This window comes from Neolamprologus brichardi, chromosome 7, assembly GCF_056152115.1.
Source record: "Neolamprologus brichardi isolate AB-2024 chromosome 7, ASM5615211v1, whole genome shotgun sequence".
In the NCBI taxonomy this organism is placed as follows: Eukaryota; Metazoa; Chordata; class Actinopteri; order Cichliformes; family Cichlidae; genus Neolamprologus; species Neolamprologus brichardi.
In genome coordinates this window covers 8,813,961-9,081,703 of record NC_142110.1, presented here as the reverse complement: position 1 = coordinate 9,081,703, position 267,743 = coordinate 8,813,961, and the positions used below count along the sequence as shown (strand labels likewise).

The 267,743-nt window shown below is 40.4% G+C and overlaps 12 protein-coding genes, 1 long non-coding RNA gene and 3 pseudogenes across 24 annotated transcripts; 7 read left to right on the top strand and 9 right to left on the bottom strand.

The window, feature by feature from the left end:
- Nucleotides 1–1,216: 1,216 nt before the first annotated feature.
- On the top strand, nucleotides 1,217–18,014 carry LOC102786167 (S-adenosylhomocysteine hydrolase-like protein 1; annotated as a pseudogene). The gene is made up of 17 exons (XR_015719341.1): nucleotides 1,217–1,467; nucleotides 9,791–9,887; nucleotides 10,261–10,398; nucleotides 10,566–10,666; nucleotides 10,896–10,998; nucleotides 11,089–11,183; nucleotides 13,611–13,717; nucleotides 13,804–13,920; nucleotides 14,130–14,193; nucleotides 14,281–14,369; nucleotides 14,495–14,565; nucleotides 14,682–14,776; nucleotides 14,859–14,957; nucleotides 15,386–15,454; nucleotides 15,569–15,647; nucleotides 17,384–17,504; nucleotides 17,597–18,014. The product of XR_015719341.1 is annotated as an S-adenosylhomocysteine hydrolase-like protein 1 (transcript).
- Nucleotides 18,015–32,898: 14,884 nt separating this feature from the next.
- On the bottom strand, nucleotides 32,899–43,691 carry LOC102786455 (ubiquitin-conjugating enzyme E2 H). The gene is made up of 7 exons (XM_006789517.3): nucleotides 43,398–43,691; nucleotides 38,146–38,222; nucleotides 37,967–38,041; nucleotides 37,841–37,880; nucleotides 37,608–37,660; nucleotides 35,642–35,770; nucleotides 32,899–35,411 (listed from the first exon to the last, which is right to left on the bottom strand). Exons 1-7 carry the CDS (start codon nucleotides 43,448–43,450, stop codon nucleotides 35,287–35,289), a joined length of 552 nt encoding a protein of 183 aa, XP_006789580.1. The 5' UTR covers nucleotides 43,451–43,691; the 3' UTR covers nucleotides 32,899–35,286.
- Nucleotides 43,692–48,938: 5,247 nt separating this feature from the next.
- Nucleotides 48,939–54,358, top strand: LOC102786753 (kelch domain-containing protein 10-like). The gene is made up of 10 exons (XM_006789518.3): nucleotides 48,939–49,196; nucleotides 50,128–50,220; nucleotides 50,443–50,664; nucleotides 52,173–52,327; nucleotides 52,408–52,556; nucleotides 52,676–52,760; nucleotides 52,845–52,911; nucleotides 52,998–53,045; nucleotides 53,121–53,260; nucleotides 53,349–54,358. The coding sequence occupies exons 1-10, from the start codon at nucleotides 49,112–49,114 to the stop codon at nucleotides 53,556–53,558; spliced, it is 1,254 nt and encodes a 417-aa protein (XP_006789581.1). The 5' UTR covers nucleotides 48,939–49,111; the 3' UTR covers nucleotides 53,559–54,358.
- A 1,195-nt stretch (nucleotides 54,359–55,553) lies between these two features.
- cax2 (cation/H+ exchanger protein 2) lies at nucleotides 55,554–71,037 on the bottom strand. Its single transcript, XM_006789519.3, has 20 exons — nucleotides 70,792–71,037; nucleotides 67,384–67,530; nucleotides 67,187–67,293; nucleotides 66,980–67,094; nucleotides 65,604–65,720; nucleotides 65,465–65,526; nucleotides 63,594–63,746; nucleotides 63,191–63,382; nucleotides 63,003–63,102; nucleotides 62,783–62,924; nucleotides 62,517–62,700; nucleotides 62,119–62,218; nucleotides 61,595–61,728; nucleotides 61,461–61,492; nucleotides 59,781–59,926; nucleotides 59,550–59,695; nucleotides 59,382–59,476; nucleotides 59,224–59,302; nucleotides 59,028–59,136; nucleotides 55,554–56,896 (listed from the first exon to the last, which is right to left on the bottom strand). The coding sequence occupies exons 1-20, from the start codon at nucleotides 70,859–70,861 to the stop codon at nucleotides 56,823–56,825; spliced, it is 2,304 nt and encodes a 767-aa protein (XP_006789582.2). The 5' UTR covers nucleotides 70,862–71,037; the 3' UTR covers nucleotides 55,554–56,822.
- Nucleotides 71,038–75,229: 4,192 nt separating this feature from the next.
- On the top strand, nucleotides 75,230–78,036 carry LOC102787345 (zona pellucida sperm-binding protein 4-like). Its single transcript, XM_006789520.3, has 8 exons — nucleotides 75,230–75,962; nucleotides 76,155–76,339; nucleotides 76,432–76,529; nucleotides 76,608–76,768; nucleotides 76,856–77,048; nucleotides 77,343–77,514; nucleotides 77,602–77,677; nucleotides 77,758–78,036. Exons 1-8 carry the CDS (start codon nucleotides 75,287–75,289, stop codon nucleotides 77,856–77,858), a joined length of 1,662 nt encoding a protein of 553 aa, XP_006789583.2. The 5' UTR covers nucleotides 75,230–75,286; the 3' UTR covers nucleotides 77,859–78,036.
- Nucleotides 78,037–79,535: 1,499 nt separating this feature from the next.
- Nucleotides 79,536–85,838, bottom strand: tmem263 (transmembrane protein 263). Its single transcript, XM_006789525.3, has 3 exons — nucleotides 85,581–85,838; nucleotides 84,247–84,317; nucleotides 79,536–81,014 (listed from the first exon to the last, which is right to left on the bottom strand). The coding sequence occupies exons 2-3, from the start codon at nucleotides 84,311–84,313 to the stop codon at nucleotides 80,719–80,721; spliced, it is 363 nt and encodes a 120-aa protein (XP_006789588.1). The 5' UTR covers nucleotides 84,314–84,317; nucleotides 85,581–85,838; the 3' UTR covers nucleotides 79,536–80,718.
- si:dkey-103i16.6 (SIRT1 domain-containing protein) lies at nucleotides 85,296–98,320 on the top strand. Of its 3 annotated transcripts, none has more exons than XM_006789524.3 (8): nucleotides 85,296–85,412; nucleotides 94,061–94,283; nucleotides 95,305–95,523; nucleotides 95,608–95,840; nucleotides 97,040–97,140; nucleotides 97,224–97,385; nucleotides 97,476–97,688; nucleotides 97,803–98,320. In XM_006789524.3, the coding sequence occupies exons 2-8, from the start codon at nucleotides 94,069–94,071 to the stop codon at nucleotides 97,989–97,991; spliced, it is 1,332 nt and encodes a 443-aa protein (XP_006789587.2). In that variant the 5' UTR covers nucleotides 85,296–85,412; nucleotides 94,061–94,068; the 3' UTR covers nucleotides 97,992–98,320. The 3 variants fall into 3 exon arrangements, with proteins under 3 accessions (XP_006789587.2, XP_006789585.2, XP_006789584.2); XM_006789522.3 differs by having other exon boundaries at nucleotides 85,296–85,830; XM_006789521.2 differs by lacking the exon at nucleotides 85,296–85,412 and adding an exon at nucleotides 88,227–88,508.
- A 359-nt stretch (nucleotides 98,321–98,679) lies between these two features.
- ric8b (RIC8 guanine nucleotide exchange factor B) lies at nucleotides 98,680–110,165 on the bottom strand. 2 transcript variants are annotated; one of them, XM_087843018.1, is made up of 11 exons: nucleotides 110,151–110,165; nucleotides 108,730–109,066; nucleotides 108,286–108,333; nucleotides 107,568–108,197; nucleotides 105,349–105,443; nucleotides 102,981–103,131; nucleotides 102,616–102,714; nucleotides 102,383–102,527; nucleotides 102,096–102,240; nucleotides 101,711–101,830; nucleotides 98,680–100,004 (listed from the first exon to the last, which is right to left on the bottom strand). In XM_087843018.1, the coding sequence occupies exons 2-11, from the start codon at nucleotides 108,811–108,813 to the stop codon at nucleotides 99,896–99,898; spliced, it is 1,626 nt and encodes a 541-aa protein (XP_087699144.1). In that variant the 5' UTR covers nucleotides 108,814–109,066; nucleotides 110,151–110,165; the 3' UTR covers nucleotides 98,680–99,895. The 2 variants fall into 2 exon arrangements, with proteins under 2 accessions (XP_087699144.1, XP_087699145.1); XM_087843019.1 differs by having other exon boundaries at nucleotides 102,616–102,711.
- Nucleotides 110,166–111,253: 1,088 nt separating this feature from the next.
- Nucleotides 111,254–129,121, bottom strand: rfx4 (regulatory factor X, 4). Of its 3 annotated transcripts, none has more exons than XM_035907214.2 (18): nucleotides 127,431–129,121; nucleotides 125,392–125,478; nucleotides 125,162–125,222; nucleotides 122,492–122,615; nucleotides 121,178–121,239; nucleotides 120,434–120,647; nucleotides 119,880–119,957; nucleotides 119,611–119,774; nucleotides 118,963–119,063; nucleotides 118,796–118,854; nucleotides 118,540–118,684; nucleotides 118,160–118,254; nucleotides 117,586–117,703; nucleotides 116,567–116,686; nucleotides 114,945–115,103; nucleotides 114,683–114,842; nucleotides 114,449–114,587; nucleotides 111,254–112,627 (listed from the first exon to the last, which is right to left on the bottom strand). In XM_035907214.2, the coding sequence occupies exons 1-18, from the start codon at nucleotides 127,471–127,473 to the stop codon at nucleotides 112,355–112,357; spliced, it is 2,202 nt and encodes a 733-aa protein (XP_035763107.2). In that variant the 5' UTR covers nucleotides 127,474–129,121; the 3' UTR covers nucleotides 111,254–112,354. The 3 variants fall into 3 exon arrangements, with proteins under 3 accessions (XP_035763107.2, XP_006789591.2, XP_006789592.2); XM_006789528.3 differs by having other exon boundaries at nucleotides 114,945–115,106; nucleotides 127,431–129,120; XM_006789529.3 differs by having other exon boundaries at nucleotides 114,683–114,803; nucleotides 114,945–115,106; nucleotides 127,431–129,119.
- A 2,213-nt stretch (nucleotides 129,122–131,334) lies between these two features.
- On the bottom strand, nucleotides 131,335–157,582 carry polr3b (polymerase (RNA) III (DNA directed) polypeptide B). 3 transcript variants are annotated; one of them, XM_006789530.3, is made up of 28 exons: nucleotides 157,432–157,582; nucleotides 157,140–157,172; nucleotides 155,403–155,459; nucleotides 155,250–155,314; nucleotides 155,055–155,130; nucleotides 154,592–154,692; nucleotides 154,232–154,323; nucleotides 151,577–151,694; nucleotides 150,320–150,428; nucleotides 149,487–149,609; nucleotides 146,747–146,863; nucleotides 146,523–146,657; nucleotides 145,325–145,486; nucleotides 144,046–144,246; nucleotides 143,594–143,756; nucleotides 140,905–141,058; nucleotides 140,678–140,752; nucleotides 140,349–140,447; nucleotides 140,120–140,247; nucleotides 138,886–139,095; nucleotides 138,620–138,778; nucleotides 136,715–136,832; nucleotides 136,454–136,596; nucleotides 134,331–134,434; nucleotides 132,985–133,151; nucleotides 132,404–132,517; nucleotides 132,141–132,314; nucleotides 131,335–131,971 (listed from the first exon to the last, which is right to left on the bottom strand). In XM_006789530.3, exons 1-28 carry the CDS (start codon nucleotides 157,501–157,503, stop codon nucleotides 131,842–131,844), a joined length of 3,399 nt encoding a protein of 1,132 aa, XP_006789593.1. In that variant the 5' UTR covers nucleotides 157,504–157,582; the 3' UTR covers nucleotides 131,335–131,841. The 3 variants fall into 3 exon arrangements, with proteins under 3 accessions (XP_006789593.1, XP_035763082.1, XP_035763081.1); XM_035907189.2 differs by lacking the exons at nucleotides 155,250–155,314; nucleotides 155,403–155,459; nucleotides 157,140–157,172; nucleotides 157,432–157,582 and adding an exon at nucleotides 154,803–154,885 and having other exon boundaries at nucleotides 155,055–155,119; XM_035907188.2 differs by lacking the exons at nucleotides 155,250–155,314; nucleotides 155,403–155,459; nucleotides 157,140–157,172; nucleotides 157,432–157,582 and having other exon boundaries at nucleotides 154,592–154,733; nucleotides 155,055–155,081.
- Nucleotides 157,583–158,320: 738 nt separating this feature from the next.
- On the bottom strand, nucleotides 158,321–161,038 carry LOC148101963 (uncharacterized). Its single transcript, XM_087843022.1, has one exon. It carries the CDS (start codon nucleotides 160,568–160,570, stop codon nucleotides 159,368–159,370), a length of 1,203 nt encoding a protein of 400 aa, XP_087699148.1. The 5' UTR covers nucleotides 160,571–161,038; the 3' UTR covers nucleotides 158,321–159,367.
- An 89-nt stretch (nucleotides 161,039–161,127) lies between these two features.
- On the top strand, nucleotides 161,128–163,491 carry LOC148101962 (uncharacterized). The gene is made up of 4 exons (XR_015719235.1): nucleotides 161,128–161,373; nucleotides 162,397–162,445; nucleotides 162,614–162,677; nucleotides 163,075–163,491. It is a non-coding gene; the product is annotated as an uncharacterized LOC148101962 (long non-coding RNA).
- A 12,442-nt stretch (nucleotides 163,492–175,933) lies between these two features.
- Nucleotides 175,934–181,352, bottom strand: LOC148101961 (uncharacterized; annotated as a pseudogene).
- A 16,984-nt stretch (nucleotides 181,353–198,336) lies between these two features.
- Nucleotides 198,337–223,476, bottom strand: LOC148101960 (liprin-beta-1-like). Of its 4 annotated transcripts, XM_087843031.1 has the most exons (16): nucleotides 223,322–223,476; nucleotides 223,031–223,063; nucleotides 221,268–221,323; nucleotides 221,114–221,179; nucleotides 220,919–220,994; nucleotides 220,365–220,465; nucleotides 220,005–220,096; nucleotides 218,481–218,658; nucleotides 216,786–216,867; nucleotides 206,802–207,007; nucleotides 205,914–206,003; nucleotides 204,879–204,992; nucleotides 204,470–204,601; nucleotides 203,623–203,715; nucleotides 198,536–198,597; nucleotides 198,337–198,421 (listed from the first exon to the last, which is right to left on the bottom strand). In XM_087843031.1, the coding sequence occupies exons 9-15, from the start codon at nucleotides 216,847–216,849 to the stop codon at nucleotides 198,577–198,579; spliced, it is 720 nt and encodes a 239-aa protein (XP_087699157.1). In that variant the 5' UTR covers nucleotides 216,850–216,867; nucleotides 218,481–218,658; nucleotides 220,005–220,096; nucleotides 220,365–220,465; nucleotides 220,919–220,994; nucleotides 221,114–221,179; nucleotides 221,268–221,323; nucleotides 223,031–223,063; nucleotides 223,322–223,476; the 3' UTR covers nucleotides 198,337–198,421; nucleotides 198,536–198,576. The 4 variants fall into 4 exon arrangements, with proteins under 4 accessions (XP_087699157.1, XP_087699155.1, XP_087699154.1 ...); XM_087843029.1 differs by lacking the exons at nucleotides 198,337–198,421; nucleotides 198,536–198,597 and having other exon boundaries at nucleotides 203,501–203,715; nucleotides 220,365–220,506; XM_087843028.1 differs by lacking the exons at nucleotides 198,337–198,421; nucleotides 198,536–198,597 and having other exon boundaries at nucleotides 203,501–203,715.
- Nucleotides 223,477–226,964: 3,488 nt separating this feature from the next.
- LOC148101959 (uncharacterized) lies at nucleotides 226,965–229,104 on the top strand (annotated as a pseudogene).
- Nucleotides 229,105–260,902: 31,798 nt separating this feature from the next.
- On the top strand, nucleotides 260,903–263,842 carry LOC148101958 (sperm-associated antigen 4 protein-like). The gene is made up of 9 exons (XM_087843024.1): nucleotides 260,903–260,990; nucleotides 261,664–261,754; nucleotides 261,859–262,046; nucleotides 262,151–262,209; nucleotides 262,342–262,453; nucleotides 262,543–262,667; nucleotides 262,781–262,954; nucleotides 263,054–263,143; nucleotides 263,332–263,842. The coding sequence occupies exons 1-9, from the start codon at nucleotides 260,903–260,905 to the stop codon at nucleotides 263,440–263,442; spliced, it is 1,038 nt and encodes a 345-aa protein (XP_087699150.1). The 3' UTR covers nucleotides 263,443–263,842.
- The last annotated feature ends 3,901 nt before the right edge of the window (nucleotides 263,843–267,743 follow it).

Below are 267,743 nucleotides of genomic sequence, written 5' to 3'. Positions count from 1 at the left end.
TAAAAAAAAAAATCTGATAACATTATCATTCAAAATAGAGAAAGATCCAGGCGCTTCGTCTCCGATCATGGCACTGCAAACACGTCCTGAACATCATCTTAAAGTCTTCTCTCTCAGAGGGTTTTTTCTGTCTTAGCTGATGGGAAAACACCTTCCAACGCCTGCAGAGCTGTTACACCCTCTAGTGGATAAAAAAAAAACATGTACCTGGAGGCTAAAAGGTAGAAACCTGAAAAGACCAACTCTGTCCAGTTCACTGGATACTGCACAGAAGAACCTTTTATTCTGTTTGTAGGAACCTTCCTACTGCGATCTATTTAACCAGACATAACAAAACTATTGTACAGACTAAACTTAAAGGACCTTTTTTTAAAAAAACAAAGGTTAATAAAATCTGTCTTCAAACACCAGTCAGGTGCCCCTGTATGAACATTAAGACTTGTCTTTCTTGCTATATTTATTCGTCTGGTTTACAGTGGCCATTATGTATTAGCTCGCCGTACACTGGCTATCATCCAAAGTTTCTGCTGCTTTGCTGCAAAGTTTTTTCTTTCTGTAAGTGCAGTTCATCAGGGGAACACCAAGTGTGATTGATAACTGTTTCAAACCCCTTATATACACAAACATCAGCCTATCTGAGAAACCCAGGCACTTCTGCCCATACCTACATACAAAATCCCACCTCGTGTCTTTCAGCCTGGCATTGGAGCAGGTGATCAGGAACCGCGGGGCCTCTGTTGATGCTGGTGGCATTTAATGTAAACATGACATCATGCCTGGTTGTTTATAATGTAACCCTCTGTTCGAGTTACACATGTGCCTTAATGGGATTTGAGTCAGTGTTATCAAAAGCAACACAAAAACAAGAAATGCAAGTCCAAATGACTCAGATCTTGAATGCAAGGGCTTCCTTGTGTCCTTTTAGCATGAAAGACTGTATGACGGCACAAACTGACATCTACTTATTGATGGAGGTGAGTTACATTCCTGCATTTCCAGGTTACGTTTGCCTCGTGTCGAGCGGCAGTGCTCATATCTCTGTTTACACTGTACACACTGCATCCAAAATCAATTATCTGCTTTACATTTAGTCAAAGTAACCAAGAACTGCTACTGTTTAGAGTAAATACACTCTATGGAGGAGGAAATATCAGATGTATGTGGGTAGAGAAGAAGAAGAAAGAAGCTAATTCAACACATTACTATCAGAGGAAACATGGAAAAGAACCAGATCCTGGGATTAGCTGATGGGTATCTGAAACCACAAGAGGAGTACAGAGCTGAACTTAATGGGGAGGATATGGAGAGTGCTAATGGTGGAACAAGGGAAAGCAAAGGCAGTCCGAACCTGCTGCAGATGCTAAAAGCGGCAGAGGGAGGGCGCAGCAAAGTCGGGACAGAGACAGGTTAGAGGTATCCAAGGTTGTGGCGAAAGAACCGGTTACTGAAGCGCTGAAGACTACCATGGTGAGCAGAGACGGCGCTTTCACTATCTCTATAAAAGTGCCAGGCCCACATAACATCACACATGCACCTGTGACTACACCACGGGGAGCGTGAATGTGCATCCACTCAAGATGTTAAAGATTTTTAGTCGCCATGAATGTTTGACCAGTACGCTCACGCAAATACTGCCCTTGCTTTCCCTTTCTGAAAATGTAAAATGAGAGAGCTAACGAACTGACTCGTGTCATGTCTGATGATTGCAGCATCAAAAGCAGGACCTCTGAATAAATGTTTGTGAAAGAAGGATAAAACATCTTAACGTTTATGGGAACTACTCGTGGGAAGTGTAGGCAAATAAAAAGGGCAGATCTTTTTCAATTACTTAGTACATTTGGCCCTTCCCTGCTCTGACATATCCAAATGTCTCTTTTAAAAAGCATATATATATATATATATATATATATATATATATATATATATATATATATATATATATATATATATGTACACACACACACAAATTTTATTCTTGCGTCGCCACAAAACTGGGCGTATCAGAGATACACCTATGTACAATCAGAAATGGGCAATATATCCTGTTCTTGCTGCCAATCAAGCTCCAAAAATATTGAAGCCCAAAGTTCCTATCATGGCCTCAGTTTTGTTTTAGGTCTTGTGACTTTATAGAGCTGCCCTGTAGCCACAGAAAACAATAACTAACTGTTTCTGCAGGCTCTTGTCTTTTCCGTCACGGTTTAAATCAGTCAAATGCCACTCTAAGAGACTTCAGTAACACTGCAGTGCTGCTTGGTCATTCTGTGGACAGAAAACAATGAATTCATGCTCTATTGTCACATGGCCTCTCATGCTTACCTCTGTAACCCTTTTGTTAAGAGTAATGTTCTTTCCTCTTGACCAGTTCTTCTGTCGTTTTTCTTTATGTTGCAATAACTGCCACCTCCCTGCTGTCCGTTTATTTTAAACTATTTTCATCTGTGGCCTCAAAAAACACTGAGATTTTCTTTCCTTAAATGTCTGTGCTCTTTCCTTAAATCTCACTCTTCATCTTTGTAGTTCCTGTTGTCTGTATTTTCTCAGAATCACACACAGAAAGTCTCACAGAGGTCACATTACTCACTTCCACCTTCTTTTGTCACCTGTTTGGTGAGGGAGTGGCATCAAGCGTCACTTGAACAGCATCGGCTTGCAGCTCTGCAGGGTTCCTGAGAGTCACTGTGCCAGCATGAAGAAAGCGTATAATCTAGTGAATATATCTAAGGCCAAGAATGAGGAGGCGGTGCAGTCCATCTGTATCAAGGTATCACAGCTTTTCTTTCTTTTACAGAGGGCAGCGAGTCGAGGACTTGATGTGTAATTACAAGCTTCAAGCTTTTTTAAGATTAGAGGGTTTAAGCAACATTACATTGGTTATGTTGGTCTTTGTCGATTGCACTGGCATAGAGGAAATGTGTGGTTGGACACAAAGAGATATTTTACACATTAAGATGTAATTCTGAGATTTATTTGAAGAGTATCTGTGCAGTAGCTGGTTTGAATTTGAATGTCCACCTGTCCCTCATTAAGTTAACTTTCACACTGCTCCAAGTCAAAGGTTAATAGCTTTTGTGTTAATGATTGGTGGCTTGTGTAAGTGGCAGCTATTTTCGGAAGGCGGTATTTAAGTTATTTTACGAAACACAATGTTTTCTTATAACCATGTGTTTAAAAAAAAGCCCCCAGACTTTAAAATTCAGCTTTATTTATATTTATTGGTGACTTTTTAATATAATTTATTTTTGTTTGTACCTGGTATTACTACACCCCGTGTACAAAAGCCCTGGACCACTTACAGGAAGTGCTTGGTCAGTTTTTATGGTGATGTTAATGCCCGGGGAGGTTTGAACTCTGCAGTTGTTGACACACTATGCGCCTCAGCAGAGCGGTGATCCTGCTCTGTGACTGTCACGGTCTGTGGGATTTGCTGTGGATTTCCGTTATCTGTGTTGTGTCTTAAATTCTAGTTTCCTTTATGCCTTTTACTGCTAGGCTGCTTTTTGATTCCTCTTAATTTCATGTTTATTTCAGCATGTCATATTTTAGGTCAAGGTTAGGAGTTGTAGAGTTTAGTTACTCGTGTTTTAGACAATTCAGCTCTGATTATGCTTTAATCCCAGTCTGTTATAGAGTTTACTTCCATCTCATCCTCATGTGTCTTTTCTTGTAAAGTTTGTTCAAGTTTCTTATCGATGTTCACTGCCTGTTTTATTTTGCTAGTTAACTGTCTCCTATGTCTTGTCTTTAATTTTACTTTGCCCCCTGCGATTGAGTTGATTGTGTCTGGTTTTCGCCCAGTCACATATGTGAGTAAATATATATATATATAAAGAGAGAGAGAGACAGAGAGACAGAGAGAGAGAGTGCTATCATTCTTTAGTTAAGTGTCTGTTTTGATTAAGGCAGAAGGACCCAAATGCTGGAATCTCAAGGCAAACTTCAAGAAACAACAAAACCTTCATTTAGGTGAAGGATAAAAATCCAAAGAATTCATAGCAAAGTTCAAAATCTTCCTGAGCTCCAGAGGCACATTTTAAGACAAGTTGAACAGACTGAAGGCCTTGTTATACCCTGCAGTGCCTGGCAAACAGCAGCATACAATAATGTTGTCATCAAATCTGCCCTTACTGCCCATCGTCCACCACAGCTGTCTTGAAGACACAAGTGCACAGTTGTGTTAGTTTTTACTGTGAATTTAATGATATATCAGTGCATATACACATTCACTTATACTGAGGGAGCTATTGCAACAGCACAATGGTGTGGTGGTTTGCACTGTTGCCTCAAAGCAAGGTCCTGGGTCAGGGGCTTTCCATGTGGCATTAACATGTTCTCCTTGTGTGACTCTCTCTGAGTACTCCAGCTTCTCCCATACTCCAAGACATGTAGTGGCTTGCAGTGCAATTATTATCTTGCAGTTATATACATAGTAGGTAAGTGCGGCAGAGTGGAGACACCTGGGTAGCAAAACACAGCTGAACTAGACCAGGAGCCAAACTGAAAACAGGCCACAAGAGACAAATGACTATCAAAATACAACAGGAGGTAACATGACAGAGAAACTCCTAACACCTAACTCTCATGTTTTTAAACTTGCTTTTGGTTGATTTTTATGTTTATGTTTTAGCTTCTGTGAAGCACTTTGTGATTTTTATGTTGAAAAGTGCTATATAAATAAGATTTTACTTTACTTTTTTACTTTACAAATACTTAACAAGATACGAGAGACTATAGGAGAATTAAAAAGTAAAACACAAAGTAACACATATCACTCTAAACACAAGACTAGAAACAAAAAAATTAAAAAGAGGCCAAGGCAAAAGAAAATATGAACATCGCAAGAAATTCATCACAGAAATGAAAACTTGAACCACCCACTGAAAATTCTAAACCAAAAACAACCCTAAACTAAATTTAACTTTAACAGTGTTACTAAAACTGTAACCAGACAGAAGATACTTAATATCAAACCCTTTAGCGTTCTGCTCAACCAATTGGTAGAGCACATTTTCAGGCCCTATCTAACTGAGGCTTTCGCTGAAATTGACCTACCTTGTTGAGTCTTTTCTACCAATTGGTTTACATCTGTAATGCCAAAAAAAGTCCACCAGAAGGCACTGTGAATGGAAATTGTTGGCTCTTCTTATACCCCTCCCAACCAGGAAGTCAGAAACAAAAAAACATCCAACATATTTTGAGTGTTTTTGATGAAACTAAGATAGGAAGATATAATTTTTTCTTATATGACAGTGTTAGAGGACTTACTAAACATATGTATTTCACTTGACAGCATTTAAAAAATTAAATTAAATGTTTAATAATTTTTTTAAAAAGTGGTCAACCAAACGGTTGATTTGTCCCTTTATGGTGCTACTTCTAACATAACCTAAATGTTATTAAAACTTATTATTTGCCATAAAATCAGACCACTAGACCCATTTTCTTTATCCATTGCTATTGATAAATCACATTAAGTGTTAGCACAGCAAGAATATGCTGAAATAATTTCCTCAGTAAGTCATTTTTGTAACTTTCTGAGTTAATATTATTAAATATTGTAAAAATCAAGAATAACATGTGGAAATCACAAATATCACAACTGATTACCTTTTAACCAAATTACAGTAGCTGGTAAATTAATATTACTAAGTTCTCAAAATTATAATTTCATGTTTAAGTACTATATGGACGCTAAACAATTATATGGCTAAAAATCACATAGTCCTGTGGCATGATACTCATGTATACTCAGTTTTGGTCATGTATGACCAAACTGCACCAGTGGAGCTCCCCTGATGGCAGACAAAGACCCGTTGAAGAAGGGCCATGGAGCCTGTTATTACAGGTCTGATGAAGGTCTGATTGTGGTGGTGGTGGCCAGAGGGCCCGGTGGCGCCAGTGTCCGGCAGCCTCGCCTCTGTCAGTCACTCTTTCATCGGTCAAACGGTGGAGCAAAGAGCCCAATGCAAAGACCAATGCCCATCACTCATCCCTGTATATAATTAGCATATGGGAGGAATTCAGCTTTCTGATATGCTATTACACCTGTATAAGACAAGTTATAAGTTACAAGTTAAGGAGATGGCATATTCCACTGTTCGGATACATCCTTGACTTGAATACCTGGTCTACAAGAGGGACTGTGCCCTACTGGACCAGAAACCGTTGGCTCTCAAAAGGTTTCCACCTGGCTGTGTCTGAACCACGTTAACAAGCCAGCATCTAGAGTTGGACGACCATGATTCAGCTCTCCAAGACCACAGAATCAATGCTACACCCTAAGACCCCGACAACCAAAACCACAAGCAGATGTGCTTGATTTGCACTGTTTTTATTTGATTTTGATTTTGCACAGTAGCTTTCAATCAGAAGTGGCCTGAGTGTGAGTATTTTGTGCTGTAGCACATTTTTTCACATGCAAAAAAAAACGATGTATTTTGTTGTTTGATATAATACTTTCCTTTGATGGAATGAAAACAGCAATGTTCACTGGCATGCTACTAGAAATAAACTGTATCCAATGCCCTGGATAGTTTTTGTTATTAATTTAATTATAATTTGGCCTTTTTTAATTGTATTATCTAATGTACTTGTATTTGCATGACATTTCATACTTTTACCATTAAGTGACATCTCGACCGTTTGGTAGAGATCAATATTTTAAAAACTACAGGGTCTATTGAAAAAAAATACATTGATTGTGGTTATTACTCACCCAAATCAATAAGAAATGCAAACAAAAAAAAATCCATTGTTTTTTCTTGGTGTGGACCTCAAAGGGTTAATTCAAAGTTAAAAACCACAAAACGCACAGTTCTGAATCAGTGTTTTAGCATCTGCATACTCTTCCTGTGTCCTACTTGTGTTCCCTGGGTGGATCTCTGGTTGCCACTTGGTTGGGCTTGCTGCCCCTTACGTAACAAAGCTCGTCCTTTGTTTTTCTTTTGTTGTCCGCTTCAGAGAACTGTGTTTGGTTTCTCTTTCACACCATTCATTAGAGTGTCTTTACTTTCATGGCACTTCATGGCTCAGTTGCTGTGGTCTCTAAACACTTCCACTTTGCAATAATACCACTTGTGGGATATCTCAGAGGGAGGAAATTTCACAAACTGACTTGTTGCAATGGTGGCATCCTGTTACAGTACCACACCCTAATTTAGCAAGCTCTTAAGAACAATTCATGCTTTTATAAATGTTTGCACAGGGAGAGCGCACGGCTAGGTGCTGGATTTTATATACCTAATCTCAGAGATTATGAGGTGTGACCCAGTACTGTTGCCCATAAAGTGTATATTTAAACCAGATCAGCAAAGTTTACTAATGTTGTTAATGTTGACAAGAGACCTTTGCCAAACAAAGTATTTAAATGAGGCATGCTTGTCACAGTCTGGCGGAGGCAGACTGTATGGAGTGAACAAACTAAAACAAACAACAACAAAAAACCTGGACATGAAACTTGGAAACATGGTGTGGAGAACGTGACGTGAACAACAGACGACCTGACAAAGAATGAACAGAAACACGCAGACTAAGGCTACGTCCACACGTACCCGGGTATTTTTGAAAACGCAGATTTTTCTATGCGTTTGCACCTTTCGTCCACACGTAAACGGCGTTTTTGGTCACTGAAAACGGAGATTTTTAAAAACTCCGGCCAGGGTGGATATTTTTGAAAACTCCGTTTTTGCATTTACGTGTGGACGAGAAAAACGGAGAAAACGGAGAAAACGCAGCGTCAAAGGTTCTGCTTCTATGCCCCAGCTTTGTTTACTTTTTCCCACCGAGGCTTCTAGACTTCTGATTGGCCAACATTTCTACACGGTTAGGAATATATCGCCACCTGTTGCTTTGGCATGTTCCTAGCAGCGTTTTCCTTCATTTCTGCCTTTACATGTGGACGGGATTATTTTTTAAAACAAAAACAGAAAATCTCCGTTTTCAAAAATACCCGTGTACGTGTGGACGTAGCCTAAATACACACATGGGGAAACAGCTGACACTAGTCTGACATAACGAGACAAAGGAAGCAAAGCTGACTACACTGACATAGGACACAGACCTTCAAAATAAAACAGGAGACATGAGACGCAGACATGACAATATAAACTTGACAACATAAGACACGCAGCATGAAACACACAAAGGGAGAGGGAAACTTAAATACAGGGGTAGAAAACACAAAGGGAATCTAATAAACAAATGAACTTAGCTACCCTAAAGAACTTAAACATAACATCCAAATAAACTAAAACTCAAAACGCTGGGTCAACAGACCAGGAACTTGACAATGCTGGGCTGTTTTAAATCAGCAAGTTTATGAAATAAATGTTCATGTATGTGCACTGTATTTCATTCATTGAAGAATTTGACGTGTAGAGGAGTGGCATCGTGAGAGTGGACAGTCTGTCACAGCAGCTCCTGTAGTTTTCTCAGTAATTTCCCTTGTGAGATCGATAATCTGTCTGTCTGTCTTACTTACTTTAGTTTAATGGACCTCAGGGTGTCCAGTCTCTTTCCATGACTGCCTGCCCTGACTTAGTATTTTTGCCATTATAAAATTTATTTGGATTCTAGATTTCTTCTTGCGCCCTCAGTCTAGTTTAAATGTGTGGTTACGTTGGGGAATTTAAAAAATATTACCCTGCCTGGACTTAAAGATACCTGGAATTAAACTGTATCACATGTAATGAAAAGAAAGATTTTTTTTTCAGGAACGTAAACCCAGACCAATGCTTTTTTAAATGTGCAATATAAAAACCATAGGCTACCATCATTAAATACATGGCAAACCAAAACAATTCTGCGTAACACTGTAGGAGTTCTGAGATGAGATTAGAAACCTGAACTCGTGCTTCACTAAGCTTTCCTGAAGGCAGACACCTTTTCCATGTATAATATCTTTTTCATATCTTTGCTTTGTGTCATAAAAAACATATGTGTTAATCGCTTCTGTCTTGTTGTTTTTAGTTGCATGACTGCTGTGTTTCAGCTATGAGTGCAGTTTCTTGCTTTTTTCTTCTTTTTTGCTCTTGCTTTGCAGTTGTTGTTTTCTCCTTCTGTGGTGTTTGAAAGCAGCTGACAAGTTATGACAGCTAATAACAGAATTGAAACAAGTTAGCCAAACCCTGCAATTACTTTAGGAGCTATATGTTGCTGTATTTTTTACATTAGAAAAAATAAGCACCCTCTCCTTTACTGTAACGCATCTCACAAGGTGCTAATGTTCCCATTTGAGGCTTATTAAGGATCAAGTTTGCAAAAAACAGAAATATGTTACATTTTCCAGAATGCAATCAAATGATATCTTAAATGCAAAGCTTCAAACACTTGAGGTCAGCGTGTGGGCGTGTTGGTCTTGGTGGGTGTGCACATATGTAAGAGAAAGAACAAAAGCAGGAAAGAAAATCTGCCATCCACAGAAAAGCTGACGACAGGTGGTGAGCCTTCAGTGAGGCTGAGCTGTAGGTTTAAGTCTACGCGTGCAGCCAGGGAGCAGACATGGCCAAGTGGGATTCCTGTGGCAGCAGCCCAGCCTTCAAACAGCCACACTGGATGGTGAGATTGCAACAGATACAGAGAGAAATAGAAAGATTAATGACACAGATAGGCTGTGAGAAGAGAGTTAAAAGAAAGTTGGTGTTTTATGAGCAAATGTATCTGCTTTCACTGCCGCATCTATCTGCTTCAAACAGAGAGGAAAAAACTTTTGTGACCTGCTGAGAGGTAAAACTGAAATATTTGGTATCTGTCTTTTTGAGCCTGTCTGTGATTTCCTTTTATGATTCTTCAGCAAATACCATTCACTGGCCAGAAGCAAGAATTCAACAGACCTCCCACAAGGACTGTTCGGTCCATGTCTCAGTCATCTACGGATAGCTTCGCTTCAGGTATGGAAACATGAAAACAGACACGCTGTTAAGTCTAATCACATGTCTCTGATATATAAACTGAGCTGTTTTTTTGATCCCAGCATCGCAAACCGAGGATTAACCCTGTTGGCCAAACCTTAATTAAAGTGGAAAGTCTTCTGCAGAATTAGGCCTCATTAATTTGGTCCTAATCTGCTCCATGAGCCTTTCTCAAACATGTCAGTCACTGCCAGAGTATGTGCAGACTTCAAAGAGATCAGAGAAAAGAATCACCTAGTTATCAACAAGATAAGGCTGGAAAACCTGAGCCAAAGAATCATGTGTTTCTGTAATACTCCTTCATGCGTCAGCCAGATGATTTGTCTCACATAGTCTAAATTGTGTGTTGCAGTGCACAGTGACACCTCTGATGATGAGTCTTCTCCTCGAGACAAGCTTCAGAAATCCACCAAAGGCCCGTCTGACTTCTGCATCAAAAACATCAGTCAGGCTGATTTTGGACGCAAAGAAATAGAAATGGCAGAGCAAGGTACGCCAATACCAACGGCCTTCAAACCACAGTTTATGTAGAAGTTACAATATAACGGTAAAATGAATGTTACTGCCCATTTAAAGAGGCTTTGTAGAGAAATGCACAAGAGGAGGATCTAAGGCTGTCCTGGTTTTTGTGTCTTGATTCTCATCTGTGATATTTAGAAATGCCAGCTCTGATGAACCTGAGGAAAAGGGCAGGTGGGGAGAAACCGCTGACTGGAGCCAAAGTAGTGGGCTGCACACACATCACTGCACAGACAGCGGTCAGTTCAACACACACACTGCTGTCAAATAAAGAAACAAGCACTGACAGAAATTTACTAAGTGCCAAATACAGATCTGGTTTGTTTCTTTAAATAAAGAGAAGAATATCACTATTTAGATTTTATTTTATTTCTATATTGCATATTATCCACAGTGCATCATATAATTCTGCATTAGCACCACTTCAGTGTCTAGAACCGGCCTCTGTGTGTTTATGGTGTCCTGCAGGTGCTGATTGAGACTCTGGCTGCGTTGGGGGCGCAGTGTCGCTGGGCGGCTTGTAACATTTTCTCGACTCAGAATGCTGTGGCGGCTGCTCTGGTTAAAGCAGGTACAGCTTCTGCACAAGCTCCTGGTTTTACTCTTCCTCCCTCTTACTTTTTTGACCTTCACACATTTTTCATGCCACTTCCCTTCTCAGGCATCTCAGTGTTTGCGTGGAGAGGAGAATCGGAGGATGAGTTCTGGTGGTGTATTGACCATTGTGTCGGCACTGAGACCTGGCAGCCCAACATGGTATGATGATCGACTCTGCTTACACGTCACATAGCTTCCCCTAGAAGTACACAGTCTCCAGTTCTTATGGCAGTTCTCATTTTGATGGAGAGAGACAGGCTAGCAACCAAAAATAAACCAGAAAAAACACAATACATACAAGTTATAAACTGATTTGCATGTCATTGAGTCAAAGGAGCTTGCAAAGAAAAGCGTCTGGACTTCTTTAAGTTACTTGAAGACGTTTCACCTCTCATCCGAGAGGCTTCTTCAGTTCTAAGGTCAAAAGGTGGAGAGTCCCAGATATAAACCTAGTGGGAGTGTCCCCCCACAGAGGGACAAAAGGACCCCCTGATGATCCTCTAATCGCCTGAGCCAAGGTGTGGAACTGGGTGTAGGTCCCAATCAGCCAGAGTTTCGGGTGAGTTTATTGTGAAACCTGGCCCCACCTTATCATGCGAATTCCTGAGGTCAGATGGCCCAGGATGTGAGTGGGCGTTAAGTCGTCTGGGAAGGGATCTCAAAACTGGATTATAGATGGCAGAGAGTTGGTGTCGTAAACCACCGCCTCTGTTCAAAGATGGTCGCTCACAGTGGACATAGATGGCTTTCACTCCTCTTTCAAACCATCTGTCCTCTCTGTCCAAAATGTGAACATTGGCATCCTCGAAAGAGTGTCCTTTATCCTTAAGATGCAGATGGACAGCTGAGTCTTGTCCTGTGGAGGTGGCTCTTCTGTGTTGTGCCATGCGCTTGTGAAGTGGCTGTTTTGGTCTCTCCAATGTAGAGGTCTGGGCATTCCTCGCTGCACTGTACGGCATGCCGTACAGTGCAGCCGCCCAGGTTTCACAATAAACTCACCCGAAACTCTGGCTGATTGGGACCCACACCCAGTTCCACACCTTGGCTCAGGCGATTAGAGGATCATCAGGGGGTCCTTTTGTCCCTCTGTAGGGGGACACTCCCACTAGGTTTATATCTGGGACTCCCCACCTTTTGACCTTAGAACTGAAGAAGCTTCTCGGATGAGAGGTGAAACGTCTTCAAGTAACTTAAAGAAGTCCAGACGCTTTTCTTTGTAAGCTCCTTTGACTACGATGACCTGGATGACTGAGAACCTTCACAGACATGTCATTGAGTGAAATAAGTATTTCATAACCAAGATGAGATTTGATACTTGGTGGAGAACCCTTTGTTGGCAAACACAGTGGTAAAGTTTTTCTTGTAGCTGGTCAAAACCACACCACAGCACTTTTCTGTATCATTTAAAAAGACAGGCCTGCACACGTGGCTTCTTGAACACGAGGACCTTGCGGGCACTGCGAGATTTCAGTCCATTACCCCATAGTGTGTTACCAATGGTGTTTTTGGTGAGTGTGGTTCCTACTAACTTCAGATCACTAACAAGTTCCTCCGATATAATTTTGGGATGATTCACCACCTTTTTCGTGATTATCTCACCTCATGAGGCAAGATCTCCCGTGGAGCTCCAAACCGAGAGCAACTAGTGATCATTTTATATTTCTTCCACTTTCGAATAATCACACCAGCAGTTGTTGTCTTCGAACCACGCTTCTTGCTGATGGACTTGTAGGCCATTCCAGACTTGTGCAGATACTTCTTAAGATCAGAATTATCTGTAATTGATTGATTATAATCTGTGTGCTATATGGACTCACAACCAGCATGAATTACGGCAGGGTTGTAGGGGAGCATTTCACTCAGTGTGGGGTTTTTTGTTATTTTTTCTTGATCTTTTATTGATATTCTGTCTCTCTCCAGTAAAATGAAATTACCATAAAAATTAAACACTGTTCATTTATTTCTAAGTGAGCAAACTTACAAATTCAACAAGAGGTTGAATATTTATTTTCCCTCACTGTATGCATAATGTGTCCTGTTTTTTCAAAGCAGGTCTATTATGCACATTTCCAGCTCTATATCCTTAGCTATGTTTTCCTGCAGCCTCATCTGGTGTCTTAAGATAAACTTCTTTGAGCTAACTTTCTTCTAAATGTTGGCTTTAACCTGATAGCTTCACGTGCACATTCTCTTAAGAGAGATTAATGTAATATTTAAACATACATTTCAGGAGGAGTGTATTTGTACTCACATCCTCTGTGGTATTTCAGAAGATACTGTTCGTGTTTGAAGACTTTTTGCAGCCTCAGATCTTAAACGCCGTTAGTATTTCAAATATAATTAATACTTGGTAAACTGTTCCTTTACACTCAAATTTTCAATGTAATTTATTGGAATTTATTGGAATCTTAATAAATAATTATTTGAATACATAAACCTTTGATTTTATATATTTCAGATGCATTTTATTCAAAATTATTGCTTCATGTTTATGTGGGCCAAGAACCATTTGACCTACAATTCAGTGTGTTAGCTACAAATGCTGCCATGAAGGTGCCTCGAGCTTGTTTTTCTTATTATTCCCAGATCCTGGATGACGGTGGTGACTTGACTGACTGGATCTATAAGAAGTATCCGGAACTGTTTAAGAATCTCAAAGGTGTTGTGGAGGAAAGCATCACAGGGATCTATCGGTGAGTGTAAACACGAAGCTCGAATGACTTTAAGGTTACAAAGTCAATCTGCAGCTCACGTGGGTGTTTCTGTGCCTCTGATTCAGGTTGTACCAACTGTCAAAGGCAGGCAAACTGTCTGTACCTGCTATGAATGTCAACGATTCGGTGACCAAACAGAAGTTTGACAACCTGTACTTCTGCAAGGAGTCTGTACTGGAAGGGTAATTAATCCTGTTGCGACTATTGGAGATTATGTATCGGAATTTCAGGAGCAGGACCACGCCTCCAAACACGCTCCTTCCGGTTGTCATCTATATAGGTTGACAAACTGTCTGTCAAACCTAAAATGAGGTCATGGGCCCAGCTAGTGAATAAACAGATAAAAACACCAGCATAGCAGCAAACTGACCATGGTCAACTCTGCTTCCAGGCTGAAGCGGACCACTGACATCATGTTTGGAGGAAAGCAGGTGGTGGTGAGTGGATATGGCGAGGTTAGTGGGATATAAAGTGTTTGCCCCGTGAAATAACCCACATTTAAGCCACTCGGCCGGACTGTGTTGAATTTCTTTTTCTCGTAGGTTGGAAAAGGCTGCTGCGCTGCCCTAAAAGCACTGGGTGCTATAGTGTATGTCACAGAAGTGGATCCTATCTGTGCCCTTCAGGCCTGGTATGAATAGAAGAAGCTTTTATCAACCAAGATGTGAAGTGTTCCCTCCTCTTACGCCACACCATGAAAAAAACCATGATGAAATACTGTTTTAACCCTGTCCTCTTATCCCCCACTCCACTCAGCATGGATGGCTTCAGAGTAATTAAACTGAGTGAAATAGTCAGACATATAGACATGGTCATCACCTGCACAGGTGACTGCTGTCATCCTATGATTAATACTTTTTTTTTAAAAAACAAAACAATCAAAATATTATTTTTAATTAATATTTATTTTTCATCTTTTTTTTTTATTGCTGCTTCTCTGCAGGGAATAAAAATGTTGTGATGAGAGAACATCTGGACAAAATGAAGAATGGCTGCATAGTCTGCAACATGGGACACTCCAGCAGTGAGATAGATTTGGTAAAGACAGATGTTGTGTGTGCGTGTATAGGCCTCTATATGTGAATGATTTGGCGTTAAACTATAGATTCCTATGTCTCAGGCTGGTCTGCGGTCTTTAGATCTGAAGTGGGTGCATGTGAGACCTCGGGTGGACCACGTCATCTGGCCTGATGGCAAGAGAATTGTTTTGCTGGCAGAGGTGAGGATACTCTGTTCTTCTAATGAGGCCCAAATCATGTAAGGACTTTAAATGTGTGACCTTGAAGTACACTGCTTATTTAGCAAGAGAAATATGCGCTCTTCTTAATGTATTATAAGGAACAGATGGATGAATCTGAGAGATTTTGAGATAGAAATAGAGAGAAATTCAGAAAAGAAAAGCAGCAATTATGATATAAAGACCAGGTGTGTATCCTCCAAAACTAAATAATACCATCAGACAGCACAGGAAGACCATTCGCGTACGCTGTGCTTTAAACTGGGGGCTCATACTACACTAATCATAACATTATCCTGTTTAGTACATACAAACCACAGCTCAATTGGGATGAAATATTATTTCAAATGGTTGTAATCATAGCCGCTCTTACGTGATTTGTTTTCATTTAGCATTGACTTTCCTCTCAGGGTCGTTTGCTGAATCTGAGCTGCTCTACCGTGCCCTCATTTGTCCTCTCCATCACTGCCGCTACCCAGGTAAGAAAACAGATTTACAAAGTGGTTATTCTTTTCTAAATGCATCACAGCAGCTCTGTCAGTCATTAGGCTGCTCGCAGTCACTTTTAGTTAACGTTCGCTGTTATGTTTCAGGCCATGGCTCTCATAGAGCTGTACAATGCCCCAGAAGGAAGATACAACAAGGATGTCTACCTGCTGCCAAAGAAGATGGGCAAGTTACAATACTCTGTTACAATAGTTTGATGCTCACTTTTAAAAGCTCAGGTTTAGACTGCTCTATATACTCAGTTTCAAGTTGTTTTGGCAACTCTTGCTTCTGCATGATGTCCCTACAGATAGAATGAACAGGAATGTGTAGTACATTAACTCAAGTGCTTTCCTCAAGTACAGGTTTAATCTTCTTGTACTTTAGTATTTCTGTGTAGTGTATCTGCATTGTGCTAATTACTTCCAACCGGTTGCAGCAGACTCCCTGAGTTCTGCTGCTGCATTCTTCATGTTAAAAAGGAGTTTTTCCCTCCCACTGTGGCCAAGTGCTTGCACATGTTGGTTGTAGGGTTTTTACCTTTTAATATAAAGTGTCTTGAGGACTGTTGTTGTATTTGGTGCTATACAATTAAAACTGAATTTAATTTAATTACTTTCTCTTTCTATTCCACAGCTGTTAATGTATCTTATACTCGATACTAAGCTTTAGTTACTTACCATTTTGTATTGAAAATCTACAATATATAAGTGATATACCTGTCACGATCCTGGGTCTTATGACCCAGCATTTTGAGTTTTAGTTCATTTTGATGTTTATAGTTTATGTTTAAGCTCATTAGATTTCTATGTTCATTTGCTTATTATATTCCCCTTGTGTTTTCAACCCTTGTGTTAAGTCTCCTTTATCCTTCATGTGTTTCATGTCTGTTTCTTATGTTGTCAAGTTCATGTAGTCATGTCAGTGTTTCATTGTTTCCTATTTTATTTTGAAAGAGGTCCTGTGTTTCGGTGCTCTGTTTTGCTCTTTCCCTGTGAGCGTCGTTATGTTCATGTTGTGTCTACTTTGCCTTTCTGTCCCATGTTTCAGCTCCCTATGTTCTGTCTCAGTTGCTGTTAAGTTTACATGTTTTGAGTTCAGTCAGTGTGTTTCCTGTTTTACTTCGAAGGTCCACGTCTCATGTGAATGTTTCTAGTTTTGCTTCCCTTGTCTCGTCCAGCCTGATTACTCCCAGCTGTGCTCTCCTTCTGTGTCTCATTCCCTCGTTATCCCTCTGTGTATTTAAGCCCTGTGTTTCTCTTTGTCAGTGTCGTAGTCTCCCTCATGGCTGTGTTTCCCTGTGTGTTAGTTATCCATGTCCCAGTTTAGTTTAGTTATATTTTTCGTGCCATTCTGCAATAAAGCAGCTTTTTGAGTTTAATTCCGGTGTGGTGAGTTTTGCGTTTGGGTCCTTCTCCTGCCTGGACACAGCCGAAACATGACAATACCTGTAATACAGTCATTAAAAAGTTACTAAATTAAAATGCATATCAATGAATTAATAATTATGATCTAATAATATAAAGTATTGGTTGTGGAAAAGTGCCATTCTACATAATGACTACATTTACTTTAGTGTTACTAGATACTTTAAATATGTTTTTTATATTATATAGCATGAGAACTATTAAGCTACTTAAATGGGATTTAATTTAATTTAAGTAAAAAAAAAAGTCTAAATACTTTTTTGCACTTTGCAAAACAACTATCCAACACAAAATCAAGCTCAAATTCAAGCTTGAAAATATTCACATAATACATTTGTTATGGGTCTCAGGGCTGCACATAAGCCTGAAAATCATATCAAATGTTTTATAGACCATTATAATTTTATTTGTCATTAATTATTCTTTTTCCTGTTTTATCAGTATAGCCAAGAAGGAAATTAAGGTGTGATAATCTTCGTGTCTCCATATTTTCAGATGAATACGTGGCCAGCCTTCACCTGCCGATATTTGACGCACACCTCACAGAGTTGTCAGATGATCAGGCCAAGTACATGGGCATCAGCAAACACGGACCCTTCAAACCAAACTATTACAGGCAAGTAAACTTCTCTCTCTCACGTAGACAAATACTACCACACATTTTAACGTTTAATGTTTCTGATCTTTTTTTGTTTTTTGTTATTACAGGTATTAATGTTTTGCTCACAAAATTGACGGACAGACGCTCTTCAGAAAAGCTGCTGTGAAAACAGGAGCGCTGACGCCCTCTACAGTCTGAAGCTTTACAGAGTGTATCTGAAGCAACAGCATATTAAGACTGACTTTTCTGTATTCCTATGTATTGTACACTGTTCCAGATTTTCACATTGTCCACAGTAACATAATTTAATCAGTATGATGTCTTAATTCGAAAGGGAGGAAACGAAAAACTGTTCTGAATGGGACGGAGTTACTTTTCTATCAGCTGAATGGAGTACCTGAAAACGTACTCTTGTCACATCACCTAAAATCCCCATCCTTTTCTAACATTTAGATAAATTAATTTTAACTAACAGGCAAGTTGTTAGACTTTTGTACATATAAATATAAAATAATTATTATAATAAAAAATACATTTTACTCTTTCTGCATTTCTGCTTTATAACTTGAAAACACCAAAACCACCAATGAACTTTCTAACTTATAAACCATAGAACAACTTAATGAACACTATTTGACTTATTTGTATTGATAGATACAGTTGCAGTTGTGTACAACCTTGTATATTCAGGTTTGTTTGTGGTTTCCAAGAATTAAAATATATAGTAAATGGGCTGGTTCTGCCTCATTCACAAAAGCCATGTTTCCCCTTCACGCTAGTGCTTTCTATTTAACATTCACACACCAAAAAAATGCACCTGAGAGCAACTTGGGGTTCAAACTTTAGTTGCCAGGGATTGCACTACCAGCTTAACAATTTAGCCAGAGCTTGACAAAGACTGTGCACTGTGAGTTTCACCCACTAGGAGGAGGAATAGTAACATTATCGTTTGGTAAGCTATGGTCCTAATTGCTTGCATGTGTCACTGTCAGAGCCTTCAGTGCTGCTATCCTTGTATGAGTATCTGAAACGTGTGTGTGTGTGTGAGAGAGAGAGAGAGAGAGAGAGTGAGAGAGTGTGTGAGTGCGTGATTGTGCACACGCACGTGCATGTACTTGTTTTGCTAATACTGTGCTTTGGGGACATGAAGCCACACAGTCACAGTATGTGGGCTACCTCCATTGTGAGGTCAATAAGTCCCCATAACATATATCACAAAATTTTAAGTTGAAGGCTTTTCTAAAGATTAGGGTAAGAGTGCAGTACTGTAACTTGATGGAATGTATTACTATACTAAATTCAGTAATTACCTTAAAGTTGTATTTATCTTGTTACTTGTGCCACAAAGATTCTTCAGATATCTGCATGCCAGGTCGATAGAAAAAAAATCATAAAGCAAACATGCATTTTTTTTCCCTGCACGGTTGCACTACACTCAGATGCTTTCATTTTGTGTGCTGGAGGAGGAAAATTGTGGAGCAGTACAGAGACACAGCTTTTCAGGAACAGAAATATAGACAGCACTTTTATTTTTATTCCAGAAAAAGGACAAAAGTGTGATGGTAACGGGCAAACTGTTGCCAGGACAGAAACAATCACAATAAGGTCAAACAAAAGTAAAGATTTTTTTAATCTTTACTTTTGTTGTCACACCTTCATGTTCATATGTAAATACTAAAAGAAAGATTGTATGTGTGTCTTCATTAGGATAGGGATTCATGTTGGTATTAGTGTGTGGGACTGTAGCCTAAAGTTTTATATTGTTACTTGATAGTTATGAGACAATGCATTTGAGGTCATTTTATGGAGTAATGAGAAAGTACTGTAGTGAGTAGTGTATTTACAATTTACTTTGTACTTGGGGAACATGGGAAACATAGAAACCCCAACAATTAGACCCCATATGAGCACTTTGGCTTGCTAATATAAAGCCCCCAGCAGCCCTTACTTATTGCAACATAACTAAGGGAGGATTCAGTGTCACCCTAACTATATGCTTTAATAAAAAGGAAAGTTTTAAGATTAATCTTAAAAGTAGACAGGGTGTATTTCTCCAAAATCCAAATTGGAAGCTGGTTTTCACAGAAGAGGGGCCTGAAAGTTGAAGGCTCTGCCTCCCATTCCCACAGGGATAGACCTAGAGGAAATAACGAATGGGAGATGTAAACATTTGCACTGCCATTTACAAAAACCTTTGTTGGAAGATAAAACGCAAATATTTACTGTAGACTGCCTTAAAGTTGGGTTATGTTGCTTTCCAGCAAGATTAGAAGCATGGCTGGAAAGGTCAATGGTAAATGGACTTGTTCTTAAATAGCATATTTAACTATAAATAAACTATATGTAGTTTGTTGCTCAATCTGTCCTGTAATTATAACACATAAAAATTTTGTTGATTTGCAGATTTTTTTTAATGTGGATTCATTGTAAAAAATACAAATTTCTTTAATAGATTGTGCAAAAACAAAACCTTTTCTGTCATTTTATTGTTTATCTATTAGTTAATAAATTTTGTGTGGTATGAATGGCCACGGGGGAGGCCTTTTTCAGAGTGAAAATAAAATTTATAAAAGCACCGGTAAACTATCTGACACCCCTATGTTAGGCGTAAACTAATACAATATGAGGTTGCATGAATTTTTATTTAAATTAATTAAATTAATCAGAAAACCAATAAATACACTATTTGTTTCTGTTCCTAAAGTTCTGGGGAGTTAGATGGGTTAACAACCTCTTTCCCTGAGATAATTTGAGGCAGTCAAAATAATTTTGTACTGACATCATTCGCTCTACATGTGTTCCTCGCAGACGCTACGTAATTAACTGTATATGAAGAAAATCCAGCTGGTCATATGACAGTGATTATCTGTTTTCCTCAAGTGTCTGCCTCTGGTCATGGAGTCCTAAAAATACCCCCCAGTCCCTGGATTATTGTAATCCAGTCTCCCTCTTTGTACGCGTGTGTGTTTATAGCAGTGCATGGCCTCTATACTACTTTAACTATATAATACGTTTCTTCATGGCAGCAGACTAAAGTTCACAATGCTGCGTTTGCTCCTTTATTTCTGATTATCAAAACAAATCATTTTACACATTAACCTCAAACATCTAATACTCTGATAACGTAACAATAAAATTAACCCGAAAACAAGTTTTGCTTCCAAATCCCAGCTTTTCTTTGACTTCCTCAAGCATTTTTTGGTCGTTTGTATTGTGAGATAATCTCAAATGAATCAACACTTACAATCCTGTTGAGATTAAAACACTTTTATTGTAACAGAGGAGCTGCACAGTGATGTACAACGGAAAGAAGCAGTTGAGACAACAGCTATTAAACTGCCATTAGCGTGTGTGATTAATGAGGAGATCCTTCCATAACTTCCACACCCAATCTAATGTAATGATACCACTCATTCTGTTGTGTTACCAGACTCTCGAAATCAGAGGGGGGTTAGTATGTGTGTGAAAGAGGGGTGTGTGTCCTAGGGCAGAGCTGCTGATAATCCATTGGTTGGTGATGCATCTGCAGAAGACAGATGGTCAGTGCAGCCTATGCTGTTGGATGTGGTAAGCTCAGTTTGTAAGCAGTTTTAGCAACCAGGAAGTTGTGTATCAGGATTTCATTCCTCTGTGTGTGTGTGTGTGTGTGTGTGTGTGTGTGTGTGTGTGTGTGTGTGTGTGTGTGTGTGTGTGTGTGTGTGTGTGTGTGTGTGTGTGTATCATTGTCTCCTCCCACTAAGGGATTCTCCCTAAAGAGCTTTGATGCCTTCCCTGCATCACTGCACGGTCTAATCACTCGTACCAGCTGTCAGCGTGTCGGCCTTCCTCTTTCCTCTCTCTTCTGGCACCACTTAACCTCAGCTCCTCTGCAGTCGGCCATAATGGACTCTCACGGCATTCGGACTTAAACATGATGAACATACATGAGGCGCTCATTGCTCCGGCGGTGCTGCACAGATGAAGCCCTGCCAGCTATATGTTTTGTCCTTTTATGAATGCGCTGTACTTCAGTGTAACCTTAAGCTACTTTATGGACGTGTTGAATTAAGAACACAGATTTTTCACTTTTCCCCACATCATTCTTAAACCATGTGTGCTTCCTGGTTTTGACTTCATTTTTATTCAAATTCAGGTGTTTAGCTTAATCATTTTTGTACATCTGCATACTTACATTATAGAAACACTGAAATCTACATAATACATTTAATGATGGAAACATTTAAAGACAAATTTCCTTTCGGAACAGATTTTAGATACATTTTATTGGAATTTTCCAAGCTGTAAAACACCTGTTTTATGTTTTGCACATTTATTTAACTGTTTAAACATACTATCTCTACATAAAGGTTCGATTATTACTTGAAAGTCTCCCAAAAAATCATAATTTCAGAAATATAAACTCTTTATTTTAACATGTAGAGGTCTCAGAAAGTGTACATATCAAACGTCACTATCACTATGTGCACTGTATGTTAAACTGCATCACCTTTTGTCTCTTTAGCTTCCCGAAAGTAGAACTGAGGATTTTACTGCAAGCCCTCAAAGATAGTTACAACCCTGTGGATGTAACAAATGCATCTAGCCCCAGTTTAACATCATTTTGCACCGCTTCACTTCAGTTCTTTCCTGACTGAGAAAGATCAGGTTGCACCATCAGCACAGCTTCTGTATCTGCTGCTGCTGTTAGTAGATTTGCAGCTACAGCTATTTACAGCTGCTCCTTTCAGACAAACGAGCACTACTGATTTCTTAATCAGGGCAAATGATAGCCAGTTCAAAGCTTAATGGTCTGCACATGGATTATTGTGTCATGGCCTGATAATCAAAGTGTCCTTTGGTTCGTACTTTGAGTGTTTAAGGCCTGAGATTACAGAAGAGTCAGATATTGTGATCGACAAACCGCGTTCAAGAAAACTCTGAGAGGCATCGCAGCTCCAGGAGGTTTAGAGACAGACTGGGTGGACTTCAGAAGTGTCCTTGTGTCTTGTTCCTTCCAAATATTGGAAATTTTCTCCATCCTTGCAGATTTCTAAAGTGTTCTGAGACTGCAAGAACGCTCAGGGGGGGATCATCAGTTTTAACCCCATGCTGCTCCGCCTGCAGTCACTCACACAAGTGACACCTGAACCTGCTGACCTTTTTTGACACCAGGATTAAAAAAAAGGTTATGGCCCTTTTCCAAGCACCTTGTCCTGCAGTGAGTCCCCTTGTGGAGGGTGAATGGGCAAAAGCTCTCAGTCAGTTGTTGGCAAGTCTAGAACCACCGGATCCTTCCAACTCACCAGAGTGAGTTCTACCATTGCCAAACACTGTGGGAGAGTGCACCGGTAACCACCACCAGATCTGTTACATGGAGCAGCATCTCAGAGATAAAGCCTCCATGGCAACCAGCGACATCTGAGATAGACGACCCAATCGATGAGATCCACAGTTCAACCTCCCCATCCCTCCCTCTCCTCTCTCTGTGGTTCTCACTGTTGCACAAAGATAGTACACAGGAGGCATTTTTAAAAAAGTTTGGATTCCTTTAATCTGAATCAGCTGCACGTCTGTCTCATCCTATATTGGCACCACACATGATTGCTCAAAAGAGGAGAAACAAAGCAAAAATGTGCTAGTGCCAAAATGGGCAAAGAAGACTTGGCGTGAGGTCGAGAGTAGATCCATCAATCACAAACTTCAGAATCAGAATGAGGACACCAACGTAGGCTGTGTGGTTCTGTCTCTACTCTGTTTATGGCCCTATGGTAATTCACTGATAGTGTGCTGTGACAGTGAATTCTACCAGTGCCATACACAGAACAGGAGGAGAAGGAAGTGAAGTCTGACTATTCTGCAATAGAGCAACAGCACAAGTGTGAATCCTGACTGGACCTCCTTGTCTTTTCTGCGAAGCTACCACTAACCTTTTGAAGTTTTGTGTTTTGGTGCCAGTGGTTTTGCAGTCACGTGCAGAGTCTGTATCAGAATCAGTAGTGTCCTTCCCTCATCTCTGTTTTGTTTATAGCTCACAGGATAGTGAGTAAATCCAGCTATGCCATCTGCTGCTGGGCTACTGGATCGGACTGTTTATCCCAGTTCACCCACTGTCTTTCAGCTCTAAATGTTAGCACTGGGTAGCTGAAGGGTGGGGGGGGGGGGGGGGGGGGGGGGGGTTGGCACTGCATTTATGGCCTCTATGAGAGCCTTCCTGAACACGGTCTGAAGGTCTGCTGCTCGAATTGATTCTGGCTGTAGGGAATGATGTGCTAAGTGATTTTTGAGATGCTTTCAATGGGTCCCAAAGCAGGGCTCATATTCCCGTTTCCGGGAGAGATCGATACTGTAAAAAGCTTGAGAGAGAGAGAGAGAGAGAGAGAGAGAGAGAGATCAAAACATCCGAAGTTACTCTGTTTAGCTGGTTTGCATCTCACAACTGAACAATAATAATTATTAGGTCGCACATTTCCAAAAGACCTGATTTTTTATAAATTGAATAAAATGCATTCATGTTTTTATAATCAGACCACAGTGAAAGCTAAGTCCACTGAGCCTTGTGTTATAACTGTCTTTATGCAAAATCCTCACATCTTTACATCATGAAATTTGCAGTAATCTGGAGGGAAAAAATCATTAAGTTGTCATTTTCAACTTGACTACAGACCGTAGTTCCCCGTTTTGTTTTGTTTTTAAATTTCACTCTGCCTATTAAAGTCCGGCGCCGGACATTGCTCCTTACCTTGATCATGTAGTATCCTTATAGCGCTCAAAACCCCATCAGTTAGAAAAACTGAAGAAGCTTCTTCGCTGAACCCACCCTTCAAAGCAATCCAGGAATAAAATATTTTCAAAATATTTTTAAACTGCAATGGTGACAAAATTTCCCGACTGGGCAGCATGTGATGGACTTTATTTTGTACTTCTTCAGCCTTCAGAGTCCAAACAGAATCAGATTATTCAGCTGGGCTCCACGTCTCCCTCCCTCGCGGATACTTGCTGGTTTGGGGCAGCAGAGGATTTTCTAATGGACAGGTAATTAGTTGGTAAGCATCTTAACTCAGTAGCAGTATAGTAATCCATTATGCCCTCCTCCCTTTCCTTCTGCCGCCTTCACACGCAGGTCTACGGAAAATTTCCCCTGCGCCTTTTACGCACTGGACGCGCACTGCAGTGGGAATGATGAGGTTAAGCAGGACTAGTAATCCAACACTGCCCATATTTACTTTAACAAAATATGTGTTGTGGTTAAAAAACAAACCACAAAGGAACAAAAGCTTCGTTGTGTAATTAATATATAAAGCAAACAAGAAAAACGAGTATTTTTTGGCTCTTATTTACCTTCTAGTGTCCGATAAAACTCCAACCGTCGTAATATCTGCAATCAGACCTACCAGCATCCAGCGGGTGTGGCTCACCGCCGCAGCCAGGCCTCAAGTTCCGCGCTCTCATCCCTGCACAGGTCCGAAAGTGTCTCCTAACCTAGGCCTCCCCTACTCCTTGTTTTATACCAGCACGCAGATGTCCCTCCAGAGCTCATTTACCTGCTGTCGGTGATTATTAGACAGATTGCAAGTGGAAAAAGTGTCATCATCCTTTCAGCTGACGTGAGTCCACTGGAGTGGGATAAGACAGGTTTCGGTTACGGCTCTGTCAAAGTTGAGGCTGAAATCCACCCGTGCGCCCTTTGTCCTCTCCATACATTATGAAGGATGCCCAGCCGGTCAGCAGCATCTCCTCCTTCTCCTTCTCCCCCTGCTGCTCAGATTACCCTGAACTAACTAACCTAACTTTACTACTTTACTGTTATAATTACCCCCCCCCCCCCCCCCCTTCGCCCCTTTTAGCAACATTTGCAAACCGGGATTACGAACAGAAGAATCAGTTTAGTCATCTTTGCGTAATCCACCCCCCAGAATCGAGGACCAGAATTGAATAGTTCATCAAACTATTCATTTTTGTTTATTGTTGGTTTGTTTATTTGTTTATGTAACACATTTCAATAGAAAATAAATTCATAACAAAATAACCTGCGTAATACTGCGTGTGGTAAAGCGCCCAAACTAAACCGATGTAGGAACTGGAAACCAGAATAAGCTCAGGAGCGAGCTACTTGTCCGAACACCGATGAATATTTCATAGGATCCTTATACGTTCGGCCTTAGTCTTCAGAGCATCTCCTCAACACACACACGGACCATCTCCGGGTATTTGTTTTCGTCTTTAATTTGAAAATCTTAAAATGATCGGATTAAAAAGAATACCTCCAAGTTTGTAGTTTTTCAGGCTCAACGTGAGGTATTTTAGCCGAATTCCCGGGGTAATGGTTAAGATCAAAACTCTGTTTATCTGCCAAAACAAAAAAACAAACAAACACTTTCTCAAGCTTCACCTTATACAAGCAGTAGACACAGGAGTTAATAACTCACTGAACCTGAAGCATCGAAAAGGAAATCAGCCATCAATGACATAAAACAGAAATAAAATATAAAAACGGAACATATATTTATATATATACATGCAGAGGTATTTTAATAGCTTTCGTCATACTTACCCGTTTAAAGAATAAACCTCCAAAGTTACGATAAAAAGAATAAAAAATAATTATTTTTGTGCTCTTTTGTGAAGACACGTCAACGTTTACTGCCATCCAGTGGACACAGGAGGGACACACGCTATAATGGTTATTCTGTGTGAGACGTTTCCTCCAAAATAAGACCATTTTTATTAAACCTCAAGACTTTACAGAACATCAAAAATTAAATTTTATATAATAGGGATAACACAGGAGCGACGGAGTGCATATTGGGTCAGCTCATGTTTCTAATAACAGCACAGGTGTGAATGATCACCTCTCTTTTAGAAAACAGTGTCAATCCCAGGATTGGAATAAACTGGAATAAACTTCTGACGCTGAGCTTCATTCATGACAGCCAGCATTTTCAGTATTTTCATGAGTTCGCTGATGCAACTCCATCATCTCCTCCCTGCTTCACTGCAGAGGCTGTACGCAATTTCTCTCTTGCTCATTTTCACTGATAATCCTTGTGCCAAGTCTGAAATACTCACCTGTTATTCCAAGCCAGACTGTGGCTCTTTTTATCAACACCTAGTGATTATTTTTACAACTGAACTTCACTGAAAAAACAGATAGCTTCATATTCAAAATCTTTTAGAGATGGATATAACTACCAAAAATGGCACATCTAACTTTTACTCTTTTTTGATGAAGTCCCTTCGCAATTGAAAAATGAAGATGAGGAAAATATAACTGTTTTAGCTGGTGAGTCAACAGGACAGTGCTAACAGGGATGCAGGGTTGTAATTACAGATAGCACTTTTCAGCCCAGATCCTAGGTCACCAACAGGTGGAGTGCGGTCCGGATTAGGACACAGATCTACAACTACATTTTCGAAGGACAGCTTCTATTTTACTCTGCGGAACTTTTCTCGTACTTATGGTAGGGCTATTATCCGTGCAACCTTTTTCTTTGTCTTTATAAAGAAATTAATACGATATTAACAGGCTAACTCGGCTAACTAATATAATAATCGGCTAACTAACTAACTAATAATAACTTTCATATGGTCTGTGTTCTTAAAATGTCTTTTAAGTTCACAGGCTGTTATAATTTGGTGGACGTTCATTTCAGCAACGTATCTAATAACTGACTGGGTCCTAAAATATCTTTCTTGGTAGGACTGCTATTCTTGTTGTCCCCTTTTTCACCCTTATCTAATCACTTCTGTTATTTACTGCCTCTACCAGAGTGCATTGAGGAGTAAGACTATGGCTATGTCCACACATACCCGGGTATTTTTGAAAACACCGATTTTTCTATGTGTTTGCACCTTTCATCCACACATAACGGCGTTTAGGTCACTGAAAACTGAGATTTCTAAAAACTCCGGCCAGGGTGGATATTTTCTAAAACTCAGTTTTTGCATTTAGGTGTGGACGAGAAAAACGCAGAAAACGCAGCTTCGAAGGTTTGCGCCTTTTTTGACGTCACACTGTGCACCACGTTATTGTTTCGGTGAAATGAATTTCTACAATACTGTTACTGTTAATTGTACTCTCTGCAGTGTTTAAATGCTTATATATACACACACAGTTACTGTCCCTCCACACATACTACTCGGTTCTGCTTCTATGCCCCAGCTTTGTTTACTATTTCCCACCGAGGCTTCTAGACTTCTGATTGGCCAACATTTCTACACGGTTAGGAATATAGCGCCACCTGCTGCTTTGGCATGTTCCTAGCAGCGTTTTCCTTCATTTCTGCCTTTATGTGTGGACGGGATTATTTTTTAAAACGAAAACGGAAAATCTCCGTTTTCAAAAATACTCGTGTACGTGTGGACATAGCCTATGTGGTCTACAGACCAGCATTAAATTACTTTTTATGAGATAAACTGTGTGGTCTGCCACTAACCAGCTCCTGTTACCCACTCATTTCCCTTGTGTCAGGCTCTCCTATGTTTCAGAAATAATGTGGAAAAGTTTTAATAAATATTTTCCTTCATTTTCGCCCAAATAATTGATGCATGTTCTCCCTTTGGGTTATGTTGGTGTAACTTTCCTTTTAATAGTCACCAGTGGGCGTTTTTTTCTTCAAAGTTGCAATAATCAGGTAATATGCGTAGGTGTTATTTAGGCCAGGTTTTAAAATGGGATCCTCTGGGAAAGAAATCCTCCAGTTTGGATTTCTTGCTATAATAAAACTTGGGAATTATATCTCTGGCTGAAATAGTTGATGAATAACAGGTCCACTTTAACTTATTTTTTTTAACTCTTGTGGTCAGTATAAACAAATTCTTTCATAATAAAAGACCTGTAGCAATAAAGCATTAGTATCAGGCAATGACTTTTGGCATGCTAAACTGCATCAGGGTGTGTTTCTCTGATTTGTTGTGTTATTTGGCTTACTGCATCCCCTGTGCTGTAACAAAAATAACATTGTTTGTGTGGGTCAGAAAACTATGTATACACACACCTGTATGGTGTAATAATACATAATTATAGCTGATATATTTTCCTTCTGGTTTTATAGTTTATGTTGGAAAACTTGGTGTTGTGGGGGATTTTTTTTCCAATGGAGTGAAATTCTAAGTTTGTTTTTGGGTTTGTTTGTTTTTTGTATTTTTCATATTGGTGGAAACAACACAGATTATATTGTAATTAAATTTAACAAATGATGTAAAGATTATCTCATCAAACTACTTCTTAAGAGGTAATATATTGATGATCACAGGCAGGTGATATAAATTAAATATTCAATTATGCCACCAACAAATTGTTCATTTAGAAAAGCAACAGAGCAGACTGTTTATGACATTGTGGTTGTAATAGCATCCATAAGTAAATATTTTTCATTAATTTATCTTCACATGCCTAGATGATCACATCTGTTTTGTTTTTTGAATGAGGTGTTAAGTCGTTGAACATTAGATTAACTGTCACAGACATTAGGGAGGAAACTGTCCACTACCCTGCATTTACACAGACTCTGAGCAGTGTTTCAGATCTAAAAAAGCTCTGCAGATCAATTTGGGGGATCACAGGGTCACAGAAGGAGTAGGTAACGGACTTGCTGGCTTTAAACTAAAATGCTTGTTGTGTAATTTTAATGAGACAGTTGCCTTAGCTCTGGGGTGTCCAACTCCAGGCCTCAAGGGCCAGTGTGCTGCAGGTTTCAGATATCACCCACAACACTAACTTTGCTGCATTTTAGAGAGTGGATGTCCAGGATCAGAACAGAAAAGGTTGTCTTATTTCAGAGACACATTAGGTGTTGTAGACCCAGTTGAATATATTTAGAACTGTTTATGTCCCACTTCTAAAAATTCTGCAAGAATTGTTAAATAACGATGACGTTATTGACAAGAGGCAATAACAGAAGATTGTAAACCCACTTCTGGGAGACCTACAACTGGGAACCAGTGTTATGGTTACAGTGTTGTAGGTGTTATCTGATCATTTAGGAGCACATTCCTTTGTCGGTTTTCAGGAGTCATTTAATGTTGATAAATTTTGTCGGATCTGTTTGTCCCCTGCAAACTGGGTCATTTTCACTGAGAACTAAAGAGTCGTATAATGTCAGTGTTTCAAAGCTCAGACAAAATGTGAAAATGCAAAGTGCTGACAGGGTAAAAAATAAATGTGTATTCAGCAGGTTGTCTTACTTTCATTGTATAAGGCAGCAGTCCCCAACCCCCGGGCCTCGGACCAGTACTGGTCCATGAGTCGTTTGGTACTGGGCTGCGAGAGTTGAGGCTCAGGTGTGAAATGTATAGTTTTCAGGGTTTTTATTGGTTTTCAGCGTTATTTTGTTATCGTTTTTATCGTTTACTCGGTTTTCCTGAGTCTTTTCACGTATGTTATGAATAAATTTTCTTTTTTTCGGTACCGGTACTAGTTTTATTTTGTTGTATTTATCCGCGACACCTTAAAGGCCGGTCCATGAAAATATTGTCGGGCATAAACCGGTCTGTGGCGCAAAAAAGGTTGGGGACCGCTGGTATAAGGTACTTTTGACATGATGTTTTAGAAAGTATTGTACCTTTGGAGCTCTGATTGTGTTTGAAAAATGTTATTAGAAAGAAATACTTTACATTTACATACTTTACTTAATAAAATGCTTCCCCTCTAAATTTTCTGACAAAACTAACTGTTCACAGAAAATTTCAATTTCAAATACTTGTATGTGAAACTGTTGGGGGCATTTGGCATGAAAATTGGGTTCTTAAACTTAACATCATTGTCCTGGAACACTACCCTCATTTGATCCACTGCATTGGCCCACTTATTGACTTTTGGTCAGTACGTTCCAAAGCTAAAACTAGCTATTTATGTTAGTCAGCCTTTTACAGCTGAGGGGTAATAAAAAATAAAATAATGCCAAGAGACATTTTAAATCAACCAGAATAATTTGAATTAACATGCAAGAAAGATTTGTTAAAGGTTTACACTTGAATGTCAGATGAAACCCCAGACTTTTTTCCCTTTAGGCTCACCTAAAGATGCAACCATTTAAGCACAAGGATGGTAAGTGCTAAAGGCTTAGTTTTTCTGTCCTCGAAATCTTCTACAGCCCACAGACAATGAAGACATATTGAATCAAGGGGATGGAATTTGGCACTGTGATGGTAAAAGAAGAAGGCATCATTGATGTGTTGGTTGTCTCGAGGATGCAGTAATCCCGTCTGATCTGAATGATGTCCCGTGTGCCGTTGCCATGCTGATGGATCTTATTTTTGCCTTCAACATAGACTATCGGGGGAGCTTAGGTACACATTTGAAGTCATTCAGAAGATTCTTATCAACATTGATTGTTGTAATTCTTAAATTCCAATTTTACTGTTTGCCTTTCCACAGCAAATGCCTTTACGTATTTGTTCCTGGTATAAGAAACGTACTTCTGTGAAAAACAGTATAATGGTGGACTCTGCAAGTGCTCATCTCATGGAAGTTCATAGGGTTTTGTTTGCATATGAGCACACTGAAAGCTATGTTTCAGAAGCATGCAAGCACTCATTTTCAAAGCAATTGGTTCTCTGGAATTTATTGAGGTTGTAAATGAAGTCACATACCAGAGTTTGAGGTGTTTTATGGTTTACATTCACACACTGATCTGCAGTACAGTGTTTATGCTGGGAACTTTAATGCAGCAGTTTTTTAGCTCATGCCATGGTGAAGGTTCTGTTGTCCAGCTGTCCACAGCTCACAAGAATCGTTATTCCTCCCAGAGTATTGGTCAGAATTTAATTAAACATGCACAAAGCGATTACCTAATGAGTAAATAAATGGATGGATTGTGAACCCAAGAAGCAACATTAACGATTTTTCTGATATCTGTTTCTCACATGAATAAGATGGAGCAATAAATGAAATAATTGTTGTGTCCTTGTAACAAACTTGATGCGTGAACTAATGAGATAAACTTAAATCTGTTTTATTTATTCGTTTTTTATAAAGTATAAATAACTCAAAATCAATTTAAACACAAATTTAAATGTAAGATTTGCGGTAAACCTAACAGGTTTGCTGAAGTTGATGTTGAAGACTTAAAGATCTTAAGTTCATACACACACAAAAAAAAATCTTGGTCCAGTAACCTTTATAGATCAAATAAAACTGATTTACAAGTTCACACTAGATGTTTAGATAATTAACAGACCTTAATCAACTAAACTAAGTTAAGAGTTTAATCAACAGATTGTTCTAATTAACCTGAAACTGATTCTCAAAGTTAAAAACTGTAAAAGCATTTGAATTAACTAATAAATCTAAGTTAATTAAACTGAGATAAACGTAAGTGTAAGAGTTATTTTACAGTGTGGAAAAGAGGAGCCAAGAAAAACCATTTCAGGTGACTCCTTCATGAAGCTCATCACGTGAGTTCCAAGAGTGTGTAAAGCCATATTGAAAGCAAAGGCTGGTTATTTGGAAGAATCAAAAATATAAAACAGGTTTTGAGTTATTCAACACTTTTGTTTAGTACATAATCACACGTGTGTTCCTTCATAGTTTTGATGACTTTGGTGAGAATCTACAATGTAAATAGTCATGAAAATAAAGAAAAAACATTAAATGAGAAGGTGTGTCCAAACATTTGACTGGTAGTGTAAGCACCAGTCCAGTTACTAGTTTCACTTTAATATAGTCAAAAACACAGATTTATTTTTATTTTTTTAACTCAGAGATGCTGCAGTAAAATACTTTTTCCTAAATTTTAAGTGTTTGCCAAGTTGGATCATTTCAAAAAAAAAATTGTGCCACAGGAACAAACACACAAATTCTGGCGCTTGTTTCCACTTTTGAAACACTGTTTCATTGTTGACTTGATCTTCCCTGTTCCTTTAACAGTCTGGATGAAGTCTCAGCAAGTGTTTCCACACACAGCGGTCACAACTGTACTCCCATTTGTTGCACTGAGTTTCATAGTTTGAGGCTCATGTTTTGTTTGTATTTGAATGCTCATAAAAGAAAACATTTGTCAACACAGAAATATTGAACTTTATGAGATTAAGATGACATAACACACTCACTTCACTTCCACGATCGCTCCCCAAATGCTCAAGAAATCAAAATAGAACTACCATCGCCAAAGGTTGATTCTGTTCATCTGGACGCAGCGTTCTCAGTGGGAGAAACGTTTCGTCATTCATCCAAGTGACTTCTTCAGTCTCAGCTGACTGCAGGTTTCCCCAATCTTATAAACAGCACATTTGCATAATGACTGAAACCAGCCCAGTGAAGGAACAATGGGCTGGGAGGTCACCTGCAGTCAGCTGAGACTGAAGAAGTCACTTGCATGAATGACAAAATGTTTCTCCCACTGAAAACGCTACATGCATCAAGACATTAAAACTACCATCCACAGAAACATTTTAAAAATATATATATATTTTTAAATAAATCACACTAAACAATAATTTTTTTGTTTATTTCTTTCTTCAAGTTACAAGGGAAGCACATATATTCATTTTTTGCCTTTTAAAATTTTGGGATATCTTGAACTGTATCATGGAAACAGGGCATAGGAAACTAAAAAAAAAAAATTTGTATTTTAAAAACAAACAAAAAAAACCAAACAAAAAATAAAAATACACATTCAAACAAATTTAGGCATCAAATATATGCGTTCCAGTAAAATACATAACACAACAAGGAATCCAGAGGCTGACAAACAACAAGTGGTTTGTTTTCTGTTGCAAATGAAAACCAACTGTGACATCATGTCATCTTAAGACCAACACCCTCATATATTTGGTTATCGAGCCGAATTAGAGCAATTCTCACCTTTTTTTAAAATCACTATATCAAGAAGAAGTCTGACATGCAGTTTTTACCACCTTAATTAAGGTATCACCCTCCTGCAAGACACCACGAAAGAGAAACTGATCTTTTTTCTTTCTTTCTTTTTGTTTTTAAATTCATTTAATTTTTGATTCAAAAGAGAGAAATGGCTCCTTTTGATGGCGATACGACTCTAATTATGTTTTCTTTCGCAGGGAAAAAACAAAACAGCAAACTGATCTGTAATGCAATGAGCACAGGTTGCAAACAAGTGTCAGACTTCAGATCAGGGTGCCATCACAGCTCTGGTAACACCTCCGCCACACGAATGCTAACAGGCACATAAAGCTTTTCATAAAGCAGGAAAAACACTGAAAGTGTCCTCTCAAGAAGAAGAAGAAGATTCTGAAGAATGTTGTGTCCAAATTGAAGTTTAAACTAATCTGAGATTCACCACTTGAGAGTTTGACCATTTGAGGAACTTTTATCTACTCAACTTCACTCTTTATCCATAACCCAGTTTCAGCTAGGGGGGGGCATGACACTACAGCCTGTAAGATTCATTAGATTTTGGTCCCACCATTTTTCAGAAAAACAGGCCACCAAGAGCATGAAAAAGTAAATTGGAAACAGAGCGCTTCTGTCTGGCAGCAGAAATCACTTTTGATTGAGATGTTTATGTAAGAGAAAAAAAAAAAAGGGGGGGGGGGGGGGGGTGCAGAGAAGCAGGGCTGCAACACGCCTCTAAAGACGTGCAATTCTCCCCGTCTTCATCAGGACAAGAAGTCTTTTTAAACTAGTGTGTAAGTATTAAACCATACATTATGATAGGATTCACCAACCGCGAAAAACTAACTATCCCTACGCAAGTCAAACACCTATTATAGTTCAACACAAGCAATAGGCAAAGTTAAGAAGTCCGACGATTCACCGAGAAAACCCGGATAGCGCGTGACTCACAGAGGCGTCCCCTTCGTGTCTATAGCGATACAGCTCCACAAAGCCCTACACAAACTTTAACTGTGTCATGCCACAATATACAAAGATACTCAGAGAATAACGAACGCTTTCCTAAAACGGAGAGGAAGAGGAGGAGGAAGAGGAGAAGGAGATGGGTGCTGAACAAAAGAGGTGTCGGGATTATTGAACCTCCTCTTCTGGTTTCTGCTGAGCATCGGAGGGGGAGCCGGGGCGCCAGAACAACACAGATTATCAATGGATTACATTCATGCATGCACACACACGCACACACACACACACCTAGACACACGCACATGCTGTGGTGTTTTGTGTGGCTCATGGTTGATGTGCCGCTTGCTTGTTAAGTGTGTGACGTGCCTGCAGGTTGCACAGAGGGCACGGGTCTGTACACATGACCGCACGCTTGTGGCCTTCTGCTCCTTCAAAGTGATGCTTTTAATGGCAACTCCTCATTGTGGCAGTGTCAAAAAGATGAAGATGGGGCACAGGTAACTTAGGGGGGGAAAAAAAACAGGATTCCTCTCTCCTTAGAAGCAGAGACTGCTCTGAATCATGGATGTCCTCCTGGCAGTCTTCTGTCGGCGAGGAAAAAATGCCTCGTGAAAACAAAAATAAAAAAAACTTGAGCGTGTTAGAACGAAAGGTGGTGAGGTGAGGCCCGTGGTACACAGTCTAGTTTTGTGCTGATGGCTCTCCTCCTCTGCCGGCCTCACAGCTCAGTTTCGGCGGTCAGAGCAATGTATAAACGTCGGCTCGAGCCACAAAAGATCAACCCGGTCTAAACTGGGGCTTGGGACGAAGGAGGAGGAGAAGAAGGAGAGGAGGAAGAAGATGAAGGAGGAAGGAAGGGCAGGTGGCAATGACTTCCTAAGTAAGAGTGAATATTCTGCAATATCATACTGCAAATCCTCGTGTAGCGATAAAAATCCTTGTGTTGCTGTAAAAAAATTGTCTTGTTTAAATATGAATATAGTACTGAGTTTCTGCTCTTTTTAGGAAATGACAGTCTGCTGTGAGGTGAAGGCGGCTCCACCTTCACTACAACTCCATATCCTGAGCCTCGTCCTCCGAAAAGTCTGACATGGAGCTCTCAGAAGATGAGTCGCCTCCTCCTTCCTCCTGCTCCTTTAGCGCCTCCTCCGTGGCGTACTTCTGGATGTACTCTGAAAGAGACGCACAAGTCGAGCAGACTTGATGATGACAAACGTGGCACAAACCCATTCCGTGCACATTTTCAGGCTAAGCATTGATAAAATATGATTTTAAATACAAAATTTTGGAAAATCTGGTGCAGGTTGACGTACAAATCTGACATTTTGGGTATAAAATTTGTAGTTTGATGTTACAGCGCTGTATGAACATTTGCGTTTTCAATCATGTGTGCGCACACTACCTTTGATTTTGTGTTTATAATCCTCTGGCCGGTGCAGGTACATGGCGGCTGCATCCCCATTCAGAGGATCGATGGGGTTGGGGTAGGCGAGCAGCTGAGGGAGGAACGACTCAAAGATGTTGGTGAGATCTGGTGGATGTGAGGTGAAAAATTACAGTCAGTCCAGAAAACAACAAAGCTGCAGAGAAACACCAACAACATGCACGAGCACTCCTCACTAGTGCTCGTCTATGCTTCTGTGTTTAACCTCCCTGGAAATGCAACTACACGTCACATCAGTGCAGCGCAACTATTCTGATTGGCCTGTTCAAGACCACTGACTCCCAGGAGCAAAAAATAACACAAAAAATGCTTTGGACCAAGTATAAAACAAGAGGAAATTACTACAAGGTAATTAGCACATGTAGAGTCTTAAATGCTGATAATTACATCAGCTACTTACATAGGTTAGGCTGTACCTGCTACAAAGAATCAAAGAAGAAATCTAAATCAGACTTTATTTGAAGCAGTCCGTCCATTATGTGTGCACCTATAAAAACGCCCACTAGGGGTCTCCCTTGCAAAGAAAAGTTCACTTCACAGAGCTGTTTTGTTTCCTCTCTGGTTATAAGCAACCTTCACTTCAAAGTGTGAGTGGATGATGACGAAGGAACTGCTCAGCCTTTAATGACCTTTATAGCAGCATTCAGCTCACTGTACACACAGCACTACACAGGGTAAGGCGTTTTCCTCATTTACTAATCTACTAAACCAACCACATATAAGTTACATGGATATTAAATTACAGTGTTTCCTACAAAAAAAGTCTTTACCTAGAATATTTTGCAATTTATTTTTTCATTTGTCCAAAGTGGCCACTACTGGACAATACACTGGCTCTTATTTTGAAAGTTCAGTTGCTGTTAACCAGGTAGTTCTGGAGCTTCCCGTGTAACGTTTCCCTGCAGGCAGGCTGGTCAGGTTGTTGTTACAGCACTGAATACAAACCAGCTCTTTCTCTGTTTCCACTTGATTAGACAAACTCCAACTGCAGGCAGTGACGGCAGCCTCTGTTCTGCTCTGTAGAAGTGCTGTGAGTTCTCCAACCAGAACCTGCCACAGGTGGAGAACTTCAGGCTTTTTACTCCAAGGCTTCAGAGCAGAACAGGAGCTACTGTCACCAGCTTGTGCAATTTAAAGAAAAAAGGTCACATCACAGCACCCTATATTACATCTCTATCATCATCAGGAAGTATTTTTAGAGCAGCCAAGGAAGCTTTAGGACAGACTGAAGATTTAACACCAGTTATTGGCTAATTTAATATCTTATTAACCTCTTTCACTCCGTCAGGCTAAAACTACACTCAGATACATAATTAAGCAAGCACTGTTCTCAGTGAGAACATCCATTAAATATACATGCTGAAAGCCAGTATAATCAGTATTAAGGAGGCACAAAGACGTCACTGTAATGCTACAATGATCATGCTTCAATTGGGGGCTACTGACTGTAACCTTCCATTTGTGTAGATGTTGAGTCAGTTACAGCTTAAGATTATTATCTATGTGGAGTTGTCGTCACACCGGTGTTACAGCACCCACGCAAAACACTCAAACGCATATAGAGGTGTTTTCACACATACAGCACTTCTAGAAAACAAACACAGCTGTGGATCACAAGCAGACTGAAAAACAGAAATGTACCTTGTGTCCATGAATGAAACAGTTGACCTAAACTTTGAGTTTATTTACACTCTCACATAAAAGACAACTGCACTCCAGCCGAGTGTGTGTAAAGACCTCTTAGTCTCGAGACCTGACCCATCTATCGGTGCTCAATGCATGACCTCAATACCAGCAGCAGTTATCACTGAAGTGTAAGCCGATTAAACCGAGACGCTCTGCCTGAAACCGCGCTGCAGAGGTGCAGCACAGGCCGCTCGGTCATTGTTTTTATTGGCACCAGTCAGAGTATGCGTGTACCTACCATAGAGCGCTGTCCACGTCTGGTTAATGACATCTAAACATACAGTTCCTGACCTAAAAAAGACAAAACAGTGAATAAACTGCACACAAATCGTTAGATAGAACCAATGATTTTCTGTAGGAGTGTTTGTGTGCTGAAACAATTTCCTATCACATAACCGTCAGGCTGTGCATTTAATCTTCCCCATATTCACCGGATAAATGATCATTGATGTTTGAATCTGTCCTACTTACGCTTCATCGATGTTGGGATGAAAGATTTTGTTCATGAATCCTGAAAGAAATTTTTTTTTTTAAAGTTGTCTACTGTTTTTTTTGTTTGTTTTTTTACAGTGTAAGGTGAGTTCAAATGTTTTATACCTATTGAAGGTGATTTGAAGGGGTATTTATCAGGCAGGTCCACCCGGACCTTCCACACGCCTCCTTCATACGGCGCTAAAATAAAAACAGCATATTAATTATCCACATGTCACATGAAGCTTTTAATATATGTTTAATATAAGTGAAATGACAATAAGCTGGTTAACACTGGGTCTTACTTCCAGGTGGTCCGTGAAACTTGACCACAAACTCATTGAGTCCACTAAGGATGGTGACCTCGTGCTTGCTCTCGATGCTGACGCCGGGTTAAGGAAAATGCTACAAACAAAAACAAACAAACAAAAAACAACAGCGAACAAGCTGGAAAAGTCACACATGATCACATATGGTTGTTTTCTGTTTATTTTTCCAGCTGGGCTGCTGTGTCTGCCTCTTTCCCTGTGGATTTGTCTGGGCAGAGGTCACGCGTGGGTTCAATAACATCAGCCGTAATAATGAGATCAATAATGCAGCGGCCTCTGTCAGACAAACAGCCTGCTTCTATAGTGAAAACAGGCTCACGGTGAGACAGGATGGAAAGATACTAGCAAGGGCAGAAAGTTTTCTACTGCACACATCCTTTCAGCGCAGAGAAAGGCACAAACACGAGCCTGTGACGCGTTCTGCTTAGTTAATAATCACAGCATGTGGTGACAGCGAGAGACTGAGTCAGCTGTCTTGACAGCGGTGCAGAAAGGTGGAGTGCGTTTAATCTCAGCGACTGCGTGAATGTGACACAACGACGGAAAAACAGAAAGGAAGAAACCACAAAAGTAACAGTTGCGCCCTGTTTCATCACCTCATGGTAAATCCTCCTGTCCTCGCCATTCCAACAATCTGAACGAGGCCACGTTCACATGCTAATTGTGTTAAATTTCTCAAGCACAAATAGAGCTACACGGCCTGAATGCATAATAGCCAGGAGGCAAAGAGACTGTAAACATCCAGCAGAGCAGATGGTGGTTTAGAAAAAAAAACGAAAAAAAAAAAAACCACTGACCAAGACAGGGAAGCTCTAAATGTGATCCGAGGGAACAGTTCCTATAAATAAAACCTGTTGTAGATGTACGCTTGTGCAGCAAAGCTGAGCAACTCTCTTGTGCTTTTTTAGCCCCTACAGGGTTATCCATAGAAACCTCACCAAGATTTATTACACAAGGCAATTCCTATATTTGGACAGAAGCTTGTAGAGCACCTTATCAGCTCCTTTTGACACAAAGATATGAAGGATTTATTTATTCTTTTAATTATTTTCTTCATCACACCAAGCACATCTTTCCCGTCTTCACTGGCACAATTAAACCTGACACCAGCTATACAGAATCGCCTCACCTACAGCACATGTGGAAGTATATTTTGAGTGATATAATCTGTCAGAGTGATTCAGTCTTACATATTCGAATTAAAGACAGCGTGAAACTATGAAAGGCATCTACTGTTACATGCTGCTGCTGCGGCGCTCTCTGTTTGGGAACTGGTGAAACGAGATCCACAGCAGCAACACCTGATGGGTCCCAACATGTTTTTCCTCAGTGACTCCTATTATCCAATACTGAATTTCTCATCTCACTCAGCTAATAACACACAGGAATCTTATTTTGTAACACCCCCCGCCTCTTTTAATAGATGTGACTCTTTGGCACAATTCAGCGTCTGTGGTTAAAATTTACCAGGCTGCAATCCACATACAAAATACCTCATTCTTACTTCCTAATACCAGGTTACATTGGTGTTATGAAACACTAAACCCACTGTACACCTTATATGTGGCTCCTGCTAAGTTAAAAAAAACTTCACAGTTATCAGGAAAATATTAAAATAACGATAGCAAGGCTCGCAAAATCGCTAGCCCGACGTTCCGGGGCTAGCGCTTTTTCCAGTCGGGCTACCAAAATCTATCTCTGCCCTGCCGGTCGGGCTATCATTGAAAGGAAAAATATATGTCAATGCTTTTGCATTCTTTCGGAAATGTAGCTGGGTAATTATGTCATTGGCATCGGTGAGCCAGAATTTGCGCTTGTTTTTTGCTTTCACTTTGCAATCGCGCGAACTGTGTATAGAGAGCTACAGTACTGATTGGTGAGTGATGATAATTTGCGCATCATCTTATCAATCGTTAGCTTACTATGCAAACATGACAAGTGAGATCTCCCGCAGCAAGCTTAAACATGTGAGAGGTTGATCGCACAGAGAATCGCTGAGCGTTATGTGAGTGCGTGTGTAAAAGCAGCAGGATATATATTTTAGTTCTGCTGAGCCAAATAAGACAGGTCAGCGTGAAGAAGTGACAGCCAAAGAAAAGCTTACCACAAAACGGAAAAGTTATGACAAATCAGACTATAAGGCAAAAATAAAGTGCAGCTTTATGGTTTCATGGACAAAGGAATTTCTGTGGCTGCAATATGACAAGCTAAATAACCAGGGGTGCACGTAAGTGGTCCGCAGGTGCGCATTCGCTGTCAAAATAAAAAGAGCGCACAAGATAAGAAGCTGCAACGCGTGTTTGCGTACATAAGATTTTCTGGAGGAGGACAGACATTTGTTTAGAACTCTTAAAGATGTCGAAGAAGCAAGCTCCTTTAAGCAATTACTTTGGTGTGCGCGTTGCAACTTCTTATCTGGTGCGCGTCTTTTATTTTGACAGCGAATGCGCACATGCGGACCACTTATGTGCACCCGTGTAAATAACATAATGTTCTGCCGGGTGTGTTTTTGGTTTTCCCTCGATTTCTGAGTCGACAAGCACCTTTGTTACTGGGACCAGTAATTTTAAGAAAGGCCCCCATTAGAACCCATGAGAAATGCAAGAAATGCATTATTGCTCAGTCTGCAATATCTTTCCCGGAACAAACACCAATTGCAAATAACATACTAAAAATAAACCTGAAAAATCTGTTTAGATCAGCGTACTATGTTGCAAAGAGTGAACTACCACTGGCACAATTTAGCAGTCTTGGCAAACTTTAAAAAAAAAAAGCAAATGGCCAAAGATCTTGGTTCCACTTGCCTCTTACCTGTGACTTCAGTGGAAATTTCAAATTCAGGATCTGACACAGACTGATTCATGTCCTACACAGTTCTTACAAGTTCATAGAAATTTCTGTTCAATTAGAACCAAGTATTTGAGTTGATGATTGTAATTTTATACAATGTTGTAATTTGTGTTTCAACAATTTTTTGATTAATGTTTTGTTTCCATTACAATATTATACTTTAATGTATAATATTGTACAGGAAACAAAACATCAATCAAAAAACTGCTCTCTTTTTTATTCGGGCTACTTAAATTTACTTTGGGCTACCAAAAACTGAAGAGTCCCTGCCCGAAGGGCTACCAGGGATTTTGAAATTTTGCGAGCCCTGGATAGTATGAATGTGGCAAAGCTTCAAGGAACGAAAGGAAGGAAAGGAAGTGCTGACTTAATTAAAATTAATCAAGGCATTGACATTAATAAGAACTTATAAGATCCTCTAAAATATGTACGTTGAAAACTTTTTGGACCACAAGGAAAAAATGAAGCATATAAAATGGTTTTGTTTATCCATTAGACAAAAACCACATGTAATACACACTTCTGCTACATAAAGTAACAAAGACTTATTGCCTTAACTATCTGTGGATCAGTTGAGCTTACATACACAGGTCATCCCTCAAAGGGCATTGTTGATAAAAATAAAAAAAACCTTGTTAAATTTCAACTTTATGGCGACCTCATAATTCCTATACTCATAATGGCCTTATTGTTATTTACTTAGATAGATACAAAACATTTTTTAAAGCATAATCTTTTTAAACTGTGTCCCGCAGGCCAGCAAGGAATGATTATTATTTATATTCTCGCTAACTAATTTGACTGTTATTTCTATTATACAATTAGGATCTAAAAATATAATGAGGTTATAATGAAGTTATGGTTGCCTATGGTGATTTTTCATTTTTAAGCAAAACATAATCACTTATTTTACAAAACAAAAAGAATAAAGTAAACAGGAACTCTTCTCATTTCTTTAAATGGAAAAGTAGATGTTTTCGGTTTGTTTGGTTTTTTAATGAACGCTGTTCAATACTGAGTCATGTGCTTTCAGAGGTGTGTGTCTGTGGAGGTGATAGATAAATGTGTGAGTGCAGCCCTGTCCCTGCTCCCAGCCCCCACCCCCTTTTGCCCCCCCAACACACACAGAGCATGCTTGTTGTTCCTCGATCAGCTGTGTGAAATAAGCCCCACCCTCTACCATGTTCCGGATGGTAACAAGGTGGCCAATGAGAGCGCAGCATGTAGCTGCAGGACAAAAACAAAACAATTGAGCCTCACGCTGTCAGAAAAGCTTTCAAGCAGAAACTTCAGCAGGTCACTGCAAACAATTACTAAACCACACAAGCATTTATACGAATATAAGAAACGCAGGTATAAGTCGATAAATGAAAACTGCGGAGGGGGGAGGGGGTGAGTAATTATGTAAAAATAAAGATCACGATCACTTTGGTTTGTATTCCTTTTTTTTTTCATTCAGACTGAAATTAAACTAGTTTTGCTTCACATCCTGCTGGAGAATCTGTGCCAAATACGCCATCCGTGACTACTGTGTGTACCATTTGTGATTTGTTTGTCTTCAATTAGAAGGATTGTTTTCATTTGGACAACAAATTAAAAAAAATAAATAAGCAAAAATTATTAAAGTCTTGTTTTATGTTCTCTGATGTTAAAGAGCAAAATGTCGTTAGCTGTCGGCTCTGCATTTTTCAAAGATCGTCTCCACATCGACCTTAATTGTTCTTTCTTTGGTGATAGCATGCTACACAGCTAGCTTCCTCGGCGTCAACGCTACCAAATCACAAATAAAGGAACGTGTCCTTCCACATATTTGTTTCCAAAACGTACAAAACCCTTCGCCAGGACTTCCCAGTGTGCTGTCAGTCCTGTGGGAATCACATTTTAGAAGCCAGTGGGCTAACTGTAGACGCTATCAGGCTAACGCTAACAGTATCCAAAGCTAACACAAGAGTGAGCAGCCAGCGTTGTATTGCGACAGTTTCCGCTGCTAATTCTCTATCGATACAAACAGGACGATAATGCTAACGTAGCTGCGAGCTAACGCTTCACAACAGGCGGTAGAGTTCACTCAAAAAACGTTAAATAAGCGTCCTGTTCGCCATTCTGCTAACCGAGCTAACGTCCAGACTCAGTGGAGACAGAGCTGTCTGTTAACGTTAAAGTCTTCATACTTTTTTTTCAGAATCTCTCAATCTCACACAGCTGCCAGCCACCTCACATATATATATATATATATACACACACACACACACACACACACTTACAGAGCACCCATCGAGAGCAAATTATGTAATTAAGCACTACCACAAAGCTAACAGTTGATCATTAAGATAAAAGAAAAAAAACACCAGCTTGTGATTATATACTGTAAAGGATACAGTTTCACCACGTCGGTATCCATTCGCCTCTTTCCCGGACTTGGAGACGACATTTTTGTATTCCTTTCAGAAGTGAGCTAAAAATACTGCGGCTACTCAGCTACCTCAACCTCTCAGCTTGAAAATACCAAGAGAAGCTCCCCGGTCTCTATCAGCAGCCTTTCCACAATGTCCATACACGATATCCCAGCTGCAACATCGCCCACTTTTTTCCTCTCCCTCTATCAGCGGCTCCTTGCCTGACCAGCTTGTGTCCTGTCCTAAAGACTCTCTGCCAGTGACATCAACCTCCAGCGACTAGAGCGAGCAGAGGAGGGGCTGAGCTATAGAAATACAGCCGAAGGACAGGGCCATACTGTCAGCACACCGCCTCTCAACCACTTTAACTTACTGCGGTGGAGCATTTCTGCAAAGACAGGAGATCAGGAGAAGATAAAGTTTAAGGAGAGACATTAACTTCTGGGTCATTTTAACGAGTCTGCTCGCATAAAACTCAAAAAGAAAGTGCGTACTGTTCTATCGTGTGTAGATCTATGTTAAAAATCTCATTATTGAGGGGCTGCAATAAGTACATTAGGCCGAAGTTGTTTGGTTTCTTGAAGTGCTGAATGAATCATTTAAAGGAGTAGATATAGGTTAATTCAAGGTGCTTATTGCACACACATTGCTATGACATCCAGCAGGTTTTAAACAGTTAGTAAGAAGTCAGCTAATGACTGACGCAATCCAACACAGCCGTCCTGTAATGCACCTTGGTGTTTAATGGATTTTCTGTTTGTTTTGAAATCAACATTCCTTTATTGATATGTACAGTTAAATGGATTGCAGACTTCTAACAAGAAGGCAAATACACAAACTATAAAAGAGGCTCAAGAACACAAAACACTAATGATTTATTAATAAGAAAAAAACTTACAATATAACAGGTAAAGAAGCCAAATCCGATTTGTAATGCAGTCTTCCTCAGAGCCGTGCTTGTGTTAGTATTGTTCTTCCTTTCTTCAGGATTTTCCCCTTTTCCAGCATTCTCTTTACTAAAATCCATCCAGGGTTTCCAGGGAAGTGAAGTAGGGCAAGAGGTAGACTTGTTGTAGGCTTGACGGTTGTCCTAAAAGCTATGAAAAAGTATTTTATCCATTCTAGATTTCTTAGTTTTTTTGTTGTATTGTTGTATTGTATTGTTTGTTGTATTTCATCAAACAAAATCTAACATCAGACACAGATAACCCCCATAAATACAAAATTTAGTTTTTCAAATTATGATTTTATTTATTGAGGGGGAAAAGTGATCAAACCTACCTGGCTTCTGAAAAATTACTCACCCTCTGTTCAATCATGGTTTGTGCATGTGTGATTAAAACTTTTATTCCAAAAAGCTGATTTTACTTTCTGACTTCACATGATCTAAAGAAAAAGTTGAAAAACAAATTGACATCTATGAGTCTGGAAAGAGTTACAAACACATTTTTAAGGCTTTGGGACTCCAATGAACCACAGAAAGAGTCATTATCCACGTATGGAGTGACTGGCTTACCAAAATTACTCCAGGAGCCATCGACGACTCATCCAACAGATCAAAAAATAACCCAGAACAACATCTATGGTTGGTTAAGATAAATGTTCATGATTCAACAATAAGAAAGAGACTGGGCATGCATGGGAGAGCACAGAGGCAAAAACCACTGCTGACCAAAAAAAGAACACAAAGGCTCATCACACATCCTGAAAATATCCCCAAGACTTTGGGGAAAATAATCTGCGGACTGTGACAAAAGTTGAACTTTCTGGAGGGTTTAAGTCCCGTTATATTTGGTGTAAAACTAACACAGCATTTCATAAAAAGGTCATCACATCATTAGTCAAAAATGTTGGTGGTAATTTGATGTTCTGGGGCTGCTTTGCCGCTTCGAGATGACTAGCTGTTGGAACAATGATTTATGCTCTCCAGAAAAGTTTATGCCCTGAAGGTCAAGGACATTTGGGTTATGTAGCAGGACAACCACCAGAAACACACTGCCAACTGCACCTCTGAATGGCTACAAAAACACAAAAACAAACAAACAAAAAGGTTTTGGAGTAGTTTAAGAAAAGTCTGGTTTTAAGTCTGATTGAGATGCCTTAGCATGACCTTAAACAGGATGTTTATGCTGAAAAACCTAATGTACCCTAACTGAAACAATTAGGCAAAGAAGATTGGGACAAAATCCCTCCACAATCATGTGAAAGACCCATTGGCAGTTATCAAAAAAACTCCTCTCTGCCGAGGATGGTACAAACAGTTATTAGGTTTAGGTGGCGATTACTTTTTCTTGCATTAAACTGTCTGCTCTTGGACTAAACTGGCACAGTTGACTGTCTGCAAATTCAGCCCATCTTTAGATTTATTCAGTCTCTTACTAGACTCATAAGCACCCACAACTACTTTTGCCATATTTCACCTCACAAAATATGGCAGCACCATTTGTTTTTGTTTCAGAATCTGACTTTATTCTATTGCACTCTCACGGACGTTCATTGCACATGAAACCTTTCAAGCAGTGCTAAACAAAGATCAGCTTGTCCATAATTTCTTGTTTTAAAGATTAGCATGTACGACATTTTGTGTGAAGGCCAGCACACTCACTGTAAACACAGATGGTCAAAAGTGAGGTTTAAAAAGGTGCAGACATCTAGCGTAAAAGAGATAAAAATGTGTCTTTATGCACCAGCGAGACGTATTTGCACAGCGACATCTGCACTCAGAAATCTATCCATAGATGCCTTTGAATATAAAGTTGATCACTGATTCATACTGGTTTTGTATTACCTCATTGTTTCCATTATTGGTTTTGGTTTATATGTTTTGACTTATTTCAGCTACCCTACCAAAGGTTAAACTGAATGATAATTTTATCCCTCTCTAGGATCTCCAGGATATGACACATTATTTGTTTAACAAAACTTTATTTAGGCTTGTTTCCAGCAAGAAAACCGGAGCTTGCTGTCGTTGAGCTGACCACGAACTCCTCTGGATACCACAGCAGCAGCAAATCTGCAACAGAATGACTGAAAAAGAAAAGGCAGGCTTTGGCAGGAGCTTCAGGGAGCTGTGCATGAATGAAAGAAGCTGTAAAGAAGAGTGGGCGAAAATTCTTCCGCAAGGATGCAAGGGTCTGATAAAGACATGCAGATGTCATGTTTTCTGATGTGCTGATAAATCTTTCATCTAACTAAGTTAGACTATACTTTCATTGTTACTATATTTTTATATTTCTTAGCATCTGCATACAGAACTACAAATCATTGAAGTCTGTTGTATATCATGTGAAACAGAGAAGTAAGCCATTGAAATCATGCTCTGATAGAAGCTTATTAAACTTAATCTATGATTGATACATATGACATATTCATGTGTAACATAATAAAGCAGCACTTTGTCAAGCCTGACTTATTCAGAAGACTAGCAGACACTCTGACAACATCATCCAGTTGGATAGTTCAGTTATCTTTAATCTTTACTTTGAGGAATATAGAAATGTCATCAATGTGGTGCATCTTCCAGTAAGTCTAATCAGTTTTCAAGCTGGTTGATCTCACGTCCTGACCTCTGTAAGTCAATAAGTAGATCACAGCAAGCAACAAAAAGCTGCCGAATCATCTCCTGTTTGATCTCATTAACACAGCAGTGGCTCATTGTTCAGGAATTTCTTACTGTCTGTGACATTTCACAGACTCCCTTCATTGTCTAAATGCTGCCAGTCTGTTCAAGGGTTATTTGGACAGTCTGTGTTACATTATGAGACCAACAGTGGCTGAGAATCTTTTTGCCTCTAGGTGAGCTCTGAATGTACTCTTTGGGATAATATTTTAGTTTCAGATGAGAAAAAATGTATCTGTAAACAAGTGAACATTGTAAAACACCAGCAGAGGGATTGTTTGATTAATTGTTGCATTGGGAGTAGCTGTCCCATAAAAAGAGATCAGGTGTAAAAACCAGTGTCGCAAAAGGATCTTGCATTTTAACAGGGCTTGGGTACGCCTGCTGTATTTGCGCTTGTACCTTAAACAAAAGAGGGTGTTGATCTTTTCCAGATCATTACTCACTGCGAGAATTAGCAATTATTACAATTCTAAGTCTATGTTTATTTACACATGGTCCATGTAAACAAGCTACAGTGGCTAGTCGTGTGTTTGTTTTGCTCCTTCTGCAACTCCCAGTGAGCTTCAAATCCAGATTATAACATGTCTGCAATGCAGCTCCCAAAGATGTGGGCGAAAGGTTGACTCATGGTACAGCTGATCAAAAGGAGTTACTCCACGTGTTTGGCTCAAATATCCCTTATTTAAGTTCTGTGTTAATTATCCTTTATAGCTTGGAAGACATAAACAAAGTTGGTCACTTTTTAATTTCTTAATACACTTAGATCCATGTACATGGATCTAAGTGTATTTGTAAACACGTGTTTACAAACAAATAATGTAATCAATATATGATTGACATGCAGAATTTCAGCTTTTATTGAAGGCCTTTAACAAAAGCATTGAAGTAACTGTTTAGATGTTGCATCTGTTTTAGCTCCTTATATTGATACGTTATTTTTTAAATTCGTGAATTGAAACACAGTGGGTTTACAGCAAAGTGGAAACTGATTCAAATCGTTGGACTGATAAAACTAAAATTGACTTGTATCACACTGATGGGAAGAGAAAAGTATGGAGAAGGAGGGAAATAGCTCATGATCTGAAACAACCACAGAATCTGTTAGTGGTGGAAACAGTAAGACAGTGTTTATTGATGACATGACTGCTGATAAATGTAGCAGGATTAATTGTGAAGTGTACAGGGCTACGCTTTCTGCTCAGATTCAGCCAAATGCTGCAAAACCGATCAGACCAAGCTTCACAGTGCAAATGGATATGACCTAGAGTATGCTGCAAAAGCAAAGCAAGAGTTTCTTCGAGATATAAACGTTCTTCAATCTCAAAGTCAGTCACATGATCTCAACTCAATGGAGCATGCTTTTCAGTTACTGAAAGACCCACAGACAACAGGATTTGAAGGTGGCTGCTGTAAAGGCCTATCAGAGCATCCCAAAGGACGACTTTTTGCGATGTCCAAAAATGATTTTCGACACAGGAGTTTCATCTAACTAAAAACTGTATTTCTAAAATCCAAAATATGTTAGTTTCTCCAATGACGTGTGGACCTCTGAATATATTCAGAGGTTCATAGGTTACATAAAAAAAAATTACACTACTGTGAAAAAAAGTCTGTATTTCACTTGATAGCCGTTTATTAATCCCTCAAGTTTAAAATCACAGTTGTTTTTAATGGCTAGTATGTGCATTAAGTATATAATATAAGGTAAACATGCAAAACTACAAACATATATCTCTGATAAGCCATATTCATTCGAAACAAAGTTGTTACTTTTATTTATTTGTTATTGCTAGATTATTGCGGCGAGGCCCTTTAATAAAACTATAAACATTTCCATGTGACTCTTGAACGCCACTTGAGCGTCCTATTCTCCTCTGATTGGTTAGTTCAGACCACGTGGCTATGACGTCTCGGACAGCAGCAGCTGTGGACAGTTGGAGGAGTTAGCATATTTCTTTATTTTGCTCTGAAGCCAGAGCTGGCGGTTTCATGTCGCGCCGTTTGTTTGCACTGAGGCGGATTCCTGTCCGGGTCTGGGTGTGAGCCTCTTCGGTCGGCGTGTCCCAGGTTAATCATGTCTTCGCCTGAGCACGGTGAAACTTTCAGTCAGCTCAATAAGTTTGAGAAACTGTCGTGGAGGCCCTCCATCCGCGACTCAGGTTTGTAAACACAGGCGACTGCTCTGCAGCTGGATCCAATCAGCAAGCCTTCCTGAGAAGTTAATGTAAATACCTGGTAATGCTGCTCAGAGCTCGCTGCCTCTTTGGGCAGAGCTGGCTGCTCATTTGCATTAGCTGGGCTTTGTCTGTGAGCTAGCCATACTAGCTTTGTGTGCATTCTGCATCGCTACAGCAGCTACACAGGCCAAAGGTTGCTAACGTTGCTACGGAAGCCAGCAGAAATCAGCCACTGAATATTTCAGTGTTATTGTTGCTTATGTTCCCATTTAAATGGAAATGAAAGACAAAGGCACAGCAATGATTTTCATATTCTGTAAGCTCTCCCATACATGAAGTGGATTCTCGGTTACACAAAGCATACTTAAGAATAGAAAATGAGAGAGGTTACACCTGAACTCCTGATTTCTCTGAGTGTAGCAGTGCACAGTATCTTGATTCACCGAGGAAGTACAATAGCTGTGGCTTAAAAACAAAATAAAAAAAAACTATCGGAGTATACGATGACTGTATTCATATACTTCTACGGTTTTTACTGGGATCGTCCCAGAAACATCAGCTTCGGTTTGCTGGAGGTGTGACGCTTGGCTGAATATACGTGACTGTGGTTGTTCAACATTTGAAAAGCCTGCAGTGTGGTTGAAGTAAAATAAACGGGTGTGACGGCGGTGGAGCTATCAAATGATCGTCCAGGAGCTCCAGAAAATCTTTTCCATGACAGAAGGATCATGGACAACAACACCAGCTGCTCACAGCAATCTGTGAGATCCTGTAATTGGTCTGTAGTGAAAAGGGGAAAGAAATGTCCCTTTGGAAGTTAAAATGAAATGGTAGATGCTAATTAGTTCAACCCCTGACAAGAACATGAGAGAATTGGTTTATGAATCTGTCTTTTTCTCCGTATATCTTGCAGCCACTAAGAAGCGAGCACGGTGGTTTCAGGCCCGGCGCATCTTCTCCCCTTCCTGCCCAAACCTGCGGATCCCCAACAGGTTTCTGAGAGAAGGTACTAAACCTGCACAGACACCACATTGGACTGTCTAAACTCATAAACACTAGAATTCAAAGTGCAGGAGCTGCAGTTAACGTCCTGTAAAGCAAAGCTAGAAGTGTTATATTGCTCCTAATAAAACTATTCAGAGGAGAGAAAGAAGTCTGCGTGATGATTTACATCGTGGTGTGTGGCGATGAGACTGATGGTGTCTGTTTACAACTCATCCCCCCACAGGACACTGCATTCCTCCTGCCCGCAGTGGACACCGCTGTGTAGCAGACAGCACCAACCTGTATGTGTTTGGAGGCTACAACCCAGACTTTGATGAGGCAGGCGGCTCAGAGAACGAAGACTACCCTCTGTTCAGGGAGCTCTGGCGGTATCATTTTGCCACAGCATCCTGGCAGCAGGTGCGCACAGAGGGGTACATGCCCACGGAGCTGGCTTCTATGTCAGGTAAGGACTGATGCTGCTTTTATTTTTATTCCCTTGGTATTCAAATGATGTGATGGGGTTCTGCTGGATTGATGAAAATATTTTTTGACCAGTATTTTTATCAGTATATTCTAAAGGCTGTATGCACACCCCTGCGTTCATTTATGCATTAAACACTGAGCACATGTGGTTAGTCTAGCTGTTATTGAAAAGCAGTTCTAAATTCACCCCTGCACACTTTTTTTTTTTTTCTTGAACTCACACAAATAAATTAGGACTCATCACATTTGAGGCTAGAAGCTATAGCTAGAATTTATAGCTCAGTTAATTTAGGTGTGAATTCTGACATTTTATAGCAATGTCTTTTTTTAGCAATAAAAATAAAATATTCTGCTCTAAATGATATTTCTCAAGTTTATACTTTTATCTGATAACTAAAGTTTTATCCTTGTTTAGTCAACAAACAGATGCAAAGTCCTGCAAGAACTCAACTCTTTGGTTTGTAATTCATTATTTGTGTAGTCACGGTTGACTGTTGTGTAGACTTTAGGGGGACCTTTTGGCAGACATAAATGTATTCAGATTTATTTTTAGAATTAGCCCATATAAGAGGGAGGTCCACCTCCACACTACATTGTGTTGTCACGTTTCCACAGCATAGGCAGAAGTGTGCTGTGAAGGCCATTTAGTTGGTTGAAATCTGTAGCCTCACCACTAGGTGGCACTAGCAGCGAAAGCAAAGCTAGCAGAGTTGTCTCTTCTGGGGGGAAAAAAACTACAGTATTCAGAGGACAGAAGTCTGCATGATGATTCACTGTGTTGCATCAGGATGAGACTGCCTGAGAACCACTGAGCCTGGTTTGTGTGCGCCAGTGTGTCTCACTAACGGATGTGAGCCAAAAATGACCTGACGGCGGCGACCGTGCCCTGCGCTTTAATGTCTTTCTGGTTTTGTGTCAAAGTGATTTCCAATGTTTATGCATTTTCTTTTTGTGTGTATGTGTGTGTGATATTTTTGCTTCTATTGGTAAATAAACTGTAGTCTAGCCTCAGGATTTATGAAGGTTATGTATTAAATAAGGAAATGACCTGTTTAGCAAATATCTTTGTGACTTGGCTTTTTTTCTACCTACATTATAATCAGCACTTTGTATCAACTTCAATGTTTTTATACAACTACTATGTTATATTTGTCTGCTGCCCTCCTGGCAAGATCACTCTTAAAAAATATACATTTTTAATATCATAGAAACATTTTGGCTGGATACATAAAATATATATAAAAGTCACTTTGCCAAAGACTGATTGCAGCTTCTTCTTTGTGATAGGAATATTCTTTTCTGGCTCAACATCACTTTACATCATTCATGTGAGATGAGATCAAGAAAACACTTTGACTCAGATTTCTTATAGGTTTTGTGTAACAGAAGACTCCTGTACAAAACATTCAGGGTTTTGTTGTTTCTTTTTATTCCCAAACTTCACTCCTAATCAACAAAACAGAGTTTGATGCTGTTGTCTTTCCCCAGCTGTCCTACATGGGAACAACCTGCTTGTGTTCGGTGGCACCGGGATTCCATTCGGTGAAAACAACGGCAACGACGTCCACGTTTGCAACGTTCAGTACAAACGATGGAACCTGCTCAGCTGCAGAGGGAAGAAGCCCAACAAGATCTATGGACAGGTAGCGTTTTTTGTGTATGAGGTCCTTTTGAATGTTCTGTCCCATCCCATCTGTTACAACCATTTATCCTCCTTTTCCAGGCCATGGTCATCATAAATGGCTACCTTTATGTGTTTGGAGGTACGACGGGCTACCTTTACAGCACTGACCTACACAGGCTGGACCTGACCACCAGGGAGTGGACCCACATCAAACCCAATAACGCGCCCTCAGACCTACCTGAGGAGAGGTCAGTCACCTTAGGTCATTCATACACAGCTAAAAGCAGCAGGGACAGTTTGTTAAACACACAGTGAATTCTCTACATGTGGCTCCAGATTTTCTGAAACTGAATCAATAATTTTGCAGATATAGACATGAGCTAGCTCATGACGGGCAGAGAATATATATTTTTGGAGGCGGGACTTCCTGGACATCATATCCACTAGACAAGGTGAGAGTAACTGGCACTTAAACACTATTGCATGCAAACTTTTTGTCATCCTGTCTTTAAATTAAGGTTATTTGTGTTCATCAGATTCATGCTTATAATTTGGAGACAAACTACTGGGAGGATATCATGACGAAACCCCAAGAAAAAATAGGTTTGTGACTCATGTTCAACTTTTATTTACAGCGTTAAAGCATTTTGACTGCCACAAGTCGACTTCATTTCATTTTCTTCTCACAGGATATCCTACCGCCCGTCGATGTCACAGCTGTGTACAGGTCAAAGAGGGTGAGTGTTTCACACGACATCATCAAACGGGTTTTCTCTGAAATGTTTCTGCTTCATGCCTCTTTTTATGTGCAGAGGTTTTTATATGTGGGGGTTATAACGGAGAGCGCATCCTGTCAGACCTCTGGAAGCTCAACCTGCAGACTTTTCAGTGGACGAAGCTTCCTGCGATCATGCCGGAGCCGGCTTACTTTCACTGTGCTGCGGTCACTCCGGTCAGTACCATCGCACACTGAGAGAACAAAAACTAAATCGTCATAGAGTAGACGCAGACTTCATCCTCTGGTGTTCCTTTTCCTTTAGGCCGGCTGCATGTACGTCCACGGCGGAGTCGTCAACATGTCTGGGAATCGAAGGACTGGCTCTCTGTATAAAGTGTGGCTGGTGGTTCCCAGCCTGCTGGAAATGACCTGGGAGAAACTGCTGAAAACTTTCCCTCACTTATCCCAGCTGTCCACCCTCCAGCTGCTCAGCCTGGGACTGACACACACGTTAATCCAGCGGCTCAAATAAAGACTGAATGCAGCGGTATGTGATGGCGTAGCACGGACTCTAAGATGTCTGACGATTTAGGGTGAAAGGACAAAGTAATCCTGATGATGTCAGATAGTTATGAAAATACTTTGATTGCCTTTTTACATTAGTCTGATGTAAATGTGTGGGTTGTTTTTAAAAAGTGCAATTTTTTTTTAAGTTTCAGTGTGTCATATGTGCACGCATCCATCAGAAACCGTGTAGAAAATAGAAATTACTGTATGCTGTTTGTTTTTCACTTCCGCCTTCTTCAGGTTTTTCTTCTTGTTTTTTTGGTCGTGGAAACTTGTGGAGCCTGAGAGAGATTTTATAAACTCCAAAGACCACTTGTTAAAAGGCCAAATGAATGTTGGTACAGTAGTGAAGTTTTAGCTTTTATTTAGAGGCAAAGACTTTTGTCTGTTCTTTCTTTTTCCCAATCCTGAAGTGGAACGGGTTGTGCACCACTACCCTCAATCAGTCCTGCTGTTCCCTCGTCAAACCCAGCAGAGGCACCAGTTTGTAGGCCCTGACATTTAAATAGAAAGTTTCGAGATTCTCAATAAAAAGCAGACTTGTATTTCTAATTGCTCTTCACAGTTTAAGTAACACGTTTCAGCCTCAAAGACTCGCTGATGTGGAGCTGCGATTAAAACTCGACCGTTCAAATTGAAAAATGTTCCTCTCGCCGGTCACAATTAGGCCTTCTGATCAGATGAAAACATGTGACACAGCATCACTGTGAAATATCTTATGCCTCTTCAATTTTTATTCCTCTTTTTTTTGGGGGGGGGGGGGGGGGGGAGGGGAAAAAATGAAAAACACCTGTTTTGAACGCCCGTAGCTCCAGTATCTATTTATTTAGTGCCTTTTGAATTTCAAAAAGTGGGGTGTGCAAATTGGTCTGCAAGAGTCAAGTTTTGTTTATTTCACTCGGTGTGTAGCCCTTTTTTTGTTTTGTTATTCGCTCACTAGGATTTAGTCGGTGCTCTTCACAAGCTGTGTATGCCTAACTAGTCTGTTATTTTAAACCCACGAAGCCATTTTTACTATTTTAATCACTGTGCTGCTGTTTTTATTCTATTAGAAATCTTTGAACTGCACCCGACTTGTAGCTGTACCTCCCCAGAAACCCCAACCCAACATTTCTGTGACGTTCAGTTTTTTCACTTTAAAGCCAAGAATCCATTTCAACTTTTTGTACTGCAACATGCATTGTTGATATTATTATTATTATTATTATTATTATTATTATTATTATTATTACATTGTTGTTTTTTTTTTTAGAGATGCTGTGCTTTGGTACTTGGCAAGGAACATTAACAAATTAGTAACAAGGTGTGGAAGGTGCACTCAGGATGTGAAATACTGTGATCAGTCTGATGAGCCGTGCAGACACTCATCATTGAAACATCAGCAGGTTCAGTGTGAAACCAGATCTAGGCACACCAGCAGGTTTTTAGTTACTGTGGACTGTAAATCTTTGATACTGTTGTGGTTCTCCTAGTTGCTTTCATGCAATTTTTTTTTTTTTTTTTTAAACACATTTTGCCTTGCATTGAGCATTTGAATTCACGTTAACTGCAACTGTGCTGGTTCGATATCGAGCTGCGTTAATCTGACGGCTATTCTACTACGATCCCTTTTGTACACTGCGCCGCACCTCAGTTCCTTTAATCATGTCATGGCCTTATTCATTTCTATTTTGAAGCATTCTGCTTCACAGCGTGCTCAAACTTAGTAACGACGTTGCTTCAGATTGACATGTTCAATATTTGCATCATTTTTTTTTATGTTAATGAAAGCTCAATGATCTGTTGCATGTCAGTATGGTGTGCATGTCACTTTAAACTCTTGGGAGAAAAGTTGAATGTCTTTATAAAAGGCAACTATGGCTGCAATATATGTTGTTTTGTAATTTCTGTCTGTACAAACAATAAAAACGCAGGCAGCTGGTTTTTCAAAACATTGTATTGACTCACTTTTTTTCCCCATAGCCTGTTCATAGAGAACAAATCTTTGCTGGCACAGTCTGCCATGCCTGGTTTCCAGTACACGACTGTTCAGGTCTAAGGTGTTGCGTATCAGTGTGTACCTTAAAACATCATCTGAAACATTACAATTGGGTAATACAACCTAAAATGAACAAACGGCAGAATAATACAGTCATTTATTTAACAAAAACAAATTTAAAAAAAAAAATGTAGGAGCAGCAGGACCTAGCAGAAAAGCTAGGTACTATCTTACAGCCTCTATAAGAGGCTAAGTACAAGCCAGATGCTGCTAATCAAATGTACTTGATGGTGGGAAGGAAGAACTCCTTTTGGTAAGTCTGTTTTATTTATAAGCATATTTAAAAACAACACAGGTTGACCAAAGTGCTGTACAATAAAACTCAGTCACAATTAAATGCTAGGGATTAATGTGTGGTAAGACACCCTAGGGGTCTCCAAAGGATGGTGGTTTGGCAGCCACGGGACTTGGGACACCGTGCAGTCATTGAGTCGACCACGAACTCCTCTGAATACTAAAGTATTCTAGAGTCGAATACGAGGCCATCTAACTGATGAATCGTGGCCAAATTGGGTAATGCAACAAAATGATCTGAAGCACAGCAGCAAATCGAAGTGTAGCAATGACATTTCAAACTCCAGACTTGCATCCAACTGAAATCCTGTCCCTGGACTGACAGCTGTGCATGAACCAACGGTGTGTGTGGTAGTTGTTCACACACTGCTTCTGTTTTGGCGTAGCTTTGGTTAAATAATGACACTGTGTAATATCTCATGCTGTTGTCGTTCATCTGAGGCTGTGTTTGAATCATAAAATCTGCTGAGCACTGTGATGTAAAAGAGGGTAAACTTTCTTACATAATTCACATGACTGTCATTTAAAAATGTCACATCACACACACAAAATTTTACTGCAGTTAAAACATACAAACTTCATCACAATTGTTCCTTTAAAGTATGATCAGTGCAGAAACTCCTGTTGTACAGTAAAAATAGTTGATCTCTCGTCACTGTTAATTATGTCAGTTTATAAAATATACTTTTTTTTAACAGCACTAGTCACAAAAGTACCATCCTGAGCTTACAATTTTTAGTTTTGTCTCAAGTATGATTACAATAAAAGAAATAAAATAGATTAAAAAAATTAAAGGTTCCATTTGGGATTCCCCCATCGACATTTATGCATAATTTGACAAGATAAGAACCTGCCAAAAAACATCTGCAATTCGTGCAGAAAATCCCCATCCAACGTTCAACAGCCGGCTGGAGATGGAGCAAAGTAGTACTGAGCCAGGAGGATGAGGTAGACGACCACCAGAGCTGTACCTGGGAGAAAAAACACCCTAAAATAAGATTCAGGTCTTTCAGCTGCCATTAGTATCAGATCCCAGATATGCCTAAGGAGTAAACAAGAGCAACTAGAGAGCAAAACTCCTTCCGAAGGGCAAGGGCTATATCCATGATGTTTTTATTACAATATGCTAATGTTAGCCTGTTGTTCTGTTGTTGTAGGGATGTTGTAGGGAGTCGTATTGAATTTCATATGACTTGATATAGTTACTTTAAATTTTTTTGGCAATAATCGACTTTCAAGGTCAAACGCTTAGCCAACTAGGGTACTCCTGTCCCCCAACGCCTAGTATATTGTTTTGAAGTTTTAAGACCATCCATAAAAAACTGGGCAACATAAAGTTTTTATTTTATTTTATTTTACTCTGTTTTTTTGTTTTTGGCTAAAGTTTTAGATTTCAAAATAGCCGCCAGTAATGCAAAAATACAGTGCATGGACCCCTTTTATAGTCTTATGTGATGTATTTCACAAAGGGGGAGCACATTGTAAAAATTCTGTTTCTTAAATGCAAATATACAGTGGGATGCAAAGGTTTGGGCAACCTTGTTAATAGTCATTATTTTCCTGTATAAATCGTTGGTTGTTACAATAAAAAAAATGTCAGTTAAATATAACATGTAGGAGACACACACAGTGATATTTGAGAAGTGAAATGAAGTTTATTGGATTTGCAGAAAATGTGCAATAATTGTTTAAACAAAATCCGGCAGGTGCATAAATTTGGGCACTGTTGTCATTTTATTGATTCCAAAACCTTTAAAACTAATTATTGGAACTCAAATTGGCTTGGTAAGCTCAGTGACCCCTGACCTACATACACAGGTGAATCCAATAATGAGAAAGAGTATTTAAGGGGGTCAATTGTAAGTTTCCCTCCTCTTTTAATTTTCTTTGAAGAGTAGCAACATGGGGGTCTCAAAACAACTCTCAAATTACCTGAAGACAAAGATTGTTCACCATCATGGTTTAGGGGAAGGATACAGAAAGATGTCTCAGAGATTTAAGCTGTCTGTTTCCACAGTTAGGAACATATTAAGAAAATGGAAGACCACAGGCTCAGTTCAAGTTAAGGTTCGAAGTGGCAGACCAAGAAAAATCTCAGATAGACCGAAGCGACGAATGGTGAGAACAGTCAGAGTTGACCCACAGACCAGCACCAAAGACCTATAACATCATCTTGCAGCAGATGGAGTCACTGTGCATCGTTCAACTATTCAGCGCACTTTACACAAGGAGATGCTGTATGCGAGAGTGATGCAGAGGAAGCCTTTTCTCCGCCCACAGCACAAACAGAGCCGCTTGAGGTTTGCTAAAGCACATTTGGACAACCCAGCTTCATTCTGGAATAAGGTGCTGTGGACTGATGAAACTAAAATTGAGTTATTTGTGCATAACAAGAGGCGTTATGCATGGAGGAACATGGATTCCACTCAGTATCAGCAGATTCTGGAGACCAATGTCCAGGAATCAGTGACAGAGCTGAAGCTGCACTGGGGCTGGATCTTTCAACAAGGCAACGACCCGAAACACTGCTCAAAATCCACTAAGGCATTCATGCAGAGGAACAAGTACAACATTCTTGAGTGGCCATCTCAGTCCCCAGACCTGAATATTATTGAAAATCTGTGGTGTGAGTTAACAAGAGCTGTCCATGCTCGGAAACCATCAAACCTGAATGAACTAGAGATGTTTTGTAAAGAGGAATGATCCAAAATCCCTTCAACCACAATCCAGACTCTCATTGGAACCTACAGGAAGCGTTTAGAGGCTGTAATTTCTGCAAAAGGAGGATCTACTAAATATTGATTTCATTTCTTTTTTTGTGGTGTCCAAATTTATGCACCTGCCTGATTTTGTTTGAACAATTATTTCACACTTTCTGTAAATCCAATAACCCTCATTTCACTTCTCAAATATCACTGCGTGTGTCTCCTATATGATATGTTTAACTGACATTTTTTTTATTGTAACAACCAAAGATTTATACAGGAAAATAATGACTATTAACAAGGTTGCCCAAACTTTTGCATCCCACTGTATATGATACAGAGCCAGCTATCCACATTTCAGCTCTAAAATCTTTTAAACTTACTTACTTTAACTTACCCTGAAAATAATCACACTTGCCATCCATAAAGATGTAGTTGACCAAGATCACACTGAAGATGCTGGCCCACAGGTGCTGGTCACTGAAAATCAGCACAAATCCCACATCCTGGGAAAGGCAGAGATTGTGTCTATTATAAAACACTGTAAAGCAGCAGAATGACTTGTATTTATATATGAATAAATGAAGGCTTACATAGAAAGCATTAAATAGGACCAGTATTGGTATTTGTAGCATGCAGACCTGCACAGCGATACAGCTTCCCACCTCGAGGCTGGAATAATAAAAGAAAAGTAGATACAAATGACACTCTTCAAACTGTTCCTGTAGCTTATTGATGAGACGGGATGTACCTGAGACTGATGTTGTTCTGGAGTGCAAACTGGATCCCGTTAACAATCTCGGGGATCTCAGGAACCATAGCCAGAACGGTCACCCCGATGAAATACTGCCAGGAGAGAAGAAAACATTAAAGCTATAAAATACAAACAGCCTGAGCGTGCTCAGATCCGTGTACTTACCTGAGAGATGTTTGGTTGGCTTAGTATGGGCTGAATGTGCTCGGTGGCAAGATCAGCACAAGCAGACATGAGCACCGTAGCCAAGATGAGGATGACCAGAGACCTCCAGCGTGACCAGTGGACCACCGTCCCGTGGTGGCCACTCACTGGTGAGATTATAGTATTGTAAGCATCAAACACAGCTCACTTTTCTCTAAAATAGCAAAATGTAACATGAAATTTTTGGCTGACCTGTTAAGTGTGACTCGTTAGAGTGATTCATACCCTGTACTTCTCCTACGTGGATGTTGTAAATGTGGGAGTGCGTCTTCAGAGTGAAGAGCAGACCGATGATGTAGGCAATGGGCAGGAGGGAACACACGGTGTACACCAGAGGCCTAAAAACAAACATTGCACAATTAATGAGCAGCAAGTGCAGCAAAATGATGATGAATGAGGCCTTAATGTGTGATTTTTAGACACCGTTTCTACAGCTTCAGATTGAATTACTCCTCTCCAGGAAGATTTGTTTCATTAGACTGGTGCAGCAGTTAGCTTTGCCACCTCACAGTGGAAGGGTCCATGGTTTGAATCTCCTGGTCGGGTCAGGACTTTCTGTGTGGAGATTGCGTGTTCTCCTCGCACCCTGCAGAGGTGAACTGTTTATTCTAATTTGACTTTAGGTTTAGATGGGAGCCTGAACGGTTTTGTGGTTTAGGTCCCTTGACAGAGTGGGCACCTATCCATGGTGAACCCTGCCTCTAATCTTGGGTCTGCTGGGATAGAGGTCAAGAAAATGGATGGCTAGGAAAAGAGAAAAGCCCTAAAAGTAATTTAGGGAATATTTAGATTTAGCAACATCAGATATTCACTTTCAAATTACAACGTCAAAATAATTCCCAATTATATCCATCTATACTTTTAACTGCTGGAGCCAATCCCAGTAACATTGGGAAAGAGAGACAGACACCGTCCACACCTTTGCCAATTCAGAATAACCACTCGGACTAACATGCATGTCTTTGAACTGTGAGACACAGACACAGAGATGATGCTCAGAAGCCCCGCAGCTGGCCAGCAGGTCCGAACCAGGAGCTTTCTTGTTGTGATGGACCGGTGCTCACCACTGCACCACCCAACAATGATCACTTTAATAAAAAGTTAAGTTGGTACGTTAAATTGGAGAATCCGCTTAGAACACCTCACCGGCCACTTTGATAGGTACACCTGTTTAATTGCTTATTAATTCAAATATGTAATTAGCAACACTAGGGTTGTTCCCATGGTCCAATGAGTCTCAATTTCTGCAACAACATTCGGGTGTTTCAGCTGCTAACCTTTCTTTACATCGCTTCCATTTTCCCTGCGCTCAAAGCAGACGTCATTGCTTTAGTCCAATCATTTTGCTGCCCGCCTTCTCCAGCCTTCATTCTGCATCCTTTTTTGTCATTCTGTTTTTTTGGGTCTCCTACAGGCCACTTCCTCACCATGTCCAGCTCAATATCTAAGCCTTCATCTTCATCTTCACCTATCCTCCAGGTGTCCTCTCATAATTCCTCACTGCTGGGCTTTGTTCTGCTATGATGGGACATCGGAGTCTAATTGCCAAATGGCTTAAATTAATTCTGTATCTCAAAAATCTTTTTCAGTTATTCCAAATGATTTCTCCCTATTGAACCGAAGGAAAAAGGGGGTCCAAGCCAGTACTCGCAAGGGGTAGCTAATGAAGTGTCCAGTGAGTGTATCTGCATGTATGTGTAATGATAATGTATCACCAAAGGAAGCACTGCATCATATTCCTTAGTTTTGCAGGTGATTTTTATACTGCGCATAATGTGAGCTGAACAGCTGTGAGGACGTTATTCTTGAAAATTAACTGTGCAGTTCTAAAAAAAAAAATGTATTAGTAGATAAATTTGAAAAATAACTTACTGGACATGGTTGTGAAACAGTGTACCATTGCTCTGTTGAAAACAACAACAACAACAACAACAATAAAAACATTGTACATGTGCAGTACAGTGCATACGGACAGGGTGTATGTCCTCCTGGCTAATGATGCCTACCAGGTCATAGTGGCAGTTGTGACAGACAAACAGCCCGCTGCTGTTGCTTGTGCTGTTTGCCCCGGTAGAGTTGGTACAGGAGTCACACACCAAGTTCCCATAAGCCTTAGAGAAGAGCGTGGGTGCAAACACACCTGCCAATAACATTCAGAGGAGGGAAGTGAGTGTTTAACACTGTTTGTAATGTTTTTAAACTATAAGATGTTTCTGGGGAGAAGAAAAACAAACTGTTCATGCTGCTTTCAGCTGACTTGATTCATGAAGACAATCAGACTTAGCTTGTATTCGGTGTTTTAAGGGCACCAGTTTGATGGTATTTGCATTTGATTATTTAATATTCAGAGATTATAATGGCCGACATCTGCTCCGGGTGTTACTTACTAACAAAAACAATGAAATAAAACTATCGCAGGCATAAACATTCGTTTTCTGATTGTGGCACATACATGCTATTCACACATTTTCAAGTGGCAGTCTGAACTGCTTCTGCAGCCTTCTGCGTGTGCTGATTTTCAAATACGTGCCTCCTATGGAGATGAAAAGCAGCGCGCAGCTCACTCCTGCAGAACGGCTGTTGAACCTTTGCTCACTGTGACGGAGACCTCCAATTATCATGCAAATGCCCTGAAAAGCAAACAAAACATGAGGTCTCACTCATACATGCTTATTTAACACATTTCTCAAACCTACGCCTTGAAATTATATATACAGTATACTGGTGCTGGCACTAACTGTGTTACTTAAAAACCGACGTACTGGCATTTTTTCTTTTTTTGTACAGGTAGACTTTCCAACATATTAGCCATTCATGTTGTTGTGCACAGCAGTGCAGTGCCAAAAGGCTGTAGGTAAGTCTTACCTACTAACTAACCAACTAACAAACCTAAGCTAAGCGAGCTAAACAAGATGAAGCTTGACTCACAGGAATAAAGAGGATACATCCAAGCAGTGTCCCAGTCAGCGCAGCCTTAACAACCTCCTCCAGACAGGTGTTAGCTTGCTGGTGACCTCTGAGCAGGGCTGTGATGTAAAAGGTCAGTTCTGTGATGGAACCAAAGGTGGCGTTCACCACAGCGCCCACAGCAAAGTTACTCTGAGCTGAAATGCTGCAAGTGCAAAAACGAAATATAAAAATCAGAGACTCTGTTCTGCTTCTCGAGGTGTTAATGGTTAATGAAAAATGCTCACCTGGCAATTCCCATGCCAATGTAATATGACAGAGGTATGATGGAGCCAATTGCTATGGTGAATTTGACATTGGAGCTGGCGTACTTGTTTTCTCTGTCAATATATCCAGTTACCAGGGCAACTATCACTAGAGGGAGGAGGTCTGAGACAGGAGTCAAGGATGATAACAGGTCTTTATATCAGACAAGGAAACACACACATTTTATGTGTAAAAGGATACTGGCAGCAAACACATTAATCCCATCAATCGTGTACTTGTAGTAGTACCAGTTGGCAGCGTGGTAGCAACACAGTAGCGCTTTGGTCTCATAGTCTTGATGCTAAAAGTAAAGAAAACCAAAGAAAATGGTGCATTAGGAACTCTCCAGGACTATGCAGTGACCAATAAACACTACGTGTCACCTGTACCTTCCTCTGTGAGCCAGCAGAGATAGACACATCCTCAGGAGGCAGCAGGAGGATGACGCCCAGAGTTCGTGCGTTCATCTTGAAAACTGGAATGGTGAAGACCAGGATCCAGGAGATGAAGCACGCCAGAGAGTGAACGACCACCAGAGGAGGATATCCCAGCAGCAGCCACACATAGGTGGCAAAACGACGCTGTACAACAAGAAGGGCACATTGTATAACGTTATGTTACACTAGTAGCAAAAAATCTGCTAAACATGCAATATATTCAGTGCTAGGTCAGTTTTACTTCTATAACCCAGTACTGCAAATTACAGCAAGCAACACCCTCTGCCCTAAATGCCAAAGTCTTGCTTGTGAATTTCCGGTATCTATATATATGTTTTTAAGTGTGAACATTTACCCAGTAAGGAGTGCGCAGAGGTCGGTCTGGCATCTCTGGGACTGGCACCTCTGTGGGTGATGGCAGCAGAAATAGTGAGTTATCTTCTTCCGCCTCCATACTGCACTCACAGTCTGGTGCGCGCTCACAGCATCGCCTCAGTGTATTTCCCATCTGGAGGAACACAACCAAAAAGATGTCTTTTACAATCATGCTTCATGATTCAGGTCTATTCAGTGGTTTTATTAAGGTACGACTTAACAACGTGCACACATTTAAGGTATTCCTGCAGCAAAGATTCTACAATGTACTTAAAACAGTGGTGTCCAAACCCAGGCCTCGAGGGCCGGTGTCCTGCAGGTTTTAAACGTGTCCTTGATCCATCACTGCTGATTTCAATGGCTATTAACTCCTCAACATGTCTTGAAGTTCTCCAGAGGCCTGGTAATAAACTAATCATTTGATTCAGGTGTGTTGACCCAGGGTAAGATCTAAAACCTGCAGGACACTGGCCCTCGAGGCCTGGAGTTGGCCAAGCCTGACTTAAAACATGCTGTAAATGAAAGAGTCAGTGGAAACATGGCATAAAATTACTGCCTACTGACTAATTAACTGCAATTAAAAAGCTTATTTTTCCATGCTGTGCATTAAATCACCAGATTAACAATTAAGCATCATCTCTTGTTCTTTTTTCAGTTTTACTATTAGATATTCTGCGTTGTTCATAGTTTTTTAGTCACCATTTGATAATATTTTAAAGTAGATGTCATAGGGATCATTTTCCGTGGAGGAGAGAAGAGTCAAATGACCCTTAAAACACCCTCTTTTTGATTGGTCAGATGCTGCCAACACCCTTTCATGTGAATGCGCAGGAGAAAGCCTGGGTTAATGTAACAAACTGATGACCAGCTTCATGTGACTGTTTATCCTGATTTCCAATTTTAGGGTAAGTAAATCCAGATAACAGAAAGATACCCTGGGAATGCTGAATGAATTCGTAGTATAGGGCCCAGGTTATGTGTTCGGCATACGCTACCATGGTGATTTAAGCAGGTAATATATAAAGACAGTTTCATGACACAGAAAACTTTGACTTTAAGCTCGTTGAGCCATTAATCTCACTTCACAGTACACCTCTCTGTGTATGGGGAACAAATACAGATGCTGTGACACAGACTAAGAGAACGAGAGACAGGGGGGATTAAGGAATAACCAACAGGAGGATAACAAGCACAATCCCATACAAGTGAAGATTATCAGGAAAATTAAGGGGACTGTCGAGAAAAGTGGGACAGAGAGAGATTGAAGTTTCCCCGGTTTACCTCTCATTACATCTGAGAGAGGGTGAAAAGGGTTAAAATCAAGTCTTTTCACAGTCTTCACTTTCATTTTTGGAGTGATAATTGAAACTCTTATTTTGCTAATAGTAACTTTATTCTTAATCAAAGGGATAAATCAAAGTATAAGTCTGAGAGAAATGTAGTTTGAGTTGTGAAAACGAGTAAAACTTATCCATAAACAACAGAAAACAAACCTTCAAACAGGAAGTACCAAAACAAAAACTAAACACGGAGACAAAGACACAAAGAAGCAATGGAGGACAGGGACATAAAACAGAATAACAAGTCAGAGGAAGGAGGCGTTAGGGACACACTGAGGGAACTCACTGAGGGTGTTCAAAGTCGCCCTTGCACCCTGAACGTAACGCAATAACAAGTTGTTGCAAATGCACTGTTGCAGACTTGTGACATCATTCAGAAAAACACGACTTCTGCTTTAATGACCACAAGTCAATGAAGAAACTACTGGATTTACTGTGAATCAGTCTGATGCCGGCTAAATGAAAAGAACCACAGACAACAGCAGGAATATTAACTCAACCCAAACAGCACCTCGTGGATTGGGTTGCCAAACGGCCACAGGAAGTAGCAGCACAGCTTCCAGCACAGTTTACCTGAAGACAGAAACAGAGTGAAGAACAAAGGGAATGGCAGATGATCAATTATTATCATTATCTATTACCTCACCTACCATACGGTACCCCAGCAACAGTGATGAACATCAGTGTGCCAACCAGGAAATATGCCAGAGAAACCCACCAACCAAACAGGAGCACGTAGGCTACGTTTCCACATGTGATGAAATGACCTGACAGCAGAAGGACACAGAGAATGAAAGAAGTGTTTCAGCAGAAATATCTTTACGCTTTTAGGATTTCTGAATACAATTTAACTTAAATTTCATTAATTAATGCAAAAAAAGAACAGAATAAATAGACAGATTTCACTTCCAGATTATTATTATCAGACACTTTTTTATTAACAATGTTACCAAAGCCTCAAAATAATAACAAAAAATTCTATTGTCATCAGATTTAGTTCAGGTAAGGATTTGTAAGTCTTATCAGTTTCTTCATTGTTGTTACATGTAATGTGTTCAAAAGAACTTGACAGACGGTTTTATATTCTACAACTAATTCATATCAAAGATGGTTTCAGTTTAAGTTTTTTTTTAAAGTAACATTCATAAAAGATTTTCTCAACTAAAAACTAAAACGAGGCACAAAAAATGTGTGTAAATTGGTTAAATGGTAACAACTGTCTTACTCCCTCTGACTCACTCCTCACTTTTTCCAAGGAGAATGATGCTATTTTACGATATTAAATCTGACTTGAATCTTTGATCAAATGTCATGATCCTGGGTCATTTGACCCAGCATTTTGAGGTTTCTTGTGTTTTTCTCATTTTGTATTATGTTTAAGTCCACTTTGTTAGTCTAAGGGTTTATTCTATAGTACCTTGGTTATTCTGTTTAGCTTTCGTTTATTAGATTCCCACCTGTGCTTTTGTGTCTCCCTCTGTGTCTTTGTGTGTTTGCTTGTGCCTTGTTTCCCCTCCTTGTGTTTTATTCCATCATGTTTATTCTATGTTTCCCCAGCTCGTTATGTCTCCTCTCTCTCCCTCATGTTTCTTCGCTCTCTCTCCTCCACTCTTGTGTCATGTTCCTTCGATTCGCATTTTATTGTGAAGGTCCCATGTTTTCTTGTCTAGTTGTGTTCCCCGTGCGTTCTCACTTCCCTCGTTTTCCTTCTGTGTATTTATGTCAGCGTCTCCCTCAGTTCTGTGTCGTGATCTCCCGATTTATGACATCAAACTTTCAAATCTATCACTATTATTATTTCTCTTATTCTAAACCGAGACGTAGTGACAAGAAAACATGTTAGTTTTTAAATACATTTTTTAAATACATTTACCCTTTCATTACAGTAATTTAGCTGTAGTGTTTCTCAGCATTTATCTTTGTGCTCAACTTCAATGACCACGACAAATAATGCACGAGATTTAACAGACTGATATCATGCATCAACACAAACTTTACATAAAACAAAAACATTAACAAAACATACCTGGACCTGAATGCGGTTTTATGACATTCAGCTCAGAGTATAGTTCTTTCACAACATCTGACCGGCCTTCAAACGGCCGCTCCGTCACATGGCTCTTCCACTTTCTAAACCCAAACTGATAAAAACGCACACACGGACAGCAATTACTCCAGTGTCCTCAACTCGGCTCACTTTCTTTTCCTGTGCAAAACTCTTCCGGTTTCTTACTCTGTAGTTGTTGACCAGTTTGTTGGCTTCCACTTCATTCTCGGCTCTGATGGTTTTCATATTTTGGATTTCCTCCCAGCTGTCTTCGCATGCATGATGGCTCCGACCTACAATGAGAAAATAACCAAGAAATGGCTGCAAATATCTCTTAATAGGAGAGCTGAATATGGATATAAAGACTGGTAAACTACACTCACATGCACATGCAGCAGTGCATTTTGTTGCAGGATATAAGGAGTGTTGTGAAGTTGGAGTGGAGGAGTCTGCGTGCTGAGCGCCACACAGTCGATCATGGGCCTGTTCATTACTGTAACCTAACAGAGGATCATGCTCGCTTGAAGAATCTGTAACACCAAAGAAACAAAAACTGAAAAGATGAAAAACTGAAAGATGTCAAAGACAGCATTCATACACCAAGTGCCATCCTTAAAAATACCCAGACTGGAACTTAGCATGAGCTGTTTTTGCCAAGTGTCCATGGGCCTGAAAAGGACATCCCATAATATATGGTAATAGGCAGCATTTTGTGTTCAATCAGGTTTTGATCAAATATACTGTTGTGGCACAGCAGTGAATTTACAATGACTTTTAGAATAATCAGACAATTTAATTTCAATTGTATTTTTTAAAGCACGGGATCACAACAATTTGGAATTTGGAAGTGAGCAATCTGGGAAAAAAGCAAGTTTAGCAACATTTCAGATTTTCACCCACAACCATCTCCAGATTTATAGAGAATGGTGATAGGTTCGTAGCATAAACCTATTCGCTGGAACGTTAAGGACAATTTGCTACACAGCAAAAAGCAAGACACAAGGCGCCAAAGTTCTTCGTGTTACTCATGCATGAGGGAGACCTGCCTGGAGCCAAGTGTCGTTCCACCACTTGACCTCCGTCAGACTCTCAGCCAGGTTCCCCATAGCATTCCTTTTATTAAGGTTACATGAATATGCATAGGGTCATTAACATATAACATCTTACATAGGTATACATGTGAACAAAGAATACTGTGTGTGTGTGTGTGTGTGGGGGGGGGGGGGGGGGGGGTCAGAGTATGACCCCATAAATGACTTCCCTAAACCTACTGGTCTGGAAAGTCCAGCAGTTCATCTAAACAAAAGGCACTCAGACTAAAACAGATATAGCTACGTTTATCCTACCATAAAACAATAAAACAATGTACGACCTCTTCCCATGCTCCCAGGATGTAGGTGTGGATTCCAGAACACTCTGGAATGCACACCAAGCATTTGCAGCCTGCTAAAGATCACACATCCTATCACTACACAATTGATTATACACCTCTAAGCATATATGGTTAAATATTTCCTAATACAAATGACAATAATAAAATCTAAACCCATCAAATGGTCTGAAAAAAACATCCACTGCCCAGAGATCACAGGAGAATGCAGAAAGGCAACATTATCTCAAAGAACCACTCTGAGTTAAGCAGAAGAGCATCTCTGAACATACAGCACTTTAAACTTTGAAGGAGATAAACTACAGCTGCAGAAGACCACACCAGGTGCCATAACCTGTCAGCTCAAACAGAAAACTGAGGCTACAATTTGTAATTCTCGCGAACATTCAGGTACAGTTAGAATTTGGAGTAAATAACATGAAAACTATGGATCCATCCTGCTGTGTATTAATGGTTCAGTACAATCAATAGTAAACTCAGGACCCCTCAGCGCCCGTCACTGATGGCTGTTTCAAGCAGAATAATGCAGCATGTCACGAACAGTTAAGCTGTGCCAAACTATTCCAACACTCGCTCCTCTGAACTGATAAGACAAATAAAGACATCACATGGAAACTGTTTCAAAAATCACTAATCACCGTAACCCCAACTCTGTAAAAGACTTCAGCAAGAAAATCATCACATGAAGAAAAATCAAAATAGCATGACTCTCAATCGATTCTCCAAAGTAATTAAAACAGTAATCAGAGAATGCCAGTTTTTAAGTATCTTGTTCCCCACTTGCACATATTGCATCTGGGTCAAAAAGTATGATGTGCATATAGAATCAGATACACTGTGTCACAGTGGACACCGGGTTTTGAGGTTTTTGTGGTTTCATGATTTCTTTTTGCTTTAGTCTTTTAATGATTAGACTTTATGTGCCCCTTGTTCTTATGAGCTGTTGGTTATTCTACACCTTGAGTCCTTTGCTTAGCTTTTGTTGGCAATAGGTTACTTGCCTTTTGTGTTCCCCATTCTGTTCTTTCACTCCTGTCTCCGTGTGTTTGTCTTTTTTCTCGGTGTTAGTTACTTCTTGTTTTATTTTGATGGTCTCTTGCCTCATATGCTTTGTATTTAGTTCTACTTCCCTTGTCTCGTCCTCTGTGGAGGATTGGAAGACAATTCTTTGCAAGATATCCCCTCATCTGTTGTTTTAATATTGGCCTTGGTGATTCTGGTGAATTCAAATAAAATATCATGTGACTGTCATCATTTTCCTACTAATTGAACCATTAAGTGACCCCCTCATGCCATACAAACAGGGGCTTTGTAAACCTGACAGTGTAGATGAGGAGATTCTGATTTGCCTTCCCTCTATGTCACTTCAAAAGCTGCACACAAAACGCCTGATCTCTTAAATTTTTCATTATTATTATTATTATTATTATTATTATTCAATGACATGATGAGACGTGTACATAGATCTCCTGAGGGGCATAAAAGGCTTTCTATCTATCTTAACTTGACCTAATTAAAGTAGCTAGATTTGTTACAGTGAAACCAGACTCGTGACAGCAATTAAAGCAAGGGATAGAAAGCGCCTGCAGCCATTCAGAAAGACACAGAAGATTGATGAATGCATGGATACATAACAAACCAGATGCATCAAAGGAAATGTGGGCACATCAGTCCTGACTTCCCTTTTTCAACAGCTCAAATTGGCTCACACACTTTTAGGTAGTCTTGTTTTGTTTCCTTGTTCTCCTTTTTTTGTTGGCTTCCTTAAGTGTGTCTGCAAATGTTATATGATGGTGTTAGTGACAGTGCACACACACAGCATTACCTCGATACACTATCGTGATTTTGTTCTTTAGTGTGCATGAGTATTTGAGAACACCGAGAATGCCTTTTAAGAAAGGAATCATCCTTGTTCCTGTGAAATCAAATACAAGTAACTAAAAATGCTGTTATCTTTAAGTGACAGAGAAGCTTGAGTAAGAATGGAAGAATTGTTTAAATATACAGTAATGAATTAATATCTTTTCTATTTCTTTGTTTAAGCCTCTATGACATGAAAACTGGACATTGGCTGTTGTAATATTTGGCTTTCAGGAACGTTTGTCAGGTACATATAAAGACACTGGACAGGAGGGCACTATTTATGACATTTTATAGGTCTATATTAATCTAAAAATTAACGGAAATATATGTTAATTAGTTGAGCGCTATCATTGATTAGTTGAGAGCACAACCGTGCCATAACTCCATAATGAGCTTCTGTAAATATCAGTGTAAACAAAGCCTACGCAGACAGAAATAAAGCGGAGACAGTTAAAATGGGGAGTGTAATAACGGTGCTGTTAGCGACACATAACAAATAAAGTTATAAGGCGCTAAATAATGAGCTCGTGCCGCTCACCTTGCGCGTGTTCAGCCGGCCTCCTCCTCCGGCTGGTCGTGTCCGGGCTCCCCGTGGACGACAGAGACATCTCCGCCGGTAAAAACACTTCACCGTTTGCTGAGTGTGTTACCGGAGCCTGACCGGATCATCTCCTCGGATGCTGCTGTCGCTGTCGCTTGGACTCACTGATTTAATGAGTGTTATGGAGCGTGGAATTGTGGGAAATGTAGGCCTCTGGCGTCTTATTAAAGGGAAAAGCCACAATAAAACGCAATAACTGTTCACTTCAGCTCAGCCGAGCCTTTGTTAACTGAAAAATAAAAATACAAAGTCGTCTGACTAAATAAATAAATATATTTTAATATATGTATATTTGTTTTTATTTCAGCTATTTAACTTTACAATAATTACATTTTGTTATTAAAAAGGCTAAGTGTGAGTGGTATGGAGTCTTTTACCCTTCTTGAACTGTTGCTAGTACTGAAGGTGTTGCCAGTTTAGTTAATTCATTTGAAAGGACTCCCGGTGTCCGGTGCAAGTCGTGAAACAAACACTTCTTATTAATTATACTTCTTATTAATTATATAATGATGCTGGCATATTAGTGAATTAAACATTGTATTTCATAAATATCGCATGGTTTGTGTGGTATACAACGAGACTATTTTAGGTTTGTGAATCTTGGTAAAATACAGAATTCGGTGTAAATAGAAAACGAGATAAATGACAGCACTGAACTTACTTACTAAATGTTATGAAATGCATCCAAACCCAGGTCATTAATACCAAGGACCAACAAACAGCTGTTTCTCTTTCTGTTTTTATCGCTCTTTTTCACTAAAAAGGTCACATCCTTCAGCTTAGTTTCACTCAATATTTTTCTCTTGGTTATTCATGCTCCACATCCAGTGGCCATACAAACGACCGCGGTTGCTATATCTGAAAAACAAAATAATAATAAACTGGGCCAATTTAGTTGTATAAATGTGTTAAAGAGTGTAGATTTCCACAGTTATGTGGTGCGTTTGACTTGAAAATGACTGTAGGCCAGCAGAAACACAGCAAATAGCTCCACGATATGGTCACATGTAGCTATGACATGAAGCGGTTTGTCCTGTTTTTAGGTTTTAGCAGAGGTTTCGTACTATAAGCACCAAACACACTTTTAAAATGGAAAAGGTTAAATAGTTGCCTTGTTTAAAAAACGCCATGAATAAGACATTAAAGCACACAATGGTTACATTATAAATCCAGACAGCAGGTTCTTTGCAAAGTCAGTGCCTTATCATCAGCTTCTTTCTTGCTACGATAAATATATCTAAATAAATTTTAAATAAATTAATTTAGAACTGTAGCACAGAAACTCCCTCACTATACTGCACACTGTCCCAGAATAGTTTAAGGATCAGACAGCTCCAGAAACCATCTGAGCTGTCCAGACTTTAGTTTTTTGGAGTTAGGAAAAAAAAACCTACACAATTTTTCAATGAAAATCACTCCACATATATGGCTGTTGTAGTTATTTTGATATTTATTATAGATGTCCATTATAGAGGTGACTGCAATTGCCAATTCACATTTAGTCTTCATATAATTTATTGAACGGCCCCTCAAATTAATAATGATCCTCTATAATTATCCACTTGTGCTTTTATACATTTCAGAAATAAATGCTTAAATGAATGTCTCAGTATTATCTGATATATTTAATATGCGTCCTTTAACTTGTGATGTTTAAGTTGGAGGTCCTGAAATAGAAATCCTGACGAGCTAGTTTGTATCTATCAGGCAAATTTTTAAATGTGTCCACCAACAGACAGAGCGCTGTCAGTCCTCGTCTCCTCCACTGGATAAACCTGTTATCATTTGCAGCAGGTTTAACTAGTGTTATAACTTAATCAGAGGAATCATGAATTTGAATTTTGGCCACATGGCCGCAACTGACAAACAAGCTTTACATTGTAGTGTAAAGTTAGAGACCTTTGCATTTCAGAAGGAAATGGTCGCACTCAGGCAGACTCAGAGTAAAGCAGTGCACACTGATTTGACTGGTGAATGAGAGACGGTGCAATCAAAAAGATCCCACAGAAAATTTGCTTAAACTCACCAGCGTGTAAAACTAGAGACTGATGATTGAAAACTCTTGTACATTTTATGTGAGCTAGGCTTAACTTTGTTGGGCACTGAATCTGGGTCAACATTATCTCCTTTTTCTCCTCTAATGGAGGCTGGTCCAGTATGGTGAAGAAGATAAGAAAGAAAGTACTGGGAAATACTGCTCCTTTACATTTAAAAACTGGCTCTCATTTCATCTACCACTTCTAGGTCATTTCACTCAGTTACTAAGTATGAAAACAAACTATTCAACCTCAGCTGCTGTGTTCCAGTCAAACATATTTTTCATCTATAAAGATTGCTTACTGTGAAAAAAAATATTTAGCATCTTAAGAATTTTTTTTTTGTGGAAAATAGTTTTTAACTAAACTTTTGCATTCAAAATAATAACCTATTATTTGACTAATCTTATGTGTAGTTTGGCATTACATTTGGCTTAGCTTAAGATTCTATGCATATATCCACTGTGTTGGCCTGTCTTCACATGTCGATGTTGCGTAAATGTTCAACTGTTAGAGGAGTAAGATAAACAGCTGACATGGTCAAATGTGAGATGTCCAGATTATTGCGTTCTGGCAAAATAAACATTTGCTGGCAAATAAAACTTGAGGCCATGCAGACCCTAAAAAGGTCTCTGTGACCCAAAGTTGGACCTGTAAATAAACTCTTTAATCTCAAACAAACAAATCATATTACACATAACCAAAAACAAATGAAGAGTAGGAGGCTGATACAACATAGGAAGGGGCTTTTGAGATCTCATGCCTACATGTAAATGTAGCAGCAAATATAAAGCATTCACTTCAGAGCTCTTTGGGTCAAAATGGGATCAAACCATGGCAAAGTCCTTGTTTTCTATAGATAAGAACCTTGTTTAACAAACACACTCCAGTGGATGTACTGGGGGCAACTCAGGGTTCAGTATCTTGTCCAAGGATGCTTCAACATGCAGAATGAGGAAGTTTGGAGCACAAACAGACCCAGTCTGTCTTATGAGCCACATTCACCCAGTTAAGACAGTACATATGGAGAAGGTGTGAAACAGCTAATGATCCAAAGCATACCACATAACCTGTAAAAGATACTGGAGTCAGTGTGATGGCACTGGGACACTAGTGTTTGTTGATGATATGGCAAAGGGCAGAAGCAGCCAAATGAATTCTAAAGTTTTCAAAGACAGTGTCTGCCCAAATCCAGCTAAACACAGTCAAACTGACTGGGGGCATTTCATAATACAGATGGGCAATGACCCAAAACATACAGCCAAAGCAACCCAGGAGTTTATTAAAGCAATGAAGTGAAATATTCTTGAATGACACACTCAGTCACCTGATCTCAACCCAAGTGATCACACATTTCACGTGTTGAAGACTAAACTTCAGACAGGAAGGCCTGCAAACAACAGTAAAGGCCTGGCAGAGCATTAAAAAGATGGAAAACCAGCATCTGGTGATGTCCATGAGTTCAAGAATTCAGGTTGTCATTGGCTGAAACCAGAAATAAACATTTTATTTTCAGTTATTTAATTTGTCCAAATAGTTTTGAGTCCCAGAAATGATGGGATTGTGTTAAAAATGCTTTAGTTCCTCAAATTTTTATGCAGTCTTTTTTGTTCAACCCAGTGAATTAAAGCTGAAAGTCTACCATTTGACTGCATCTGAGTTGTTAAATTTAAAATTCATTGCGTTAATGTACAGAACCAAAATTAGAAAAAAAGTAGCCTCTCTCCAAATATTTATGGACTTAACTGTAACTGCGAAATCAGGCTGCACTGACATGCTATCAGATTGGATCCATGCAGTGTTAGTTTTAAAAACAAAATAAGTGTAAGTAAAACAGCAGATTATTTATACGTCTTGATGACGTTGTACAGTGGTCTGCTATTCTAACTTAATAATATGAGAACTTTACCTTTTCTCATAACGTTGGATCATGTTTTGGAAAACTCCTGCTGGACTTTGACTGATATTTTCCCTAAAATGAACTGAGACAACCAAGTTTATCTTGTACTTGATTTCAGTTGTTTTGTTTAATAAACTGCTACAAAACTCTGTTTAAATGATAGTACTATAGTAGACAAAAACTAGCAATTTGTTACAAATTCTGAGGAACAGTCAATTTGCTTGTCATTGTGCACTTGAAAAATAAACATTTGGTGACAGATACAATTTGAGGCTATGAAGACCTTTAAAAGGTTTGTGTGACCCAGATTTTGGATTTGTCAACAGATATTTAAATGTTTCTGACTGTCGAAAGTTGCTAAGCTTTGATTGGTGTTTTTTCTTGACCGAGGAGGTGGGTTTATAAGAAAAAAAAACTTTAGGGTTGGTAGCAAATAAATGGTACAGCTGACTGAAACTGTGCACTGGAAGTGTCCAGATCAGACAGCTGAGAAACCATGGCAAAGTTCTGGAGTGCCAAATTTTTCATGGCACTAGCTTGGCTAGGCTCTTTAGCTGGGACAGAGGTGGAGGCTCAGGAGATTCCACCATACCCGTGGCAGAAACCCCAGGACTCTCAAGTTCCACCGTACCATCCTCCTCCGTGGCAGAAAACCCAGGACCCAATTCCACCATTCCATCCTCTTCCTCATCCTCTTCCAAAGCCCCTGAACCCTCAGATCCCTCCACCATACCGACCTCCTCCACCGCAAGATCCTCAAAAGCCTCGACCTCCTCCTCCTCCTCCACCTCCGCCATACCAGCCTCCTCCGTGGCAGATTCCCAAGAAACAACCTCCGCCTCCTCCTCCTCCTCCACCTCCACCTCCACCGTTCATCCCTCCTATACCACCGTTCATCCCTCCTATACCACCAAATCCCCAGCAACCTCGACCACCTCCCCGGCCATTGCATCCCATTGTCCCACCTTTTCCTCAAGTATCCAATGATTACTTTCCCCAAAAACCAAATGTCCCAAATAATCCAAAGGTGCCTCCGACGCTGCCACCTGCTCAGAGCTGTGATGTGGAAAGAAGTGTGAGAGTCCCATGTGGAACTACTGGTATTTCAGGTGCTCAGTGTGAATCCATAAAATGCTGCTTTGATGGCAATCAGTGCTACTTTGGAAAGGCAGGTGAGGTTTTTTTGGTTTGTTTTATCTAATAAATGGCTTATATTAATTGATCCAAAGCTGTTGTCAACAAAACCTTGAAGTCTGATTACACTAAAAATATTCAAGTAAAAGTGGTGTTCTTAATCTTTATGTTGTTTACAGTTTGTCAGCAACATCAAATCCTTTATCTGCCTACTTTTTTTTAATCACCAGTGACTGTCCAGTGCACTCGGGATGCCCAATTCGTTGTTGTTGTCGCCAAAGATGTTACTCTACCCCACCTTGACCTCCAGACAACCGCGCTGGCAGCAGGTGGTCCTGGCTGTTCATATGTTGACTCCAATTCAGCCTTTGCCATATATCAGTTTCGTGTTACTGCCTGTGGCACCACCTTTATGGTAAAACAGTGTATTCTCCTACTTTTCCACCAGTCAGGCAGGGTATATTTGTAAATATTGTTATCTTACCAACCACGTTTAACCTTTTGCAGGAGGAGCCTGGTGTAATAATCTATGAGAACAGAATGACTTCCTCATATCAGGTGGGGGTTGGGCCTCGCGGATCTATTACCCGAGACAGTCACTTTCAGTAAGTAAACATTTTAGAGTGTCCTGGCATTAAATTAAAGTTTTGGACTGTGTAGCATGATATCATTTTCTTTTTCAGCTTCGTCTTCCAGTGTAGGTACATCGGCACCGATGTTGAAACTGTGATTGTAGAAATCCTACCGTTACAAAATCATCCTCTGCCAGTTTCTGCTATGGGACCCATTAATGTAGTCTTGAGGTTGGCCAATGGACGATGCCTTACAAAGGGTTGTAATGAATGTAAGTGTATTCCAACTTAAAAGAGTCCATTCGTTTGCAAGATAATGTAAAATCTTGTAATAATAATTGACGTCTCTGTTCTCACAGTGGATGTGGCCTATACTTCGTTCTATACGGAAGCAGACTACCCTGTGACCAAAGTCCTGAGGGACCCTGTGTACGTGGAGGTTCAGCTCCTCAAAAAGACAGATCCGATGCTTGTCTTGACTCTTGGTCGCTGTTGGGTAACCACAAGCCCTTTCCCTCACACCTTCCCCCAGTGGGACATTCTGATAGACGGGTAAATAAGATACCAGTGTACTCAGTCCTGTTTGTGACAACATGTAGAATTTTTATCAAAATGCATTTAATGCTAGATTTTTGAATAAAATAATTTTATTAATATTTGGGAATGAAATAAAGACATGGTTTTGATAAATCATCCAATAATCTAATAAGCTGAAAGGTTCGTCTGTAGTGGACACACAGTATATTATTTATAATCGATCTTACCCATAGCTGGTATTGCTGAAGACAAAAAAACGGTTGGCTAGTGTTCTCTTAAATAAAATTGTTCTCCATGCACTCCATCCAGATGTCCATACCGGGATGATAATTACTTGTCCTCACTGGTACCAGTGGGTGCTAACTCTGGCCTGGACTACCCCAGTCATTACCGGCGTTTCGTTTTCAAAATGTTCACCTTTGTGGGTTCCTCAGTAAAGGACCAGATTGGACAGAAGGGAATGGATCCACTGCATGAAAAGGTAATTAGTACATCAGTTTGAGCAGTGTTTCTGCACTAACTAAATATTTTTCCCTTTTAACCAACACGCTTATCCTTATTCCTTCAGCTGTACATTCACTGTAGCACAGCCGTGTGTGTTAGTGGACAGTTTGCCAACTGTGAGCCAGCATGCCACAGGACAAGTAAGATATAAATTCATAGTCTCTAAGATTCAAATGCAAAATGATCTTCAATCTGATCATGTTTCTATTTCCATGTGTAGAGAGAGATGTCGAGGCTGAAGACCAGAAGACGAATGAACCAAAGACTGTGGTTTCCTCTGGGCCACTGATCATAACTGCTCCTGAGCAGTTAACAGCTTGACCTCAAGAACTTTGCTGAGAACAACAAGCTAAAAAAAAATCTGCAACATGAAAACGGTTATTAGTAGTATGAAGTGGAAATTAGATTATAATGTAGTAGAAAAGAATTCAAGTGTGCTGTAGGAAGAAATATGTTTAATCATGTCATTGAGATTTATATTAAAGAAGTATTGGCTCCAACATGATGTAAATTAGTTAGTTTTTTGCTTGTACTATACCTTTTTTTTTTTACCAGTGACATTCCTAAAAAGGAGAACCAATTTCTGTAGTACCCAAGTCACGCCTTTATAATGAATCCTACATAAAATACAAAAAGTCATCTTTCCCCAACCACATCCCTTTATTTTAAGAAATGTTTTAGAAAAAATTAACAGATAACAGACACCTTCCCAAAATGATTTTGGGAAGGTGTCTGTTATCTGTTAATTTTTTTTTTGTTTTTTTGTTTGTTTTGGATGATTTTGGCAAAATCATCCAAAACAAACAAAAATACAAGATATTAGATATTGGTTCACAGCAAATCTGTAAGCAGGTATATGGACCCAGAATGCAGAACTAAACTCAAAATCACAGCATTATAACTGGTAAACAGGTGACAAAAACCAAAAGCTAAACAACAGATACTGAGACATGACAGATTGGGGAGACACAGGGACGATGAGATGAACGTGGCAACATGGAGGCGGAACACATAGAGACCAGACGGACAGGACTGGGGAGATCAAAAGTAAACAGAAATTAAATAAATTTGCAACGTAATTTATGTTCCAAATTATAAACTAAGGTGAAATTTGTGCAGAAAGTTTAAACTCTTCAGACAGATTAGCGTAATGCACACTCACCAGCCACTTTGTGAGGTATACCTGTTTAACTACTCGCTAATGAAAAAATCTAATCAGCCAATGGCATGACAGCCACCCAATGCATTTAGGCAGGTGCAAGTGGTCAAGGTGGTCTGCTAAAGTTCAAACTGATCAGCTCAATGAAGACAGATTATTTAAGAAACTTCGAATGTGGCATAGTTGATGGTTCTAAACACGCTCGTCAGAGTATTTCAGAAACTGCTGACCTACTGGACACAAACATCTCTCAGGTTTACAGAAAATGGTTGGAAAAATCCAGTGACTACATGGAAAAATGATGGAGAGAGGGATTTGATTTCGGCTGTAACATTCAGATGCCAGTAGGATAAGATAATAAGGTGAGAGATTCTAAGGTGCTCAATCCAGTAAAGCACCTTTTGGATGTGGTTGAATGGGAGACTGTCACACCTGTATGTGCAGCTGACAAATCAGCAGTAACTCCGTCATGTTGTATGAGCAATTTTATTTAATCATGAGTAATTTTCAGCACCTCATTGAATTTACCTTATGAAACAGCAGTTCTGATGACAACAGTGGGACCAACCCAATACTAGCAAAGTATAGTTACTGAAGTGTATGTTATAAACTGAAAAATAAATAAATAAATAGTAAAAATTGTGCCTTTTCAGTGTGCTTAAAAAAAAAAACATGAACAAATACTGGTAGAAGAAAAATAAAATAAATGTTAAAGCCCCCTATTTAAAGTAACATTAGTAAAGTACAACAAAAACATGAAGGACGACTAAGGCTGCTTTAAACCGTGACATGAATTTTACAAAATATATTGATGAATGTTCAGAGATGTTGGTGCAGTTCTGAATTTAAATCACAAATGTATTAATAGTGTAACGCTAGTAAATGCAATAATTTGGTCTTACATATATTAAAGCTTATTTAGTAACAGAGGAAACAGAAAACAAATGACTTTCAGATATTTTATTACAAAAAAATTCCTAAGTATATATTTGCCATGTTTGAAAAGGCTTCTAACAATCTGTAACACTGATCATACAAAAGCTGTGGAACATCAGTTCTCCATGATACAAAGCCTGAAAGCTACTTAACTGGAGCTCAAAGGTATGCACTTTCACAGGTTTTCAGCTTAAAATGTACACTTGAAACTGAGAATGTAATTCCAAGAAATCCAGCTGTCAGCTTTTTACCACACAGCAGTAAACAAAGTAACAAACAAAAAACAAACAAAGCACTGATGAAAACTTTACTGGACTGCAGACAGCGTGTGGAAAAATGTTTAGATAACAGAAGTAGTGAATGTATGAAACAGGAAAAGGTTTCATTGCAATTAACAAGCTCTGAATTTTAGACTGTAATGCTGTATTTATTATAATAAATCAGGATCGGTATGACAGCACAAAACATTTCACTAAGCTGAAAAATACAGAAAAAAAAGAGACATCGGTCAAAAACCCACCAATGAAATATCAACAACCAGCAATGACTTTTACAGGTCTGATATATCTTTGATTAGACATATCTTCTGATTTGTGAACAACTGATTAAATGAAAGGACATGAAGGAAAATGACACACTAAGAATTTCCACATAAAGTAACAGTGTTTGCCAGTTAACAGTAAAATATGAATAAACACATAATCACAGATCGCTGATTGTCTTGCAAGTAAATTTGACTTCATAAGTGCTGGTTTTCCTCCCGTACAAAAGTTACTAATGGAAGCAGTGTAGCGGACCATCACTGAACATCATACGAACATTTTATTGGCACAGGCGAAAGGTCTGGTGTTTGCATTTAACAGCAGCAGTGGAGTGTTTATTATGCCGCTCTATACAAAAAAAGCCATTTAATTTTATGGATGTAGGTTTTACCAACAAACACACACATGAAACTAAACAAAACAAAACCAACAGCAAAACGTGCACACTGAACTTCTGAGTCCCACGTTGCTCTTTTCCTGCTCAATAGTGCTGAATCAGGTGAAACGCCGTGCGAGCGTTACCACTCAACTGAGCGTCTCTGCATCAGTCAGACTTGTCCTTCTTTTTGCCTCCCCCTATAGGAACTTTGCTGGCTACTGCAGAGCCGACAGCAGTCACTCCTCCAGCGACAGCACACACTCCCCCTTTAACCAGTCCTACTCCCATCACAGGCACGGCGACTACGGAGGTGACAGCAGTTTTGGTGAGGTCCAGACCCTTTCCTCCTATCCAGGTCACACCGCCTACTGTTGCTCCCAAAGCTCCCTTGGTGGCACCGTATAAGCCCCCCGCCAATCTGCCGAACATGCCCGGCTGAGCCACTGGATGGTCCTTGTTGTCTGATTAGAAACATCAAAAATACCATCTTACTTTTTTTTTTTTAAAATCCTCTGAGCCATCCTGAACTATATTACACAAAATAACACTTCACCCACAGCAACAATTCTTGCTTCACATATAAATCTAAATTATTTGTGACATAATTGCACTAGGGCTGCCACAAACGATTATTTTGATAGTCGACTAGTCACCGATTGGTCGAATAATCAGATCATGCATCCATTGGACGTAAAACCTACAGCTTATTGCACCAGCATGCATCTGCTCTTATATAACTATCATTAGCTTACAGCTTTAAGTGTTTAAGGTATGTGCTAATTAAAAATAAAGACAAGATGATAGTTTATTAAATTTTTATGAAATTTGCAGATTGTTTCAGTGAAGTTTAATAAACTCCTTGCTATCTAAAATATAACAGGACACCGGAGTATATTCTCGAGTGTCTCACACTTTTGATAACAGGTTGTCTGCTTGACGTTTATTCAGCTGTGTAAAAACTATAACTTTAATCTCAGGAACAAATAAAATACTAAAAAAAGCCAAACAATAACATTTTTAAGTTATCTAAGTGACTTATGTATGTTTAACCTGAGTAGTGAAAGACAGCGGTGGGTTTCGAAAACGATTTGCCGAGTGTCCGGTGTTCTCACGGGCTCTAGAGAGCCTTGCCCCCGGCTAGCTATCGAGCTAGTGGGTAACAGATGTCTCCGAAAACGTCGGAACGCTTTTGAAAATATGTGGTGTCTTGATAAACTGAGCAGATATTTGAGGTTTACAAAGTTACATTCTCGCTTGAAAATATGTTAAACGTTTATCTTGTAACCCAGAAAGAATAATAAGAGTAATATTAAAACTAAGTAGCTGCTGCCATTGTTGGAAACTGAGCTGGGCTGCGCTATGAATTCTGGGACAGAGCTGCTACTTCTTCTTCTTCGGGGTTTAACGGCAGCTGGCATCCTTGTACATGCAGTGCTGCCATCTTCTGTTTCAGTCCGTTATTACACTCTTAAATCCTACTACTTATTCCTGCGTCTTTTGTGATCTTACAAAGCTTCAAATGTCGCGTCGACTATTAAATCAATCGTCGACAATTTTGATAGTCGAGGTAATCGTGACTAGTCGACTAATCGTGGCAGCCCTAAATTGCACCAGATGGCTGAGGAAGGGGTTTCTTCCTCTTAAAAGTGAGTTTTTCCGTCCCACTGTTGTCAAGTGTCTGCTCAGAGGAGGTCATTTGATTGCTGGGGTTTTTCCTGTATTACTGTAGATTCCTCTGCCTAAAAATATAAAGCGCCTTGAGGTGACTGCTCGTAATTTGGTTCTATATATATAAAATTAAAACTATCATGTTTATTAATGATTAATTTTTGTATTTTTGTTTATTTAAATATATAATCATTTAATCAAGATGTCCCAGAACCCAGGCTGAAACCTTCAAATTACAATCTAATCAACAGCCATAATGATATTGTAACTGGTGGTTGGGGCTCAGGAGATAAAGCAGGTTATCCACCAACTGGAAGCTAGCTTGATCCCCAGTTCCTCCAGTCCATATGCTGATGTGGCCCTGGGCAAGAAACTGAGCCCCAAATTGCCCCAATGCATCTGCTGGAGTCTCTGTGCGTGTGTTTGTGCATGTCTTTGCGTGCGTGCGCTTGCACGTGTGTGACTGTTACAAAAGCTCTTGAAGGCATGTGACAAAAAATGCAGTATAAGTGTGTGTGTGTGTGTGTGTCTTTCAGTAAAAAGTGCCTTGAGTGCTCAGTTAAGAGTATAACAGTTCCATTCTACCAGTCCTACTTGGGGTAAAAATTGCAATAAAATTTCTGATGAAATTTTTAAAAAAGAAAGGTGAACATTTTACTGATGCTTACATCCAGCAGAATTTATAAGTGTAAGTAAATAAAAGGCATTTTCCATTCTTCTTTTCCAACGAGCTATTATAGTTAATGACACACTTCCTAATTTAAAATGTAAATCTACTGAAACAAGTTGGCACAAGCAGCAGCAGCAGCACTATAGCAGTGACACGACATTGTATTCAGTGACAGAGCAGAAGACAAATTTTAGCCCAAAATTAGCCTAGGTTGTGCTTTTCACTGGAAATTCAAAGCAAATAGCTAATAATAACAAACAAATACTAAAGTAATGTAACCTTATAACTCTTTAGGACCTGCACAAAACTGTCACATGATAAAAAAAATAAATGAAAACTGAAGTATTTTCTATATGTGGGATGAACCAGCTGTTTCAAAACCTGCTATTTCACCATGTAACAACATCAGTAATTTCCATCTACTGATTGCTTTTCCTGTCATATGAAGTGCAACTAGCAAGGCTCAGTGGAGTCATATGTTGACATTTGGGTCACACATCCACAGGTGTTAGCATCTCCTCTTTCATAACCTGGCTGAACTCAACGGTGTGTTTTTGCCTCAAGTGGTGAAACAAGTTTGTTGTTGCCAGCTTTAGCAGAAACTTCTTTCTTCCATATTTTGCAAAGTACTGTGACATTTTAGAGGCAGTTGGAGTACCTCCCTTCATAGGTACTAAATTGTCACTGGAGGCTAAAAGGAAGCTCTTGCTCTCACGCATTCCTGTCTAGTCTCTTTGCGAGTACCAAGAAACATAGAAAATATATCGTAACATGATATTTTTATCTATTTTAAAAATTTGTACCACTGTTATTGCCAACAATATCAATGATATGGCACAGCCCTACCTGTGTTTCTGTAAAAGTAACCGCTGTTCAAGATTTATTAGATAAAAGTCCAATACAAAGAGTTGGACTTTGGCAGAGTAATGGTGACGCACCAACAAGAGTATAAATGTAGACCACACTGTTGCACAGTACAGCAATGCTATTATAGAAAACATGTTGGCGGTGTGGAACAGCAATTACGACTTTCCCCCTTCATACAGGATATTTAATTATAACATTTCCCAGTTTTGACAAACTGGAGCAAAATGACATGAGGATTTCAAACAGAGCAGTTAAAATCTCTTTGTTGTATACAGGCTACCCTGTGAACACCCGCTAATCAAATTTTAATAAAATTACAGTGCCCTTAATAGCTGATTCCTGGAGAAACAGCTAATCACTGTGGCAAAAAGAGTCCTAATTACATATAATTTCCCCCACATGTACATCTTTAACCAAACAGTGGGCTACTATGCTAAGCTTAAAAGACGTGTTAGCATACGTCAAAGGAGGTGTCCCGCTATACTTACCTGCAGCTGCTGGCTCATCTTCATGGCATGCAGGCATGTCCGAAGGCGCCTGCTCTGCCTGACTCATCTCTCTGGGAAAATAAGTGACACAATTACCAACATGTCACACAGCAACGCAGATATGAAGTGTACTGAACTACAGCTAAACAGAGACTGCCTTAACTTAAAAATCCCACTGAAACTATTGAAAGTTATCTTCTTACTGACTGAAGTGTTTCCGTGCATGTTGAAGCACGTTTAGCTGTAATGCTGAATGTGATAAGTTGCTGTATTTTCAGTTTATGTCCTTAACATTATGAACAACAAAGTACATAGTGCAAAACTGCTCCACCACAAACACGTTGGTGTAAGTTTTGACGTCTGTGACAATGTTTTGAGCTTACTGAAAGCCTTTCTTCCAAATAAAATATGTATGAATGTAAGACAGCCTACAGAGCTTTAACTTACAACGTCACTGTAAATAACTGGGCTGCTGGATGCACAATGTGTACAGAAAATAAAGGAGCTTGCTTTGGGCGTTCTTCGTCTCCTTAAAACAAGGTGGACCTGTTCAGGTGTTTCTCGCAGAGCAGGTTAAAAAAAAAAAAAAGCACAACGAGATAAAATATGAACTGTGTACACCTTCACTCCAAATCACTCCAGTTCTATTGTTGAATTCGTTAGTGCGCAATCATTAATTTGTGCACAACTATTTAAAGCATTTTCATGTCTGCACAAGCCTATTTCAGAACAGACGTTGGCCAAAACAACAAACATAATAAATAAAGGGCCATTTCAAAAACAGACCATTAAGAACTTATAAAAACCTGCTCAAAAAACATCTTCTTTAAATGGGTTGTAAACATAACGCCGGATAACAGTAGAAAGCTGTCGTAGAAACAACTCTGTGTAGGGTTCAAACAGATCGAGCTCTACGTGCAAAACGCGACAGTAACTTCCAGTCAGTACTCGAAGAGTACGCTAACTTGTATTACTAACATTTATAACCGTCATAGTTGTGTGACTTATACGCGGAGCCTGAACGCCACGCGCTGATTAACGTTATTTTGTAGAATTTTCTAGCTCAAACGTCACATCTCTCCGCAGGGAAACGCCACTTTTAGCAGCTTTCCCCCGCTAATAGTCGACAGTGCGTCGTCATTTCTAAACTAGCCGTCCCGTATAAAGTAAGGGTCTACGGTGTTTTTGCTCGGGAGTTGTTTTAAGAAAATATGGCTGAGGTGTTTTTCTTTTCCTTTTTTCTTTTCAAAAGTGACGCTCGTGCTTCTGCTGAAGTTTTCATGGCTGACTGTCATCAAACAAACTGAATCCCAAACAGCTAACCCAACACTTACCTTGCGCGAGCGTACAGCTAGCAAAGAGAGCGACCCACTTTTGGGGAAGGCTGTGTTCTTTTAAAAAATGACCACAGTTATTTCTAAAAAGGACCAAAATCCTCAACAATGAAGCTACTGATGGCGAAGCGGGCTTGTGTTGTCTGTCTCTTTTTGGAGGAGGAGGTGGAGGAGGAGGACCTCAGTCTCCACCCATAAAAAACACAGAGTTACGCGCTGTTTGCAGATGGATCCCCAGCTGCTGCTCCGTGTGAGAAAAACACACGGCTCACAAGTACTGGATCTAAAATTAGACTGTTCCTGTTTATAATTTTAGTCCACTTTTTGACATGTTTCCGAAATTAATTAGCATAATTTCATAATGCAGTGAGGCCCTTACGTTTAAGAACCTAAATAGTGTTTTCCGATTATATCTAAACGGTTAAGAAGTGTACAGGGGGTTGTTTTTACATTTAAAAAATGTTTTTATTTTGGATATGATTGGGAACACCGTATTTCGAAATATACATTTACATGTAATAGAAACAATTGGTTTAAATAATACGCAGCCTCAAAACACAACCAGACTTTGGTGGGATGGGACACGGACATAAATACATCGAGACCGCCTCCTCCCTTTGAGGCGGAAGTGACGTACATCTTTAGCTTTACCAGAGATCGTCTGTCTTAAATGGATGGTCACGTCTCACCTGAAAACAAATGCAACCTCTATGCGTAAAGGCATAAAGGTGAAACGTGGTATGAAATATGATAATAAGCTATTAATTTTAGAAATATACACTAAACTTAGTATCAACCGAACTGAAGTGAATAAGGGTATAGGTCCTGTATTTTAAATCTTGTCACAGAGTTTGTGAAAGTTATCCAAACATTTATCACAACATTAAGATAAGAGTAGTCCAGGGGTAGGCAACTCCAGGCCGACATCACCTCGTTTCAACACACCTGAATCAAATGTTCATTCCCAGGCCTCTGGAGAATGTCAAGACATTTTGGGGAGGTAATTTAGCCATTTGAATCAGCTGTGTTGGATTAAGGACACATCTAAAACCTGCAGGACTCGAGACCTGGAGTTGCCTACCTCTGGAGTAGTCTAATCCACACTCGGTCAAAAGTACACATACAGGCTTGCATATTCATAGATCTTCACTAATACTTGGTTAAATCTCCTTTAGCAAGTTGCACCTTGACCAGATGCTTTTGGTAGCCATCAAAAAGCTTTGGTTACAGCTTCCGTTGGATATTTGTCCACTCTTCATTTCACGTTTGGTAGAGTTAATTGAAATTTGTTGGTTTGATACATGGACCTAACTTTCAGGTGTAGTCTGCACATTTTCAATAGAGTTATGGTTTGGAAAGGTTTGGAAAGACGTTTATAGCAGCTTAATGTTTGCCTGCATTTTCCACTCCAAAACCAGCTTTGATATGTCTTTGTGATCATTGTCCATTTGAAACACCCAATTTTGTCCAAGTTTCAACTATCTAGCTGTTGATTTGAGGTAAACTTGAAGAATTTAAAGGGAGTTCTCCTTTATTATTCTGTCCATTTTCTGTAATGTACCAGTACCCCTGGTAGCAAAACAGCTGCAAACAACATGCTACCACCACTATGCTTGACAGCTGGTACAGACTTTGCAGATTTAAAAGCCTCACCTTTACTCCACTAAACATTCCTCTTGTCATTGTGGCCAAATAGCTCAGATGTTTCCTTGTCTGACCATAAAACTTTTCTTCAGAGGACAGCTGGACAGCATGGACAGCTGTAAATTTCAGTCAAGCTTGAAGATGTTGATTCTAGAGCAGGGGATTGTTTCTTGACTGACACACTCTTGTTCCATAAGATGCAAAATTCGCTTAATTGTGGGCAGAGGACATTGATGTTTCAGCAGTTTCCAGGTTATGGCAGGTTTGAACCTTGGTGGCTGCTGGGTTGTTCCTAAACTTTTCCTGTCGTCTGAGGGTAACAGTTTGGCTCTTTTCCAGACATTACAAACAGATGACAGATCTGAATATCTTACCTTGTCTTGCCAGAACAAGATGTTTGAATTGTTGATCTTGAATTAATGATCTTGTAATCTATTTAGAAATGGCTCCAAGAGACTTTCCCAACTTGTATAAATCTATAATTCTCCTTCTTAGATCTTAATTGAGTTCCTTGGACTTTCCCATTTTTCTGCGTATCGATCAATCCAATGAGTGCTGTCAAACACAGCCTTTCTATGTTGGCAAAGAGAAACTACTGTTGTAGTCAATCATGATAGTTTTTATATTTACAAAATGTTTAGTTTTGGTTCATTTTTTAAATTAATTTATAGTTTTGTTTTTATTCCTTTTAACTATTACAGTACTATAATGTGGGGGTTTAATCAGGGCCAAGTTTTATTTTTTGCTTGTGTCTTTACTGGTCTTGTCACATGTTTGTGAGCACAGGCTAAATAAAGGAAACATCTCTCTGTATGATATCAGCAAATCAAGCTACAGCCTCCAAAAAGATTACAAACACCTCTTTGAACATCCAAAATGTATCGCTGGGTGACTTTTAGACCTACTATTAATTTGAATAGGACTTTACCGGAAACGTGGTGTCACGTGACTCCTGTTCAGTTTCCCGCCTGTATTCGTACATAGTAATTTAGTACCCGGAAACGGCAGCAGAGTGACAGCTCGCTCTGTAAAAACTTCCCGTTCAGGCTGCGTGCAACCTCACTGTATGGCTTTGAGAAGAAGGAGACACCCTTAATACAGTTTAAACAGCTGTTTGTTTGGCTGCCGCAGCTGGAGGGCTACACTTTAACATTTTACGGGAAGCTCGAAAGTTTTTGTTTATATTTTTGGATGTAAAACATCACGAGTGGCTCAACAAAAGTCTGCAGTGTGTCGTCGTCGTCTGCTCGTCATTCAGAACCTCTGCCGTCTGGAAAGACACAGGTAGCTAATGACATGCAAATGAAATGAAGCCCTCGTATAACCTTTCAGTGGCATTATTGTTAGTGTTACCACTGCACTTCCATCTTTTAATATCAATTCCCATGGTTTCCTGCAGAATAAAGCGAAATGACGTCAAATTGATTTTAGGGAAAGCTTTTTTTTTTTTCTTTTTTTTTTTTTTACTTAATGGATCCACATACAGTTTTATGAAACGAGTCCATGGGCCCTTCAAGTGAATTAAAACCCCACATTTTCAGTGTGATCTGACGTAGTTTGCACTTGTGCTAAGTCGAAGAAAGGGCTGATTTTCCTCTCTGAGAAAGTGGTAGGCCTATCTAGATGTCTGCTTCCCAAATGTGGAAAGTTTCACACTAACATGTCTCCCCCATCATTTTAGTGACTGTGTAAAGATTTTCTGAGATACAAGCATTCAAAATACATCGGGGTTTATCCAGAAAAAGCAAATCAACACCTGTGACAGAGAAACAGAATTAAGCATTGGCACCCTGGATGTTATATGTGCTTTTATTACAGCTCAACTGTTGTTGGTGTAAATCAGGCCTACCTTTCACACCTTTAGTTGGTTCAAAATGCTGCTATTCACCTTCTTAACAGAAAACATAAGATGCAACATATTCCTCTGATCTGGCCTCTCTTCAGTAGCTTCCCCTGCATCTTAGGATTGATTTTAAGATTTATTTTTTGCGTTGAACCCACCATATATTGCTTATCTCTTAACACCTTATGTGCCTCCAAGGGCCCTAAGATCTGCTAACCAGCTACAAACACTAGCCTTAAGAACAGGGAGGGGAAGTCGAACTTTCTCAGCTATAGTCCCTAAATTGTTGAATAAGTTGCTTCCCACCTCATGTTAAACTGGCTCCCACCTTAGACATTTAGTATGCCTTCAAACTCATGTTTATTCTTTGACTTTAAAGTCTGCGTGAAAGCTTAGATATTTAAGCTGATGTATTGTCTCTTGCATTTTTGTGTTAATTACTGATAAGTGTGGGCATGTGTGCGTGGTGCATCTTACTTTATTGTGTAACTATCAGTTTTATGTGCAACACTTTGGTCAACTTTGTTATTTTTAATATGTTTCATAAACAAATTGGGACTGGAATTTTTCTGTTAAATGTTTAAAAACATATTTCTGGGTCAATTTTCAAGGATCATATCATTTTTGACACCAGGCTCATCTTGTACACCCATTTTCTGTGTTTCAAAAGTAAATATCTAATATAGTCATTTTAACACTTACAAGTATTTGGGCTTTGAAATAAAGAAATAAAAACACACAGAAGGGTGTCTGGATCAGTGGATCCTTTGCATTCATGGACTAGGACAGGGGTGGGCAATTCCAGGCCTCAGCTGTGTTGGATCAAGGACACATCTAAAACCTGCAGGGACACCGGCCCTCAATTCAATTCAATTCAATTCAATTCAATTTTATTTATATAGTGCCAAATCACAACAAATGTCCTGGAGTTGCCCACCCCTGGGCCAGGAGAACTTCCTCAGAATTTAAAGTTGTTGGATCATTGTGATATCACCAAACTATTCTATAAAACACATAAACATCAGTGTTTTCATAGCCAGGAGTTAAAAATGTGACTGCTAGAAATGATTTAGACACAGAACAGATTCATGTATATCTAATTGTAGGGGAAAGTGATGCTCATATGACCCTTGACTGTTTACCCAAAGTGCTTTATTTTTTTTTTGTTTGTTTTCTCCAGTGAATTATTAAAAAACAAACAAACAAAAAAAACCCAGTAATGTTTGCACTTGGTACAGGTGTTAGTCTGCACCCTAAAATTGTTTAAATGTATAAAACCACAGCAGATCCAAACCAGCCCACTGGTACAAACTATATCAGTTTCTACTGATATAGTTTGGAGAATACAGAGGTTTGTAGTCAATGCAATGCACTTACCACAGTGTAGCTGAAATTATCCCTATGTTGTTGGTGCCATATGTGTCCGCCTTTACTTGGGGGTCTAACATTTATCCACAACCACTGTTTCTTCATTCATTTTTATGGTTGGGCTTCTCTATTATGGCAAGAATCTTGGTTATTTTTGTCACTGTTTTTGCATTGTTTTGTTTTTAATAATTAACTGAAGCCAAATTTCTAACTGAGATAGAAATTTGGTGCTTGCACAGTCCTAGTTTGTGGTTAGTTTGTTTACTAAAATTTTATGTGTAATGCTTGAGAAGTGCCAGCAGGTGACAGTGTACCCTCACTGTGTGTAACACAGCACTAACAGAGCCTCCACCATGTTTTACAGATGACTGTAGACACACAGTTGTACCTCTCTCTTTAGGTTCTTCAAACATATTGACGACAATTTTAATCAGAAATTTCAAATTTGCATTAATCATGGCGTAAGACCTGTTGCCACTGATTTTCAGTGCAGTTCTTGTGTAATTTGGCTACCTCAGCGTTTTCTCCCTGTTTCCCTTCCTTAAGAATAGATTCTAGACAGCCATCCTTTCTGAGAATATTTCTGGTGAGACTTCAGTGAACAGTAGATGAATCAACTAAGGTGAGAGATGTACATCTCAGGTCCTGGATTTTTCTTTTTCCCTATTTCTTAAAGACACAGCTTTCAGATGCTGTTTAACTCTTGTATATCATGTTTATTCTAGCCACTTCTTCTCTGGTCCTTCACTTATCCGGTTTCCTGTTGTGACTCACCTTGTTGGTAAAAAAAAAAGAACATTTTATGTCTGTCAAATTGTGTTATCTTTGGGATTTTCATAGATTCACCTTCAAGTGACCACACTTTGCTTTTCAAACATTTTTGGACATATTTCAAATTATTGAAATTATTTTTTTTCATATGGAGTGAAAATAATGTAGAATTAAACTGTTTAATTAGAAAGTGTTTCTTATTACTAAGCTTCACTATTCTCAGTGTGAAAATAATGTCATTTGAATTTTAAAGTGATGTAGGTTGTTCAGTACAAGCTATAAGCTTGTATCGATAGCTCATTGGTTCTTAATTTAAGGCGAGTGAGTCTTCAGAGGAGCAGCGAGGCAAGAGTCATTATTCAGCCATCGACCTGCTGGGCAAATTTAGCTCTCCACCGCCCACCTTCCTCTCTGCATGCAAACAATATAGCAGCACAAATTAGGACTTGCTGCTTTGTGTCAATTGAGAGTCCAACAAAGATGCTACATAGAGTGATATGTCATTAGTGAGCAGGTGGGGTGGGAGGACATATAGCTGCTGCCTCTCCAATTAAGTAATGAAGTGGTTTCTATGGAGACCAGGCTGCTGTGCCTGCATGGGGAGGGGGCAGAGTTCAGAGTCGGCAGTTGTCAACTCTGCTGCAAGTGGAGGGTTAAATGCCGGGGCTGCAGGGGGAAGCCCCTCATTAAACATACCTAAATTTAATCAAAGACACAGCTGAGCCTTTCTTTGAAGTTTCAGTTGCACCGCTCACAGAAAATGGATAAACTGCAGCACCATTACGATGATGTAATCATAAAAACATACCTAAGCAGCTTTAACATTATTGCACTGTGAATGTCAAAACTAAACACGAAACTAACACTCTTAATCCTGTTCCTTGTGGAAATGTTTGCTGTTTTTTATTTTTAAAATATAAATTACTCTACTATTCCTTTGATTTATCTCTATTTGTGTTGCTTTTAACACGGTATTTAGGTAGAACTTGTTTACCTACTGATCAGTAAATGTCGTGGGGATGCTGTTGCCTTTGTTCCCTTTATACAAACTTCTTGGTTGTCATTTGGCCTTTGCTCTCAGTCTCTTATATGTTAAAAGGATTATCAATCAGCCTAACTTTCTTTTAGGGGGGGGTTTCGTGGTGATCAGTGAGGTGTCCTCATCCCTAATTAGATGACTGTAACCCTCATATGAGCAGCTACAGGCCTGGTGGTCTGGTAGTGGGACTCTCTGGGCTCAGATTTTCAACTAGGGAGAGCGAGAACAAGCAGAGTGAAAGGCCAAGCAAAGAGAAGGGGGCACTCAAATCCGTTTTAAGCCTTTTGTCATTTATTCAGGGATTTATTTGTCATTAAAGAGTGATAACAGCATCTGTGGAACTTTTAGACTTTTCTCTAGATTGGAAAAAAAATTAAAATCAACTTTTAAGTCAAAGTCAGTTTGATGTCATAATAAATGACTTTGTGGACCTTTTGTGGCAGAGTTGTTTCTGAAGTTTAGAGGTCAGAGTCATTTGCTAAACTTAAGGTTCACTACAGCAGTTTGTGCAGCATCTCCAGATGTGATTCTGCTACAAGAGTTAATATCACGTTGTTGAGTTGAGTGCTGCAACACAACACGGTCTGTGCGAGATCTTAATAATTGGGCTGGTGATATATTGCCTGTACTCAGCAGTGTCTTTTTGAGAGGGGGCCAGACAAAGCCAAGACCCTCGGCCTCCTGCTGTTTTTAATAGTTCTTTAGGTAATGTGGGAGTTTCAGTCTTTTATGGAGGGAAAGAATGTGTCTAAAATATAAAGCAGGTTGATGAATGTGAACTTTAACATGTTCTTTATCACTAATGCATTATTTTAAGAGGAAAAAAAGTTGCATTTTTTTTTTTTTTTTTTTTTTTTTTTTAAATTTTTATTTTTTGCTTCAAGCCTTTAAATGCTAATTTTTTTTTATTTATTTATTTTTGTAGTTTTAGCAAAGTAGTGTCCTGCAGAGGTGTCTCTTCTCCTCTCACCTCTGGAGGGTGATAAAGAGCTTCTGGAGGAGGGTGCATCGTATCTCCCTGTTGCTCCCATCGCTTTCTGAAATGGACTTGTTTTATGGGTTGTATGTCTTTTGTTTTCTTGTTCACAACCTCTCTGTGGTCATTCCTCGTGGAAGTTCTTTGAAGCCCTAGAATAGCTTGGAGGAGAAGCCCCCTCCTCCCTTCTCCTCTGCTACCTTTTATTGAATCCTGCCTCTGTATCATTTATCTCTGAACACCCCCACCCCTCACCCCTGTCTGCCCATTTGTGGGGGCTGTTAGGGGGCATCCTCTTTTCTCTCCCAGCTGGGTTTGTTGACACACAGTCAACCTACGCTTCTCTTTCACCTCTGCTCCCCCTCTTTTTAACTCTCACCCCCCACCTCGCAGCTCCTCTCTCTGCTTTGACTGAACAGTAAAGCTGCCACAGCTGTGGGTTGTATTGGCATAGCTGCTGGGGGGGTAAATATATTGCAGTCATTACCTTTTGTTCAAGAGTTGACAGTTTTAAAACATTTCAGCTTCTCGGTGTGTAGAGGAACTGAAGAGAAAAGGATGCCCCGATGATTTGAGTGTAACAGCTTTTTAAATATGGGAGGACAAGGAGGGAAAATCAGAGAATACACATTCATAACTAATTAGCAGAAAAAGTTGTGAATTGAAAGGAAAATGTGCATTGGAAAAAAAACAAGCTTATGAATTGCCTCTTTAAAAAATGTACATTGTGCTATCAGTACACAGACAAATCTTATACAAATAAGACACAGGGAAGAAATTTCAATTACAGCTCATGAACAGTCACTGAAGCTTAATTTGTGTATTGTTTTCGCCAACAGGTGTTGGAATGAACAGGTCCAGGTCCAGCTGGGATAAAAAGACCTCCCAAGCTTCAGTCACCAGGATAACCCGCAGCTCTCAGGCCAGGCACACCAATCACATAGAGCCCCCGGACTCCGGGCCGAGCCTTTATGGAAAACAAAGGAGGAAGCAAACTGATTCGGCATTGGCTCAGAACCTCAGTCAGATGAGTGTGAGTGGACAGGATGCTTTATTTACAGGGTAAGGACATGTAACAGTGATCCTGTATAAAGAAAAGCAGAGGACTGGGAAAAAAAAAACAAACCCCAAACCAGTTAACATCACACAAAGGTCCAGTACAGCAGTGTATTAATTAATAGGAAAATGTTCAGTGTCTTGGAGAACTTTTGACTCTCTCAAGCCATTTCTCCACAGGAACATCAGGAAATATCAAGACAATGGCCCTCATTCACTAATATATACATAGAAATGTCACTATGCTATGAGCACAAAATAAAAATAATCAGGTTTTAAAAACATAATATGGTCAAGAAATTGGAGTGCAAGTGTTGCAGCAGTGTGGCCTTAATATGCTTTAAAATCATCATTATGTATAGAAGTGTTCATATCAAGTATTTTTGTCTAGCAGTGAAATGGTTGCCTATGAACTAATTATTATTTTTAAAGGTATGCTTCAGCTCACGCCCACCAAAATAACTTGATTCTTGGTTTCTTTACACTCAGTTTAAATCCTTTTGTTTGATTCTGTGGGTTTTACTGTTGGTTAACATTTGGGAAACGAGACAGAGATGAAATTATAAATATTTTGTCATTTAAAGATGTGTTAATATTCTGAGGCATGCTGGCCTTCTCAGACAGCTATAATTGTAATACAATATTGATGGATGCTGGATTTGTGCTGAAGATCACAGATCTGTTTGAGATTCCTTTTGGTTGAGGTGACTGGTCTTTGAGTAGAACATGCAGGATGTAGGACAACCATTCACTAGCTGTGAAGTCACTGCATTACTACTACATACTGCTCTATTCTTTGAGCCACCAGGTGAAAGATTTCACAGCCAGTGTTTGCATCACATGCACCACTGTCGGAAAACGCTTACTGAAGTTCAGCGCTGTTTTATGAAACAAACGTGACACACGGACTTCATGAGGAGTTTAGGACTTTCTTTTTACAGTCTCGTGTCACAGTCCATGTGACACGAGACTGTAAAAAGAAATAATAAAAGCTGCAAAGTAAAGCACACACTGTCTTTTTCTCCAGTAAAGGAAAGGTTCCCAAAGCCAGAAGTGATGTTGTGCCGGCACCTCAGCCCTCTGCACCAAGATCTGATCAGGCTGCTCCATCTTCGCCCGCTGTTAAGTCATCATCCCAGGGAGGCCTGGCATCTGTGGCTCGGCTGGTGAAGCTCGGCCGCTGTAAGAACGTAGTGGTGGTGGCTGGAGCAGGAATCAGCACAGCAAGTGGGATCCCAGACTTTAGGTTGGTGTCTAAAACCTCACCAATCTGCAGATTTTCACTGTGAAAATCAGTGTTTCAGAATGTACCAATGTACCAATTTTTCAGGACTCCAGGAACAGGTCTTTACGCAAACTTGGAAAAGTATAACATCCCATACCCAGAAGCCATTTTCAACATCGACTACTTCTCCAATGACCCGCAGCCGTTCTTCTCCTTGGCTAAGGCTCTGTATCCTGGCAGCCATCGTCCAAACTACATACACTACTTCATCCGCATGCTTCATCACAAAGGCCTCCTGCTGCGATTGTACACCCAGAACATCGACGGACTGGAGAAATGTGAGTGAGAAACAGTTGGTCTACAGCATCAGTGTTGTTTTGAAGCTGCCCAGTGGTTTGTGGATTGACTTAAGCTCGAGATGCCTCATTACCATTAATGTAGCTTTTTGAAAAACCCAGCTACAGGATTGGACAATTTAGCTGCCTTTTTTATTGAAGCATCTGCCAGCAGGGATGGGTTTTAAAGGGTTGTTGTTATGACGATTTAAGAATAAGGTGTCTTTGAAGGAGCTCCCTGTCCACTGCTGTTTGGCAGCTTTCATTTTTCAATGTACTTGGCTATCTGTGAGTTCTTCAGTGCATTAGTCAGAGAAGATGTGTAATTTAATTTACCTTTTGGGGGGGATTTGTCAATATAGCGGCTATCTCGGGTTTTACAAAGTGGCTGCAACTAAAAAAAATAAATTTGAGTTTAGCTAAATCTACTTTTTTAAGGCCAAGGAATCCAGTGCAGGAAAAACAGGTTTCCCCCATACAGCAAGTGATGTTATCTGTGCTCTGTGGATGATTTTGTATAAGCGATCGAAGAAACGCCATCAACACTGGCTTTCTCCTTACAAGCAGTGTATCAACATTAAGACAACCCTCAACTGCAATGGCATCTTTTCTGTAGCTGAATGCAGAAGAAGGTGAGAACTCGGTCCGCCACTGCTCTAAAGCAGCACATCTTGAGAGTTCATATTCAAACAAAGGTACTGGTGACAGCTGCTCTGCAGGACCCAAAGCTGGCTGCCTGTTCTCCTGTCTCCTGTGTCATAGTCGGTTCAAGCTAATTTTTGTTGCCATTATTGAATTCCTTGGCCTAAAAGTATATTTAGCAGTTAAAATCAATGTTATAATTTTTGTTTCTTTTTTGTTTTTTTAAAAGTTTAGAAGCAGAAATCAACAGAGACATCTGGGCAAACTGCAACACTGTGCTTAAAAAAACAGCTTTTAGATATCCCCCTAAAAACCCACCAAAAATACAATTAATTAACAATAATTATGAACCCTCACTATGTGGAATATCTTGTTATGTAAAGGATTTCAGTCAGCACGCCTGATGTTAAGATTTGTCTTGAGGAAGCTAGAGTAAGATTTTTATTCCCCCTCATTATTGTCTGACTTTAATAAAAGAAAAGTCAAATAGGACAAACTTAGATTGTTTGCATTAATGTTCCTGTTTCGCTCCTAATGTGATCATATTTGAAAACCTTCAGTGTGTGGCATCCCTGATGAAAAACTCGTAGAAGCTCATGGAAGTTTTGCCACTGCTTCGTGTCACCTGTGCTACACTCCTTACCCCGCTGAGGAGGCCAAGGTTCGTATGCCTCTTTATATGACATATGAATCCCATGCGCTTGATGCCACGTTAATCTTTCCTGCGTGTTTTTTGTCTAACAGCGTGCGATAATGAATGACAACGTCCCCATATGCACATTTTGTGCCGCAACGGTCAAACCGGATGTTGTGTTTTTCGGAGAAGACCTTCCTCAGAAGTATTTCCTGCACACTAAAGATTTCCCAAAAGCTGACCTGCTCATCATTATGGGCACGTCTTTGCAGGTAAACATTAAACTTTAATATGATATCATAGTAAAAACGGGTTGTTTGTGTAAAGGAAAATTACATTAAATGTTAAATAAAATGTTTCAGATTGAGCCATTCGCCAGCTTGGTGAACACGGTGCGCTCCACTGTGCCACGTCTCCTCCTGAACCGACATGCTGTGGGTCCCTTTGAGAAGGTCCCGCTCCGGCGAGGGGACCACATGGAGCTAGGAAACCTGGAGGATACTGTGCGGAAGTTTGCCGAAATGCTCGGCTGGAACAATGAGATCGAAGAGCTGATGAGGAACCAGGAAACACTGGTGGGTTGTAAAAGCTCTCACAGGTCATACATGTCTCAGTTAAAAAGGAAAAAAAGTGCAGAATGATTGTTACACCGTCCTGTGGCACTCAGTGGTTTTCATTTCTTTCTGCAGACCATCCCAGCGTTGGTAAGCAGTCCGCCATCACAGACATGTCCGATCAGAGCAACAGCAGAGCCTCAAGGCAGGACGGAGACATCCAGGTCCATACCAGGAGCTCAGAGAGCAGCAGGCAGCGGCGGCGAGGAGACAGATTCCGAGACGGACAGCAAGAGCTCTGCATCGTCCACCCTAAGCAACTAAATATTACGACACTTGAAGGATTTTGAAGTTTCCACTATCCATAGTTCACATGGCAGACTGTTCCGTTAACTGTAACCTCTAATCAGATTATTTTGAGTCTTACCTCTTCATCTAAGAGCCAGTATGTGATGTTTGTATCATGGTTATATGAACACGTCAAAAGGTTAATCAAGTTCAAACAGCATCCATCAAGAACACTAGACATTTGAGCCTTGTATCAAAAATATTAATTTTAAGGTGTTTTAAGTCAGTGTAATGTGTTAATGTTTTATAATCAGTATAACACTGTCTTTGAGAGCGTATTTAATAAAAGTATTGTGTAATTTGCACTTTGTGTCCAAAAAAGATAGTCTTCAGTTTAACTTGTGGTAATGATATGATGCTATTTCATAAATGCTTTCCACTTGGGAAAATTTGAACAGGAAACTTGAATGTGGTGGAATAATTGTGTTTACAGCTGAGCACAAAACAAATCTACAGCAATAGGGGGGAAAAATACAGACATGAGGAGAAACCCAGCAAATGATAACCAACTTTGGCAAATCGAAAAGAGTAAAGTCAACTTGCACAAATTTGATTACTTAAATCAGCGTTTCTCATTGTTAATGTAACAAGCAGTTAAATTATGTGTATAACCGACCAAGTATGTGAGATCTGCATAGAATTAAATTATACCAAGACACAGAAAATATATTACTTTGTTTATATAAAGTCACACATTTAGTGTCAAATAAACAACATTTTCATAGGTTTCTTCCTTCTTTTTTTTTTTGATTCAACATCATGCAGATGACAAAAGGAACAGAGATTAGAAAACAATCATCGTAGTTCACACATTTCATTGTCAAGAGCCCGAACAGGCAAAAACCACCATCGACCTGTGGAGAATGCTGCATTGCCTCAAGTCTTAAATTTAATGAAACTTGTTTTCTTTTCTCCATAACGTCATCAATTGAGTACCAGAGAGAAAAAAAGTGAACTACCACTAACATTTGTTTTTTGTCCATGGTAAAAACTGATTACACAAACAAAGTGAGCTGCAGGTTTAAACCGTCCACAAACACATCAGTCCTGTGCTCCAGCAGTACCAGCAGCTTTACCGCTAACAGTGTTTACTATGATTCGTGTTAAAATTGTGCACCTTCTAGTCATACATTTTTTTATATGTATATATTTTTAAAAAAGAGAAGTGAAGGAATGTTTATTCACACCCAAAACTACACTTTAAACAAAACAGTGTTTCCAGCAAGAAGCAAAACTCAGCAGAAAGTATATTCTTTCCCCACAGGGAGCACTAAAGCAAAAGATGCAGCAGTAACTGTGAACTCCTCCTCGGCAGTCTTCCTGCCACGCACGACTCCGCTTCAGCTCGAGACAGCCTCTGGAGCCTGCTGTGAAATGTTTAGCTGCGTTCTACTTCAGGACTGGTTTGATTTCATTTAGTACAGCAAGTGCCTGTCCTATTTGGGAAAAAAAGAGGCTAAGATTTTGCTAAGAGTCCAGTCCATGATTGCAAAATAACACTTTATTTGCATTTAAGTGGCCGTCAGTCAATATCACTAAGAAAAACCAAAGAGGAGGTGATTGCCCTGCAAAGCGCAATAAAAGCCTGATATAAACTTACACATAAATATTTTATTTTTCACCATCACCATTTGTTCAGCTTTCTGTTAATCACTACCACTCGTCCCAGTTACAGCCCCCAAGGTGACAAATGGGACTTTCCCATCCAGCACCTGAAGTTTTTGGACACAGCTCTACACTCAGCAGCAGCTCATTCAGGATGGAGGCACAAATTCAAGCCCAGCTACAGAACCCACCTTCAATAATCACAGCTCGAGATTTGTTGGGGGTGGGGCCCATCGGGCTTAGTCTGGAAAACGTGGCTGAGATATTCAGCAGCACTAGTCCGAGTCTGAGTCCGAGTTTTCCTCAGGTGGACAGCAGAGAGTTTCTTCCAAAGGTGCCAACGTCCCGTCGGGTTTGACGCCCATCGGTCGAATCACGTGCTGCCTGCGGACACAAAGAAGTAGATGTCAGATATGACGGAAAGGAAAGGAAAGCTGGAAGAACATTTTTCTTTTTAAAAAGGGCTTTTCAATTGCATGCGTCTGCACGTTCTGCATACACAACTCAAGGACCCTCACTCAACAACTCCCTCCCCTCCTTTCATGGACACTCGCCCCTGTCTGGCCATCCTCCCTCCCCTCCTTTGCAGTGGCAGTTTAATTACAGGATCAGTACTCAGCCTAATCTCCTCAAAGCCACGGCTGCCCCTTCACCCTAATCCAATTATACCTGCACCGTGTGTCACCACTCCCTCCGAGATGATTTATCAGAGAATTATCGGTCAAAAGATTTGACAGACTCAAACACAAATGGCCATGTAATTCCTTCTGATTCCTAGAATTAAATATCATTTAATTCTTAAAGGTTAAAGTTCTTTAAAGTGAACCAGAATCTCGTGACCCGGTATCACTGGCTCATTTACAATACAGACCAGCGTGACAAAACAAACAAAAACATGATCTCTTCCAATTAGAGAGGGGAAAAAATGTCTTCCTTCCTCCTCGGGAGTGACAGAGGGCTGGGCGGTGGGGGTCTGGCAGGTGTAAGGGGTGGGGGTGCAGAGTATGTGCTAATTGGAGCACCAGTTAAACAGTTAGAGGGGCACATTCTTGCAAGGACCTGACCGATCTCCTTAGAGTCGGCATCAAGGGACCACCTCTCCTTCATTGCAGAGGAAGAGAAGAAAGGGGATGCGGCCTCGGAAAGGAATCTTCCTCTTCTGGGTGCACGTGCCTCATTACAGCTCAACGCCCTCTTTTGGCTCAACAATGGCGAGGACGGCTTTCTTATGCCTGCGCATTTATCAACCTGTGTCTCTTGATCCACGTTCCACCCGAATAGCTTTGTCTAGCTGTGCCTCTGTCTCAGTCCACTCCTTGTCTGACCAGCGGCTTGCTTGTCAAATAAAAAGAAGAATAAAGTCAGGACGTGTGTTATTAAAAACCCGAATAAAGGAACAGGGAAACGACAAGTCGACTGTGTGAGCCAATTAGGTGATAATTAAGGAGCGGAGGTAATGATGCCGCTGGTGCGTTGTGGCAGCAGCTCCCCCATTTACACCGGCTGAATGACGCGGCGTGCACAAAGTCCAGTCCTAATTGAAGCTACATCTAAAAGGCAAGAGATTCTTCCAACGATGACTCGGTTGGCAGGGAGCGGGCTCACTGTTACTTTTGTGCAGGCGCTGTGCAAACTAACGTTGGCCTCTGCGCTCGCTGAGGAAAGGTCAACACAAACACAGCACGACCCTTTGCTCGGGAAACTGTGTATTTATATGTTGAGCAGGCGTGGTAAAAGAAAAAAAATATTTCGACAAGACTTCTGAGGCATCTATCATACTGAATTATCCATTTTACACAGACTTTTTTAAACACATTCATGCATCCAAAGCTAATCTAAAATACGAAAAAGCAAATTCCCAGACAGCAGATTGCTTTATATATTTGACCTTTGTGGCAGAGCATGAAATGACCTCTAAACCTTTTTCAGTCCATCAGAAACTGCGGTGAAGTCAGAACACACACAGCCGTTTTCGGTCCAAAAACTTTGCAACTGAAAATCCTCTGGTACTTTTCTAAGTGTTGTAAACAGCACATTGTAGATTTTGAAGCATGCCTCACTACTACTTAGCGAGCTCTCTAGTTTATTACCTTGACAACTTGTCGAACATGTTGGCCAGCTTCTCGGCTTCGTACTCCTTCTGCTCCTCAGTCATCTCTTCGACGGGGTTCGGCATCGGCTCCTCGACGTGACCGGTGATGGGGTTGATGCTGAAAAAAAGAAATAGATGAGAACGCTGAATGTATAGCTGCAAAGTGAATTCAACTAATGGCAGCTATTTGTTATATCTGGGATTAAATTACTGGGGTTTGTCCCACGAGAATAAAAGGAAATAATTTTTTTTTTTAAAAAGAGAGAGGATCAGCATCAGCTACTAGACCAGCAGTTTTTGAATCGGTGCAGCACAAATGATCAAAGTACACACAACAGTTAAATATGTGACACCTTATTGTAATCCCAGTGTGGAGGACTCACAAAGGTTTGGCAGATTTGTATTCTTCTGTGTCTGAGTCCTCATCGTCAGAGTACTGAGTCTCTCCTCTCCCTCCTCCAAGAAGTCCTCGAGCCGCAAGAAGTCCTGCTGCGTTTCCGTACCCTGTGTACTTCAACAGGTTGTCCACTGCAAGACAACACATTTACTAAAAGGTGGCACTGATACACATAAATCCTGACGTGTTAAGGTAATTATTCTCATAAACTGCACTCAACCGAAAAGGCCACATATTTTTCATCCCCTTCTTCTCCCTTTTAAAATCACTCACCGCTTTCTTTGCAGAGGACGAACAGAAACTCTGCAGCTGTCTGCTTCACGCCCATGTCCACATGTGTCATGAGGCGAACCAGCTTGTTTCTGATGGTGGTGCCAATCTCTGGCCTGCTCTTCACATCTTTCAGTGGGGGAAGTACCTTAAAAAAAGATTTAATTTAATTTAATAGTGCATCAATATTTCTATTTTAACACACCTCTAAAGCTGAGCCCACAAACCGTGATTACCTGAGCTTTGATATATCTGCGGATCTCCCTGTGGTGTCTGGATCCTTCAGTCAAAAGGCTGAGTACTGGAGTCAAACCCTCTTTGTAATTGGACCCCTGCTTGGAGTGACAGACCACAAAAACTTCACTGTCTCCACAAACTCAGGGGCTGGATAGATATCTTTAGCACACAAGCAAGCAGCTAATAGAAATAAGATGAAGGAGACACTGAATAACAGAGGAGAACCTGAGGGACATGACCTTTATTCAGGCTTTCTTCTCCTTCTAATCATAAATAAAAACAAAAACATCCGGGTGGAGTTAGAACACATTTATGGATGCTAAACCGTTATTCTTGCGTCATTGCGACAGAAGTTGAATTTTACCTTGTCGATTCTTTTCTCCATGAAGTCCAGCAACACCTCGATCGCGTCCATGTTTTTTCCGGCATATTTCTCCTGCCCTCCCTGCACGGGGACGTCAATTAAAACATCCAGATAGGACACGGGCAGGTTGTTCAGCAGGTTCACGGCATGGCTGCAAACAGTTAAAAACATTATATTTTTTTAATTATCCAGAGGTTTTAGGGTATTTGGACAATAAAATCAAAATACAAAAAGGTTAAAACACTTTTGAAAAGACATACCAGGTTTTGCTCAGGATTTACCACAATTCACAGGTGCAAAGCACAGAAAGAAAGTGATACGTTTTCTTCTCACTCATTGGCTGTATTAAATAACATCATGAGAATAAAAAGCTAATGAGAGAGTCAAGCACACTCGCAAACAGTCACATCTGGGACAGGTCAATGTAGTTCACTACCAAAGGAATATGTCAGAGTTCGGGAGCATTAAGACGACATGCTCAGCAGAAACCATGAAAATATGTGAGTGCACCCACACTAATCCCCACCAATGAAATCATCACAGTCTAATGATATATAAGTGAAATGCAAAGTAATGCAATAGTTCAACCTTTCCTATCATTTGGTACTTTCTGAAGTTCTTTCTCCTTAAACGTGTGAATCTTATGTCACGACTTTCAGATTAGGCTTAAACATTTCCTTTTTGACAAAGCTTCTAGTGAGGGCTGGTCCAGATGAGTATGAACCCTCCGCTCATTAAACGGGAATAGACCTAGGCAGCCGGAAGCTTCCCATGATGCATTTCATCTTCTCACACCTCTTTGCACTCTGTTTATACACCACTCTGCATTTAATCGTTAGTTATTATATCTCGCTCTCTTCCACAGTCTGTTTTTTGTCTTCTCTTCGTCCCTTCACACCCAACCGGTCACAGCAGATGCCCGCCCCTCCCTGAGCCTGGTTCTGCCAACGGTTTCTTCCTGTTAAAAGGAAGTTTTTCCGTCCCACTGTCACCAAGTGATTGGGGTATTCTCTCTACTATTGTGGCTTTACTTTACGATATAGAGCAGCTGTTGTGATTTGGCACGATATAAATAAAGTTGAATTGAATTGGAGTAAACTGTCTTTGCCAATTTGTTGAAACTGAATATTGTTCAGTGCATCAGGAGCAAGCGACTGGCGAGATTGTAAGTTGTCTCCAGAAAGGTTATGCTGGTAAAATGGAACCGTAAAAATAATGATTTGGTTGAAGCATCATTTAGTGATCTTTGTATGAGAGTTTCACTCAAATCTGACCTAAACCAAGGAGGAACAGCAATAGACAGATAAAGGAGTTTTTTCCTGTTTGTTTTCTGATACGTTTGTGCTTTCTTCCCATTTGTTGTTATTAATGCTTTCCAGTTTGAGACCAGAAGGAGAGAAAAATCACTAGGAGCTCAAAAAGAGCACATGGCATAAAAATATGACAAATCGTGTCTCTGTCATGTCAGTGGTAAGTTTGCATTTTAACATCTATACCTCCTAAACTGCAGATTCACCAGAGATCATCTAAAATACTTTATTTTTCTCAAGTTAGCAATACTTACAATTACTGGTACCCAAAGAGATAAAAGTAGGGATAAAAGAAAAAAAATAGTAAGAGTAGTTCTGGAAATGAGGTGATCCTTGAGCCGGTCAGTTTAAAAAGACAACAGTTTTATGGCGTAACCAGGGAGCACAGATATAGGAATTACTGAAAGTCCGTCACAACACTCTACATTTGAAAATATTTATGTGTTAGTCTGACAATCATCCGACTAACAAACTTTAAAACGCCTGTCAGCTTGGCTTAAAACTAACTCTCTCCTTCGTGCGCCCCTTTTCTATTCAAATTAGCTCTGTGTTACACTGCATTCAAATTACAGCTGGGTCGGTCAATGGGTCAAGCTCCCACGACTGATTCAGCCACCAATCTGACAGGTCAAGAGGATCATCACTCACTTTTACATGACACTGTTTAAATTTCAGGCTAAGACCACACATTCTTGGCATTCTTGCGTGAAATTACCATGAGAAACACTGCTGTCGCACAATGACAGAAAAAAGCTCATAGATAATATAAAATACAACTACACAGCACTTTGCTATCGACACAAGCAAATCTCACAAGGTGATTTTCCTACACAGACACGGCGATGCAGTCTGCTTTTCTATGTAAATCACTTTCAAGTCATGTCTGAGGCTATAACTCATTCACACATGAAAGCTACAGGACACGGATACACAAAGGGACTGAGCCTCTTTGTGTTTAAGAGGTCCAAACATGTATATTAGTTTAAATAAAATACGAAGGTGCAGTCCGCTACAATAAATTATTAACATATGAAGATCAGCGAGGAACAGATTCCCACCTGTGTGCTTCCTCCGTTTTCTCCTCGGTCTCGGTCTTCAGCATCAGGAGATGACGCAGGATGGCAGCAATGAGCCGGAGCTGGTGATCGTCTTCCTGTCGAGCCGAGCACACACAAAAACACCGAGTCCAACCAGGGGTTTTGTTTATGCACAGCAAAGCAGTACGGTAAAAATACCTACGCTACAAGGGCATGAGGCGGAAGCAAAGGCTAAAACCTTCAGTTAATCAATCATCCATGCAAGTACGCATCAGTGGCGTGGAATAAAGTGGCTATTCTATTTGTATTCTAATATTAAAGTAGCTACTGCTATAACTATCGGGATATGCTGTCATTGTGTAACTGAGTAGGAATAAAATAAAAAGGCATGAAAGGGTCACTATGTGTCATTTTCATTTGTTTCTCCCTCCTATCAGCACCATCTACCATTTAGCTCCCGCAAGTTTCTTCCTTATTTCCTTAATTAACTTTTATTCACGTCACTAATTAATCAACTAAGTGACAAATTAGGGAGGGCAGTTAAAAGTGCCTAAATATAAATATCAGGATTGACACCAATACATCTAGAAAATAAGTAAGAAATTGCTGTGTTGGTACTTTTGCTGATGATATTTTGAATATGAGAATGGGGCGATTCTCAGCTCGGCGCAGAGCTGCAAATATCTAGGCTGAAAGTAAAAAACTAGTTTAACAACAAAAAGTAACCTGAGAACTCAGGAGTACACGAGGAGGAGTTACTGGTCTAATAGTGACAGAAGCAGAGAGGCTGTGGTGAGACTGAGGAAGAGGAAGTTTGGATTTCTAAGAGGAGAGCAGGGCCAAATAGGAATCTTAAAACTAAACGTAGCGTCAGCAGGACTTACACTGCCTCAGGTGCTGCCTTTGCAGTCGCGTTTCTCCTTTGAAATGCCTCCTCAGACAAGACGATCAAGTTTGACAGTGAATCAGATGCAAAAATTATCATACAATAAGTATATCATGAATGAAAAGCATGTGTACCAAGTATCATCCTTTTTTCAAGTCAAGTTCATACTGAGTGGCCTGTGTGTGTGTGTGTGGGTGGAAAGACTTACTGACTTTGTAATAAAGGAGCAATGAGCCTAACTTCAGCGGAATATTTTTGACACTGGCTGATGTGAATTACACGACACACTTCCTGTTATAAATCTAATATTTCAGCGATGGATGTTGATGTGAAACATGGTGAAGGTTCCATGATAATGTCAGTAACGCAAGTAATCCCAGTAAACCCGGCTCAGACTTCACACTGGTCTAAACACAGCAGGACAAATGTTCCTTAATGATGGTCAAAGTGGCAACGGTGGCGGTGGTTTACGACACCAACTCTCTGCCATCTATAATCCAGTTTTGAGATCCCTTCCCAGACGCCTTAACGCCCACTCACATCCTGGGCCATCTGACCTCAGGAATTCGCATGATAAGGTGGGGCCAGGTTTCAAATGAACTCACCCGAAACTCTGGCTGATTGGGACCCACACCCAGTTCCACACCTTGGCTCAGGCGATTAGAGGATCATCAGGGGGTCCTTTTGTCCCTCTGTGGGGGGACACTCCCACTAGGTTTATATCTGGGACTCTCCACCATTTGACCTTAGAACTGAAGAAGCCTCTCGGATGAGAGGTGAAACGTCTTCAAGTAACTTAAAGAAGTCCAGACGCTTTTCTTTGCAAGCTCCTTTGACTACGATGACCTGGATGACTGAGAACCTTCACAGTCAAAGTGACAGCCTCAAACTTTTTCTGATATGCTTCACTTTTAAAGCCAATAAGATTTTTATCAGGTGTTAACATCTTTAATATATAATATTATTCCAGCTGAATTTTATTTGAAGGTCAGCGCAAAATCATCAGAAAACATATTGACTGAACTCAGCTTAACATTGCTGTGCAATTTTAGAACTATGGTCTTTAAGGGCCGTTTTAGACTTCTGCAGGTAACTTTTAATGTTATAGTTTCGTAGTCTCCTTACAGGAATCTGCTAACCTTTGTGAGTAATTATATTTATGCTATGATCACTGAGAGGAAGAGCCACTTCCTGAGAACCAGCAGTTCACGACAGATGCAATTTGGCTGCTCTTGGGAACAGCATATACGATCTTTGTAGTTCAGATTAAGACTATAGTGCAATTAGTCACAAACGATTAGCACCGAGTGAGCCTTTACTGTAACATTGTTTTGTATAACCACCGCATACTCACCTCACCACCAGTTTCAGACAGTGTGAGGTTGAACATGGCTTTGAGTGCTTCCATCGCTCGCTCGTTATTCTCTGCAGGCATGGGCAGGGCTTGCGGATCTGGACGGGCAGCTTCATACGGACCAACCCAGCGCACATCCAGCGTGTGCTCCAACACCTCTGTCAGCAGTCTAACAGCATGCCACTCTCTCCTCAAAAGCCCCCTCACGGCAGGTTGGAGGGCAGACAGCAGGAAGAGAAGGCGCAGTGTGAACAGGCCCACCTCATGGGACCACGTACGGGCCGTGGCCAGGCTGGCACACAGACCACGAACCAGCTGCACATCCACGCAGACCTGCTGAGCCGCAGGGCTGTTATATACAACGTTGCAAAGGCACTTAAGGGCCTCCACCACCACCCTCTTGTTCTCCTCTGACAGTGTCTGTTCCTGAGAGCTTTTCTTGTCAGCATCCTGTTCCTCTCCAGCCCGCAGCCTCGCCATCCCTGCCAGGGTCAACATGCCTTCCTTGGTGGCTACAGGAGCCAGGACACGCTTATCTCTGGACAGGATGCGGAGGGTCTCCAAGCATGTCTTCTGACAGCTGGGCTGCACCTGTCTCCCGAGGACTGTGAGCACACCGTGGCACAGCTTCTGCAAGACGCACAGAGACACACACACACACACCGTCACTATCACACATTTCATGTAATAAGAAGCTTCTGGGCTAGATGGTACTCACACTCCGCAGGGTTTCCTCCTTTGGGTCAAAAGTGAAGGTTTGGGTGTTCTGCAACAGAAAGGATGCTCAGTGTCGACAGCAAACAAGATCGACTCGTGTCAAGCGTGCACTATCACATATTAGAAGCTATGAAACGGATTTAAAGTTGGAAACCTCAGAGAAACATGCAAAGTTTTCACGGATGATGCATGATTAGCATTTTTAGCTCTACTCTCGGCGCTGTAAATTAGGCCACATTGCATACTTTTGCTTCGCTCAATGTGTGTGTGCTTTTTTCTCTGATAATGCGACACCAGGTTTCATTTGACAGAGCCAAACATTTCGGCTCAGCAGCCCAAAAAGATGTTCATGTCACCCAGAGCTAGCTGTCTGGCTAGGTGGCTAGCTAACGTTAGCACGGGCGTTTGTTTTGGTTGAAGAAAAACGAGCAAACGCGCGACTCACCTCTACATTATACTGCTGGAAGAGCTTCTCGATGTCCTCTTCGCTGGCAGTTTCAAGCTGAGATAAAATATTATTCAGATCCATGGGGGCTACCTGAAAAGCTCGGAGAGTTACCGGTGAGTGATGTGCAGCCAGAGCTACAGCTAGCTGGATGACAGGCTAACTTGTTTCAGGGCTGCTTCTGTCAACAGGGAAACTCCCCTGACTGCCTCCATCAGCTGCAGCAGGGACCTGCTCCCACTTTATCTATTCACATATTCCAGTAAACAGTCCGATGATGGCAAAATGTGTCATAGGAAGAGCCGCAGTTTATCTGGCAGGATACATGACGTGTATTCTGCGTATAAACAAAGACGTGTAGAATGAATGAATCCAAGTAACTTTAATAAACATTTAGAAAACTGGAAAAACGAAAAAAAAAAAAAAAAAAACCCGAAAAAAACCCCCTCCAAAACGTGAAATTCTTAAATTCATTTGGAATTTGTGAAAACAAATTGTGATCAATCAAAGTGTGTCGGATCTGGAAAAATATCCGTTTGCTGACCAATAAGCCCCAATAAAACCGAATTCTGTCTCTGACATTTTATTTTCAAGTCATGTTTTCTCTCATCGAAATAATAACGAGAAAAAATTCGTTCTCATTTGGGTCATTTTCAGATTTTGATATTATTAATTTGATTTAATTTTAGTTTCCAGAGTAGTTTTTCTTGTTTTAGATTATTTTATTGGTTTCACTGCTCATCAGTGAAACATGTTCATCAGTACCTCATCAGGGTTGTAATCAATTAATTTTTTAAATATTTTTTCAGTTCACAAAGTCATCTCAGTTATTTTATTTTAATTTTAGGTCTAACTGTATCATCAATAGATAGACTGTGGTCATAACGGATAAGTGACAATACCCACATATGATAGCTGGCACTAAAGGGTCTAAAGTGTGCCTTACACCATTACATCGCCAGCTACCCGAAACACTGATCCAAGGCAGGATAGATCCATGCTTTCATGTTGAATACACCAGAGTCTGATGCTACCATCCATATTTTGCTGCAGAAATCAAGACTCATCAGATGAGCCAACATTTTTTTCAGTCCTCTATCATCCAAATTTTGTGAGCCCATGTCATCTGTAGTCTCAGTTTCCTGTTTGTAGCTTACAGGAGTGGCATCAGTGTTCTTTTGCTGATGTCGCCCCTCGTATGCAGAAGATGCTTTTCTGCATACCCTGATTTAAAAGAGTGTTTATTTGAGTTACTGTTGCTTTCATGTAACTTGAAGCAGTCTGACCTCTGATGCAATCAAAACATTTTCACTCAGAGAACTGCTGATCGTTATTTTCAAACTTTTGGACCATTTTCTCCACACCTAAGAGATGGTTGTGTGGTTTTCCCAGCAGATAATCTGTTTGTGAAATACTCTTACCAGCGCTTTCTGGCACCAACAACCAGGCATTTAACAAGCAGTTGAACAGGCTTACTCAGTAAAGTGCCTGGCAACTGTGTTTGTTTCACTTTTCAAAATTATATTTTATTATTATTATGTGTAGTCTGTGTTGCTTTAAGACTGTGCACCTCAGTTTAAAGCATGCTTTGTCTCCAGCATCGGCTCCATAGACTCAATGTTTTCTCTCATCATTAGCTGTTTTTTTCTAATGATAATACAGTATTCCCGATTGAGTTTCACACAAACTGTTGGACTGCATAAGAAGTCTAATGTGGTTTATGCAAGGAACTAATTTTCATGTATTTCTAAAAACAAAAAGGGATGTGGTTGCTATAATAACTGTAAGTGGTGCTTTGGTGATATCAAAGATGAAACCTCCTGTGGCAGCACATTTCTCACAGCTGATAGGATCGCAGATCTCAGTCTGAAATTTCCAGCGGATATTGATATTGACACTCAGGTCAGCTGATTAAATCGATGATATATATATATTTATATATTTATATTTGGTGTTTTTTTTTGTTTTTGTGTCTTTAAAGAAGTTTTCTTTATTCAAAGTTTCTTGTTGGGAATCAGATATAACACAGAGGATCTACGCCCTAATAAATACAAACTGGACAGGGGTCAGAGGTCAAAGGTTACGGGACTGAAGTGCAATGACCCCAGCACAGCAGGGACATTCAGTCCTTAGAAATGTAACCCATTCTGCAGTGTGGCCTTTCTGCTACTCGCCCAGCCCCCCACTGTGTCGGTGCATGGACAGCGAGAAGGAAAATCCAATTCAGGAAACATTTCTACTTCTTCAGCAGCACACGGATTAGAAATGTGACATATGGATAAAGAGGAATGAGGGAATTTCAAAAACAACACAATAGCAGTTACAGGATTAATGTATTTGGGCAATAGATGATTTAATTTAAATGAATACGATGTAAAACAGTTTAGAAAAAGGCTAACTCGAGACTTTACTCCAGCGCTGATGCTGTGATCGTTCAGTAGGTACCACAATGCATTGACACCCCCCACCCCCCTTCCCTCCAGAAAAAAAGAGATTAAAAAAAAGAAGACATTTGACAAGAATGTCTCACGGTTTTAAATTTATGTGTCAACATATTTCACACATACACACCAGTTTTAACTGTGATAGTCTAACAGTCACCACGGATGGTTTCCAGTGCTTTTATTTACAGAAAAGTGACTAGACTTCATGTTACTGTACACTTTGATATTTTTCCCTTTTTATAAATACCCATAGGGTAATAGGTCCTCAGTAGCTTTGAGTGCATTATATAGAACACACAACCCTAGGTTAATGCGTCTTTACTAGCGATACAAAACAGAGAACAAAGTACCAATTGTAACATAGAAAATAAAGGATACACCATGTTACAAAGTTACAGAAAATACATACTATATATATATTTATATATGTGTGTGTGTGTGTGTGTGTGTGTGTGTGTGTGTGTGTGTGTGTGTGTGTGTATAGATATATAGTCACAGAAAAACAGCAGAAAGGCTTGCGACAGAATACACTTTTTTTCTTTCTAAGTCACATTGTTCATCATTTAAAAAAAAAAAGTATCCAAGATGAAGAAACCTTAACACACCTATCAAGGTCTTTCTTGAGTTTATATCGGTCACCTGTGATGTTAAGTATCCCAGGAGAATGTTAAGGCAGTGCAGTCCATCATCATCATCATCGAGCTGCAGTGTAAGCATCTGCTGCAGAGGGCTCACGACAGGATACTGCTGAGCAACAAGAGGAGACTGAGATTGTACAGCTTAGAGCACGCAGAGCCGTCAGTCGCTGGACATCACTGACGGAGGGGCGGGCGGGTTGGTGGGACCGCGTGTGCGCCCGACCTCGTGGATGAGGGAAACTCTGGCAGAGGTGTACATTCCTTAAATCAAAGGCACAGCTTGGCAGCAGCATTGCACTCTCAAAATGATTTTGCTGCAATCTTATTTTGTTTTTCTTCTGTCGACTGCTGAAGAAACTTTAATAAACCTCCCCACAAGTTGCAGCCAATCATTGGATGCGATTGATGTAATGCGTGTTTTAAAATTGTCAGAACATCCACGCCGTGATTCGTTTTACCTTACGCTGGCGCATTTTACTCTCCGTTCCCTTTTTTTTTTTCATGCGCTTGATTGGAAAGTGTTCACAGCTCTCAGATTTAAGGCTATTTGGCCCAGCCGGTGGTGGCCTCCCCGTTGATGTAGGCAAAGCCGGGGAAATGTTGCGAGTGTTCATACTCTGAGTTCCTGCGTGGGCCCAGGGGTGAGTACATATCCCCAGAGGTGGTATAGCGGGACGAATGCATAGGCGGGCTGGTGTAACAGCTGTTACCTGGTGACACATCTGGCCACCGGGGGGCAACAGGTGTTGGGTGCAACCGAGGAGTGCTGCCCATCAGGCACGGCTCCATTCGGGACATCTGGCTGTTGAGCTGGTACTGTGGAGAGGAAAAGGAGGGGGATAAGTTAAGTAGAAGATGGAGCAGTGCTTATATGGTGCTGTTCGGCTTTGACTGCTATTCAAACTTTTTGTAGTTAGTCACTCTTCGCTGGAACCATCAGGGGCAACTCAGGGTTTGGTATCTTGTCCAAGGCCTGAAGAAGACCACCAATCTTCTAACTCGTAAACTATACCAGTCATCCCCAAGTGATGGCGAGCTTTAGAGGAGCTGTTGCGTGGATTTTATCTGTTTCCATCCTTTATGTTAGGATACCTGATCTAACTCTCTTCCTGACAGCAAGTCATTTAAATGCTGCCCTCTCTGCGCTGCCAGAGTGATACGAACCTTAAAATTCTCGTGGTCCTGAAAGGTGACCACGACCCGGCCGATATCTCATTTGATCCTGTATTAAGCATAAAATATTGGGTTTGAACTGACCCTGCTGCTGGTAATTTCCTGTCATGGGAAATTGCTTCACAAGTTGTGGCACAGTGGTCAAAATAGAAAATGAAGCCACTTAAGAAAATGAGGGTTTCACCCAAAAAAAGTGCTTTTTCTCTCTCCCTCCTTGTGTGTGCGTGCATGTGTGTGTGTGTGATCTGTTGCCTGTGGTGACTGACCTCAAACAGACCAAATCTGCCTGTTGACAAAAATATTTTGGACAGATGGGGATCCGGCAAAGTTTTCAGACCGTTTCAGCTCCATGTCCAACCTCTCGCAGTGACAAAGTGCAGGCATTGTGCCCTATTTAAGCTCAGACGGGGCTAAAAAAAAAAAAAAGTGGAAGTAGACCCTTTCCCCTTTTTTTAACTAAATATAAACACGACAGTCGAAGCCATTATGAGGGATCACGGCATGGAAAAAGACAGTCAGTGCAGAACAGGCGGCTCAGCTGCCTCTTGTTCACAAGCAGAAAAGAGACCATTGAATAACAATATTTTAATAAACGCCCCCTTGCCCTGCTCCGTGGCCACTGGCTCAGACAGATGAAGAGACTATTGAGAGCTGGAAAGAGAAGTAACAGAGCAAGGCCCCCTCTTGGCCCCGGCCGAGCCACCTTTCACTGTCTGCTTCCGCTGTGTGGAGAGGGTGATTCAGGGACTTTTAGAAACACTGCGAGCGCTGAGGCCCAGCTGATCTCCTCCCTCTATAAAGGCAGCAGAGGCTGGAGGACCCTTGACAGGAAATTGCCACCAAAAGAGTAAAACTCACTCGGTAACATCAGCGGCTCCATCTCATTCTAATAACCTCTCTTTTCTTTTCTTTCTTTTTTTTTTTTTAAATAGCATCATATTTAAATCTATTTATTCCCCTAAAAGGACAACTCAGATACTGATGTCAGTTCATCCTCACATTTAGTTGATCAGATTCTACATATTTTTTAACACATAGTATCAGCCTCATATGATGCATAAAGTTTAAGTAGCAGTTAGGCATCACACATTCACACAAGGTATTAAACCCCAGTATTTTCATACTGATACTTATTACTTACTTAGCTACTTTACTTGAGTTACTTTATACAGTTTAAATCATAGTTTTACCTCCACGCTGTGACAGTCTAAAAGTGTCCTATCACTGCATAGATGCAATCCAGGATTTCAGATCATCCAAACAGTCAGAGGGTTTTTTTTTAAATCTTTTTGGAATCTAACAAATGTCTTCCCAAGTGTTTCATTTACTTTCTTTCATTATTAAAACCTAATACTTTTATTATTTAGCATTAACAGGTCCTTAAATTAATATAAAACCTGAATAAACCAATTTGAATTAATCTGATCTGCTACCAAACCCCATCCCCGAGCATCAGAGCCTGACCTGTGCAGATGTACGGTGGTAGGCGGAGTAGTGCAGCGGGGCTGGGATCGTCGGCTCGTGGGCCAAACTCGGGTACTGGCTCTGGATGGAGTGAGGATGCTGGTTGGCGTAACTGCCATAGTTGTAGCTACCAGTATACCTAAAATAGAGTCGAAATTTAGTAAATATAATAAATCCAAAAAATAAATTGAGAATGTATTTTAATACTGCAATGATCAATAATCTAGTAATCACCCGTGCTCCTCCCTGTAGACTGGCATCCTGTGGGCAGAAGATGGAGGGGGTACGGGAGCGCTGCTCCTCATACAGGACAGCTGCTGCCCGGCCTCTGGAGCGGCTCCGCCTGCTGTTGTCACTGTGTATGTAAGGGACCAGGTATATGACTGAACAGCGCCTGGTAGACACATATATGGACACAGAGACAGACGCTTTGGCGCAGAGGAACTACGTTAAACTCTGCTTATTCGGGGCTTTTTGTACGCGAGTCCTGTCTCACCTGTCGTGGCAGGTACTCCGGTGTACTCCGGGGACACGGCTTCTGTGGGGGAGCTGGCCGAGGAGACGCCCACAGAGTGGACTGACCGAGCGGGAGAGTAGGATCCCGGAGACGGCGAGGCGGGGGCGGTTTCTGTCAGCGTAAATTCTTCCTCTCTCTCTGCTGAAGGTGTCGGGAGGAAACAGGCGGTTAGACAGTTCAATGCAAAGAGGGGTGCTGTGTTAAAGAGCCAGAACAAATCTGCAGTTAGACAACAAAGTCTTTTTGTGTGGCAGAAAACAGGCTCATTCTAAATGATTCATCACTACAAGGTCACTGCAAACAAGTGTATACATTTTATTCTATAATATGTAAGATTAAAAAAACATTTAAAATTGAGAGAAATGAACAGGAACACCTTACAACAGTAAATTCCTGGACCGCTAAGAATAAACTACCTCTGCTGGTGTTTCGGAGGCTTTTCTGGACAGTCACCACAACATTTAGGGCGCAAATCTCCCTGGATACGTGCAAACGTATGTCTAAGGTTTCCAGGCAGAGCTATGTCAAAATTTCAAGTTCAACTTCTTGAGTCAAACTTGAGAATAAGTCAAATTTTTTGAGATAATAGATGGAATTTTTTACTTATGGATGATAACAATTTCTTTTTTTCCAGTTGTGAAAACAAGCTTCCTTATTTTACTTGATAATAATGTTGAGCATTGACTAACAAGTGTTAAATTAATTTATTCTCATTTGTTTAAAAAAAAGTATAATACATAATAAACGACCCAAAAGTGGCTCTCACATAAAACAAATCAACAACGCTGGAAGTTAAGAATAATAAATAAATAAAACAGTTCTTTTGCCATTTAACAGATATTCAACAGATTTTTTAAATTCAAGTTAATTGTATTTATGTAGAACATTTAAAAGAACCAGAGTGCTTTCCAGGCAGGTGCATTTATATTCCATGTCTCCAATAGTAAAGTAAAAAAAAAATGACACTAATGACCAAAATTTGACAAATAAATTAAATAGTGTAAAATTAAACATCTGTAACTTAAACCTGATATTAGAAACAACAATAAAAGATCATGAAAACGTTGGTTGGAGAGGATTTATGTGGGATGGCAGACTACTGGAGAGCCTGGGGACAAGAACAGCAAAGGCCTGACCTGGAGGGCTTTAAAACCAAATGAAAACCATTTAAAATCAACTCTGTGTTTCGGAGGTAAAAACTGAGCTAAAACAGGAGCGACGTGCTGCCTTTTATGTGCATCAACTGTGTTTTGAAGCATCTGTAATCGAGAAAAAGTGAAATTGGACGATCCTTTACAGAGGAAGTTGCAGAGGTGCATCACTGAGAGATGATGTAGGTGTGGCATAAACTAAAAACACCACTGATCTGATTGTTAAAAGTCAGAGATCTGTATACAAAAACGTGCCTTTGTTTGGGTATTTGTAGAGATTGGAATCGGAGGAAAGTAAGCCAACTTCAGCTTTTCTATCATTTAGCTGAAGGAAGATTTTTGCCATCAAGGATTATGGATCATCCAAACAGTCAGAGTTAAGTTCAGGGTGTTGGAAATGTCCACTGATGTAGTCACGTTACCAACTGCACCTACAGCTGGAGCGCTCACCTGTGCTGCCCTCGCCTTTCATGGCCCTCATGAGGTCGTTGGCTCTCTCCTGGCAGTGCAGGGACTCCAGCAGGTAAAGCACATAGTCGTCAAACATGAGGTGAATCAGGTGGAAGGAGCCTGCAGACGTATACAAGAAAGCACAATCAGATAGTAGAAGCGTTTATCTGGAGTGGCACAGTTCCAGTGAGTCGCTGAAACCAAACAAACATCTGTCCAGCATGTAACTGATTACAACCATTGAGATGATGACATCACATCCTGCAGGCATGACAGGAGGGCCGCTGTTATTAAAAAGGAGCGAGCGCGCTTGTTTCCGTGTACCGAGTCAGTGCCAGAAATATGTCAGCTGACCCCGGGGGTCGCACGAACGATGAGCATGTGAGGGAGTGTCACAATTGTGTCATTGTGCCGGCCGCTTCTGCCGCCGCCGTGTGCATAATAAACACTTGTGGCCATTGAGGGGAGCCGGGTGTAACACTGACCGGTCATAAAACGGGAAAAGACAGGCAAACGCATCGGGGAGAGGGGAGGGGCGACCTTTGTTAATTAGCTGTTTGTGCACAGAGACCTGCTTTATCAAAACACTGCAACCAGCTGTGTCTTTGATATTCACAGACAGGGACAGAGGAGGGGAAAGAAAAGCCATTTTCTTTTCTTTAATTTTTACTGCTTGTCGCTTACCGCAAACAGTAAGCTGTTAAAGCAGCAGCCATTTCACTCGTGCCTACTCTCTCCTCGACTCGAAGTCGAAGCTAAGCAAGCAGAGGAATCATTAAATGAGCATTTAGCTCCAATTAAGAGACATTTAATCTCTTTATATCAGTTTGATTTGGCTCATATTAGCTTTTAAATGTGAAAATCATGAGCAAGTGAGGAAAACTCTAAACTTATACTCAAATTTCACTAATGATATTATTAGCGGAGCTATTTTCAGCAGTTTACATGGATGACACAGTAAATAAAACGACTGTCAACGCTGTGTGTTTTCTGTTGCATGAAAAGCAGGAGGAGCTCACCGAAGCTGGGCGCGCTGTGCAGGGTCATATCCCGGATGACTCTGGTACCAAAACACGACCACATAAGCAGGAACTGCTGGGCCACCTTCTTCAGGCTCCCGGGCCTCTTCCCCGCCACCTAGAGAGAACATTTCCATGAGAAAAGAGGGGGGAAGGGTGGGGACGCCGGGGTAGAATTAACCTCCGGGTCCGTATTGGGGCTTAACCCTCAGGAACGAAAAACATGTCAACAAGTCAACTATTTAATTTGCCCCCGGGGACACGCCTTCCCATTGAACTATTGTCTGAGCAGTCCAAGACGTTGCTGGGGAGACGGAAATTTTACAAGGCAATATCTGGCACATAATGGACGCAAATGGGAAGCTTGAAGACATCATTAACTGGGAGGATCGCAACCTAAGTGACTCGGTTTAAGAGAGAGTTGCAGGGAAGAGAGGGAAGAGGGCTTTCAGCCACAGGTGTCTCAGTGAGGGGAGGATTATAAAGAAATATGCACTTTTCACCTGTGCAGCTTACACTGAAGTGTCTAAACAACCACACAAAAACAGGGGATAATGTCTGTTAGCTGTCTGACCTTGACGACGCAGCGATCCACCATCGAGTCCAGCCAATCGATGTAAGCCTCGATCGGCGACTGCTCCTCCAGCAGACGATCAAACTCCTGATACACTGTGAGAGGAGGGAGCGTTACATAGAACACAAACAGCACCTTCACCTTCACACAGCAGCTTCTACGTATATGTGACCTCTGACCCCTTCCGAGCCAAAGCAGAGGCGCGAGGGTGCAGGGAATTGGAGATGCTCCGCAGGGTGTTTGAGAGCAGATTGAACTTGTTTAACCTTTTGCTCTCCGTCATTAACGCTCTGACTCTGCCGGCCGTGGGAATGACCGTTCCCCGGCGAGTAGTTCACGTCATAGTAAAGTGCCCGTCCGGGTGAGTCAGGGTGACTTACAGTGGATAATAAGCTGCCTGTGCTCCTCCTGCGAGTCCTCCATGGTGTAAAGTGTCTGCTTGGTGATGCTGTTCAAGTCCACGTTCCTCCAGTCCTCCAGCATTTGAAAGGTGATGTCGGCGCTGTTTATCACAGTCCGCGATGCCTTGGGACAGATAAGTCAACAATATGACAAATCTAAGCATACCCACATCCCTTATCAGCTTTGTTCTTTCATATGGATTTTATTAAAAAACATTCAGACCACGATAGGCACCTGACATAGATGGTTTAGTGATGTTTGCCGCTTTAGGATCTGAGAAAATCTCCTCGATACTGAAATACAAAAGGAGAAGAAAATACAATAAATCCCTGAGAAGTTACCCTATAAAATCCACACGTGCTTACGAAGCAAACAATCACTTTGGCATATTTTATGCTTACGTTCAAATTTGATATTCCTCAGGTTTTCTGGAAGGTCATGAAGTGCTATTTTAAGCCACTCATCGAGCTGTTTGGCAAATTTTCGAATGACCTGAGTTAAACTGCAGATGAGGAGAAAATGAAGCACATTTAGTACCTGAGACAAAACACGTGATTTTATTTAATAAGGGTCACAACTAAAGAACTAATTAACTGTTAGGGCCATAAAAACAAAACATAAAGAGCGGACCGTGAGTTCAAAACCATTTCGGAGCTCAGGATTGAGCACTGATCCTCAGTAAGACTGTTCAGTTCGTGTTTTCACAAAAGACTCTGCCTCAAATTTAATTTTCTCAGCACGTCTTTCTTGTTTTGTCTTCCAGATGAGACTTTACTTGAAACTTTGAAGCTTTAGAAAACGAGCCACCCCACCTTTACACATCACGCTAAATAAATTAATTGTGTTTCCAAACAGCTGATAACTTTAAAACTGAAGATGTGCCTGCAAATCATCAGAGTTGGAATAACGTGACCCTACAAAACACACACTGCAAAAGTGTAGCTGCATAAGCTGTGCACAAGATATTAAAACCACAAGAAGAGAGGTTAAATCAGGATATTACTGTTAACAACATGATGAACTCTGAGCTGCAGTAGAGAGACTCTCACCTATCAGGCAGTGCTTGCAGGACGGTGGGCATCAGCACACCTGAGATGGCCTTGTAGAGGATGGAGTCACAGACACCGACGATGTTCACCACCGTGGGGGAGCCGAGGACAGGAAGCATGTGGGGCGGCATGCCCTGCCAGAAGTGCAGCAGGAAGCTCTGGACCTGTGGCCGTTGCAGACGACGCGATATTACAAACATACAATCGGCAAACACCGAATGTGCTCAAACAGACTCTAAAGTGGTCATTTTAAACAGAAAAGGACTCGCCTCATCAAAGTTGGCCCGAATAACGGTGTCCAGTATCCTCTGACAGTGTGTTCTGTACATCATGATGAAGGTTGACACCTGTGGGCAACAGCAGGGTATTAATCTAATTGCATAACAAACTTAATAGCTTTTTTTTCTCTTTGGGAAAAAAAAAAAATGCTGCAAAAACAAGAAGATAAATCTTGAACAAAGCATGGGAGCCAATAAATAGATGTTACAGGCCTAGGCTTGAGCGGAGTAATATAAAACGAGCTTTAGAGATCAGCAAAACACAAACCATTTAAAATCATGGCCCCCCTTTAAAAGCCGGACAGCTAGTGCCTGTCCTTTTGTCCACTGCTAGATCTTATTATCTCCCCCAAAAGATTAAGAGTTAGAGAGGAGCCAGCATATAAATCCTCAAGGTCCTTCTCTAAACGCAAACCCACTGAAGCTCCCGGGGCAGATAAAAGAGCCAGAGGGGGCGCAGAGCTGGTGAGATGGCAAGCAACGGCGAAGGGAGGAGGGGGCTGAGGGGGGCGCTGGAAGGATGGACTTTTAAAACTCCTGTTTACCCTTTCTTCTGGCAGGCTGGCAGGCAAATTTAGGTCTTTGACATTTGGAAACTCTGGCAGGAGCGTCCCCAGTTTGGAGCGCGGTGAATACGCCACTGTCTGCTTCGTGGCCTCTTTCTTCCCCGTCTCGTTCACCCACGCCGCTCCCTTTTTGGAGTACATCACGTCATAATACTGGGAGGTCTCCTTCACCGCTATTCCATAGTAGTGATACCTGAGGAGCAGAGACGACGGACAGATCAATGGCAAGGACGTTTGAGGATCACTTGGCTGATATATAATAAATAAAATATTGTTTGAAAATTATAATGTATTTTTTTTAAATATATATTATTTGCAAAATAATAATAATAATAATACTAGTGAAAGAGTGGTTTAATTTTTTTTATTGATTATTTAAAATTTTGCTTTTTGAATACATGTCTTTTGTTTTTTATTTTTTAGGTGAATATTTCCAAAAGTACGTTATCAGAAAAGCAATAAGTTCTTTCACATTGCTTTTCAAAGACAATTTACAAATAAATATATCCACTAATTAAAAAAAGCATTACAGGTTTAGGCTTAAGTGGAGTAAAATAAAAGTGTAGGAAGAACATGACAAAAAAAAATTTTTTAAAAGGAAAACTACAGGAACATAAGATGTCAGCAAAGCACAAAATGCAGTCTAAACATGTGGTTTTTAAATGTTTTTAAACTGAGGAACTGACTCAGCATCTCTAACATAAAAACCCTGAAACATCTTACTTTGACTGCCCTCTTGTTCCCAGTCGTCTGGTAGTCAGTGCTGGAAACTGCTGCCTTATGATCTGTTTATTGTGAGAGAAATACTGTTAGCAAGTATAGATTCAAAATATTTATATGTGTTTTTGTCTGCGTTGGATAAAACCAGAAGAAAAAGAAAAGATGGTGTAAAGAGGCGACATAAGGAAGCACCTCTATAGCAGGTGTGTGTATTTTACTTGTTATTATTGTATAATATGGCTTTACAGCACGCAGAATTCAACAGAATACGCTGCACTTCATTTTTAGCTCTTGGCGAGAGAGTGTTTAATAAAGTTGGTCTTGTAGTCATATCCACAGGGAGCGCCGTGCAGAAGAAAAGCTTCCAGAGTCTATGTATTTATGACATCCATGGGTATTACTCCCCCTCCCTTACCCCCATATCTACAGCCTCCCTGCATCTTTCCACCCACCCATCCTGACTCCTTCTCTCCCTCTTTTCCTTTTCCACTCCCTCCTTTCCACCTTTCCTCTCTCTTTCTCTTTCTCTCTTTTTTTTTTGTCCAAAGAGATTGGCTCCTCGGTCCAGCTCCTGGTGCAGAAACTTTAGCAAACAGTGTAGCTCTCCATTGTGTGGGATGAAAAAAGAGGCCAAGCTGTGAAGTTTCTGTCAGGCCCCGCTTGATAAATGAGCAGACAGGGAGGCAGTCCGGGCCCTCTCTCGTTTTTTTGTCCTGAATCAATGAAGCCTTCCTAAAGGACACCCCACACTGCTCCAGCCACTGATCTAACATTCCGCAACATCTCACCCTTCCAAATTTCCTTTAATTACACATTAATCCAGGCCCCTTCTCTTTTTCAATATCTTCCGACAGGAGCTGTGGAGGGGCGGGGGTAGGCCCGGGTTGGGGGTTGGGGCTGGAGTCCAGGGTACAGGGGATGGCTGGGGGTAGGAAGGCTGAGGAACTTCTTGGGGTTGTGGGAACAGACCAAAGCACATCTCCTTTGGCTCTAGATTATGTGTTCAGCGAGAGCTTTGCTTCACACTGAGTTTTGATCTGATATAACTTCAACACAGCCGCACAAAAACCGACCCAGGCGTGCAACGTAACGCTCGCGGCTGACTGAGCAGAAGACCGCCTCGATTTGTGGTGCATCTGCAACATCAGCTATAAGTTTTAACTTATGAATATTAAAAACACTGAAAACTAAAAGAAAGTAGTAATAATAGTGAAAAGGCATTTCACAAATTAAACACTCCTTCTAGAGCTACAATAGATGTGACTGTTGACTCTCTGCACTGTCTGATCTTCATCACTACTCAAGTTTGCATTTCACCTTTCCAAAGCTGGCTGCGTTCACAGGCTGCGTGTCGTGCTTTTCGCTGAAGTCTAGGTAATGCATATAGAGGGCACTTCGGGGGATGCACACACCTTCGGCTATCTCGTAGTTTTCTTCTAGCCTGTGAATGACAAAGGGGGAAATGTCAGGTGGACATTTGGAAGCTCGTGTATGGTTTTACAACGAACAGGGCGTTTAAAAATTAGCGTGATCTGATATTAAACTGCACGATGTCAGAGTTTATGTTATTAAGAGGACAGATTAAAGCAGATATGCCATTAGGGTACCGCCTCAAATACAGTTCAAAGATGAGAAGAAAGAAGTGGGACACAATATAAATTAAACAGCTACATCAAGGTAATCGTTATCTTACTTCCAGTGTAATGCATTATTGCAGAGATTTAACACTGTATTTTCTTATAGCAGTGTTTATTACAAAGCAAACTGTCTGTTGCATCCCAGCAGCCCTAACTGTTTTATGGAACAGTCATGCATTGGGTTGTCACGCAAGGCATGACAACGCAGACATCAACAAAGACAACAGCTACTCCCTCGGGAGTTGCAACATCCATTTTTCCTGCAACTTCGTCTCACTAACAGCTGCAGTGAACAAATTCACATTAAAGCAGAACAGCTGTTTATCGGTGTTCCCAATACTGGACGTCATATTTCATCAATCTTTGATCGTCGACAATGAGCGCATCATAATTTCTAAATGATTCACATTGAAATATTTGCCCTTATTTACACAAGCAGCATTTGTGCTCTTAACTGTTTGCCAACACAGGAGACATGAACACTTCTGACGTAATTAGCATTTCAGAGTCGCTTTCAAGTATTCTGCCCCCAGTGGCTCAACAAAGCAATGACTTCAATACTTCAGCGGTGCTTTTCCAAACTCAAATATTTGAATGTGTCACTCACTTTTAAGAAATACACATCACAACTCATGTGCATTTCTACATTTCATCCCTCATATTATTTGTGTAAATCTAACAACTTAAGAAAAGGTAATACAATAAATACAAAACGACCTAAAACTAAGCCTTGAGGTACACCGGCATCACAATTAGTAGTTTTTATTGTTTTCTGTTTGTAGTTCACCTTTTTTAGTTCACTTTTATATTGCAGTGGAGTTTTTGACAGCCCCAGTATTATTCTCTTTAATCTAGAAAAGATTTTTAAATCAACCAATAAGATTAGCACTTAATTGCTAATCTTCTATGTGTTTACGGAGGACGCAGGAATTACGCAAAAAGAGCAGTATGAATGTGGTATGAATGTCGGTAACAATGTCAGCCTGATTTTTTTTTCACGTTTGTAAAAACTGTCCCTAAGAAATCCTGTTTTTGGTGCAGCCGTCAAACAAATCGCTTAAATGTGATGTCTGTAACTCATTAACAACAATCAGAAGAAGAAAGCACTATTTCCACTTTGTATAAAACAACACCATTAAGACGCAACAGACTGATTAAGTACAAGTAAATTTGACCTTTCAAACGGTTGAACTACACGTTAAATCCTGAAACTGCTGCAATTACTTTTATTATTATTTACAGAACAAAAGTTTCATTATTAGCCTGAAACATTAAAAAATGTTTCCCATGGTTTTCCAAGCCTCTGAGACCTCATTTATTACTCCAAATAATTACCTGTTAAATGCACTTTAATGCTGGGTAATATGCCATACCGTACTGTATGTGTCTGGGTACTGCATGTAGACCTCTGTATTAAAAGACTTGGCTCATTGTCTGTTTCAGTGAAGCTGAGTGAGAACTAAGATAAATGTTCATTTACTTAGAAACTGTTTTTTGAATTGGATCCATTTTTACTGCTTTGCGGTAAAACAGCTACATTTAAGTCTTCTGACAATCAAACTGTGATCAGTCACGTGACCCAATATATTATTTTAGGTTAAAAAATTGTTAATTACAAATATACAAGCATGACTAATGCTGGACAGTTTATTTACTCTTGATTCAACACCCTAACTACTTAGCTGCATAAGAACTATTTGCTGATAATTTCCTAATACAGCATACATTATAACATTTTTAGACTGCGTTTCTTCTGTTTAAATCAACAATTTACTTATGACACAAAATAAAAAGAGACTCACTTTGAAAAGTAAAAAAAAGTTAATTATTATTACAGGATATTTAATGTATAAAATTATTCTCTTTTAATTCTCTAATTTTAAACAGACTTGCCACAATTGGAGTTGGTATTCCATGCATATATACATGATATGAATGAATTGTGGTGCATGTTGAGGCTGCAGGTGCAATTATTTGTTGCTGCTAAGCAGATATAAAGTAAATTTCCCTAAAATGTGCAGAGAAACTCATCATCTGTGTGTATGGGTGACATTTAAGACAATTTAAATTAACCAAAGCAATCAAATTTACTGAAAATAATAACAGAATCTGCAGGATGAAGACAACACAGGATTAAAACAATGAAAAAAAAGTGCTCTGATGTGCACATTATTTAATTTTTAAAAAGAATAAAACAGACTCTTTTGTGAGTGGCTGATTTAAAGGACTGGTTACATCAGTTTTACATTAATTTGAGAATATATTTAATATTTTAAATAGCCTGTTGTGTTTTGACATGTTGCAGCTTTTCTCTTTAAATGATAAAAGAAAACATTTTTTAATAACTTACCATTCCAGCGTAGCCGGTGTCGAATGTGGTTTTGAGGCTCTGTTATTTTCTTTTTCTTCATCTGGAATAAACAGCACACGTAGGGCTTAATTAAGTAATTACAGCAAAATGACAGAAGAGTGGCACAAACATACACTTATCATTTGTTCTCTGGCTAAATGACATTTTCTGAGGTTTAAAAGCTACGTGCAGACAGAGGATTCAGTGCAAGTACAGTCGGTCCTGCTTACGTTCATCATTGGACATGTTCCCCAGAGACGTGTGGCTGGAGTATCGCTTACTCTCACTCTCATTAAGGCATCTTTCAATCCAGCTCTCTATAAAAAAGACCAAAGATCAGCTCTTAGAAATGACTTTAAAAAATTAAAAAATGACAAATAAGTTTTAAAAAATGTTTAGTTTACACTTTCATTCGGTTTTGTTCTTTGTTTTTTAAATTAACTTTTAATTTAACTAAAAAAACCCACATATTTAAAAATCTCTTTTTGTGATGTGACTAATGTCATCCTGCAGTGGAACAGAGCCAAAGCTGTATTTGCATAAACACTGCAAATCACTGGCTATACAGGACACTTTAAATGTCGCTAATGTGACAGGGTGAGCTGACAACAATCGATTGTATGGGCAGCAGCGCAGCCCTGGCTCTATTTGACATGTTTTCACCAGGACGGCAGGAATCCAGCATTGTTCTCAGGAGACTACGAGCATACACACTTGCTTAAAAGAGCCTGTGCACATTACTGAAGCAGTCTGGGGGAATAGAAGCCATTGTCCTGTTTTAATTTCTACTTAGAAATAGCTCAACTGGTGTGCTTTCTGTGAGCGAGCAGCAGCAAAACACCAAGGCTTTCATGTAGAAACAGCCGAGTAGAGTGGAAAAATTCAAATTCTTCTATTTTTATGAGAGGCATTTACAAAATTCTTTTACTTTAATTCGGTGTAAAAATTGCTTCGATTTTAAGCTGCAGCTTTTTCTCTACCAGGAAGTTTAGAGCTAAACTGCATGTCGTAAACAGAGAATCTGAATTATAAGCATAAAAACTCAGATGTGATCAGGAAAAAGTCACTGACATATTTATGCAAAACTAAACCAAACTTTTAGGCTCTGCAACAAATGGAAATCCCTCCACATTAAAGTTATTGAACCTTTTTTCATTTGCAAGTGACAACATTCACAGCACCAGCTGCTGGCGCTGTCTGAGCATGGCATCGAGGAAGATAATAAAAACTTTTAAAAGTTAAGATTCGATGAAGAGTGGATACTTCAATCTTCAGCACGTCCTGTCTAGAAAAAAAAAAGAAAAAAGAAAAAAGAGTGACTGCTCTTAAAATCCTGCCTAGAAAAACCCCTAAAAACTCCAGAGGAGAAAGGATTTTTGGTACGTAAATATTTATAGGTTACTCTTTAACAGTGTTATAACACTGTAGCACTGACAGATGGTAAATAGCATCACACAGAAATTACATCATTTCCAGGTCCTCATCGTGTCTCATCAGTTCCCGTCTGCACTGGCTTCTTTCTCTAGCTTAAAAAAACCCTGGAAATGAAAAAGAGAATCTTCTGAAGTGGAGCTAATTCTCCACAGAGGCTCGGATCTCAAGCTTCATTTGCCACAAGAACAGATAAGTTGGGGATCTAAATAATTGGATTAAATTTGATCAACAAGTGAAAATGGATGTTCACTCATTTATGAGCACACATTTGGGACTAAACTGCATCATCCTGAAAACTATGCTAAATGACAATTAAGGACTCGCATAAAAAAAAAACCCAAATTGCCTGAAAGTGTGTATAATTAGATTTGTCATTAACGTTGCAGAGAGGACTCAGTTTTACCATAAGAAACTCAAGTTTCTTACCATAAGAAAATAAATTCGGCAGTTTTGTACCTAGTAAATAACCTTTTTAAAAAGCAGGTGCACTGTGATGGACACTTGTGTTTTTAAATGCTGCTCTCATAATTACAAGTTCTCTAGTTTGACTTTAAAAAATAACAGCAAGAAACCAATCGTGGAGACTGAAGGTCCATTTCCTGCTTTTCTCTAATCAAGTGTCTCCTGCATCTTCCCGTAAGCGAGTGTGACCAAAAACACTCCCTCGTAAGTAATTTCGGAAATTTAAAAAGCTAATGAGCATCCGGACAGTTCACCCGAATGCCTGCAGAGAAAGTTCCAGACTTGCATAAGCGCAGCAGAAAACTCATACAATGTGAATAGAAGCTGGTTTTCCTCAACATATCCAAGGCAGGCAGAGTTTAACAGGACTGACCTGTGGAATCCATGTCAGGCTCCTCCAGCAGCCCGCAATGCATCCTCTTCCCATCAACGACACTGACTCCTCCAAGAAAATGGCTTAGCGCACGTTTCCCCCTCCTCAGTGGCTCTCCCCTCGCCTAGCTCTGTGTTTCCGTGACCGCTGCCCGTCACAGGAGATGTTGAGGATCTGAGGTTCGCCCAAGAGAGGGGTGGTGTTGGCGGAGGAGAGGAGGGGAGGTGGGAATAAGGGTGGAAAGGAAGGGGGTGAGGGTGTGGGGCGGGGGGGTAGAGACTCCAGAAATCCAGCGGGGGGAAAGCCAGACCCGTCAAAATGTTTGCTGATGTTTCATGGGAAAGGGGCTGATTTTATAGGAGCCCTGATGGGGACATGTCATTGATAGGCTTGGAAGGCTGATGAATGGCCCCAAGTCAGATGGGGATGTGGCAAGGCTCACTGGAAGTCTTTTGTGGGGCTGTTTTGAATAAGAAAAGCTCCCTCCCAACGAAAAAAAAAAAAAAAGAGGCTTAGATCTACGCAGTCCTAACACTGTGGCCTCCCCGTCTTCCATTATGGCATTTAATACGTTTTTATACACCCCCGAGCTCCGAATAAACATACATCTCTACACAACCACCACTCTTGCCTTTCCTTCTGGTTTTAACTCCCACTTCACATCCCTCACACACTTGTTGCCTGCATTTGTGCTGCTCCTCACTCCTCATTCAAACCCCCCAAAGCACTATTGTGGTAACTTTTCCAGAGCTGCGGCGCAACACACATCCATACATGATGAAACCGCACCAGTGTGAATGTTTTGGTGGAGTTCTCACCTCTTTTTTTTTTTTGCAACCTTATTTTTGGTATGCCTCTGAGAAGAGGGAACGGTCACAAAGGGGGGGAAGTAAAAGTGCAAAACCCGAGGCTGGGAGGGCTCTGATGGAGTGCCTGAGAGCTGGAGAAGGGAAAGCTGTGATTAGAATATGAATGGAACCGCAGGAGAGGGGGAGAGGAGAGGGGAAAGAAGAGGGGAGAGGAGAAAGGCGGATTATGGCTGAATTACTCACCACACCATGGAGCGCAAAGAAGGACTTTCACTCGCAGTGCGCAGGCGTGGACACCACTGCTGACACTCACCGACGCACAGGACAGGGTGACGGACACAGGGCCACGCTTAGTTAGGACAGGGGTAAGCATCAAATCGGGCTCAAACAGGAAGGAAAGAACTGCTGGATTGGGTGAAAGGTCAGGGAAATCTTCATTTTTGACTCAACTCTCAAAGCTCTAGATGCTGGCCACGCAAAGTCAGGACTTCAGAGGAGGACCTAATTAATTTCAGCCTAATTTCAATGGCTCTCACTCATTTTTTTCCCAGCCTAGTGACTGTTATCTGCTTATTAGTGCCTCGTAAAATAGGACAGGTGCAGCCACTAAAAAGAGCCCTTTTCCACCCATCCCATTCTCACACACTCTGCCCGCACAAACGGATGTGCTCTGCTTTGTTCAGTGAAAAGGCCCCAATAGAGTTGTGTGTGCACGTGGGAGTAGGGGGTATGTGGTTACGCCACATACGACAAGTTGGTGGCATTAGGGCTTCACTTTAAAGAGGAAATCATATGACTTAAAGCTGCTCTCTCCCTGGTAACGTCAACAAAGCTGCTGCATCGAGCATCCAGCTGTCCACTCGTATTGAATTCAAACAGGAGACATCCTGCTGTCTCTACCGAGAGTCTTCAGTCACTCGTGTTTTTGATTGTGATCAAACAAAATTACAATCTTCCAAAAATCAGTTAAAAATATTAAAAAATTAACTGTACACTGCTGATTATATATAATAATAAAAAGATACTTATTGTTCCATGAGATGAATTCTAGAACATTTGAATGCTTATTTTCTGTGTGTGTATCAGCTGCATAAAGATGCACTGATATCAGAGCACAAACTATTTGCTCTTTCTACGAAAAGGCTTTAAGTCATCAGGATTTCTGCATTGATAACTATAAAACTGTGCTCTGATTCTCATTTACACGTTTAACTAACACAAACATCAGCTGATGCTTTGTGAGTAATCACTATTCACGCCTGTAAATACTAAAAGGTTAATACATGTCTTAAAATTGTACTTTAACTCCTTCCCTAATAAAAAAAAGACTTGACCACGTCCCCTGTTTTCACACCTCAGTATAAATCTGTAAACAGGTGGTTTGACACCTAGCAGGCTTTCAAGGAGAAAAGAGTTAATGCAGTGACTCGTCACGAGCCGTGGATTTCACTTTATATTTTGTAAAAAATAAAACAACAACAACTTTACGAGATGACATCAGAATGCACAAAGTATTAAATGCACACTATTTTGTTTCCATTACTTCTTGGGTTAAATTCATAACAAAAACATTATTTACAGTGATGCAGTGCATTCACTTTTATATCAGGCATCTCTCTGTTTTATTACAGATTCTTTATGATTTGACAGGACGGTGGTCACCACTTGCAGAAAAACAGCCTTTTCTTTATCTTTAAAGCAACACTGGGTAAGGGTGTTTGTGTATAGTATAACATGTTACTGACGTTGTATATGACATATTTTTTGTTGTTGCATTTTTAATGTGTTTTGAGTTTGCGTAGCCTCCACCTGGGCAGGTAATTCTCAGACTCAGTACGATTCCCACAGAGCAACTGTATAATAACATTATTATTAGTACTTTGAATTTTCTAAGGAGTTTTTAATTGTGTTTTTCGTTTTTAATCCAGTTTAGTTTGATTTCGTTTCCTGAGTGGGTTTGCTCGTTTCAGTTCAGATTTTATTGTTTACAACTAAAAATAAGCAGTTATTAAAAATTATTTTCAGGGTAGTTTTTGTCCTAAGTATCGTATTTATGACATATACCAGAGGTAAGATTTACGGAAAAAAAGTCTCACAGTGTTGCAGACATCTGAAGCCTCAATAAATACATCCATCAAAGCCTCATCAGACAAGCTGGGAGAATAAATCTCACAAAACTAACAAATACAAAATTGTCATCTAAATTTGTTGTTTTGGGGTTTTTTTTCAGTTAATCTCCCAATTTCACAACATTGTTTCATTTAAGTTTTGAAAAACAAATAACTATTTTTTTATTTTAGGTAACTAAAATGTTTTCACATCAAGCTTTAGTTAATTCCTAGTTAATTATTTTTAAAGTTAAGGCAGGTTAAAGCATAATACAACAGAATTTGTTAATTCAGGTAATAAAAAACAATGACATCCCATGGCCCCCTTACACCTTCAACACGTCCCCTTTTATCTTCTCATCCCGATCATGTGTTCACGGTGCAGGTGTAAAGTTGCAGTCACAGTAATTCAGCATTAGAGAAGTAATGCTTTTTTACGTGTCGGGTCAAATACTTTTCAAACGGCTCAGCAAATATCAGAAAACACAGAAACTGTTTCTGAACTAAACTGGTGTCAAGAAATGTAGAGAAAGACTCGAGAAAGAAGTTAGCAAAAACGGGACGACTGCTGATATTTTATACACTAGAAAACTAAATCTCAAATGTATTGTCCTATTATTTCATATATTTATCAGATAGTGGATCTATACATGATGTGCTTCTGAATGACATCTTTGAGACAGACCTTGAAAAACAAATGCGTGTGCTAATTTCATGCTATTCAAAAGCTGCATGAAAACATTGGGGCAGGTTACACTGGTTAATTTGCAGTAAGTGACAAAGTTTACAGCCATACAGGACACTGATCGTGGGTAACAAAGATCAGTTTATATTTATGGTGATGATACTGATTAGATTCACTCACTTAATTCTACCATTTAGCTTTATAGTGTCTTTGGGTTGGATATATGGCATGTAGCTGCACACACCTGCTTTTATCTTTTTGAATTTAAGTGATTAAATCAGCAGTGAAGAGTGAATCTACTGAAAAGAAGTTATTATGGGACCTCTTTGACTCTAGGGTAGTTTTCTTCACACTGCACTGCTACAGCCGATCTCAAAGTTCCCCAGCTTCAAAATCCTACTTAACATTTATTAAAGAGGAGAAAAGCAGACTGAAAAAAAAGAAAGTGGGGAAATATGATCCAGGTCAGCTGGATGTTCAAAAGATCTTGTGGTAAAAACATGTTTCAGGACAAACAATTTAAAGTTGGTGACATCCTGGAGATTTTGCCCTCAAAGGGCAACTTTTTGATATTTGTAATGAAAGAAGTCAAAGTTTAAGAAAAACCATCAACTTATTTATTATGTACACCAACAGAGAAAGAATAAACATAAAAAAAGAAACAGGAAAAAAAGTTTTCAGATTTTAAACAACAACAAAAATAGTCCTGTTTCAGCTTCTTACTCGTTTGTCGCTCGATCAAACATTCACAAATCAACTTATAGCTCTTGCTCTAAACCTGTGACTCACACATCCCGTCTCTGTCCTGCTCACTCGTTGTAGCGCGACAGCTTGAGTCGAGGGATGATATTCATGGACTGCAGCTCCTGGAAGAGCAGTTTGCAGGCGTAGGGGATACGCAGGGAGGAAACGTGGCAGGACGACTTACAGTAATGACACCTGAAACACGGAAACAGAACAGACGTTTATGGACCACCCGGATTACACAGCTACCAAGCTTTTTTATTCACTGTGTAAACTAAAATATTTCCCCTTCTTTCAGTTCATATCAATGTGCACCAGATCTTGTGATGCCCCCTAACACGTTTCACCAGCAGAAACAGCTTACCACCCAGAGTATCCCAACAGCCCGCACTGCCCACACACGTCCACCTCGAAAGCGTCGCTGGAAATCATGAGGCGCTCCAGGAGCAACATGCTCGCTCCGTAGCCGATCAGACAGTCGCGTTCCATCTCACCCAAACGCAGACCTCCATCTCTGGAGCGACCCTCCGTGGGCTGCCTGTTATCAGGACAGGTGGATACGGAGAATTTAATTCAACACTTATAGGCACTAATCGAATCTCAACATCACCACAGATGAGAAACTACCTGGTGAGAACGGCTCTGGGGCCTCGGGCTCTGGCGTGCATCTTGTCAAGAACCATGTGCTTCAGTTTCTGGTAATACACAGGTCCAAAGTAGATGTAAGCCTCCAGAGGTTCTCTGAGGGAAAAGCAGGGGTCAGGAATTGTGTGCACAAAAACAGCTAAACAGATAAACAAAGCATAAGATGATTCCAACAAAAATCTGCCTTCTTTTTGGACTGCTGGTCCATAAATTTGAATAAAGAAATATTAATGATGAAAGATTTGTACACGTGATCTTTGCCTTCAGGCGGCAGATTTTACACAGAAATTAAATTTACTGTTTGTATACAGCAGGTGCCGGATGGACAGGCACTAACGGGGCCACTATGACAATATGCAATTTCTGCATAATGAAAACATTCAAGCTACTGTTTAAGAACTAATATTGTGGTGATAAAAAGTTAACATCACTCTGAGAAATGGTGTTTTCACAGCATTAAGAGAAATAAGATTTATAAACAGTCATGAGTAGCAATGCAAACACTTGTGTAGCAGCATTTTGTTGTGTGTGGTTATTAACCTAAAACATCCTCTATTAATTACCCAGTGATGCCTGAAGTGACGTAGTCTTTGCCCTGGTAGTTGTATCCATAACGGATGAGATCCTCACACACATCCTTCACCTTGCTGCCTCCGAAGGCTGTGCCATAGTGGAAGCGCCCATCCAGGACCCCCGCCTTCCCAGCCAGGAGTTCAATCAACTTTCCCACCTGACGAAGTTCAGGAAAAGAACAGCAGCTCTGTTCATTACACAAATCTTTTTGTGCTTTACATCCTCTCCTGGCACTAAATGTGTATATTAAGGGTGAGATTAGATTACACATGTACTCCTTAGGGTTGGTGACAGCAGTCCAAGGATGGCTGAGTTCAACAATTCCACTAAGATCGCACTCAGAGGACCCCTGACCCCGACACACAAAGGGAAACACCTACTCTCATATCACTCTCAGGCCACAGAAACATCCTCTGGAGCCAAGCATTTCTGAGCCTTTTCCATGGAAACCAGAGTGAGCAGCAGTAAAGATCATTCAGGTTTTTACAGTGTATGAAACAGAGCCAAGTCTCATGTCATTCACATTCATCACCATCCTACAGTTCACATGTACTGGCCACGTTTGATAAAACTTCCACACACACCGCTACAGGCGGTGGCCTCACTGGCAGCTGTCTCCGCAGCAACAAATATCTGTTTGTGAACAGTGAGATTGCTGCTTAACGGCGTCAATGGACGTGTGCTCTGGAAGCCAATGATAACCCAGAGAGAAGAGGAGTGGGGATAATGAGGGTTTTGTCTCAGGAGAGCCGGCACAAACTTATAAAGAGCGACAGCCACAGCATCCTAGGTGACTCAGACTCCAGTCGTAGCAAAAAGAACAAAAAAAAACAACCCACAAATAAAAACCAGAAGCAGGTCCTCAAATTAGATGGCAAATAACCAGCTTTTCACCAAGAGAAAAGAAAACTTAACCTCCCTGACAAATGTTACAACATCGGAGCAGAAATGACAAAGCCAGTGATGAATTAATAGCCCTAAAAATACCATGAATAATATGTTATAAGTTCTAGCTCCAGCGAATGGGTTGATCATTAATGATTGGATCTTGCAAGATGTTTAAAGGTATCACTTTTTGCCTTTGGGGTCTTTTAAAACTTTTGAGAAAATAATCGTTTAATCAACTGTTTAGCAAACGTATCATTATCTGCAGATTATATTTCACACCGTTTTCTGACATTATGGTTGTTTACTGTTTCTTTTTTTTTTTAATTTCTTCCCCTTTGGTTTATTTCTAAACAAAACAATGGAAAAAAATGCAAAAAATACTTGGCATATGAATCAACAGAGAAGAATGTTGCAGAATTTGAGTTTCCACAGCTGTGAAGTGTCGCACCGTCATTCTGGAGGGATATCCATGAGGGTTCATGATGATATCTGGACAGATCCCTGTGTCACAGAACGGCATGTCCTCCTGTGGGACGATGAGGCCACAAACACCTGAAACACACACACACACAAAAACATTAATGCACACATATGGCAAAGAGAAAACCAATCAGCTTCCCACATGTGAGGATCCGAGGCTGTACTTTAACTTTACAGCCGTGTTAACACATCACTTTGGCTGCACAGAATGTGTAATAGGCATTTTATAATATTTTGAATAGAAAATGTTAAATAAAAATAAAAGTGATACGTTTTAAAAGTAGGCTGCAGTTTTAATGTGGTTTTAAGGACAAAAAAATCTGACTTTCTGACCTAACTGCAAGCACCAGTTCAGCGAACTTAATAGTGTTTGTGCTGTGGGGGCTCTGTGTGGACCACTGGCAGAGCATGACATTTCCATACTCATGTGGACAGACAGGGACCTCTTTTGACTCACATGATGTGGGGGGACAAGCACCCCTGGTAGCCAGGAGTTTAAGTGTGAGTGCAAATGTTTACTGAGGGGCCGAAGCACTCTTCCTTGGCCATGGTAAACAGATTGTAGGTCCATTTGCAAATGAAAAAACGAAGAAAAAAAGGAAAAAGGAGTGAAGTGAAGGAGAGCAGGAAGTGGAGAAAGGTGCTTAGCTGGACAGGGAGACTGGGATTACACACCCATGATTTTCAGTTCAAGTCAGAGGAAGTGGAGGGGATCAACTCGAGAGGAGAAAACGAATCAGTGCACGTGGGAAAAATTCACTATTAGCCGACCAGTCAGCGACGCAGCTGACTGCTGATGCCTTACAGGATGTTGCAACAGGATGTTGACTAGGAACAAGTACGGCGATTAACAGGAAAGTCATCCAACGGCAGGAAGAAGGTGAAAAGAAAAGAGAAAAGGCGGGTAAGGCAGGGCCAGAAGAAAGTATAAAGAGAGAAAAGGCATTAAGAAAAAGGCTGATTATCAGGTTAAAAGTACTCCAAAAGAGGAGTGAGAGGAGGAAGAATGAAGTTGGAAAACGGTGGAAAGCACCACAGAGACACTACCAACAGCAGACATCCTTGGGTGTTGTTTGTTTTGTGTGAAAGTAAATGATAAAAGAGGCATGAAATCAGCAGAGAAAGGCAAGACAACAGCAAGGGTCCAGAGCCCTCCATCACAGCTCATACAGCTCCACAGTGGCGGCTCACACAATAGGCCCCTACTACTAACAGCCCGTCCGCCGCCTCCCCCACCTACACAGCTGTGTATGTGTGTGTGACCGGTAAATAATTAACTTATTCTGCTCTGCTGACCAGGACTTATGAGAGTAGTCATGAGAAGCTGGGAGATCCATCACTGCAGCCAAATTCACTTCTAATTAAACACTTTTATATATTGATGAAGAAATAATGAGTTTGTTCCTTTCAAATTACTCATCAGAGAAGAAATAAATGGTTGTTTTTACAAAGAGATGACCACAGTGAAGCAAAAATGTAGATAAAAAGGTTTACTTTTCCTCTTTGAGGCAATTGTGATTAAAACTAGCTCCACATCAGCTGCACATCTGGGTGTCTCCATCCAAAACTCCTCCAGCTAACCCCACACTGACCTCTCTCCTTGTCACTATCTGAGACAGAAGACATTGTCCCATCCTGAGCTGACCGCCCAGTGCCCACCATGTTAATGAAGAGAGTAAATTATGCATGGCGCCAGTTAGCTTTTTGATTAAAACATCATACTAGCCCTCTATAGGGGAGGCGCTGCAAAACAATAGAGGCTATAAACACTTTTTTCCCCCCAGTAGCACCAGAATACTGCTGGGGTGTAATAAATTTACATAGTCTGGCACAGGACAAAGAGCCAATTAATTGAAAAGGCTCTTGAAAGATGAGAACAGGGGGGCAGTGACAGAACAGCAGCTAGTGGGACTTGACTCAACAAATGCTCCAGCACGGTGAAAGATTTTCCTCTTTTTGTCCAGGCATTTACAAATCTCTCGCAACAGGTTGAAAACCCTAACCCTCTATACTCTCCCTCCAGCTTTGAGCTCAAAATCTTTAGGCTCTGGTCTCACAGAGGAAGCCTTGTGGCTGTCATGGGGTCGGCACCTTTCTGTCCGTGTCGACTGCTGAATTTGTCGCCTATTTCAGGTCTCCTCGTCTGCCTCAGGAGGATCTTGATGAGGAAGGCGTCTTCAGCATTGGACGAGATCATGACCTTTTCGATGTACGAGTCCGTTGACCCCTTATAACTGAAAACAAGAGAATTCAAAGTGAGTCCCGTTTTTTTTCCCTCTAGATAGATGTAAGAGCTGAAAAAAAATAGTTCCACAGTGATGTGTGTGGGCGTGGTGCTGGGAGCTGACTCACCTGATGGGCACGTCTCTGTACTGGGGCTGGCCTGGCTGGGTACTGCCCTCCAGTGGTGTCTGCGTGACAGTCGGCATAGATTTGTTCACCAGCACCTGCTTGTTCTCCACTCTCTCACCTGAAGCACACAAAACACATCAAAGAGTCTTAGACAGATTGGCCTACATAGACTAAAGGCCATTAAGTTCTCTTTAACTTGTGCTAACGTCAAATCTTTGACCAAAAGCAAAAGAACGAAACCAAATAAGTTTGTTTTCAGACTTATTTGAGCTCACACATGTGGGCTCTCACATGTGGGCTCTCAATTTAAAACTGTATTTAACACAGTTTTAAATTGCTTGTTACCTGTTTTGTTTTTGCTAGCTTTGTTTACATCTGCTTTCTTCAAAAATGTCTCTACTGTTCTGGTAATGACTTTGAATCGCTACTAAAACCATAAACTGCATATGAAAGATAGAAACAAGCTCTTTGATGTCCATGCCCCCCCCCCCCAAGGCTTGTGGTCTCCTGCGCTATTTCTTTTAAACTAAGTATGATGAACGAGGAGTGGATCCGACTGAGAAGCGATCCGCACGCTAGAGCCCGACCGATACTGGAATTGATACTGAAATTAGCAGATTTAAAAATCAGATATATCGGACGATTTTTTTAATGCACATGAAAGAAAAACATTTGCCTCATACTTGTTATGTGCAGTAACTTATGTGTCCTTACCAACATAATGTTACAATGCAGGTTTAAAAATAAGTTTGGTTTACTTATTTATTATCCATCTGACTCTACTCAGATCAACTGGCTGTTTTGTTTGTAGCATGTTGCCAACAGGGAAGTAGCAGAGTGCCCTCTAGTGGACAAACTATGCAAAGTCAACACCGATAACATGGTTGAAGGGTGTTTTTTTCTGTTTCTTCTTTACTGTTAATTTATTGCCTGACAAATGAAAATTAGTATATCAGCAAATAGGAGCTTTATATAAGTTGGGCTCTGTTGCTAATACAGGCTATACAAACAAAAATCAACTTTTTGAATCTTAAATATTATTTTCATAATAAAAGAAATCACTAAACTTTACAATTTCTCCAAAACTGCAGTAAGTCTGCCACATGAGGTACAAATTATTAATTGAAAATAAGTTACTGTACACCCACCTTTACATAATAACGAAACAAAAGCAGATGCAACAGATTTACATTACAAAACAAACGTCAGTTACTTGCATCATTTTTCAGCATGTTTATAATGTCACCAGACAACAAGACCTTCGTTTCTTTTCACTTGTCTCTACAATTTTTTTGTAACTGCTTTGATCCTTTGCTCATACCGAGGCTTACAATGCATCTCATGGCTGCAGGCCGGCTATAAGCTCTGGACAGCTTCAGCTTTAGGCACTTTCTCTTTGTTAACTCCTTTAAAGTGTCCATATTGAGCTTGGTGAGGGTGATTTAGGTGCCAGATTTGGTTTTTTGTAAAAAGACAATTTTGTGGTGGTTCCACCAGGATTTACTCTGGGAACTGTGTGTTCACTCACAGTGAAGAGCTCAATAATGGCCACAGCGAGTGTGTGAGCAACTATTTGCCTGCGCTACTGTGCATGCATGAAATGGACTGGCTTGTAATCAGGCATACGTGAGATGCCTGATTAATCCACACTTGTACTGTATGATCCTATATTGATGACACACTTCTAACTATTCCAATTGATGAAAAACTATGGAGATATGTAAGAAGTGGTGTGTGTAAATATTGCAAAATAGGCTTCACTTTTCTCTGAGTGAAACATCAGTAAAAACAAACTCCTGACCACTATTAATGACACAGATAATGCTCATAAAATGAATGCCACAGAAGAGGCTGTTAAAGAGCAGCAAACCATGCTGGATTTGCTCCAGTCCTGCTGGTACTCACCAGGGGAGCAGATACCATCAGCATCCAGGATGTTGTGCCTCCAGATGGGTTTTCGTGTGGCAGCATCCAACATGGGGCCCATCACCTTGTCGAAAGTCTGATTGGTGTAACGCCGCAGTATGCATTTTGTATTTTTGTAGACAAGGCACCGTCCAAATCCTGTTTGGAGACACATTTACTGTTACATTAGATTTTATACCTCCTCTTCTGGTATTTTGTTGCTTAAAAACGACTATGCAATTCTTTAAGTTGGACAGATCTCACACCTCTGTCCAGTGAGGCTTTGTTGAGGACCAGAGCATCCTCGATATCATAACCACTGTAGCTCATCACAGCCACGGTGGCGTTCTGACCAGCCGGCAGCTTCTCAAAATCAATCAGCTCGATGGTTTTTGTTTTGACCATCGGCCTTTGAGGATAGGCCAGCAGGTACATCAGGGTGTCGATGCGGTTTCTCTGGTTGTAGCCGATAGTCCCTGGAGAGAAGAATCACGAATTTTAAAAAAAAAGAACTCAACTTTTAATAAAAACTTATATATAACTCACTGTGTGTCTGTAATCTAGTGATTTAGGGCATCTATAAGAAAATATATAATTGTCAATAAATCCATTTTTAGAGGATTATAGGTGTTACTTCCTCCTGATTAGACCTCTCTTATATTATGGCCTAAAGTCTGGCTTCCGTGTGGTTTTGACACTTGTCAGATGATACTGCTTCACAATTAAACTGCGTGTGATAACAGGGCCGGGCCACACAGCCAGATTTGCACATGTATGAGAGCCGTCCATACAAAACAGACAAGGCAGAGAATATTGGGCCAAATATAGTTCCAGTCAGTGTTTTTGTAAAGACTGGGAGGGCGGGGAGGAAGGAACAGATGAAGGTAAAGTGGAGGGGTGGGGGCGACCGCAGTCCTTACGAATGTTAGCAGGGCCGTTTGGGGAAGTTCTGGTTACCAAGGAGCTCCGGGTGCACACTCAGTGGTCTTTTGCAGCTGAGCACACTGACCCCCCGAGCACAGCCAGAGCAGACACAATGAATTGCTAATGACACTCTGGGTGACTGGCAGGGAAAGGGCCTCTGCACACACAGCACAAAAGAAAACCTACGCAAGCTCCCCATGTTTGATGTTCATGCTCACACACTCACACACACACACACACATGAGACACTTAATCACACATACAAATGCATTCTGACAAGAAGTGGTGCAGGAGTGGAGTTTTGGGGGAGAAGAACCAGCAGGCTGCTTGTATCTATACCATTTGTTATTCTAATGCCCTTTTGTATGATTTTAACTTGTGCAAATAAAAGTGCAAACTCTGAACCAGCAGATTTAGGAGGCTTAGGAACACTGTTCATGTGTTCATGTAAGATTAAATTACTGTAAGAGGCCGTGTTTGTGTGTGCACATGCAGCTGTGGGGAGGATGTTTGAGAAAGGATTCGAGATCCTTGCAGTTTGATGACCTGTATGCTAGCTGCTCAGCCCACTCTTACCCATTGCCTGCTTGCCCATAGCACACTGGTATGTGTTCCTGGGTGACTGGTTGTGGTGGGGGTAGGGAATGAGGCCGGCACACACTCCGAGCAGTGTGAAGGGCTCGATCTCCAAGTGTGTTGTGTCTCTAGAGAGGTTTAAAAAAACAAAAACAGGTGGTAACTTACTTGACATAAACCTGAATGATCTTTTCATTTTACTGAAATCAGCTTATCATGTGCCACTGACTTGTTAATCATGTATTCATAAAGGGCGATCTGACAGTCGTTCTCCTCGTTGACATCCAGATACTCCACCAGGCCTTCATGTAGGAAATCCTCAAAAGTTCTGAAGTAAAGAAAGTACAGAAACTATTAATAAAAATCTACTGTTTGGGAAGTGCCTGTATGTGGTGTGATTGCAGAGACACCCTGCAAGTGTGAGGATACACTCATAATTTCACAAATATGCACGATACTAGTTAGTAAATAAGCCAAAGTGGCGAGTTTAAAAAACAAAACAGTAACTTAAAGAGCTGCTTCTTTAACAGCAGTCACTCTCTGCACTCCTACCCTCACCTGTAGCCCTGAGACAGGTCTTCGATGTGCTTGTTTTTCACCATTGGAACTCCCTTCTTTACTATGATGTATGGCCTGCAGAGGGAAACACAACAAAACAAAGCTGTGTGAAAAACATTCTTACAACTAAAGAACTCAATGTTACGCTAAGCAAACACACTGGTGTGTAACGATCTTCAGCAAACATTTATTTCCATATGATGCTATTTTTTTCTAAACTTCCGCACCTGCAGAGTCGTCCTCCATCAGATGAGATGTAGACGCAGCGGTCGCTCAGGTTTGTGGAGATGGACACAAACTCATTGATGAAACCCGCCCTGCGCATCAACCTGAAAGTGTTGATCAGCTTCTGATGGTCTCGGATCACACCGAGGATGTTACCTGTGGACACGATACAGATAAAGAGGATAGACATTAAATATTAAACATATTTTTGGGGTTAGAAGACTGATGTGCTGAGCTAAACACATTCTGACTTTGCATATTCAGTAATCTTTAAGGGCCACCAAACAATTGTTACGCAATTGTGATACAGCCCGCCAAAACAGGCTAAGACCAATTTTTTCAATTTATTGATGTTACATAACCCTTTGATAAGAAGAACACATTATATTGATCTTCCTTTGATTATTTTATGTGACTTTTTCACTTCATTATTTCAAATTCATGTCACAGTCACTTGTAGCACATTTGTCAATGTTGAAAACATCTGATGGATTACAATGCAAACAACACTATTGTCACAGCGTAGAGAGAAAAGTTACCAGCATCATTGAGGAGCTACATTTCACTCTCTGACGAGCCAGGTAGCGTCTGTAGTAGGGGTGCAACGATACACATAATTCACGGTTCGGTTCGATACTTTGGTGTCACGGTTCGATATTTTTTCAATACAAAAAAATTTTCATGCTCTTTTAATTTATAATTTATTAAAATTATAAATATATTTTAACTCAAAAGTACAATTTTTAAATTTAATGTTGCTGAAACAACAAAGTAATAAAAAAATTTAATCTATATCTGATCGAGAAATCACTCATCTTTGGAAAAGAGAGTTTATTACAGAGAAATGGCTCTTTCCAAAATAAAAGCTATACTATACGCTGGGCTATATTCTCAGCAGCATATTAAACATATCAGGTCCCCATAAGGATAAACATGTGCTAACGGCTGTCTAAATGACTCGGGTAAAGTTTGTAGCATGCGTGCTTGTTGTTTTTGTCTGCTTCCACTTGTCTTTGCACTAGGATGATGTCGGAGTAAATGTGCAGTCATATTCGTTGTGTTCCCACTAGTGCTGTCAGCGTTAATCTCGTTGAAATGACGTTAACGCCACAACACGGCAAATTTCCGTTAACGAGCTACCGCGGATTGCCCAGTGAGTGGGGCTGGACGGTAACACGTTAATGAGCTAACTGCGCTAATGCAGTAGTTCCCACCCATGTAATTGAGCATTGCGTGGCACATCTGACATACTGTTTTACTTTAGTCCATGATGCGCTTACCATCAGGGTCATCCTTCACATGAAGACCAAAATAGTTCCAAACGCCAGATCTGAATGAGGGTGGGGGAGGTTCAATTTGCCATGTTGCAACGAGCTTAGCTTCTGTCTTGCTAGCTTGTGCTGCACTCAGTGGATCTGCGCTTGACAGTGCAGCCTAGGCGGAGTAGTCGAACGCAGATCCACTGAGCTTGCAACACAGACAGCATCGTCAGAAGAAAAGTTGATCAAATAAATTAAAAATGTTGTATTGTTCAATACATATGCGTACCGAACCGAAAGCACTGTATCGAACGGTTCAATATCGATACGAGTATCGTTGCACCCCTAGTCTGTAGGTGTGTGGCTGTGATGAGTGAAGGTTTTCCCCTCACAGCAGAGATGTTTGCTGGATGTAAACCAGCTAAAAAGAGTGCACTGTTAAATGTAGTTTATGCATTAGAGACTGTTCAATAACAACATCTTTTGACATAGTTTTGACAGATATTGCAGTTAACATTAGGGACAGTAGGATTGCTCTTGATTGCATCACTGCTTGGTTGTTTGTGTGAAACCGTTTAACCTGCTGCCACATTTGTTTAACATTTAGAGTTCACATTAATAAACACATGGGTTTTGCTTATCCAATAATTTACCAGTTGTTTTCTCAGTTAGTCAAATTATCAGTAAAATGCCAAAGAATAGTAAACCCTATAACAATGGCCACAGTACAATAAACACCTGTCTGAAGCTCATACATTATCTGTTTACCATTATATAAAACAAGAAACATGGGCACATTTGACATCTAAGAAGCTAAAACAGGACCTTTATGGGATTTTTCCACAAAAAAGCCACGACAAATTATTCGTCAGCTGATTTTGGTTAAAATTCAAACTTTAAATGCAAAGAAGGAGTGAAGGCGGCATTTGTAAGACACCGCAGCTTACTCTGGAAGAAACGGAGCTCTAACTGCCTGTAGGGGTGTGTTCATATCAAGTCTGACAGACAAATGACTGGAGAACAGAGGAGACACTGTGCTCTGCCTCTGTGTGAGGGCACATTTCCACTGAACACACTCTGAAGGGCTTTGACACCTGCTGCTACCAACTAATTAAATGGTATGGCAGCTAATATAATTTGACAGTTATCAGTGGCGAGACAAACATATACAGTAATTAAGGGGCCAAGTTTTGACTCAAGAAAAATACCTACTGCTGTCGTGAAATGAATGAATTATCAGCCTCACTGTGAAATGCAAAATTACCTTCTGTAAACTAAACAGAATATTTTTCCCTTCATGTTCATAAGCAACACATTCAAAACAGGGAGGATTAAGACTTTCTTTTCAAGCGATCTAAAGCAAAAGCCTCCGGTGTTAATTCGCTCTGTGTTTATTTATTAATTAGGCTCCACTGCGGAGGAGGAGGTCTACCATTGAGGAAGACGAGAAACACGCTCGGGTAGGAGAGCTCCTCTCCACACAGCAGGTTCACATCTTCCACCCCGAGGTTGAAGGCCAGCTTGATGATGGGACCGTCCTCCATGTCGGTGGTGATGTGCGTCATCAGAGCTAAGTTCTTCACCAGACCACAGGCCTACAGATACACATATATAATCCAATATTATCCTTGTCGAAATACATAATAATACAGAAACAAGAGTTTTTTTAAGAGTCTCAGTGTCAGTAACTTCCCCTCCAATCCCCATTTAGAGGTAGATCATTGTCTAACCATCACAGGGAGTGTTATAACATGAGAATAACTCATTAAAGTGAGAAAGAAATTGCTGACCATGATTCGTATATATAGCAGTACATGTGCCACAGCATATTAGCCTTTGAGAAACCTCCTGGGCCATCAGGTGTGGCTGCCGCAGCACACTCACCTCACCCTCAGGGGTGTCAGATGGACACAGCATTCCCCACTGTGACGGCTGCAGGGAGCGCGGTCCGCTGACTTTCCTCGTCTTCTCAAACTGGGATGAGATCCTGGTCATCATGCCGAGAGCTGAAATGTAGGAGAGACGAGACAGGACCTGGGTGACTCCCTGACGGTCCATCTTGAATCTCTTCAGAGACCAGTTACCCTGTTGCAAGAAAACATCAACACTATTAATTACATACTGCATAGTAAATATTACTTAGTACACAACACTTTATTGCTCATTAATGCATTTTAATGACTGAAAAGCATCCAAACATGGATGCTAGAGTGTGCCAGTATTAGCAATTATTCCTAAGTGGTGCATGTTTCATTTTAATATTCCAAAAATTCATGCAATGACTCCAAATTAAGAAAGAGACATTTCTGGCTTAAATTTTGAAAGTGGAAGCAGGATTTCACTCTTAATGTTGTTTTAATATAAATCTCTATCTAAGTAACTCCTGCTTTCTAATTTTTGTTTGAACAGTGACCACTTTATTATTCTATTACAAGTACATCATGAGAAAAATTTAAGTTAACACTCACATAGGAACATAAACTGAACCTCTACTTAATTGGAGGCACTACAGTTGATGATGTCGGTACGCCTGATAGTTTTTGACTGTTTTGTCTTTTTAGCTATCATAAGGATCTTTAATAAATGTAATAAACATTTTGATATGTTAAATGAACATTTCCCCTGCACGTCTGTTTCTTTTGGCCTGCAGCTCTATTTATCCATCAAGACTGTTTTGCAAGCTGTTTGATGTCAGATACTGACTTTAAAGAGAGTCCAGCCAGCAAGCAATACAGCTCAGCCGACCAGGACACCATTAATACTGATATTTTAGTTTTTTTATGTTCAATATTTGATCCATTTTTGTGACAAAGAATTTCATGTCCACATGTTTTGTATTACAGTGCTGTGAAATTTAACTATATATTATTTTAAAATGATCACTAATAGCCTATTTAAAGTTTTTTTGTCTGTTTTTATTAGTGCATACTCAAATATGGGATTTTTTGTTCTTTAAACTTTAACTAGCCAATGAACAGACATTGGACCATAAAATTTTGATGCAACATGCAGATGGTTGAGCAGAAAACTTTCCAAAATGTTGTTTGAGATGGAACGACCTCCTTCTGAGCTAACACGGAGCTAAGTCACAGAGCATGGCGAGAGCCAGTGCTCTCAGCCAGATGTTTGTTAGCACAGGCTATAGCAGCCATGACTTGCTCACCGTGGATATCGCATTGACCATGCCGTTGGTGATCTGATCCTGCCGCATGTGCTTGACCACATCAAACTGAGCTGCTCTCTGCTTAGGGATGATCTGGTCTGCGATTTTCTTCAATTCGGCATTAAACTTCTTAAAGAGATCTTCAAACAGCAGAGACAGGAGCTAGAAAGAAGCAAAAAGATGTTTTTGTTTGTTTTTTTAAATCTCAGGTCTCCTGGCACGCAGTGTCTACTGTGCATCTACTGCCAGATGTAATAACCAGGTGTGCCAGCTCACAAGTAAGCCAGGTCCCTGTGGTCCTCTGTCCGGTCTACAGGAGGCAACTTCTCTTACAACCCCCACCCAACCTGTGTATTAGCATACATCAAAACAAACAGGCAGCACTGCTTGAAATTAATAAAGAAATTAAGCTTCCATTGCGCAGCCAGGCCAATTAGTTGAATGTCAGGGAACCATAATTGGAGAGTGAGGAGATTGCTGGCGTTGTTAGTATGTAAGCCCCCTATTGAAACAGGGCTCTGTGCTCCCCCCTCCCTCGATCCCTCCATCTCCTGCTCCTTATACAGAGCAGGTTGGGGGGGAAATTAAAGGCCTTAAGACAGCAGTAATTACATTATCAGAGCCGGGCCTGCGGATTAGCTCAATCGCTCCAGTCAAGGCAGCATTTCTATTGTCACGGTGCTGAAAAATCCCCATGCTTCCACAGCCTCGGGATTTTGGTGCCACCGCATATCTCTCTCCTGACAAAGCCAGGCTGAAATACTAGCGGGGGAAAGGAGGGGGGTTCAAAAACAAAACAGGGAAAAACAAAGCTGAGGGAAAATAATGAGAGTCTTATTAAAAGAAGGTGGCAGGAACAAAGGTGCAGGTGAGAGATCAGGCCTGGAGCCGGCGCTGTCCTCTGGTGCAGTGCTGTGATCCCTTCACACTGAAGCACCAGAGTGTTGGTGTGTTTCTGCTCGTATGTTATTAATAAGCATCAGGCATGTTTTGTTTCTAGTTGTTTTACGAGTAAAGAAAAGGAAGTAAACACCTTTCAGCTCACAAACATGAAAAAAAAAATCAATAATCATTTAAATAAAACTTTATAGTCTGAACTGAACTCTGGCACATTTGGTTTTAAAGTCAAAGAACAAAAAGCATTAAATAAAAGGCAGTGCATTAAAACCTCAAGGATGACAGGTGCACAGAAGCTTACCTGTCCAGCCAGTTCAAGACGTTTGTTGCCATAGTAATCTCTGTCATCCACCTTGTTGTCCCCTTGAGCCAGGATCACCCGCCGCACCATCACGGCCAGGTAAATACACTTAGCCCGAAAGTTAAACTCTTTCACCTGGACACAAGTTATACAGTCTTTACATTTTGTCGAGTAACATTTTAGTGTGAATGCCAGTTATCGTGATGAGCATTCTGTTTACATACAGGCACATGTGTGAGAATGAGAGATGCTAACAGCTCTCTGGCCTCTTCCATCTTTGTTTTCTTGGGGCCTCCCCACATCCGCTGTCTGCGCACTTTATTCCCAAGATACCTCAGGGCCTGAAACAGAGCAGCCAAACAACATTTGATTCAACCTTTTGAGGAACATAAATATTTTTACCAACATGACTAATTTGGGGGTGAGGAAGACAGGAGGAGGACAAGGACACACTATGGAAGAGAGCCTAATGAGCCAACATTTTTCTAAACTTCTATTGTCGAGTTCTAATGACTCTTTGTGAACTGTAGACTTAGTTTCCTGTTCTTGGCTGGCAGTAGGTGTGGGCTTCAGCTGCTGTAGCTCGCAGCACTCATACTCTTCTGGTACCTTAGGTATAAAGAATGGTTATACGAGTACTGCCATCCTACCAGCTTGAAGAAGTTCAAGTCAGCCGCTTGAACTGCGGCTGACTTGATTGTTTCAGATACATACAGATGGTTGTGTGGAGAAATCCCAGCAGATCAGCATTTTCTGAAATACTCAGATCAGCCCATCAGGCACCAGCAACCATGGCATGTTCAAAGGAACTTAAATCAACTTTCTTCCCCATTCTGATCCTCAGTTTGAACTTCAGCCGGCCGTTCTGAACAAGTCTAAAAACCTAAATTCACTGATTTGTTGCCATATTGTGTTAACAAGTAGTTGAGCAGGTTTTCCTAATAAAGCTGTGTGTATATGTTACGTCAACTGTCAGTCAGACCAGAAACGCACCATGAGAATCAGTTAATTTTCCAACCAACAAAAATGTCCAAAACAACAAATATAAATAAATGTTAATATAAATTAATGTTACAGTCTCAAGGAGATATTTTGTGTAAAAGGTCAACATTCTGAATTTTTAAACAGAGAACGGAGAAACGTGTATCAGACTCTTGGTAGGTCAAGTGAACCACAATGGGCACAATGTGCACATCACCCACACCTGAGTAAGCGCCCAGCTGGAGTCCTCAACAGAATTATAGCAAAGGTCAAAGGTTAATAAGGATGGACCACCCAACTTGCCCTCAAAACTGCATAAAAATAATTATTCTTAATATTTATTTAAGGTAAATGTAAAAAAAAAAAAAAAAATTCTGTTCAATTTAGAGAAATAAAAAAAAAAAATCAGATGTAATCAACAGCATCCGGATTCAAAAAAAGAAAAGAGGATGACAGTCAAATTTGGTTTTGCCAGATTATTTATCATAATCTGATAACAATGTTTCTTAAGCCTTATCTGCCTTTAATTATATAGATTTAGGCCTCATTGTGCACAATACAATGACCCAATGAATACCATGAAAAGACATCACGGAGGCTGGCAGACAGAGGAACACGAGAGCTGTGGTGACCGGTTGCTAGGAAGCAAATGTGGACTCATCAATGCATCAGCGGTTCCTCTAACAACATAATCTTTATGAAAAACAAATTGGCCGATTGCATTCATCTGTCGATGTCAAAGAAAAACACGTGGGCCTCATGAAATCCCCATGAAAAGCATTACTTAACTGGCTGGTAAGACAAAACCTTCGTCATCTGATCTCAAAGAGACAAAGAAAATGCCTTCTGACAGCAGACAGCCAATAGAAACAGAAACAACATCCTGCTCTGCACACATCCGCAGCTAATGATCGCACATTAGAGATGCCAAGCAATTCACACTGACTTTTACGTGCTCTCACCCAAAAATTATTATTTTTTTAACAGTTTTTTGAATCAGGATTTCATTCACTTGAGCACGAGGAACATTTCTGTTTAATAAACAGTCAGAAAATTAACATCCACTCTAGATGTGCATGAAAAGGTGTCGTTTTGAACACCAGTTTATTTTGGTTGGGTGATTTTAACTTGTCACATCTGTAAATATGAAGGTGGGGAGCTTATTTACAAAAACCAACCGAGAACAAACAACAGGCTGAGGTTCTGAGGGGGCTGCATGACCAATTGGTCATCTTTGGTGGTGCTAGGACCATGTCTGTGCTAAGATATGCAGCCAAACACTGGCTGTAGCTTCAGATTTCCTGCACAAACATGAGAAGCAGCAGTGCTCTTATAACACTCAGCAAGAAGGCGAAATTTCCAATTCCAGCAGTAGTTCAAAACTCAAATATTTTTAAATAGGGATCAATAAGGTCTGTGGGTAATCCAAGTGTGAGAAATTTTCATATTTTGGTCTACAACATAATATATGTACAGAAATCCACCCAGCCATCCAGGGAAGGTGTTTGCTAAGTGGCAAAATAAGAACACAGACATTGGTGGTTGTATTATACGTCATCATGCTGAGAACAGGAGGTTCATTTTCACTTCAGGTGCGAATCAGGTTAAGGCAGAGGTGAGAGAATAGTCTACGGTTACAGCATACCTACAGCACAGATTTAACAGGGATATACATCCCATGCATGTTATGACATATCTCCTGTTAGTGGTGGTGAAGGTCAAGTCTTGTAACCCTTAGAACTGCAGTTCTTTTATAGCATAAACATTAGCACTGTACTTTCAGTGCTTTTTAGTGCTCCTTCAGTTTTTTAATATTACTTTTTTTTCCCTTATATTACCAGTATATTGTCTTTAGAGATCAAAATTCAAAGATAATTAAAGCTTCAACCTAACGTCGAGTCCATGGGGCTAAACTGACCAGAGTGTTTGTTTAAGCTTGAAATAACACCGGCCTGCTCTGGCTCTCTTGGATTGATAAAATACCTGAGTCTGTGTGAAGATTTGCGCTTTCTGGCACTCCTCCAGGCTCGGGGCGAAGCTGGCCATGACACTCTCCTCTGTGCCGATCATCTGAACTATCTCCTGGTCACTCTCCACACCCATCCCCTGTGTGGATGACATGTAAACAGTGTGTGTAAAATGTCTGTACAACTACAAAAAAATAAAAATCTTGTTATATTTAGATAAAAGCTTAACTGGGAAGGGGGAGTACATGAGACAGGGAGTGTTCACAGGGAGGGGTGAGGTGAGGAGGGAGTCATAATGTTGCCTGACATTTGCTTATGGAAATGTGAAGCTGTGGGAACTGATTCCAGATCGTCTCTGCAGCCGCTGCCAAACAGAGGGAGGGCTGGGGAAGACGTTACCCGGCAAACACGTGCAGTGAAAACACAGCGAGCATGCAGGCTCGGTCAGACTGCGGATAGTGACACTTCACACTCATAAGGTAACATGTTTGAAGAGGTCTCTCCTCAGAGGGCAAAGAAGTTCATGATACCAGCTGTCAGCTAACATTTTCATTCAGAGGTGATGCAAGAAATGTAATCAGTCGAGCAACTAATGAAATTAGAGTTCTAAAACTATTCACCATCTCATATAAAAACACTTCTCTATATATGTAACTTAAGCTTTGAAACAACTTCAAGCTGTAGCAAAAACAAAGACAGAGACTTTGGAAACACTCACAGGTCTTTGCTTCAATCTGTAAGGCAATAACATCACAAACATCTTCATCTCTGACCATTTACCTGTGCTATAGCACCACCTACTGGACTTATTTCAGCAGACTCAAAGAAAAAAAAAAAAATCACCCCTACCTTAAATATGATTGCAATGGGGGCATCCTCTGACAGCGTGTTGTGTCTCAAGTAGAAACGGCCTTGTTTAACAATAATATTAGTTCTGCTTTTCTTTTCATGAGTGGAGCTGGAGAGGACACAAAGAGCAGAGCGAACACGAGCGTGATTAGTGTCATGTTCTTGTTCTTTTGGATGTTCACCTTATAACTGTGTGAGGTCTCTCTGCATACTCAGACGTGAATGGTTTTCTCTGCTGATCTGGGAACCTGAGCAGAGCTCACCCTATGACAGCTGGCTCCAACACAACCCCAAATTGGATAATGAGTCAGAAATTAGATGGATCCACTAATATAGGACTAAAAGCTTAAGCTATACATAGATCTACTTCTTGTATAGTCTTAAAAACAACAACAACAAAACAAAAAACAAAGGTTTATATTTAACTCCAGTCAACATTTACAGTGATGTATTCTTTTCATTTAGAAGAGTAGAGTTTGCTCGTGCAAAGTTGGAGAACCGAGTGCGCAACTGAGCAAGGGTGTAAGGGTCATTCAATGTCAGGTCATCAAATGTCTCCCACGTGACCATCTGAGATTTGAAATACGACACTACAGCCAGATAAAACAGTGCTGTTCCTTATTAAAGCTTGCCGTGATTTAAACTTTTATTTTAAATCATACTTAAATAATGCCACAGACCTTGTGTACGAGAATCTGTAAACTAAGTGTCAGTCCTCTATCTGCAGAATCGTGGCCTCAAACATCTGCTATCACAGACAGGACACTCAAATATTCTCTGACCTTTAAGCATCCATCAGTCTATGTTATCATAAGCTACACTCCTGAGATACCAGGGATTTCCCCTAAAACATTCCAAGGATAATGTTGCATAATTCCTAGTAATTAGTGCATCTTTCCCTAGAATTAATTCAAGAAAGACTGATGATCACAGTCCTGGTGGAAATTTTTTCCTTTTAGATTTGATGAACTGGAATGACCACGAATATATCAGAGTTTCACAGGTCTTAAATTAGCAGCTTCACTTTATGGTTTCCACCAAGCACCAGTCACAGCATCCACACTGATGAGTCGTCTCCATACTTCTGCGCTTCCGGGCAGAATCGCAAAGAAGAAGCCAATAAAAGGAAAAGGTTAAGACGGTCAAACAAGACAGCTACTGAAAAGAAACAGCTGATTTTTTTCTTTACATGTCTGCCAAGAAGGCAACTTAAAAGTCATGGATGAACAGCTGCTAATGGAAATGTTGTTACAGTACCTGGTAACTGATGCTCCAACTGCACCCTTCCTGTCCTGTTCCACAATGATTCGGTTCTTGGACAGCTGTTCTTGGATCAGAATGACTTTCTCCTGACCTTTTACAATGAAATAACCCCCTGTGGAGAAAAAGACAAGGGGCACGGATCAATTCAACTGGAGAACCTGATGGCAAGTCATTTTCTTTTACTTAATTACTCTCAGAGTGTTGCAGTTTTAACTCTTTACTCCTTGAAACTCTTTTCAGTAATGAGCCTTTTCTGTCATATTTCAGACCTGACTATAGTACAAATTTTCTGAATGTGCATGAGACATTAGTGAAGGTGATCACTGCCTGTACAGCCACCCTTGAAAAAACCTGGAAACTATTCTAACGACAGGGCTCTAGACTAGCTTTTTGCCACGGTTGCACCGGTGCGCCTAACTTTACTCACCGGCATAAAAGTTAGGTGCACTCAAATTTTTCAACCGCATCACTTAAAACGCATCGTTTTATATGTACTTTTTTTTGGGGGGGGGGGGGGGGGAGGGGGGGGGGGGGGAATTGCAGTCCATACAGACAATATTCATTTGTAAATGATTAACTAACAATCCTGTGCTTAAAGTGCTTTGGCAATATTGTAGAAAATATTAAACTTAATCATCGTCTCGGCCTCCTCTGACGACCTGTTTGCTGTTGCCTGCTGCTGAAAGGCAGTGGGGAGAGGGGACACTTGGGCAGTGCATTTATTGCAGTATATAATATGTTTTCTGGATACACTGTGCTTTTTCAGTGTTCAAAGATTGACGGCTCTGTGTCAGAGCACTGGCTATGAATTTCAGACGGATCAGGCCTTACCTTAACAAAAAAAGTTATCAGTAGTTCTTTTCATCTTTTCTTATCACCCACAGCTACATCCACTTCTGTCGGGCCTAGGCTGCTCACTAGGGCTGGGTATCATCACTGATTTCTATAATCCATTCGATTCCAGTTCTCAAAGTCCTGATTTGATTCAATTTCGCCTCAGACAGTCAGAAATATTATAATTCTGATCATTTATCAGTACTGATACACATGTGAGACTTCATCAGAATTGTGAACATCACAGCAGATGACTTTGTTTGAAAGTAACTGAGAATAAAACAAAAAAACATGAAGGAGATTTGTCTGCCTGGATTTTTATAGCAGACAACCTTAAAAAGATTCTGCAATTTTGCATAATTTTAAAAAGTTTTAGTTTCTTCAGTAATGAACAGCAGAAATTAGGCTTTCTTGTCCGAGGTCATTTAAGTAAAAAAAAGAAAAAGAAAAAAAAAAAGACAGCGGCCGACAGCGCTGTAAAAAAATGGTAGACTGGAGGGTAATAAGCGAATGAATAATGCAGAAAACAGAGATTTGAGATGGGTGTTTGAAGTATAGAGAGAGAGAGAGAGAGAGAGAGAGAGAGAGAGAGAGAGAGAGAGAGAGAGAGAGAGAGAGAGAGAGAGAGATATTATCGTGGTGGAAGCAAAAGCAGTAAAAGTAAGAGGGAATTCATGACGACATTTATCAAATGTGAAGCGTAGTTTCTTTTGCTGCTGGCTCGGTTCAAAACAAAACCTGCAGCTCAGAATCAGCGCAAAAAGACGTAAACACAGAGCGGACCCGACGCATCAGAATCGGTGAGCTCCGACAGCGTGTCCGTGTACGGGCCATCAGGTGAGAAAGCCGAGAAAGAGAAAGCTGATTCTGATGCGTCGAGTCCGCTCTGTGTTTACGTCTTTGTGTGGAATCCGTGTACCTGCTCTCATTTGCTGTTTGGTGGTTGTTGAATTAGTTTTGTGAGCTTTAATCTGAGAATCTGGCGTTTCTGGCAAAACACAGTTCTATTTAAAAGTCGTTTCAGGATTTAATGAATCGATATCGCTTTATTCAAGCTACTCACCTCTCTCTATCCACCTGCACTTTCAACTGGACCACGGCCAATCAGAGAGGTCCCGCCCCTGACTATCTCTGATTGGTTTAGTCCACGATAGGGGCATACTGTGTCTGTTGTTGACCACAGAGAGTTGCAGAGATTTTTTTTTGTTACCCGAAGAGTTGGTCGCACTGGTGCGACCAAATATTTTTTTTAGTTGCACCACTGAAAAATTTGGTCGTATTTGCGACCAAATTAGTCGCACTCTAGAGCCCTGAATGGTCATCAAACATCCATCCATTCGCTTCCGCTTATCCTTTTTAGGGTCGCGGGGGGCGCTGGAGCCTATCCCAGCTGTCATAGGGCGAGAGGCGGGGTACACCCTGGACATGTCGCCGGTCTGTCGCAGGGCCAACACACATGGACAGACAACCATTCGCACTCACATTCATTCGCACATTCACACCTAGTGACAATTTGGATTATACAATTAACCTATCCCCACAAGCTGCATGTCTTTGGACGGTGGGAGGAAGCCGGAGTGCCCGGAAGGAACCCACGCAAACACGGGGAGAACATGCAAACTCCACACAGAAAGACCCCGGCCTGATGGTGGAATTGAACTCAGGACCTTCTTGCTGTGCGGCAACAGTGCTAACCACCGTGCCACCATCAAACATTTTACTGATATATACTGAGATGCCAAAACTCATCATTAAGGGTCCAGGTGAGGCCCTTCAGGGGGAAAGAGTTAAAATGAGAGTGCTATGGTTACGTGCCTGGATCCAGGGGACATTCGTTGAGTTTTGAAAACTCCATGGGCGTCTTTCCCGTGAGAACGCAATTCGAGCTTCGCAGCATGATGGGCATCCTGAGAAAAGCAGAGTTATCATCATTAATAAAATATGAATATTGCTTCAGTGTTGTTATAAAGCAGAATGCGTCAGCACAAATGAGTGAAGAAGGTCAGTTTATCAGCAAACAAAGCTTAAAAATCACAAAAGCTAAATCTTTTTTTAGCACTTGTTGGCTTACTGAGCTTTGCTGGAGAGGTTTTAAATTTGTAGATTTGATATAAATGCAACATAAATATGTCTGCATCACAGAAAAGAAGCAGGGGAGGGGGAAAAAAAAGATACCTTCCAATGGGCAGCGCATTGCGAATTATCCTCTGACTGCCACGGGTGTACTCTATATCCACTGTGATGGGCGCAGAGTAGGTCATATCTCTGAGACGACACTTTGGGATGAAACAGATGACTCTCAGCTATATCTCATCATCTTTAAAGGAAAGTATTGGAGGTGTAGGCACTCAAATATAAGTAACAAAAATAATTAATTAAGAAATACCTCTGAGGGCTACAACTAAATGCCAGCTGAGTCTAGAGATGCCTGAGTGAGACATGTTCCCTCTGTATTTAATGTGTGATTATCTGTCCAAAGTGTAGAGAATTAATGTGCAATGATATATATATATATATAAATTTTTTTTTAACTCATTTAAAGCTGTGTTTTTGATTACTCAAAAGCTTTATTCAACTTTAATTAAACCACAGTAAACAATGGTTCATATTTAACAGCAGAAACACATGCTACTCTCACCTCGTGGGGAGAGACTGGTCTGGTCACATTGAAGCTTTCTTCCACATCCGGCATGCCAACATAGATATTGAGGTATCTGCAAATATTTAAAAATCCATTATTTCCTCTTTTAATAAAAAACAAAACAAAAAAACAACTTGTTGTGCATGTCTGCAGTGTTAAAGTCAGTGATGGTGGATGCACACAGTGACTTACTTGAGGTACCACATTGGATCAGCATCACTTGTGATTTTCTCATTTGCCTTCATAATTTTTTTGATCTAGAAGAAGAACAAATGAGACATCGATGCTCAAAATCCAAATGTACATGAAAAAGCAGCAACAGACAAAGACATGCTCGTGTTTTACCTCTACATTAATGAAATAGTTGAATGAGTCGATGTGCTGCTTTACCAAACCTTTCACCTGCAAAACACACAACATGATATACATGTTTACTCTCCCAAATAATATTACTCACACAGATGTAGACCCACCAACTGTTCTGTCATCATCACACAGGAGGATACTTTGATATTTGATGACAAAGAAAAGTAATTTAAAGAAGGTCCATGACTTAAAACTTTGACAGGGTAAAAGAACAAGACATGCTGTACGCGGTATATTTGGTCATTATGGCAATATTTCATTATTTCATGGCCATACTGGACTCAAATGTTTCACTTTTTACTAAATGTATTTCTTTGGCCAAAAATATCTTGCTAAGGAATCAGAAGAAAAATGACCAGATAACCACATCAATAAGCTTACCAAAACTGCTTTATGTAACTTAAAAAATATAAGATTAGAAAATCCCTATCTCAAACTGACTGTGAGAAATTGGACGTCAGGGGAGGTTAGTTTATTGCAGCGCTCTAGTTTCAGGACTCCCCAAATTATCAGTTGGATTTCCCTTACTCATTTAAAATCTAGCCTTGGAATCCTTACAGGTACACAGAAATCACAAAGCTTTTGATGATTTGGTACCCAGTACAGACATCTCAGGTCATCAGTTTCAGATCTGTTCTCAAAATCGTATCTTAGTGTGTTGAGGGTACTTTCAGATATTCTGGCTCTGTTCCTTGGAGCAGGCTGCTGACCTAGGATCAGTTACATCTCTGTGTACATTGAAAAACAGACTCAAAACCTTTTTAGCCGCACAGGCCCACAGCTAATAGATGCTGTTGTTTTATTTAATTGTTTTTAATGCCTTAAGACATCATAAACCTACAAAGGGTTTTTTCAGCTGTCATGTAATTCTGTATAAATAATCATTCTGTAAAATTTCTGTATAGCTGTATATCTCATATTTCTGTATAGTTTTTTTTAATTTCATATTTCTGTATAGATTTTCATACTTATATCCTGTTCATAGCTTGTACTCACTACAGCCTGTACATATTTATAGTTATAGCATATTCATAACATACCTTCATACCATGTACATTATAACATACCATAATAGATCCATTTCTGTAATATACATACATATCTATATTATTGCTAATATATATTTGTAATACATCTATATTATGGCTAAAGCACTTCTTGATGGATGCAAACTGCATTTCGTTGCCTTGTACCTGTGACATGTGCAGTGACAATAAAGTTGAATTCTATTATATTCTATGTAATGACCTGTACTATTTAAATAAACATGTCATTGTTATTGTTTGACTGCTTTGGAGTGATAGGAAGGCAACAGTAAGTCAAATTACTACTACACCACTACACGAAACTGAGGCTACATTTTGCACAGACTCAGCAATATAAGATTGGAAAAAGGTTTTCTGGTCTAATGAGTTTTGATTTCAGAATTTGGTGTGAACATCATGAAAGCATGGGGCTGCTGGTTGGGGGACATTATCTTCTCACACTTCAGTCCCCAGTTGACTAAGCACCATTTAAACACCAAGGCTTGCTGAGGATTGGTGCTGACCACAGTATGGCAGGGTAACGCACCATCTCACAGAGCTCAGATCACCTCAAACTGTTTTTATAAACATGACAGCACACTATTATAGTTTCTACCATACTTTAAACATATTTTAATCAAGCAGCATTAAAATTTAGTAAAAGTGTGTAAGGGCTGGTGTGTTCTGTTACCTTCAGGAAGGCTGGTAACAACTTCCATTTTTCCTGTTAAAAAGGGAAAAAGAGCAAATAAACAACAAGTCCGTTTTTATTCATAACGCGAAAACTATTCGAACTGTGTACATACTTATGAACTTTCTCCAAATTATACACTAAAAAAAAATATCTGTCAGACACAACAAACTGGGACAGAGGACGTTCCCCTTCACTCTGCATCTCTATGAGCTAACAGCCTCCACGCTAGCGTTAGCATCTCTGTGCTCGTGCTGCTAGACTTTCGGTCCTTTCCAGTCTTCATACTCACAGCTACGGTGTTGACAGGAGCCGCTAGCTCCTGTGGAGTCATGTCGCTAAACTGTCCTCCCAGGACCTCCATGGTTTACTCCACTGCTTAACAGCAAACACACAAAAACCTGTACCAACTGTCAGTGTTGATATCTTGCAAGCGTGACTCTTTTGTGTTGCACTCTAAAACGTCCGTACGACCGGAACCAAGAAAAGCCGATTCCGATTCTGTAACTCAAAAGGACTGTATCGTTCTACTTTTTAAAAATTACCTCATATAATATTGTATTGTAACGCACAGTTACTCACAATTGCGTCACAAAAAAGTAACTGTGCGATGCAAAAAACAGTACAATGAGACTTTAAAATGTTTTCTTTCTTACTTATTGGATTAATTTATTTAATCTAAGTTCATATTCTCTCTCTCTCGCACTCTCGTGTTTTCTTTAATGAACTACTGTGATAAAAATTTTAAGAGAAATGAATGGCACGTGGTTCATTAGACTTAAGTCAGATGTCCTGCTCTAGAAGTGACATCTCCAGTTTCAATATTCACTGATGACTCCTCTACTTCTGGATCACCTATCAGTGCATTGAAAATATTTTGAAACCACCATTACTAAAATTTAAAAACGAACTTAACCTTGACTTCATTAATATCAATCTAGTTAACACAAAAGTTAAACAGTAAGATATTGATAGACCTGTAGCTTGCTACTGTCAAAAACCTTCTACTGCTTAGAGGTATTTCTAATTTGGCTTTCTGTTTTTCTTCTTTTTTCACATATGGTGTACAAACAGTGTAATGACTGTGAATGCTTCTATGCTGGTAATGTCAGGGCTCTGTGTGCGAGCAGGCGGAGATGAGGATCCAAATGCAGGACTCGAACACAGAATTGTAACTCAAAACCTCAACTTTATTGCTGGAGAAAACAAATCATGAACTGAACACGAAAATACTGAACACGAAAACACACAGGTATAACCCGATGGTACGACGCAACACTGAGCAAGGGCAAACACAGGGAATATACACAGGGAAGTAATCAGGGAATGGAAAACAGGAGGGAGACACAGCTGGGAGAGATTGGGGCTAACGAGTCAGGGGATCAAAGCTGGACACACTGACATAAGACACAATCCTTCAAAATAAAACAGGAAACAATACACACTAAACTAAGACACGGACTGGACAGAGAGAGACAGACTAGACACTGAACTAAACCAGCAATAAACACGAGAACACAAAACCTAAGAACTAATCCCTAAACAAGAATAACTAAAACATAGATTATTATTAATAATAATAATAATCATCATCATCATCATCATCATGATCATCATCATCATCATAACCAACAAAAGCACCACAAGAGAATAAGAAAACAATCCATAATGCAAAAACACACCAAAACATAACAACTCAAAGTACTGGGTCAAACTGACCCAGAACCGTGACAGGGCTAAATTTAAAATTATTAAACTTACTTAAGACAATGTATATTCTTCTATGACAAAAAATACAAGTGTTCATTTAAGCAAATAAACAGAGCCGTAAGAGATGTTTTTCAAAAATTGTTTTCTTTATTTTTATTTGCCGCTAACAAATCTTTTTAAAAGATTTGTAGCTTTTGTAGTGCTCCCTACTATGTGAACCCCTCACCAGAATGTTGAACTTTTTTAGTTCAAGCAAATTAAACCTCAACAATCAAATGATCCCCTGTGAGCAAGCACTAGGCACGGTGGAAAGGAAAAACTCCCTTTTAACAGGAAGAAACCTTTGACAGAACCAGGCTCAGGAAGGGGCAGCCATCTGTCACGACTGGTTGGGGGTGAGAGGCAAAAGAAAAGAAAAATGAGAGCACGAGTTAGCTAAATGTTGCTCATGTTGTCTAACATGAACAACGTATGGTTTTCTGGACTGTGGATGAAAAGCAGTCCATCATTATTAGTCTTTAAAAGGGAACTAATCCATCACTAAGGTAGCAATATGGCTCAAGGAGGCTATAGACAGAGTGAAATAGGCAATCACTGTAAAACATTGAAAAGCCCCAGTAAGCTGCAGGTATAATAAGGCCTACTGCGGCAACACCTAAACCTATTTTAAGTAGGCGTTTGGCACCATGACGCCATGAACCACTAGTCGGAACCACGTCAGGAGATGGTTCTGAGACTGGAGAAACAAGCTCCTCAGGTTCAGGAGCAAGATTGTCCTGTGTCGGGACCACATCAGGAGATGGTTCTGAGACAGGAGAAACAAGCCCCTCAAGTTCATGAGCAAGACTCTCCTGCTGCAGAGGTTCACCAGTGATCTTGTGAACAGCAGCTAATACTTTTTCTTCCTCCTCCCTTCTCAGCTCATCCTTAAGATTATTAATTATTTCTCTTTTCATTATAAGATGTTCATAAAGTTCATCTATGAGATCTTGTTTATGAACAATCTTGACACTTTGCTTTTTGACTTTTTCTTCCAGCAGAAATATTTGTAGTGTCAGACTTTCTGTTGTCTTTTCTTGATACTCAAGATTTTCTAAATGTTTCTTGAGATTTGTGTTCTCTGTTTTTAATTTTTTTATCTCAGCAGCAATGCTGCTGTTCTCTTTAAGGAGACATTCTTCTTTCTCTTGAAAGTCATGGTGCATCCTCTGAATTGTGCTTACCTGCTCCTGCATTTTAGCCTCCAGAGATTCCACCTGTGACTGTTTTTCATCCAGTGCCTGTCTCCCCTGACGCTGAAGAGTACAAATTTCTCTTTTCAGCTCAACTGTGAGTTCTGTCTTCTGAAATATTTCCCTATGTTGTTTTTCTATTATCTCTTCTTTTTTTATTGTTTTATGGTGAGCTTCTCCCACTTGCTGCTCAAGTCTCTCTAAAGAGTCCTTGAGATCTGTGTTCTCTTTCTTTTGCTCGTTTCTCTCACTTTCAATCTGAGACAACTGAGCCTTCATGTTTTTAAGCTTATCTCTTGACTGATGGAAATGATCTTTATAATAATTCTTTTTGCACTTTAGGGTGCTCAACTCCAACTGGAGTTCTTGTATTTTCATTTGAAGCTCCATAGGGTCAGGTATTTCTCTCTCCATCAACCCATACAGTCTTTGTGATTCCTCTCGAATCTCTCTGTCAGACTGTGAATTATTAAATGTTTCGTGTGACATTTCTTTAAAGGTTTAATGCAAAGTGTCGACAAGAAAAAATGTTTGCTTAATTGTTTAAGTTTAAAAATAGTCCCTTTCTGAAAGGTTTCTGGTTTGCAAAACACAACTCGCTGTTTCCGAAAATGTTCCAAGTAAAACTGTGTTTGCGAAGGTGAAGAGGGGGTATTTAAGGACTTTTGTGGCCGCGAATTTGACGTCAGTGCTCTTTGAGCCTTTGATCCTTTGTTCGATCACAGGATCACAGGACAGCTGTGCGTAATTCTGCGCATGCTCAGAGAATGCCCATTGAGATGCACGGTTTTGTTTTGTTTTGTTTTGAATTTTTTTAAATACCCTGAAAACAGTGTTGCCAACTTAGCGATTTTGTCGCTATATTAGGGAGTTTTCAAACCCCCTTAGCGTCGGTTTTTTTTTCTAAAAAGCGACTACACTGTAAAATGTAATATTGTGTTTAATTAAAAATATTAAATAGGCTGAACTCAGTTTTTATCAATTTGTTATCATAACTCGATTTAAATAAGTTGCCAGTACTTTTTATGCAAAAATGCTGATAAACTCAATTTATTTGAGTTGTCTTAACTTAGAGAAACTAAGTAAGATGGACGTTTTGTTTCTCAGTGCGGAAGGATGAAAGGTGTGTTTTGAAAATGCCCCGTCACTACCGTTCTCCTCCCTCTTGGATCAGTCCGCATGTTTATGGTGCCAGCATTTGTTATGGAGTATGTTGAGCAAACCTGGAAAAGCGTCAGCTCAAGATATTATTGTTTTCATTGCTGTGAATCTTTACCTGATACACTGACTTGGTGAGTAAATGTTTACTCTTATTCAAACTGATTTTGTGGCTTCTCTTAGTTTAGCACCAGGTTTATAATCTTGCTAGCTAGTTAGTGTTAGCCTAGCGTTGCTGCTGCCGCTGGGCTCATGTTACTTAAAAATTAACACCACAGCCTTAAAAACCTTACATAAAACTATGTCTGTGAAATTTTCTGTTGATTGTTTGAAATAAAAAAGTGAAATAAAGGCCCAGACAAAATTCTTCGGGAGGTGCAGCCATTAGGGGTGGGGTGTGGGGGGTATTTTCAATCCATAGCCATAACTAACTATATATATATATATATATATATATATATATATATATCTATATATCTATATATCTATATATATATATATATATATATATATATATATATCATGTTTAACCTGAGTAGCAAAAGAGTGCAGGGGGATTGAAAAGAATAAGCCATGAGTTAGCTGTGCTCGCGGACTCTGAGCCTTGACCTCCCGGTCAGCTATCCCGCTGGTGGATAACAGAGCTCTCCGAAAATGTGGAAGCACTTTTGCAAATATGTGATATTTTGATAAATTAAGTAGATATTTGAGCATTACACAGCTACATTCTTGCCTGAAAATATCTTAAAAGGTTATTTTGTGACCCAGAAAGGGTAGTCTGGGGAAAAGGCGGATCCATTTGTAGGCAATGGCGGAGGAGCACGGCTAAAAAACTTATTACTTTTTCTGGGTCACAAAATAAACTTTTAAGATATTTTCAGGCGACAATGTAGATGTGTAAAGTTCAAATATATGCTCAATTTATCAAGACATCACATATTTGTAAAAATGCTCCAACGTTTTCAGAGATATCCATTTTTTCATGCTTTGTGGCAGCTTTTGAACATCTGTGGCATCTATTAATGTCAAATCTAGCCTTTATTTAACAACATAAGCAAACTCTATGTTACAATAATTGCACAGCCATTAAGGATCAAATCAGTTTCTGAAAAATGTTCTGCTTTTTCTCCCTCTGCTTGCTTCTTACTGTCTTTGAGGCTCGGGACCAGCACTCCTGCTGTTGGACAGAAAGACATCAACTCAGTGGTAAGTATTTTGGTTTTCCAATATATTAGCAACTGTCAGTGACATTTATATTAATCAGGCTGAACTTTAATCATACTTTAGATCAGCCTGTTTTACTTATTGTTTTATTTGTGCTTTGGTTTGGGGAAGTTGTTTCTTTACTGATCTTTTCCTGTCTTCTGTTATTAGACTTGAGATATGACCGCACTATGCTGTTGCTGTTGACTCCAGTTAATTCTACAAGACATGCTGTGTAAGTAAACAAACAACAACAGTTTGGTCTGCATTTCTTGAAAGATCACATCCCCCAAACTTAGTTTAGAGGGTCTACACTGTATATAGTGACGTCTGCAAGTTTTCTAACAGCAAAATTTGTTTTGTGCCCAAATCATTTTGCACATCATTAGAATGAAAGTTATTGGCCATGTTTGCATAGCCCTTTTTAAAATGATGCTTTCATGACATTATTGTGTGTTGGGTGGTGGTCACAGCTATCCAGACTGACAGTGGGACATTGAATGTCACCTCTCTGGTGGGGAGGGTGCCTGAGATTGTGTAAATTGGAGTCTGTTTTATACCAAATGCAGAAAAAAATGTTTTAAGAAAGCAATTCAGTTCATGTTCCAAAAAATATGATTGTTTGCTTGCAGGACAACAGGAGAGATGAGTCCTCCGTCACAGATGGTGTGGTCAGTGAAGATGGTCGCCTGCAGGTTCAAGCTCATTGCATCTCCAACCCACATCCACTGCCACTGTACTTAAGGGAAGTTAAAGACTTTCTTCTGCACCTACATTTGGATCACCTCGATCCATGATAGTCATTTAGGCAGTAATGCCTGGACTGGAAACAAGCCATCCTTAAAATAATACAACATTCCAGCTCATGTGTTGGAATGCAAAACAAATGTGTTGTTTAAATTAGAGACTGCACTTGTGACAGAAAAACAAATATTTTATTTTGATTATATAAGTAATGTAAGTACAAAACAAACTTGAGGTAGGCCTAAACTTATTTTCAGAATAATTACATCTGAGACTTTGTTTCATTGTGAGATTATAACCATGATGGCAATATAATTGTTTGTTGTTCAGCAGAACAGTGTCCAGTATGTTGGCTGTTATACTTTGTTGTGTTTGAAAATAAAAGTTGGGCTGATTTTAACATCATTACAAAAAGTGTTGTTAATTATTTTTAATCACATTCAGGTTACCACAAATTGTTTTTTCATTTAGTTGAACTTGAAATGTTTGTCAGTAAGTAAACAATTAGTATTGTACAGTCAGAAATATCAAGTTATTCTTAATACTGCAGACTTGCAATGATGGCTGTTGTCCTAACAGTCATCTTAAGTAAGCTTTACTTAGTTTTTTTGAGGCAACGAGTTTCCTTAATTTTTTTGAGTTCTGGGAACTAACAAGGCCGTACAGTGTACTCAAAATGAGTAAGTTGCCCTAACTTGGTCATCTTACATAAACTTGATCCAATTTTCTTGAGTTCTGGGAACAAATGAACTTGTACAGAGTACTCAAAATAAATAAGTTATCCTAATTTAGTCATTTTTAGCTAAGCTTTACTCAATTTTTTTGAGGCAACGAGTTTCCTCAATTTTTTTGAGTTCTGGGAACTAATTCGATTTTACAGTGTAGCGACAAATCTGGCGACTTTTTCTGGTGTTATTGGAGGCTTATTTATGACAACTTTTGATGTGAAAGCGCTTGTTGCTCTTACTCTCAACAAGCAGCGGGTGCTGCCATGGGCACCTCGCTCGTGCCAAAGCGCTCACAGGCGGAGGATAGTCCTCCTCCAGCCGCTATCAGGGCAGGAGATGTTCACGTGCGCCCAAACTGCAAATGAATCGCGCACGAGCAAAGCCGCCGTTCCCGCACTGACTGTAACGCAGTCAATTCTTCTTTTACTGTTATGCTGTTTTGTGGATCACAAGGTTTAAAACTACTTGTAAACACACACACACACACACACACAGTAACTCCATCCTAACCTGCAGCTGCAAATAACAACGAAAATTGTTTGTAAACGTGTCCTGGAGTTTACAGGTATAGACAGTGCAACAGCTTCCAGGTCATTTATTCTGCCAATATGGCAAGAAGGTCATAACTGCTTCAAGCACTGTCTATATCAGGGGTAGGCAACGCCAGGCCTCGAGGGCCGGTGTCCTGCAGGTTTTAGATCTCAACCTGGGTCAACACACCTGAATCAATTGATTAGTTCATTACCAGCCCCCTGGAGAACTTCAAGACATGTTGAGGAGGTAATTTAGCCATTTGAATCAGCTGTGTTGGATCAAGGACACATCTAAAACCTGCAGGACAGTATCGGCACAGTATTGGCACTCGAGGCCTGGAGTTGCCTACCCCTGGTCTATATGATCTGGTCAGAGAGGCTGACTGCATCACCGCTGATGATGAGTACTAGCGGTTCTGAGACAGGAGAATCAAGCTCTTCAGGTTGAGGACCAAGATTCTCCTGTGTCAGGACCACATCAGTAGATGGTTCTGAGACTGGAGAAACAAGCTCCTCGGGTTCAGGAGCACTACTGCTCTGTTGCCTTGCATCTTGCTTTTTCTAGTTGCAGTAGGTTGTCTCAATTGTTCCAACAAGGTTTGTACTTAGACAAGCCTAACATGTTTCATCATGAAAAAATGTGAACTTTATTGCCATTTCCCCCCAAAAAATGTAGTAATAATATGTAATCTGACTGGTATTCAAAGGGTATAATTTCTGAATTTGAATTATATATTGGTTTTCATGACTAGCACCGTTGCAAATTTAAAAAATCAAGTCAATGAAAGTAGGAAAATGATTTAATATATACTAATTTGATAGCATTTTGTGTACGTAAACAGGAGGTGGCCATTTTGGCCATGAACAAGCTGAGAGGGAGTTTATTTGTTTTTCTGTCACTGCACAAAAACAAAGATGCATAAAATTCATTGATACTGTTAATTATTGCTAATGTAGACCGCTCATAGTTGTCCAGGATTGTCATGTAACCTGCGAGCCCACAAATCCTATTTATTACAGTGATGACTGCAAACTCTGAATGTTTAAGCTGAACAGAGATTGTGTAGTCTATCCCAGGTGTCATGTGATTTACACATAAACTCCACAGCTCATTGAGAATAGCTGACAGCTCCTGCTTTACAGCTGGTCGGTTATAGAAAGTGTCAGACAGAGGCTATGCAAACATCTGACGCATGCACACACAAATAGAGGAAACATCAGCAGAGTTTGGTTTATACCACTGTACCTTGATCCATTCAGTCCACTGAGGAACACTGCAAGGAGCAGAAATCCACAGAACAACCTGCATATAACAGATGTAAAAACATTTTCTATACATGGGAAAAGCAGCAATGTTCTGACCTGTATTCAGCTGCTCGTGCATCAAATTCAAATTTTATTTGTCACACACACAACCATACACAGTATGACATGAGGTGAAATGCTTGTAGCTGCGCAATGCCCGACCATTAAATGACAGTCGTTTTACAGTATTTACAATTTACAGGCTATTACAAAATTTACAGATTTAACTTAGAAATTTACAGTAAAAATGTGCAAATAGCAGAAAGAGATTAAAAATTATAGGAAGTGTGCATGAAGAAAAACCAGAGTGCGTGTGGTAATGTGATGTGTGTGAGAGTCCAGTCTTATAGTGATGTGATGTGTGTGGGAGAGTCCAGCCCTACACCTGGTTCAGGGCCCAAATAGCCTGGGGGAAGAAGCTCCTCCTCATTCTCTCTGTTTTGGCCTTAGGGAGCGGAAGCGCTTCCCAGACCTCAACAGTGAGAAGAGTCCATTGTTGGGATGGGAGAGGTCCATCATAATCTTCCTAGCTTTGGCCTTGCACCGCTTGGTGTAGATCAGGGGTGTCAAACTCAAATACACAGTGGGCCAAAATTCAAAACTGGAACAAAGTCGCGGGCTAACGTTAATATTTATTGAAATATATTTATTCCTCCAGATATAAGAATGAATCTTTTCTTATGGACTCAAAGACGTTTTGCTGAAAAACTGAATATGGAACAAGCAAAGCTTAATACTAAACAATATATACATTAGCTGTATAATACCAGTAGGCCAGCTCTGATAGTAAATTGGTATGGCTTCGCGGGCCAAATGTAATTAGGCTGCGGGCCAAATTTGGCCCGCGGGCCAGAGTTTGACACCTATGGTGTAGATGGACAGCAGGTCAGGGAGCTCTGATTGAATGATGCATTCGGCCGAGCGCACCACTTTTTGCAGGTCTCGTCTGTCCTGCTTGGTGCTGTTCCCAAACCAGGTGCAGATGTTTCCCTTCAGGACGCTCTCGATGGTGCAGGAGTAAAAGTTCTTGAGCACCCTCAGTGGCAGATGGAAGTCTCTAAATCTTCTGAGGAAGAAGAGATGTTGACGGGCTTTCTTAACCAGGGTGTTGATGTGACAGGACCATGACAGGTCCTGAGTGATGTGGACACCCAGGTATTGGAAACTGTCCACTCTCTCCACTGGCGTGCCACTGATGATGAGGGGCTTGTAATTCCTCGCCTGCTTTGTAGTGAAGTCCACGTTCAGCTCCTTAGTCTTGCTGACATTTAGGAGGAGGTTATTCTCCTGGCACCAGGTCTCCAGGTTCCTAATCTCCTCCAGGTAGGCCGTCTCAATGTTGTCGGAGATCAGGCCCACAACAACAGTTTCGTCAGCAAACTTGACAATGGAGGTGGTGTCTGATGTGGCTACACAGTCATAAGTGTACAGTGAGTACAGCAGGGGGCTTAAAATACATCCCTGAGGCACTCCAGTGCTGAGTGAGATGGAGATTTGTTTTCCCACCCTCACTGATTGGGGTCTGTCTGTGAGGAAGTTGATGATCCACTGACACAGTGATGAGCTGAGTCCTAGATCCGTCAACTTGGTGAAAAGCTTAGAGGGAATCATTGTGTTGAACTGTAGTCCACGAACAGCATCCTAACATAATTCCCTCTGCCAGTGTCCAGGTGACTCAGGGATGTGTGGAGCAGGTGAGATATGGCATCGTCTGTGGAACGATTAGTCCGGTAAGCAAACTGAAGTGAGTCGATGGTGGCAGGAAGTGATGTGATCTCTCATCAGTCTTTCAAAACACTTCATTACAATTGAAGTCAGTGCTACTGGACGGTAGTCATTGTGGCAAGCGGGCTGTTGTTTCTTTGGAACAGGGAGAATGATGGACTGTTGGAACCACTGCTTGGGCCAGCGAAAGGTTGAAGATCTCAGTGAACACCGGTGCTAGCTGGTCAGCGCAGGCTCTCAGGACCCGGCCAGGGATTGCATCTGGTCCTGCTGCCTTCCTGGTGTTCACCCTCCTGAAGGTGTTCCTCACGGCATGCTCTGTGATGATGAATGTATCGTCTTCACTGGTGCACTCAGAGCGCGCCCAGCCGTTTGTTGTTTTCATTGTTTTCATTGCTGCAGCGTGGAAGCGAGCATAAAACCTGTTCAGCTCATCAGCCAGTGAAGCGTTGGAGTAAACAAACTAATTTTCAGTCAGTAAATAAAAATACAAACCTCGCAGACATGACAAATGAAAGTGTCCACTGTTTCAGCCTGGACTGCAGCAGAGTACTCACACACAGCCTGTCTGTCTAAAGGTCCCGCCTCCACCCAGAATCTTGCAGGGGCCTTTCTGAGCCTGAGACCCACTTTTAACCACCAGATGGCGCCTCATTTCAGGGCACAACCTCTATCTATGGTTTTGCATGAACTTTTACTAAAGTGATACAGCGATGCAGCTTCAGGTGGTTTTAATTTTTATTTTTCATGCAAATTAGCTTATAAACCATCACATACTTGATACAATTTAATATCAGGTCCCATCCAGAGTCTCAGTGAAATGTTTCTCATGTATTGTTTCAGTGTAAAGGGGGATAAGAGAAGGGTAGACACTGTATTCATAGAGTAGATAAAGTAGGCTGTGCAAAAGTAAGGTGAAATGTAAATCTAGGGAAAGGCAGGGGTCTATGCCCTGAACACAAGGGAGCGTACTGAGCTTTCAAACAGCTGCTGTCAAACAGCAGAAAATGTTTTCTCAGAAATGAAAGCCTCTGTGCTTTAAAATTCACCAACATGCTAAAATTAAAAGTTAACGGCCTAGATTAAATGTCCTGTAGAGTGACCACGTGTGTGTGTGTGTGTGTGGGTGTGTGGAGGTTACAGATTTAAAGATGCTATGATTGTTGTTTGTCAGAGACCTGGAGAAACAGGATTATAAGCAAGTACAAGTAAATAGACAGCTCAGGTTGAGCGGTTTGGAGACAAAGTTAGAGAGGCAAAGTTGAGCTTGTTTGTACATGTGCAGAGGAAGGATTGTCAAAGGATGTTGAAGATGGAGCTGCCAGGCAGGAGTAAAAGAAGACAACCTCAGAGGAGGTTTGTGAATGAAGGAGGACAGAGGGTTGGTGTGATGTGGTGGGAGGATGCTAGAGATGGGGTGAGATGGAGGCAGATGAAAAATAGTAATTTGTTGGACAAAAGTCAGATTTATTGAAAGTTTCCTCTGACAAGGGAACTTTTGTACCATAATCATAATTCAGCTGACCCTATTAGTTTCTATAGCAAACCTTCTACAGCCCGGCAGGAAGTGCAGCTAGGAAACAGTGCACTGAAAGACAAACCACTAACAGCATAATAAAACAAAATGTTGCATTATGATCATTTTATCTCAAGTTTTTTTGCCTTGGTAATCACTGGAGATCAACTGAAAGTTAAATTTGATTGACCAGACAGCCTGTTTGTCTGCCCAAAGTTAACATGAGAGGGAGAAACAGCAACAAAATGCTTGTTTTATGACAGTAAATCAACCCCATCTTTAAAAATAAACATTTTACTACTACAAGTTTAAATTTAATTCCCCCCTCAAATTGTTTCTCTGTTCCCCTTTAAAAAACAGTTTCAGAATATTGTCAGGAAGCAGGTTATTTATTGCTTTATACATAATCTGTGCAGTGAGAAAATGAACCAGATCTGTGAATTTTTGGATTTTAAGAATAGTGAATTTGCATGATCTCTGTAACCAGATTTATGAATTATCCTTATGGCCCTTTTTTGTAATATAAAGATTGATGATAGTGAACATTTGTAATATATATATATATATATATATATATATATATATATATATATATATATATTTGTAATATGAGACTTCCAGTTTAATTTATCATCTATAATCACACAAACTTATGTTCAAGTACTTTTTCAATTTCCACACCATCTATATGAATCTGCACTTGTGCATTTCTAAGGAAATTCCCAAATAAGATTCATTTAGTTTTACTTAGATTTAGGGATAGTTTGTTCCTGTTAAACCATTTTTTAATTTTGCACATTTCTGAAGTAATTGTATCCAGCAGCTCCTTTAGATAGACACAGCTACTCCCCCTCCACTTTTGTTCCTTCTATTTACAAAATTCACATCATATCCCTCAGTCCAAAGTCCAGTCCTTTCTCAGCATTGATCCATGTTTCAGAAATTTCAATAATTCCAAATGGATTTGTCAACTCATTTAGATATTCCTTTATATTGTTGAAGTTGGCATACAGACTGCTGCTGTTAAAATGGATTATTGATCATTTGTTTTTCGTGTTGATGGTGTGTTTAAACTGTTCATCGGTGAAGTAGCAGCAGTTATTGCTGATGTTGTAGAAGAAATTATTTTCTGGGTCTATATCCTTTTCTAAGTCTAGAACATTATGGTCTGTGTATCGAAATGTTCTCAGTTCCAGATGATCATAAACAGAATTCCAAAGAGTTATATTGATATTGTTGTCAGATGCAGATGAAGTTCTTTTAGACTGTGTTGGAGTCAAATTGTTAAATGCTGTCATTGTGCTACTTAAATTTGTAAGTCTTAGTTCAAACTATAGGATCAAAGACATTCCTTTGTCTCTGACCACCTCTCCAGCCAATTTGTTGGTGGGGGAGGCTGACGTTTTTTTTATTATAGGCATTTATATATGTTTCTTGTGTGGTAAGCTTCCTGCTTTTATGATCCTTTTAGTGAGCAGGACACACACACACACACACACACACACACACACACATTCTTGCACATGCATACAGGTGCTTACACATGCACACACATAGTGCCTGATCTTTTAGAGCTATAGTGGGGTTTTACAATGGGAGGGGCTTGTGTGTACTGTAAACTGTGTTATGGAAATAAAAGGCTGCTTATTGAAGAAGTTGGGTTGGAGAGAGGTGAGGAGCGTTGAGCTCCAAGAGCCTGGTTCCGACCAGCCTTCCCTTGCAAGCAAGTAAAACCCGGTTCCGTTTTGTTTCCTTGCTTTCGTGAAAGAGAATAAGTTTCTAAATTAGCGGGGCCTGTGGAAGCGCAGACCTAACAGAGTGTGCCATGTGTTGTGCTGTGTGTCATGTCACATGTGTATTCATACCTCCAGTGTAAGTTGAACCTCAGTATTTGTCCAGCTCCTCCATATTTCTGATGACTAAACACTTTGGCTTGTTCTGGTGTTCCATTGAGTTTAATGAATACTTCAGTTGGTGGTCCATGTCATTTGAATTTTTCCCTGTTTCATCAACTAAATGAATTACTGTTGAACATCATGTTTGATCACAGTGAATATAAACCGCTAAGCCCACCAGCTAAATCCTGCAACCACACAGACCATACTGATGGATTACCACAGATTAAAAATGGCTTGAGCAAGAAAGATCAGAACTCAGCCTGAACCTCTTGTGAATGAGACAAACTGTATTTGACCTCCAGTGGGACAGATCACCTTAGAATTGTAGACATATTCTTGCTATATGACAGATTCCCCGACTCATCTTCAGCCTGTTTCCAGCATTTCCTTTGTCCTTTTCTGTTAGCTGCTACTTTAGCCAAGCAGCAGTATGAGTACAAATTACAACCTAAAAAAGCCAAAAAACTGTGACCTGTGAACTGTTCTCAATATTCTACCACGGTCCAAATTCTTCAGTCTATCCAACTCTTAAATCTTAATGTTGATTCAGATTCACACTACAACCTGGGTTTGCATCTTATCTGTATTTAATTTAATAACAGTACAGTACTTTGTTTTTTAGTAAGCATTGTTCTTAATGTAAATATGTAAAAATTGTGTGTGTTTCAGTTCTGTGTCTTGTGTACTGTTTGTTCGTATGTGTCTTTCTTGCTATTGTTACATCCAAATTTCCCCTTGTGGGACAATTCAAGGATTATTCTATTCTATGTCATTTGTTCTCAGCCTCTCCCAGTCAGAGCTTTTCTCCATGCCTGTCTTACTGCACATGATGTTATTAGCACAACCACTTTAAAGGTGATAATTTAGGACTTCATCAATAATACAGACAGCAATGTAGTTAAACATCTTACACTTCATTTTATTGGGAATGAACTTAACCTACATACACATTGTATTTATCACTGCTACTCATTACAATATTCATTTGTTAATATAAATAATTAAGTTTGCTCAAATGTAATTAATACTTTCATTTTTCTAAAAATACCTCAAAACACAATTGTATGGAAGTAATAAAACGCAAACAAATCAGTAAAATATGTATTTTACAAAATTGTGCTAGATAACATTCTGCAGTATTGCACAAACTCTTTCCAATGACAAGTAAAATAAACTATTTTGACCACTTTTTTCCATTTGACTGCATAAAAATGAACATTTACAACACATCTGCTATATCCTGAACATTTAACACATCTACACAGGCATTTGAAGAAGGAGCTTGAACTGTCACATGAACTGTTAATTTAGACTTCATCATTATGCAATGCATACCCTGCTGCATCTAAGCCCAAACCAGTAACCAGGCAGAAGTACAGAACAGTATCCCTGGTAAATGAAGAGGAATCAAATGGGGCTTGTGTTTGTGTGTATTTGTGTTTTAATACATGTTTGTTAAGCATCATTTTTAAGACCCAAAGGGTTACTTTGGATATTTAGAAGTCCGCTTTACCTCCAAATGATCAAAATTTAGATATCTATACATTTCCAAGAGATCATAGTCATGTTTCCATAGTCAAGCGACTAGTCTAAATTATGCGTGATGACACTGCACTATTTCACAGAACCAGACTTCTAAAGGTCCAAACTAATCCTTTAACATTATATAGAAACATATATGCACATTTACAAAAAACAACAAAAAGGAAAACAAAACAAATCAAGAACTCCAAGGATGTCATCTGACTTCCTGAGGAAGGCCAGTGGGCCGGAAAAAAAACAAACCCTGTTTTAAAAAAATAAATAAAAATGTATCCCATCCAAAGAGCACCTCTGAGCAGAAGTAGTGAATCCAACAAGCGCTCCTTTACAAACCCTTTTTTCCAAGTTACACATACAGAACATTCTGTTCTTACATCCCGTCATTGTAAGCATGAGTTCAATTTAAGGGCAATATCCCATATCCCCAAAATAAACTAAAAACACACAATCCTTTTGCACATTTTAGATAACATGGAAGGCAAACTCATGTTGTAAATATTATTTTATTGGGTGAGGAAATTGTGCAATATAATTTACTTAAGCTGGTAAAAAGATTGAGCATTAACCCTTTAAGACCTACCATAGAACCAAGTCCGCCAGAGCTTGTATTATATTTTTACATGCTGTAGTGCCATTTTTGGGAGCATTTCAAGTTGCTATACATCAATACAACCATTATAGCCCAGATTTTAATAATATGTCTGCATTAAGTGCATAGTAATTACATAAATTGCAAAAAAGTGCAATAAACTACAAAAAAAATTGAAAATCATTTGTTTTTTTAACATATATTTCTAGTTAGAGAAATTTAAGAGGCTTATCCCTCAAAACTGTAAATACAAAAAAGTTGCACAAAATAGTTTCCCACCACAGGAAATTTATTTTGAGTGTCTTCATAGTTTTATTTTTGAAATACACCAATTTTATATACTGCAGGAAAAACAAAAATAAATCTTATAATGCAAATTTGCAAAAAAGCAACATATGCATCAAAATAAACTATTTCCAGCAGAGCAATATGAGTCCTAAGCATCCCAGAAAGTCATAAAGTCAAACATAACTTTTAAAAACACAGTATAGGCTCATGAGGCCCTGATGGTAAAAAACTACATTTCCACGAAAATGACATCACTTCCGGTTTCGGGCAGGTCATGGCGGACTTCACGCTGACGTCTATTCTTACTAGGAAGTGTTACGAACAGCTGATCGGATCGGCAAAGCGTGTTTCTGGAATATTATGTTTTTGTTGCTGCAAGCGCTTTTTATGCAGTTTTTGCAAAGCTATATGTGGAAGGAAATGTTGACTGAGGACAAGCTGATGGCATAAGATGTAAGTACAACTCCTCTGGTTTCATATGAAAAAAATTTTTTTGCGCTAGCTCACGTGGTTGCAGTTCTACAGGGATTTAAAAATAGTTGCGCAAAGCAGAACAAAAGGGTTAAACTGGCTGGTGTCTTTTGGGTAAGAGGGTCTAAGAGGGGAGAGATGATATAGAAACATGACGTCGTTGGCCTCTTTAATAAGGAACTGACCTGCCTAATGTAGAACAAAACACATGTAGATTTTAAGGATTACTGTAACTTCAATGGCTTCAAATAAACCTTTGTTTTACAGATTCATTTATGTCATGTCACATTTTTTCATACTGCTTAACTTAGTACAAGTTAAGCTTTGGGGTTGTGGAAGATATCCTTCACAAAACTAAAGTGTAAAGTATATCAACACACACACACACACACACACACACACACACACACACACACACACACACACACACTGAGGGGGAGAGGGAGTCACCTTTATCAGTCAGCAAGTCTGGTGAACCATGTGAAGGAAAAGCTGGAATGCCTTTAAGGACTAAAAAGCACTGACATTACAGCCTCTGACAGAGAAATTCATAAATAAAACATCCTCACCTTCGTAAACACAGTTTCACAGCGAGCTGCTTTTGCAAACCTGGAACCTTTGAGAAAGGGAATACTTTTTCTTTCAACACTGCATCAAGCTTTTAAACAAATGTCCCAGGAAACATGAATTAATTCATGTTTCCTGGGACATGAATTAATCAAGATTTTCTAAACATTTCCTGAGATTTGGTTTCCCTCGGTTATGAACAATTTTGAAATTCTGCTTTTTGACTTTTTCTTCCACCCTAAATATCTGTTGTGTTAGACTTTCTGCCGTCTTTGCTTGATAGTCAAGATTTTGTAAACATTTTTTGAGATTTGTGTTCTCTGTCTTTAACTTGTTTCTCTCAGGAAACATGAATTATTCATGTTTCCTGGGAATTAATTCAGACATGAATTCATTCACTGTCTGACAGAGAGATTTGAGAGGAATCACTGAGATTGTATGAGTCGGTGGCGAGAGAAATATCTGAGCCTATGGAACTTCAAGAGAAAATTTAAGATTTCCAGCTGGAGTTGAGCACCGTTAACCTCAAGAAGAATTATTATAAAAATAATTTCCATCGCTCAAGAGATGAGCTTAAACAGATCCATTCAGTTTGTCATGAGAACAATTTAAACATTAAGGAAAGCGCTTAAAAGGGAGACAGTTTAGGACAGTGGTTCTTAACCTGGGTTCGATCGAACCCTAGCCGTTCGGTGAGTCGGTCTCAGGGGTTCGGCAGAGCCTCCACCGTGACATGCACGGCTCATTTTGTGCACCAATATCCCATATCTATGTCTTGAATTTGAAAAAAATCATATTTTATTTTTCACTAAAGAGGGGTTCAATGCGCATATGAAACTGGTGGGGTTCGGTACCTCCAACAAGGTTAAGAACCACTGGTTTAGGATGAAAGCTGGCTTGTAGATGGTGTCAAAAGCTCTTTCCAATGAGTTTGGCTGTATTGTCGATCTAAGATGAGTCGCGCCCCTGAGCATCATCATAACCAATCACTAATCAGATGTTGAGTTGAAGCTTTCAAGCTTTGAGTGCATTTGTTAAAAATATGCTCCTCATTATTACCTGTCAGGCTTCGCTAGTAGATGTGCATGAGAAGATGGATGAGAAAATTTGACGAAAAGATGGAAGAGTTTAAAAGAATGACTCAAAAGTCAGATGACATCAAAGATCTGATCGTGGCAGAGAACGAGAATTTGCGCGCAGAGGTTAAAACCATTCAGAGGATGCACCGTGACTTTCAGGAAAAGGCAGGATCTCTCCTTGAGCAGAACAGCAGCATTGCTGCTCAGTTGTCTAGGAATAATGGAATAGGACTCCGGTTCCATTTTGTGGGTTTTCTCTCTGAACTGGGGCCATGATTAAGTAGGCGTTTGACACCATGACGCCATAAACCACTAGTCGGAACCCCTTCAGGAGGCTGTTCTGAGACAGGAGAATCAAGCTCCTCAGGTTCAGGAGCAAGATTCTCCTGTGTCGGGACCACATCAGGAGATGGTTCTGAAATAGGAGAAACAAGCTCCTCAGGTTCAGGAGCAAGATTCTCCAGCTGCAGAGGTTCACCAGTGATCTTGTGAACAGCAGCTAATACTTATTCTTCCTCCTCCCTTCTCAGCTCATCCTTAAGATTTTCAGTGATCTCTCTTTTCATTTTTAGATGTTCATAAAGTTCATCTATGAGATCTTGTTTATGAACAATTTTGAAATTCTGCTTTTTGACTTTTTCTTCCAGCCAAAATATTTGTAGTGTCAGACTTCCTGTCGTCTTTGCTTGATACTCAAGATTTTGTAAACGTTTCTTGAGATTTGTGTTCTCTGTTTTCTTAATTTGTTTATCTCAACAGCAATGCTGCTGTTCTCTTTAAGGAGATATTCTTCTTTTTCTTGAAAGTCATGGTGCATCCTCTGAATTGTGCTTACCTGCTCCTGCATTTTAGCCTCCAGAGATTCCACCTGTGACTGATTTTCATCCAGTGCATGTCTCACCTGACGCTGAAGAGTACAAATTTTTCTTTTCAGCTCAACTGTGAGTTCTGTCTTGCGAACAATTTCCCTATATTGTTTTTCTATAATCTCTTCTTTTTTAAATTCTTTTATGGTGAGCTTCTCCCACTTGGTGCTCAAGTCTCTGTTCAACAGTCTCTAAAGTTTTCTCGAGTTTTGCATTCTCTTTCTTTTTTTCGTTTCTCTCACTTTCAATCTGAGACAACTCAGCAGCAATGCTGCTGTTACGCTCGAGGAGATATTCTTCTTTTTCCAGAAAGTCATAGTGCATCGTCTGAATGGTGTTAACCTGTTCCTGCATTTTAGCCTCCAGAGATTCCACCTGTGACTGTTTTTCATCCAGTGCCTGTCTCACCCTACACTGAAGAATACATATTTCTTTTTTCAGCTCAACTATCTGTTCTGTCTTGTGATCTATTTCTCTGTTCTGTTTTTCTATTATCTCTTCTTTTTTTGTTATTTTATGGTGAGCTTCTCCCACTTGGTGCTCAAGTCTCTCTCTCTCTTCCTTGAGATCTGCGTTCTCTTTCTTTTGTTCATTTCGCTCACTTTCAATTTGAGACAACTCAGCAGCAATGCTGCTGTTCTGCTCAAGCAGAGATGCTTCCTTTTCCTGAAATTCATGGCGCATCATCCGAAAGGTTCTAAGCTCTGCTTGCAAATTTTTATTCTCTGCAACAATTAGAGCTTCGATGTCATCTGACTGTTGAGTCACTTTTTCAAGCTCAACCATGCTTTCCCTAAAATGGAAATTCCTTTCATGCGCATCTGTACCATTCTGTTCACGCTCATTTTTAAAGCGATAGTAATTTTTTTTGTAATAATTCTTTTTGCGCTTTAGGGTGCTTAACTCCAACTGGAGTTCTTGTATTTTCATTTGAAGCTCCCTAGGCTCCGATATTTCTCTCTCCATCATCCCATACAGTCTTTGTGATTCCTCTCGAATCTCTCTGTCAGACTGTCAATTATTAAATGTTTCGTGTGACATTTCTTTAAACGTTTAATGCAAAGTGTCGACAAGAAAAAATGTTTGCTTAATTGTTTAAGTTTAAAAATAGTCCCTTTCTGAAAGGTTTCTGGTTTGCAAAACACAACTCGCTGTTTCTGAAAATGTTCCAAGTAAAACTGTGTTTGCGAAGGTGAAGAGGGGGTATTTAAGGACAAAGGACTTCCTAACTTTGACAACCCTGACTTCTTTAGTAAAATATTCAATCTTGTCTCACAATACAATGACCATAATATCATTGTCGGTGGTGATTTTAATTGTTATTTCGATCCATTGTTGGATAGATCCTCTGCGTCCCTGGCCCCAACCTTGAGAGCTGTTTCTGTACTCAATACTCTTACTAAATCTTTGGACTTGGTTGACATTTGGAGGCACCAGCATCCGTTAGAAAAGCAATACTCTTTCTTCTCCCCTGTCCATGGCAGTTTCAGTAGAATTGACTATTTTCTTATTGATTCCAGGCTTATTTCGAAAGTGGTTAGTTCCACTTATCACAGTATTTTAGTTTCGGACCATGCACCTCTCTCAACGGTATTTGACTTTAACCTATATACCCCCCAATACAATTGGAAATTTAACCCCTCTTTATATCTAAATGACTCTTTTACGGTTTACCTATCTACTAAAATCGCAGAATTTTTACAATTCAATGATAATGGTGCAGTTTCAGACTCGGTTTTGTGGGAGTCCTTTAAAGTCGTTATTAGAGGTCATATTATTGCTTATCAAGCTTCTCAGAAAAGGGACAAACTCAGGCTGCGTACTAATATTGAGGCAGAGCTGGCTGTGTTGGAGGAGAAGTATCGCGACACCGGGGCTGCTGACACACTTGGTACCATTCTCAAATTGAAATATGACTACAACCACATGTTGGGGGAGCAGGTCATGAATTGTATTCGTAGATTAAAACAGAAGCATTTTGAGCTTGGTGAAAAGGCTGACAAGGTGCTTTCCAGACAGCTGAAGGGCATTCAAGCTGATAGGGCGATACACAGAATTCTCTCTTCAACTGGCCAGTTGTTGTCTGATCACAAACAGATAAATGACAGATTTCGCAGTTTTTATTGTCAGTTATATACGTCTAGTACCACGGCCACAGTTACTGAAATCACTAATTTTCTTAATGCTTTAGACATCCCGACTCTTCCTGAGGCTGCACGGGGCTTACTCGATGCAGACTTTACGCTGGAGGAAATTAGAAAAGCAATCTGCTCCTTTCCTAACGGAAAGGCTTGTGGTCCGGACGGTTTTGGGATAGAGCTTTATAAGACACATATTGACGTTATCGCTCCCCTGCTACTTCGGATGGTAAATTGCGCAGTGTTAAACGGCTCATTCCCTCATTCTTTCTACGATGCCCATATATGTCTCCTCCTGAAAAAAGACAGAGACGAAACTAATGCTTCATCCTATCGTCCCCTAAGTCTTCTCAACTCAGACCAGAAAATAATTGCTAAAGTCCTAACCAACCGGTTAAATAAGCATATAGGCTCTTTAATTCATCCTGACCAATCGGGTTTTATCCCCAATAGATTCTCTTTTTCTAATACTAGATGTCTCTTAAATGCAATGTACTCAACGACACTGCCCAATTCTGCGGTGATTTCACTTGATGCCCAGCAGGCTTTTGACCAGGTGGAATGGAGTTATTTGTTTGCTACTCTTGAAAAATTTGGTTTTGGGTCGAATTTTTTGAATATGATTAAGTTGCTTTACGCTTGCCCTCGTTCCTCGGTCTTTACCAACCATGAGAGGTCGCTCCCGTTCCTCTTACACCGTGGGACAAGGCAGGGTTGTTGCCTCTCTCCAATGCTTTTTGCTTTAGCTCTTGAGCCGTTGGCCATTGCCATCAGAGCCAATTCCCATATCTCTGGTATAAATTGTGGCGCGTCAGAGTACACCATCGGTCTGTATGCGGATGATATCATATTGGCTCTTTCAGACTTAAAGATCTCCCTTCCTCCACTTCTTGAGCTGATTGACAGCTTTGGCCACCTATCAGGGTTCACCATAAATTGGAAGAAGTCTGTTCTTATGCCGCTGTCGTCTGGTCTGGGCCCTGATTTCCTGTCGAGTTTGCCCTTTAAGGTCTCCCAGGATTATTTTTCATACCTGGGTATTAACATCCCTAGGAACTCAAAACTCCTCTTCAGGCTTAATTATTTGGTTCTAACTGATGAGCTCAAGTGTATGATAGATAAATGGAAACATCTCCCACTTTCAATGATTGGCCGTATCAATATAATCAAAATGGTTGTGCTCCCTAAATTCACGTACCTATTCCAGAACGTTCCTATTTTTCTCAGGTCTTCCTTTTTCAAAGCGTTGGATGCCATTATCATGCCTTTTGTTTGGGCCTACAAGCCCCCTCGCATCTCGAGGTCTCACTTGCAAAAGCCCTCGGACGAGGGTGGTCTGGGCCTTCCAGTTTTCAGACATTATTACTGGGCCTGTAATGCCAGAGCCTGGGTCTTCTGGAATCTGCCTATAGTTGGTGAGGCTGTGGGATGCGGGTCCAGCCCTAAATGGCTCGAATTGGAGCTTAGCACTGCTATCGAGCACACTGGAGCATCCTTGCCAGCTATCTTATTCTCAAAATCGGTTATTAAAAGTACACGTGATGACTTTATTCTTTGCAACTCCATAAAAATATTGAATCAAATTAAGAGAATCTTGAACCTCCCGGTAGTGTCAGCTTTTGCCCCGATCTGCCACAATCCTAGCTTTCCGCCTAGTACGATGGATGCTGCTTTCAAACAATGGCCTGTCAAAGGATTGATTGCTATAAAGGATCTTTATATTGACAATCATTTTGCCTCTTTTGCTCAGCTTCAGACAAAGTACAATCTCCCTACAAGTCATTTTTTTCGGTATTTACAAATTAGGAATTATGTCAAGCAAGCATTCTCAAATTTAGATACCATCCCCATACAGCATGTCTTTTACAATATAATGAACGAACCTCCCACCTCAAAACACTTAATTTCTCGGTTTGTTAACCTTTTTTCTTCGGCACCCCCCTCTTGCCATATTAAAGAGGCTTGGACAAGGGACACTGGTTTGGTTATCACTGACGATTTATGGGCTGAAGTGTTAAGCCGGATAAAACTATGCTCTGTTAACGCCCGGCTTCAGTTAATTCAATTTAAGGTTGTCCATAGACTGCACTATTCCAAAACCAAATTGAACAAGATTTTTCCTAACGTTTCCCCCATATGTGATAAATGTAAACTTGTGGACGGTACTCTTGGCCATCTTTTTTGGTCCTGTTCTACGCTTACAGCCTTTTGGACTAGTATTTTTAGTTTCTATAGCACTGTTTACGATAGGCAACTGTATCCTGACTGTCTTATGGTGATCCTGGGCTGCTCCAGCGACTCCTTGGCACTTCCCTTTGCTGTTCAACAGGCCCTCATGTTTGGTATGGTGATTGCCAAACGTCTGATTCTGGGGGAGTGGAAATCTGCCTCCCCTCCCTGCTTCAAGAGGTGGCTCGAGGAGATGGTCTCCTGTTTATACCTGGAGGAAATTCGGTTCTCTACATCTGATTCCATGGAGAAGTTCAGGATGATATGGGGGCCCTTTATAGACCACATTAAGAAGGACAGTTCACGCCCTGGGTCCTGAACACGTTGTTTTGACTGCTTTCCCATGCCCATGACTGTTATTGCATAATTGTTATCGGCTCCTCCTGGCGCTCTTGTGAATTTGATTTTGTGGATTGGACTCACTGGATTGTGAGTTGTTTGACATGTATACCAGTTGCTTTTTTTTTTTCCCTCTCTCTGCTGTCTTAATAAGTGCTGGCCGTGTACCCTGTTGTGGGGTGTGTTCCTGTGTTTTGTTTTTGATTTTTTTTGATTTTTTATTTTTTTGTTGTTATTGTCATTATTGTCTGTGTTCTTCTGTCCCGCTGTTTGTGAATGTGTAAAAATTTTGAAACTTGTATAAATAAATACATTAAAAGGACAAAGGACTTGGCAAATGCTTTCGCTTTCATCCGTCTTGCGGCACAATACGAATGCCCACGGCCGTCCCTCTTAAAATAGGTTTAGGTGTTGCCGCAGTAGGCCTTAAAATACCTGCAGCTTACTGGGGCTTTTCAAAGCTTAACAGGGACTGCACAGGTGGAATCTGCTGTGATAAACAAGTTAAAAACAGAGAACACAAATCTCAAGAAACGTTTACAAAATCTTGAGTATCAAGCAAAGACAACAGGAAGTCTGACACTACAAATATTTTGGCTGGAAGAAGAAGTCAAAAAGCAGAATTTCAAACTTGTTCATAAACAAGATCTCATAGATGAACTTTATGAACATCTAAAAATGAAAAGAGAGATCACTGAAAATCTTAAGGATGAGCTGAGAAGGGAGGAGGAAGAAAAAGTATTAGCTGATGTTCACAAGATCACTGGTGAACCTCTGCAGCTGGAGAATCTTGCTCCTGAACCTGAGGAGCTCGTTTCTCCTGTTTCAGAACCATCTCCTGATGTGGTTCTGACTAGTGGTTAAAAGCCACATGGTGCAAAACGCCTACTTAATATATGTTTAGGTCTTGCCACAGCGGGCCTTGTTATTTCTGCAGCTTAATGGGCCTTCTCAATGATTTTCAACTGAAGTGAATTTCCCAGTTGTTTTCTGTGGAACTGAGCTTATGATCTACTTGAGGCCTACTAAAATTTTGGACTTGAACCAGTTATCCTTTACAAAACGGTAATATTGTTTTCCAACCATGGCCCACCAACCATACCAGTTTGTGATAACTATACTGTGATCTCCTTTACGTTAAATTATGCCCCCCCCCCCCCCCGGACTGAGTGTATCTCGTTTAGTTTCTGTTCTTTGATTTAGTAGTATTTTTTGTTCTGTTTCTTGCCTCCCATGTGTCAATGTTGTTTGCGTAGTCTGTCGTGTCTCTCATGCCGGTGCAGCATCAGGGAGTACGTCCACGTCGCTCCAGAGGCAGTCAAGCATGTCCATGTTGTCCACGTCACCACCACCACTGCCCACATCATCCACGTCGTCCACATCTCTGTCAGGGCGGGCAAGTGAGCACCTCCACATCGCCTCGACCTAACCACTCTTTGACTGCCTCCTTCCTAGCTGGATTATGGTCAGAGAATGACGAGGCCACCGCTTCATGATTTCAGCCTCATATGAACAATTTGGCTATGATGATGTAAATAATGTGTCTCCTGAAGGTTTTCATAGTTCTGTTTTCAGTCTAGAGAAAAGTCTAAATAAGTCTGGGGTGGCTGAGACAGCCAGCCCAGTTTGTTTTCTGCCGTTTCTGTTCTTGTGGAGTTCACTGCGTGCTCTAGGGACAACAAAAACAAAAAACAAGAGAACATTTTGAATTTACTTCATTAAACAGTGGTTGCACACAGACGTTTTTATTTGGCAGCAAATTAAACTTATGTTAAATTAACACAAGGTATTCATATTAAAGTAAACGGCTGTGAAATTGGACGGTCTAGCCTTCAGATTTGTGTCACCACTGTCTGCTCCTTGCTATCTAAAATATAGTAGGACACTAGTGTAAATTCTCGACCATGCCACACTTCTGTTTAATCAGTTTTCTGTTTGACGTTTATTCAGCTGTGTGAAAGCCAAGGAGGAACCCACCCGTTGGATTAATAAAGTTTTATTTTTATCTAATCTAATAACTAATAATAAATAATTATTATTTTATTCAATTAATTTATTATTTATTAAATTATTAAAATAATCTCAGCCAAACCGATTTACTCCGGAACAAATAAAACACTGAAAAAAATAATTTTTTAGATGATCTAAGTGACGTATATATTACGTTTAACCAGTGTTGGTAAGTTACTTTAAATGAGTAACTTAGTTTTATTACTTCTATCAAAAGTAACTCAGTTACTTCAAGTTACTCGTTACTTTCAACGCAACTAGTTACTAGGGAAAGTAACTTTGGTTGTACTCAGAATTCTCTTGTTAATGTGTTGCTTCCGTAACTGGATACCCAGCAAGATTGTCAGTCTTCTAGCGTTCTTACTTGCCACAAGTGCACTGTGCCACCTACAAATAAAAAGGAAAAAATAATGTGCATATTTCTACAAGAGAAATCCCACAACTGGACCACAGTCGACTGCTGCCGTGATTCTAGCCTACGTCACAACGTCATGTGCGCTTTTTACATTTTAAAAGCGCCCCCCTCTTCCTGTTAATGCCCTACCTGGCCCCCTGGCAAAACTTTGCTAGACCTGCCCCTGCACAGTTACCAGCTGTCAGCTACGTAAAAAAAGGATCCTGGTGTTATTTGTCTCTCAGAAACAGTTCATAACTTTCCTTCAACTCATTCATGTCACCTAAAAGGTAAACCTGTTTCTCCATCACCTGTTCAGCTCTGATGATTTAGTAAGGACGTCTCCTGGCTTCATCTTCATGTTTCCCTCTCACCACATATCCAAACCGATATAGTGACCAGCAGCTTTTACAGCTGTGGCTCCAGCAAACATCAGCTGATACTAGAAAGTAATATTAAATAAATTCTAACAACAGCTGATCAAGCTTAAACGTGCTGCTTTTGTTTAACGCGACCTCCGCTGCTTTCTTCTTTCTGGCGCAAAGTGGCCGATACACAAACAAGAGAGACGGCACTTGGACAAGCCGATCAGCTGATCATTGATCAGTTTCATGAGTGAAGTAGAAACAGAAGAGACGATTCCGTTTTTTAGGGGACGGTTGGCAACTCTAATAATTAACCTTATACATCATAGCACCCACCCAGCTGTACAGAAACTCCATCATGCTAGCTAGTACCCAGTACGAAAAAGTCAGCATAACGAAAAATAACATCCAACTAAACTTGGTTTATATCTGACCCAGATAGACTGCAGGTCATAACTTCTTACCTGAAGTTCAGTTCACCTGACACTCGGACAGGTGGCCGCCTGCTTCTCCTGCCTCCCCTTTCCCTCATCCACCTCCTCGCCTCCACCACTTGCTAATGTTACTGAATCTGTGGAAGCTCCGCGATAGCCACCGCAAGAAGTAACAAATAACAACCCTATTTAAATCCCAGTAACGATTAACGCGTTCCTGATTTTGGCATAATAACGTAGTTACAGTAACGCATTACTTAATAACGCGTTAGTCCCAACATTGCGTTTAACCTGAATAGCGAAAGACCGTTCTCGGCGGCTCTAGTGACCCTCGAGCACCCGGCTAGCTATCGAGCTGGTGGGTAACAGACGTCTTTGAAAACGTCGGATCACTTTTGCAAATACAGTGGCTTGCAAAAGTATTCGGCCCCCTTGAACTTTTCCACATTTTGTCACATTAAAGCCACAAACATGAATCAATTTTATTGGAATTCCACTTGAAAGACCAATACAAAGTGGTGCACACGTGAGAAGTGGAACAAAAATCATACATGATTCCAAACATTTTTTTTACAAATAAATAACTGCAAAGTGGGGTGTGCGTAATTATTCAGCCCCCTGAGTCAATACTTTGTAGAACCACCTTTTGCTGCAATTACAGCTGCCAGTCTTTTAGGGTATGTCTCTACCAGCTTTGCACATCTAGAGACTGAAATCTTTGCCCATTCTTCTGTGCAAAACAGCTCCAGCTCAGTCAGATCAGCTGGACAGCGTTTGTGAACAGCAGTTTTCAGATCTTGCCACAGATTCTTGATTGGATTTAGATCTGGACTTTGACTGGGCCATTCTAACACATGGATATGTTTTGTTTTAAACCATTACATTGTTGCACTGGCTTTATGTTTAGGGTCATTGTCCTGCTGGAAGGTGAACCTCTACCCCAGTCTCAAGTCTTTTGAAGACTCCAAGAGGTTTTCTTCCAAGATTGCCCTGTATTTGGCTCCATCCATCTTCCCATCAGCTCTGACCAGCTTCCCTGTCCCTTATGAAAGAAGCACCCCCAGAGCATGATGCTGCCACCACCATATTTGACAGTGGGGATGGTGTGTTCAGAGTGATGTATGAAAATTGTAGTTTTCCATGTTTTTGTTTTGTAAAACCAAATTACATTATTTACCAATTTTTTTTGCCAAACAAGCAATTCCATGTAATATTCTTAGTTTCCAATAGGGGCCTATGACGGCTTACCGCACTCCAATGGGCCAAAAGAATGACACAATTTTGATATAGGCTTGATCTTAAGGAAGTAATATTTTGCGTTTGTGAATGACATTGCCGCAAAAATATGTATTTGCGAAATAGCCTGAAATAAATTACGACGCATCAAATATCACAATGGCTGCAGTGAATTTCTGTTGATGCTGAGCCAAGACAGAAATGGACTGTTACCTCAGTGAGGAGATCGTAGATGCAGAAGAAGATCCACTGGCTTGGTGGAAAATGAATGAAGAACATTTCCCGTTAATGTCCCACATGGCACGGAAATATCTGTGTATTCCAGCCACAAGCACACCACCAGAATGGATCTTCAGCACCGATGGTAATATTGTTAATCACCTGAGCACGCAGATGAAACCTGACAAGGTATACAATACATAGGAATATAGGATTAAACAAGTTAGGGCTGTGCGATATGACCAAAATCTCATATCCTGATATAAGACATCTATCGTCCCAATAACGATATAAATCACAAACACTTTACATTTTCTGTGAATCTGTTTTGAAGTGTTACCAGCTGGGCGTCGTGTACCTGGAGTCTAATGTTTTAACCGATGCATGAAACTATACATTATTAGACATAAGTTGTAACAGCCGCCGTTTTCTATGTGCTGCGGGGAAAAGCCTGTTCTAACATTTGAGTCTAAGGTTTACTTTTTAGCACCTGACGACTCTTTTTTGCTTCTCATCCACAAACACTGCATACTCTTTCATGTGATTCAGTTTATTTTGAAAAGTCTCAACAGGATCTTGGGCTTTATTCTGAAAGGTTTATGTGGAAAAAAACAAACAAGCGGTCACGCAAGGGTTTTACCGTCGTTGTTGCTAACAAAAACGCATAAAAACAACGCATAAAAACAGGCTCTTGTCCGTCCATAGTGTGGTTATATTAAATATTAGAGAAAGAGAGAACTTTAAGAAATTAATATAGCCACTACAGTGACCATCAAAACGGTGAAAAAAAAATATTGGCACAAACTGTTTATTTTATGATACCATAAAACAAACAATAGCGTATAATGAAATGATAGATGTCTTTATATTGTCATCTGATATATACGTTATATCGAACAGCCCTAAAACAAGTGTTACAAGATAATAATAAAATGCAAAGATTAGTGACAACGCTTGGAACCATAAGGCAACAGATTTAAAAAACTGTGGGAAATAAACCAAGCTCTGCCTGTGACTCACTCACTTTGCTTCTCTTCCTCCTTCCATCGCTTCGTCTCATCTATCACTCTCCACTTCCTGTTGATCTGAGAAAAAGGCACAATTTACTATTACATTAACCTATTATTTAATTATCCACACTTAACAACTCTTGCACCTAATCCATGAAAAAGTAATGATAAAAAATGTTACAGAACCAAAACATTGCAAATGTGTTTGCTATTATTATTTTTACACTTGAATACCTCTGCAGTTCAACAACTGGTACATGTGTTATTGTTGCCTGTGGTCTGGTGATGGATCCACTGCCTTTAGCAGCCTCACATAGCTCCTTTTGCCACCGTTTCCTCCTCATGTCCCTACAGGACATGTCTGGACATTGTTATATCATGAGTAATAATTTTAAAACATCTATACACATCAAATATGCACACACTGTGCAGAGTACTATACATACTATTGCCACAAGTGTTCATCATGGTGGTGATACATAATACTTCCCTCATTATTTAGTCATAGTGCTATAATAATATATAACATATATAACAAGCACTCAGTGACACGTCAAACACGTGGTGCAACGCCACATGGACTGCCCCGGATAATTTAAACATATACGTGCATTAAACAGCATGCTTCACCGCTCTTACCACAATTTAGTGTAAATTTACACTTTATTTATAGCGTAAATTGCAGTGAGAGCTTCCAATACTCAGATTTTAATGTGAATTTATGTAATTCCTGGCAAGTTACAACATTTTAATATAAATACAAGACACATGCAGGCAGAATGAGCACCATTTCACTGTGTTCGTCAGTGAAGAATATGAAAGAGATTCCACTAGGATTGGTGGTTTGCCATGTTTGGATTTGCTGTTTGTTTGGTTCTTTGGCGTCTAGTGTTCTCCGGTTATTTGTTTTTTAAATTTGTAAATTAAAAATATTGTTAAAAGAAAAACAGTCATGTATAACACATAAAATCTTTACCTTTCTGCATCTGCCGGTTCAGATTCTGACATTTTCTCTGGATCAGACGGGCTGGGTGAAGGCGAGGGCTCTTCACTTAGTCCACTGGGGCTTTCCATCTGAGTCAGAAAGACAAAAGAAGATTTAAATGCATTAAAACTGTGACTTAAAAACTCTACAGAGTCCCTGAGAACAGTCTAAATCTGCATACAGAGATCTGACAAAAGATGTTATTCAACTAATTGGTTGTCCAGCTCTTCAACACTCATTTCCAAAGGAGTGAAATTAATGTGAAGTTTTTGTGAGAGTGTTTTACTGAGCACTTTAGAGTTTAATGATATGTGAAGTCGCTCCAGGGGAGGAAAAAGAGTAAAAGCAAAATTAAAAATATCTCATGTTCTCTGCCATTTAAATAGTGATACCATGGGTACCAGTTTAGCTTAGTGGGTGAACAGGTGTTACGGATTCAAATATTGGGAATGGATACAGGAGGAAAACCAAAATAACCACACTGGTCCGGCCGGGTCAAGTCAAACGATGATTTAATGAACACACGCGTGGGAGATGGACACCATACAGCAGACAGCATCAGATCTCAAAATGGTGGAGCCTTGATCAAACTCTTATAGCCTCTAGTGGCCCCCACCTAATCATAAAAGCCTAAACATTCACATCTTTCTCACACAGCGCCTAAGCTACGACCTTGGCTCCCTGTTTATCTGCTCCTGATGAGATGGGGCAGTATGCTCTGTTCTCTTCTAATCAGACAAATAAGGCGATGACTTTCTGTGAACAATATTTCTTATAACTCAGCAGTATAATGCATCATAAAACAATATCATCCATTCACAATAAATCAGCAGTCTAATGTAATGCAAATCAATTTACCAAATGTAATAGTTATCACCTTCTTCTAATTCAGGAGCATAATGCAAACTAAAACTACATAATAATTCACAATCTTTAATTAGGGGTCTAACATGGCATAAAATAATATTATAGTCCGACAATTCCCCCTGTTGAGCTCTTTAGACTTAAAGAGCTCACTTACACCCTGCAATCCAGTGTTGCCAGGTTCATTTCTCCTTACTCCTGAGGCCCTTTGTCCCCCTGTTGGGTGAACCATATGTGAGATGACCTCTGTGTTTGCGCAGTTCAGATGCAAGAAAAACTTTTATTACAACAACAACAGTAGGTACAGATGATACTCCCATCACTCCCCAGTTCTCCCACAGCTTTATTTCGGTGCTACCTTATACCCTCCAAACGTACTCAGACTAGAACCTCTGTCCGAGGAGCTTTTAACCTTTATTTTATGGCTGTAGGCACCAGTGTCTTCCAGTCGGGTAATCCTCTGCTCTTGTTTCCTTCAACCTCAGGGGTTAGACAACCCTTCAGTCGTTGCACAGATCAGGGGATTATTCTGCCCCGATTTCAAACAATGATCTGTGTATTCTGGGATCACAGCTGTGTTCCCCAGGAAAAGGAACAGAAAGGTGTTCCCCTTTCGCCCAAGAGCCTATCGAACCTTGTTAGTCTGGTGTTCCCGGATTTCCGTCAACCCCTTCATGATTATTGCTGTGTTTATGGGATCCATCCTTTTGAGGTGACTAATTGGAGCCCAAAATGCCATGACACTTGAACCCCGTTGATGTTTCAGCAGTCACCGTATCTGTCTCTGCTGCGAAGGATCCTCGTATATCTGTGACCTCGTCTGGTGTCTGTTCCTTTCTCTGTAAGAGACAGAAAACCAAAACACCTCTCTTCCTAGCTCTAACAATCTAATGTTGCTGTCTACTGATCTTTTCGTGGTTCAGAATTTGTTTAGAATATTCAGAATGTCCCAAGGACTTATCCTAATTATAATGTATGTATGTGTGTAAGCGTGTTTGCATTTAGCCCGCTGCACTCAAGGCATTTCCTACACTTTATCAGTCCGGACTATCGCCGAACGAAGCTTATGACCTTCAAAAAACCGAGTGCCAACTCATTATAAGCACATTTGCAAGATATGTATAAAAATGATTAAACCCACTCATTCTAATAAAAGACATCAAAACAAATTAGCCATTTCTAATTCTAACATGTGTCAATTCAACCAAGCTAGAAAATTAAAAGAAAAGGTTAGTGACCTCATATCTTAGAAAGTATCAGACTTTCTCCTATCCAGTGTCGTTGCTCCAGTCTTGTTATCCTGTGTTAGGGAATAAAATCAATTTAATTGTCATATTAGATCTGTTCAACTCCTGGCTCCGCCCAGAGCCTGCGTCTTCACAATCGTCTACAAACAAAACCTGTATTATTATGAACTTCACTTCAACATGAACTTGTTGACTACTTTTGACACCTGTAGATAGAAGATTAACATCCGGTTATAACAATCACTGTAATACAAATGTTAATATGTCAATAGCTTCAATAAATGTTCAATGCAATGCTTGTTATATGATTCTGATGTAACAATAATGCTAATGCTAAAATAACAGTAAAACACACCCTTTTTATCCCTTACTAACCACATCACGGGAATCTATGTTTTAATTCAGCCATCAAGCTCACCTCATTCATCACTGAGCCCCACCGGCACTGGCATTTGACATGGTGGCGCTGCATATTCTTCCTTTAATGTCACTATTTTCAATCTGCTAATTAGAGTGTTTAAACATGAAGTAGACTGCGTCCACAACAAGTCAATACAACTGTGAATGTGGCCAATTATCAATCTATTACCAATCAATAACAAAAAATAGCTTTAATTTTATGCATGCTTTTAGTCAACCACTCACCCACAGGATCTCCAATCCCAGAAAATTCCTTCTCCTCATTTAATGAGTCTGTCCTCCTTCCATGCCCTGGTAACTGGTCCATCCAGAGCCATATCATCTTGAAATATACATACAACAAGCCAAACCACACCTTGGTCACACCAACCCTTTTCCGCCCTAAAGATGTCCAACGCCATCTTAGTCTGGACTGTCAAAGGTGACTTTAACGCTGACTATTCCGACAATCCATTTATAACATTTCCTGGTCAGATTAGCCAATCCCTGCACACTGGAATAAACATAATCAACATGATCAACATTTTTCCTGCGTGTTTTTCACCATCTTATTGATTCCAACGCTCCATCCTTATGTGGTTTGCTACATTATGTTTATCTAGAACTCCACTCTGTCTCTAAATGTTTGAAGAATTTTTCATATTTGGGTCAAGTTTTAAGAATTTGACCATACGTGAAATTAATTATGTTATCACCCCCATCGGGGCTTACCTTTCCCACTTCTGATGATATTCCTCCCTATTCTTTGCAATTCCCCATTTTTTGTGGCGAGAAACTGTTGGTGTGGTCAAGTGGGTGCTGTAAAAACAAAAGCTCAGGACAGAACAGTTATCAGTCATGTACTTCATACAAAATTAGCATATATTAAATTTCATATTGATCCTCTGAGTGTAATGGTACATTTTAATTTGAATTTATCAAAGCTAAACACAATAATTTTTCTTTATTTTGCTCTTGTTCTTGTGCAGCACCACATCTCAGCACATGCCCCTGTCGGTTCTATCTTACTTTTCTAAATTGTTGACTATTTCACTGGAGAACCTAAATGACATGGACCAGTGTTTGTTATTACATATCTCTATTTTAAATGTGACAAGTCTATCATTCCCCTGTTATTCATAGACATTAATAGAAGTCTTTTTTTACTTTTTTTCTATCAAAGTTAATTGGCTTTTCTACAGTGGCCTGCTATGGTTAATAATAACATATTCAGTCTTGAATGAAATCAAAGCTTCTCTTCACTTTAGCATTTAACATTCCCAACAATATAATGTGCTGCATTAATCGAAACACAGCTAATAAAACACAATTTTCTTGATGGAAACATCAGTAACTCAAAATTAGCAACCAAAGGGTTAAGTCTGCAGTTCACACTCATGTGAAGCTACAGCCTCCCCCTTTAGTCTCTGTCCTCCTTCTACTCCTGCAAAAACAAAACAAAGCAAGACAAAACATCCACCCTTCTGTTACAGGCTGGGTGAATTGTTTGTGAGCATTTACTAATCCTAAAGTCGGTATCGTTCTTGTCTCAGTATCAAGTCAGTTAAAACTTTTAGTCGTCAGTCCATCACAGTCCAGTCACATGCATACATTCACACACATTCATACCAGATATTGCTGATAATGGAGTCTCACACGCAACCTATTCGAGGCTCCATCACCAGCAAGATGACGTCATCATTTTTAAAGGAAAACAGTTCCTTGTTTTTTTTGACTGGATTGACTCGCTGCAATCCTTTTAGCCTCAGGACTTCTCATGTGATCAATGTCCCATATAAGTGAATTTCTCCCAAGCCCATTATAATCATGGAGAAAAATACTTTGCAACTGTTTTCAGTAAGAATGTTTTATAGCGCTTTAGAGTTCAATCTCTCAGGCCTGGATTAAAGAGCTGATTTGTTAAATCAGGAACTCACAAAATACTAAAATATCACCACCGGTGGATCACTCCTCTCAGATGTTCTTATTTCAGTGCACTGTAACAAAAGCAAAAACAAACGTAACCAATAAAATACTCATATAATAACAAATACTGGGGCCCGTTGGAAACATGTCCAAGCATAAAACCATCTTTCTCTCTCTTAGAGAAAGAAAACAATCCAAACCTCACTGATAAAATCAACCTAGTGTTAAGCAAAACCCAAAATCAACCAAAACTTCACCAGAAAGTTTTTCTCTGTCCAGGGACAATATTGTGCAAGCATACAGGTACCGTAACTTCTTTTGCACTGACAAAAACGTGTTGGACTTATTTGATTCAATAGTGGACACCAGTTGCACACAAATGTTTTGCTTTGGTAAAAACTTAAACAACTGAGTTAAATCAACACAACCTTTTCATTTTCAGTTAACCTGTGCATTTTGAGTTCATATTACACGATTAAGACATGTTCAGATGGAGTAAGTTGAGCTCCTGGAATATTTTAATCCTTCACAATTCTGTCATTTTATTTCAACACTATTTCAATAACTTTTATCCAAATTCTACTTGGTCCCTTAAATACTACATGTTGTCTTCATATTGCCTACGGTTCAACAAAGTCTAAATTCTGATTACCATAAAAATTGAATGGGTCTACAACAACTACCATCCTCCTATCTTTATCCTAATTGCACGAGGGCTGGGAAATAACTCTAAAGTGATAGGTTACGAGGCAGGGTGCACCCCGAACAGGTCACCAGTCTATCACCTAGAAACAAACAACCATTTACACTTACATTCACAGATAATTTAAAATCATCAATTAACCTAGCTCTAACAGCTGCATGACTTTTCACTGTGGCAGGAAACCAGAATACCCAGAGAGAAACCACTGCAAACTAACCAGACTGTGGACTTGCACCCAGGACCTTCTTACTGTGGAGCAACAGCACTCACCAGCATGCCAACAATGTAGGAAATACAGGGAAGCTATGATTTCCTGTTGAATTTTGTACAGATCTTTAAAGCCTGAGGCAATTGTATTAAATACATGTGGGATGCTTACGTAAATCCAAGGGCTAGCCCCCTTTTCTTCTTTTTATTTTATATTTTATTATTGTTATTATTTTTATTTTTATTTATTTTATTTTATTTAGTGTGTTCCTCCTTCAATTAAATCTCAATCACAAAAATGTGGCGCTCCGAAGTAAGGCCCACACCGTTAATTCATCATTTTCACTCTGTACCACTGCTCCTTATCAGGCTGTGCGAAGCACAGTAAACAATTCAGTCGAGGCCTTGAGCCATAAACAGACATCACTCACAGACATTGTTTTCATAACCAAACTGCTCTAGACCCTGTCCCCTAAATCTACACAAATGCCCTCTGGGTGACATGAAATGCATTTAACCAATTAACAATCAATGGCTTCTTGTTGTTGTAACAAATTCTGTATTTGGACGTTTGTGTGCAGCATTTTGCGTATCAGCATAGCATTTGTTAGCAAAGCATTCTTCATTGCATCAGCGTGTGTGTATCACTCTTCATTGTACAAACATGTGTATGTATGTGTGTGTGTGTGGATCACTTCTCAGTGAATTGAATCAGCATTTCGATTTGTGTGCGTGTGTGTGTATCATTTCTCAGTCAATCAACAAGTGCATATGTGTTCATATGTGTGTTTCTCTTGCTTCTGAGTCAGTGTATGTAAATGTGTGTGTTTGTGTTCATCACTTTCCTGTTCTGGTGTTCTGGGTAAACCATGGCCTGAAGCGCGCTCTGGGGTCCTGCCTCCCCCTTTTCAGTCCGTTTGCGTCCATTGGTGCTGCTGCCCAAAGTTCTCTCCATACTGGTTCTGGCCCCAATTGAGGCAGTCCTTTTCTCCAGTGTCCTGCATCTTCTCCTTGTCCAGCTTCTCCTTAACTTGACCCTTTTTTGCTTCTGTAGCCCCTTCAGGGTTTGCTCCTGCTGTTGGAGCTTCTCGTCAGGTTTGGCAACCTCCTGCTCCAGCAAGCTCTGGCCTGATTTAAAGTCCTGTATCTGGGACTCTAAGCCTGACTGATGGGTTCGATTAGCAGCCAGCTCCTCCTGAGCCATGCTCAGTTTCTGCTCTGATGTCTTGAGCTCTCACTGAGGGCAGAAACCTCAGAGTCTTTTCCGTATATGTCAGATTGAAGTTTGTTGATGTTTTCCTTGCTTTGCTCCACGGCCTTCTGCAGCTCTGCTGTTCGGCTCTTCTCAGAGGTCAGCTCCTGGCTGAGCCCCGACACCTGTGCCTTCAGCTTATGTTCTTCTGCTGCTTTTGTCCAATCTGAGGTGCCTTCTGACCTCAGTTACTCCTCGTGTCTCTGGCACGCCCTTTTTGCTGCCCGATCTTCCGTGTTGGTCCGTCACTGTCCTGCACAGTTTTAATGCAGAGTTGTTAAGGTCAGCATTCTTTTGCTCGGCCTCACTTTTCATCCGGGCTTAACAGGCGTCTCGTCACAGCTCTGTCAGCTGAAGCTGTCTAGAAATCTCCCCCGTGTAGTGAAACGGGCCTTGGGTTCTCCGTCTCCGCTTCATGAGATCTTTTCCTGCAGCACTGTTGACATTTTCAGGTTGTTGTTGTGGGTCCAGCTGCTGTAGCATTTGGTCAGGGTCACATCAAAGATGGTAGAAGGGAGAGCAAAGATGGTAGAGGGGAGAGCAGGAGTCCAGGTCAGCCTCGGCTTTCCGGGCCGACAAAGCAGCCTGTAATTAAGCATAAAGAGAAAAAACAAAAACAAAACAAAAACAGACGAACAGGAAAATGATGTTGTTTTGGCTGTGTTATTCAGAGAGGGGCCAGGCCCTGTGTCAGCCTTCTCCCCCCCCTTTTTTTTGTTTTTTCTCACTATATAATCAACTCCTAACCCACCAAATTGACAGGACAACACAGGTATACATTAAAATTCTTAAGATCATGTTTAATAATTCAAAAACGAATTTTATTTCATTCAGTAATCTCTTGTATTAATCAATCATAGGAAAACATGTCACAATTTGACTCTTTTAACTACTAAATTTGTTGTTTCATCACTGGTTTGTGATTTACCAGTGTCTGTCTTTTTGAAGTCAAGTTGTTGTCCTGCAACCCAGAGAGTTTATTTGTTAGTAGTGGATAGACTTTATCATTTAACATCAGGTGTATGTTAAGTTTTGCTGCTTTAAGCTTGCTGGAAAATCTTCACGTGTTCATGAATGTAAGCTGTTTCTTCATTGCGTGTGTGTGCGTTTGTGGGTGGGTTATTTTAACTTTTTCTCAAACAAGGCATTTCTCTAATTGTGTGTGTTTTTAATTTTGTTTCCCAAATTTTGATTTCCCACCTTAAATAACAGCATTCCATGTCTTCAGCCAGGAATTAGAGCTTGCTTGTGAGATTCAGGGACACATGGTGCCAAAAACAATTCAGTGAAAAACTTGCCTGAAAATTTCCGTGATGGTAACCGATAACTGGAGGAGAAGATGTCCTTTAAGCTTCTTTTTCGGGTGGGGACAAAGTGAGAGATCAAACTGTAAAATTTTGAGCCAGAGCTTGGCCTGTCTGTCATCCCAATTTTGTTAATCTATCCTTTTGCTGCTGTACTCAGGTCTCCTGGTTGAGAGAAATCCACCTGTATTAAGAGACTAAAACATTCATTTACTATTTTTCTTAAAACATCCATTTGGTTCATCTGCCTAGATTTTACTCTCTCTCTTGGTGCATAGTTCACACAGTCAGGCAGTTGCCTTTTATGGGCATGCAAGTTTCCGGTCACTTACCCCCAGCAGCTGCGAAGCCGTCTCTCCCATATCAAAACTCAGCCAAACATTAAACATTCACCGTAGTCATTCAAAACTTTATTTATAATATTATAATCAGCAAAATCAGCGTTTTAATTACAGGCATGTATCATTGTTTGCAAATCATACGTATATAAAACTCAATAACCCGCTAAACAGGAAGTCCTCTGTGGGCTTCACAGCAGCCACCTCATTTGCATGTTCACACACTATCTAAAAATAGCTCGCAGCGCACTGTCGTCACACACAACCTCGTTTCACACTCAACTCTCTATCTTATTTTACAAAGACGTCTTATATTTACAATCACTCTCAGGCCTGAAAGTTTTAGCGCCTACACAATTTTGACAAATTTAAGATAACGGGTCCAACCGAAGAAAGTCCAACTTTTTTGTAATCAATTAACCAGTATCAGCCTCTAACTGTATCTGGCCTCATCTCTAAAGTCCCTAACTCAATTTAAAGTGTCCAAAAAAGCGCAGATAAGGAGACTCTAACTCCTAGCTTGTTCCAGGATGCCCTGTACCCCACAGTCAAGCCAACTGAACTAACCCTGTTCGCCGACAGGTCAAGGTCGCGCGTCCGCGGCCAGGAGGGAGCGTAACCTCCGGGCTATGCGCCTCTTAGTGGACTCTAACCACCGTTCTAACAAAATTTATAATACTTTTAAACAACAGACAACACCCAAAAAACAAGAGCATGACTGAGGCAGATGCAACGTTATGGACATTGGAGACTCTAACTCGCAAAATGACCAACACAGATGCAATCTTTAGACCAATGGAGACTCTAACTCACAAAATAACCAATTCCCTATCCAACTACCTGAGACTCTAACTCAGTATTATTACCTTTACTTGAGACTCTAACTCAGTATTATTACCTTTACTTGAGACTCTAACTCAGTATTTTTACCTTTACCTGAGACTCTAACTCAGTATTTTTACCTTTACTTGAGACTCTAACTCAGTATTTTTACCTTTACTTGAGACTCTAACTCAGTATTTTTACCTTTACCTGAGACTCTAACTCAGTATTTTTACCTTTACCTGAGACTCTAACTCAGTATTTTTACCTTTACTTGAGACTCTAACTCAGTATTTTTACTTGTAACCGTACTTCAAATTTCAACACTCATGAGATTTTTTCCTCAAAATCAAAACAGACACTCACCGGCAACTTTTACTGAATAGACATTTAATTTTATCGTCCAATTCAGCACACTTCGGATAAAATCAACAGGCCTGTGCCTACCTCTTTTATAAAGGCGCCTGTCCACTCAGTTCGATTGCCGGATAATGTCTGCCCGTCTGACCACCTCGGACCGTCCAAGCCTCCAAAACTTTCCTCCTCAATACCACAGGACGAGCCCCCAAAACTGTTACGGATTCAAATATTGGGAATGGATACAGGAGGAAAACCAAAATAACCACACTGGTCCGGCCGGGTCAAGTCAAACGATGATTTAATGAACACACGCGTGGGAGATGGACACCATACAGCAGACAGCATCAGATCTCAAAATGGTGGAGCCTTGATCAAACTCTTATAGCCTCTAGTGGCCCCCACCTAATCATAAAAGCCTAAACATTCACATCTTTCTCACACAGCGCCTAAGCTACGACCTTGGCTCCCTGTTTATCTGCTCCTGATGAGATGGGGCAGTATGCTCTGTTCTCTTCTAATCAGACAAATAAGGCGATGACTTTCTGTGAACAATATTTCTTATAACTCAGCAGTATAATGCATCATAAAACAATATCATCCATTCACAATAAATCAGCAGTCTAATGTAATGCAAATCAATTTACCAAATGTAATAGTTACCACCTTCTTCTAATTCAGGAGCATAATGCAAACTAAAACTACATAATAATTCACAATCTTTAATTAGGGGTCTAACATGGCATAAAATAATATTATAGTCCGACACAGGCAACCGCATGCCACATGACTGAGACGCACCGACCAAGTTTGAGACCGACCCGTGGCCCTTTGCTGCATCTCCTCTCCCTCTCCACAAACCTCATCTGGGCTTTTCCCTCTCAGTTGTTCAGCATCCGTGCCTTCTTGTTTTTCGGACTCCACAGACGGAGGGCTAGCTCGGACTGTGGCCCATCCATCACCAGAACTCTCAACGTGCTCATTATCATTTGTCTTTGTTTCTGTAATGGACCAAAATATAAAATCAAATTATTTAACACATGATCCTGTTCACAAGATGTAGGAAGTAGCTCAAAAGTTTTCGCACACAAAACTATACAAACAACAAGGGGAAAAGGCAAGCAACCCAGGGATAGCTGAAGGGTCTGTGTGGCAGCTAAAGCTTAAAATGCATTATTTTAGCACATCATTAATGTCAGTTTTTAAATGCTGTGAATCAAATTTTATGTAAATTTGTCAAAATACTTAAATTTTTAGATTGTAACCTTTCTTTCCCTGCACGGACATCACCATGTCTTGTACTTTCTTGTACCGCAGCAGTGACTGTTTCAGTTCTTCAATTTTACGATCCTGCAAAGGAAAAGGTAATGAAAAAGAAAAATGAGGTCAGTTTATCCCCCCCCCCGGAGCAGCTTTGGGTAGCTGGGATGTGATACACGGTGAATCCTAGTTGGTCACATGTACCTTTTCTTCATTTGCTGCCATCAAAGACTCCACTGCCTTCTTCATCCTCTGGACTTCCACATCTAGAGAGGAGAGAAAAAGATTAATGAAAGAGTTCCTGGTGTGAAGTTTGAGGGTGTTAAAATGTGAGGATATGTAAAATTTAAACATACAGGATGCAACATTACAGGCTGTCAGTCCAGCAACATCACGGCCACACTGCTTTTTAGAAACCAAACGTACACACAGTGTTGGTGTGAGCGGGTGTTTTACATGTTAACCTTTGCTCAAACATTTCCACTTTTCAACACACTGACACACACTCTGATAGCGGTCCCTTTCAGTACTTGTGTATTTTGGCATACCTCAGCCTTTTCTACCAGTTTCCCTTCTTTCTTCACAGCCACCCTTTCACTGAGAACATTTCTGATACTTTAGAAAACAGATGGATGAACAGAACTTTTTTTGTCCTCCACTTGTTCAGTTTCCTAATTTTTTTACACTGCAAATTATGCTTATATCTCTCAAACTGTTATTGTTGGCAGTAGGGATGCACCGATACCGATACTGGTATCGGGTATCAGGGGCCGATACTGTAAAATGTGTGTGTACTCATACTCGTAAAAGTTAACCGATACCATGAACCGATACCAACTTATTTCATTAATCAGAGGGAGGCTTGTCATTTCTGTTGTAGTTTTTTAGATTGGCCACTAGGGGGCCAATTATTATTTTATTTATTATTTATTTTATAATTTTTTATATTTTATTATTTATTTAATAATAATTATTTTGTTTGTTTGTTTACAATATGGACACTCTGCAATAATTTAAAAGTTTATTTTATTCGCAAACCTAATTTGTATTTATTTTATTCCAAACAGAAGTGTTTATTTATTATTCTGAAAGCTCGAGACAGTGCCAATAGTTCAGTGATATTTTGTAAAATTACAAAGTGGAGACTCTGCAATAATTTAACAGAAGTGCTTATTTTTCACTTGAAATTTTTTTGTGGTCATTTTTATTAAGATTTTATTTTTTATCGGCAGGGAATATAATAAAACCTGTCTTCCAATTAATTGTATTTGTGTGTGTGTGTGTGTGTGTGTGGTAGAAGTATCGTTTTTTTGTACTCTGTATCGGCAAGTACTCAGATCCAAGTATCGGTTTGAAAAAATTGGTATCGTTGCATCCCTAGTTGGCAGTGAAACAAAAGGCCAAAACTTTGAGATAAATCTACTCAAGGATGACTACAAACAAAGAAAATCCTTCTTCTGGAGTGAACCTGATAGAAAAGCTGCAGAATGACCTCAAGAAACTCATTTATACTGAAACATTTTGAGAATCTGGCTGAGCAGAAGCAGTCCTAAGGATAAACTGTCTGTTAAACATTAAACTGGTCTGGTCTACAGCTACAAATGTTTATTCAAGGTTACTTCTACCCAAGAAAAGTTTGACTAGTTATTAAACTCGGGGGCCTCGCTTATTTTTCCTCACCTGCACTGTAAATGTTTAAAAGGTATGCTCAAGACATGAAGGTAGCTTGTGTTTTTGCTTTAGTCAATAGGATTCTTAAAATGGACACTTGTAATTTGTACTTCAATATAGAGAATCATGGAGAGTGCGTGTGCTGTGCATGAAAAATGAAACTGTTCTATACAGATGAATGTAGAGTATAGTATATATAACTGATGGGAAAGTGGACATTTATTAAGACAGCTGTACATGAAAGAAACTGAAAAGCACAACAGCAGGACAGGTTAGCAGGGTGCACACACACGCACACACAGGTTGCTGGTGAAGAGAGGTAGGTGATTAACGTTGGAAGACATGAGTCAGAAGGTGGAGTAAGCAGTCTGAAGGGTCACAACAAACAGTTCATTCTTCATTCCTGCTAACAACACAAGGCAAACTGTTCTTGTTGCTGTTGTAGCCGGGCATTAAAAACTCAGTGACAAGATTCGTGCCATTAAAAAAAAAAAGTTGAGATGTGGCGCGCTGTGGTCGGGTACTAGCACTGCAACTGGTTATAATGGACAAGCAGAGTTCAGATGGCTCATGCTCGTTCATGCAAATAGGGGTGGAGGTGAGTGCAATAATAAAATCACGGACATAAAAACCCCCCTTATGTTTTTCTTTCAGCCTCTTTCTAAGAGTTTCATCTGGATGAGAGACTAAACAGGACAAGAAATTATAAAATTGGTGCCTAGTAAATGCAGACTTAAGGAAGTGGTGTTTCTGATTGCACTTGACTTAACCATGCATTACAGCAAAATGCAGTAATGCGTGGTCAAGTAAATTATTTGCAAAAATACATACATTTTTGAGCGTGAAAACAGAATCTAACCAGATTTAATCGTTTTATGCCTCAAAAATTAAAAAGAAGAAGAAGAAGAGGTGCCAAAGGGAGAGGTCAAAAAACCATAATCATACAGCAAGCACAACAGTCATCCTGGGAAAAGCCGACCTTCATCGCCTGGAGTTTGTGCTCTTTCCTCTGTTTCTCATACTGCATCTGGCCCATTTTGATTTTCAGGCTAGAAAGTTTGGCCATTAGTGACTAGCAGTAAAGAGACAAGCCACGGAAAGAAGAAGAAAACAGAAATGGGAAGGAGAGAAGATAAAAAGAGATCAAGAAATGTTGAATATCTAAATTTCCAGGAAAATGACCACTAAAGCAGATTAAAAGTAGGCACCGCAACAAACAACAAAACCCCCAAAGCTACACGCAGTTACTACATGCAGTTCAAGAAGCATACGATAGAAAACATCCAAAGCAATCATCTGGAAAATTCTAGTAAGCAGAGTCCCTCCTTCACCTTTTCTAACGTCAGCATATAAAAGGGTGGTGGCAGTCTGATAGTCAGCTGGCCTTCACCTAGTTTAGTTTAGCTTTTTGTGTTCTTGGTTAACTTCTCTTTTCAAACTGTAAAACAAACAATTTTCTTGTCTGTGTTGTAACAATTAAGGGTCCATTTGATATTTGAACTCGTTTCCTTTTGCAACCAAAACCTAAATTCACAGCATTCAAACAGCCATGAGAATCTCTGAATGAGAAGGAAAAAAAATCCTAAATAACACGAAAAAATCTTAGATGTTGTTAATGGAATTGGATTAAGAGGCAAAAGGGTGACAAACTCTTTGTGACCAGGAGAGAGGAAAAAAACATGGTGGTTAGTAATCCCCCAGCCTCTGACTGACCACCTTCAAAGCAATTGCATCAGTTACCTGGCAGAAGGCAATTTGACTCAAAATAACTGAACTCCTTCTCAGACAATTTGGTAAAGGTTTGTCAATATGTCATCTAATTCATAACACCCCATTACACTGCAATCAATCAGAGTCACTGTTCCAGTGAGTGCAAATCATCTATGATGAGCCTTTTTGCAATAGAGGACTCAAGTCAGTGGCTGCATTGTGGTTATATCCCACATAAAAAGGAAGGCTGCTGAGCACCAGTGTCATTTTGAAGAAGTTGAATCACCATCCTGCAGCAGTGTGGCACCATTTGTGGAGGAACTTTGAAATTTCTGTTTCAAATTTATGATGTTCTGGCTGGACCCTGAATATAAATACATTTTTGATGCAAAATTCTGTGTACGTAGACAGCAACAGATTGGCCACATATGTCAACAGATTTGCAACTTTTGCAGATTAATCACAAACACATTGCAAGTACAAAAAAATTCCAAAAAGTTAGAACTCCTATGGACAGAAAGTCCATAGGAGGTGTAGAAGTGGCAGAAGCTTTTCGTTTCAGTGGTCTCAGAATCTCCTCTCTGCTTTTCAAAGATGATGTGATTAAGCTGGCTTTATCAGATGATGGCCTCCAGCTCACACTAGAGCAGTTTGGAGCAGAGTGTGAAGCAGTGGGAATGAGAATCAGCACTTCCAAATCTGAGGCCATTGTTCTCAGGCGGAAAAGGGTGGAATGCCCACTCTGGGTCAGGGATGAATTCCTGCCCCAAGTTGAGGAGTTTAAGTATCTCGGGGTCTTGTTCATGAGGGAGGAGAGAATTGAGTGGGAGATCGAAAGATAGATTGGTGCTCTGGGTGCAGTGACGCGGATGCTGTGCGGGTCCATTGTAGTGAAGAGAGAGCTGAGCGTGAATGTAAAGCTCTCAATTTACCGGTCGGTGTACGTCCCATCTATGGTCACGAACTTTGGGTAGTGACTGAAAGAACGAGATTGCAGATACAAGGGGCAGAAAAATTAGCTTTTACTGAGTGGCTGGCCTCTTCTTAGAGATAAGGTGAGGAGTTCAGCCATCCGGGAGACACTTAGATTAGAGCCGCTGCTCCTCCATGTTGAAAGGAGCCAGTTGAGGTGGCTTGGGCATCTGACTAGGATCTCTCCTGGGCGCCTCCTGGGTGAGACATCCACCACCTTGAGGAGGTCCCAGGGCAGATGCAGGACATGCTGGAGACATATCTCTCAGCTGGCCTGGGAACACCTTGGTATTTCCCTGAAAAAGCTGGAGGAGTTAGCCAGGGAGAGGGAGGTCTGGGCTTCTCTGCTTAGGCTGCTGCTCCAATAGTGTAACAGAGCCCCGGATAAACGAAAGAAAACATAGATGGATGGATGAATAGATTGCATTCAGTTTCCCCCCTCCCCTTCAGATTTTACACAGCATCTGAACTTTTTAGGAATTAGGGTTGTAAATGCCAACTCAACCCCATTTCAATTTAAAACCGACACTGTATTATCACCATTTTGATCCATCAAAGCCGCTCTGCAAATACCAGCTGACTGAGTGATCACAGTCCTCGTCCACATCTGCAAAGGAACCATTTCCAAGGCAACAAGATCCAAATGCTCATTGCATAGTTGCAAAAATTCTGGCTGTGCTGTGGTCTCAAACCACTGTTTTCCCTACTGTGACTACAGAATAATACTATACAAATAGCAGCTGAAATGGTTGCATGAATAACTTTATCCAGGTAACAAGAGATGTACAGATATTATATTTTTTTAAAGGGCATAAAAGAACATTTCAGCTGTTAAGTATTGACTTTAAACAGAATGGTGGATTTTGGCTGTTTAAAAAAGGGTAAAACTAGTCCTTAAGATACATACACAGCCAGTAAAGTGCTCTGGGATGACTCACCTTAGTGGATTTAAGTTTCTTTTCATACTGTAGTTTTTCAGTCTCCAGTTCAGTCAGTCTGTACCGCAGCTCATTAATTTCAAGAATCAAATCCTGACAAAAGAAACAAAGAACAGGTCACACCTTAAATACTGAAGGATATTCCCCCCCCCCCACACACACACACACACACACATTTTTTTGTCCTCTAGATAAAAATTTAACTCTAAGATTCCAAAATGAAATTTAAGTGAATCATTTTAACATCTCATTAACTGCTTCCATCTTGCAAATGTGACTTGTATCAGCAAAAAGTTCTATAAAGTGACTACAAATGCATTTGAAAGCAGCAAATCAGTGCTTCCAAGCAGCAGCAGTGACAAAATGAGGGGAAGCTGCTTGTAGAAAAGAAGTGATTTATGTGCTGTGAGGCGGAACACGGACAGCAGCTTTTTGTTCCAGCGGGGTGGAAAAGATGGCCGCGCTGCTACAACAAGACCATGACATGTTTGAAAGCTTTCCAGACATTCTGCTCGGTCTATCTGGGAAGCAGAGAGCTTCCCATCTCTAGTAAACAAATGACTGACAACATCTTTATAAAAATCTTGTCTAATAAAGTAACAAAAAAAAATCCAATTAATATTACAATAATGTGGGTATACCGTCAATGGCTAGTTTAGCAAATACTAACAAGGAATAAAAATGACTTTGAGACTGATAATAAGACGGGATCCTCTCTCCCCGAGATTTAGGACAAAATAAATGAGTGTTTCATTATTGTTGAGCCTGTGTGTGTCTGTGTGTGTGTGTCTGTGTGCGTTAAGTGAGATAGAAAAGAAACATTCAGAAACAAAGAGGATTAGTTCACCTCGCTGTCCCTAAATCCGTCATCAAAGTCAAGCCTCTCTTTTTTCATACTGTTGAGTTTCAGCTTAAGGTTGGACACTTCAGACATAAGCTCAAGCTTCTGAGTCTCCAGAGTAGTTCTACACAGAAGCTCCTGTAATAACAAACAAATAATCTGTGTAAACAACACTGGTAGTACAGGAATTATTGTGTAAAGGTGGAGACACAAAAAGTCATTTGCAAAGCCTCAATGAGTAACAGTTTTAACAAGACGCCCCTGTTACATCCACTTATAAACTTAGCACAGCAGTGCACACAGTAGATGTTTACTTGACAGGAGGGTGTGAACTCAGCTCTTCCAGTTGAGAGTCAGCACCACCCAAACTTTCCCGTCCTCAGAGTGTAAGACAAACACACAAACACACACAGACCTGTTGCAGCATCTCCTCTGTGGCGTTGAGCTTCTCCCTGTGCTCATCCAAACACAAGTCCAGATCCCGAATCTTCTCCCCCTGAGCCTCAACCTGGTCTGTCAGTACACTCACCTGCATGAACACAAGGTAACACATTTTTAGAAAGGACAGCAAAGCCTGATATTAAACAAACCAAGGGCCAAGTTATTAAAGAACATGATGAGCCAAAGTTATCAGTTCCACTCTTTGTACTATTATAGATTTTTAAGAGTTTCAAGTCAGAAGAGAAATCTCTCTTAGTACGTCAGGGGTGGCGGCAGCTTTAGAATCATGCAATCAACATATACAGATACCCTGCTCCTAAAAACAGTGAGGGAGAGAACTAAACAAATCTGATCACAGTTCAAGTGCAATAAATCTTTTGCATGTGGGGCAGAAACACGAGCAAGCTTTGAAACCTCCAGTTAGGTTTTACAATGTTTCAGTTCCTTTCCAGATCCTGGAGAGTCCACCTGTAGCTACCCATAAATTATACAAACACTGGCTAATAATTACATTAGTAACCATTTGCCACCCCAGGGAAATTCTTTAAAAATCAACAAACAAAAATGAATTCAATAATAAAGCATTATGTGAACTATTATTCAGAAATTTGCGGTTTCTTGACGTTTTCAGAGCAGCAGCAGATTTATTGAGTTTATTAAGGACGTCAGGCTGTGCTCCATTTTCACCTTTTAACTCTGCGTTGGTTTAAGTACTAGGAGTATTTTCTTAAGTAAAACAATATTTATCAGTAAGTGTTTTTTGTGTGTCAAACCCCTGACTTAATTTTTAGAGCTTCAAGCATTCTTTCAATGCTTGATGTTGCTAGGTTACAAAAATGGTTTTCTCGCCCGCCATTGTTTACAGTGTTGATAACGCAAGTCCTGCCCCTTCTTGTTTTTGACTGGTCGATGAGAGGGAGAAGTAACATCGATGAGCTTCACAGGACTTTTACAGAAAATAGACGGTGGAGGAGATGGTAAAATTATGGAATTACTGCTAGACAGGTACCTGAAGCACAAGAGACTCCTTATCAGTCTCTAGTCGTGAAAGCCTCTCCTGGTAGTGGTCACCTCCACCCAATGAAATGTGTCCGTTAGACTGGGGAGAGAAAAATAAATTATTAGAAGAACTCTTTAATGTCTACTAATGTTCTCAGCTGAAATTCTTCACATCAAAGTGCCTGAGCAGCTACACCACTTCACCCTGCACAAATAAAACCTTACATGGTTGAAATGGAGAGCTCACATTCAGACTGCTGTACACAGAGTGGGTTACAGTATTACACAAAAACTCTCACTGGCCTGCAGCCAGTCACTGCTCTGATTCACAAGAAGTCTGTGCGTTTCTTGCTGCACATCAACTGTGACACCAATACAGCTAATCCATCTTGGATTCCATGGGAACCCAGCAGTACAGGACAATTGTTCTGCGTTTTCGCTTAGCAAACAAGCCATTTGTGGACTTGGATACAAGACTGTTTGCCCACACTGTTCTGTATTAATACAGCTTTAATTTGGCACACGCAACAATCAGAATCAAACCAGCTGTGCTACAGTTTGTTTGAAGGACGTCATGCCCAGCCATCACAGGAGAAACTCCTTCCATGATTTTTTGATTTATTATTAGTCCTTTATTTATCCAGGTAAAAAAATCTCATTGAGATTAAAAATCTAATTTCCAAGAGAGATCTGGCAAGATTACACAACTTGCACCGATTTCAAAAACAGAAAATGCAACACGAGCGCTACAACGGTTTACCCTGAGGCTACACTTTTCTGGATGGCAGAAGAGCAAAAAGTGGTCTGTTTGCTTTAATTTCTAAAGACCTGCTAATAAACTTTATCTCTTTCCATGAATCCAACTGATATTTCTAACATCCACAAGTAAGGGTCTTACCATGTGACCGTGGAGCCACTCAACAAAGCTGTCAGCTGTGGAGTCGGGGATCTGGCATCGTAGACTCTCCCTTTCCTCCGAGTCCATCAACTCTAGGACACTTCTTAGGTCTTCCAAAAGGTGAAGCGCTCGCAAACTACCCATAAAAGGTGACGTAGGCGACTGGCAGTCAAACAAACCATTGGAGTAGTCTATAGCTTTGGAACCTGAGACAAAAGAATCACAACAGGAATAAATATGAGGATAAAATTAGTCCAGAGACAGACTGCAGTGTCATCTTATGCTGCATGTGATGTTTGTTGACAAGCTTTAGTGAGTAAAAGTTCTCATCTGCTAGATTACAGAGGACATCAATCATTTTGTGGCTCAGGCACTAACAGTAATTGAAGAACACAATATAATTTTCCAAAATGTTGGGATGCTGTGTAAAATGTAATCACATTATTTAAAGCCAACACTGAATACACAATTTATAAAAATGTTGAAACTGAATAACTGTCATTAAAAGAAAAAGCGTATGTTAAAAAAAAAAAAGTGTATTTCATAAAGGTTGGAACATGTTTACCACTGTGTTGCATCACCTCCTTTTTTAAGCAACATTTTAAGCCTTCTGATGAGGACACAAAAGGCTGGCAAAGTCACAAATGTTCCATCCTTACAACAGGTTTGCCTCTCCTTTCTGGACCCTTCTTATAGACCTTTGCTACTTTAATTAAAGTAGAATCTGGTTTGGCATAATCTTGCTAACATAATCAAAGATCTTAAAGACATTGTCTGGATGGCAGAACACATTACAATTATGCTGCAGCATCGATAGCACCTTTACAGATTTGCATGTTACCCATGTCACAAGCACTAATACACCTCGTCACATCAATACTGATTGATCAGACTAAAGAACTTTTTTTTCTCTCGACTTTTCACCAGTTCATGTCAAATGATGTCATGCCAAGTCATTTGTGTTATATATATGTAAGGCAGTGACTGGAATAGGTCACAAGGTGTCGCTGTTGAGCTGCATATACATTGTAAATTTTAGCAATTTTGACCATTTGTCCTCTGCAGGACACCGTAGTTCAGAGTTCTTGTTCGCGCGGGCGCCATCTTTGTTCAGTGTTTACTGTGATTTGCAAAGGTAAGCACTGTCAGAGGTGTACTGCATTGGTTTTTTGTTTAAAAATAAGTGTTCCACTGTGTAAAATGGCGGTTTGCTAAGCATATATTGTGTTTGTTGGGAGGTTCATGTATTGTCTGATGAGAGTATGAGCAGTTTGTGTGCATGTTTCATTTGGTAATATCTGCCGCGATTTCGGGCTACATTCCCGCTAGTTAGCAGAGCACTCATTCGGGAAAAGTAATGCAAGATGAAGCATTAGCTTTCCAGCTACAGTTTGCTGGTAGTCCAGCTATGTTAGTTTTGTCTCATACACATTCCTGAGACCGAGGAATTTTGTAAAGACATGATTATTTTTGCTTAATGTGTTTTTTATATATTTGTTGTTGTCTTTTACTATGTCGATAATCACGCAGTGTTTACTGTGATTTGCAAAGGGCCAGCAGCAGAGTTGGAGTGGTGCTTGCCCCAGCATCTGAATAAACGGCGCGGTCCGAGCCACAAATTGAACGCCTGTGTCCGACTGGTCTCTCTACTGTGCACCCCAATCCAACACAAACTTACACAACGCAGAGTCCGGGGTGTAGGGAGGCCCCTGCACTGGTTGGGTTACATCTTTGGTGCCGTGACCCGGATTTGTGGCACTTCGAGACCGGAGAGAAAGCAATGCCGACACCCCCAGCTACGCTGCTGCAGTAAGAGGTGTTGCCGTCTGACGGGGTACTGAACTAAGTATATAACTGCCTGTGCAGCTGTATTACTGGGACTTTCACCTCCCCAGGCGTATCCTTTGAAAGTGAAATCTTGGGGTGGTTTCATTTGAGGGTTTTCTGTCATTGAAAAAAAAAAAAAAAAAAGACTCAGAGACTTGAATTGTAGTGAGAATGTTAACTGATGTTCCCTGTCTATAATGATAATCATCAAATGCGGTTAAGAAATTGCTTCTGATTTGTGTCATTCACAACCTCTGTGTTGAAGATAGTTGTTTAACTGCACTCTGAGTTTAATGCTGTTTTTTTTTGTGAATTCTTTTTTGCGTTATGAGATGATAGTTGTCATACATCTGTGTTGTGTTCTATTTTACTAGAAATAGATTGTACTTACTCACACTGAAAAGCATACAACCCACATACATTTTTTGGTGCAGCTAAATTGGAAATACAGGACAGTGAAAATGATGAGAGACTATGCAGACACTCCGAAGAGGGCACAGCCTCACCTTTTGAATGAAGGGGCAACAGCTAGCGTCCGTACAGTGGACCAACAGTCATCAGTGAAGTCGAAGCTGGTCACCCAGTTCCCCAGCTTCACTGGCCAGCGGCTACAGTATCACACCCCAATCAGGGACCTCACCGACTCTGGGCTGGGCACACAACAGACCCCACCACCAACCATGCTTTCACCCCAGACTGATCTTGGCGTGGCTCCAGCTCATGCCCCACCACTGCCAGCCTATGGAGGCCAAATGCAGGTGCCCTCACACCTATCTGAAATTCGCCCAAGTTCAGTGCCAGCCAATCAGACAAGCCAGTCCAACCACAGCCCTCTAACTACAGCCCCTCCAGTGTTTCAGCCAGATGTACAGATAACTATGCCCCCTGCTTTTTCTCCTCAGGCCAGTGTCCATGCTACACCGGCACCCCATGTTGCCTCATATCCCAACTACCCAGCGGTGCAAAGTACTCAGCAGCCCACCCTGAACCAATCATTTAACACTCCTTACCCAACGATGACCGTTCCATTCAGCTCCCAAGCATACACCAGCCATCTGTATTCCACACCTGCCCCCCAAGCCACCATGCCAAGCCCCCTAACAGTGCAGGGAGTGGGCATAATGAATAATCGTTCTGCAGCCGAGCAGACCCTTGAAAGTTCAAAGCATGGGCTGACCCCCCGTTTGCCCCGCATGCCACTAGCTGCTGTCCATGACTCTCGAGCTCCCCTCCACTCATCTGCTATAAGCTCCAACACTGTCATGCCCCCTATTGTGAATATGACCCATGGAGGTTTTATAGCCCCACCCGGCACCCATGCCTCAATGCACGTACCAACCTCTGCTTTAGACCCCCAAGTTAGTGGACACCCTGGTATACCCCCCCAGCAGGTGCATACCTCTTTAAGTGCTCCTGGCGGGGCTGCAGCCAACGCTAACCCCCCACTAGCTGCCTACGGTGGTTTTATACAGACTCACCAAGTGAAAAATGTCCAAGCCTTCACTGGCAGTGCTGACAGCAAGGTCCTTGTAGAGGACTGGATTCGTGACATGCAGTATCTTCTTGAGGCAATAGAGCTCCCGATTCACCTACGCTTTTCCACGGTGGTGCGTCACCTAACTGGTGAAGCCCGAAAGCTGGTCCTGAATCTACCTCTCCATGTCCAAACACCTGAAAGGGCATTCGAAGAACTGAGAGCAGAGTACGGCGACACACAGAGCTCCTCAGATCTACTAGCGGACTTCTATGAGCGTGTTCAGAGGTCTGGGGAGTCTGCCTGTTCATATGCTATAGCACTGGAGGCAACACTGCGAGCTGTGGAAGAAAACCAAAGAGGAGGCAAGCCTTTCCCTGACCGTGACAGTAAACTCACCCGGCAGTTCATACGGGGGATTAATGATGAAGATGTGTATGCGAGGATCTCGCCAATGAAGCCCCGGCTTTTGAGTTTCCGTGAGCTGCAGGCTGAGCTCCGAAATTTAGCAACAGAAACAAAGAGATTCCAGCCTCAAAACAAGTCAAAGAAAACTTATGCCCAGGTACAAGTGGCATCAGAGTGTAGTGTGAATGTGAAGGCAGAAAAGGCTAAACATTCCTCAGAGTGGTCAGAGCTAGCAGAGATGGTCAAGAAATTAGCATTGAGCCAGGAGGAGCAGATGGCCAAGTTGACCCACCTTGAATCGAGAATTGATGCTCCATCCTCTGCCACTCCACTGAGAGTCCGACCACCTCCTGGGGCTGCAACCCCAATGTCAGTGGTCACATGCTACCGGTGTGGGAAGCAAGGACATATAGCCCGGGTTTGCAGAGCAGTGCTCCCAGGGCCTGATCAGACATGGGCACGCGATCCTCAGCCTGTGACCCCCATGGAGGGAAACACTTACTCAGCTCAGCCTTTAAACTGATAAAGCCCATGGTCGCCGGGGCAACCATGGGTGAGCAGCAAGTCCCCACAGTGCAGGTGAACAAAGGTGACGGAGGAGAGAGCACTCCCCTAGTTGGTCCCAGGAATGAGGGAGAGGTGGAAGTCAACGGAATGAAGTGCAGGGCACTCATCGACTCTGGCTCCCAGATAACCAGTATTACGCATCAGTACTGGCGCAGCCACCCCACCCTCCATAAACAAAAGCTACAACCTTCTAAGATACCTATAGAAGGTGCAGGGGGCCAGAGTGTCACCTACCATGGTGTGCTACGCATCGACCTGAAATTGTTGGGGAGAGAGTTTAAGGGTGTGCCCGCTTTTGTTGTCACTAACACAGAGTACCGCTCCTCTGTTCCTCTGCTTGTAGGAACTAATGTCCTCCGTGCCTCCAGAAGCCACCTCCAGGCAACCTACGGCTTGCAGTTCCTTCTCCAGGTCAAGGAGACTCATCCGGAGTGGTACACCTCCCTGCTGGAGATTGAGAGCACTGAACAGTGTGATGTGGATGACACAGTGGGCCCTGTTGTTTACACTGGTCGTAAGGTACACATTCAAGCTGGGAAAGAGATGGATTTAATGTGCAAAATAAAAGCTGGACCACAAAGAAAGACTTATACAGTCTTAATTGAAGGCCATCCCTCCCTGCAGCTCAGCCAAGACATCCTGGTCGCCAGAGTTCTTGCTGATGTAAAGAAAGGATGTGCCCCGGTAAGAGTGATGAACCTCTCCCAGCATGCTATCACTATCAAGCCTCACACGCATCTGGCCAAGGCATCTCTGGTGGAAAGTATTGTGGACTTTTCAGACAGGATGCAGGGCAGTCATCACATTCGCGGAGGCAGAGAAGCATGCCTGGGTATGGACCACGTTGTGGCAAGCCAGGAAGTGGATTTAAGTGGCGCAGACGTCGAAAACGAGCACCAGCGTTCCCTTCTTAAAGAGCTGGTGGAAAGGAACGTAGGTGTGTTCTCACAGCACCCCCTGGATTATGGCCATACAAAGACTGTGCAGCATGAAATCCCTCTGGTCGACTCTAAGCCATTTCGACTGCCTTACCGTAAGAGCCCCCCATCACAGTGGCAGGATGTGAGAAGGTTGCTGACAGAAATGGAGGCAGCAGGCGTTATCAGGCCCAGCAAAAGTCCATATGCTTCACCTGTCGTGATCGTAACCAAGAAAGATGGATCACTAAGGCTGTGTATTGACTATAGGAAACTGAACTCCTGCAGCACGAGAGATGCTTTTCCTCTCCCCAGAATAGAGGAAGCTCTGGAGGCTCTAGGGCAGGCAAGATACTTCTCCACCCTTGACCTCACTTCTGGTTATTGGCAGGTAGAGGTGGCGGAGCATGACAAACACAAGACGGCATTCAGCACCCCTATGGGGCTGTTTGAAGCAAATCGGATGCCCTTTGGACTCCAGAATGCTCCCTCCACCTTTCAGAGACTCATGACCTGCTGCTTTGGCGACCTGAACTTCACCCACCTCCTAATCTATCTTGATGATCTCATTATATTCTCCAAAACCTTTGATGACCATCTGGAAAGACTGCAGCTGGTGTTCGATCGGCTTCGGGAGCATGGCTTGAAGTTAAAGCCTTCTAAATGCCAGCTAGTGAGAAAGGAGGTTCAGTATTTGGGTCACTTAGTGTCTGCTGAGGGGATCCGGACAGACCCAGAAAAGATCAGCAGGGTGAAAAACTGGGTGAGGCCCACAAACCGCAAAGAAGTGTTGCAATTCCTGGGATTTGCTGGATACTACAGGCGGTATGTAAGTGGGTACTCTACCCTAGCTGCTCCCCTGTACCGCCTAACTGCTGGTGACCCCAGGAAGAAAAAGAGAGGGGGAAAGAAAAGTCTGGCCACCGATCCACCCTTTATGTGGACAGATGAATGCGAGAAGGCATTTAAGACCCTAAAAGAAAGGCTGACAAGCGCTCCAGTGCTGGGATATCCTGACTATAGCTTGCCTTTCGTTCTGCAGACGGACGCCTCAGGGGAGGGTCTGGGCGCCGTTCTAGCTCAGGTCCAAGGGGGAGCTGAGAGGGTCATAGCCTTCGCCAGCAGAGGTTTGAGCCCAGCAGAGACAAGGTATCCTGCACACAAACTTGAGTTCCTTGCTCTCAAATGGGCGGTCACAGACAAATTCTACGACCACCTCTATGGGCGTAGGTTCTCTGTCCAGACAGACAATAACCCTCTCAAGTATGTTATGTCCTCAGCAAAGCTGGATGCCACAGGCCAGCGGTGGGTGTCTAGGCTGGCTGCTTTCGATTTCGATGTCCAGTATCGGAGGGGACAGAGCAACACAAACGCTGACGCCCTCTCTCGCATGTCTAACCAGGAGGTCATGCACATCCTACAGACATGCCCTCAGTGGGTGGGTGTCGATGAACAGGGGCATGGTGTGACACAGGCTACCCAGGATATTCAAAGCCTCACTGGCCATGGCACGCCTGCAGGGGAGGAACTGGAACTCGGGCCCCCTACATCCACTGAGCCTTACAGGGATGTGGGGATGGAATCCCTGCCCACCATGACCAAACAGGAGATCCGTGCAGGGCAGAAAAAAGACCTTGTTATTGGCCCTGTCTTGCACTATAAGAGTATGAACCAGAAGCCAAGCCGCAGTGAGCGAATGAGTGCTGAAGGGCACGTGCGCCTTCTCTTAAAGGAGTGGAGAAGGTTAGTGGTAAGGGATGGCATCCTGTACCGCTGCGTCCAAGACAGCCAAAGGGGAGTAGTTGAGCAATTGGTGCTACCAGAGGATTTGCGTATATCAGTCAAGACTGCTCTCCACGATGACTCAGGCCACCTTGGTTTTGAGAGGACATTGCACATGATAAGGGAGAGATTTTATTGGCCACGGATGTTTCAGGAAATCAAGGCTTGGTGCGAGCAATGTGAGAGGTGCTGCCTTAGGAAAACTCCAACCGCAGGGGTCAGGGCCCCCCTGGTCAGTATCCACAGCAGTGCCCCCTTGGAGCTAGTTTGTGTGGATTTCTTGACTCTTGAGAAATCAAAAGGTGGTATCGAAAATGTCCTTGTTGTCACTGACCATTTCTCACGCTATGCACAGTGGCTAAGGTGCTGTATAGAAACTTTTTCTGTCGGTTTGGCTTCCCAGCAAAATTGCATGCAGACCAAGGGCGTAATTTTGAAAGTGCTGTGGTGAAGGAGCTTTGTAAATGCACCGGCATCACTAAGACCCACACCACGCCCTATCACCCACAGGGCAACGGGACAACTGAACGGTTTAACCGCACCCTCATGAACATGCTGGGGACGCTAGAACCTCACCTGAAGCCCCGGTGGCACGAATATGTGGATGCAATGACACACGCCTACAACTGCACCCGCCATGATTCAACAGGGTACACACCATACTACTTGATGTTTGGCAGGCATCCACGGCTCCCTGTCGACTTGGTTTTTGGGCTGTCAACCACTAATGGGTCGGGGGGATATAGCGAGTATGTCCAGACCCTGCATGACTGCTTGTCACAGGCTTATGCACAGGCTAATCAGGCCTCTCGCCAGGCTAAGGGTCACCAGAAAAGATACTATGACCGACAAGCAAAGAGTCAAAGCTTCAGCCCGGGTGACAGAGTCCTTGTTAAAGTGTGTCATGTGGAGGGGCGAAGCAAACTCGGAGACAAGTGGGAGTCATGTCCATACATTGTGGTGAAGAAACAGCCAGACATGCCGGTGTATGTGGTGCGATCGGAAAATGGTGATACAGAGAGAGTGGTCCACCGCAACCTACTCACACAGTGTATGTTTCTTCCAGTGGAGCAGGTGGGAGAGGAGGCAAGGGAGGAAATGGAGCTCGATGTGGAGGAGGTGCATAGAGGAGAGATTGAGGATGTAGAGGACAGTGGAGAGCAGGCTGGTGAAGTAATCAGACACGAGGAAGAGTCGGACACGATCGAGGACTGGGAGGCTGATAGCCTGGAAGGAGGTGGGGAGGGAGTTTCAGCTGAAGCAGCAAATGGATCACTTGCCCCCACAGGACCACGGGAAAAGGACACAGGGGCAGGACAAGAGAGTGAAGATTGGAGGGGGAATGAAACTGCCAGGGTCACCCACTCACCTCCCAGACCAAGTGAACCAAGGAGGAACTTGCCGAGGAGTCGGCATCCCCCAAAGAGACTGACTTATGGGTCGAGAGTTAACGAACCAGAGGCGGATCAAAAGAAGATAGAAAGGGGATGGAAGCTGTGGCAGAGGGCCAAAGCAAGGAGGGCTGCAGGAAACACGTAGGATGACACAGCCAGTGTACCCATACTAATAGGATACACACATAGACATTTTCGCATTACACTGCACATCTTCCCACACCGTTATTCTTTTATACATAGTGAGACTGTTTTGTTTTGTTTTGTTTGATGACTGGGACGCCATCACTTAAAGGAGAGGCGGATGTAAGGCAGTGACTGGAATAGGTCACAAGGTGTCGCTGTTGAGCTGCATATACATTGTAAATTTTAGCAATTTTGACCATTTGTCCTCTGCAGGACACCGTAGTTCAGAGTTCTTGTTCGCGCGGGCGCCATCTTTGTTCAGTGTTTACTGTGATTTGCAAAGGTAAGCACTGTCAGAGGTGTACTGCATTGGTTTTTTGTTTAAAAATAAGTGTTCCACTGTGTAAAATGGCGGTTTGCTAAGCATATATTGTGTTTGTTGGGAGGTTCATGTATTGTCTGATGAGAGTATGAGCAGTTTGTGTGCATGTTTCATTTGGTAATATCTGCCGCGATTTCGGGCTACATTCCCGCTAGTTAGCAGAGCACTCATTCGGGAAAAGTAATGCAAGATGAAGCATTAGCTTTCCAGCTACAGTTTGCTGGTAGTCCAGCTATGTTAGTTTTGTCTCATACACATTCCTGAGACCGAGGAATTTTGTAAAGACATGATTATTTTTGCTTAATGTGTTTTTTATATATTTGTTGTTGTCTTTTACTATGTCGATAATCACGCAGTGTTTACTGTGATTTGCAAAGGGCCAGCAGCAGAGTTGGAGTGGTGCTTGCCCCAGCATCTGAATAAACGGCGCGGTCCGAGCCACAAATTGAACGCCTGTGTCCGACTGGTCTCTCTACTGTGCACCCCAATCCAACACAAACTTACACAACGCAGAGTCCGGGGTGTAGGGAGGCCCCTGCACTGGTTGGGTTACATATATATACATACACACACAAATACCAGCATTGTAACATTACTCTGAACAGGTGAACAGACATCTGGGCATAGACCCACTGAGGGGGGAAGGGATATGGAGAGAAATGTAATGCATATAGGTGACTGAATGAGATTTACATAGGTAAAAAAAAGAAAAAAAGAAGGGACGACCCCCCCCCCCCCCCAAAAAAAAAAATGATGCTATGAGATTGACCTTCACTTGGATTCTTTTATTGGTAAAGACTGACAAATACATGGGGTGGGGCATTAACTTTTCCCAGCTTTTAAAAGGGGTAGAAAAAGTTTAAGAACCACTGGTTTAGAGTTACACAGACTCAAAGTGCAAAGAATAAAGGCTAGATGGAGCACAAGATATCACATGACAGCTTGAATGTCAGCTGTGCAACAAGCCATAACAAGACACCAGATAAGGGCTTATCAATGTTGACTCAACCTGGAAGACCTGCAGAGACTTTGTTGCTTTAGGCTTTCACAAGTACTAAAAGTCATGGTAAAATATTGCGCTGATACTTTTTAACGGGAGAGGTTTACCTGCTATAATTCCATCCATCTGCTCAAGAGCAGCAGCCAACATGTCGCTGGCATCAGACATCATCTTCAGTCACTGACAAACCTATAAAGACCAATAAAACCAGTTTAAAGGGTTAGCCCCGAAACACAGTAAATGTTTTAAAACTATTTTTTAAACTACAGTTCAGTTCACATTTCAACTTACAGGTTACAGATTTTTTTTTTTTTTCCCAAACATGTCTGCTCATTTGCTCATGCACATAAAATGTGCATGAGCAAATGAGCTCATGAGCAATGTTTTATTGTTATGTATTTCCAGTTCACTCTTGAGCAGGATGATCTTTGAATGTTACAGCTTTAACCAGACATACATTTTTAAAAACTTGTTTAAGCCACAAAAAACAAAACGAAACAAAATAAAATTTCCTGATTAGCAGAGGCAAATCAAAATTGTGAGATACCCAGTTGGGATAATGATTACAAATTTTGACTTATGGATGGCAGCAAAGTGGCAGAAACCTAGCGCACCGTAGTGCTGGAAGATAAAAATTGTGTTTTGCTAAGAATTTTGATTTCGATCTCATGTTATGCATATTTTGATATGCCAGTTGTTTAATATTAAATTAAACCAATATCTAAAACACTGGTGTTCTGAATGTCCTATCAACAGGACAGTGGGAACTTTGTTTGGATTGAAATAAAGATGCATTTCCGTGTCCCAGTCTTTACATTTGCCCAAACAACACAGCAGTCCCTTTCTCTTCTGATGTTCGAAAGACCCTGCTGTATATTTGTACATGTTTAAGCATGCAAATAGAGATGTTCATGTGCACACAAACATCCACTGACACCTCTTCTTTATTCAGCTACCTTCAATCCTGGGAGTGCCCAGCACTGGGACGTTCCACCAGTTTCAGACTTTATGGAAACCACCCACAGACTGAGCACTGTTATTTAAGCATTTCTGTAGTCACAGTTTCCATTATGTGTAAAAGAAGCACGTACTAAAACACAAGACTCGACACAACACACAGCAGACTGAGAGGAGATGAGCACCCAGCATGCCACTGGTCCACAGTAAAGTGCTGGGTGGTTTCCAACAGTAAAATCCTGAATGTGTGTAAAGATGCTTCTCTCAGTAACAACAGTAGCTGCTTACTACACATTTTGCAAAAGACCTGACATTTAGAAATGGCAGGGCAGAATTCGAGCATTTTACAATGTTTCCATGGAAGGACGAGGGCTGGTATACAAATATTTCTGCACATATATCCATAAATATTTCATGCCTGTGTGTGTAGACACCCCGAAAAAACAATTGCAACCCATTAGAAACCCTGCAAGGGATGACCTTTGAATGGTTGTCAGCTAAAATCTAAACTAAACTGACTAATTGATTTAATTATACAAATCATACTAGTTTATATAAGAATTTGGTTTGCTAATAAGCAGCACGAATTCAAAAGTCAATATAATTTAGAAGCTAGAACTAAGAAATAGTTGACATAATATCAGCTACAGTAATGTGCAGGGGTACTAATGTACATTTTTTATTTAATTACACTCTCTTGTTAACACAATTATAACATCAGAGCCATCTTTGGATCCTTGGTTAACATCCTTGCAAGCTTTGATTCGGCTGCTGTTCACAGTATACTGCTCAGTGCATGGTTAAGCTGCTCAATTAACACTTTGACAAAGTTGGATTTCACTCACTTTGCTTTTGCAGGCAGAAAAGCAGTTTAGAAATTAGTAAATTAGAACAGCTTTTGCACGCTGGCCGAAGGATCAGGTGTGCGACTGGCTGCAGGAGCAGGGTCTTGGTCTTTATGTAAACATGGCTCGCGTGTGGATCTCCTCTGGACAGACGCTGCTACAGGCCTCGCAGCTGGACCTGGAGAGGGTGCGATGAAGCAGAAGAATTTAATAAATTTACCAACACTGGAAGAAAAGCATTCCTGCCCTGAACTTCCTGTGCAGTAACTGGGGAATGTTGTGTGTTTAATCCAAACTTGTGGATGTTTAGGAGCTGGGCATCAAACAGCCACTGCACAGAAAGAAGCTCCAGCTGGCTCTTCAGGCCCTCGGCTCAGAAGAGGACAATAAAGGAAAGCTGGACTACAACTGGGTGACAAGTAAGTACCAGCTGCTAGTCGAAGATATGAGTCTGCTGGTCTGTTTTTTATGTTTGTGATGTTTTCATCAGAATTGTGAACATCACAGCAGATGCCTTTGTGTGAAAGTAACTGAGAATAAAACAAAAAAACATGAAGGAGATTTTTCTGCCTGGATTTTTATAGCAGACAACCTTAAAAAGATTCTGCAATTTTGCATAATTTTAAAAAGTTTTAGTTTCTTCAGTATTGAACAGCAGAAATTAGGCTTTCTTGTCCGAGGTCATTTAAGTAAAAAAAAGAAAAAAAAAAGACAGCGGCCGACAGCGCTGTAAAAAATGGTAGACTTGTGGGTAATAAGCAAATGAATAATGCAGAAAACAGAGATTTGAGATGGGTGTTTGAAGTAGAGAGAGAGAGAGAGAGAGAGAGAGAGAGAGAGAGAGAGAGAGAGAGAGAGACGTAAACACAGAGCGGACCCGACGCATCAGAATCGGTGAGCTCCGACAGCGTGTCCGTGTACAGGCCATCAGGTGAGAAAGCCGAGAAAGAGAAAGCTGATTCTGATGCATCGAGTCCGCTCTGTGTTTACGTCTTTGTGTGGAATCCGTGTACCTGCTCTCATTTGCTGTTTGGTGGTTGTTGAATTAGTTTTGTGAGCTTTAATCTGAGAATCTGGCGTTTCTGGCAAAACACAGTTCTATTTAAAAGTCGTTTCAGGATTTAATGAATCGATATCGCTTTATTCAAGCTACTCACCTCTCTCTATCCACCTGCACTTTCAACTGGACCACGGCCAATCAGAGAGGTCCCGCCCCTGACTATCTCTGAATGGTTTAGTCCACGATAGGGGCATACTGTGTGTCTGTTGTTGACCACAGAGAGTTGCAGAGATTTTTTTTTGTTACCCGAAGAGTTGGTCACACTGGTGTGACCAAATATTTTTTTTAGTTGCACCACTGAAAAATTTGGTCGTATTTGCGACCAAATTAGTCGCACTCTAGAGCCCTGAATGGTCATCAAACATTTTACTGATATATACTGAGATGCCAAAACTCATCATTAAGGGTCCAGGTGAGGCTCTTCAGGGGGAAAAAGTTAAAATGAGAGTGCTATGGTTACGTGCCTGGATCCAGGGGACATTCGTTGAGTTTTGAAAACTCCATGGGCGTCTTTCCCGTGAGAATGCAATTCGAGCTTCGCAGCATGATGGGCATCCTGAGAAAAGCAGAGTTATCTTCATTAATAAAATATGAATATTGCTTCAGTGTTGTTATAAAGCAGAATACGTCAGCACAAATGAGTGAAGAAGGTCAGTTTATCAGCAAACAAAGCTTAAAAATCACAAAAGCTAAATCTTTTTTTAGCACTTGTTGGCTTACTGAGCTTTGCTGGAGAGGTTTTAAATTTGTAGATTTGATATAAATGTAACATAAATATGTCTGCATCACAGAAAAGAAGCAGGGGAGGGGGAAAAAAAAGATACCTTCCAATGGGCAGCGCATTGCGAATTATCCTCTGACTGCCACGGGTGTACTCTATATCCACTGTGATGGGCGCAGAGTAGGTCATATCTCTGAGACGACACTTTGGGATGAAACGGATGACTCTCAGCTATATCTCATCATCTTTAAAGGAAAGTATTGGAGGTGTAGGCACTCAAATATAAGTAACAAAAATAATTAATTAAGAAATACCTCTGAGGGCTACAACTAAATGCCAGCTGAGTCTAGAGATGCCTGAGTGAGACATGTTCCCTCTGTATTTAATGTGTGATTATCTGTCCAAAGTGTAGAGAATTAATGTGCAATGATATGTATAAATATATATATATATATATATATATAGATATATATATATATATATATATATATATATATATATATATATATATATATATATATCTATATATATATAGATATATATATTTTAACTCATTTAAAGCTGTGTTTTTGATTACTCAAAGGCTTTATTCAACTTTAATTAAACCACAGTAAACAATGGTTCATATTTAACAGCAGAAACACATGCTACTCTCACCTCGTGGGGAGAGACTGGTCTGGTTACATTGAAGCTTTCTTCCACATCCGGCATGCCAACATAGATATTGAGGTATCTGCAAATATTTAAAAATCCATTATTTCCTCTTTTAATAAAAAACAAAACAAAAAAACAACTTGTTGTGCATGTCTGCAGTGTTAAGGTCAGTGATGGTGGATGCACACAGTGACTTACTTGAGGTACCACATTGGATCAGCATCACTTGTGATTTTCTCATTTGCCTTCATAATTTTTTTTGATCTAGAAGAAGAACAAATGAGACATTGATGCTCAAAATCCAAATGTACATGAAAAAGCAGCAACAGACAAAGAAATGCTCATGTTTTACCTCTACATAATGAAATAGTTGAATGAGTCGATGTGCTGCTTTACCAAACCTTTCACCTTCAAAACACACATGATACACATGTTTACTCTCCCAAATAATATTACTCACACAGATGTAGACCCACCAACTGTTCTGTCATCATCACACAGGAGGATACTTTGATATTTGATGACAAAGAAAAGTAATTTAAAGAAGGTCCATGACTTAAAACTTTGACAGGGTAAAAGAACAAGACACGCTGTACGCGGTATATTTGGTCATTATGGCAATATTTCATTATTTCATGGCCATACTGGACTCAAATGTTTCACTTTTTACTAAATGTATTTCTTTGGCCAAAAATATCTTGCTAAGGAATCAGAAGAAAAATGACCAGATAACCACATCAATAAGCTTACCAAAACTGCTTTATGTAACTTAAAAAATATAAGATTAGAAAATCCCTATCTCAAACTGACTGTGAGAAATTGGACATCAGGGGAGGTTAGTTTATTGCAGCGCTCTAGTTTCAGGACTCCCCAAATTATCAGTTGGATTTCCCTTACTCATTTAAAATCTAGCCTTGGAATCCTTACAGGTACACAGAAATCACAAAGCTTTTGATGATTTGGTACCCAGTACAGACATCTCAGGTCATCAGTTTCAGATCTGTTCTCAAAATCGTATCTTAGTGTGTTGAGGGTACTTTCAGATATTCTGGCTCTGTTCCTTGGAGCAGGCTGCTGACCTAGGATCAGTTACATCTCTGTGTACATTGAAAAACAGACTCAAAACCTTTTAAGCCGCACAGGCCCACAGCTAATAGATGCTGTTGTTTTATTTAATTGTTTTTAATGCCTTAAGACATCATAAACCTACAAAGGGTTTTTTTCAGCTGTCATGTAATTCTGTATAAATAAGCATTCTGTAAAATATGTAAAATTTCTGTATAGCTGTATATCTCATATTTCTGTATAGTTTTTTTAATTTCATATTTCTGTATAGATTTTCATATTTATATCCTGTTCATAGCCTGTACATAGCTTGTACTCACTACAGCCTGTACATATTTATAGTTATAGCATATTCATAACATACCTTCATACCGTGTACATTATGACATACCATAATAGATCCATTTCTGTAATATACATACATATCTATATTATTGCTAATAAATATTTGTAATACATCTATATTATGGCTAAAGCACTTCTTGATGGATGCAAACTGCATTTCGTTGCCTTGTACCTGTGACATGTGCAGTGACAATAAAGTTGAATTCTATTCTATTCTATGTAATGACCTGTACTATTTAAATAAACATGTCATTGTTATTGTTTGACTGCTTTGGAGTGATAGGAAGGCAACAGTAAGTCAAATTACTACTACACCACTACACGAAACTGAGGCTACATTTTGCACAGACTCAGCAATATAAGATTGGAAAAAGGTTTTCTGGTCTAATGAGTTTTGATTTCAGAATTTGGTGTGAACATCATGAAAGCATGGGGCTGCTGGTTGGGGGACATTATCTTCTCACACTTCAGTCCCCAGTTGACTAAGCACCATTTAAACACCAAGGCTTGCTGAGGATTGGTGCTGACCACAGTATGGCTGCTTCCAGCAGGGTAACGCACCATCTCACAGAGCTCAGATCACCTCAAACTGTTTTTATAAACATGACAGCACACTATTATAGTTTCTACCATACTTTAAACATATTTTAATCAAGCAGCATTAAAATTTAGTAAAAGTGTGTAAGGGCTGGTGTGTTCTGTTACCTTCAGGAAGGCTGGTAACAACTTCCATTTTTCCTGTTAAAAAGGGAAAAAGAGCAAATAAACAACAAGTCCGTTTTTATTCATAACGCGAAAACTATTCAAACTGTGTACATACTTATGCACTTTCTCCAAATTGTACACTAGAAAAAATATCTGTCAGAAACAACAAACTGGGACACAGGACGTTCCCCTTCACTCTGCATCTCTATGAGCTAACAGCCTCCACGCTAGCGTTAGCATCTCTGTGCTCGTGCTGCTACACTTTCGGTCCTTTCCAGTCTTCATACTCACAGCTACGGTGTTGACAGGAGCCGCCAGCTCCTGTGGAGTCATGTCGCTAAACTGTCCTCCCAGGACCTCCATGGTTTACTCCACTGCTTACTCCACTGCTTAACAGCAAACACACAAAAACCTGTACCAACTGTCAGTGTTGATATCTTGCAAGCGTGACTCCTTTGTGTTGCACTCTAAAACGTCCGTACGACCGGAACCAAGAAAAGCGTTCCGATTCTGTAACTCAAAAGGACTGTATCGTTCTACTTTTTAAAAATTACCTCATATAATATTGTATTGTAACGCACAGTTACTCACGATTGCGTCACAAAAAAGTAACTGTGCGATGCAAAAAACAGTACAATGAGACTTTAAAATGTTTTCTGTCTTATTGGATTCATTTATTTAATCTAAGTTCATATTCTCTCTGATCTCGCACTCTCGTGTTTTCTTTAATGAACTACTGTGATAAAATTTTAAGAGAAATGAATGGCACGTGGTTCATTAGACTTAAGTCAGATGTCTTGCTCTAGAAGTGACATCTCCAGTTTCATTATTCACTGATGACTCCTCTACTTCAGTGCACATCAGTGCATTGAAAATATTTTGAAACCACCATTACTAAAATTTAAAAACGAACTTAACCTTGACTTCATTAATATCAATCTAGTTAACACAAAAGTTAAACAGTAAGATATTGATAGACCTGTAGCTTGCTACTGTCAACAACCTTCTACTGCTTAGAGGTATTTCTAATTTGGCTTTCTGTTTTTCTTCTTTTTTTCACATATGGTGTACAAACAGTGTAATGACTGTGAATGCTTCTATGCTGGTAATGTCAGGGCTATGTGTGCGGGCAGGCGGAGATGAGGATCCTACGGTGGCCCCTAGAGACAAAGCACATACAAACTCCAAAACACTTGCAAACTCCAAAACACATGCAAACTCCAAAACACATGCAAACTCCAAAACACTTGCAAACTCCAAAACACTTGCAAACTCCAAAACACATGCAAACCCCAAAGCACATGCAAATTCCAAAACACAACGGAAGTGCTCCAGGACGCTAGGGGCAGTGGTGAGCTTTTGTTACCTAGTAACTACACAAGCCAGGATGTACCAATGACCGGATTTGGGGTCTGCAGCCTTAAAGGCCGCATTTTAAGGCCGATTACGTCACAGCGACACGACGAAGGCTGTCCCAATTCGAAGGCTGCTCGAAATGCGGCCCTCAAATGCGTCCTTAATTTCCCTGAATTTTAAGGATGGGTCGCTGTAGCCTTCATGGCCCAACATATCCCAGATTTCATAGCGCGGCTGTGGTGTGGATAATTTTGCCGAAAAAAACGGCTGAAGCGGAGCCGCTGAAGAGTAAACTTTCAGAAGTAAGTACTGAATATTATGTCACTTATTTATGCGCAAATGTTTTTTATAATGAAGAACATTAAAACATTACTGTTGGCCACATGTCGGGAAAGTTATGTGACATTAGCGATGTTTGTACTAACTTGGTTTTAAAGCCTTTACTCCAAAATATACGCCGTTCAATACTTGACTTTAATCTTACAGAGAATGTGATGATTTTATGGATAATTAAAGTCAGTCATATATCCACAAACACAACAGGCTGAAAGTCAGTGATGCTGCTCCGTTTGCAGTACTGAATATCACAGCACAAGCAGGATTCACTGCACTGTTAATGTTAGCTATGTTATATTGCTGCCTCTGTTCGGTGGTGTCAAGCCAAATGGAGTTTAACGTGTGTTTGAACGAGCTGACGGTTCACTCGTTAAGCTGAAAGAAAGATGCTTTAATCACAGGAGTCACACATGTGTCCACTGTACCATCTGGGAACTCTTCTTGTTTCGTAATAACACAGTCCTCCTTCTTTTGTGCTGTTTTGTAGCAGTGTATACACCTGAGACTGTCACCTGTCTGTCTGTCCTGCACTCTCTCTCTTTTTCTTTCTCTCTGATTGTGTAATAAAAGTATGAACATGTATTTATGTTACACTTGTGTTTGAATCCTGCAGCTTATCACGCATTTGATTTCCATGTGTGACAACTGCAAGTGTCCAGAGTGAGGACAGACTGAGGGACTCACTGCTGCACATCATCTGTGAGGCTTTGCACCCCTGATGATCCACCAGGACTCAGCAGTGTGTGAGGAAGAGGAGGAGGAAGAGCCAGCAGCAGCTGACAGATGGAGAGAATAGACAGACTGTTCCCTGTTTGTGAAGGACTGCTAGGAAAGTTTAACATAACTAATTGTCTGTCCTGAATCAGTCTTATTAGGTAATGTTCAAATAATTTTATCATTCCAGTGTTTGCAGTGTGGGAGAAAGTACTCAGGGCCTTCAAGTGACACACTATGAAAGGAAGAAACACGTTTAATATTCAGAAACCTAAAGTATGTATCAGCAGCTGAATGGACCTAAAAATAAATGTTTGTTTCAGTTCTATGAAGCTTTGAGTATTTTGGATTAGTAGTACTGCTGTGTTTGTTGCATCATATTGCTGTAATTGTTTATATGCTTTATATATTCTGAGGTAAGTTGATCTATAGTGTTACATCATATTCTATAATGATGTTATGTGTTTGGATACTTTCTGCCCAGTTTGACCCATTTAGCAGAAGTCAGCCTGTTTAAGGCTCTGATATCTATTCTGTATGACTTAAAGCAGTTATGACATGGTCTGATTTTCTCACCCAATAAAGGAATATTCAATATATCAGTCTACTCTTCATTTTATCAGAAACAGTTATCACAGCTCATATAATTTCTTTTTACACGCGTATGTAAGCAATGAGCCAAATTTAGTAATGCCAACATACTGAAGGAACAACATTTCTCTCTTATATATGATACACCTATATATGCACTGTCAAAGATACTTGTCTTTGAGTGAAGATTTAAGGTGATAAGACCTATAAATAACTGCAACTTGAATCTGTACTGAGGCTCAGTATTTGACACAGAGTTCATGTTCACTGCTGTAATAGCTAATAATGATTAATATAATAACTATAATATTGGCCATATTATATTTACATTACCAAAGTGATATGACTTTAGTCTCATGAACAACATTAGCTAATTGTTATTTACTAACTAATCTTAAATGACTGTTCAGTACAGAAATTAAGCCCAAAAATCATGTTTTACTGTCCTGTGGTCTCAACCTCAGATACTTATCGAATCACACAAAGCTCTTGTAGAAACAAACAAACAAATGAACAAAATATGTTTTCCTTCATTTCTGTCAAACAAAGTTGTATGACACGTTTCCAGCGGTTAGTATCATGGTTGCTAGGCAACCTGGGAAGCACGACAGAGACTAGACCGTCCCATACAGACAAACTTGCCGTTTATTTTGCAAATCGAGCTCAACACTGCCCCTAGCGTCCTGGAGCACTTCCGTTGTGTTTTGGAATTTGCATGTGCTTTGGAGTTTGCAAGTGTTTTGGAGTTTGCATGTGTTTTGGAGTTTGCATGTGTTTTGGAGTTTGCAAGTGTTTTGGAGTTTGTACGTGCTTTGTCTCTAGGGGCCACCGTAGAAAACTCCCTAATATAGCGACAAAATCGCTAAGTTGGCAACACTGTTTTCAGGGTATTTAAAAAAATTCAAAACAAAACAAAACAAAACCGTGCATCTCAATGGGCATTCTCTGAGCATGCGCAGAATTACGCACAGCTGTCCTGTGATCCTGTGATCGAACAAAGGATCAAAGGCTCAAAGAGCACTGACGTCAAATTCGCGGCCACAAAAGTCCTTAAATACCCCCTCTTCACCTTCGCAAACACAGTTTTACTTGGAACATTTTCGGAAACAGCGAGTTGTGTTTTGCAAACCAGAAACCTTTCAGAAAGGGACTATTTTTAAACTTAAACAATTAAGCAAACATTTTTTCTTGTCGACACTTTGCATTAAACCTTTAAAGAAATGTCACACGAAACATTTAATAATTCACAGTCTGACAGAGAGATTCGAGAGGAATCACAAAGACTGTATGGGTTGATGGAGAGAGAAATACCTGACCCTATGGAGCTTCAAATGAAAATACAAGAACTCCAGTTGGAGTTGAGCACCCTAAAGTGCAAAAAGAATTATTATAAAGATCATTTCCATCAGTCAAGAGATAAGCTTAAAAACATGAAGGCTCAGTTGTCTCAGATTGAAAGTGAGAGAAACGAGCAAAAGAAAGAGAACACAGATCTCAAGGACTCTTTAGAGAGACTTGAGCAGCAAGTGGGAGAAGCTCACCATAAAACAATAAAAAAAGAAGAGATAATAGAAAAACAACATAGGGAAATATTTCAGAAGACAGAACTCACAGTTGAGCTGAAAAGAGAAATTTGTACTCTTCAGCGTCAGGTGAGACAGGCACTGGATGAAAAGCAGTCACAGGTGGAATCTCTGGAGGCTAAAATGCAGGAGCAGGTAAGCACAATTCAGAGGATGCACCATGACTTTCAAGAGAAAGAAGAATATCTCCTTAAAGAGAACAGCAGCATTGCTGCTGAGATAAAAAAATTAAAAACAGAGAACACAAATCTCAAGAAACATTTAGAAAATCTTGAGTATCAAGAAAAGACAACAGAAAGTCTGACACTACAAATATTTCTGCTGGAAGAAAAAGTCAAAAAGCAGAATTTCAAACTTGTTCATAAACAAGATCTCATAGATGAACTTTATGAACATCTTAACACGAAAAGAGAAATAATTAATAATCTTAAGGATGAGCTGACAAGGGAGGAGGAAGAAAAAGTATTAGCTGCTGTTCACAACATCACTGGTGAACCTCTGCAGCAGGAGAGTCTTGCTCATGAACTTGAGGGGCTTGTTTCTCCTGTCTCAGAACCATCTCCTGATGTGGACCCGACACAGGAGAATCTTGCTCCTGAACCTGAGGAGCTTGTTTCTCCTGTCTCAGAACCATCTCCTGATGTGGTCCCGACACAGGACAATCTTGGTCTTCAACCTTAAGAGCTTGATTCTCCTGTCTCAGAACCATCTCCTGACGTGGTTCCGACTAGTAGTGGTTCATGGCGTCATGGTGCCAAACGCCTACTTAAAATAGGTTTAGGTGTTGCCGCAGTAGGCCTTATTATACCTGCAGCTTACTGGGGCTTTTCAATGCTTTACAGTGATTGCCTTTTTAACTCTGCCTATAGCCTCCTTGAGCCATATTGCTACCTTAGTGATGGATTAGTTCCCTTTTAAAGACTAGTAATGATGGACTGCTTTTCATCCACAGTCCAGAAAACCATACGTTGTTCATGTTAGACAACATGAGCAACATTTAGCTAACTCGTGCTCTCATTTTTCTTTTCTTTTGCCTCTCACCCCCAACCAGTCGTGACAGATGGCTGCCCCTTCCTGAGCCTGGTTCTGTCAAAGGTTTCTTCCTGTTAAAAGGGAGTTTTTCCTTTCCACCGTGCCTAGTGCTTGCTCACAGGGGATCATTTGATTGTTGAGGTTTAATTTGCTTGAACTAAAAAAGTTCAACATTCTGGTGAGGGGTTCACATAGTAGGGAGCACTACAAAAGCTACAAATCTTTTAAAAAGATTTGTTAGCGGCAAATAAAAATAAAGAAAACAATTTTTGAAAAACATCTCTTACGGCTCTGTTTATTTGCTTAAATGAACACTTGTATTTTTTGTCATAGAAGAATATACATTGTCTTAAGTAAGTTTAATAATTTTAAATTTAGCCCTGTCACGGTTCTGGGTCAGTTTGACCCAGTACTTTGAGTTGTTATGTTTTGGTGTGTTTTTGCATTATGGATTGTTTTCTTATTCTCTTGTGGTGCTTTTGTTGGTTATGATGATGATGATGATGATGATGATGATGATTATTATTATTATTAATAATAATCCATGTTTTAGTTATTCTTGTTTAGGGATTAGTTCTTAGGTTTTGTGTTCTCGTGTTTATTGCTGGTTTAGTTCAGTGTCTAGTCTGTCTCTCTCTGTCCAGTCCGTGTCTTAGTTTAGTGTGTATTGTTTCCTGTTTTATTTTGAAGGATTGTGTCTTATGTCAGTGTGTCCAGCTTTGATCCCCTGACTCGTTAGCCCCAATCTCTCCCAGCTGTGTCTCCCTCCTGTTTTCCATTCCCTGATTACTTCCCTGTGTATATTAGCCCTGTGTTTGCCCTTGCTCAGTGTTGCGTCGTACCATCGGGTTATACTTGTGTGTTTTCGTGTTCAGTATTTTTGTGTTCAGTTCATGATTTGTTTTCTCCAGCAATGAAGTTGAGGTTTTGAGTTACAATTCTGTGTTCGAGTCCTGCATTTGGATCCTACGGTGGCCCCTAGAGACAAAGCACGTACAAACTCCAAAACACTTGCAAACTCCAAAACACTTGCAAACTCCAAAACACATGCAAACTCCAAAACACTTGCAAACTCCAAAACACTTGCAAACTCCAAAACACATGCAAACCCCAAAGCACATGCAAATTCCAAAACACAACGGAAGTGCTCCAGGACGCTAGGGGCAGTGTTGAGCTCGATTTGCAAAATAAACGGCAAGTTTGTCTGTATGGGACGGTCTAGTCTCTGTCGCGCTTCCCAGGTTGCCTAGCAACCATGATACTAACCGCTGGAAACGTGTCATACAACTTTGTTTGACAGAAATGAAGGAAAACATATTTTGTTCATTTGTTTGTTTGTTTCTACAAGAGCTTTGTGTGATTTGATAAGTATCTGAGGTTGAGACCACAGGACAGTAAAACATGATTTTTGGGCTTAATTTCTGTACTGAACAGTCATTTAAGATTAGTTAGTAAATAACAATTAGCTAATGTTGTTCATGAGACTAAAGTCATATCACTTTGGTAATGTAAATATAATATGGCCAATATTATAGTTATTATATTAATCATTATTAGCTATTACAGCAGTGAACATGAACTCTGTGTCAAATACTGAGCCTCAGTACAGATTCAAGTTGCAGTTATTTATAGGTCTTATCACCTTAAATCTTCACTCAAAGACAAGTATCTTTGACAGTGCATATATAGGTGTATCATATATAAGAGAGAAATGTTGTTCCTTCAGTATGTTGGCATTACTAAATTTGGCTCATTGCTTACATACGCGTGTAAAAAGAAATTATATGAGCTGTGATAACTGTTTCTGATAAAATGAAGAGTAGACTGATATATTGAATATTCCTTTATTGGGTGAGAAAATCAGACCATGTCATAACTGCTTTAAGTCATACAGAATAGATATCAGAGCCTTAAACAGGCTGACTTCTGCTAAATGGGTCAAACTGGGCAGAAAGTATCCAAACACATAACATCATTATAGAATATGATGTAACACTATAGATCAACTTACCTCAGAATATATAAAGCATATAAACAATTACAGCAATATGATGCAACAAACACAGCAGTACTACTAATCCAAAATACTCAAAGCTTCATAGAACTGAAACAAACATTTATTTTTAGGTCCATTCAGCTGCTGATACATACTTTAGGTTTCTGAATATTAAACTTGTTTCTTCCTTTCATAGTGTGTCACTTGAAGGCCCTGAGTACTTTCTCCCACACTGCAAACACTGGAATGATAAAATTATTTGAACATTACCTAATAAGACTGATTCAGGACAGACAATTAGTTATGTTAAACTTTCCTAGCAGTCCTTCACAAACAGGGAACAGTCTGTCTATTCTCTCCATCTGTCAGCTGCTGCTGGCTCTTCCTCCTCCTCTTCCTCACACACTGCTGAGTCCTGGTGGATCATCAGGGGTGCAAAGCCTCACAGATGATGTGCAGCAGTGAGTCCCTCAGTCTGTCCTCACTCTGGACACTTGCAGTTGTCACACATGGAAATCAAATGCGTGATAAGCTGCAGGATTCAAACACAAGTGTAACATAAATACATGTTCATACTTTTATTACACAATCAGAGAGAAAGAAAAAGAGAGAGAGTGCAGGACAGACAGACAGGTGACAGTCTCAGGTGTATACACTGCTACAAAACAGCACAAAAGAAGGAGGACTGTGTTATTACGAAACAAGAAGAGTTCCCAGATGGTACAGTGGACACATGTGTGACTCCTGTGATTAAAGCATCTTTCTTTCAGCTTAACGAGTGAACCGTCAGCTCGTTCAAACACACGTTAAACTCCATTTGGCTCGACACCACCGAACAGAGGCAGCAATATAACATAGCTAACATTAACAGTGCAGTGAATCCTGCTTGATATTCAGGACTGCAAACCGAGCAGCATCACTGACTTTCAGCCTGTTGTGTTTGTGGATATATGACTGACTTTAATTATCCATAAAATCATCACATTCTCTGTAAGATTAAAGTCAAGTATTGAACGGCGTATATTTTGGAGTAAAGGCTTTAAAACCAAGTTAGTACAAACATCGCTAATGTCACATAACTTTCCCGACATGTGGCCAACAGTAATGTTTTAATGTTCTTCATTATAAAAAACATTTGCGCATAAATAAGTGACATAATATTCAGTACTTACTTCTGAAAGTTTACTCTTCGGCGGCTCCGCTTCAGCCGTTTTTTTCGGCAAAATTATCCACACCACAGCCGCGCTATGAAATCTGGGATATGTTGGGCCATGAAGGCTACAGCGACCCATCCTTAAAATTCAGGGAAATTAAGGACGCATTTGAGGGCCGCATTTTGAGCAGCCTTCGAATTGGGCAAGCCTTCGTCATGTCGCTGTGATGTAATCGGCCTTAAAATGTGGCCTTTAAGGCTGCAGACCCCAAATCCGGTCATTGGTACATCCTGGCTTGTGTAGTTACTAGGTAACAAAAGCTCAACACTGCCCCTAGCGTCCTGGAGCACTTCCGTTGTGTTTTGGAATTTGCATGTGCTTTGGGGTTTGCATGTGTTTTGGAGTTTGCATGTGTTTTGGAGTTTGCATGTGTTTTGGAGTTTGCATGTGTTTTGGAGTTTGCATGTGTTTTGGAGTTTGCATGTGTTTTGGAGTTTGCATGTGTTTTGGAGTTTGCAAGTGTTTTGGAGTTTGTATGTGCTTTGTCTCTAGGGGCCACCGTACTTAACAGCCTTTTGGAAATGATTTTCATACTTTCATGTAACAGTAAAAAAGAAATAATCCCCCTTTTGTTGTAGATGCGTAGTATTAGATGGTGGGCTCCTGAAGCCATCAAATTGAAGAGGTGGAGGTGGAAGGACATCTGGTTGATGTACTACAACCCTCCAAGCTGGCTGTGGATGCTGGGAGGAGACAGCACTGTCTTATGAAGCCAAGTCAACCAGTGATACATGCAAACTTGTATCCTGGTGATAATTGGAGAGATGTCTGCCAATAAGTCTTTTGTGCAATATGAGGACATCTGAATAAGCAGCTCCCCCTAAAGCCTCCTGTGAGGTATACACCTTTAAAGAATATACTCTCATATTTCAGAGTTTAAGAACAATTTCAACCAAACAATAATCAAACACATAGAGAGGAAGAAACAGAGAAACACAGGAAACCCTAACCACCATGTTTGGAGGATCAGACTTTTTTGTTTTTGCTTTTTTCTTCAGTAATCAGACATATCATACTGCAATGTGTGCATACATGTACACAGAATAGCTTGAATGAAATGAAACCATAACAGTAGTATTTAACTAAAACTTCTAAAGTACCTTGTATTAAATATAATTGAACCTTTGTTTTTCATGTACTTTAAAATGAAAATAATGTTTAATGTCAGTTTTAGCACACATTCGAACATGAACATGGCCGCTGTCGTCTTCTTCCTCTCTCATTCTCTCTCTGTCTTCTCCCCTGACGATTTCCTCCTCTTTTTCCTTATTTCAGCACCTCCCGACAGTACCACAGTCCCACTCTTGGATGAAACAACAATGAAGTAGAACAAAGGAAGCTTTTATCACAAAAAAGTACATTTGGGATGTGTCCACTAATAAAAGGCACTTTTTTCTTGTTTAAAAACAAAAGTGAGAAATAAACTAATAATGTAGGTAAAACAGAAATATTTCCTGGATTTTTGCTTCTATGGTAGTGAGGTGCAGCAGGGTGTGTACTGATGAGGGCAGCCTGGCTCCTTCATTTAAATTTGGTCAGACTTTGAGGTCATATTGTGAGTTGCTAACCTCTGGATTAGCTCGCATGTCATCATCACACAGAAGATCTCAGAAACTGTAATGTCAATGTCAATGTTTTCATCCTGAATTGATTGAATAAAAATGGCAGTTTTATAAAAGTTACGCCTCCCTATTTTTGCCGTTTCCTGTCTTGGCTGCTTCATTCATGTTGGAAATATCATATCCACCAGCAAGCTGACTCTGAGGGAGACCATCAGCCTCAGCAGTGAAGGGCAGAAAGGTGCACGTGGAATACACATTATGGTATTCTACCAATTATGTAAGTGTTAAGAAAAAAATTATATCTCTATGTTTTGATAATAGTTTTTCAACATCTAATATTTGAGATAATTCTGATCTTTTTGTCATTAATCTCTTGGATGAGCCCCCAACTGTGCATGGCCCCCTGGGCAAGTGTCCAGCATGCCCTTTGGGTGATCCAGCCCAGCCTGGATAGCAAAATGACTCTGGACCGGTGTTGTACCAAAAAGTGATTGTCTGTTCATATTTATTCTACTGTAAATGACTTGTTGGTATAGAATATATGAAACATATGTCAAATGTTTCCTCGTGAATGATATCATCCCTTCTATCCCTTTGAAGACGTGAGGCTCCATAAATGCTAAAGAGGTAAGTGTTATTTCTCAGTTGCAATTAATAGAAAATAAACTGTAGAAAAATAAACAAAAGAAAGAAGAAGAGAAATAACAATTTAACATAAACCCGTGACACACTCCAGGGTAGGGCTGGGCCATATCATACCATTCACGATAATACGGGTGTAATGTTGGGCAATGATAAGAAAATGAAATATCGCAATAGAATATGGGTAAAACGCGCATGCCCAGTGCCTTTGTTTACATACGCACATGGCGGCGACGCAGAATGAGAGGAGCGAAAGTAGATCGTTGAATGAAGAAGAATGAAACGGATGAACCAGAATTGGTTTGTAAAAATGCTGCAACTTCAGTGGTGTGGAACTGGCTTACCTTTCGTCCATCAGATACACAACAAAGCACTATTTTGATAGCGCATGCTAGGGCTGTCGTTATTACCGTGTTTTTTGGAAAATACGGCACACTTAAGATCAATCCTTTGATAATATTTTTTTTAGTCGCATTTGCGACCAAATTGGTCGCACCCTAGAGCCCTGCAAGAGGATAGCAGAAATGGCAACAAATATAACAATAAAGATATTTTAGTTGGCGTAGAAGGACTAATGTGTTTTACCAAAATAAAGAAGAGATTGCAGGCTCTTTAACAGATCCGTGAACGGAGTCCGGATCGGAGTCCACTTGCACAGCGAGTCTGGAACTTGATTTGGATCCGGTCGTTTCCCAGATCATCCGACCCGGATCCGCTGTTGATTATAAGCTAGAATGATGCCCGCTAATGTTTGGCTCGTGTCCTAACGGCTATTACGGCAGCCAAGGAGAGCCCTTAATCTCCTACAAGGAGACTTTACACAGGTTAGTGTTGGTCTACATGTTCTTTGCTGTCATCCACTGACATAGATGCATGTTTTGTAATCATAATCCATTTGTTCTTCCATGTACATTTTTTCTTACATGATTTTGTTTTTTCTGTGCAGAATTTTCAAAAGGCGACGGCCCCGTCCAGTCCCTGACAATAATGACCAAGACACAGTTGAATACAACACTGACGACCGTGACACTGTGGACTACAACACTGATGATTTTGTTGACTACAGTAGTAACAGCAGCAGAGGTCTCTTTAGAGCCATCAAGGCATTGGGACTTTTGGTCCTCCTGCTGGCCTTGTGGTAGTACTACGTGCTTTTCTTCTGGATTAAGCTTCTCTTCTTATTCTCTGTTTCTCTTCATCCACCAGGATTGATTTTCAGTATTGGAGGGCTGAAAATGGACTTTTCCACCCTGTTCATGAGTGAGGTATGAAAATCATATGAAGCTCATAATATATTCCCTGAAAATTACTCAGATAATGCCGGTTTATTATATATTATTATTAAATAGACTTTTCAATCCAGAGTACTTCAAGATTAGCACCCGCTGCTATCTGTATATCCTCCCTCATAGTAATCACAGTATTCCTAAATTTACCATCCTTTCAAGAGTTAAAAAACTTTTGTCCGACTAACCCATCTTGGTTTTTTTTGTGTCTCAGGATCACAAAGTAGATGTCATCCACTCCGTCACACTGCATGTGTTGAACAACTGGGGCAATTATAATCTGTTGTTGTTGTTGTTGTGAAATAACTGAAATAAAAATTTCAATTCAATTCGAATTCAATCACGAGTATTCTTGTCTGTACAGCTTACGAGTTCATTCTTTATGTATAAAAGAAAAGAGAGGAAAAATGTGAAAGTGAATCAGACTCCAAAACATATTTAAATAATTGTATTAGATCCAAAACATCCGGAAGCATAAACACAAATAACCACACACACAGAGACGGGGGAAAGCAGAGAAAACAACAAAACACTACTACACATGGAAAATAAACATATTTATAAGGACCTCCCGAGGAGGACGACCCATGAGGATCGCCAGCCCGAGGTACAAAAAGACATAAGTCCTGGGTCCCCAGATCCAGGCCATGATATAAAGTGGTCAGTGTTACTGTTCTCCCAGGCAGTATTATAAAGGGTAGTATCCAGGCATCCATGAAAAAGAAGATTTATAAGGTTGAGGTGAGTTAGAAGTAAGCTAGCCAGCTGACATGATATATTTTGTACCGGCTAATGTATTTAATAAAACACACATACAACACTGCTAAAACAGTGGAAGTAAACAAAATTGAAAATCTCCATAACAGAGTTTTTTGGAGAGTTAGTTATATTAGCCTAGTTGAGATTATCTATCTGCCGGGTGACTAGCTACAGTGTTGCCAGTACACACAGCAGCACTGCAAGTGTTTGTTAGAATGTTTAGGGTAAGCATTAACTTTCTTTCAATGTACGTGCATGTTGAGGGTCAGTCAGTGAGGTTCAGCTCCTGTGAGTGCCCGATTGGCAAAGATAAGTGCCATCATATGGCTGCATTATTGATTTGGGTGGAGAAGAATGTGTATCGCACTGATGTGGAATGTGTATAGAAGAGCGTGAAATTATCCAAAGCAGAAGAAATTACTGCTTTTCGCTACTCAGGTTAAACAAACCCCAAACCCCAGCAGCAGTCTATTGTATTGAGTGTCCACTAAAATTAAAATAAAAGCGTTCTAACATCTCACTTGCTTGTTTTTATTAAGGCATACATGTACACTATTTTTATTAATAGATATTTCGCTACTGAGGTTAAACATGATATATAAGTCACTTAGATAACTTCTAAATGTTAAGTTTGGTTTATTTCAGTGTTTTATTTGTTCCTGAGTAAATCGGTTTGGCTGTGATTAAAGTTAAGCTTCATAACATATTACTCACAGTTAAATTAAAAGGGGACGGCAGTAAAAACTCCAGACATGTGACATCATCAAGTACGCTGGTGTTCCAATTGTACAAATCGCAAGGCCTTGCTCGGGTTCTCGGCAAGTCCGTACTACCGTGCTTTCTCGGCAAGTCCGGTCTCACCGAGAACGCGAGTATGTACTCGCGTACTTAGAATTGAGAAAGGGCCATGCTGCTAGTGATGGGAGCCGAAAGATCTAAAGGGAGCCGGATCTTTTGGCTCCCAACTAATGATGTGTGGATTGATCCTGAAATATCAATTCCTCCGATACCAATCATTTATGTTCTAGAATCGATTCTCACATTAAAATATCGATATTTTAGTAATTTAGAGTAAATTTGTAGTTTGTGGTGGACCACTGGAGGGCTCCACTCACACCCAGTTCTCAGGAAGTGTTGTTGCTGTGTTTTGGAGGGAAAAGAGTTCAGTTGTGTGGTGATAAGTAATAAACGAGCAGTGTCAATCGAGAGCTCTCGTGTCGTCTGTGTTTACCTCCACATTGGTGACCCCTGACTTGAACATGTTGCAGTCCGATGGTGGCACCGACTCCGCTCTGGATGCATCAGCAGCCGCCAGCCCTCTGCCTCCGGCTGCAGCTACGTTTGCTGTGGCGCTCGAGCTGCCGGACTTTTGGCTTCACGATCCCCCGTCGTGGTTCGTGCACGTGGAGGCTCAGTTCGCCCTTCGTGGCATCTCGGCTTACGACACGAAATATCACCATGTAGTGGCTTCTCTCGACCCGCTAGCCACCCGTCGTGCGTTGACTCTCCTCCTATGCCCTCTCCGACGCAGAGCGAGCCGAGAAGCTCCTCTCCCTCTCAGGCCTGGGTGGCGGTACGGCTCTCGAACTGATGGAGCACATGCTATCCTTTCTCGGACCGGACGACGGGGGATTCCTCTTCGCCCACATATTCCTCCGACAGCTGCCGGCGGCCGTGAGAGCCGGCCTCGCCAACTCTCCGCTTCTGGGCACGAAGGATTATCGCTCCCTGGCTGAGGACGCGGATCGTATTCTCCTGGCTACCCGCACTTTCCACGATCACGACCTAGTTCCAGCTTCGCCGGCGGCGCCTTCCACTTCCCCACTGACCTGCTCCGACGTCTCCGATCCTTCGCTGACGGCAAAGATCGCGGCACAGCGACACCACGGACGGGACCTCTGTTTCTACCATCAGCGTTTTGGCGCCAGAGCGCGCCGCTGCCTGCCGCCTTGTGCTTTTCCGACCCTGGGACGTGTTTACCTCCACAAGTTTATCATTAACAGGAACACAGTGGAAAGAAACTATAACATTCGGATTGTCTACATTCAAAGGAACTACTTCCTCTTCCGCCTTTCATAGTCATGTTCGAAATACGGCTGTATAAATGTCTCGCAGCCCCTTGGCGTGCGCACTAGGGCTGGGTATCTCACTGATTTCTAGAAATTCGATTCACGATTCGATTTAATTCGATTCAATTCGATTCGATTCGAATCTGGGAAATTTTGACAGTCAGAAATATTATAATTCAGATACATTTACATATTTTTGTATCTATAAAAAGGAAGCTGACACATTATCAAAGGTGTAAGCATCACAGCAGATGCCTTTGTGTCAAAGTAGCTGAAGATGAAACACAGAAAAACATGAAGGCGATTTTCCTGGCCTGGGATTTTATAAAAATATTCTGCAGTACATCAAAAACGAAAGAAAACCATTAATCAACACATGAACATTACCTCTGAAGTTACAGCGGTTTTATTAGAGACACGGCTAAGCGTTTTGCATTTTGTATAATTTTAAAAATTTTAAATTTGTTCAGTATTGAACGGCAGAAATTAGGTTTTCTTTTCAGAAGTATATAAAATGAAAAAAAAAAAAAACGTCGGCTGACAGCGCTGTAAACAACGGTAGACTTGTGCGTAACAAGCAAGCGAATAATGCAGAAAACAGTAAGGAGAGAGGGGGGAGAGGGAGAGAGCGAGAGAGAGAGCTGTGCATCGTGGTCGAAGCAAAATAGTAAAAGTAAGAGTGACAAACATCAAACATGACGATGTTTATGTGACGCGTAGTTTGGATCTTCTTTTGCTGCTGGTTCGGTCAATATTGTTTGGAGAGACATCAAACTAAGAGCTTTAGAATCAGCTCATAAAGGGCGTAAACACAAAGCGCGACCCGCCGACAGATCAGAATCAGCAAGCTGTCGGCTTTCAGCCCCGACTGTGAGAAAGGTGACATCTAACTGATTCTGATCTGCGGGTCCGCGCTGTGTGTTTACGTCTTTGTGCAGAATCTGTGTTCCTGCTCTCATTTACTGTCTTAGCTGTTTGGTGGTTGTTGAAATTTTGTGAGATTTCACAAGAGATTCTGGCATTTCGGGCAAAATAAATGTATATTAAAAAATCGATTCAGGATTTTAATGAATCGATTTTACGTTATCCAAGCCAGAATTTTAATCGATAAATTGATTATAAAAACCCACCCCTAGTGCGCACCCACAACAATGGCTGAGTGTAATTGGAGTCATGTGTGGATGTATTTTACCGCCACAAACAGCTGAGACGTGGTTTGCGATATATGTGGCATATATGTATGCTCCAAGAGTGAGGTGTTGTGGCCATACTAGGGAGACATTCAAAAGGGCTGTTGGGGGTGTGTGTGATAAATACATTTTTCAGGGTTTATTTATCGGATAAAATACGTTAAATGTCACCGTTATTATTGGCTGGCCTAGAAACAGCGGGGGTGTCCAAATTCAGAGGCTGCTTCCACCTGAGGACCCGGCCTTCGCGGTCTAAAGAAAGCTGGGTAGTACGTCACGAGCTCCCTCGGTGGAGTGAAACTCTGCCGTCTGCTCCTTGCTATCTAAAATATAACCAGGCACTGACTTAAACTCTCGACAGTCTCACACTTCTGTTTAATCAGTTTTCTGTTTGACGTTTATTCAGCTGTGTGAAAACCCCAGAGGAACCCACCTGAGGGATTAATAAAGTTAAATTCAATTTAATCTAATCTAATAACTTTAATCTCAGCCAAACCGATTTACTCACGAACAAATAAAACACTGAAAAAGCTGAACAATAACATTTTTAAGTTATCAAAGTGACTTATATATCATGTTTAACCCGAGTAGCGAAAGACCGCGGGGTTTGAAAACGATGTGTTGATCGGCTCAGATATTTGAAGTTTACACAGCTACATTCTCACCTGAAAATATGTTAAAAGTTTTTTTGCAACCTAGCAAGAGAAATAAGAGTAATATTAAAACTAAGTAGCTGCAGTAGTAGTAGCCATTGTTGGAAACTGGAATTAGCTGGGCCGCGCTATAAATTCTGCGATATGGTTTTTCAATTTTGTTGTCCGGGTGAAAAATCGGAAAAAATTCGGGAGAATGGTGGCTACCGGGAGATTTTCGGGAGGTGCACTGAAATTCGGTAATCATATCACATAATATGACGAGCATATGTTGAGGCGACCTGAAGAGGAGGACAGGGACAGGTGCTGCTAGAGCGAGACAGACATCTCTCACGGAGTCCTTTAGTGCTGCAGGCAGGCAAGGTGTTAAAATAACGCACCACTTTTTTTTATTTCTATATGATGAACTCTGCATTATTAGAAGCATTTCGTCACTCATTCAAGTGACTTCTTCAGTCTCAGCTGACTGCAGGTTTCCCCAATTTTATAAACAATACATTTGCACAGTGACTGAAACTAGCACCACTGAAGGAACAATGGGCTGGGAGGTCAGTTCCTTGATCAATAATATGCAAATTGTCATGACCATTGATCATCAACCACTGATCAAAGACCACTGAGACCTGCAGTCAGCTGAGACTGAAGAAGTCACTTGGATGAGTGACGAAAGGTTTTTCCCACTGAAAACGCTACGTCCAGATGAACAGAGTCAATCTTTTGGAACACCTATAACTCTAAACATTTTGGTAAATGACATTGCTATTTCATGTTGGTACAAACATATGGCTTCGTCATACCTCAGTCTTTGTATATCAGGTCGTCTGCAGCTGTAGACCATAAGCTGAGCGGTTCAGTTTGACGTGGGAGACCTTTATGTGATCTCCTACATGAAAATCATGAATTGATGCCTCCCTGCACAAGGAGACTGTCATGGTGTCGTGCCCATCCTGATATCACAAACATGACAGAATGAAAGATTTATTCATTAATACAAACAGTCACTAACTACCAAAAGCCTGCAAGCTAATACAATCTGCTCATCTAACACCAATCTCAAATATGCTAAATTTCACCATTTTCAATATTACACTTTAGTTGCACCATTACCTGCTTCAGCTGCAGCTTTCTTATAGGCACTTGTTGTTTGCCTGCAACAACTTTCCTCACTGCTGAACACTGAAAATTCAATTAAAATCTAATGTCAGTTATAGTGATTGCATAAACCTGTGTGTGTAGATCTAGGCGTTTCTTTTTTGACTTACTACATCTATTATTTTATTATTGTTGTTAATGATAAATCTACAACCATTTACAAAATAACAGCGGTTGATCTTGTTCTCACAATTTAGTGTTTGTTTGACAACAACAACAAAAATTATTATTTTTACTTTTAAAGACATAAAAAAGTAATGGTTTCTTTGAAAACCTAAAGAAATATCAATTTTGATGGAACCAAAAATATTTACCTCCACAACCTCCCCTTCCACTGTCATAAGCCCTCCAAACGTTACACTCATTTTCAGTGGTGTTGCAGGGACAGGTGGATGAAGAAGCTCCTCTGCTTTTTTCATGAGGGCCTCTGTTACTGTAAGGGCAGGTGCCTTAAAAAACTGGGTCCTTGCTGTAATATTGGTCAGATAATGGGGAGCTTGGCTCCTCAGCTCATGCCCCCTCATCATGTAAGACATGCCTTCTTTGAAGAATTCTCGTCTAAAGTAAAACAGAGTAATTTTCATCACTGTCTCTCCATCAGTGATGGTTGCCATCTTATTCTTTTGGTTAGCAGTGGTTTAACCACTCCATCTTGGATATCCCAGCTGATCACCCTGAGCTGGTCGCCAAATTTTAACACCCAGATGTGTATGGGTGGGGGCCGGACGTATGGCGTCTCAGGCCGGTTAGTGGTTAACTTCATTAAGGCCATTCTGAAACTGCGTTCTGATATAACGCAATAACACCTGTTGCTTTCATGCTGTTTATGATTTCTGGGTATTTAGATTGAACGGTGGGAACGAGAAGAGGTGGCGTTCATATCAATTGGGTGCTGCGTCCTGCTTCGATTGCCAGAATCCAAAGCCTCGAGAATCTGCTCTGCACATCTGGGCTGTCGGTAAAAACAAAAACAAAGATGTGAACATACACAGAATGCCACACAGCGGAAAACTTACAGTGCACTGCTATCAAAATACATTTTGCACAGTAGCAATCATGATACAAGAATTAAGTGAAACATAGTCTAATACTGCAAGATAATCTGTGATGCATCATATCTGCCCCTGATGAAATAAAACATACACCTAAACATGCTTAAAGCAGGAATTTTAAGCATTTTATTGCACAGACATTTACATTTCCACACATTTCTGTGCAATATCATTATTTCTCAGTCTTAATAATGAGGCAATTCATTTAATTAGCTTCGTGATTTGCTTTCCCCTGCCTTTATCCCCTGTGAGTTCCTTCTTCTGCAACATAAGTGAGTTAAATTCCTCATTCATTGGATAAGCACTATCATGAAGTAGTGATTCTGGTTAGTCACATTGGTAGAGGAATCTATGTAAAGCACCAGACTGCTCAAATAAACATACAGTTGTGGTCAAAAGTTTACATACACTTGTAAAGAACATAATATCATGGCTCTCTTCAGTGTACAAATGTAAAAACTCCAAAACACGTAAAAACTCAGAAGCACATAAAAACTCCAAAACACGCATTTTTGACACATTGCTGAGCAATGAGAACTGAGAAAATCAGTTCGCGGTCAGTAAGCACAACCACAACTCATACATAAGGCGCACTGTCGATTTTTGAGAAAACAAAAGGATTTTAGTGTAAGGTAAGGTATAGTCCGAAAAATACGGTATATGAGTTTTGTAAGGTAGTTTGTTTCGGGGCAGGAGGCTGGGAGACTTCGCCGTCTGGGATACAGCACAGTTTCACACACTCTTCATTTTGCACTTTATGGCGCTATTGTAAATGGTGAAAATACTAGTAGTGCCAGCTGCACGGCGTCACGGAGGTAACCGCTAACCGCAGCGCTTTGACACCGTGCAGCCCCACGCACGGGCCGATCCGCGGTAATTCGTTAACAGAGATTTTCCGCATTAATACAGTTATGGCGTTAACGTCATTTTAACGAGACTAACGCTGCAGCACTAAAATAGTAATCTCCAAATGTTTTCTACGGTGGCCCTGAGAGGCCAAACGGACTGCAACTTCAGAAAACACTTGCAAAAAGAAAAACACTTGCAAAAAGAAAAATGCTGCAAAAAGAAAAACGCTGCAAAAGCACACAAAGCACAACGGAAATGTTTCTGGGGAGACAATAACCGGACGGACCAGTTACACGAACCAAAACATGCTAACAAGGCCCTTTCTCAATTCTCAAGTATGCGAGCACATACTCGCGTTCTCGGCTAGTACGTACTTGCCGAGAACGCACGGGAGTACGGACTCGCGATTTGTACAATTGGAACACCAGCGTACTTGATGATGTCACAGGTCCGGAGTTTTTACTGCCGTCCCCTCTTAATTTAACTGTGAGTAATATGTTATGAAGCTTAACTTTAATCACAGCCAAACCGGTTTACTCAGGAACAAATAAAACACTGAAATAAACCAAACATTAACATTTAGAAGTGATCTAAGTGACTTATATATCATGTTTAACCTCAGTAGTGAAATCTCTATTAATAAAAATAGTGTACATATACATACATGTACATACATTAATAAAAACAAGCAAGTGAGATGTTAGAACGCTTTTATTTTTATTTTAGTGGACACTCAATACAATAGACAGCTACTGGGGTTTGGGGTTTGTTTAACCTGAGTAGCGAAAAGACCGCGGGGGGGTTGAAAACGATGTGCCGGGAGTCCGCTGTTCTCGCCGCCTGTAATAATCCTCGACCTCGCTGTCTGCTATGGAGCTGGCGGGTCACAGACGTCTCCGAAAACGTCGGAGCGTGTTTGGAAATATATGATATCTTGATAAATCGAGCAGATATTTGAAGTTTACACAGTTACATTCTCGCTTGAAAAGAACTTAAAAGTTTATTTTGTGACCCATGAAAGAGTAATATTTAAAAGTTTTTAGCCCCGCTCGTCCACCATTGCCGCGTTTGAGTTTTGGACGAAATGCATTCTGGGATATTTAGCTGTACCAAGTCCACACAAGTCACCACCGATGCATGCTCGATAAAATGGGCGGAGCGAGAACACATCCTGGACTTTTTCGCGTTCTCGGCTTGATGCGTACTTCAAATTGGAACAGTACTTGGTTTCCGACTGATGACGTATCACGAGTACACGAGAACGCAAGTACGCACAAGTATGCATATTGAGAAAGGCCCCAAGTGTGTCACTACCCGATCCGTACCGAAAACCCGATCGGTACCCCGCATGCGCGAAAGGTGTCTACTTCCGGTCGAAGCGTTTTACGATAGTTACAGGTCAGAGCATCTGTTAAGATGTTAAGAATAATAAGTATCTCTTAAAATGTTTCCGATAATGAAACCTTTAATATAATGTAGACAAAAACAAAAAAAATGAGAAGATAATGACAGATCGGAACTCCCGATTCTTACTGCGCATGTGCAAAGTCGGACCGTACAAATCGGGTCTACCCGATCCGTACCGCGCATGTGCAGGGGTTTTCTTCTTCTTCTATTCGTTTAATGGCAGTGTACTCCCCAGTGTACGAGGATACCGCCACCTGCTGACTGAGCGAATGAACCCTATTGTAAACTGAATTAGCATCATTACAAACTTGTGTTAAATTTGATTTAGTGATAATCGAGTGTGTTTAAGCTTGTCTGTGTGGAGAGGATTGTTGGAATAGTGATGATGATGTCCGCTATCACTGTCAGTTGCCAGTAAACACTTCATCTGGCTGCTGAATCTTCATGTGACATATTATAAAGTCTGTATTATTAACTCTGTCATTAGGCACCATTCTTCTTATTTTACGGCGCTGTTGTTCAATCGGGGAACGCTCTCTGTTGAGGAGAAAAGAAAAAAATGTTTAAATGTCCCGGTAGTCGAAAAGGAGGCAGAGCTGTTGAGAAATGCTAGGAGCTAACTGGGCGCTAACTGTGTCATTCAAATATATTGAATGTCGCAATGCTGGCAAAGAGAGGAAGTGACGTAAGATTTGCGCATGCGGGGTACCGATCGGGTTTACGGTACGGATCGGGTAGTGACAAAGAGCACTGGGACTGGGAGACACTTCAAAGAAGTGGAAGCGGAGCGGCCAAAGAGTAAACTTTCAGAAGTAAGTTCTGAATATGATGTCACTTATTTATGTGCAAATGTTTAATAATGAAGAACATTAAAACATTACTGTTGGCCACATGCCGGCAAAGTTATGTGACATTAGCGATGTTTGTACTTTCAGGGTTTACTTTGTTTTAAAGCCTTTACTTTATACGCCGTTAGATAGTCGACCTTAATCTTACAGAGAATCTGATGATTTTGTGGATAATTAAAGTCAGTCATATATCCACAAACACAACAGGCTGGAAGTCAGTGATGCTGCTCGGTTTGCAGTCCTGAATATCACGGCACAAGCAGGATTCACTACACTGTTAATGTTAGCTATGTTATATTGCTGCCTCTGTTCGGTGGTGTCGAGCCAAACGGACCATAACGTGTGTTTGAACGAGCTGACGGTTCACTCGTTAAGCTGAAAGAAAGATGCTTTAATCACAGGAGTCACACACGTGTCCACTGTACCATCTGGGAACTCTTCTTGTTTAGCACTCGTAATAACACAAACACTAAATCCTCCTTCTCTTGTGCTGTTTTGTAGCAGTGTATACACCTGAGACTGTCACCTGTCTGTCTGTCCTGCACTCTCTCTCTCTGTTTCTTTCTCTCTGATTGTGGAATAAAAGTATGAACATGTATTTATAAGTTACACTTGTGTTTGAATCCTGCAGCTTATCACACATTTGATTTCCATGTGTGACAACTGCAAGTGTCCAGAGTGAGGACAGACTGAGGGACCCACTGCTGCACATCATCTGTGAGGCTTTGCACCCCTGATGATCCACCAGGACAAACTCAGCAGTGTGTGAGGAAGAGGAGGAGGAAGAGCCAGCAGCAGCTGACAGATGTAGAGAATAGACAGACTGTTCCCTGTTTGTGAAGGACTGCTAGGAAAGTTTAGAATAACTAATTGTCTGTCCTGAATCAGTCTTATTAGGTAATGTTCAAATAATTTTATCATTCCAGTGTTTGCAGTGTGGGAGAAAGTACTCAGGGCCTTCAAGTTACACACTATGAAAGGCAGCAACAAGTTTAATATTCAGAAACCTAAAGTATGTATCAGCAGCTGAATGGACCTAAAAATAATTGTTTGTTTCAGTTCTATGAAGCTTTGAGTATTTTGGATCAGTAGCACTGCTGTGTTTGTTGCATCATATTGCTGTAATTGTTTATATGCTTTATATATTCTGAGGTAAGTTGATCTATAGTGTTACATTATATTCTATAATGATGCTATGTGTTTGTATACTTTCTGCCCAGTTTGACCCATTTAACAGAAGTCAGCCTGTTTAAGGCTCTGATATCTATTCTGTTATGACTTAAAGCAGTTATGACATGGTCTGATTTTCTCACCCAATAAAGGAATATTTAATATATCAGTCTACTCTTCATTCTATCAGAAACAGTTATCACAGCTCGTACATTTGCTTCTTCCACACATATATAAGCATTGAGCCAAATTTAGTAATGCCAACATATTAAAAGAACAATATTTGTCTCTTATATATAATACATCTATATATACACTGTCACAGATACTTGTCTTTAAGTGAAGATTTAAGGTGATAGGAAATATAAATAAATGCAACTTGAATCTTTACTGAAGCTCAGTGTTTGGCACAGAGTTCATGTTCACTGCTGTAATAACTAATAATGATTAATATAATATTGACCATATTATATTTACATTACCAAAGTGAGATGACTTTAGTCTCATGAACAACATTAGCTAATTGTTATTTACTAGCTAATCTTAAATGACTGTTCAGTACAGAAATGAAGCCCAACAATCATGTTTTACAGTCCTGTGGTCTCAGCCTCAGATACTTATCAAATCACACAAAGCTCATGTAGAAACAAATGTGCAAAATATGTTCTTCATTTCTGTCAAACAAAGCTGTATGAAACGTTTCCAGCTGTTAGTATCATGGTTGCTAGGCAACCTGGGCAGCGCGACGGAGGCTAGACCGTCCCATTTCACAAGCCTACAAGCCTCACACTTCCAGCCTCAGCGGTCTTTGAGTACGCGGCCCTTGAGGACTGTTAAGGCTGCGTACTTTAAGGCTGCTTCCCCTCTAACTAATCACTGTTTGATTTCCTTACTCATCTCATTAACCAAGGTGAAACATCAATCCCTTATTTGGAAATTTAACAACAACCTTCTGCATAATGACAACTTCTGCCTTGAAGTGAGAAATTTAATTGTGGAAATTGACAAATTAGATATGTCACATGTGAGCAAATGGGAATGGTTTAAATTCGAAGTTAAACAGATAGCAATTCAAATGAGCAAATCCATTGCTAAACAGAAAAGACAGGAGCAACAAAGCATTATTGAGAGAATTAACAGGCTATGCTGCAAACAGGATTTATCTCTGGACGAACAAATACAACTAAACACTTTTCAATCTCAACTAGACAAACTGTTCTTAGAGAAAGCCAATGGTGCCTATGTTCGTTCAAGAGCCCGATGGATTGAGGAGGGCGAGAAAAACTCTTCCTATTTTTTTAATTTAGAGAAACACAGACAAGCAAATAAGAGGATTCAATCACTGAATATCAAGGGGGTTTTGACTGAGGACCATGACAAAATAAACGTGGAAATACTTCATTTTTACAGTAACCTTTACAAGTCAAGGTAAAGGTGGAGAATGGCACTGTGTTTCTGGAAAGTCTTAGAGGCCTTAATGGGACATTGGATGTGGATGTAAAGGTTCGTATGGAGAGTAAACTTGCAATTGAAGAGCTGGAGAAGGCAATCGAACAAATGCCCAGGGGCAAATCACCAGGAATTGATGGGCTAACAGTGAAATTTTACTCCTTTTTCTGGCATGACATTAGATTAATGCTTTACAGTGCATACTTAGAATGTATTTCATCAACTAATCTTTCACCTACAATGAAACAAGGTCTAATCACTTTAATTCCAAAACCCAACAAAGACAAACTACTTCTGGATAATTGGAGACCCATAATCCTTCTGTGTAATGATTATAAATTACTGGCTCATGTCTATGCGAACTGCTTAAATGATTGTTTAACACATTTAGTGGATGAATGTCAGTTGGCGTTTATAAAAGGAAGACATATACACAATCACATTAGATTGATTTTTGATATGCTTGATTATCGCCAGTATATAAAGACAGAAAGCTTAGTGTTGTTTTTGGACTTTTATAAGGCTTAAGACACGGTTGAACATCCCTTCCTGCTTAAAGCCTTGCATTTCCTGAGTTTTGGGGTAACCTTTTGTAATGTGATCAAAATGTTTTACAGTAACATTTTTAGCTCTGTTTCGCTTAACACTGGAATGACACCTAGGTTTGAAGTGCAGCGAGGTATCCGTCAGGGATGCCCTATTTCCCCCAAATTGTTCATATTAACCACTCAACTGCTGGCACTTATCATCCAAAAAGACCCTGATTTACATGGTATTAACATTTTTGACAAGGAATTCAAAATAAGCCAATTTGCTGACGATACTGCACTGTTTTTAAGAGATAAATCCATGGTAGCTAAAGCGCTTAACACTATCTCATTATTCTCCCAGGCATCAGGACTGTGTCTGAATATTAACAAATGTGAATTGTTACCTATTCACACGTGTTCTGATTCTAATATAGCTTCTATAAGAGTTGAATTGGAAGTTAAATATTTAGGTATAGTGATTTCTAAAAATATGTCCCGAAGAGAAGACAACAACATCTGCAATCGTATCGTCGACATGAAGAAATCCCTTAGTCGTTGGTTGACCAGGGATATCACTATATTTGGCAGAGTCATCCTTTCCAAAGCTGAAGGTATTTCTAAATTAATTTACCCATGTCATTCTCTTTATATTTCTCCCCAAAATATTAGGAAAGCCAACTCAATTATTTTTCAATTCCTGTGGAAAAACAAAACCCACTATATTAAGAGATCACAGTTGGTTAAAGACTATGAGAAGGGTGGTGTCAGAGCCTTAGACTTTGAATCAATGATCGGAACTTTTAAAATCAACTGGCTCAGAGCTTGTTTATCTCAGTCTGATTCCATGTGGTTTCATATACCCAGATCTTTATTTAAGGAACTAGGAGGAATTTATTTTCTATTAAGATGTGACTTTGAAACTAGTAAAATACCGGTTACACTCTCTAATTTTCACAAACAGATTCTTCATTTTTGGAAAATGATGTTTACACACAACTTTTCTCCTCACATGTCGACCTTATGGAACAATAGAGTGATAACTGCTAACAAAAAGACATTATTTATCAGGAACTGGTTTGAGAGTGGTATCTTGTTTGTAACTGACTTGCTGGATTCGAGTGGTGCTTTATTGGATTATGTGTCTTTCTCGAAGAGACACGACTTTAATTGTCCATTAAAAGAATACAGAAAAGTTTGCTGTGCTATCCCTTTGGCCCTAAGGCAGCTGATACGCAACACAATGCTACATTCTGAGGTCAATCCAGCGCTGCCAAACTTAAAAATTGGTAACTGCAACCTAAATGATAGTAAATGTAACAATAAATTTATCAGTGTGAATTTCAAATCTATTCTTTTACAGGGGTTTAACTCAGGTAGATATTTGCAGGTCACTCATGGAAAAGGCATTCTCAAAATTCATCAAGTGGCCTGTCTCCCCAAAAGTAAAAGAAACTCATTTTAAGATAATTAATAATATATATCTTGTGTCTGAATTTCTAAAGAGGAGGTTTAAATTTGAGGTTAATCAGTGTGCATTTTGTGATTCAGCCTGTGAAACATTACACCATTTGTTTTTCTCATGTCCTGCATCAGCTGCCTTTTGGTTAGAACTAGACAGCTGGTTATCCCTCAAGATCAACGATATCCCCCAGTTTAATATTTCTGATATTATTTTCTATATGGCTAAACAACATCCATCTGTCTCTACTGTGATTAACATTGACATCCTGTTAAGTAAATACCATATACATTGTTGTAAATGGAGGAATAGAAAACCATCCTTTACATGGTTCATCAATGACTTCAAACATTATTTCATGTCACTTAAAAAACTGAAGTCAAGCAGATTTGCCACAATCTATGATGACATTTCCCATTTGCTTCTGTTTTGATCATTACCTCTATTGTGTGTCAACCTGTGCTCTCTTTTTTAATTCTTCCCCGTTAATACTGTGAATTTTTGTCTAGCCCCCTCCCCCCATATCCTTGCTGTTAGTTTTGTTGTATTGACTGTTCTTTTTTATTTATCCTCCACGAGAGTTCATTTGCACTATATTGTGTTATGTTGTTTGTGACTGTATTGTTCGATTGGTTAATTAAAAAAAAAAAAAAAAGTACTTTAAGGCTGCAGACCCTGAATTGGGAAACAGTCCCTGAATTGGGATACAGCCATACATACATGTTTTGGTGCGTGCAACTGGTCCATCCGGTTATTGTCTCCCCAGAAACATTTCCGTTGTCTCTTTTCCTATTTCCATTGTGCTTTGTGTGCTTTTGCAGCGTTTTTCTTTTTGCAGCATTTTTCTTTTTGCAAGTGTTTTCTGAAGTTGCAGTCCGTTTGGCCTCTTTTTACCGACCTCCTCTTTGATAGCTGCCGTGTCCATCTTGTCGTTCCCTGCAGGTGAAGCGATGGGGGAGGGGGAGCTGAGTTCAGTGAAAGAGAGGCGAGGCAGAGTAACGCAGTGTAGAGACGAAAGTGGACGAAAGAGCACCAAGAGCATCTGGCTGCAGCCACTGGGGAGCGCTATATGGCGACCTCCACACTAACCGGAAACACAACTTCAGTTAAATCGACTTTGACCCAAGAGCATCTGGCTGCAGCCACTGGGGAGCGCCATATTGCGGCCTCCACATTTACCGGAAACACGTGACCTCCACAGTAACCGGAAACACGTGACCTCCACACTAACCGGAAACACGTGACCTCCACAGTAGGCGGAAATACGTTCCTGCATGGATCTTTTTCTTTTTTTTTTTGTCTTGTTCCTGCGTGGATCATTAACCTTGCAAATCGATCGTAAAGGTTGGTACAGAGTCTTCCATGTATAAATTTGCCGTTAATAATTATATAATTCTAGGAATCATCTACTTTGCTTACACTGATTACGTTGGCACTTTGTTAGCGTTACAACAACAGTCAGACCCCCGAGGTATCTAAACTTTAGTAAGGAATGTGTGTACTTTTGACACCTCTGGTTAGCATTTAATGGTCAGTTTCAGACGTATTTGATTTTTGCTTGTTATTGAACAAATTCACTTCACTGCTTTTCACTATCTGACATCAATGCACATTGTTCCATTTACTGCATATTGCGCTTTATTCATGTCTCTCATTCCACCTGCATCAACATTGTAAAGTTTGTCACAAAGAGATTTATACATTTATAAATACTAATATTCTCTATTCCATTCTGTTCTGCTTTTTTATTGCCCAGATTTTAGTTAGCCTTTGTTAAATTGTCTTTTATATGTCAATATATACGTATGTCACAAATAAAAGTGTCTTGTAAATTATGTTTTTGTAAAGAATTTTCTCCCCAAATCTCTTACATGCTAACTGTAACGTGTTATTTCTGCTAAAACCTGAACTTAAATGTGTATGTGGTCTTTATCTGTTTTGCTCTCTGTTTTAGATGCACATATCACATTTGAATTCTGCCACCAAGCCAGAATTGCAGGAATCCCCAGTGGCTGCAGCCAGACCCTTCTCACTTTGACAGCGAAAACGAAATTGTATTTTTGTTACTATTGATGCTGCTGATAAATAAATTTGATTCTAATTGGGGTTTTTTAAACAATCTGGGTTTATTAAAAAAAAAAAATCACCATCCCTCCAGCTTTTTCGTGGCCAAAAGTGTCCGTGTGTTATGTTTTTGTTTCTTTGCTACTTTTTCTGCATAAAGTTTTTTCGCAAATATAAAATTGTCATTATTAACTCACCATTTCATATATCAGCAAATTTAAACAGCAAATTGTTTTGTGCGTTCTGATTGCTGTAGACCATTGTCAATCAACCTAGTGGCGTACGGCTAGATTGGAGCGGTCCGCAACACCCGGACCCGTTTGAGGCTCGGGTGTGAAGTGTATGGTTTTCAGGGTTTTTAATCGTGAAGTCGGGTTCCCTGGGTCTTTTCCGGTGTCGTAGCCGTGTGTCTTATTTTGAAAGAACTATTTACGCGTTACCATAGCGACCGGAGAGCATCAAGAAGCAGAGAGGAGGATGTTACTCTCAATGTTGTTGGTGCATTTCAGGAGGACCCTGCTAATAAAGTTACACAATCACACAGTGAATTCGCGTTTATGGTTATATTTACAAAATACCAGTTAACAGTTGGTTTAAATAATAATAATGGATTGCATTTATATAGCGCTATTCAAGACCCTCAAAGCACTTTACAATTCCACTATTCATTCACTCTCACATTCACACACTGCACCATCGGCCCCTCTGGCCATCACCAGTACGTGGTAGGTGGGATGTCTTGCCCAAAGACACAACGACCGAGACTGTCGGAGCCGGGGCTCGAACCGGCAACCTTTGGATCGATTTGGATCGGTCGCTTCCCAGGTCATCCGACCCGGATCCGCATTGGATCCGCTGTTGATTATAAGCTAGAATGATGCCCGCTAATGTTTGGCTCGAGTGTCCTAAAATCACACTTTCCCTCTGAGAAACAGTTTCATTACACTTTAATACCGTATTTAAATGACCGTGGTCTTCCCCCATTCTCATATACGTCACAATTTTCTCACAGCAAAATCAAACAAATTAGTGACAGTGAACATGGAAAAGTTTTCTTCATTCACTGCAACACACCTGTTGCGACTTTCATCCGTAAATAAAGCCGCGGCCGGCTGAGTTGGTTGTGTCCCTGTGACGCGCCTCCAATAATCCATAATGAGTCGTACTTGTACTTTGCGCATTTATTTTAAGAACGAAACATAAACAAATGTTTGCGCTTTCAATCAATTAACAAATAGCGCATGGATTAACTGGTGTGCCAAAAGATGACGGTCAACAGAAAAGTTTGCCCACAAACCACTCACCCAACAACCCCTGCTGTGAACACCGAGATCAGGTAAATAGACTGTGACCACACCCACATGCCATCACCGGAGACACAGGTAAGGCTATACACCTGTGCCACCATAACAAAAAGGCAAAACATAAACATGACTTTGGCTCTTACAATACCGGCCCCTAATTATTATCTTTTAAATAATAATTACATAACAATCAAGTCTTACATCATTTGCTTGTTCATAAAACATTTCAATCGCCCTTTAGTGCAACATGCATCAGTACTACTGCTTGTGGTTCACCATTTGTGAAGTTAATAACCCATAAATAAAAGGAGTAGGTCACTTAAAGATTATCCAGTCAGTCCAATATGTTAAATATTCTCTGTTTCCTGCAAAAGACAGACTTTATTTATAGGTCTGTTTAGGAATCCAGTCTTTGTCTTGATCCGAAGATGACGAACAAATCCCCTTTTGTCCTGGATTGTCTCTTCTATTTTTCCAGTTATCCAGGAATTCCGTGGTGCGGAATCATCAACAATGATCACAATGTCCCCTGGCATGAAGTTTCGTTTTGGGTTGCACCATTTCTGTCTTTGTTGCAGTTGTGGAAGATATTCTTTAATCCACCTTTTCCAGAATAAATCTGACATATATTGGACTTGTTTCCATCTGCGACGAGCATATATGTCATCTTTTTGAAAACATCCTGGTGGTAATGATGGTGCAGTCTTAAGAAGCAGCAGGTGGTTTGGAGTAAGTGCTTCAAGGTCGTTTGGATCTGTAGAAGCCTTTGTAATAGGACGACCATTCAAAATAGCTTCAGCTTCACATAAAACAGTCCTGAGGCTCTCTTCATCAAGACTTTGTACATTTAAGGTGGAATTAAGAATTTTTCTCACAGATCTTATAAGTCTTTCCCATACACCTCCATGATGTGAGCCAGCTGGGGGATGGAAAGTCCATTTAATGCCATTTTGAAGAAGGGTATTGTGTAGACGATGTTGATTCCAATCTGCTATCATTTCCTTCAGCTCACGATGGGCTCCCACAAAGTTGGTGCCGTTGTCAGATCGCAGTTCTTTTACTTGACCACGTCTGGCAATAAAGCGACGAAGGGCATTGATAAAAGAGTCTGTGTCCAGTGATGATGCCATTTCAATATGAATAGCTCTTGACGCTAAACATGTGAATATCACACCATAGCATTTTACAGTAGTCCTTAAACGTTTCACTAGAAATGGTCCGAAATAGTCCACTCCAACGTACGTGAATGGTGGTTCATCAGGAGTTACTCTGTGCAGGGGCAGGTCTGCCATTTGCTGTTGTCCTGGTGGGGCATTTACGCGCCGACACACAACGCATTTAGCCACAATTTTTCTTATAGGTACCGTGACACCTGGAATCCAGTATTTTTGACGCAGTTTGGATAACATGTGGTTACGGCCTCCATGACCCACCGCTTCATGGACATGTTGAAGGATTAGGTTAGAAATGTGGAAGTCTTTGGCCAGAATAACAGGATGTTTTCTCTCTTCTGGCATTGCAGTTCTACTGAGTCGTCCACCAACTCTCAACACACCTTCTTCCAGGATGGGAGTAAGTTTATAAATGTGACTGGTTCTCTTAACATTCGATCCTTTTGTTAAACAGGAGATTTCATCAGCAAACCGCTTCCTTTGACAAAAGGAGATTAAAGCCATTTCAGCACTAATCAGCTCCTCAACTTTGAGACTGCTGGTGTCCAGACAGTGTTTCTTCATTTGAAGTTCAAGGTTTTGTCCAGGATCATGTTTAATCTGTAGTTTTCTTCTACTGTAATGCAGAAGCAGTTTTTTAACTCTCAGAATCCATGCTACTGCACGCTTCAGCCGAGTCCAGGATGAAAAATACTGAATGAAGTGAGAAACCGGATCTATTTCTTGTGATGTCTGAACAGCGTTCACTGTTGTTTTAATTTCTGCATCGTTTGATGAGATTTGTTTCACTTCATCAGGATTCTGAGGCCACTCCTCTTGTGGTAGTAGAAGAAATGGAGGTCCAGAAAGCCAAGTTTGTTTATTTTTCAAAAAGGATTGTACCGTTAAACCTCGAGAAGCCAAATCTGCTGGATTGTTATCCGTGTCCACATATCTCCATTGTTGAGCATTTGAAACTTTGACAATCTCAGAAACTCTGTTGGCGACGAAAGTGCGGAACCTTGTTGTTTTATTGTTGATATATTTTAGTACAGAGGTGCTATCAGTCCAAAATACTGAGTCCTTCAGTTCCATCTGCAGCTCTTTCTTCCACATTACATCCATTCTGCTTGCTAAGGTGGCAGCAGTTAACTCCATTCGAGGGATTGTAACTGGTTTTAAAGGAGCAACACGTGCCTTTCCCATAATGAATGTACAGTGTGCCTGGTCTCGTTCATTCTTTAGTAACAAATAAGTCACTGTTCCATAGCTGTCCTCAGATGCATCTGCGAAATGATGTAACTGAGCAATTTTTACAGTTCCAAAACTGTTGGTTTTAAAACAACGATCAACCTTGAACTCCTCCAGCTTGTAGAGCTCTTGCATCCAAATAGTCCATTCCTGTATAACTGCATCAGGTAATGCATCATCCCATCCAATCTTTTTTCGACACAGATTTTGCAGAATCTTTTTAGCAGTTAAGATTACTGGTGCCAACATTCCTAAGGGGTCATAAACAGAGCTGACTACAGAAAGGATGCCACGTTTTGTCAAAGGTCGATCTCTTAGAGTGATTCTGAACTTGAAAACGTCAGATTCAACACACCATTGAACGCCCAAAACTCTTTCCACTGGAAGCTCATCACTGATCAAGTCTAGATCCTTTATTTTGTTTGCTCTGTTACTTTCAGGTATTACAGCCAACACATTACGACTGTTACTTATCCATTTGTTCAGTGGAAAGCCTCCTTTCAAGCATATGGCACAGAGTTCATGATAGAGATCTATCGCATCCTCTTCTGTGGCTGCTGAGACAAGACAGTCGTCGACGTAAAAGTTATTCAACATTGTATCCACGGCTTGAAGGCTAAACTGTTGTTTATGATCTTCAGCACATTTCCTTAGTGCAAAGTTTGCACAACTGGGAGATGATGTTGCTCCAAACACATGTACTGTCATCCTGTATTCAACCATGGCTTGAGTGTAATCTCCGTTGGGCCACCAAAGGAATCTCAACATATCTCGATCCTCCTCTGGTATTTTAACCTGATGAAACATGGCTTTAATGTCTGCTGCAATGACAACAGGTTCTTTACGAAATCTTGTCAGAACTCCAAGTAACGTGCTGGTCAAGTCTGGACCTTGTAAGAGCTTGCTATTTAGCGACACTCCATGATACTTGGCTCCACAGTCAAACACCACTCTAAGGGTTTTCTTTTGCGGATGCAGAACACCATGGTGCGGCAAATACCATTTCCTGCCATCCGTCCGTTCTAAGTTGTCTTCTGGTACCTTTTCTGCATAACCTTCAGAGATCATATCTGCCATAAAACTGCTATAGTCCTGCAGAAAAGAAGAGTTCTTCATAAGTCTTTTCTTCAGATTCTGAAGGCGTTGTTCAGCAACACTTTTATTATCTGGCATGCAGACCTTTAAGTCTTTCAATGGGAGTCCAATATAATAATGACCATTATGTAGGTTAGCAGTATTGGAAACTTTATCCAAAAACTGTTGGTCTTCCTTAGAAGGTTCTTTCTCATCTCTGGCACACTCTGGAAAATCAGTTTTAAACTGCTGATTCCACAGCTCATCAAGTTTCACTACTGAAACTCTATTGACACTTATCTGTGGCTGATTGTGAGCTTCAGTTTGAGTCTCACCCAAAGGACCGTTTACTATCCAGCCAAGGACAGTTTTAACAGCATACGGTCCATCTCCAACACTTCTAATGACATCCAGTGGTTCCAGAGCCTTTGGCACATTCGAGCCAATTAGCAAATCAATTTCAGAGTCAATTTCTGGCAGATGTACAGACTTCAAATATGGCCACTGGATTATATCGTTCTGGTGAGGAATGTTTCCTTTATGGGCAGGCATAGTGAACTGAGTATAAAGAATGGGAAGATCACAAAACTCATTTCCGTCTAGTCCAGCGACTTCTAAATCTGCAACAATATCCGTTTCAACAACTTTATTTTGTCCCATAGTTCTCAGCAGAATGTTGGATCTTCTTCCATGAATTTTCAGCTTATTCATTAGCTTTACTGTACAAAATGATGCAGTGCTGCCTGGGTCAAGAAATGCATAGGTGTACAATGTTACATTTCCTTTCTTGGCCTTAACTTTCACAGGCACGATTGAAAGTTTGAATTCATCTTTACCGGCCCCAGTAAGAGCACTGGTCTGAATAGAGACTATGGCACAATCCTGAGTTTGTTCCTTTGATTCTTGTTCTTTACTCATTGTCTTTTGATAGATGTGTAACATTTGAGGATGCTTTAAACCACACGTCTTGCACCTGAGGCGCTTTTTGCAGTCTCTACTAATGTGTCCTTTACAAAGACATCCGAAACAGACTCCATTCTCTTTTAGAAAAGTGATTTTGTCTTTTTGCGTTTTTCTTTCCAGCTCTTGACAGTTTTCTAAGGTATGTTCACCTTTGCAAAACAAGCAACTCCTCATTTGTGTGGCTCTTTCTTTTTCCTTAACTTTGTCATTTTCTTTATCAGATGCCATCACAGAGGTAGCAAAAGAACTTTCTTTGAATCTTGTGTGAGTTTGAGACTTAAGTTTTCTTGTGTCTCTGTTTGTCATGCAGATATCCTTGATGTCCCCAAACACTGGGTCAGATGCAATCTTCACTTGTTTCTCTAAAAAATCCACAAGATCCTTAAATGTAGCTTGTCGATTACACTTCTCATGGAAATCACAGACTGCAGTTCTCCACTTATCTCTCTGCCTGTAGGGAAGTTTCTTTGTTATAGTTAACATGTTGGCAGGCATGTCAAGCTCCTGCATATAACTGAGATCTTCCATAGCATTGCAACAGCCTCTTAGGAATATTGTGTAAGCTTGAAGAGCTTTCGTGTCCTCTGCTTTTATTGAAGACCAAGCAAGTGCTTTGCTCATGTAAGCCGTGGCAAGTTTATGTTCATTACCAAAATGCTGCCGTAATAAAGACTTTGCCTTTCTGAATCCTGCTTCTGAAGTCATGTGTAGACAACTCCTTACAAGTTGTCTTGGTTGACCCTTTGTGTGTTGTTCCAAATAATAAAGACAATCTCCAGGGTTTTTATTTCTGCTTTCAATGTTGTGTTCAAATGATTTAACAAAAGTCTGGTACTGAAGTGGATCTCCATCAAAAACTGGGATCTCCTTTTTAGGTAATGAAGAAAGACTATGTTGTTGTATTAATAAAGCAGTGAGTTCGTTTTGCTTACTCATGACAGATAAGATGTTACAGTCTTCTTCATGACTAGAGATTTGAGAAGGTACATGTTTATTTTCACGTGAATTTCTAATGTTTGACTGATATGTCAATGAATCTTCAGAAAGAGTCTGAGGTTGTATTGGAACTCTGCCTGTGGTTAAGCGAGATTGTGAGTCTGCAACATTATGCTCCCTAAAGATATGCACATGTTGCCTTTCATGTACAGGATTATCAGGACGAGTATTCAACACTTGAGTTACCTTTTGTCCCTTTTCAAAATATGACTCCATACCATCTGATATTTTTGATAGTTTACTTTTAATACTGGAACCTTTTGAGCCTCCCAGTACTTTCATTTTTGCAACCGTGGCAGCTATATTTGTTTCCAGCTCCAGTTGCTCGCGCTGTCTCTTTAACTGTGCTTCATGTTCCTCCAAGGCATGTTTATCCTTAAGCAGTTTTTGCCTTACCATCAGCGCAGCTGCTTCAGCTTCAGCCATTATTCGTGCTGATGTTGTACTTGAGGCTCTGGAGTTTGAGCTTGAAGAACTGATTTTACTCTTTTTGCTTCCTACGTTTGAAACACTGTCACCTGGCTGTATTTCATCTTGTATGTCAGAATTGGTTTTAACCTGCTTTGGAGATGTTAAGATGTTATGTTTATCATTTGTGGAAGAAACCGTCTCCTTTGATAACACAGTCTCAGCAGAAACGGGCACATCCAAAGTAACAGCAGTAGGCACTTTCTCAGCTTCCTTGTCTTTTTCCATAAAAGGTCTTCCAGCTTCAAGAAGCCATCGTTTCACATCTTCAACAAAATCATCATTACATTTTGTTATGCGTCCAAACCAGTCAATATGAGCGTCTTGTTCATCTTTAGGAATCAATAAAATGAATGCATCATGAGCTACTTTGGCATTTTTATACAAATCATTCAGTTTTTCCAAGTTAAGCTGCACAGCTTTTGCATTGTCATCATGTTTCATCAATTCTTTAATATCACGAGTTAACCCTTTAATCTTGTTAACATGAGCTTTTCGCTCTTTCTGCAAAGTTTCCATTTTAAAAGCAAGTGCTTTAGCCGTCAGTTTTGCAGATCTTTTTTCTTCCAGTTCATGTTCGGCTTCTTTTATTTCACTCATCGTCACTTATTCACATGCATCAAAACAACATTATATCCACAGCTTCAAAGATAGATCACAGCCAATACTTTTCGTCTGTGTAAATTATTGCGCAGCAGCGTCACAGGCTGTCAAAACCAGAGCAGCGTCCTCCAGCTTGCCAAATCAAGCACACGCACGCACACAACGCAGATCAAACCAATGTCCCCAATGGACAAGCGGTGACACTTACAAACTGTGTTCAAAACATCCAATAATACACAGAGTGAATCCGCGTGTCCTACCGCTTCTGAAGTGTCTTTTGTGCTGCGTTCCACCATGCCAGTGTGAAGGTGCCGTTTCCAATTACTCCTTTGAGAACTGCGTCCACTCATCTAAAGGCTCCGTGACTCCAAAACGTATATCCAAAAATCCTCTTCATTGTTCTGATGCGTGCGATAAAAGACAATTTTCTGTTGACTAAATGTTGCGACTTTCATCCGTAAATAAAGCCGCGGCCGGCTGAGTTGGTTGTGTCCCTGTGACGCGCCTCCAATAATCCATAATGAGTCGTACTTGTACTTTGCGCATTTATTTTAAGAACGAAACATAAACAAATGTTTGCGCTTTCAATCAATTAACAAATAGCGCATGGATTAACTGGTGTGCCAAAAGATGACGGTCAACAGAAAAGTTTGCCCACAAACCACTCACCCAACAACCCCTGCTGTGAACACCGAGATCAGGTAAATAGACTGTGACCACACCCACATGCCATCACCGGAGACACAGGTAAGGCTATACACCTGTGCCACCATAACAAAAAGGCAAAACATAAACATGACTTTGGCTCTTACAACACCTTTGCACATGTGCTCGTGAGCGCATGTGTTGTGCTTTATGAATTTGGACAATATGATGCGGTGCTTATAAAGGGACTGAGAAGGAAAAGTTATTTAATTGAGAGCAAATTTCATTAAAAAAAACCCCAGAACTACTCACACCTTTGCGCGTGCGCACACGAAGTGCTGCTCTTATGGAACGCGCGTGCGTCATATTCGATTTGTGCATGTATCTGTTTGTAACGTAACTGAAAAAGCTGCGGTTTGAAATTTTTCTTCTGCACCTAAATTTTCTGGTTCAGATGAGTTCAGTGAGAAGCGCTAAACGTCCATATTTACGGAAAAGCACATTTAGTGATTCAGTTTCTTCAACTTTCGTTTTAAGTGAAGGTAAGTGCAATCTTTAGACTAAAAATCGACATGTTTTATCTTCACATCTTACATTTAATATATGTGTTTCAAATCTGAACATTTTAAAAATGGTATCCAGTTGATTATGTCAGAAAAACACTTTTTAGTGCATTCTACTGTAAAGGTGATTTTACTGCTTACCTGTTAGACGCAGCTTGTCTGATAAATATTAATTTCCTTTTGTATATTAACTATACAAACAAAGAGTTTTTAATTCTTAAAGACCTTTTGACAGGATTTTGGGCCAAATTCATTTATTTGCTTTGAGTCTTTACCGCTGTGGTGATTTCCTCTTTTTCTGAATTGTAAAAACTACATTGTGAACAAAAAAACTGACATTTGAAAGAGATTTTTTGCAAGAAAAGCAAGAAAATGTTGTGATCTGTTGCTATGATATAAATCATAACAATATGATGCTATGTTTTTGAAGACACTGGGAAAATAAAGTTCTTTATTAAGAGCGGATTTCATAAATGAGTGTGATTCAAATATTATTCTGTTCATTAAAAACAAAACAAGCTGGCACCGTGAAGTTTATATATAAGAGAACAGAGTTGCTTCTGATGGAAACATGCTCAAATCATAGTTATGAAGTCTGATAAGCTTTGTGTTAGAGACTCACTTAACCCCATGTTTCCCTTTCATTTTACAGCAATGTTGAGAAGAAGCCAAAGACTTCAGTCTAACGGCTATTACGGCAGCCAAGGAGAGCCGTTAATCTCCTACAAGGAGACTTTATACAGGTTAGTATTGGTCTACATGTTCTTTGTTGTCATCCACTGACATAGATGCATGTTTTGTAATCATAATCCATTTGTTCTTACATGATTTTGTTTTTTCTGTGCAGAATTTTCAAAAGGCGACGGCCCCGTCCCCGTCCAGTCCCTGACAATATTGACAGAGACACAGTGGACTGTGACACTGTGGACTACAATAACAATGATTTTGTTGACTACAGCAGTGGCAGCAGCAGAGGTCATTTTAGAGCCATCAAGGCATTGGGACTTTTGGTCCTCATGCTGGCCTTGTGTTTTGGTAAATGATCTCCTTCCACAAACAATTACAGTCTTTCTAGTACTATGTGCTTTTCTTCTGGATTAAGCTTCTCGTCTTATTCTGTGTTTCTCTTCATCCACCAGGATTGATTTTCAGTATTGGAGGGCAGAAAATGGACTTTTCCACCCCGTTCATGAGTGAGGTATGAAAAACATATGAGGCTCATAATATATTCCCTGAAGATTAATCAGATAATAACAGTTTATTATTATATATATATTATAACATGAATGGTTCTTCTCAATTGCAGTACTTAATGAATGGACATAAACAGGTGGAAAGGAAGGTACAAGAGCTGCAAAGGGAGTTAATGGACTTAGGAAAAAGAATTGACTTCCTTCTTCCAGTTGGGGACAGGATGCCCAACTTTGCTCTGGAGGAACTGGGTAAGACATGAAATCGGATCAGAATTCACGTAAGAATTTCTTTGTTGTTGTTTTGCGATTCCTTTCTCACTCTGTGTTTTTGTCTACAGGAGCAACGATTGTTAAAGAACAGTCTTCAGCATCCTACCTTACAGAACAGACTGGATTGAAGCTGTGGGGGCTTACATTGATACCCGCAAAACAACCCTGTGTAAGCCCAAGAGTCGTTATTCAGGTATAATCTACTTTCACAAAAAAACAAGATACTATCTCACACATCTGCATGATTTAATAGTCAAACACTAGTGGTCCAAACTGAACTCTGTTTTTGTTTCTTTTTCTCTGTAGGGTCGAGCACCCATGGTCCCAGGAGTGTGTTGGAGTTTTGCGGGCTCCCAGGGACATTTAACAATTAAGCTGCCACACAGCATCGCCATCAGTCATGTGACACTGGGTCACATTTCTAAGATGGTGTCACCATCTGGAAAGGTCTCCAGTGCTCCCAGGATGTTTTCAGTGTTTGTAAGTCACAGATTTCCACTGCACCACTGTTTAACTGTTGCATTTTACATATGTGTATATAGAGAACAACTTTATCTGTATTTATTTCTGTCTTTTCAGGGAAAGAGAGCATTAGACGACAGTGGTGTCCACCTGGGAACATTCGTCTATGATCAAAATGGAGATCCACTCCAAACATTCAGGATTCCTGTGAGTACACTGTGCCATTAGACACATGCACATAGACTTTTCTATCCAGAGTATTTAGAGGTTAGCTCCCCTTGCTATCTGTATATCCACCCTCATAATAATCACAGTATTCCTAAATTTACCATCCTTTCAAGAGTCAAGAAAACTATTATGCAACTAACCCATCTTGTTTTTGTTTTGTCTCTCAGGACGACAAAGTAGACGTCATCCGCTCCATTACGCTGCAGGTGTTGAACAACTGGGGCAATCGTGAGTATTCTTGTTTGTACAAGTTCCGAGTTCATGGAAAGCTGGCATAACTAGCTTCCCATGAACTCCATCTATAAAAGAAAAGAGAGGAAAAATGTGAAAGTGAATCAGACTGCAACACATATTTAAATAATTGTATTTGAAAAAAATTGTCAATTTAACCCATGTTTTTTTCTCCAGCGAACGTCCATCCCACCAGGTAAGACATGTCTGATTAAGATGTTTGCAGTCTGATTCACCTCACCCCCAACCAGCCGTGGCAGAGGGCTTGCCCCTCCCTGAGCCTGGCTCTGCCAGAGGTTTCTTCCTGTTAAAAGGGAGTTTTTCCTCTCCACTGTTGCCAAGTGCTTGCTCAAAGGGGATCATCTGATTGTTGGGGTTTTTCTTCTCTTATATTGTAGGGTTTTTACTCTACATATACAGTGCTTAACAAATTTATTACATCACCTGTCATAGATATAAGAACACCCCAAATTTCTTAAACCTGTAATTCTTACATTAGGTGATGTTCGACTAACTTTGTTAAGCACTGTGTTATTGTGAATTGGCCCTCAATTGGAACTCATTTGGACTGAATTAAATTTCTTGTAAAACATAAAAATTCTCTAAATTGTCTCCACTGGAAATTTAGAGATATTTTTTAAAACAACAAGAATAAAATTTTAAGAAAATATTTTTCATGTCTTTTGGTATTCTTAATTGTCAGAGTATATTAAACAAGCGTGATAACACTATGGCCAGAGGATTTACATTTTGAAAATGAACATTTAAACTCCCAAAAGTAAAGAAAGTAAAGTCCATGTTGCATGTGCTGTGATATGAGAAGCCTTCACTGTGATGCAGGCTTTGAGGTTTAGTGAGGTAACTTCAGGTTTAACCATGTGTTTGTAGTTGGGACACCAGATAGACCAGGGGTCGGCAACCTGCGGCTCTTTAGTCCTTTTAGTGCGGCTCCGTGTGGCTTGGGAAAATAATTTTTTTTTAAGTAATTAGCTGAAGTGTATTTTATTTATGTTAGTTCTTTTTTAACTTGTAGTTCTAAATTGGAAGATTATTGTGATATTGAAATACAAACATAAAATTATATTCTATTATTTTTTGATCGCTCAAAATAAGCGTCACACTCGCACAAGCCGGTGTACCCGCCGAAACGCCGTGCATTTATCGAGACTTTCGACCCCAGGTAGGCCAATTATGGATCTTCGGATCCACATTATGTCAGCAGCTGTTCTCCACCGTGAACTATGTTAAAAACAAACACCGCTCGCGCCTCACAGATGACAGCTTACAGTCCTGTGTAAAGATGAAAGGGACTTCGTACAGCCCCGAGTTGCAGACGCTGTGCGCAGAGGTTGAGGAGCAGAAGTCCCATTGTAAACATACCACGGCAGACTCGACGATGTTTCCATGAAAATGCTTTTCAGCATCTCTTTATTGACTACTTTTCACACAAAGTTGCTGTACAGCCGGCTGTAGCTTTTCAGCTCACAGCCCGACATACACCAACAACAACACAACAGCACAGATAGCACAGACGTTAAGGCGGTGAGGCGTGATTGCGGGTGCCGCTCAGGTGCGTCCGCCTCCCCTGCAGCGGCGCTGCAGACCATGCCCCACCACACACATTAACCAGGTAAAATACATATTTAGGTACAATTTTACAAATATCTGTTTTTCAATTTTTAGCAGCATAGTGCTGTTTTTCCAATTATTTTTTTAAAAGTCAGGTCAAGGCTCCAAAAGCCCAAAGGCGATATAAGGGTGGCGACTCACAACAGTTTTTGTTTGCTACATGGATCATTTTAGTTCAGCTGGGTGTCTTTCCTTTTGTTATATTTCTTTAAGAGTTCAAAATGTGTTAATTACATAAATAAAATAAAAAAATTATTTAAATAAAATTTTTATTTTATTTAAATAAAATTACAATTTTAATTATGTCATGATAGAGAAATATAGAGAAAATGTAATTTTCTCTATAGCAGTTCATGGATTTCATAAGCAACACACCTTAGTTGTTCACACAAAGCATAAAGGTAAAAAAACAATATATAGACTGTTATCTTCATTTTAGATGTCAAAAAGTATTTGTGGCTCCCAGTGTTTTCTTTTGCGTGGAAATCGCATCCAAAGGGCTCTTTGGGTGTTAAAGCTTGCTGACCCCTGAGATAGACCATTAAGCATATTGCATCTTGTTTTTTAACTTCATCAATTAGCAGATTTTACTGGAAATTTTTATTTAATAACCCCAAATTTGGACTTATTGATAACAGAAACAAGCTTCTACACTCATTTTATTTAGTTCTGTTAATTTCAAAACAAAGCTTCTTTTCCTTTTTCTTCACTAATGGTGTCACCTCCTGTAAGTTGTCATGACTTTTGAGTCATGATATGTATAAATTCTAAATGAGTGAAAGTCAGGGACTGGGCCAGATCGGACGGTCTGAGGCAGCTTTGTTCTGGTCTCCACCTCTGTGTGGAGTTGCTTCCTTGAGCTCATCCACTCACATCTGCAGGTAGTGTGAAATCAAGAGGCTGTGCATTTAGGAGCTGTGGTGCTAGATCTCCACCAGTTTGTATTTCTGCCATGGTAGTAAATGGGCTCTGTCTCTTGTCCTCGTTTCTCTGCGTTTACTCTTTAGTAACTTTTGTATATCATCTTCTCTGTAGAACTCAGTGATTCCTGAGATTAGGGACAAAACAGGTTTTAATTTTCTAAAATATATTTTTTGATTTTTCAAAAACATATTTACATATAATTGTAACACAAAGTTTTGGCTGTCTCACCATGGTTTGGTACAATCTCCCAGGTGTAACATTTTTTAATAATTTATGTTTTTGCTGGAGAAGTGCAAGGTTTTTGTCAACACCGTCAGACACAAAGAAATGCAAAAATATATATTTTAAATTAAGTTGTTTCAGCTATTTTGAATACTAGCAGCTTCTCTATTTTATTGTTTATGCACATATGTTTTCAAAGTAATTATACCACATTTAAAAGTAAGATTGTTTTGGCTTTTTATTATTAGAGTTACAGTCATACATATTTTCAGAAGCTTGTATTTAATCTGTATAAGAAACAGTCATATTAAGCAGCATGCAAATTACACATTTATTGAGAAAATTACATATTTTTATTGGAAGATCATGAGGGAGAAACTATATGGTTCTCCAAAAGAGAAAAATAAACAAAAACTCCATATTATGGAGTTGACAAGGTGCTGACGGTGGTGACACAAATCTGACAGTGGTGACACACTAGTAGAAAACAAGATATTATTTCTTTCAAAATGACCATTAAACATTAGCAACCTTTGTAATATCACAAGACACATCATAACAATTCTGTTTTTGCACATGTCAAGTTCTACATCTACACAGCAAGTAGCTGCCTACTACTCCTTGATTCCTAAAGTTCTCTGTGGTTGTGTGTTTAGACCCTGCTGGACTTTCTCTCCTTTTGACTCTCTGTGCTTGTTTCCAAAACCTTCCCTTCTGACTTTTTTCTCTTCCTTTCAGATCACTGGTGTTCTTTATTTTTCCCTCTTTCACTCTATTTCTCCATCTTTCGCTTTCCTTTATGAGAAACTCTTTCTTCAACTCAGGCTGGCTGTTAATTTTTTCTCTCTTTCTTTTTTGATCATCCCTGTTCCTTCTCTTTTGTTCCTCTACTGACAGGTTCCCCTTTGCTATTCTAGTCTGAAATGTACCATTTTGTAATTACAATAATTTTTCTGAACCTTGTGCTTTTTCACAGATTAAGGGTGAATATTCACAACACAATTATGCATTAAGCAATAGAAATGCTATCCAGCCATTAAGTTTGATGTTATTAGCCATTTCCAGGTCCAAACCCCGCTGCAGATCCCAAAGTCAAAGGAACTCTGCGGTATCACTGAGAGTTACAAATTGTCTAAATTCTTTCATCTTTAATAAAATGATCAGTGTGTGGCTCCACCAGGTGTAACATCCAGGCATCCATGAAAACAGAATATATGAAATTTAACAGAGTTAGAAGTTAGATTGCTTGTTTCCACCTGAACATGATATACCAGCTTTGCTACCACTTCCAACATAAATGGAGACAAAACTAAACAGCAGTGACTATTGTCAGGTTACTGAAGTTGGGCTAGCTGGTATATAGTGATGTGCTACGTGATTGCTAGCGACACAGCTGTGTTAGCATAATATAAACACAGTGAAGCTGGAGGATGAATGCTAACCTTTTTCCACTTGATAAAAGTTAACGTGAGGGTTCCTGATGGTTAGGCTGACAGTGATCACTAGCTGCTTTTAGGGGCTTGTTCAGATGTAATAGAACAAGATAAAAAGCATTAAAACATTTTAACAGCAC

What these genes read in the sequence shown, in the direction of transcription:
- LOC102786455 (XM_006789517.3), bottom strand. Translation starts at nt 43,450, where the DNA reads ATGTCGTCTCCAAGTCCGGGAAAGAGGCGAATGGATACCGACGTGGTG. An exon ending in CTTCAAATCACCTTCAATAG is followed by an intron (nt 37,881 to 37,966) that starts GTATAAAACATT and finishes AATTTCTTTCAG; the next exon opens with GATTCATGAACAAAATCTTT. An exon ending in GACGTGGACAGCGCTCTATG is followed by an intron (nt 35,771 to 37,607) that starts GTAGGTACACGC and finishes CACATCCACCAG; the next exon opens with ATCTCACCAACATCTTTGAG.
- LOC102786753 (XM_006789518.3), top strand. Translation starts at nt 49,112, where the DNA reads ATGTCTTCGCCTGAGCACGGTGAAACTTTCAGTCAGCTCAATAAGTTT. An exon ending in TCAGACCTACCTGAGGAGAG is followed by an intron (nt 52,557 to 52,675) that starts GTCAGTCACCTT and finishes ATAATTTTGCAG; the next exon opens with ATATAGACATGAGCTAGCTC. An exon ending in CATCATATCCACTAGACAAG is followed by an intron (nt 52,761 to 52,844) that starts GTGAGAGTAACT and finishes TGTGTTCATCAG; the next exon opens with ATTCATGCTTATAATTTGGA.
- cax2 (XM_006789519.3), bottom strand. Translation starts at nt 70,861, where the DNA reads ATGTCTCTGTCGTCCACGGGGAGCCCGGACACGACCAGCCGGAGGAGG. An exon ending in AACTGGTCAACAACTACAGA is followed by an intron (nt 67,095 to 67,186) that starts GTAAGAAACCGG and finishes CGTTTTTATCAG; the next exon opens with TTTGGGTTTAGAAAGTGGAA. An exon ending in CTGCTGGCTCACAGAGGAAG is followed by an intron (nt 63,103 to 63,190) that starts GTACAGGTGACA and finishes CTTTACTTTTAG; the next exon opens with CATCAAGACTATGAGACCAA.
- LOC102787345 (XM_006789520.3), top strand. Translation starts at nt 75,287, where the DNA reads ATGGCAAAGTTCTGGAGTGCCAAATTTTTCATGGCACTAGCTTGGCTA. An exon ending in GTGCTACTTTGGAAAGGCAG is followed by an intron (nt 75,963 to 76,154) that starts GTGAGGTTTTTT and finishes TTTAATCACCAG; the next exon opens with TGACTGTCCAGTGCACTCGG. An exon ending in TGGGACATTCTGATAGACGG is followed by an intron (nt 77,049 to 77,342) that starts GTAAATAAGATA and finishes CACTCCATCCAG; the next exon opens with ATGTCCATACCGGGATGATA.
- tmem263 (XM_006789525.3), bottom strand. Translation starts at nt 84,313, where the DNA reads ATGAGTCAGGCAGAGCAGGCGCCTTCGGACATGCCTGCATGCCATGAA. An exon ending in AGATGAGCCAGCAGCTGCAG is followed by an intron (nt 81,015 to 84,246) that starts GTAAGTATAGCG and finishes GTTTCTAATCAG; the next exon opens with ACAACAAGGACCATCCAGTG.
- si:dkey-103i16.6 (XM_006789524.3), top strand. Translation starts at nt 94,069, where the DNA reads ATGAACAGGTCCAGGTCCAGCTGGGATAAAAAGACCTCCCAAGCTTCA. An exon ending in CAGGATGCTTTATTTACAGG is followed by an intron (nt 94,284 to 95,304) that starts GTAAGGACATGT and finishes CTTTTTCTCCAG; the next exon opens with TAAAGGAAAGGTTCCCAAAG. An exon ending in TTATGGGCACGTCTTTGCAG is followed by an intron (nt 97,386 to 97,475) that starts GTAAACATTAAA and finishes AAAATGTTTCAG; the next exon opens with ATTGAGCCATTCGCCAGCTT.
- ric8b (XM_087843018.1), bottom strand. Translation starts at nt 108,813, where the DNA reads ATGGATCTGAATAATATTTTATCTCAGCTTGAAACTGCCAGCGAAGAG. An exon ending in GCAGATATATCAAAGCTCAG is followed by an intron (nt 102,528 to 102,615) that starts GTAATCACGGTT and finishes TCTTTTTTTAAG; the next exon opens with GTACTTCCCCCACTGAAAGA. An exon ending in TACAAATCTGCCAAACCTTT is followed by an intron (nt 101,831 to 102,095) that starts GTGAGTCCTCCA and finishes TCTTTTTTTCAG; the next exon opens with CATCAACCCCATCACCGGTC.
- rfx4 (XM_006789528.3), bottom strand. Translation starts at nt 127,473, where the DNA reads ATGCATTGCGGGCTGCTGGAGGAGCCTGACATGGATTCCACAG. An exon ending in GAGGAATATCAAATTTGAAC is followed by an intron (nt 118,855 to 118,962) that starts GTAAGCATAAAA and finishes TTTGTATTTCAG; the next exon opens with TATCGAGGAGATTTTCTCAG. An exon ending in GAAAGGCGAGGGCAGCACAG is followed by an intron (nt 115,107 to 116,566) that starts GTGAGCGCTCCA and finishes CGACACCTTCAG; the next exon opens with CAGAGAGAGAGGAAGAATTT.
- polr3b (XM_006789530.3), bottom strand. Translation starts at nt 157,503, where the DNA reads ATGGAGGTCCTGGGAGGACAGTTTAGCGACATGACTCCACAGGAGCTA. An exon ending in ACTATTTCATTAATGTAGAG is followed by an intron (nt 155,315 to 155,402) that starts GTAAAACACGAG and finishes TTCTTCTTCTAG; the next exon opens with ATCAAAAAAATTATGAAGGC. An exon ending in AATGCGCTGCCCATTGGAAG is followed by an intron (nt 154,324 to 154,591) that starts GTATCTTTTTTT and finishes TGCTTTTCTCAG; the next exon opens with GATGCCCATCATGCTGCGAA.
- LOC148101963 (XM_087843022.1), bottom strand. Translation starts at nt 160,570, where the DNA reads ATGTCACACGAAACATTTAATAATTCACAGTCTGACAGAGAGATTCGA.
- LOC148101960 (XM_087843029.1), bottom strand. Translation starts at nt 216,849, where the DNA reads ATGATGTCTGATGCCAGCGACATGTTGGCTGCTGCTCTTGAGCAGATG. An exon ending in AGTGGCTCCACGGTCACATG is followed by an intron (nt 206,004 to 206,801) that starts GTAAGACCCTTA and finishes TTCTCTCCCCAG; the next exon opens with TCTAACGGACACATTTCATT. An exon ending in AGGAGTCTCTTGTGCTTCAG is followed by an intron (nt 204,993 to 205,913) that starts GTACCTGTCTAG and finishes GTGTTCATGCAG; the next exon opens with GTGAGTGTACTGACAGACCA.
- LOC148101958 (XM_087843024.1), top strand. Translation starts at nt 260,903, where the DNA reads ATGAGTTCAGTGAGAAGCGCTAAACGTCCATATTTACGGAAAAGCACA. An exon ending in TACAAGGAGACTTTATACAG is followed by an intron (nt 261,755 to 261,858) that starts GTTAGTATTGGT and finishes TTTTCTGTGCAG; the next exon opens with AATTTTCAAAAGGCGACGGC. An exon ending in CATGCTGGCCTTGTGTTTTG is followed by an intron (nt 262,047 to 262,150) that starts GTAAATGATCTC and finishes TTCATCCACCAG; the next exon opens with GATTGATTTTCAGTATTGGA.